The sequence below is a fragment of the Lepus europaeus genome, chromosome 22 (assembly GCF_033115175.1).
Source record: "Lepus europaeus isolate LE1 chromosome 22, mLepTim1.pri, whole genome shotgun sequence".
NCBI lineage: Eukaryota > Metazoa > Chordata > Mammalia > Lagomorpha > Leporidae > Lepus > Lepus europaeus.
The window spans coordinates 36,696,644-36,953,567 of NC_084848.1; the positions used below are offsets into that span (position 1 = coordinate 36,696,644).

A 256,924-nucleotide genomic window follows, 5' to 3' on the forward strand; every position below is an offset into this window, starting at 1 on the left:
ACAGTCTGGTTTCGATAGGGTAGCTAAAGTGATCCTTTTTCAGTACTTAACACAGCTCATGGTATTCTTTTTTTTTTTTTTTTAACAAATCCATTTTATTTATTTATTTATTTGACAAGCAGAGTTATAGACAGTGAGAGGAAGAAACAGAGAGAAGTCTTCCTTCCTTCCTTCCTTCCTTCCTTCCTTCCTAAATGGCTGCTATGGCCGGCGCTGCACCAATCCGAAGCCAGGAGCCAGGTGCTTCTTCCTGGTCTCCCATGTGGGTGCAGAGACCCAAGCACTTGGGCCATCCTCCACTGCCTTCCTGGGCCACAGCAGAGAGCTGGCCTGGAAGAGGAGCAACCGGGACTAGAACCCGGTGCCCATATGGCATGCTGGCGCTGCAGGTGGAGGATTAACCAAGTGAGCCGTGGTATTCTTTTACTGAAATCCTCATACAGCTTTTCATCTTGCTTACTGAAATCCAGACTCCGCACAGGACCCTACAAGAGAGCCTGTGATTTGTCCCAGGACACTCTGACCTCCTACCCTCCCATGTCTGTTTCCCCTGATGTGCTCCCATTCACACAGTTAGTTCCCTTACTGTTCTCTAAACGTGCCAAACACGCTTGCACCTCGTGGTTTTGCCTTTGGTGTTCTTTCCACTGGGGTTACACTTCCCCAGATTCCCTCAACAGCTCACACTCTCTCATTTCCTTCATTCTTTGCCCAAATTCTGTGTCAGAGAGGCCTGCCTTCTCTTTCTCCCCACTGCTCTCTTTCTCTGGCTGGTACATATGAGGCCTTCCGTACATACAGCAGTGGACGTGGGTGAATGAGCAGAGGCCGGTGTATTAAGATCGTTGCCCGGCTGTGTTTGTCTTTGTGGTGTTAGTTGCCCGGCTATGTTTGTCTTTGTGGTGTTAGCTGGGTTCCTCCCCGCCTACTGACTGTGTTAGTCTGCTTTGTGCCTCAGTGATAAAACATGATCTTAGGAATGTTAAAACACCAGATATTTAGTTCTAACAGTTCTGGAGGCTGGAGAAGTCTAAGATAAAGATCCTGGGATCTGTTGTCTGGTGAGGGTTGTCACATGGTGGAAGGTAAAAGGGTAAAGGTGGGGTAAACTCCCCCATCAAGCCCCCTGCTGAGCACTGATTGTGGTGGGGTCATGTGCCCATTTACAAAACCTAGCACAGATACAGACCGTGTGTGGTACTCTGTACTCTGCTGCAGATCCCAGAGAACTTCCATTTATTCCTAATGGATGGCCCATGGCCACGCTTTCCCCAACATCTGCTGCCCCGACTTTGAGGATTGTTGTGAGTTTTTCTCTGGTATCTTGAACTTTTATCTAGTTTGTACTGATGGGCTGTTCTCACAATCCGATACCATCGGTTTCATTTTTAAAATTAATTTTTCATTTTTATTTATTTGAAACACACACACATACACACAGAGTGAGAGAGAGAGAGAGAGAGAGAGAGAGAGAGAGAGAGAGTGTGTGCTTCTATGCATTGGTTCACTCCCTAAATGTCCACAACTGTTGGATCTGAGCCAGACCAAAGTCACGTGCACCCATGTAGGTGGCAGGGACCCCAATAAATGAGCCATCATCTGTTGCCTCCCAGAGTGAACTTTAGCAAATTCAGACACAGAGGTGCAACTGTGTCCCAGGCACCCCGGAATGAGATGCAGGCATCTCAGGAGCCTATTCCATCCACACTACAATGCCCATCCTCATTAGTGTCATTTTAAAAAGACCTTTCTGGATATTTCTTGCAGTCTGTGCTCTTATTCTAGTATCTCTACACATTTCTTTCTTATTTTCATAAATTTTTTATCATTCCAGTGGAATGTGACCAAAGTCAGCATCTTTTTCTCTTATTGGGGGCCGGCACTGTGGCACAGGGAGTAAAGCCTCTTGAGACACTGGCATCCCATATGGGCAGTGGTTTGTGTCCTGGCTGCTCCACTTCTGATCCAGCTCCCTGCTAATGCACCTGAGAAAAACAGTGGGAGACGGCCCAGATGTTTGGGCCCCTGCACCCACATGGGAGGCCCAGAAGAAGCTCCTGGCTCCTGGCTTCAGTCTAGTCCAGCCCTGGCCATTGTGGCCATTTGGGGAGTGAACCAGTGGAGGAAGATCTCTCTTTCTGTGTCTCTGCCTCTAATTCTATAACTCTGGCTTTCAAACAAATAAAATAAAATCTGTAGGAAAAAGATTTTTCACTTTATGCATTTATCCTCATATGTCTATAATCTTAGATAATTGAATAAAAATGAATATATAAGTGCTTTTGAAGAAAAAACTTAAGTAGAATTTTATTGATGTATATACATACACATAGAAATCACACATCTCTTAGATATCTAATTTTATTTTCTTAGAGTGAACGCATCCCTTTAATCAACACAAAATATGTGTCTTTTCAGCCCTTTGAAGGCCATTGTTTGCTGCCTCCTAGTTACTCACTCCTGAAGGGTAGCTGCTATCCTGGCTTCTAATACCATAGATTAAGGTTTTTATCAAGTTTTTCTTGAGTGGAATCATATGTAATGCACTCATTGTACATATGTGTCTCCTGCTCTCCTGTGATTGTGAGAATTTTACATTATAGTAGGTGTCGTTCACTCCTACTTGTAAATCCAATGGAGAAATGCAGCTAGGTCCAGCATGAAAAAATGTTCAGAGAAGCACTGTTTAGACCCAGCTGGAAACAGTGTCAAACGTAGCTTACATAGGCCGGCGCTGCGGCTCACTAGGCTAATCCTCTGTCTGCGGCGCCGGTACTCTGGGTTTTAGTCCCAGTTGGGGCGGTGGTTCTGTCCCGGTTGCTCCTCTTCCAGTCCGACTCTCTGCTGTGGCCCAGGAAGGCAGTGGAGGATGGCCCAGGTCCTTGGGCTCTGCACCTGCATGGGAGACCAGGAGGAAGCACCTGGCTCCTGGCTTCAGATCAGTGCAGCGTACTGGCCATAGCGGTCATTTGGGGGATGAACCAACGGAAGGAAGACCTTTCTCTCTGTCTCTCTCTCACTGTCTAACTCTGCCTTCAAAAAAAAAAAAAGTAGCATACATAAGTATATGGTGATGCATTTTTACAATACAATATCACACATTTTTTGAAAAGCTGTTGGTTTTTTTTTTCTTTTCAGTTTTTTGCCTAGATCTGTCCTCATCCAACTTTTCATTTCTATTTTAACTATATCAGCTTTCTTCTGCATCCACAGTAATTTTTATGAACAACTTAGTTATAGTTATATTTTCATATTTTCTCCTTACATAATCATATACATGCATATACATATACATACATACATGTACATACATTTTCTGTAGGGAGTGTTTTCCTGCATCTTTCTTTATTATGTCATTGTGTTAAAAACAGCTGGGGTTGTTTTGCAGTGTGTTAAGCTCCTCCTGTGACACTGGCATTCCATATCAGATTTGAGTGCTGGCTACTCTGCTTCTGCTTCAGCTTCTTGCTAATGCACCTGGGAAAGCAGCAGAAGATGGCCCTAGTGCTTGGGCCCCAGTACCCATGTGGGAGACCTGGATGGAGTTCCTGACTTCCTGCTTTGGCTTGGTCCAGACCTGGCTTTTGCAGCCATTCGGAGAATGAAGCATTCAGTGGACCCTCTGTCTCTGTTACTCTGCCTTTCAAATAAATAGATAAGTAAATCTTCTTTTTAAAAAAGAGCTTCTATGTTTTTTAGATAGCAGAAGTGTCCTTCAACAAGTTAGTGGGAAAATTGAACTAAAAGATAAGTTGAGGGGTGAGTGTTTGGCCCAGCTCTTAGGCTTCTGGTTAGGACACATGCATCCCAGTCAGAGTTCCTGGGTTCCAGTCCCAGCTCCATCTCCTGACTCCAGCTTCCTGTCAGTGCAGACATTGGGTGGGAAAGGTGGTGATGGCTCAGGTGCAACCACCCATATAGGAGACCTGGATTGCATTTCTGTCCTAACTCCTGGCTTCACTCAGTCCAGCCATGGCCACTGCAGGCATTTTGGAAGTGAACAGTAGGTGGGAGCTCTCTTTGTAGATATCTGTTTTTGTTTCTGTCTGCTTTCTGTATTCCTCTCCCTCTCATAAATAAATAAATAAATAAATAACTTTTAAGAAGATATATATTTTGGTGCAAAATGGAATAAAATGTCCTGGGGTGCAGACAGACACTTGAAAATATGCCATGAAGATTTGGAGCCATCAGTTAGTCGTTCAACCTCAGTAACTTCAAGGTCCCTTTCCACCTGGAACGCTGTGACTCTACTATTTCTTTCAATTTTTCATTTGCCTTAACAGACGTATTATTATGACCATCATTTTTAATGGAAGATGATTGAAAGTGAAAGCCTAAACCAAGAAGAAATAATTAAAGAGCTGGTGAGTCAAAACCAAATTTTCTTTTCAACAACATTTGCAAGGATATTGAGTGGAATATTTTTATTTTCCTTTATGGAGCTGGGAGGGTAATCTAGTGATTTCTTCTACCTCGTAACTTTTAGAGTCAGAGAAAAATCATATATCTGGTACAAATTTCTCTCTTGTGGGAGTTCACCATGGCAACAATGCAATTGATACTTTATTTTGTCTTTTGACAGAAGTCAGTTTTCATTATGTAAAATGGGTAACCCAATTTATTTCTTTTAAAACAGTGTTTGTGCAATGGTTTATCTTATGAGATGGTTGGAAAAGAAGGATCAGATACTTCAAAACTGGAGATGTTTTTCTCAGGGTATCCCCGTATAGTTGGATTATCATTATTTCCTGATTTAACAAGTCTTACAATTGTTGCCCAAGATATAAAAGAAATCTCAGGATTAGAGACTTGTTTTCATCTTAAAGAACTTTGGATTGCTGAGTGCTACATAGAGGTAAGTGTAAACATACAACCTTACATGGAGAATTTTTTTCCCTGAATTTTGGGGTTTGGAAAAGAAATTCATTGAAATATATGCATGGGTCAAAATAGACAAATGGGTAAAAAATAAAAGTTGATTTGTAAAAAGGAAAAATGTACCAAAGGAATCAAAATACACACATGGTCTACTTTTTACTTATCAAATCATAGTTTGGTTAGCAGAAAAACTGCTTCACTTAGATACTAGTTGTATTTAAGTTATAACATCTATTTTGAAAAGCGATATTGTGGGGCTGGTGCTGTGGCATAGCAGGTAAAGCTGCCACCTGCAGTGCCAGCATCCCATATGGGCACCAGTTCAAGTCCCAGCCGCTCTACTTCCGATCCAGCTCCCTGCTATGGCCTGGGAAAGTAGCAGCAGATCGCCCACGTCCTTGGGCCTCTGCACCCATGTGGGAGACCTGAAAGAAGCTCCTGGCTCCTGGCTTCGGATTGGTGCAGCTCTGGTCATTGCGGCAAACTGAGGAGTGAACAAGCAGCTGGAAGACCTCTCTGTCTCTCCCTCCCTTTCTCTGTGCCTCTCTTTCTCTCTGTGTGTAACTCTGGCTCTCAAGTAAATAAATAAATCTTTTAAAAAAAGCAATACTGTAAAATAAATCAAGAGCCACAGAAATATTTATGCATTTTGACTCAAAAATCCTATTCTAAGATTTTATCCTATAGAATTAATTCAACAGTAGAAAACAGCTTATATGTATGTAGCTACTTGTTACAGTATTATTTTTAATACTAACCACAAATATGTCACATAGGGTATTTTTAAAGAAAATTATTGTAAACATAAGAAAATATTTTTAAATTATCAGATGCTATAACAATAAAGACGATTAAAACATTTTAGATTGAGGGCCGGTGCTGCGGCTCAATAGGCTAATCCTCTGCCTGCGGCGCCGGCACCTCAGGTTCTAGCCCCAGTTGGGGCGCTGAATTCTGTCCCCATTGCTCCTCTTCCAGTCCAGCTCTCTGCTGTGGCCCGTGAAGGCAGTGGAGGATGGCCCAAATGCTTGGGCCCTGCACCTGCATGGGAGACCAGGAGAGGCACTTGGCTCCTGGCTTCGGATCAGCGTGGTGCGCCAGCCGCAGCGGCCATTGGGGGGTGAACCAGTGGAAAAAGGAAGACCTGTCTCTCTGTCTCTCTCTCTCACTGTCTACTTTGCCTGTCAACAACAACAAAAAAATTTTAGATTGATCTCAGTAAAAAAATTCACATTGTGATTGCAACCATATAAAAATATGTATAGAGGTAGTTAAAGGAAGCACACAAAATTGAAAATAGTTTTTTTTTTATGTGGCAAGATTATATTTTTATTTTCTTTTCAACATTTTAGCTCAATTTTTTTGGATGTTGATTTTGTAGTAACATATGATAATCAAAAGCAAATGTACTTAAATTGACTTAATTAGAAGGATTAAAGGTAAAACATAAACTAACATTATTCAATCTTTTTTTTTACAGAAAATTGGAGGTCTTCAAAAATGTAGCAAATTGGAAAAATTGTATTTATATTATAATAAAATTTCCAAAATAGAAAATTTAGAAAAATTAATCAGATTGGAAGTTCTTTGGCTGAACCACAATACAATTAAAAATATTGAAGTAAGATAATTTCAGTGATTTGTGTAGGAAGCAAGTTACTACTGTGGCATTTAGATCATAGTGTCCAGTATCTTGTATGGTTAAGGGCCAAAATATTGTTTACCAGTATAATTATTGTTACAATAACAAGTGTTTATTAATGTATAGATGGCTTCATATACAATAATTTGCTTTACTCTTCTCTTCACAAACCCAAGAGACACAGTATTGTCATTTCTTCTTTGAAGATGAAATACAAAGTTTAGAGGAGTTATGTAACTTGCATAACATTTTAAATACATTCTCTGAGGTTTTTTTCCTTTCTCTCTCCTCTCTACTCCTCTCCTTGCTCCCTCCTCCAGTAAATCTCCCTGGGTTCTAGTGTAGAGAAACAAAGACGGCTTGGTTGAGACACCTCTATCCCTCTGTGCTTACACAGTAAACACGCCCAGTGCTCAGAGCACCTGAGAACTAACCACATTGATCAGATACAATTTATAAGTATGGATTTCAGTGATATTTTTCTCAGTTATTTGTTGTCCAAATTTTTAGGGCTTACAAACTTTGAAGAATTTAAATGATCTTAACCTTGCCGGGAATCTAATAAGCAGAATAGGTATGTAAAGTTTCTTTTGCAATCTGAGATAATGCTACAGTAATTTCCCATCAGTATAAAAATGCTTATCTTTCTTTTAAACTTTTATATGATGTCTTTCCATAGCATTTCTAAGATTCTGGTTATCAGATGTAACAATATTACCCATTTAAACAATCTCCTACTAGTCTTATTTGTATGTGAAGAATAACAGGATGTGAATAAAAAATTTAATTTTAATTTTTCTTTCATCTTTTTTTTTTTTAATTAAGGCAAATGTCTTGACCCCAATGACCACCTGGAAAGATTAAACCTCTCTGGCAACCAAATATGTTATTTCAAGGTATGTTTAAGTGGAATAATTCATTTTTATTTATTAACCTGAATTTTGAATCATATTATTTAAAAAGTGACTAATAGCTTCTTATAAGGACTAATTTAATTATTTTGGGGTACTTGAGACTCTAGGAAATGGGAAAGTGCACTGACTAAATTGTCCTTAATGACATGACGCTCTTAACACCAAACAAATAACTATTTACTTGGCTCATAGGATGCTATTTTCTCTTCATTTCCCTTCAGTCTTCCTGGCTACATCTCCCAGATGTCTGCCTTTTTATCCTCTCCTAGCACCTAAGCAATGGACTGCCCTGGTTGATTCTGGGATCTTTTCTAATTTCTGTCTGCATTCATTCTCTAAATAACCTTATGATGTCCTTATGACTTTAAATAGCTTCTATCTACTGGTTAAATTGGTAACTCTATTTTCCCTGACAACTCCTTAGAATTATAGACATCTGTTTTAACTCAAACTGATTCCCCCTCACCAAACCTCCTTTCTGCCCTTATCACCTCTCTCAATGGCATTTTCTTTTTCCAGTAACTTAAGCCAGAATCCTTAAAGTCATTTTTAGTACGATTCCTTCAGTTTCAAATCCAGTCTGTCAACACATTCTGTTGACTCCACCTTCCTAATATACTGGAGTCTGACCTTTTCTTAGTACCCCAGTCACTTCCAACCTGCTTCAAGACAGTGTCATCTCTCGCTGTAGTGCTGAACCAGAAAATTCTCCCTGCATTTATCCTTTGGCTATTCTCAGTCTGTTGTCTATCCAGCAGCCTGACGGAGCCTTTTAAAAATACATCATGTCATCATTTTTCTGCTCAAAACCCGCCTTTGGCTTCTCATCTTTGAGACTGAAAGCCTGCTCTTATGATGGCCTGAAAAACTGGGTAATCTAGTCTTCCTTCTCCCTAGACACTGTCTCTCTGACCACAGCTTCTGTCACTCTCCTATTGATTTTTTCTATTCCAGATGCACTGGTCTCCTCACTATTCCCTGAATATACCCAGACATTCTCACCTTGGGGTCTTTGTTCTTGGTGGAACATTCTTCCCCCACATGCCAGCATAGCTCGTTCTCTCATTTCTTTCGAATCTTTGTTCAAATGTGACATTCCTAGTGACACCTTTCCTGCCAATTTAGGTAAAATGGCAAGAGCCCTCCCCAACCTGCAGCACTCCCTCTCATGCTGTTGCTGTCTGATGCTTTTCTTCTTGGCACATCCTTCACTAGCACACAAGCTCCTTGTGTACAGGAGTTTTGCCCATCTTGTTCACTGCCATATCCGCAGTGCTTCAAACAGCGTTAGACATACAGTAAATCCCAGTAAGCATTTGTCAAAAGCATGAATGGAAAAGAAACAGCCAAATAAAAGGACTTGATGTTTATTGCATGTAACGTGGGTTAAAACATGCGGCATTCATAGTTCTGACAATGTGAGATCGAAGGTACATATTCAAACACATCCTTCAGAAAAATGTTGAAGAAACATGGAGAAAATCTATAGGAATAATTTTGAATTGACCATTATCAAACTTCTTTTACTTAGAGGAAAATCTAAGACACCAAGAAGCTGTAGGATAAGACATAACAAATACCTGAAAAAGAAATACATATAAATTTGTAGTTTATTAATCGAAGTGGAGGGGAAATAGTTGATATAAGCTTTGAAGTGTCAACAGAATTTTATTTATTCTACTTTAACATTTTTATTTATTGAGAAACAGACACAGAGAAAAGACTCCCATCATCCATTGGCTTACTTTCCTAATGCCCATAGTGGCAGGGGCCAGGAACCAGAAACTCAATCCTGATCCCCTCTGGGTGGCAGGAACCCAGTGACTTGAGCCAGCTGAAGTCAGAAACCAGAGGAAGGTATCCTAAACCTAGGTACACCAACATGGGATGCAGGTGTTCCAATCTCTAGGCTGACCATCCACTCCAGCAGTTAACAGGCACATAGGAAGATCTACGCACTGGAGCTGGGCATTCTAAGGGAGAGAGAACAGTATGCACAGAAGTACGGAAGGAAGAAATCAAGGCATGTGTTAAAGTAACAGGATTGTCATTTGACTGGGAGGATGAGCTACATGAGATTGGAAGTTAAGATTAGAAAGATCAATTGGACTTTGACTATGTACTGTTCTGATAAGAAGTGGTATGATCATAGATGATCCTTGGGGATTATAATCTTGATCTAGTGTTTATTAGCTTGGAACAGCTGGAAGCAGGAAACTCAATTGAGAGATGACAGGAATAATCTAAATGAGAGCTTGTGAGAATCTGAGTGAAGGTGTTGACAGCAAAGAAAGAGGAAGAAAGTCATTACGATTATAGAATTTGTAGGATTTGGCGGCCAGCAGAATGTGAAGAACGAGAGCAGCAGAATGAATATGTAATTCCAGTTCCTAGCGAACTCAAGAAATACATAAAGCAGAAAAAGTCACTACTTTGAGAAGGAAAAGAATATATTTGTTCCTGGATATGTTGAGGTTAGCATACTAGTGGGCCTGTCCAGTGAAGATTTGGTGAACAGTTGGAGCGATTGAATGAATGTGTGTTCTTGGATAAATGCTTATATTTATAAAGAGGACTAGTAGAAACTTAAGTCAGCAGAAGATGGATAAAGAGCTCTAAAAGAAGTTGAATCCTAATTCCACTAAAGCAGGGTTGGGGAACATCCGGCCTGTGGGCCAGATAAGTCCCACGAACTCATTTGGTCTGGCCCTACACTACAAAGGCAACTTCAGGTGGGATTTGAAATTCAATAAATCTGTAGCAGGCTGATTTTTAAGTTGATAATTTTTGTATGGCCCACAAGTGATATTATGAATGTCCAAGTGGTCCTTGGTGAAAAAAAAGATTCCCCAACGCTGCACTGGAGGGTCAGAGAACTTTCAGCCAGATAGTACATAGTCAGATTAGATGGAGAGGTCAGGGACGAAGAGGACTGGAATATCCGCTCTGTTTTGTCACGTAAGGCAATGGGCTAATGCTAGGCCATGTCTCAAGGGTCAGAGTTATGAGACTTATCTGTTAATCTCTTATGTGGTTGGCAGTATGTTTGATGAGCTGAACTGGCAAGCACCTGGACAAGCAAGTCTCCTTCCTGGATCAACTATAGGCTCTTACTGGACTCTTTACTGAATATTGAGAGACGAGAGGCAGGTGCTTAGTGAACAAGCTAACCTGTTATAATGCCATGGGTGCTGGCAGAAGAAACAAGTCTCCTGGGTCAGAGGAGGATTTTATGACTCATGCCTCGGAAAGCAACATGAGCATGATGTTTATTCAGTTTCCCTTATGCCTGTGTCCTACGGGGTGAGTGATGGCCTGAATGGGTACCAGGGGTTTGTATCACATCACAGCTAAGGAGCACTGAACTTGGGAAATCTAAAGCAAGCCTCCTTTCTATAGAGGGACAGAGGGTAGGGAATCACTTACCCCACAAAGTTGCTCCCTGTATATCCAGGGCTAGGAAATGGGTGAGGTGCAGCCATGCCTTTCATTCTTGGCATACTGAAAAGTGGTGGGAGGGAGGCACTTAGGGTCTTGGCAGACTGACTCCCAACTCTGAGACCATCAGGTAAGGGTTCAGATGAAACACTTGGAAAATAAGCTGTGATTGAAACTAGAGACACTGAAAGAGTGGTAGCAGTTGGCTCAGGGGCAGCCAGTGAGATGGAAAGATAGCAGGGTGTGTGTGCCTGTGAGCATGTGTGTGTATGTGTGTGTTTGTCATTCTCCCCCTACTTAAGCCAGCTTAAGATACACCAATTCCTCATGTCTAAACACAAGAAAATGTTAACCTTTGATCTGTGAAACACATCATACAGTTTAAAGGCAACAAAACACCTGGAAAACCGTACTTGCAGAGACTATGAGGCTCTTTCAAAAAGTGTGTAGAAAATTGAATTAAAAAAAGTTTACTTTGGTGCAAATTCTTTGAAATCCATGTATATGAGGAATCTACAAAAAGTTAACTCAAAATGTACATTGTGGAAAAACTACAAGTGAATTTCATGTAAAATCAAAAAAATTTTTTACAAAGAATAAACTTGTCTTTTGATCTATTTCCCATGAATTTTAAGAGAATTAATTGTAAATACGGAGAGACAGCAGACACAGAGAAATTCCCATTCACTGGTTTACTTCTCAAATGTACACAGTGGCCAAGGCTGGGCCAGGCTGAAGCCAATGGCCAAGAGCTCAATATGAACTGGGTGACAAGGACCCAGTTACTTGAACCACTACCTGCTGCCTCCTAGGGTGCATGTTAGCAGGGAGCTAAGGCAGCATTAAGCCGGAACTCAAACCCAGGCATTCTGGTAAGGAATGCAATATCCCAACCACTTGGTCAAACGCTACCCCCACCCAAACTTTCTGAAGTACATCATACAGTAGGCTAAGGATTACTATTCTTACTGTTAAAAGAGCTCTTTTAAATCCATTAGAAACAAATAACTTAAGATACCTAGTCAAATAAAGGATAAATGGATAGATAATTTGTAGAACTGAACACATGACTAGTAAATTCATAAAATAATTTTCAATCTCAGAATCAAATGCTAATTAAAGCATGATACAACCTTTAACTGATCTTAAATAATCAGTATTTTTTAAAGATTTATTTTATTTATTTGAAAGAGTTACAGAGAGAGGTAGACACAGGTGCCCATATAGCATGCCAGTGCTTCAAGTCAGGCCTTTAATCTGCTGCACCATAGCGCCAGCCCCAATAATCAACATTTTTATAAACATAGTACTCTATGCTGGCAACACTAGGGTGAGGTGGTCATTTAAATGATGTTGGTAGTTGTTTAAATTGGTAGAGCAGGGGTTGGCATTGTAGCACAGTGGGTTAAGCCTCCACCTGAAATGCCAACATCCCCTGTGGACGCCAGTTCTGCCGAAGCTGCTCCACTTCCTATCCAGCTCCCTGCTAATGGCCTGGGAAAGGCAGTGGAAAATGGCCCAAGTGTTTGGGATCCTGCCACCATGGGGGAGACCCAGATAAAGGGTAGCTTGGCCTTGTTTGAGAGGTCAGGACAAGACATCCTTGAGGGGAAAAGGCTTAAGCTAACATACAAGACATGAATTGGAGTTGCACAAAAATAAACTTCTTTGAATTCAGTTTTTTCCATGAAAGTTTGGAAGTACCTTGAGTGTTGTGAATACAGACACAATCCCTGCTTTCAAGCAGTTTATCTCAGAGCTTGGCAAGCTTTTTCCTGTAAAAGATTTTAGGCTCTGTACACTGCAAATGGCCTCCATCACATATTGTTCTTTTTTTCTCACACATTAAAAATGTAAATACCATTCTTGGTCTGTAGACTGAAGTCAAAGCCCGTATGAACCCCTGGCTTACAGGCTTTGAGTGTATAAGCAGTTTGCAGTAGAATGTGATAAATTCCACAATAAACGTAAGCCCAGGGGCTATGAGCTTAATGGAGGAGCGTCTGCCTCAGCCTCTGAAGAGGAAACAAGTCTCCCCATTGGGTGCTGACACCTGTAAAGGTGGAATTAGGATGACATTCAGTGTACTGAAAGGGAGCAGCACGAGGGAAGCCTAAGACAAAACCAGGTCTGGCGTGTTTCTGGATTTCAGATAGTTCAGAGTGACTGAACCATAACATGTTGGTGTCCAGCCAGGAAGAGGCAAGGGCCAGGGGAAAAGTCAAGAACAACATAAAGCAGGATAAAAGATGTTACAGGAAAACGTTGTCTGGAAGTGCATTGGTAACTCCTCCCGCTGCATAGGTTGTGGCAAAAATGGGCTTCTCAGGAGAAACTTTCAGTTGACTGGAACAGGTACAAAGGGCATTCATGATTTAAAAAAAAAAAAAAAGGAAAAGCAGATAAAGACAATGAAAGTCAGGAATTCCATGATGTTTGTGACAGATTCTAGGTGGCAAATGTAGGAAATGGGGTGAAGGGAGCAGAGACCTGCGGAGACCTGGGAGAGATCGCCAGCAATCGTGGCTGTGTGGGGTGGCAATATCATCCTAACAAACACGCTCACATGCTGGCTGGAAGGTACCTGCTGGAATATGTGTTTTGTTTTTACGTTTAAGCAATAATTTTTTTTATAATATGTTGCCATTTCTCTAATTGCTTGGGTGAGTACATTCATATGATTTTTTATTTAATGAATGCATTTTTTCATAGATAAAACTTTAGGAATACACTGGTTCTTTCCCCCTTACCTACCCTTCCCCCTGCAACTCCCATCCCACCTCCTTCTCTCTTTCCCATTTCCTTCTTCATTATGATTCATTTTTAGTTTGACTTTATATACAGAGGACCAACTCCATGATAAGCATAGACTGGTAGTGGTTAAAATGCAGAGTTGTAGAGTCTGCTGTTTCATTATTGTTGATCTCTTTCTCAGAGTTTAGCCAGTTTTTCACTAGAGATAGACATCTTAGCCAACTAAATCATTTTAATGTGTTCAAGCATGTAGTTAGAATGCATTATATTAGATTATGGGTAATCCGAAGTGTTCAAATGCCTCCTCTAGAAATAACAGCCGCAATTAATTAATTGAAGATTTCTGTTTATTTTTTAGGATCTTACTAACTTAGCCAGGCTGCCTTGCTTAAAGGATTTATGTCTGAATGATCCTCAGTATAAAACCAACCCAGTCTGTCTGCTGTATAATTATTCCACACACGTGTTGTTTCACTTGCCTTTCCTTCAGAGACTTGACACCCTTGATGTATCAGCGAAGCAGATCAAGGACCTGGCAGATGTAAGTGCATCCCTCATCAGCACCTATGCCTTAAGTTGGCCTAATTCACTTCTTCCTGGCTGTGTTTACAGAGAGGCCTGCTAGGCAGGATTATCAGGTCAGTTTTTGTTACCGATTCTACTTTTGGCCAAGTGGGCTGGATACTGCACATTAAAGTACACAAATAGTACATTACTACTAGAATCTCAATTTTGATGATAGCACTGGAAAGTACAGTGATAGAAAAACATTGTAATCTACAAAACTAAGAGAAGGAAATTTGAAAAATTATCATCAATTTGAAACATAATCGGACTATTCTATATATATATATTTTTTTTTTTTTTTGACAGGCAGAGTTACACAGTGAGAGAGAGAGAGAGACAGAGAGAAAGGTCTTCCTTTTTCCATTGGTTCACCCCCCAAATGGCTGCTACGACCGGCGCACTGCACCAATCTGAAGCCAGGAGCCAGGTGCTTCCTCCTGGTCTCCCATGCAGGTGCAGGGCCCAAGCACTTGGGCCATCCTCCACTGCCTTCCTGGGCCACAGCAGAGAGCTGGCCTGGAAGAGGAGCAACCGGGACAGAATCCGGTGCCCCAACCGGGACTAGAACCCAGGGTGCCAGTGCTGCAGGAGGATTAGCCTAGTGAGCCGTGGCGCCGGCCTATATATATATTTATAATTACAGGTTAAATAAAAAAAGACATGTAGCAGGTGGCCACCTATTATTTAGAATATTATATATCAAAATTACAAAAATCCTTGACTAATGGTAGTAAAGATCAGATGAATTTTAATCTAATTAAAGCAGGCTTGGGATTCCTGGAAGTGTAAGTGGATCTCTGCATACTCCCATGGCGGCATCTGTGAAATCTTGAAGACAGTCTGGGTTGCCACAGACAGTGAACCTGCTGGTGAGGGGGTCACTTTGAAATGCCACCAGTGGGTCTGTCATTTTTACAAGGAATTCATAAGAATTCTCCATGCTTACTAATAGTCTTTCTATATTATATTTCTAACCCTCCGTTCAGCCCAGTGTCTGTCCCCTTTGCTTTATTTGTTCATCAAATAGTTTTTCAGTATCTAGAATGTGCCAAATACATGGATGCTCCCACACAAAGCCCACTCGTCTTTTTCTTGTGGGCCATCCATCATCTCAATGTAGACAGGAAATGTCTTTTTCAAATATCTCTTTTTTTAAAAAAAAAGATTTTATTTACTTATTTGAAAGGTAGAAATACAGACAAAGGGAGAGACAGAAAGATCTTCCATTCACTGGTTCACTCCCCAAATGGCCCCAATGGCCAGAACTGGGCTGGTCCAAAGCCAGGAGCAAGGAGCTTCTTCTGGGTCTCCCATGTGGATGCAAGGGCCCAAGCTCTTGGGCCATCTTCCGCTGCTTTTCCATGCCCTCAGCAGAGAGCTGGATTGGAAGAGGAGCAACCAGGACATGAACCCGTGCCCCTATGGGATGCCAGCACCACAGGCGGAGGCTTAGCCTTCTACGCCACAGCACTCACCCCTTTTCACATATCTTATTTAGCTTTCCTTGCTAGCCTGAAGATTTATTCTCGAATTCCATTCTTTCATTAATTTTCCCAAAAGGCTAAGATTATCTTTTTTTCCATGCTCATAACTGTCTTGCAATACAGAGCAAAGGGCTAGCATTCTTGTCTGCTAGCACATGTTTGGAGTGATTGGAAGGCCAGGGACGAATGTCTTCTCCAACAATTCCAAATAACATGTAATGGCAGGGTGGGCATTTGGCACAGCAGTGAATTCGCTGCTTGGGTTGCACACTTCGCATGTTGGAATGCCTCTGTTTAAGTCCCAGCCTAGTTCCCAATTTCAGCTTCCTGCTGGTGGACTCCCTGGGAGGCAGCAGGTAATGGCTTGGTTGACTCCATTTCGCTTCCGTGGGAGGCCTGGCTTGCGTTTGCAGCCCCCAGCTCCCGGCTCCTAGCTCCCAGAGTATGGGAGGTACTACTCTCTGTCTTTTATGCCAAAGTATTCTGTTGGGATTCTGATGGTTTGCACTGAATACATCATATTGAAAAAGAGCTCACAGCTCTAGAAAATGCATATCTAAAGCTGTGCAGACCTTCCAAGTGATTTGAGGAAGTGATTTATATGATTTACGCTGCTGCCTTGGAAGCCTACAGCCCATGTCAGACAGAGTACCTGAGACTGAGTGCCAGCTCTGGGCTGGATTCCAGCTTCCGCTGTTATGTACCTTGGGAGGCCACAGGTAATGACTCAAGTACTTGGGTCTGACACCTGTGTAGAGGATCTGGAATGTGTTCCAGGCTCCTGGCTTTGGCCTGGCCTAGCCCTAGCTCTTGTGGGATTTGGGGACTGAACCAGAGGACAGAAGATCTCTCTCCCCCATCCCCTTTCTTTTCCTTCTCTCTGTCCTTTTCCTTTCAAATAAAAAATAAATATGTTATTTAATTTAAAACATTTTTTTAAAAGAGAGAAATGCCTCCATTATTTCATATTCAGTTAAAACTGGGTCACATTTTGATAGCTTACTTGATTTATCGTCTCAGTTCTTTTTGACTAATATAACTCTTAAACACCATTTAGCTGATATATCTCTTAATGATGGATCTGAACCATTTTATCACAATAAACTTATTAGCAACTGGATGGTGATCCATTAGTGTTAAGGAATTCAAGATAATTGAATTAGATTGACAATTGAGCACTTTTGTCAATCTAAAACCAGTTTGCTTAAAGCTAGATTTGAAAAGAAAACACATTGAATCTTATTTCTTAGCAATACTTTTAAATTTTTTTAAAGATTTATTTATTTATTTGAAAGTCAGACTTACACAGAGAAAGAGAGGCAGAGGGAGAGAGAGAGGTCTTCTATCCACTGGTTCACTCTTCAGTTGGCCGCAATGGCCAGAGATGCTTCGATCTGAAGCCAGAAGCCAGGAGCTTCTTCTGGGTCTCCCAGGTGGGTGCAGGGGCCCAAGGACTTGGGCCATCTTCCACTGCCTTCCCAGGCCATATCAGAGAGCTGGATGGGAAGTGGAACAGCCAGGTCTGAAACTGGCGCCCATATGGGATGCTGGCACTGCAGGCTGTGGCTTTACCCGCTATACCATAGCACCGGCCCCAGCAATGCTTTTAAAAAAGTGAAGAGTAATGTGATATTTGCTATTAATTCTTGTTAATTTCTTTATTTTTCTCTGAGTTAATCAAACAGGAATAATGTGTCACATATTTGCTTTAATATTACTGCTTAATGAACTAACTGATAATACTTTATAAAATCTATCTGTAGTCTTTATGTTCTCAGCCTGGAAAGAAATGTGACTCTGCCTCACACTTAAGTATTGTCCACAAAAAACACAATCTTTGGAATTTTCTAGTATACATATAGAACTCTATGTAGGCATTGTCACTTCACTGCTATCATTTCTAGTACCTGAGCACACAAAACTTTCACACTGTTGTGCACAACATTCACTAATAATTCACCAATAATTTCTTTTAGCTAATTTTCTGTTTTGTTCCTTTCTTTCAGACCACAGCAATGAAAAAAGTAATGTATTATAATATGCGCATAAAAACTATTCAGAGGCGTCTTAATGAAGATCTTGAGAAACTAAATGATAGAAAATGTAAACTGCAAAAGTTGCCAGAAGAACGGATAAAGTTATTCAGCTTTGTGGAAAAAAATGTAAGATTAAATAATATAAAGTCTCAGTGACTATGTCTTAAGAAAGTGGCTAGATTGCAAAATCTTTTAAATTTTAGATAGATAGATATCCATGTGTTTGTGTGTGTGTGTGTGTGTGTAATACTGAATTTCAAGTCAGGTTTGACCCCACATTTTTTGGTTCTGGGTTGTAGCGAAGCTGTACTCTGTCCCTGAAATCTGTAACTCAAAAAAGGTATAATGTGATTGTGAAATTTTTGAAAAGCCATGAATTTCCATGCAATTCAGAGAGCTTGAGATCTTTTCCATTTATTTCAGCTGCATTTTTATTAGACACCAGCAGGCTGTGCTCAAAATTCATTTTTTTGTTTTAAGTGCAAAATATCCCATTATTGATACCATCAAGGTATACAATAAGGTGGAAACTTTAAATCAAGGTATTCATTAGTATTACACTATGTATGACTTTTAATTTAGAATAAATTGGATTTTCTTTTTAAACAGCAGACCCTGAAACATTAAGGATTATTTGTCTTAAGACAGAACCTTGTGCAAACAAAATTTAGTGTATTGTTTAAAGTATGAGGAAATAATGAATTATTCAACAAATGATGTTAGAAAAACAGTCAAACTATTAGGGAGTAGGGGATTTGGATCTTTAGTTTATGTTTTACTGATTAAATACCAATGGGGAGAAAAAGGATTACATGTAAAAGTGAAAACATGGAAAATTTAAGAATAAATATGTAGATGAATATATTTTACTAATTCCAGCCTGCCAAGTAAAAGAAATACTAGCAAGCACAAGGAATGAATGTTGATTTACTTGCAGTCACCATAATAAAATGCTTTTGTACTCAAAAGCATCATTAATAAAAGTAAAAACCAATGATTAGCTGGAAGAATTTTCAACAAATATGATGGACAACAGGTCAATAGCCTTAGTTTAAAAGCAGGTGGAAAATATCTTCTGTTTCTCACTTTGCCTATTAAAAAATAAAAATAAGAAAACTTTTCTGAAAAATGCCTGTGAATAAAACACAATAAAAATAAATATCCAAGTAGAAAGTGAGGAAAATAAGAAGCTAGGGTTTTACGGAACAAGTAAAGAATGAGAATAAACATCAGAGAGAAAAGTCAATCTGATTATTAATTTCCAAATGTTAAAATAAGAAGCTGTTTTCACCTGTAAGACTGTCAAAAGCTAGCACCTGACAGACCTCAGTGTGGTGAAGATGGGTGTGGCACGTTGCACACCACTGATGGAGCATGACCTTGGTGCGGCGTGAACAGCCCAAGAATAGTCCCAGCCCTGAACCCAGTCACTCTGTTTCTGGTGCTCTGTTTTATATACACACCCGTCTGCTTGTATTCCTCACTGCACTGGTAATAGCAACAAAGTATTGAAAAGTACATAAATGTTTAACCAGAGAATTATCCATTCTTAAGGTAGAATAGTATATACCATTAAAAAGCAAGGCTTTCAAATATATTTAACGTTTTTAATACATGTAGTATTTTTTCCTGACTGAGCAGGCTTTAGTTATTATAATAATAAAGATAGTTCTAAAGTAAAACATTACCAAACTTTAAATTACTTATTTGAATAAAAATCATAAGAGACCAGTATATGGAAATCATTTTATTTCTGCCATTTTAATGTATAAATGTATGTATTAAGTAAAATCTGCAAGTGTGAAAAATAATAGCGATAGATTATAAAAACTATAGACATTTTATAAATGTTTAATTTGTTTCAAATCAGCTGCACATAACTATTATGGAGAGAGAGTACAAATAATTAATATCTATTTATATGCTTTTCCTTGTACATTACAATTTATCTTGAAATACTCAAGACTGGGATGAAAGACAGGTCAGCCTCTCACAGTGGGCCCAAAATCTAAAGGAGTGCCCCAAATCTCAGTAATTAAGATAAAGAATATTTAATGAAATGTTTTCTAATATCCAAAATAATGCAAAAGTACATTATGAACAAAAAACCCAAAATCTGAAATAAAGACCATTGTTGGTTTGAGTTTTGTAGGGGACTGAGGCAGAAGAAAAAATGTGCACCTTATATTTATATTTTTATGGTTAATTTTTTCCCAGAACACCAGAGTAGTTGAAAAAAAACATTGAAAAATGAAAAGTCAGCATGTTAAAAATCACATTTTTTTAAAAAAAGATTTATTTATTTATTTGAAAGTCAGAGTTACACAGAGAGAGGAGAGGCAGAGAGAGGGAGAGGTCTTCCATCCATTGGTTTACTCCCCAATTGGCCACAATGGCCGGAGATGCGCTGATCAGGAGCCAGGATCTTCTTCCAGGTCTCCCACATGGGTGCAGGGGCCCAAGGACCTGGGCCATCTTCTACTGCTTTTCCAGGCCATAGCAGAGAGCTGGATCAGAAGTGGAACAGCTGGGACTTGAATCAGCTCTCATAAAGGATGCTGGCACCGCAGGCAGCGGCTTTACCCACTATACCACAGTGCCAGCCCCCCCCCCCATCACACTATTTGAAATTTAAATATTTATTACCAAAACAAGCACTTTTTCTAATTACTGTAGCTTTAATAGAAACAAGCTCATCAATGATATTTCAAAATCTATTTCTTTGCTTTTCTTATTTTCAATTGAGAGACTTCCATGCTTGAAGTATTTACGGTCCTCCCTTGTTCAAAAGAAACTGGCTGACTGAACTTGCCCAAAGGTTGAAAACTGATTTTTCTCATACTCTTGTGAAGCTTGTTATGTTAACTACCTAGATTTCTTCTTTGTTAACTTACATTTATTATTTATTAGAATTACCATTTGATCCAGCAACTTCACTGCTGTGTATGTAGCCAAGGGAAATGAAGTATGTCAGGCATCTGAACTCCCATGTTTATTGGAGCACTGTTGGTAAAATCAAGGAATTGAAATAACCTAAGTGTCCACAGCTGATGAACAGATAAAGAAAATGTGGTGCATACACAATGAAATGCTATTCTGCCATAATAAGGATGGGATCTTGTCATTTGCGACATTGTGGATGGAACTGGAGGTCATTATGCCAGGTGAAATAGCCAGGCAGAGAGATCCAAGTACACATGATCTCACTCGTATGTGGGGTCTGAGAAAGTTGATCTCATAGAAGTCGGGAGCAGGATGGTGGCTACCAGAGGCTGGTGAGAGTAGGGGGTCAGGAGGAATTGGAAAAGGTAATTCAATGGGTGTATGAAGTTTTAGTTAGATAGGAGTGAGAAGTTGTAGTGTGTTTTGCACAGTAGAATAACTACAGATAATGGTAATGTGCTATATATATATATATGCGTGTGTGTGTATATATATATGTATATGTGTGTATATATATATATAATTTAATTTGAGAAGGGGAGAGAGAGAGAGTGAGTGAGTGCACTCCTGTCTCCTGATTCACTCCACAAATACCCACAGAGCCAAAACGTCAGGAACTGGAAGGCTCTCCAGGTCTCCTCCAAGGGTGACAGGAACCTGAACACCTGAGCCATTACCGCTGCCTCTCAGTGTTGTGTTAGCAGGAAGCTGGCGTCAGGAGCCAGAGCTGAGAATTGAATCCACTCACCCCATACTATTATATTTTTAGAAGAAAATTAAAAGAAAGGATTTTGAATGTTTTCACCACAAAGAGTTGATAAATGTTTGAAGACACAGATATGATTAGCCTTGTGGTACATTACACAATGTATCATGTATCATAACATCACATGGTACCCCATAATCTGTACAATTGTTATGTGTCACTTAAAAATGTATTAGGAAAAATAAAATAACTAATTTTTGATAGCTCTCACTCAAAAATAATATCCAAACTCAAAGTTTGCCTTTATCCTGTTTTATTTTGCTTTTGCTTTCTGGTACCTTGTTTTCAACAGTTGGAACGGGAACTAGCCGAACTCAAGGGATCTTCCAAAGTGCACAGTGATAGATCCATTAATAAGTTAAATGAGCTTGAGAAATCAAAGAATTGTGAAACTATCACAGAAGAACCAAGTCTTCAACAGAAGATACTGACCAAACTGAATGCCTTGAGTGGAAGGCTCACATTCTGGAACAAAAAAATTGATGAGTATGTGTAATGCATTGACTTGTTCAGGTTTGAACCTTGGGAGAGGAAGAATGCTTTGGGAGTGAAAAGAATTACAGTCCGAAGGAAACACAAGACCTGTTCTTAGTATATACAGGCCTCGTTGATGCAAAGCTAGCCTACGGGCTTTTTGTAGAGGTGGGGAGAATGAGCTTCCTCTGAGGGACTCCTGTCACCTCACTGCCTGAGTGCAAGCTAAGAACCAGAGAGCTGCTGCTCCTGGTGCAGACTCACTGAGTAGGTGGGACCCTGCCAAGCTCTGGAATCCTGTAATAGCAAGTTCAGGTTCGTTGTCAACCAAAAATATAAAGACAACAGGAAGGGTTGGCAAAGTCTATAAATTCTTTTATTTAGTAAGACACCAAGTTGGTAAGTTAGTTTGCCCTGTAATAGCACTGAAACTAACAATAGTAACATTTGTTGGGTCTTACTGTATGCCAGCCTATGTACCACTAGCTTTATACGTAGTTTTATATAATCCTCAAAGTGGCCTTTCTAGTAATGTTAATATGCCATTTACTGAGGAAACTGAGGTAGAAAAGCAAAGGTTACCTGATTGAGTATCTGAGAGCCGTAGGTCGTAGCACCAGAATGGTCTCCTAACCTTCACATATTCTTAGGTGAACAAAATCTGAGGTAAATTTAATTGCCAAAAACCAAGTATCTTTTACTGGACTTAAATGTTAACAAGCAAGCTTTCTGTATTTTTTAAAAGAAACCTTGTATTTTTAATACCAGTTTAAAAAAATGTGAATTTTTAATAATGTAATTTTTAGGTGATTCTGATAGCTGTGTATATGTTTTTCCTTCAATAGAATTGAAGCAATTTACCGTGTTGAAGTAAAGCAAAAGAAAAAAAGCCACGGCTTATTGATCCCATTTTTGTTAACTGAGTTGGAGACTGTGGGAAATATCCATTTTGAAGAAGGCTCTCGATCTGATGACTGGTAAATTTGAAATTTAGGTATAACTTTAAAAATAATTTTAAGTACTTAGGATCATCAACCAGAATATCCACTTATACCATCTTAAAGTGTCCCATTTTGAAAACATTTCTAATATAAAATATTCATCTATTACACATTAGCAGTTACCGGCTTTACCCTCTGTACATTTCGCTCTTTGCAGTATTGTCATGAGCCAATCTTGAAGATGCCCTCATGATATACCGATTACCCAACTTTCTTAAGCCCAAGAGCAGAATATAATTTAGGGAAAAATAGCTTACTGTTGGGTCTTAATTTTTATGCATGTTTATGCTATTTATTTCTGGACTGGATATAGCCAAAGTCTACATTTTGGTTGAGAAACTGTCACAAAGCAGGAACACCAGAGTAGGATTGGTGACAACACCAGGTTGCTGACCGAGGTGGAGGCAGTTTGGCAAATGCGCTGTGTTCACAGTGGAAACCGTTGTTTAAAACCAGGTAGTTTGGCCGGCGCCGTGGCTCAATAGGCTAATCCTCTGCCTTGCGGCGCCGGCACACCGGGTTCTAGTCCCGGTCGGGGCACCAATCCTGTCCCGGTTGCCCCTCTTCCAGGCCAGCTCTCTGCTGTGGCCAGGGAGTGCGGTGGAGGATGGCCCAAGTGTTTGGGCCCTGCACCCCATGGGAGACCAGGAGAAGCGCCTGGCTCCTGCCGTCGGGTCAGCGTGGTGCGCCGGCCGCAGCGTGCCAACCGCGGCGGCCATTGGAGGGTGAACCAACGGCAAAAGGAAGACCTTTGTCTCTCTCTCACTGTCCACACTGCCTGTCAAAAAAAAAAAAAAAAACAAAAAAACAAAACCAGGTAGTTAGGGACACTGCCCACGAGAAGAAGGTGTATGCTCAAACCAGGGATTGAGGTCAGAAGCCCGTGTAGACAGAAGCGGAGCGAGCCACAAGGAACTGAAAGCCAGCATCCTTGCCTGTCAGGAGAACATGGGTGTGGTTGTGTTGCCTCAGACGGCGCACTTAGAGGTGAGCCTCGCCAAAACAGGAAGATGGAGGAAAAACACTATCCATGACGACTTCCACATTCCTGCAGTCATTTTCTCAAAACTTAGGAGCCTGTGAGGCAGACTGCCTGGAACCATCATAGGAACGTGGGGACGTGGAGATAGACCAGGGGCGGGGGAGACCACAGAGTGAACTTGGCGCTTTCCCCGGAGTGGGCTTTTGCTTGAAGTCAGACACAAAACAAATCCTGATTTTTATGGACTACAATGAAAAATTTGCATTAATTCTCTAGGAGAAAAAATATTGTTGTGGATACCTGAAAACAAGCCCCCTGGTTTCTGTTAGATGAGGCTCTTTGGGGAAAAAGTGTGAGAACCTCTTCCCAAGGGCGGACCTTTTAAAATACTTTCTTTTGTTTCTGTGCATCCATTTGCCCGGCAGTTACCACTGTTTGCTTAAGCACAGTGGAGTTTTATGTACAGAGATTTAGAAGGTGTTCTCCCAGGTCTCATGCAAACAAGTAAAGGCCCTGGCTTTTCAAGTGAGCAGACTGCGTGGGGCCTCTGTGCAGGGCGCACGGTTTTCCAGTCTTTCATTTCTGTTCACTGGACCTAACTGGAGTTGTTGTTTGTTATTACTGTTTCTTTCTACCGTATTACAAAGTAAGCTCTTTACAAGCTGAGCAGATGAGTGAGAAACAAAAGTAAAAGCAAAATGAATGAAAAGCCATTTAGATGGCTATGGCAGCCGATAGTAAATTAGATAGCTTTGATGGATTTTAATAAGCTTTAACAATTGTTTACTTGGATTTAATAAGAATAACCTTGATCCATTTTAAGGGGAAAATAAAATATATGTTGGCAAAATTTCAAAGACTGTTTTTTACTTTAAGTGTCCTACAGGCTTGGCAACCTCAGCTTTGATTCTTTATGTAAAGAAGTCACTGAAGTGCTTTAAATTGCCCTGTGCTGCATTTCTGGCTGCTTTATTTAAACACTGACTTCTCTTCTATCAATGTTTTGAAAAGACCAAGGATTTAGCATTTAAATACAAGTACTTAAATAGAGCTAGGACTCAAATGGAAAAGTTTTTCTGTTAAAACAACCTTTATTTCCTTAGCAAAAAAAATTCAAATTTATATTATTCACTATTTCTTAGTTTTATGTCTTTTATGAACTAAAATTAATGTATATTTTGACTTCTAAAAAACTTGTATCTTACAGTGACTTGTTAGTTGACTGAGTCGTTGTCACTATAGCCTTATTTTACAGATTTATATTGTATTGTCAATTGAATTACCCATTGACATCGTGCAACACTTATCAGGTGGGGCTTCTGACGCATAGAAGATGCTGTCCTTGTGCTTGACAAGCCGGTTGTAGAGCCAGTGTATTTACAGTGAAAACAGAACAATCTTAAAGCACCACAAAACAATCTACAGGTTACTCTATGGTTCTTGCCTAGAGAGATGATGTTTCATGTTCTTGTAAGTCATTACCTCCAGCCCAGGGCCAGAGTCATTGTCCAGTAGATAATTACTGATTAAAGTCCTCATGAGAGTTTATAGGTACTTACAGGGTCACTTTTGTACAAATGTTTTTCAGTGGTCTCTGTATATACTATGATTTAATTCTATACTATTCCAAAGAGCTTTAGCAGCAGAGACTTTTTGTTTTATGCTGATAAAAGATTGGTTTAGGAAGTCTGTTAACAGTATTTCTTATACCGTTTTCTAGGGGTATGGAATGCATTGTTATGGGTTACATTAAGCTCCAACTATTTAAAAACATGCATTCTGGCCAGCGCCGTGGCTCACTAGGCTAATCCTCTGCCTGCGGCGCCGGCACCCCGGGTTCTAGTCCCGGTTGGGATGCCGGATTCTGTCCCAGTTGCTCCTCTTCCAGTCCAGCTCTCTGCTGTGGCCCGGGAGTGCAGTGGAGGATGGCCCAGGTCCTTGGGCCCTGCACCCGCACGGGAGACCAGGAGGAGGCACCTGGCTTCTGGCTTCTGATCAGCGCAGTGCGCCGGCCGTAGCAGCCATTTGAGGGGTGAACCACTGGAAGGAAGACCTTTCTCTCTGTCTCTCTCTCTCTCTCTCTCTCACTGTCTAACTCTGCCTGTCAAAAAATAAAAAAATAAAAACCATGCATTCTTCTGTTGTTGAATGAATGCATCATTTGTATATTAACAGAAGATTGTAGACATCTTTCTGTGCAACTGAATATCTTAGTCCATGATGTAAATTATATAGGTACCTTAAAAATCACGGATCCTCCCTCCCACTAAAGTAAGAGGATTTGACACTGGATTTTAACTGGTCCTTCCTTGTAACTCCATCTCTTTGTTTTTTAATACTTAGACATTTTCTACTTCCATTGCCAGTCTCTTCAACTCTTGCTCTTTTACAAATTACTTATTCCTGCAACCTTTTTCCCAGACTGCAGCCCTGAATTCCTGTCTGTTAGACTTTTCTATCTGGGTGTCCAGCTGGCATGACCAACTCAACACATTCAAAAGACAATCAGCCGTGAAGTCATTGCATCCATAAGGGAATGAGACACTGAAGACCTAGGTTCAAGTTCTCTCTGCATAGTTTGGAAACAACCATTGTTGCATATGAACTTCATCTATGAGAAAAGCAATCTGTCATCAAAGATTACTGATAGGATTAGACAAGATAATGTGAAAATACTTAGTGTTCAGTTTTTATGGTTTTGTGTTTTGTTTTGATATTGACAAGGCATGAGTATTCTTTTTTCCTAAAAAGGAAAAAGATTTATTTGTTTATTTGAAAGACTTATATAGAGGGGGAAAGAGAGAGAAAGAGAGAGACCTTCCATTTGCTAGTTCACTCCCAAATGGCCATACCAACCAGAGCTGGGCCAGGCTGAAGCCAGGAACCAAGCGTTTCATAAGGGTCTCCCACATGGGTAGCAGGGGCCCAGACACTTGAGCCATTTTTTACAGCTTTCTCAGGCACATTAGCAGGGAGCTGGATTGGAAGTGTAACAGCCTGGACACAAATGGCACCCATATGGGATGCCAGTGCTGCAGGCAGCCACTTTACCCACTAGGCCACAATGGCGGCCACATGGGCATGAACATTCCAATCCTCTTCCAGACCCTCATGTCACACAGAGGCAAGAATTCTAAGTGCAGACGTTTATATAGGTGCACAAATAGATGAACAGGATTTGTCTAACAGTGAAAGGGAAAACACATGTTCATGCTTGAGTGTGGGCCGCCTTACTCAAAGAAATACCTGGAATGAGTGGGCCAGAGGAGCCTCTGAAGGGAGAAGAGGTGAGGGAGGGGGAGGAAGAGACTACCTGTGTAGCACCTGCAGCCGTGGTCCATGGGCGAGAGAGAGAGAGAGAAAGAGAGACAGATTCTCTTACGTGGTAGGAGATGGTGCCTCTACACAAGTGTGCAGCCATCTGAGAATTTCACAATACCTCCACAGGTTCTACATGGAGCTTAGTAGCCATGTTTTATGACATTCCCCCTTTAAGTTCCAGATGAAGCAAGTGCATCCCAGGAAATGGGGTGATTTGATTGACAGGTAGAGGGATGGTATGACATTGGGGGCCTACAGAGACTTCCAACTCACAGATCTATCTAGCTGCCTGCCCATTCATCCCTCATAATGTTCGTCTCCCTCAATATCCACATCCAAGCAGGTGCCAAGACCCGCAGGCTCTTCTCCATAATGTCATTCCTGTCCATCGTGACCAAAATCACCTGCACACAGGTCTTCCTAACTCCCCCCCTAACAGGGGCTGTTACTACATGCACAGTGCCTGCATGCAGTAGGTTCTCAGTATTTGTTAATCAGTAAGCAAAGATTTCTGAATGATCTCTCGTATGATCCCTTCCAGCACGCTTCCCACAGAAAACTCTCTATTAAATGCAAAACCAAACAAAAACCTTTTAGCTCTCTGTTTCCATCCAGACTGCATTCAGCCCCTTCACCCACCGTGGAGGATTCAGTGTCTTCTACACAGTCCTAGCTTTTTCCAGGTTCTTCAGCGCTAGCTGACCTGTGTGCCTCACTACTCTTGGGGCACACTTGGTCCTCCACCTCCTACGTCGTCTTGTTTGCTTGACTTCCTTCACCCAGCATGCCACTGCATTCCCACTTCTTTTATGCAGTTGCTGCATTCCTGGGGTGGGGAAAAAAGGTTCTAGAAAAGGGTGGTCCTGCAGGGAGTTTCTTGTGACCCTTCTAGTTCTGGCATAGCTGCGGGCCAGCCGGAAGCTCAGCGTTGTGTGTTCACCACCTCCAGCGGTGTTCCTGGGAACCCGGGAGCCCTACAAAGATGTCCATGTATAACACAAGCCTTACCCAAAATGCTTCCATCTCCAGTTTGTGCCAGAGTACGGAAGTGTATAATGAGAGTTTCGCTCATTCCAGGACATTATTTAGGGAAGGCTTTATTCATGGAGGCCCAGTATAGGAAGGACAGTAGGCTTCCCACGCCAGGCAGGCAAGAATGTGGCTGTTTAGCAAGCCCTCTGAACTGATCAACAGGATGCTGGATTGTATGCAGCTTTGTGCGTCTCTCTCTCCTCTGCCAGACTCGTGGCCCCTCTGGGAAGAGCTGGCTTTCAGAAGCTGACTTTCCAACTCCAAGGGAGGAGTGATTGGTCAGATCCTGGCTCCACTGACTTTGCTAGTGAGCGAGGCAAGCACTCTCAAATGGGAGTGCAAGTATGACACTCAGGGAGAGACTGCCCACCAGGAGGTCGCCTCTGTGCCCTTACCTCACACTGTTGCTCAGGCCTCGGTGGACTGTGTAGGTGAATACCTAGACGTGTCGTTACAGGCACATAGGTCCCATACAGAATCCCGGACTTCCTTCTCAAAGTGATCCATTTTTCAGTGTGCAGCCGGATTCTGCCGTAGCTGAAGGACAGGTTGGAATTGTCTGGGTGTGGCCAGGTGGGAGCAGCAGAGAGCAACCGAGCTCTTCTGTGTGGCTTAGTTCCTGAGAGCCTCACTTAGTTTTTCCCCTCGGCTTTCAGTTCTCAGATCAGCTATCTTCTCTGGAAGGTCTTCCCCCAAACCCTGTCTTAAATTGCCCCCTCCTCATTCCTTATCACAAGCCTCTCTTCAAAGCCCTTATCCATTTAGAAATTTCATACAGCTTTACTTGTTTATTTTTTCACACCACCACACACCCCTTTGACCCCCTCCACCCCCACCTTGGAATATAGGCTCCCTGAGAACAGAGACACGCCCTCACTTCCATAGCCTCCACTGGGCAGTCACTGGAGGATTCCAACTGAGAGGTAAAGGCGATGTGAGCAGGGTGGTGGCAGTGGTGATGATAAAGCATGGTCGCATTCAGGATGTATTTTAGACAAAGAGCCAAACAGACGTGCTGAAGGTGAGGAAGAGAGAAGAGAGTTAATCCTGCAGTTTTAACCCAGGCTACCAGTTGGATGGTGGTGTATATACTGAGATGGAAAACACTCAGGATGAGGAGGTTGGGAGCAAGGGTTAGGTAAGTTCCATTCGAGAGGCCTATTACTTGTGCAAGTGGACACAGTACACGGGTAGTTAGATACTCAAGTCTGGGTATATCCAGCTAAGCTGGGTAGAGATGAAGCCTAGAAATAAAATGTAATGTATGAGCATATATATATATATAACCAAGGAAGCAGAGGAAATCACCTTTGCAGAACGTTCATGGAAACAAAGACAAAAATCCAACATTTGGAAAACTGTCAGAGAAGAACCAACAAAGACACGTGAGAGAGGCCACCTACACCAGGAAAACCAGGACGATGTAGCCTCACTGAAGTTAGGGAAGTGTTTCAGGATGGGAGGATTGCTCAACCAACATACATTTTAGGCAGAACAAATACGTAATAAACAGCTAACAAGAGAGCTATTTTTATTATATGATGGGTCTTCAAAAAGTTTGTGGAAATGTGTATTGTGAAAAAACTGGCTGTGGATTTCGAATTTTTTTTTTGCCTCAAAATAAACTTTTAATTCCACCCCCCCACAAATTTTGTGAAGTACCCTCGTATTTAAAAATGTAGCACTTAGTTTATTTATTTAATAAGTATGCCCAATTTGAACAAAAACAGAGCTCCCATATGATTTGGTATCTTTAGCAAAAATACCCAAAATATGAGTTCTAAATTTGTCACATGTAACTTTGTATCCTTAAACATTTTAGGGAAAATCTGTTCCTTATTATGTTTTCCCATGTAGGTTTACTTCCTGTTACGAGTTAATTCGGTCACGTTTTTGCTCCCGGGACTTCAGGACATATGGTATTACAGGACTGAAAGTGAAACGCGTCATTAAAGTTAACAACCGTATTCTGAGACTGAAATTTGAAGAGAAATTTCGGAAGTTTTTGGACAGTGAAGAGATGCATGGTTCAGAGTAAGATGTTGAATTCTCAATGAATGCTTTGATAAAAATTTAACTTTATTTCATGATATGTCCTTCTATTTAAAAAGTGGACAGTGTTGAAAACGTACCCTGTAAATAAATGTTCCTTTCACGCATGCTCCATGGCTAGGATGATCTCTGAGTTTGTCCATGTGGGGCCTGGCCCGGAGGGGAGAGGGCTGGTGGTGGAGGTGTTCCAAACGGCCATAGGTCACCCATGCACACAGCCGCTGTCCCTGGCAGGGCAGAGGTTTATCTTCTCCATTGCTAAGCTTTTGTGAAATCGATTCTCAAGCTGTTTATGTTTCAATTATTCTTAAGGAGCTATCGAAAGATGATGGAATGCCTTTTTTATATGTTTGATCCTGAAGTTACAGTGAAGAAAAAGCGGCTGCTGCAGATACTTGAAAAAGGATTCAGAGAGAGTGAAACAAGCAAGGTAGCATAAAACGTCACCTTAGAGTAATGCTGTCTTCCTAGTGATGGGGGCTCTGCCACTGGTTTAGTTCGACTTCTGATTCTTTGGTCCACGTTTATAGAAAACTTCTGCCTAGTGTTATCGTAGAGAGAACAGCATTTTCCCTCTGTTACACCACATTAAGTGCATTAATTACTTAACCTGCCTGACTTAATCCCTCTGGACATCTTATTGCTATGTTGTGGTCCTGCAGTTGATACAACAAAGTCTTCTTTAGTTGGCTATAAACCTGTCGTGACTCTTTATGATAAACTCTCCAAAGCCTGCTCCATCTTGGAAAAATCCCTCCATTCCACTCAGCCGTGCTTTCCTTTTGTTGCCACCAGGTCTTTATTCTCTACTTCACTAACCTCAGTTTGCTGCTGGTACTGCTTTCTCACTGGTCCAAAATATCCAACCAACCTTTTTCAGTGTCTGCCCCCCCACCCCCACCCCACGATGAGACCACAGAGTACTAGCACACAGCCGGGGGGCAGTGTTTCCATCTCTTTTTCATACCCCAGCACACATAATCTATCACTGCAATTAATTCCCAGCTTCTCTACTCAACAGCTATGTGGCTGCCCCCTCTCTGCCTGTCTCCTCCTGTCTATAATATGAAGATAACAATTGTGTCTGTCTTTGAAGAGTTGTTAGGATTTAGTGACATAATGCGTAAAAAAAAAAACTTCTAGGTATTTGTGTACCCATGTTCATGGCATCACTCTTCAAACAGCCAAAAGTGGAAATAACACAAATGAACACTGACATTGTGCATACATAAACAAATGTGGCATACACATACAGTGGACTATTATTCAGCCATGAAAAAGAAATGAAACTCTGATTCATGCTCAAAGAAACAAACTAGACACAGATAACCAAGTTATTATATGAGATCAGTATTATGTGAGATCAACTTGCGTGGCTACTATGCTGTAGTTTAGTATATGTAATTAATATGAGCTTAAATTAGGAGGTAGGGGAGTTTGTGGATATATTCACTCATTTAAGCAGGGTTTACATATATGTGTATATATCTTTATGTGTGAACACATATAGGTGTATAGATTTTTTTCTTATGTCCATCAAACATGGATCATTAGCACCTCGTGATAATTATGAGGTTGGGGCCGGTGCCATGGCTCACTTGGTTAATCCTCCGCCTGCAGTGCTGGCACCTCATATGGGCACCGGGTTCTAGTCCTGGTTGCTCCTCTTCCACCCCAGCTCTCTGCTGTACCCTGGGAAGGCAGTGGAGGATAGCCCCTCCCCTGCACCTGCGTGGGAGACCAGGGGGAAGCACATGGCTCCTGGCTTCGGATCAGCGCAGCTCCGGCCATAGCGGCCATTTCGGGGGTAAACCAACGGAAGGAAGACCTTTCTCTCTGTCTCTCTCTCACTGTCTAACTCTATCTGTCAAATAAAAAAAAATTATGAGGTTGGAGAATCTTTGATTAAAACTCAGCTATAGACTGGTGCCGCAGCTCACTAGGCTAATCCTCCACCTGTGGCACCAGCACCCCAGGTTCTAGTCCTGGTTGGGGCACCGGATTCTGTCCCGGTTGCTCCTCTTCCAGTCCAGCTCTCTGCTGTGGCCCAGGAAGGCGTGAAGGATGTCCCAAGTGCTTGGGCCCTGCACCTGCATGGGAGACCAGGAGGAGGCACCTGGCTCCTGGCTTCGGATCGGCGCAGCGCGCTGGCCTTAGTGGCCATTGGCGGGTGAACCAACGGAAGGAAGACCTTTCTCTCTGTCTCTCTCTCACTGTCTATAACTCTACGTATCACCAAAAAAAAATTAAAAAAAAATAAAACTCAGCTACCATCAAGTCACCAGGTCAAGGCCATTCACAGCTATGTTGGATAACAGCATCCCCCTCCCCAAATTAAAAAATAGCAAATGCATGACCCCACAGTTATTTGTGATTACAGGCTGATTAGTCATTAGTCCATGGAGATGTCTTATTTAAGGGGAATGTGTGGGCTGTCTTAGTTTTTATGGTCCTGAAGTCAGAGTCAGATGGCAGTTATAGTTTTAGTATAGAAACCCCCAAGGTTCATGGGCTCAGAGCTGGAAGAGGAGTACTTCCCAGGTGGCCTGGTGATTTCACAGAGGATGGTAGACTATGAGACCAAATCTGGAAAGTAATAGTCCTGTTCACTGGGACTGATTTGACTTCATGGTCTATGTTCAATTATTGAAAATGTATCCTGTGTCAAGTTAACCATAGTTTGTATGGGTCTGTATTCATGTTGTAGGTGATCAAATGTGGATTTAGGTTTAATGTCTTATGTACTGTTATAGAGTATTTGTGGAGCTTATATGCATGCGATGTATGTATATTAATGTACCTCTAAGCATGTAGTATATACTTTTATTCATAAGTTGTACGAATACATCTTAATGGGGACATGCAGTAAAGCATGATATACATAGGCTTGGTAATATGGATATATTGTTAATACTGACATAATGCTTAAGCATAAGTATTACAATTCAAGTGGGAGTTCAAGGAATAGTTTAGTTAGAATATCAACTTTGGGTGTTGGTGGTGACACTTTTACTTCTTCTTTGATGCCCTGGGGACAACAGTTCTCCATTTCTGGTTTACAAGACCAAAGTAACATTATATCCTACAAGGCCCTTCATTTAAGGAGCTTATTTTTGATTGATTGTCAGTGGTATTAGGATTAAAATGATGAAGAAACACAGAATGCATGCTCCTTGACTGATGACAAAGAAAGGGTGTTCTACTGGTTGTCCTCCAAATCATGTTAGTGTAAGTAGTTCTGATATAAGAGTTCAAAACAACTGAGCAGAATATTTTGTTCCTTCATTTTGATAAGTGGAGTAACGGAATTACAGCCAGAATTCTGATAGAGATGGTCAGGGCTAGTACTCTGCCTAATTTGTTTGGGATAGATTTTAAGATCACACATGTGAAAAGAAATTATCATTCTGGTTTGCTGTGTGGAAGGGGTTAGCTGAGAAACGAACACTAGAATGAAGGTTGCCATGGATGAGAGTTGGGAGTGGGAATGAGTGGATGGGGAGTTACTGTTCAAAGGGTACAGAGTTTTGGTTTGAGATCCTGAAAAAGTTCTAGAGATGGATAGTGGTGATAGTTGGAATGTACCTAACGTCACCAAATTCTATGCTCAAAAACAGTTAAAATGGGGAGTGGAAGTTTAGCCTAGCAGTTAAGACATACACATCCCACGTCAGAGTCCATGGGTTCAAGAGTGACAGAACAGTTTCCCACCAATGCATGCCCTGGGAGGCATCGTAATGACTCATGTATTAAGTTACTGTCATTCATTTGGGAGATTTGGGTTGCATTCCTGGGCCTGCCCAGCCCTGGCTGTTGTGGGCATTTGGTGAGTGAGATAGTGGATGGGAGTTCTTTATGTGTCTCTCTTGATCTCTGACTGCCTCTTAAATAAAAATTTTTAAATGGTCTTTTTATCTTATGTATATTTTACCACACAAACACACACACACACAGAGAGATATACAGAGACACAGAGACACAGAGACATACACACACACACACAGCATTCCAGCCACTTGGTGGAGAAAAAGTTGGAAGGAGTAGGGGCGACGGGAGGGACATATCATGGGAAGCTCTGCAGACACTCAGGCCAGAGATGTTGCTGGCCCTGGCAACATGCTGGTGGTGAGAGTGCCTGCCTTGTATTTTCTGGGAGACCAGTAGTAAGGAGGTGAGTGGTTTGGGTTTTTGAAGGCAGAGAAAGTGCTCATGTTCATTATGAACAGTGTTTAGCATGGGCACAAAATGGAAGGGGACAACATGCCTGTGTATTTTCTACCTAGCAGACTCTGTGCTGGGTGTTTATCTCCTGCATCTTCTGAAAGAGATGAATGGTCTCCTTTAATCCTCTCAACAGTTCTCTGTGTCCTTCCATCTGCTAGGTTAGCCATCACCCACGTATGGCTATTGAGCACTCAAAGTATGACTACTCCAATTTGAGTGCACTAGAAATTGACAGTAGAAATCAGTTTGTTTGTTTTTAAGATATTTATTTACTTGAAGTAAGGCTATTATGGAGAGAGAGAGAGAGAGAATGAGAATTTCTTCTATCCACTGGTTCATTCCCCAAATGGCCACAATGGCTAAGGCTGGGCTAATAAGCTGAAGCCAGGAGCCAGGAACTCCATCTGGGTCTCCCACATGGGTGCAGGCGCCCAAGTACTTGTCCCATCTTCCACTCTCTTCCTAGGCATGTCAGAGATGCTGGATCAGAAGTGGAGCAGCCCTGACTCCATCCAGCACCCATATGAGATGCTGAAGTCACAGGCAGTGGCTCAGCCTGCTGAACCACAATGCTGGCCCCATAAAAAAGTTTTTAAAGGCTTGGCCGGCGCCGTGGCTCAATAGGCTAATCCTCCGCCTGTGGCGCCGGCACACTGGATTCTAATCCCGGTCGGGGTGCGGGATTCTGTCCCGGTTGCCCCTCTTCCAGGCCAGCTCTCTGCTGTGGCCCGGGAGTGCAGTGGAGGGTGGCCCAAGTCCTTGGGCCCTGCACCCACATGGGAGACCAGGAGAAGCACCTGGCTCCTGCCTTCGAATCAGCGCGATGCGCCGGCCACAGCGCGCCGGCCGCGGCGGCCATTGGAGGGTGAACCAACGGCAAAGGAAGACCTTTCTCTCTGTCTCTCTCTCTCTCACTGTCCACTCTGCCTGTCAAAAAAAATTTTTTTAAAGACTTAAGTTGGAAAAATACTATAATCTCTTACATTGATTATATCTTTAAATGACAATATTTTGTGTGTATTAGATTAAATAAAATATATTATTATAATTTACAAAAGCAGTTTTTGGACCAGTGCCTGGTAGCTAGAAAGTTCTTGTTTACTAGTAATAATTTACCATTGTTGTCTAAAATGTTTCATATTATTAATTGCTCTCTGCTTGTAGAAACTCTCCTTTGGCATCCATGGAAATCATACTATTACTGTCCTCTAATTCTTCTGATTGCACTGACTGTTTCCTTTTGTTCCCCTTCTTGCCCTTAAGCATGAGAATAGTACAAGATTAGAGATTAGAGTTTAAATGTGTGCTCTTCTTTCTCCATATATTATCAGTTGCTCTCGTTAGGATCCAGGAACTCAGTCCAGGTCTCCCATGTGGGTGGCATGGATCCAGATACTTACTTGGACTATCATTGCTGCCTCCTGGGTACTTGGTAAATATTTATAGTTTGTGTGTTTGAGAGATGAGGTCGGATTTAAAAGACAGCTGTGTAAGTGGCTTAGAAGTTGGGTTTAAGTTGGCACTGTATTTGTAAGGAGGAGGGCTGACTGGAGGCTGGAAAAAGAAACTAAGTTCAACCAACTCCTTCTTACCATACTATACCAAATGTCACAAATAAAGTATGTTCTGTAGTTGTGGTTCTCCTAAACATAATGCAATGCATATCTCCCTTTGATGATGTTGTTTCCTACTTTTTCCCTGTGGCAAATTTATTCATAATTTTTTAAAAAGAATTTTTTTTAGTTATTTATTTTTATTTGAAGGTACAGTGACACAGAGAGACAGGGTGCTTCCATCTGCTGGTTCACTTCCCAGATGCCCACAACAGCTGGAATTAGACCAGGCTGAAGCCAGGAGCCCAGAACTCAATCTGGGTGTCCCATTTGTTGGCAGGGACCTAAGTACGTAGGCCATCATCCACTGCCTTTCTGGGCACGTTAGCAGGAAGCTGGATTGGAAGCAGTGTACCCAGGATGCTGAACTGGCACTGTAATGTGGGATGCAAGTGTCCCAAGCTGTGACTTAACCCACTGTGCCACGATGCCAGCCCCAAAGTTACCCATTCTTCAAGTCTCAGCTAAAAGGCTTCCTCCTGTGTAAACCTTTCCTGAATTCTCAAATAATAAGAGCCCTCTTACCTGGTTTGCAGGTTAATCAAAAAAGTCAATTAAAATGGAGAAGTATGAACACATGGTTTGGTTGACAAATCCTGAAGTGTAACTTAAAACATGACTTTACATTGATTTGTCACACTTCTCCTTGGAGCCAAAGCCTGTGAGATTGGAATGCTTGTATCAGCCACAAGCATGTTTCATATTAGTTTTGATTTCCTTAAAGTTGAGTACTCACTTAGGATTATTCTTGCAGAGCTCTTGATCCCAGGAATCTACTAGTTTGTATGATTTCCCACTAAGCTTGTACACATATTTTGGCAGAAGTTAATGATTAGCGTCTATTGGATTTTTCCCACTTTTCCACTAGTTTTCTTTCTATTTCATCACCTTATATAATGTGCATAATTTCAGTGACAACTGCCATATTCAAGTTTGGCAACAACATGCACTTACTCTTGGTGAGCATAAAGCATGATTGAAGAGAAGTACATCAGTGTTTTAGAAGACACATGCTTAAACTGTCCCTAGGCTGTGGGTTGTACTGGTTAATCCTGCAAATTGGTAAAATGTTAGTTGGCTAAGAGGCAGTCAGTTAAGAACTTTTATTGTTGCACATTCATTGTATTGAAATATAATGTGTTGTGTGCATTTCTCTTCTAGCCCTTAAGGGCAAGCATGTTGTTTATATAGATTTCTAGATCAGTAGGTGGATAGTTGAGTAGGTGAATGGATGGCAATCGCCCCTATTTCTGTACTTTCATGTATTTTCTTCCTCATAAATATAATTTTTGATTATTTAAATTATATCTAATCTTCAGGCTTATCTACAACTCCATTCCCTCTTCCCAAGCATTCAAACTCTTCCCTAATCAAATCAATTAAGAAGAATTTACTTTTTGACACATCTTGTGGTGCCTTGTTTTTTGTAATTATTGGATATAGTTGGTATCTTCTTTCTTAATTGAGCACCAAGACCATGCTGCAGCCTCACAATACCATACACATAGATTGTGTCTAATGATTCCTCAGTGATGTTCACTGAAGTCTGACAATGAACTGGAATGTGGAATTTGTGGGCTAGGAACCATATTTAAGTATTTATATTTAAGAACCTCATTGGATAGCAGGTTTCAATAAGAAAAGTTATATAGATAATTCATATATAATTCAGCATTTACCGAAAAGATATAATTCCAAATAATATGCTTACCAATATTAAACTAGTGATAACTTCAAAACTCTGAGGTTGTGACAAGGACATGGAGACCTGAGTACAAATCCGTTCTTTGCCAATTTCTAGTTCTGTTCTTGGACACATCACATACATTCTCTTAGCTCTTGTTTTCTCACTACTAAAACTAGATTTTTGTTTGCTTCTTAGAGCTGCTTTCAGAGCAAGTAATCGGAATATTACTGGTATAACTTTCAAGAGATAAAGCTAGACACAATGCAGACTAAGATTTCCATGCATTAGCATACAATAAGAAATCTAATCTTTTTTTTTTCCTGAAAAACAATGTAGATTATTTGACCAAAATATGTGATATAAAGAGGAACCTTCACTGATGTAATATCTCATTCCCACAGGATTTCCTTTTTGGAATTAGCATGATTACTAGTGGAGTGCTCACTCACTGAGAGCCATTGCTCCTGCACCACACAGTGTTGTCAATCTTGACTTCTTTTCCAGGAACATTTTGTTCTATATCACTCCTTATAAACCCATTGCATACAAAATTAAGATGAGTATGTAAATGGCTTTGCAGAATGAAGTTGCACCTGGAGATTATCTGCTGCTTTTCAGTGAGTCTGGCCTGCAGATTTCTTTGCCCAAACATAAAGTCACAATATAATAAACCATCTGTGTTGAAGTATTATTTTGTAAAAGTACTCAGACCTTTTTTCTTTGCAGCTGCCCCTCAGAAAAGAAGCCGTTATTCTTTCTAACAGCTTAAGTATGTGTGAGGGTCCCAGAATTGATTTTCTAAAGCAAAAGTACCAGGATAAGAAGCAAAACGCTCCTGAGAATGAGCTCTTCAGACACGGTAATGTAAATATGCAGTTTGGGAATTTTAAAATTCTAAGCCTCTAAATTCATTAATTACTTATCATTTTTGATACTCAGTTTTATCAACCCATGAGATTTTCTGCAAAGCACTTTATTTCATATTTACCCATGTAGTCATACATGACTTCCTCATCTGTTAATTTAGCCACACTGCCAATGAATACTGATAATTATGGCAGCGTTCATAGGAAGGCACTCACTGGTTCTACAAGTATATATTGAATGCTTATGTACATTCATGCACTAATAAGTTATATATACAGCCTCTGCAAACTAGACAGTTTCTCCTTTGTGGTGCTTACAACATGAATAATCATGTAAATAAATATAAAATTATAAATATCATAAGGACTATAAGCATGAAGTATTAGTGCATAGTATCAGAGAATGTGTAATAGGAAGAATATATCCAATCAGAGGGTAAGGGACATCTCTTCTAAGATCTTAAACATCCAACTTACTAGAGAATGGACAGCCAGAAATTGGGTTAATTTTGTAGAAGTGGCATTCTAGGTTCCAGAGTAAAGCTCTGCTAAGACGATTCATGCTGAACTAATTATGTGTTCTTAATCTTTCATTTAGCTGATGATCAAAAGTTAAATATTAACAAATTAAGATTATTGAATCTTAGAAAATCTCCGTAGTTGAAAAAACCATGTTTATTTTTTTCCTGTTCTTCATTCCTCTCTTAATAAATGCCACATACTGTTCTTCTAGATCCTTTTTGAGTGTGCCTTTAAAAACAATTAGGTTTTCCCAACTTATATTCTCTATCTTATACACAGTAAAAACAAACAAAAGGATCATCTGAATGTTTTATGCATTGTTAATTAGAATTACTTTTCCAGATTCATTGACTCTTAGGGATCCTTAGGCTTGAGTGACTCCCAGAATCCTCAAGAATCTAAAGGGAAAAGAAATGTTCACTTGCGCAGTAACTTGTGTAGAGTGCCTGCTACAACCTAAGCTAGGTTGGTGCTTGTGTGCTGCTGATACAGTCTGAAGTTTTACCAAACTATTAAGAACAACAAAAAACCCATTTTCTTATTTTTAAGCTACTTAATGAAAATCATTTTTGCTAAATTGTTCTGCTCTTCTCTCTTCTCTATAAAGTTTTCTTGAATAATCACAGGACTTATCTTTTATAATAATTGAGCTTATTCAACAAACAGAGCTCCCGTTTTGGATCGAGTAGTGGGCTATGTGCTACACAGGGGTAAATGACACAGCCTGAATCTTTGCCTTTATAGTCAAGTGTGGGGACAATAAAGAACGTTATGTTGGAAGTATGCTATAGTGAATAATTACTAACAATGATCTCTGTCTTTCTCATATGTAGGCATCCTCCTCCTTACTAAGGTTTTTCTCGGCCACAGTGTTCAGGCTCCTGAACAAGAATCCATCAGTCAAGCCAACTTTCCAATGGCTAATTCAGTGTTTATTCCTCAAAAAAATTTCCTAAGTATGTGTGCCAGAAAGAGAAATGCGCTTTCATCTCTCTGAATGCAAAATGTTTGTATTCGATACAGATGCTTAATGGTTTGCTCTCTACAGAGCAAAGTTTGAAGACTTTTCTGCAAAGATCTATTACTGACTAATAATTTTTCCAGTTTATATCTCAATGACATTTATATTTGTGCATAGTTTATTTCTCAAATTTGGTCAAGTATTTGAAAATAAACACATACACGTATGTATATATTGATATTCAAAAAATTTTTAAAACCACCGTACCTTTCCCAGCGAAAGTTTTAGAGTTTGGGCTCTTGAATGAATCTTGTAAAAATACATGGTCACGGCCGGCGCCAGAGCTCAACAGGCTAATCCTCTGCCTAGCGGTGCCAGCACACCGGGTTCTAGTCCTGGTGGGGGCGCCAGATTCTGTCCCAGTTGCCCCTCTTCCAGGCCAGCTCTCTGCTATGGCCCGGGAAGGCAGTGGAGGATGGCCCAAGTGCTTGGGCACTGCACCCCATGGGAGACCAGGAGAAGCACCTGGCTCCTGGCTTTCGGATCAGCGCGGTACGCTGGCCGCGGCGGCCTTTGGAGAGTGAACCAACGGCAAAAGGAAGACCTTTCTGTCTCTCTCTCTCTCTCTCACTGTCCACTCTGCCTGTCAAAAAAAAAAAAAAAAAAAAAAAAAAAAAAAAAAAAGCTATTGGGGAGAGGGGTATAAAAGAAAAACAACCCTCTATCATGTAACTGCTGGAACTTACTGAGTTTATTAATCCATATAAGAATGAAAGAAGTATGTTATGTTTCATTTTGAAGAATATTTGTTTTGTGTGATCTGCTTTTACTCTAGATTCTATCATAGAACCCAGGAGCTGTGACTGTGGCTTTCGGCAGTGCAAGTGGTTTGTCTTTGATCCTGACCTTGTTCTGCCAGAGTACGTCGTTGAATTTGAATACCTTACAGTGGTACGAATTGTTATAGATTTTATAAACAGGAATTTCTTAAATAAGTAAATACTAGTAATTTGAGGTCTAAAACATTGTGTCGTGTGTGTGTGTGTGTGTGCTGCTGTAATGGTTATTCTGTGAAGGATCTGATTCTCAAAACAAGTTATAATGACACCTAAATATTTTCATTATGCACATATAGTACAGGAGTAACATATGACTGTAGTCTCACTGGAAAAGATTCACATTGTATTGAAGACTCCAGAATAAACATGCCAGTCTGCTTTGTTTAACGTCCATTAAACTTCCACTCCCTTCACCAAGGCATCTGCTGTTCAGTTTTGTGGGTTTGCTTTTCATCCTATTTCTACGTGTTTGCATATATCACAACATATAAACGATTTTAGAGATTACCATAAAGTTCTAAGTATTCTGTGACCTTTTTTTAGCTATGAATGATGTTTTGGACATACATGCACTTCAGTGCATGTGGGTGAACACTGTATATTATTCAGTATTACTCTGCTAAGACTGTTCCCCTGTTGGCAAAGTATGAAGGTTCCATACAGTTTTTTTTTTTTTTTGCTATTTGAAATATTTCAATGAATATTTTTCTATCTACATCTTTATACCAATATCGAATTTTTAGAAAAATTGGAAAATCAGAGGATATACACCATTAGCATTGTGTTAGACTTTGACAGACTGTCCCCAAGAACTTGACCATTTCACAGTTTCCAACAGTGTTTACAGTGCTTATTCTTCTGTATCCTAAGGAACACGAGATATCACCAATCTTTATTTAGCCCATTCTGGTGGGCCAGCAGTAAGATATTTTATTCTTTTATGTGCTTAAAATTGTTTGTGGTTTTATGTGTCACTTATTGTATCTATTTCTGTTAGACTCTTTTTCATATCAAGTAGAGATCTTCTTACCTTCATCCTGGATATTAATTCTTTATCTTATGTTTGTGCATATGCCACAAGTGTTTTCTGTATATACTTGTATATATGTCACTGAAAATACTTCTTGTCTTTTAATTTTATTTTATCACAAAAACTTATTCTCCATTTTGTTTTGTAATTTACGAGTTAATTTTTAAGACATTAGCTCTCAGGTTTCTTCTATATGGAATCTGAATATTATGTCTTGTTTCAAAAGGCTTATAATAAATATTCTCCTTTAATTTTTTCTAGTACTTCTGTGGCTGGTTTTAAAACCTTTAGCATTTTAAATTCACCTAGAAATATATTGTGTGATGTGGGGGCATGATCAAATAATTTTTTCTTAAAAATGGATAGGTACTTGTTCAAGCCATTTTTAGTTCTATTTCAAAATACTATCTTTATCATTAAAATTATTTTCATACATAAAGAATTTATATATAGATCTCTGTTCTACTGATTTTGTCTAATCTTGGAGACCCTATCACATTTTTTGATTATGTTTTGATCTGAAAGAGGGAAAATTCCCTTCCCCAGCCCCTGCCCATCTTTTTAAAAACTTGCTTGGCTATTCTTGAACATTTTTCATTCTAAATAAAATTTAGAATCAGATTGTTAAGTTCTATTCATAATTTGATTGAAATTGTATTGAATTTTAAAAATTTAGTGTGAACTGAATCCTTTATATTATTGAGCCTCTCACTCAGGAACATGATAATTTATTTCATTTTCTTGGGTCCTCTCTGCTTTTTATTTTTTAAGATTTACTTATTTAGAGGTCGGTGCTGTGGTACAGTGGGTTAAAGCCCTGGCCTGGAGTGCCAGCATCCCATATGGGATCTGGTTCGTGTCCTGGCTGCTCCACTTCCGATCCAGCTCTCTGCTATGGCCTGGGAAAACAGTAGAAGATGGCCCAAGTCCTTGGGCCCCTGCACCCAAGTGGGAGACCTGGAAGAAGCTCCTGGATCCTGGCTTCAGATTGGCACAGCTCTGGCCATTGCGGACATCTGGGAAGTGAACCAGCGGATGGAAGACTTTCAAATTGAAAGGCAGAGTTACAGAGAGAGGGGTGTTCCATCCGCTGGTTTACTTCCCAGATGGCTGCAACAGCTAGAGCTGAGCCGATCTGAAGCCAGGAGCCAGGAGCTTCTTCCGGGTTTCCCACGTGGTACAGGGGCCCAAGGACTTGGACCATCTTCTGCTGCTATCCCAGGCCATAGCAGAGAGCTGGATCGGAAGAGGAGCAGCTGGGACTAGAACCAGCGCCCATATGGGATGCTGGCGCTTCAGGCCAGGGCATTAACTTGCTGCGCCACAGCACCGGCCCCATTAAATGTGATTACTTAATCCTACCCTTCCATCTCTTCTCCATGAGCATCACATTTCTGTGGAGCTGATCTTTGAGTGGTGATCTGCATGTTTTAGCCAGTGGTCACTTTTTTCTGATTTGTGTGTCATGTTGTGTAGTCCTTTATTGGGCACCTCTTTACTGTTCTAAGATATTTGAAAATTATCCTTTTCCAAGTTTAAGAGCTTTTCATCGGCTAGGAATTGGCCATACTTAGCTCACAATCTCAACCTACTCTCATTAGATTTTCTAATGTGATTCTCTCTTCATAATAGATATAACTATATAGCTGAAAAAAAGTCAGTTTACCTTTTCTATAAAGCCTATTTGTTTTTCAAAGTAGCAACAAAATTTTCAATATTTTTAATAAATTTTTTAGGTCAAGCCTCACTCTTTATTTTCTTCATTCAACAATGTTATTCTAGAAGAAAGCAAAAAAATTTCAGAAGGATCAGTGTTGTCCCAGGATTTGAAATTTGATGAGGAAGTTATGAAAATGGAGCCCAGGATCAAACCGCGACCAAAGCTCATTAGTTTGGATAGCAAAACAATATTTTCCCTTGCCAAGACTAACATTTATGGTCATATTGTGGTGAGTATTATGACGAATAATATTTTGGGTCAGGAGTCTTGGATTTAGAATCATCATGTACCACACGAAAATTGTCTGATGATAAATCATACTATCTAATTTAAAAGTACCTACCCCTCCCCTATGTGTGCTAGGTAGTGCCCTCCAGTGGTAAAATTGTGTGAACTGTATTTGTAATTTTAAGTTTTCTAGTGGCTATGTGGAAAAAAAAAAAGTCTTTAAAATGTAATATTTTTTTTAAAGATTTTTATTTATTTATTTGAGAGGTAGAGTTACAGATAGTGAGAGGGAGAGACAGAGAGAAAGGTCTTTCTTCCGTTGGTTCACTCCCCAAATGGCCACAATGGCCGGAGCTATGCCTATCTGAAGCCAGGAGCTTCTTCCGGGTCTCCCACACAGGTGCAGGGACCCAAAGACTTGGGTCATCTTCCACTGCTTTCCCAGGCCACAGTAGAGAGCTGGGTGGGAAGAGGAGCAGCCAGGACTAGAACCAGCACCCGTATGGATTGCTGGTGCTGCAGGCAGAGGATTAACCTACTGCACCATGGTGCTGGCCCCTGTAATATTAATTTTTAAGAATATCTTTAAAAAAAAAAAAGACTTATTTTATTTGAAAGTCAGAATTATGGGGGGGGGGGTGGCAGGGGGAGTTTACTCCCAAAATGGCCCCAGTGGCCAGAGCTGGGCCAGTCTGAAGTCAGGAGCCAGGAGCTTTTTCTGGGTCTCCCACGTGGGTGCAGGGACCCAAGGACTTGGGCCATTTCCCACTGCTTTCCCAGGTGTATTAGCAGGGAGCTGGATCAGAAGTGGAGAAGTTGGGAATTAAACCAAGGCTCATATGAGATGCCAGCATTGCAGATGGCAGCTTAACCTGCTATGCCACAGCACCGGCCTCTTAAGAATACACTGTATTTCTCCCACTGATTCTAAACTACATCATACTTGCATGCAGTCAATATGAAGATTCATTAATGCGATGGTTTCATGGTAAGTCTTTGAACTGAATGTACTTTGTACCCAGGGCTCATCCCAGTTCAGTTTAGCCACATTTCAGGCACTCAGTAGACAATTGTGATGATTTCCCACTTAGCAAGTGATTTTATTACTGAATAAACAATGTTATCTTAAATGATCAGTATGAAGACACATAACTTAAAAACCAGTGTCCAGAATTAATCAACAAAACATATGGAAGCTCTGTCTTTACAGAACAGTGAACAGAATTTGAGTTTCTTACTAAAGCAATGTACTTTACACGGAGACAATTTTATTGAGATATTAAGCCTACCTCCACGTCTAACTTCTGGTTCAATACACTTTAGACTGCTGTTACCACTGTATCCGAACCACCCTCATCTCTGACTTATACTACTACCATAGCCATCTAACTTAGCTTCCTGCACTCTGCAATATTGCACAACTCCAGGAGGCAGGCCACCATTCACGTTTGTTAATGTCCCCTTTGGATACCATTCGCTGTGTAACTAAACCCAGTGCAAGGTGGAGGAGGTAGGCCGTGCTGCCTAGAATTAACAGAGACCCTGACCTGTTTCTACTTTGAGCCCATAATTCATTCTCCATGTTGAAATTAGAGTAATCTTTTCAAGATGCAAACCTGACCATATCACCTCACCTACCCTTCACCACATTTTTTTTATTTGAGAAGCAGAGTTAGACAGTGAGAGAGAGAGACAGAGAGAAAGGTCTTCCTTCCGTTGGTTCACCCCCCAAATGGCCGCTGTGGCTGGTGTGCTGCACCGATCCGAAGCCAGGAGCCAGGTGCTTCTTCCCGGTCTCCCATGCGGATGCAGGGCCCAAGCACTTGGGCCATTCTCCACTGCACTCCCAGGCCACAGCAGAGAGCTGGACTGGAAGAGGAGCAACCGGGACAGAATCCGGCACCCCAACCGGGAGTAGAACCCGGGGTGCCGGCGCCGCAGGTGGAGGATTAGCCTAGTGAGCCGCGGCACTGGCCACCTACCCTTCACGACTTTTACATAAAATCCACTCATTAAAATAAAACCGAAAATTTCCATGCGGTTTCTGAGATTTACAGATTCTGTAGGTCCTCGGCTCACTCTCCCAGATCCTTTCCACCTGGCCCTTTCTTTCGCCCTCTGGGCTCAGCCTCTTTTGCTTCTTAAATGTGTCATCTGCACCTGCTGGTCCTTCCTAGGATGACCCCTCCTGACCGCTTCCTCCTAGCTAACTCCTGCACGTCTGTTAGATCCATGCTCCAGCTTCAAAGCCTTCTCTCGCCCCTGAGCCTAGGTCAGATTCCTTTGTCATATGCTCTGTGTCTTTCCTAGACCGTAGAATTGGTAGCAGAAGAGACTCTGGCTGCTCCTGTTACCTTCAGGACCAGGGTAAAAACATAAGGCTCTCTAGTGTGCAGTGCACAAGAGGGCCATATGAGACTCACATATTGGAGTGCTTGAGTTTGAGTCCTGGCTCCACTTCTATTTCCAACTTCCTGGTGATATGCACGCTGGGAAACAGCAGGTAATAGCTCAAGTAGTTGAATCCCTGGCAGCCACACAGGAGACCTGAACTGAACTCCAGGATCTTGGCTTTGGCCTTGCCCAGCCCTTGCTGCTGTGGGCATTTGGGGAGTGAACCAGCAGATGGGAGATCTCTATCTGTCCATGTCTCTCAAATAATAATAAATAAATACTTTAAAGTATTAGAGTACAATTTTCTTTCTTTCTTTTTTTAAATAGTTTATTTGAAAGGCAGAGAGAGAGGCAGAGACAGAGAAGTCTTCCATCCACTGGCTCACACCCAAAGTGGCCACAACAGCTGGTGCTGGGCCAGCACGAAGCCAAGAGCTTCTTCTGGGTTTTCCATGTGAGTGCAGGGGCCCAAGTACTTGGGCTGACCTCCACTGCTTTCCCAGGCACATTAGCAGGGAGCTGGGTAGGCCACGACACCGGCCCCTAGAGTACAATTTTCTGACAACTGTTGGAGAAATGTAATAAAATCAGTAAAGTACAGTTTTCTGAAAGATGATAAAAATGTCTTTTAAAAGGATGCATTGCTATGGCATAGTAGGTTAAGCCTCTGCCTGCAGCACTGGCATCCCATATGGGTACTGAGTGCTCCTATAAGTCCAGGCTGCTCCTCTTCCGATCCAGCTCTCTGCTATGACCTGGGAAAGCAGCAGAGGATGGTCCAAGTCCTTGGGCCCCTGTACCCGTTTAGGAGACCCGTAAGAAGCTCCACTTATACCTAGCACAGTATGTGGCACACATTAGATACAACTCAGCTATTTGTTTTAAAAATGACAAACAAAAAAGACTATTGATTGGGTCTTGCAGAGAAATTGAGTTGTTTGCTTGAACAGCTGGAATTAAGTAGTAAACAAATTGATATACCTGGGAAGACAAAAATTATTCAGACATGACACTTTCTATGTGTATGGTTAAAGATGATATATAAAAATTCAGAAATAATTTTTTACCTTGAAACTCCATCACCATGTTTAATAATTTCTCAGTGACAGCGTGAAACAGAAAGAGAATGCAAAAATATCTTTGATGTATCATAATATATATCAATATATGATACGCTATATGATATATATTTATAATTATATATAACAATATATAACATACATTATATGATATTTACTATATAATATATGACATAATATAGATTTATCATGTATTATATAGTATGTATAATGTATAATATTTACATATGTTATGGTATATGTAATATATGGCATTGTATAATATATATTATTTATTATATGGTATATGCAATATATTATGTGATGTATACTCTAGTATGTATAATATATTGTATATTATATATGTTACATAATATATAATATATTATTGTGTATAATATCTTTACAAATATATGTCATATATATTTATTGAATAATAATTCTTAGATAATAATGCTTTAGTAATGTAATGTTTTTGAAAGTGAATATGTTTTGTTTGGCTTAGCTTCTACAATATGTATTACTCAAGTTTTAAAGGGACTAAATAAAAGTTAAAAAATAAAAGAAGCAGCAGATAGGTCTCTTGATTATCGTTGGTTTGTAAAATTAAAACAGAGAGTAGGAAAAGAAGACATCAAAATACCTTGACCTGTTTGTGACCCCTACCTGACTTTGCATTAATTGTATCAACTGTCATAACAAATAAATAAAGAAGATTTTTCATTTTGAATTTGCCTGTGCTACTTAAAAGCCAGTGAAATTTCTAGGCCTTCTGGCAAGAATACTAGATACTACAACAAGAATGTTTAGACACTCCTTTTGGACTATTAGTATCAGAGAAGTTCTAGGTATATTCCTTTTTTTTTTTTTTTTAAAGATTTTATTTATTTTATTTGAGAGAGTGACAGACAGTGAAAGGGAGAGAGAGAGAGATTTTCCTTCCGTTGGTCCACTCCCCAGTTGGCCATAATGGTCAGAGCTGGGCCTATCTGAAGCCAGGAGCTGGGAGCTTCTTCTAATCTCCCACAAGGGTCAGGGGCCCAAGAACATTGGCCATCCTCTACTGCCTTTCCAGGCCATAGCAGAGAGCTGGATCGGAAGTGGAGCAGCCGGGAGTAGAACTGGCGCCCATATGGGATGCCGGCACCGCAGGCAGAGGATTAACCTGCTGCTCCATGGTGCCGGCCCCAAGGTATATTCCTGTATTTTCTTTTCAGTATTTCCCATTAAATTGAGTTTTGTGAGGCTATCTATACCAATAAATAAAACATTTAGAAACAAAATAGAAAAAGCTCCAAATTAACATATAATTTTATTGTATTTTATAGCATAATTAAATACTAAAATTCAGTGTTGTCAGTTATAATTCTGTATTTCACATTGATTTCTTCATCTAGAATTTCCTGAGAATTTGCTATGTCTTAGGCAATGAGGTATGTGTTAGGAGTTCAAAATGAGCTGATTACTTTCTCTGCCTTAACAACATCAATTTAGTGGAAGAGATAGAAACATAATGTGTAGGAGCCAGGAGTTGCTAAAAGAGCTTCTCACCTCGAGGGGAAGTTTAGTTGTTAAAATTTCCACACAGAGAAAATCCGCTCTGTATAGGCACTTGGTTTTTGAAGAATTCTGGTATCTTCAGGGAACACTGAAAAAAAAAAATCTATATAACCAGGAGACAGGGTTAGGACGGTGAAAGGCAGAGGTGTAGTTTGGAATTCAAGGAAGATACCTGGAGTGAGGATGGAAGAGTGGGAGATTGTTGGTTGGATCTTAGAAACTAAATCGGCAAGTTCAGATTCCTCTCCTTAACCAAGGAACAGACTGTTTTTAAAAACCCTCTAACTCTGGCACTTTCGCTTGAAATGTGACTGCTTGCACGGAAAGCCAGCGGTTCAAGGGAGAAACGGTCATGTGTAGAGGGACATTGGTGGTGGGGACAAAATGGAGCAGCTGGCTTGATCACATGTACATGGGAAAGAGGGAGAGGGGGTGATCAGCAACGTATTAGTGAGACTCTTCATCAGGGTTGAAAATACAGGCTTCCGGGCAGAAATACCGGGAACATGTTGAGTGGGAGGGGTCTGTGAGCTCTATCCACTTGTGACTTGTAAAATAACTTGTCTGCATAAATTGATACTTTTAAGCAATTTTTAGCCAATTTTGACAGCTATTAGAACCTGAATTGTCTCTCCCTTCCAGGATTTAGTTATGTCCACAATGTTAAGTAAAAGATGGTGGTGGTGAATAAGATGGCTGGGAGATAGACACTATGATTTTATCATAGTAATACCCATTGTCAACGTAATACCCATTGCCATTTTGTAGGCTGTACACAAATGCAGTCTTCACTTTATAGCAGTGTAAAGACAGAATAATTATGTGTGCATCAGGATTGTCCCTAAATATAAAAATATGAAAGCACTATATATTTTTATATAGCCTGGGATGAAATGGACAGGGAATTTCTAAGCTGAATTTTGATACAGGCATTTCCTTAACTCTCCCACCTCTTCTACCACGTTCTTTCCTACTCCTCACCCTAAGCCTTTCTTTCTTGATCCAGGGCCTTCAGCGGTTTCTTGTAATCAAGATGTGTCCTTGCCATCTGTCTCCAACAGGGGGCACTATCTGATTCCCAAGATATTTAGGGCCTACTGTATTCACTGGCTAGCCCGAGAAACAGGTCTGTTCTAATGTCTAACTACACACAGCTAACCATTTTCTGAGAATAATTTCATGCCAATTCTGAATAAACTTACACCAAGTGAGAAATCGGATTAATCAAGGACCAGGTGCAGTGATGCTATTATAAACTGTGTTTACCTTTTAACATCACACATTAGATTACTTTCTTTTTGGCATTCTGAATGTTATTTAAAGTAACTACTTTCTTATTTTGTATTATATTGGCTCAAATAATTATTCTAAGCATTTTAGATACACACATTTCAGTACGATGTAGAATGTAATCTATCTTATCTTTAATTTATATTTTTACTACAGAATCTGAATCTACATGGAAACAGCTTGACTAAATTGAGAGATCTCTCCAAGTTAACAGGACTCCGAAGACTGAATATCAGCTTTAATGAATTTACTTGTTTAGATGACATATACCACTTGGTAAGAGTGTTTGAAATCTTTTTTTTTTTTTTTTTTTTTTTTTTAAACAGGCAGAGTGGACAGTGAGAGAGAGAGACGGAGAGAAAGGTCTTCCTTTGCCGTTGGTTCACCCTCCAATGGCCACTGCTGCTGGCGTGCTGCGGCCGGCGCACCGTTGATCCGAAGCCAGGGACCAGGTGCTTCTCCTGGTCTCCCATGGGATGCAGGGCCCAAGCACTTGGGCCATCCTCCACTGCACTCCTGGGCCACAGCAGAGAGCTGGCCTGGAAGAGGGGCAACCAGGACAGAATCCTGCGCCCTGACTGGGACTAGAACCCGGTGTGCCGGCGCTGCAGGCGGAGTATTAGCCTATTGAGCCGCAGCGCCAGCTGAGTGTTTGAAATCTTAAAAAAGTCAAACTCTTAGAAGCAAAGAGAAGAATGGTGGTTGCCAAGGCAAGGTGATGGAGAAATGGAGATGTGTTGACCAAACTGTACAGACTTTCAGTTATGAGATCAGCAGACGTGCAGCGTGGGTAGTGATGGGTGTCTTAAATAATTTGATTGTGGTAATCATTACAATTTATAAGAATAAGAGTGTATCAGATCATCACAACATGTATCTTGAATGTATTCAATCTGTCAATTTAATACGTCTTAAAAATATCTGATGCAGCAAAAAAAAAGAAAAAAGAAAAACTGATAAAGTCAAAGAACAAATGAAAAAATGGAATGCATAGTTTTAAAAATAGCTGTCCTGAGGCCGGCGCTGTGGCAGAGCTGATAAAGCCACCTCCTGCAGTGCCAGCATCCCATATGGGTGCCGGTTTGAGTACCGGCTGCTCCACTTCCCATCCAGCTCTCTTATGGCCTGGGAAAGCAGTAGAAGATGGCCCAAGTCCTTGGGCACCTGCATCTGCTTGGGAGCCCTGGGCAAAACTCCTGGCTCCTAGCTTCAGATTGGCCCAGCTCCAGCTGTTGGGGCCATTTGAGGAGTGAACCAGTGGATGGAAGACCTCGCTCTCTCTCTGCCCCTGTAACTCTGCCTTTCAAATAAATAATTTTTTAAAATCTTAAAAAAAAAAAAAAAAAAAAAACAACCTCTCTGCCTGAAAGAATCCCAGATCAGGAGTAAAACATGCATACTATGTGATGCTATAGCAGGTCTTACATTCAGATTTCACTTACAGACCAAATGACATCTGTAATTGTATCTATTTGCAGCTACTCTAAAATAATTCTCAGACTTTTTTATTGTTTTTTATTTATTTATTTATTTTTTTGACAGGCAGAGTGGATAGTGAGAGAGAGAGAGAGACAGAGAGAAAGGTCTTCCTTTTGCAGTTGGTTCACTCTCCATTGGCCGCTGCGGCCGACTCATCGCACGAAGCCAGGAGCCAGGTGCTTCTCCTGGTCTCCCATGGGGTGCAGGGCCCAAGCCCTTGGGCCATCCTCCACTGCACTCCCAGGCCATAGCAGAGAGCTGGCCTGGAAGAGGGACAACCAGGATAGAATCCGGCGCCCCAACCGGGAGTAGAACCTGGTGTGCCGGCGCCGCAAGGCGGAGGATTAGCCTGTTAAGCCACGGCGCCGGCCTTAATTTTTTAATTTAAAAAAAATTTTTTTTAGCTTTGCCAAAACAAGGCCTCAAAAAATTGGGTTAAGACTCAGAATGTTTCCTCTCCATGGTAAAAGGCGAAAGATTTATACGATCTGGAGAGAAGCCAGAGTATAATTCTCAGACTTTTTAAAAAAAAGATTTATTTCTTTATTTGAAAGAGTCACAGAGAGGGAGAGACAGAGCGATCTCTTCCATCCTCTGGCTCACTCCCAGGGTGGCTGCAACAGACAGGGCTGGACCAGGCTGAAGCTAGGAGTTAGGAGCTTATTTGGGGTTTCCCATGTGAGTGCTAGGGCCTAAGCACTTGAGCCATCTCCTGCTGCTTTGCAAGGTGCTGGGAGCCAGGGAGCTGGCTTGGAAGAGGAGTAGCTGGGACTCAAACCTGTGCTTATCAGCACCAGACTCTAACCAACTGAGCTAACCGGCCAGCTACGTCAAACCTGTGCTTATATGGAATGCCAGCATCGCAGGTGGCAGCATTACCTGCTACGCCACAACATTGGCGCCCACATTTTCTTTATCCAGTCATCAGTTGATGGCATCTGGGTTGATTCCATATCTTAGCTATTGTGAATTGAGCTGCAATAAATACAAATCTCTCTCTCATATGCTGATTTCATTTTCTGTGGATAAGTTCCCAGGAGTGGGATGGCTGGGTCATATGGTAGATCTATTTTCAGATTTCTGGGACTCCCCAGACTGTTTTCCATAATGGTTGTACTAGATAATGTTCCCACCAATGGTATGTTAGGGTACCTTTTCCCCTACATCCATACCAGCATTTATTTATTTATTTTTTAATTTTTGGATGAAAGCCATTCTAACTGAGGTTAGATGAAGCTTCATTGTGGTTTTTATTTATGTCTCCTTGATGGCTAGTGATCCTGAGCATAATTTGTCTGCTGGCCATTTGTGTTTCATCCTTTGAAAAATGCTTGTTCATATCCTTTGTCCATTTCTTGTTTGTTTTGTTGTTGTTGAGTTTCTCAAGCTCTTCACAGATCCTGGACATTAACCCTTTATCAAATGCGTAGTTTGTAGGTGTTTTCTCCCGTTCTGTCTGTTCTTCACTTTGCTGAGTGCTTCCTACCAATTTATTTTGGGGTTTATTGGGGCCACCTCATCATACAGTTTGATTATAAACGTTGTCCGTGGGATTTTGATTTTGTCTATTGTGTTTTACTTGAGAACTCAGAGAAATTGAAAACCTATGCTGCCGCTGCCTGGATAATCTCCAGTGATTGGCTTTGTCTCTGTGTGCTTACTGTTCATTATGCCTGTCCCAGTATTGTATAAAGTAATGTTCTAATCTGATCACTCACTTACAGTCCTTACGTTTTTCCAAGTCTGCAGTTTGCCTTCAGGTGTCTTGTTTTTACCATGAATTTCCTTACATATATCAGACTTGAGCAGTTTTGCGTGCTCTTCTTGAGTGCTTCTCATACCAGAATTAAGTTAGTTCTGCTAGGTTGCAGAAGGTAGCTCTTGTTTTTACGGTGCTCATCATCCTGGCTTGGCCTGGCCTATGGATCAGTACACACAACCCAAGGCTTTGTTTACCCAGTGGGAAGCCTCGGCTTCTTCATAAGTGGCAGAAAATAAGTATCCTGAATAGTTACTATAGAGCTTCTTAGAATTTAAACAAAGCACACACTAGGGTAAATTAGAATATATGAAGCTGAATGTCTGCCATTCAGTCGCCTGAACTATCAGGAAAGAATTCCTAAGAGGACACCATAGGATCTGATTTTTTTTTTTCCTGAGAAAATAGCTCTAGCATCGTCCACATTGACAAGGGAAAGACAAATATGTATAGCTATTTGCAAACTTAATCTAGATTACAACCATACTTTTTTAATGCAATAATGTTTCCATTGTCTTACCTTTTCAAATGAGAAATCTGTTGTTGAGGTGTTCTTGGTGTCTGGAGAACAGAAAGTGTTTACAGAATGAACCAGGATCCCTAAAAAATTTAAAGTGTTAATCTTTGAGTGTTAATCTTTATAATTTGGAGTGTACTGTACTATTAAGAAAAAGATTTTTTAGTTGAGACACAAGCAATTTTAGAACAAAAATCACTTTGCAAAACTGAAAACTGTTCAATGGATGTTTCCTGAGTTCCTAGAATCTGTTTTATATCCTGGGGATACAAAAATGAGGATCCCATCTCTGTGTTCAAGGGACAAAGGCACTTATCTGTTTATGGTGTATGGTTGCCAAACACTGGGCTAGGCAAGTGCCACAGGTGGGACAGGTTTCCACCATTTTTATGGTGAGAACTCCTGGGAGGAGGCAGGCAGGGTGGGAATTCAAGTAGTAAATATTTACAAAACAAATTGATTTTATGTAGAAGAATGTACTTTTTAAGCTTCTTCCCTTCATACTTTTTTTTTTTTTTGACAGGCAGAGTGGATAGTGAGAGACAGAGACAGACAGAAAGGTCTTCCTTTTTGCCATTGGTTCACCCTCCAATGGCCGCTGCGGCCGGCGTACCGCGCTGATCCGAAGGCAGGAGCCAGGTGCTTCTCCTGGTCTCCCATGCGGGTGCAGGGCCCAAGGACTTGGGCCATCCACCACTGCCTTCCCGGGCCGTAGCAGAGAGCTGGCCTGGAAGAGGGGCAACCGGGATAGAATCCAGTGCCCCAACCGGGACTAGAGCCCGGTGTGCCGGCGCCGCAAGGCGGAGGATTAGCCTGTTAAGCCACGGCGCCGGCCTCCCTTCATACTTTTTAATGACCAAATATCCCTCTCGTCAAGATATGGCAAGGACAACAAATGATAGTTTTGTTTTGTTTTACTGTACATAATTATAAGAATAAAAAAAATCAATAAACCTATTTGCTTTCCAAAAATGTTTTTAGGCTTTGATGGTCAGAGCCTTCCACTTTTAAAACCTGAGCCACTGTAATGAGTGCTATTCCAACAGTGCAGGCTGTGCTTTGTAACTGAGTGACTGATTTCCCACTGACCTCAGAGTTTTTTGAATTAAACTGTGGAGATACCAAGTTCAATTTAATCTGTAGCAATATTATTTTTATTTTAAAAATATGCTGCAAAATGTCTTCTGAAAACTGTCTTTATCTCTCTCTTCCTTGTTCTGCTCTGGGAAGTATTTAAAGGAGCATAGAGGGAAGAACTGGGTAAATACAAACTGGTTCTCTAAGCATCACTTCTATTTGTGTGCATTGCAGTATAACCTGGAGTATCTGGATGCAAGCCATAACCATGTGATAACTCTTGAGGGCTTTAGAGGTCTGATGAAACTGAAGCACTTAGACTTGAGCTGGAATCAACTGAAGAAATCTGGGGATGAAATAAATCTGTTATGCAAACACACCGCAGGCCTTCTCACGCTTAACATCCAGCATAACCCATGGCAAAAGGTATGCAACGGACGTGTTGACACAAAAGCAAACATTTTTATTTCCAAATCATTTTCTGACTGTGTTACTATTCAAAAGTAGCCAGACTTAAGCAAACTGTCTTTTTCTTCTGGGCTTTCTTTAAGCCTTTTGAAAGTTGGATACAGTGCAGTGATCAAAAGAATTAAATGTATCTATGAGAAAAGGCTGTCATTTCATGTTGGTTTTCTTTTTATAACGTGATAGTTTAAGAACATTATCGTTTTAAGGGTGATTGATGTAATTCCCAGTTCACAAACCTCCAGAGAATTTATGTAGCTTAGTGCCAAAACCCTACTATACAGAGGCTCAGGAACCAAGAATACTATAATATGGTGAGAGAAGCGTACTGTCAGGAATGAAACACGATTTTTCATATGTCCTGATCTGTGGATGAGAAACATGTTTTACAGCTATTACATCTTGTATTATTTGTTCTCTATTTTAAGTCCAAAAGTCATCTTTCCTGTCAATCTACTTTCTAAAGTCTTATGTTCTGTTATTCAAATATCTTTTCTCATCACAAAAACATAATTCATGCTAATTTCAATATTCAGTGAATATAGTTTGTTAACTGTATCTCCAAATATTTAAAATAAACCCCCATTTTATCATTTCAAATTACCTTTCCTTGCTTTTAAAAGATACATAAGACTGTGTGTTCAGCATTTTAAAAGGGCATGAGATTTATTGTTTATATTAAATTGACCACATTACTAAAATTATATGTCTGCGTTTCTCCTCTTTTGCTTGGTAAAATTGAAGAACATTTTCCTTCTGGCGAAGCAGACTTCCCAGGGATCACGGTACAACTGTCTCCCTGGTGCCAACGTGGACGCCAGAGGCCGCAGAGCCACGCTGAGTCCCACGTGAGACAGTGCTTACTGCTGATCTAGACGAACAGCACTGCAACAGTCGTTATCCTAAATCTTTCACCACCAGCACTTTTCAACGGTTTATGGGATTTCCTCCCCTCTTCTGGATACAATCATCCACCTTCAAACAAAACGTTAATTCCTAACTAAAATTTCATTTCAACTATTATTTAAAGAATCAAGTTAAGCCTCTTTTAGATGCATGTAATCAACTAGGAGATGCATAATTTTGTATTTTATGGAAAGGAATGAATAAGCAGTCTTTCCCGTGCCATAACATGTGGAATGTTTTGTGGAAATTAACTTTTTGCTATTTTTCCCAAGCGAAACACATTGCGGCTGAGTGTTATTGGCAGGTTAAAGACTCTTACGCATTTGGATGGAGTCCTCGTTACTCAAGAAGAAGCAAGAGCTGCTGTGAAATTTATTGCCAAAACAAAGATAACTCAGGTTGGATTTTACTGTTTAGTATTTATTGTGCCATTTAGACACATAAATAATATTTCCCATACTCATTTTCTGTCGTTAAAGTTTGTACTCCCTCTTAGTATCCTAATAAAAAATTAATATATAGCAGTTATGCCACTTGATTTTTTTTCTGTTTAAATATAGTCCATTTAACTGTCTGAATTCCCTTGATACATCCTTCAACACTATTCAAAAATACCTCTAGGGCAACTTTTTTTTCCTAGTCACCAGAGTCCTTCCTAAGGCCTACGTGAAAGTAAGCAACTTCCTGAGACTAAGGAAAGCCTAAAAGGCTTGGGAAAGCATTCAGTGAATTGTCAAGTTAGCATTGACATTGTTATGTGTCTGGCTGAGAACAAGTCCTGATACGATGGAGGGAAGGGAAATGCTACAGTTTAGTCGAAATAGCTTCAACACCCTAAATGATCTCCATTCTAGTTATTTAGCTACCACTTTTCGGTGGGATATTTGAATATTAATTTCTTAAACAATGTATTATTTAAATTTGGGCCTACTGAAAGTGAAGGAAAGAAAACTTTCTTGATAAAATTATAACACTCCTAAAGAAAGATTAGGATTTTACCCTACCAGAAATCAAAGTCTACTAAAATCCTTCAAGACATTGTAATAATGGCACAGAGTTAGGCAGATAAACCAATGGAACAAAATGAAGAGCTGATACAGATCCATGCATCTGCGGAAAAGAGATAAGTAAGAGAGCTGTCTTCGCTGACTGGGACACTGCTCAATAAAAGGTACAGCAACAAGCACCTTATAGACTTCACTGTAAAAGGCAAAGCTAAAAATGTTTTGGAAGAAAAATCAGAGATTATCATTATGACCTTGAACTAGGAAAGAATTTATTAGTCAATAAACAAAGAGCATAAGCCATAAAAGATTGGATTGTGTGCATTAAATACATTTTCCCCAAATGATACCGTAAAGAAAGTAAAACAATGGAACTGGCATTGTGGCTTAGTTGGTTAAGTCACTGCCTGGGATACTGGCATCCTATATGAGCACTGGTTTGAGTTCCGTCTACTCCACTTCAGATCCAGCTCCCTGCTAATGTGCCTGGGAAAGCAGCAGAAGATGGCCCAACATGTGAGACCTAGATGGAGTTCCAATCTCCTGCTTTCAGTCTGGCCCAGCCCTGGCCACTGTGGCAATCAGGGGAGTGAATCCGTGAGTGAAAGATATTATCTCTCTCACTCGCTTGCTCTCTGTAACTGCCTTTCAAATAAATAAACATTTAAAAAAGAATGAAAAAGACAAGCTATGTACTGGAAAGGGAAATTTTCAGTACAACTGATTGAAAATATTCTTTACACATCCAGAGTATATAAGAAATAAGACTACCAATCAAACAGAAAAACAAAGAAAATATTTGAAGAGACATTTCACTGGAGAGGAAGTTGAAACAGCTTGTTAACTTAGGAAAAGATGCTTTGCCACATCAGTATTCAAGAAAATAAACATTAAAATCACAATGACACACACAATTTTTGCCATTTTTACTAATGCACAGATATTTTGAAACCTGAAAATACCAAATTTTAGCCAGAAAGTGAAAACAATTTGGTGCTGTCACATGTGTGTGTGTGTGTGTGTGTGTGTATATATATATATATATATATATATATATATATATATATATATATATAAATAATTGTATGTATCTGAAAACCAAGCAATTTTACTTATATTTTTAAAAAGCTCTTGCATGTATGTATCAGGAGACATGAAGAATATTTGTCACATCATTGTTTACAATAGCCAATACTGGGAAAACCCCAATGGTTATTGACAGGAGTCACTGAGGGAATACTAGTCAACAGTGAAATATAATGAACTACAGCTGCCTACAGAAGCATAGAAGAATCTCAAGAATGTGATGTTGAACAGATCAAATAATAGAAGAATATGTACAGGTTATTCACTTTGTCACATATTTGTGAGACTAAATGATATACTGTTTATGGGCACAATGTAAGACTATAAAAAAGCAAATGAAGAGGGCTTCCAAGATGGTGGAGTGGGGAGGGAGCTTACTGCTCTAGTGTAGGAGAAGATGCTTTTTAAAAAAGTGGACAGAGTGCAGTCTCAGGGAATAGTTAGGGAGAAAACAGCAGAGGAAACTCTATGCAAATTAGAGGGATACAGTGAACCTACATGGGGGGCATGGATGCCCAAAACTCAAGACCCCAGCAGCCGAGAGCTTCCACACCAGCACTGGAGAGTGAGGTGAGACCAGACTACAGTAGCCCAATCCACTGGTGATAAAGCTGCAGGAAGAGCCTAAAGGAAACCCAGCTTGGAGTCCTTGGGGGATCATGAATCTGCCAAACTAAGGAGAAAAAAAAAAGAGGGGCACATTTCTCTCTCTCTCCAATCACCTTGCAACAGCATCCTGAAACAAGCCAATAGGGTGGGCACCATTTTGGGCATACATAACAGCTGCACCAGCTCATGTCTGCACCCAGCAACCAGCTGAATTGAGACTCCTGACTCTGGTGGAGAGAAATAACAGGGAGCTGGGTACTCATGACTGTGGGAGGCTTGTGTGCCAGGACTATGAAAACTGAGGCTGTGTGTGAGGGCTTACGGTGTGGTTGGGACTTTGGGAAGTCACTGTGGGAGACTCCACATGCTCTAGGCTCCCTGGTTACCTGGTAAGGGGCATTGCTGGGAATCTGAGCTTACACTGAGGACTACACAGAGCAGACAAATATACCCACTGGGGCTAGCACTTGGGCACTGGTCTCCGTTGAGGAGAGGAGCTCAGCTGAGCAGAATAAACCTCTCCTCTGATCTCTGATTAAAAAAAAAAAACTGAGAGAGAAAGAGATTTACCATGCCAAATCTGGGTGTGTCACCTTAGACATGCCCTTTACCCTGGAAGACTGAACAGAGCTCCCTGGCCACACCTACCACACACCTCTAGATAATCACAGAAAGCAGACAGTCCATGAATCTACAGAAGCATAGTACAAAGATAAAAGCAGCCACAGTGAAAAAACAAAGAAGAAACCAATGAGTATCTCCACAAATACTGAATAACAAACACACTAATTCAAGAAACAAGAATAAATCTTAAAAAAAAGAAGTAATCAGAAGCAAATGCATGAACTACTGAAATCCATACATGACATGAAAGAAAATTTCTCACACAAAATTGAGATCTTAAAGAGAAATCAAAATGAAATGAAGAATTCAATAAAACAAATTTTAAAAAAGCAGTGGAAAGCCTTAACAATAGAATCAGTGAAACAGAAGAAAGACTATCTGACTTAGAAGACAGAGCATAGGGAATTATACAGTAAGCCAAAAACAACAAGAAGAAATTAGAAAACTAAAAAACACTGTTGGTAATCTACAGGATACTATCAAATGACCCAACATATGGATTCTAAGAGTTCCTGAAGGCATGGAAAGAGAGAACTGATTAGAAGGCCTTTTTAGTGAAATAACAGAAAACTTCCCTAATTTAGAGAGAGAAAGGGACATCCAAGTACAGAAAACATATAGAACCCCTAATAGACATGACCAGAAAAGATGTTCACCATGACACATTGTAATCAAACTCTCCACAGTAAAGCATAAAAAGATTTTTACTTGTGCACAAGAGAAATGCCAGATTACTTTTAGAGGATCTCCAATTGGACTCACAGCAGACTTCTCATCAGAGAAACCTTACAGACTAGGAGAGAATGGTGAGATATATTCCAAGTCTTAATAGAAAAAAAAATGTCAATCCAGAATACTATATCCTGCAAAACTCTCATTTATGAATGAAGGTGAAATAAAAACCTTCAATAACAAACAGAAATTGAAAGAATTTGTTACCACTCACCCATTCCTGCAGAAGATGCTTAAGGATGTGCTACACATAGAAACACAGAAACATGCTCATCACCACGAAAGAAGTTAAAGGAAGAAAAATCTCTCAATAAAAGTACAAAAAAATCCAAAGTAAAAAATAGGAATATTTATGTAAAAATGGCAGGGCAAAGTCGTGACTTTGAATGTCACCTTGAATGTAAGTGGCCTCAACTCTCCAGTTAAAAGACACAGACTGGCTGAATGGATTAAAAAACAAAATCCATCTATTTGCTGCCTACAAGAAACACATCTCACCAACAAAGATGCACACAGACTGAAAGTGAAAGGATGGAAAAAGATATTCCATGTTAACAGAAATAAAAAAAAAAAAAACTGGTGTAGCCATCCTAATATTAGACAAAATAGACTTTAACACAAAAATTGTTAAAAGAGACATAGAAGGACACTATGTGATAATTAAGGGATTAATTCATCAGGAAGATGTAACTATTATAAATGCATATATACCTAATGACAAAGCACCTGGCTATTTAAAAGAAATGTTAAGTGATCTAAAGGGAGAGATAGACTCAAATACAATAGTAATGGGGGATTTCACTACCCCACTTTCAGCAATGGAAAATCACCCAGACAGAAAATCAGCAAGGAAACAGCAGATTTAATCAACACTATAGACCAAATGGATCTAACAGCTATCTACAGTACTTTTCATCTTATAGTTGCAGAATACAGATTCTTCTCAGCAATGCATGGAACTTTCTCTAGGATTGACCACATGCTAGGCCATAAGGCAAGTCTCAGCAAATTAAAAAAAATCAAAATCATACCATGCATCTTCTCGAATCACAATGGAATGAAGAAGGAAATCAAACACATGGAGACTGAACAATATGCTCCTGAATGAACAGTGGGTCATAGAAGAAATCAAAAGAGAAATCAAAAAGTTTCTGGAAACAAATGTAGATGATAATACAACATATCAAAACTTACGGGATACAGCAAAAGCAGTGTTAAGAGGAAAATCTATTGCAAGTGGTGCCTACATCAAGAAATTGGAGAGGCAACAAATAAATGAGTCATCAATGCATCTCAAGGATCCATAAAAACAACAGCAAACCAAACCGAAAACTAGTAGGAGAATAGAAATAATTAAAATTAGGGGAGAAATCAACAAAATTGAACAAAAAAATTTAAAAGATCAGCAAAGCAAAGAGCTTATTTTTTGAAAAAATGGCCAAAATTGACACACCATTGGCTCAACTAACTAAAAAAAGGAGAGAGAAGACCCAAATAAATAAAATTAGAGATGAAAAAGGAAATAAAAAGAATCATCAGAAATTACTACAGAGAGCTGTATGGCCTGAGAAAGCAGTGGGAGATGGCCCAAGTCCTTGGGCCGCTGCGCCAGCTTGGGAGACCTGGAAGAAGCTCCTGGCTCCTGGCTTCTGATCAGCACAGCTCCGGCCATTGCAGCTAATTGGGGAGTGACCCAGTGGATGGAAGACCCCCCCCCCTTTCTGCCTCTCCTTCTTTCTTTGTGTTACTCAAGTAAATAAATAAACCTTTAAAGAAACACATGAGGTTTCACCTCACCTCAGTTAGAATAGCTTTCATACATAAATCAACAAATGACAAATGCTGGCAAGGATGTGGGGGAAAAGGTACCCTAATCTACTGTTGGTGAGAATGTAAACTGGTAAAGCCACTATAGAAGACAGTATGGAGATACCTCAGAAAGCAGAATATAAACCTACCATATGACACAGCCATCCCACTCCTGGGAATTTACCCAAGGGAAATGAAATAAATAAATAAAAAGAGTTATCTGCATCCCATGTTTATTGCAGCTTAAACCACAATAGCTAAGGCATGAAGTCATCCTAAATGCCATCAACCAAAGACTGGATAAAGAAATTATGGGATATATACACTATGGAATACTACACAGCAGTAAAAAAAAAATGAAATCCAGTCATTTGCAACAAAATGGATGAATCTGGAAAACATCATACTTAGTGAAATAAGCCAGTTCCAAAGGGACAGATACCATATGTTCTCCCTGATCTATGAGAACTAACAGAGCCCCAAAAGCAAAATTTGTAGAATTGAAATTGACACTTCAATTAGGGATGACTTGAGTGGCCCTTGTCTTGACTGTCGAGGAACAGTTTTTTTTTTTTCTTCTTTATAATATTTTTTGAACTCTTAACATAGAGTTAATCATATGTATATAAAGTCAGTTGAGGATGGATCTCATTAAAATATAAGAGGGAGAATAAGAGAGGGAGGGGGGAGTTTATAACTCTAAAGCTGTATAGTTCTGCATACATTTCTACAGAGTTGCTTCTAAGGGTACAATTTAAAAACTTGCCAAATCCCATTAAGCTGGATGGTAAAAATGCCATCTTAAGTGTTTAAGTGATCATGTTAAATGTTAAATTTAACATATAGGTAGGATTGCTAATGTGATCATATAAATAGGATTAAGTGTCTGGTAATAATAATAGATAGAATTAAAAAGGAGAGAATGTTCCAACATGGGAAGCAGCCCACACAGCAGACTCATAGAATGACAATTGCTTTAAGTAGCACTCTGACCTCAGAATAAGCTCGTAAGGCTTTCTGGTCTGGCTGAAAAGCCCATGAGGGCATTTCAGGCATGGAAAGCCAAGTCACACTGGCAAAAAATGTGCTACATGAAGGATCTCTATGAGTTGAGACCCCAGCAGAAAGAATTGGCCATCAAAGAAGGATGACTTTTCCCTGAAGGGAGGAGAGAACTTCTACTTTGCTTATGACCTTGTGTAAATACTGATGGAGTTTGTGGACTCAGAAGGCTTCCATAGCCTAGTCAGGTTATGTCAGGAGCCTCAGGTGGTCACTGATGTAATACATAAGCGTGTTAATCGTTAAATTAACAACAGGAGTCACTGTGCACTAATTTCCCATGCAGGACCTCTGTCCTCAATGAGTTGAATTATGGGAGTTAACTGTAAAACTTGTTCTCAAACAGTTTTGTGTGTGTGCAAATTGTTGAAATCTTTACTTAGTATAGAGTTGTTCTTCTGTGTACACAGTTCATTGAAAATGAATCTTAATGGAGAATGGGACTGGGAAGGGTAGATGGGGAAGGAAGAGGGGTGGGAGTGTAGGTGGGAGGGCAGGTACGGAGGGAAGAATCACTATATTCTTAAAGTTGTACTTAAGAAATTTGTATCCCTTAAATAAAAGGTTTCTTTGGGAAAAGCAAAGCAAATGAATGTTAGACAAATATTTGAGATGGTGATCACTTCCAAAGGGAAGGAGAAGGAAAGGCTTAGGATGAGGCACTAGGGAGCTTGGAGGGTATTAGTAATATGCTGGCTCTTATGCTGGTTTCATGGGTGGATTTTGTGGGTGTTTGTATTGTAGTAATCCATTCACAGTCTCACAAGCATTTTCTTGTAATGGGTCAATATTTGCTAAATCCATAAAATGAATAACTGAAAGTATCTCCTGATATTATAAGTAGCTCAAGGTAAATGAAATATCAGATTTTAAAACCCTTTATTGAGCCACTCATCTCCTTTAGAAGACAATTCCTTCTAACTGTATAGAAATAAATCTATGTAACTTCAGTTACTCGTCATGTGTTTTTTATTTTGTTAGCTGTCTGTTTTACGACATTGTAGTACTAAAGAGGAAAGACCACGAGTACTTACCATATGGCCTTCTGCAAAGATTCTGACACAGATCTCAAAGGTGGGACCACATGTACATCTGAGTGGAAACTGGTACTTGAAGGTAAAGGCTAATTTCTAAACCTAATATAAAAATGTAATTGAAATTTATTTTTCTAATCAGCCTTTGCATATGTGTCATAAAGGGTAAGGGACAGAAAACCAGAAGAGGTGAGTTAAAATAAAGTGAGGAAACATAAAGACCTACCCTCTTAGCAAGTATTGCGTGTACAATGTCATGTTGGAAGTGTTAGTCATAGTGTTGCACGTTAGATATCTGGAACTTATCTGCAGGACTGAAACTTCACACCCCCTGGCCAACATCTCCCCATTTCTCCTCTGCCCTCAGCCCCTGGAAACACCATTGTACTCTCTGCTTCTGTAAGTCTGACTGTTTTAAATTCCACATATAATTAAGATCATGCAGTATTTAATGCACGTTATATATATGTGTGTATAAATATATACACATCTGTATCAAATCAAATTGTATACCTTAAATATATATAATTTTAAATTGTCAATTATACCTCATTAAATTTGGAAATATTATTTTAATTATTATTAAAAATAATATTATAACATATTTAATATGTAACATGTATATAACACACAGGATAATGTTATTATTAGAAAAATTGTAATAAATCTACCACAGTCCAAACAATTTTAAAAAAATAGCAAGGCCAAGTTGTGGGTAGGCATGTCCTGGGGGCCAGGCCTCAGTTGTCACCACAGACGTGGAGATCTAGGATAAGGGCACCCTGCAAACTGAAGGGATTACCTGCAAGCAGGGATTACAGTTCAGAACCAGAGATCATGCCAAAATGGGGGAGGGAAGGGATAAGGAAACCTGGCAAGGGATAGGTTAATGAGACAGAGTCAGCCAAGGATAAAGGAGCAGGTGTCAGAGTCCCAGCAGCTTCTTACTGCCGAAGGTGCCAAAGGTAGAAACTGGGCTAGGAGGAGCCCTTGAAAATGGACGATGTTAGTGGCATTATGTTTGCTGTGGGGTGTATACTGATACTGAGCTGTGATGAAGGTCCAGTGCCAGCCTTGGATGAATCCACAGGGAGTTCCAGAATTAGAATGGCCCTCTAAACTTGTTCCAAGCTGAGCTGAGATGGCCAGGCCTTTATAGCTGCCCACCACTGGCTGTGGGCCAACCTGGGAAGCCGTGTGACCTTGGGTAAGGCAGCTGTCTGCAGCAGACGCTGACCCTAAAGGGACTGACAGCTGCGGGCTCTCTGCCAGCCACGGTCCCAGCAGCTGGGACAAGTACGTCACTGCAGTGGAATCTGGTTGGCACATCATGGTGCCCGTAGTACCATAAGAGTCCCTCGTGGAGTTCCAGTCCAGTCAGGTTCTACTTTTTTATACACTAAGAGCTTCATGATGTTTTGATTCCTGAAGGAATTCTTCGACATCTACTTACAGCATTTGAGTTATCTTCCCAGACTTTTTTTTTTTTATCTTATAACATTGAATTTATTTATAGGATTCAGAAGTAACATATAATGTGAATTATTCTTTAGATAACTGCCTTAAATTTAGATGGACAGCATCTCTTTGAAATCACAAATTTAGAAAAATTAGAGAATTTGAAGTGGGCATCGTTCAGCGACAATAATCTCACTAAAATGGAGGGATTGGAATCCTGCATTAACTTGGAAGAGCTCATATTAGATGGGAACTGCATCTCAAAGATAGAGGGTAAGATACCCGAGAACTCTTACCTCTCAAAACATGAATGTCTACACAAGAAAAGCAAAGGGTGCACAGAGGATGGAACTATGTTTTTCTTTTTATAGTTCATTGGAGGGAGGGAAGGGGGGTGGGATAGAGCACTCACACCTGCTGGTTCACTCCTCAGATGCCTGCAGTAGCCTCCTTGCCAGGACCAAACTGGGAGACGGGACTCAGTCTGGGTCTCCCACATGAGTGGCTGGAACACAGTTATTGGGCCATCACCACTGCCTCCCAGGGTCTGCATGGGCAGGAGGCTAGATGCAGGAGCCAGAGCTGGGAACTGAACCCATCCGATGTAGGATGCTGGCCTCTTAACCAGTAAGCCAGATGTCTACCCTGAGGACAGGAGAGGACAACGTCCGGAGAGGGTCCAGGAAGGTTTGGAGCAGAGTGTTTTAAAGACCTTCAGGTGGAATTTGTGACTACCCATCTAATGAGACCAGCAAGCCTTCTCTCTCCTCCATGCCAGTGCCAACCATCTGTTACCAAGCCTAGTACGTACAATGAGGTAGTCTTTCACATCTGTAAGGCTGAATACAGGAATGAATGAGATGTTCTTTATTAATGTTTTCATTACTATTTTTATGTGAGAAAGCAGAGAGGGAGAGAGCTCCCATTCACTCATTCACTCCTCAAGTGACCACAACAACCAGAGATGAGCCAGGGCCAGAGCTGGGAGCTGGGAGCTGGGGACTCAATCCAGGCCTTCCATGGGGGTAGTAGGAACCCAGTTACTTGAGTCATCCCCGCTGCCTCCTATGGTCTGCACTGGCAGGAAGCTAGAGTCAGGGGCTGGGAGCTGGGAACTCAATCCAGGCCTTCCATGGGGGTAGTAGGAACCCAGTTACTTGAGTCATCCCTGCTGCCTCCTATGGTCTGCACTGGCAGGAAGCTAGAGTCAGGGGCTGGGAGCTGGGAACTCAATCCAGGCCTTCCATGGGGGTAGTAGGAACCCAGTTACTTGAGTCATCCCCGCTGCCGCCTATGGTCTGCACTGGCAGGAAGCTAGAGTCAGGGGCTAGGGCTGGGAATTGAACCCAAGGGCTCTAGTATGGGACGAGGACATCTTAACTGCTGGGCTAAAGGCCTGCTCTGGAGGTAAGCTTCAGAAGAAGGTAAGACAGCCCAATCCATTTGCCAAACGCAGAATTTGGATTATATTTGGAAATACAAAGACTTTCACAAATCATGTTCCCTGGAGGTTGAAAATCAAATATACTATATACTAGTATGCTATAACAAGTGTGGATCCACATAAAAGCTCAATTAAGCAACATTAGTACTGTCTGATGATTAATAGGAGACCAATATAATATTTTATTTTTTATTTTTATTTTATTTATTTATTTATTTATTTATTTATTTATTTTTTGACAGGCAGAGTTAGACAGTGAGAGAGACAGAGAGAAAGGTTTTCCTTCCGTTGGTTCACCCCCAAATGGCCGCCACGGCTGGTGCACTGCGCCGATCCGAAGCCAGAAGCCAGGTGCTTCTCCTGGTCTCCCATGCGGGTGCAGGGCCCAAGCACTTGGGCTATCCTCCACTGCCTTCCCAGGCCACAGCAGAGAGCTGGCCTGGAAGAGGAGCAACCAGGACAGAACCAGTGCCCCGACCGGGACTAGAACCCCGGGTGCCAGCGCTGCAGGCAGAGGATTAGCCAAGTGAGCCACGGCGCCGACCATTTATTATTTTTAAATATCTATATTAAAACATATCATTCTGGGCTGGAGAGAATAAAAGGGACTTTTTCCCCTCCCCCTTCCAACCTTCCTGTATCCTTCATTTAGGTTTATGCTTAGCTGTGGCTAAAAATAAGGAGATCAGAGGGCATGTCTGGAACATGTGAAGTTAAGTAGTTTCTGACTCACTATCAGCTTTATTTTATTCTTGGCCTCAATTAGTGCTCTGCACCTGGGAAGAAGCTGAAAGAAGCCTTCCGTAACTTGCCAGCAACTTCCTCTATTCTCCATCTCCTTCTACGCAAAGGGATACATAACTCCTAGGAATTAAAAAGGAATATCCACAAGTATGCACCATTTAAAAAAAAAAAAAGATCTATTTATGGGGCCGGCACTGTGGTGTAGTGGGTAAAGCCGCTGCCTGCAGTGCCAGCATCCCATATGGGCACTGGTTCAAGTCCCAACTGTTCCACTTCTGATCCAGCTCTCTGCTGTGACCTGGGAAAGCAGTAGAAGATGGCCCAAGTCCTTGGGCCCCTGCACCTGCATGGGAGACCCAGAGGAGGCTCCTGGCTTTAGATCGGCACAGCTCCGGCTGTTGTGGCCAATTGGGTAGTGACCCAGCAGATGGAAGACCTCTTTCCCTCTGCCTCTCCTTCTCTCTGTGTGTAACTCTGCCTTTCAAATAATTAATAAATAAATCTTTAAAAATAATAAAGATGTTTATTAATTATTATTTTTATTATTTATTATTTATTTGAAAGGCAGAGGTACAGAGAGAGAGAGAGAGAGAGAGAGAGAGAGAGAGGGACAGAGGTCTTCCATCCACTAGTTCATTCCCCTAAAGGCCACGAAGGCCAGAGCTGGACCAGTCAGAAGCCAGGAGTCTGACACACCATCCAGGTCTCCCATACGGGTGGCAGGGGCCCAAGCACTCGAGCCGTCTTCTGCTGTCTTCCCAGCACGTTAGCAGGGAGCTGGATTGGAAGGGGAGCATCCAAGACTTGAACATCCCCTTGTGTGGGATGCAGGCGTCACAGGAGGCAGCTTATCCCACTGAATGCAGTGCAGGCCCCAGTGTGCACCCTGTGCTTGATAGGGGGATATGTTTGTGCTCCTAAAACAGAAGAAAAAGCATTGATGGCAAATGTTGTAGAACTTTAAAGACATTTGATCTTGGAAAAAGAACAGTAATAAAATGATCAGCAAATTGTTTTTGAGCTAACTTTCCAGTGCTGTTTGAATCTTTTCTTGAATTTGCTTGTTTTTCTAGGCATTTCCAAGCTGACTAAATTAACCCGTCTCAGCATAAACAATAATCTCCTGACTGGTTTGGAGAAGCATGCTTTCGATAACATGCTCCATCTTCACTCTCTCTCTCTTGAGAACAACAGAATCACATCGTTGAGTGGCTTACAAAAAATGTTTACTCTGATTGAATTGTATATCAGCAATAATTACATTGCTCTCAATCAGGAAATCTACAATTTAAAGGTGACCTTCTAGAGTAGTAACTTCTTGATCTTATAAAATTGTCATTGCTTATACTGTGAAAGTAACACATGTTCAGTGTGCAGAATTTGGAAAATGTAGAAAAATATAAAGAAGAATAAGAATGAGGCCTATTAAAATGCATTTGTATTTAATTTACGTGTACTTACAGCCTTATGTATGTGTTACCATAATGTTCTCGATTTGACTATCGAGATGTTAGCCCTCCTGGGCTAACACTTTTAAAATACTCAGCCTAAACCCATTCCTCCTAAGTAGCAGCTACTTCAGTATAGCCAGGGAGTCCACAGCCTGGCTGTGAGGCAGGGTTCTTTAATATTCTCCTCTTCTCAATATGATTCTTGATTATCTCTCACTGTTCCTAACCAGTGCCTCCCCCTCTCTTGGGTCACCTCAGCTTAAATTTGCTTTCTTTAATTCTCCAAAGAGACCTCTGGTTCAAGGCCACTGTGTAACAAGATTTTACTAAAGGTCTGGACAAAATGGAGGGTTTCTGGAGCACAGAACAGGGACGTCACGTGTGACTTCGTTGTTTCTGTAGTTCAGTGGCCACTTCCTAGCACCGTCTTAGCCTCTCCTTTGGTGGATCCAATATAGCTAGGACTTTTCTCTACCCCCCTCCCATATGTGTGTGTGTGTCTCCTTTCTTCACACTCAGTCTTCTCCGCATCTTCTCCCCAAACAGGATTACTGCCTCTAAAGCCACAGAGGCAGTCTAACCAGTGGCAACGTCAATAGCAAAACAAGAGAAATTTTCCTTTCTCCTCCTGCCTCATCCTCTCCTGTCCACACCTGCTTAGAGCCGTTCCCTCAAGACCAGCACATCACCATGTTCGCTTTAATAACAAAGCACATTTTCTCTTAAGTTGAACTCGGCTCTCTCCCCTAGAAGGCAGAAGCATGTCAGTTTCATCCCTTTTCAAATGGCAGTGTCTCTTCATCCCTCTTGTATCTGTATACACACATCCATGCGCCATTTAATAAGCCAGTAGCCCATAAACAAACATAGTGCCTGAAACATGTCAGAGTCCCAGTGAGACGTTACCACTGATACTGGTCATACACACACAGTCCACGGAAATATTGCACAACATTATACTGCAGTAGTCTGAAAGGCTCACTTGCACTTAAAGAGTGCTCTTCACAACACTCTTAAATTCAAGGGTGCTGTCCTCTTGCAGGAAAAAAAAATTTCTGGAATGTGATATATGTATAAATAAAAGTATGAATTTTATTACCCAGGGTTTATACAACTTGGTCATTCTAGACATCTATGGAAACATTATTGTTTGGAATCAAGAAAACTACCGGTTGTTTGTAGTATTTCACCTTCCGGAACTGAAAGCCTTGGATGGAATCTCCATTGTGAGTATTTTTTATGCCCCATAGCATTTGGTCCTAGTTACATGGTCACATATCCGTAGCCATTATTCACTTGGAGTACTGCCGTTATCACTTGCATGATACCCAAACTTGCTATTCTTCATGCTCACTTTAGATCTAGGATTTGCAAGTTTCTTGTCTGGCCAGTGCTTGCTTGTCTCAGTTGAGGGAAGGAGCTGATTACTTGGTACCCACTATGTTCAGTGCCTGCAAGTGAAGTGCACCATGTTATGGGAGAGTTCCTGCTTTCCTCTTGAGCCTCCAAACAGCTGACCATTTCCTAGAAAAATACACCTGTTAATAAGTAAGAAAAGTGCCTTTGAGCCAATGTGTGTAGTTATATGGATTACTAGGAAACTCTGAAGAAAAATAAGCACAGAGCCTGAGACTGAGTTAAAAAAAAATCGGAGCCTTGGATTCTGTAACTAGCAAGTCCTGGTCACCGCGTAAGGGGGACATGTGTGACAACGTGTGAGGGAGAAAAGAGCTCTTGTGTGGTCGCCTGGATCCAGTGAGATTACAGAACTCACTACGTTCCCTGAGGGCCTCTGAGGCCGTTGGAAGACTTATCCCGGCCCTGCTTTTGTTGGGGCCTCTTTTCTCTTTCTCCTTGGTAGGGAGAATCGTGAATATTCTTGCTTCAACATGTACGACACATAGTCTGAAACTTTAGATACTGGGGTTTGTTTGATTTTAGCTTTCAGGGAGGGACATTTTAAAAATAGTCTTATGAAACTAGTATTTGGGTTGTTGTGGCACAGTGGGTTACACTGCCATTTGGGATGCCCGCATCCCCTATTGCAGTGCCAGTTCAACTCCCAGGAACTCCACTTCAGATCCAGCCCCCTGCTAATGGGCCTGGCAAGCAGTAGACGATGGTCCAAGTCCTTGAGTTCTTGCCAGCCACGTGGGTGACCTGCATGGAGTTCCCAGCACCTGGCTTCTGCTTGGCAGAGCCCTGGCTGTTATGGCCATTTGGGGATTGAACCAGTAGATAGAAGATTCTCTCTCTCTCTTTGTGTCACTCTGCTGTTCAAATAAATAAATACATCTTTTATAAAGAGAAAAGCCTAGTACTGTGTTTGCCCTAAAAATACTGTTGAGAATCTTACCTTTGTGTGTCCTCATTTGAAGGGCAACATGAGAAAGTACTTTTTGCTTTTAAGTTTATTTTTAAAGGCAGAGTTACAGGTAGAGAGAGAGAGGTCTTTCATTCCCCAAATAGCCATAACTCTGGAACTGAGCTGATCTGAAGCCAGGAGCCAGGAGCTTCTTCCAGGTCTCCCATGGGGGTGCGGGGGCCCAAGCACTTGGGCCATCCTCTGCTGCTCTCCCAGTTGCATTAGCAGGGAGCTGGATTGGAAGTGGAGCAGCCAGGACTCGAACCAGTGTCCATATGGGATGCCAGTGCTGCAGGCGGCAGCTTAACCTGCTACACCACAGCACCTGGCCCAAGAAAGTACTCTCAGAGGTAAGTGTAGGGGTGAGTGTTTGACCTGCTGGTAAGACACCTGTTAAGATTCTTGCATCATTTATTGGAGTACCTGGGTTTGATGCCCACCTTCAGCTCTCAACTCTAGCTTCCTGCCAGTGTAGACCCTGGGAGGCAATGGTGATGGCTCAAGTACTTGGGTCCCTGTCACATACTTGAGAGACCTGGACTGAGTTCCCAGCTCCCAGCTTCATCCTGGCCCAAACCCAGCTGTTGAGGGCATTTGGAGAATGAGCAGGTAGATAGGAACGTTCATCCTCTCTCTCTCTCTCTCTCTCTCTCTCTCTCTCTCTATCTCTGTCTCCCCCCACCCACCGTCAACAATTTTTTTAAAGTTAGAGATAAGTATACAAAATAACTTTTTCCCCTAAGGAAAAATTATATTCTGCTCCCTAAAAATGAATATTATTGAACTATTTTCTGTTTCAGTTTGACTACCTAAAGGCTCAGGCCAAATTTATGGCTCAATAGTAGATACTGTGTAGGATTCTGTGATGTCTGCCCTTACTCTAGTTTTCATCTACTCTAACTTATATTGTTCTTGGTCTTGATTTTCACTATTTATGATTGGCATTTTACTGTTTGATTATATTGTTTCCTGTAAGCTTCCACACGTTCTTTCTGAAATGAGTTAGAATATAAATATATGAGATAGTCACAGAGCATGAAAAGTCAGGTGAAGAATTTAGTAATGGAAATGCGCTGGGGGCTTTGAGCGGGGGTGTTCTACTCAGGACTGTGTATAAGAAATGTAACAGCGGTGTTCGCAGTGGCAGAGGGAAGACCAGGAGGAAGCTGTTCGCGTCGTCTAGGTGTGAGGTGACGGGGGCCTGAACCAGGGGGAAGTGGCTTTAAAAACAGCCGCCTGAAAGGTAGGAGCAGTGCCGGGGAGAATTAACAGGATTTTGCCAACTCATAGGCTTTGAAGCACATGGGAAAGGCAGAGTAAAAGATCTCCTGAAGGTTTGAGTCTGGCAGTAAAAGATATCATGGCAGAATTTGAAAATAGGGGGGAAAAAAAGTGGTTTGGGAGAATAAGATGATCAGTGTTTCACACGGACTCTTGGGCAACAGTAGGTCCTCTGACTGGAGATGCCAAGCCCGCAGTGGGACTCACAGGGTGGGTGGCACCACGATTTAGTCTGGAGTGTAGCTGGAGCAGACCTGTTACTGTCTGAAAGTCTTCTCTCTCTGGGGCTCCCTGTTTGTGATCATTTGACTAGGGAAAGCAGGATTTTTTTTTTTTTTGGACTTTTTGTTTTCTTTGTTGACATTTCTGGGTCCCTGGCTTTTCCAGAAACCAATCAGGAATATGTGAGGCAAAAAGTAAAAAGAAAATCCAGGTGTCCTTTTGAATACCAAAGGTCCCTTGAAGGTCTGTTCTCCACGGCAGCTTTCAGAGTTCCTATGTAAAATAAATTAAAAAGCTTTATTTATTTCAAAGGCAGAGTGACAGAGACAGAGAGATCTGTCATCTGCTGGTTCACGCCCCAAATGGCCATAGCAGACAGGGCTGGGCCAGGCTGAAACCAGGTCAGGAACTCCATCCAGGTCTCCCTTGCAGGTGGCAAGAACTTGAGTACTTGAACCATCATCTGCTGCTTCTTGAGAGCATTAGCAGGGAGCTGGACGGGAAGTAGAATAGCCAGAACTGTGGATTTTCCGTATCTATTTTGTGCAGGAGGTTTAGCTGTACTTAGTAGGTGGAATAGAGAGAAATTTCCTGGGGCCAGACAGTTAATGGGGCTCTGTCATCTGTAAGAGAGGACATCACCGCCTAACTGTCTTCACATAGGATCAGCTAGAGACTGAGTGTGCAAAGGATCTGTTTGGTGGCAGACTCACTTCTGACATGATTGCAGAACGACAAGGACATTCAAACTTCATCCAGATGCAAGAATTAAATTGGACTTCATCATCTATCAGGTGCAATCATTTTATTTTCACTTTTTATTTTTTTAATTGAGAGATTAAATTGTACATATTTATGTGGTACCATGTAATGTTTTCATACATGTATACATTGCATAATATTCAAATCAAGGTAGCCATGTCTCCTCACACACAATTGTTTTATTATTAAATGCTCTTAACACTGTAATTAAAATGTAATTATTATTGTCATTTTCTGAAGTTCATACACTTCTACATTTTTTTAACTTATTTTATTTGTGTGAAAGGCAGAGACACAGACAGACGGAAGTCTCTCATCCACTGGCTCACCCCCCACATGCCTACCATGGTCAAGACTGGGCAGGAGCAGAGAATTCGCTCTGGGGCTCCTCTGTGGGTGGCAGGGACCCAAGCACTTGAGCCATCCTCTGCTGCCTCCTAGGGTGCACATGAGCAGGAGGCTGCCATCGGAGCAGAGCTGGACCTTGAACGTAGGCCCTGTGACACAGGAGGTGGACATCCCAAGTGGCATCAACCACTGTGCCGAACACCCATCCCCACTAGTACCTCTTAGCTAAATGAAACCAGTAATTTGTAATATCATCTCCTCTACTTTAAGATCTCATGGTAACTTTACCATTATTTGAAATGCATTAATAATTCTCATTAATAGAGAGTGATTAAAAACATCACCAGGAAGTGAGCCTTAAGCACAGCTGTTTGCCTGGGTTTGCTTCTGGGCTCTGGCTCCTGACTCCCATGTCTGGCCAGTGCAGACCCTGGGAGGCAACAGCAGTGGCTCAAGGAATGGGGTTCCTGCTGTGCATGTGGGAGTCCTGGGTGTGTTCCCCTCTCCTGGCTTTGTCCCTGTCCTGGCTCTGCCCAAGTCAGGCATCTGGGGAGTAAACCAAGGAATAAAGCCCTCCCTCCCTGTCTGTCTGCCTGTCTCTCTCTGTTTTTCTGCCTTTCAAAAAATCAGTAATTATTGTTGTTATCAATGTCTTTCTCTGGTTTTGTGCTTCTCTTTTATGTTACAAGCACATTTTTAAATTTAGGACATACTTGGGTATGCCATTTGCCTGCGGAGCCTGCCAGACTCCTGGCTCTAGGAGGCTGCCCAGGCGGCGCTGCCAACTGACCCCAGGTGCTAGCTAGCAGCAGCGGCCGGCCTCAGGAGCACACCTGCGGGCGTCCCCGGGCCCCACAAACATTCTCTGAGGGAAGCTAGATTCCCTGGCAGCGCCCTCTGCTGCCTCCCCGGAGGGGGGCGAAAAAAAACAGGACATCCTTGGTTTGCTCTTGTATCCTATCACTGTAATCCCGTCCAATGCCATGTCCCCTTCACTGCTGCTGTTCCTCTGATATTATTCTCCTGCTTGGCACCTCCACCCTCCCGGTGAGCACACCCTGTGGACGGTGGTTGGCTCTTATCTAGCTTGTCCCCCCTGAGGCCTGTGAGAATGTGACCCCCCTTCTTGAACTTACCTCCTTCTCCTCCCCACACACCCTGCTATTTCAGGTATTGATTTTCCTGTGAGCTTCCCTGGTTTTCTTACTTTCTGAATTTTATTCTCTGCTTTTGTTCCCTTCTCTAACTTTTCTCTTATAATTCCTTCTCCATTTCTCTCATCTTTTTAAAATTTGGTACTCTTCATGGGTAGACTTACCTTTAGCCATAGTGGTTTTTTTTTTTTTTTTTAAAGATTTATCTATTTATTTGAAAGGCAGAGTTACAGAGAGAGAAAGAGGTCTTCCATCTGATGGTTCACTCCCCAAATGGCCGCGATGACCAGAGCTGTGCCAATCTGTAGCCAGGAGCTGGGAGTTTCCTCCAGGTCTCCCACATGGGTACAGGGACCCAGCCGTGGTCCATCTTCCACTTCTTTCTCAGGCCGTAGCAGAGAGCTGGTTAGGAAGTGGAGCAGCCGGGACTTCAACCAATGCCCATATGGGGTGCTGGCTCTGCAGGTGGCGGCTTTACCTGCTATGCCTTAGCACCGGCCCTCATAGTTTTAACTTATGGCATTGATCCCCAAATTTATAATTGTTAATCTTCACCTAAATTGCTCTCTAGGAGGTGACATCTGCCTGTTGTTCCCAAGCCAAAACAGTCTAAGGAGAATCGGAGTCATTGCTTTCTGTCCTTTGTCCTCCAGTTTCAATTCCTCACCAAGTTCTACAGAGTCTGTATTTTAAGTATGCCTCAGAATTCCTGTTTCCACCGTCACTGCTGTTGGCCTAGGTTAGGCAATGAACTATTTTAGAAACTCTCAAGGTGATCTTTGTGCTGTTTGCCTTACATAAGCCTTCCCTAAAAACCTATCTACTACCCGTACTGCTTTGTAAAATGCAAGTTTCATGGATTACTTCTGTTCTCAACATTGTTCATGTGACTTCCATTGTGTATACTGGAATAGTTTAAAATCCCTCTGTGTGGCATGGAGTAATTTTCACCTCATGGAATCCTCACCTTCTCTGCCCATGACTCATTATAGCTTAGAAATTCTGAAATATTCTAGCTCCTCGATCTCAGTTAGAAGGTGCTGTTTCAAGCCACTGCCTTGTTTGTACGTCTTGCACTGCCTGGAACTCTTTCTTAATTTGCCTGACAAATACTTACAGGTCCCCTGGTCTCATCTCAAGTTCTTCCTAGTTTGTGATGTCATCCTCTACCATAGCGACCTCCTCAAAAGCTTGAACTCTTTCTTCTAAAACGCAATCATACCTAACGATGGTCACAATTTCCCTTCTTGTTTTACTTTTCCTGAATCCCACTTCTAATTCTTGAGAGCGGAGTTTCTTCCATCTTTTTGTAGCCTTTCCAAACATGTCATCTGCACTTAGGAAATATTAATGGAAATATGTTGAATAAAGGATTTTTATTGGATAAAAATATGTCATTGTGACTTCAGGCTCAGGATTTAAGAAATGGTAAGAGAGCAGTGATTTAGCATGTGCTCCTTTTTGTCAAGGCTGGATGAAGGCAGAGCAGCTCTGTTACCAGGCTCTAGGGATCAAGCATTCTGTGTAATTACCAAAACATCGCACGAATGGGATGTCAATAAGTTTTCAGAACACTCCCACCCCCCGAAAAGTCTCTTTTCAAAGACTTGACATGCTTTTTCCTTTTCTTTTCCGATTCCTAATCTCTTCCTGACATTTCAGAAATAACAGATTTCACATTTATCCAGTGAGGTTTACAGTCTGGACTTATGACTTACCATATCATTTCATTCCCAACAATTTCATATATATGAATTTATAAAAAAATGAGATGTGTTATTTCATAAGTTTCTTCTACAGTGGTGGTACATTTATCTGATAACATATATTTTCGAAAGCAATCAAATTCTGTCATTTTCTTAAACATGAGCTCAAGAAAAATATGTAATTGTCCATCATCTGCCCCATACATTTTACACTTAGACAGTTATTCTTCCCCTGTTTGTCATACAAGACCCTTTAAAGGTGCCTTTGGAAGTTGTACGTGAAGAAACTTGACTTTGGTTTATATTTTGTGGCATATTAGTTATTATTTTGGTTTTTCAGTTATTATTTTCCATAACTCTGCTTCGTCTGAACTCAGGACTGTGGATCTGATTCCAGTGGACCAGTTTAGAAGTGTGTGCAGCGTGAATCTGCAGAACAATAACCTGACCTCCTTCAGCGGGTTAGTCTACCTGCCCAGTGTGAAGGTGAGCCGCTCCTAACCCTCTCCTCCTTCCCAGGTTTTCAGCGCGAGTTGTAACCTTCTTCACTTTGGGTTAAATATATTTTTTCATATTACTAAAGTAGAGAAATTATTCCTAAAGGGTTTGGTTTTGTTCTTAATGAAGCAGGAAAGTGTATTTCCTTCCTGAGGCATTTTGGTCTGACCTCGGCTCTCTGCAGGACTTGCTCGGAAGCAGGAGCTGGGCTAGAAAGCCGCTTCTAACGGAGCGCAGGCATGGGACGGAGCCGAGGGCTCTGGTTTGTTTTAGATTTATTTGTTTATTTTAAAGTCAGAGTTACACAAAGAGAAGGAGAGGCAGAGAGAGAGAGCGGTCGTCCATCTGCTGGTTCACTCCCCAGATGACCTCAATAGCCAGAACTGATCTGAAGCCAGGAGCCAGGAGCTTCTGGGTATTTGCACGCGGGTGCAGGGGCCCAAGCACCTGGGCCATCTTCTACTGCTTTCCCAGGCCATAGCAGAGGGCTGGATGGGAAGAGGAGCAGCCGGGACTAGAACCGGTGTCCATATGGGATGCCGGCACTGCAGGTGGTGGCTTTACCCACTGCACCACAATGACACCCCTGAGAGCTCTGTTTCTAGAAGCAACCTCATTCCCTCCTTTTCTACTGCCTCAACTGACTGTCCACTAAGGCTTTTTAAATGCAGGGAAACAGCCATCTCTAAGGAGTTATTCACCATGGCGGGAGTGCAGGTTAAGAAAGCTTAGAAGCTCTCTAGGGTCTCCATTATTTTATTTGAAGTGTTGTAATGTCCCAGCATGTCAGATGACCCCCACACACATTCAATACCAAATCCAGAGGTGAGCATTTGGAATAGTCATCAAGATACCTCTTAGGATGCCAGCATCCTGCGTTGTAGTGCCAGGGTTCCAGTCCCAGCGTGTGTTTCTGATTCCATTCTAATGTGCACCATGGCGGCAGCAGTAATGACTTAAGTGGCTGGGTCCTTGCCAGCCGTGTGAGTGCATGGAATTGAGTTCCCAGACCCAGGCTTTGGCATGGCCTCGCCTCAGTTGTTGCAGGCATTTGGGTAGTCAGCACGCAGTAGGGAGACCTCTGTCTGCCTGTTTCTTTTTTTCTCTTTCTGTCTGACTTCCATATAAATAAATAAAAGTTAAAACTAAATACAAATAATTTGGAATATAAATCTAGTACTAACATGTATATTCCAAGTTTTATCTATGCCTTTTTAGTTTAATAATTTATTTATTTACTTGAAAGGCAGAGTTACAGAGAGACAGAGAAAGAGAGAGGTCTACCATCCGCTTGACTCCCTCCCCAAAAGGCCACAACAGCTGGAGCTGGGCCAGTCTGAAGCCTGGAGCTTCTTCCGGGTCTCCCACATGGGCGCAGGGGCCCAGGCACTTGGGCCATCTTCCACGGCTTTCCCAGGTGCATTAGCAGGGAGCTGGATTAGAAGTGGAGCATAAGGGACACAAACTGGTGTCCATATGGAATGCCGGTGCCACAGGCAGTAGCTTTACCTGCTAGCCCACAGTGCTGGCCCCTATGTATGCCATTTAAAATAGTTTCTAGGATGTCCTATTAATAAGATTCTTTCTATAGGTTTTATGCCTCAACTATAACCATATTGAGTCAATCATGCCCCGAGTAAAGCCTCAGACTCACTTAAGCAACAGACAGTTGCTCTACCAGAAAGTGGCCTCGAGTGGCTATGGACAACATGGAACTTCAAAAATGAACAGGTACTATTTTTTTAACTGTACATAATTTTAGTTGGGAATTTAAAAAGCAGTTAGTCATATTAATGACAGTAGTGACATGTTACAGAGGACATACTTAGCGTATTTCAATGATTATTTAATAGCTATATGCCAGTAATAAACTTCATGAATTAACCCAAAATAGTGCTTTGTCATTGTTTTTGCCATGTCTTCCATTTCAAACCTATTTTGTAAATAAAGAAAAAAGTAAAAGAACAAGAATCATTGTATGTTTATGACCTTGAGTTTCTTTTTGAAAATTGGGGTACAATTCACATACCATAAAATTTGCTGTTTGTGTACAATTTAGTGATTTTCACAAAGTTGTGCAACCATTACCACTATGTAATTCTAGAACATGTTCATCAACCCACAGGAACCCTTTACTGGGCTTCGTCTTTTTTTTTTTTTTTTTTGTAAATTTAGTTATTTATCTGAAAGACAGAATTACAAAAGGAGAGGAAGAGACAGAGAGAGAGAGAGAAATCTTTTATCCACTGGTTCACTTCCCACATGGCTGCAGTGGCCGGGGCTGGGTCAGGCTGAACCCAGGAGCGTCATCTGGGTCTCTCATGTGGGTGCAGGGACCCAAGGACTTGGGTCATCTTCAACTTGGGCTTCTTTTAACATTTGTCTTTATTTCCAAATTATTTGTCTGGTCACTTAATGCCGTAGCACCAATAGAAATGATAAAAAAAATCAGAAGACAAAAACAAAAATGAAAAAAAAAAGAGAAAGAAATGCCTGTGAGTATCAGTATTGTTGCAGATAATTTTCTGTCTAACTTTGCTTTGTGTTTGTCAAGCCGATGGTTGAGAATGTTCTACTGTAGCTTTAATGATCTGTGATTATTTTAAAATTTACTGTAGAGGGGTGAAATGTCCAGCTTTCCAGTTGATGACTGTTTGTGGCCCTTTCCTATATCACTGCTTTTTACTGGTTGATCTCTTTATTTACTGCAGCATTAAGTTTTTGACTGTAATGTTAATTAAAAATGTGTTATCTCAAAAACTAAAAAGGAAGAAAGGAAGCAAGGAAAGGGAGAGAGAGAAAAAAAGAAAGAGAAAGAATGAGAGGGAAGAAAGAAATGCTGTATTCTTAGAATTGTGCCTATGAACCACATTGAATCTGTACTCTTGGCATACATAGTACATTAACATGAAAGAAATACAGTATCAGAAAAAAGAAAAATATTTTTAAAAAAATTAAAGAGATGAGAACATACCTTCCACCTCCCTGCACATTTTCTTTAATTTTTATTTATTGATCTGAGAGAGGGAGAGAGAGAGAGAATGAGCAAGTGAGCACCCACCCACTGGTTCACTCCCCACATGTCTGTAATGACTGGTACTGAGTCGGTCCCAGTCTCCCATGGCAGGAACCCAGATACTTGAGCCATCACTGTTGCCACAGGGTGCACCTTGGCAGGAAGCTGACATCGAGAGTGGAGCCAGTGCTAAACCCAAGCACTCTGACGTGGGCTACATGTGTCTTAGCCACCAGGCCAAATGCCTGCCTCCCTACGCTACACGATTTTGATAGAACGTAAAGATACATACATATGTATGTATGTGCTGTGTGTGCGCACGCGTGTGTGTGTGTGCATGTGTTACATACCCAAGTCAGGACACTTTCTTTCCATTTTTTACAGTTAAGAACATTTCTTAGGTTTTTTATGCCTTTATAAAATACAGACTACAAACTATGGCCTCAAACTTCCCTGTGTTTCAGAGACACAATAGGCGGCGAACATTTGCCTCCCATGATGCACAGTCTAGAAGTTCTTCATTTGGGTTACAATGGAATTTGTAACTTAATCCAACTACAAGTTAACAGACTAAGAAATTTAAAATACCTCTTTCTACAGGGTAAGTAGGAACATTGTCAAAGTCTAAATTTTTTTTTTATTAAAACTGCTTGATTATTATCCAGCTCTGATAAGCAACTATAAGCCTCAACATTCATTCAAACAGATGTATTGATAAAAAATGTTGAAAATCACAACTGAGTTTTTCCTGGGTTATTCACATATTTTAAAAAAATTTTTGAAGAAAAATACAACATTATGAGGTTATATTCAGAATCACATTGTAATTTACTTTGAAATCATACTCAACTTAAAAAACGCTAAGTAACGAGTGAGTAATTCATAAGTATTTAGTAAACCTGGAATTGTGATAAGTACTGTGAAAGATATGGAAGTACCATATTGTAATTATAGATCGTTGAGATCTTTAATCTCAAGTAGTAGAAATGTACTGAGACAAGGATGAATTAAGTTCTGATGTGTTGCTAACTTAAGTGCAACAGAAACTTAGAGGAAATAAACATTGAGAGGGGCCGGCGCCGCGGCTCACTAGGCTAATCCTCCGCCTTGCGGCGCCAGCACACCAGGTTCTAGTCCTGGTCGGGGCACCGATCCTGTCCTGGTTGCCCCTCTTCCAGGCCAGCTCTCTGCTGTGGCCAGGGAGTGCAGTGGAGATGGCCCAAGTGCTTGGGCCCTGCACCCCATGGGAGGCCAGGAGAAGCACCTGGCTCCTGCCATCAGATCAGCGCGGTGTGCCGGCCGCAGCGCGCCGGCCGCAGTGGCCATTGGAGGGTGAACCAACGGCAAAAGGAAGACCTTTCTCTCTGTCTCTCTCTCACTATCCACTCTGCCTGTCAAAAATGAAAAAAAAAAAAAAAAACCATTGAGAGGTTCATTCCTCTGTGTGTCTATGAGTCTCTGAAGGATTGATAGAATGGAGGTGAGCATTACTGAGAGCTTTGCCAGCGGAGGGGGGAGGGAGAGCCACAGCATGCTTGTGGTGTCTATGGACCCGACCTGATGAGAACCAAGGCTGTGTGGTTCTCTGACAGAGCTTCGGAGCCCGTAAACACGGTCAGCTTGATAGGAAATGTTCATTTTAATACATAAACTATCCATTTTATTTAGTTTAGCTTTAAGTCGACCCCATTTCTGTATAGAAACTTTTTGAAATGTTGTGGAATAGCAGTGAGTTGAGTTGAGAATGTAGAGAAGGATGGAGTAGGTATTTTGCCCAGAGGTTAAGACACCTGTGTCCCGCATCAGTGCCTGGGTTCAGTTCCCAGCTCTGGCTGTGACTGCCACCTTCTGTCAGTGCAGGCCTTAGGAGACAGCAGTGACGGCTCAAGTCGAGTTTCTGTCCCCACGTCGCAGACCTAGATTGCATTCCTGGCTCTCAGCTGAAGTGCTGGGTCCGCCTCAGCCATTGCAGGCATCTGGGGAGTGAACCAGCAAATGAAACACTCTGTCTCTCTCTCAAAGTTTTAAAATAAAATTTAAAAATGTTTATTGTAGAGAAATACCAGATTATGGAAAGCCAGGGAGAGAAATTTAGACTGGGTATGGTTGACAAAAGATAGGAATTGTAAATCTTTAGAAAGTATGACAGATCTTTGAAAAAGATACATGGACATATCAAAACAAACAAATAGAAAAAAAAGTCCACAGCCAAACTGCCTGTCCCTGTGAGGTCTGTCTCAGTGTAACAATGTAATCGGGGAGTGTGTTCTGTTGCTGTGCACAGCTGTATGCAGGAAGTGACAATAACGGTGGCCATTTCTGGAGGCACTGGGCCCAGTGTTAGTCTACACGTACTATCCCATTTAATCATAGTGAGCATGGTGAGCATTTCATACAAAAAGACATTGAGGTTCAGTGAGCTCAAATAATTTGCCTAAGTTTACACCAGTGTGTGTTAATGAATTGGAGTCAAACCCAAGTCTGTCTGACTCCATGTCACAGGAGTTTTCTATCCAGATGAACGGCTTATATAACTTTGAACTGGAGTGGGCGTGGGGAGGAAGAGTTGAATCCACAAGGCCGTTTAAAAGCAAGACGTTTTAAGACTTAGAGACTAATTGGATGTATAAGAAGAAGCAGAGAAAAATAGACAAAGATGTTTTCCTAAATTCATTAGAAGGTTACCAATTGGAAGTACTAAAAATACAGAGTCATTGGAAAATATTTGCCCATTTGGGGAAGGGAAAATTTCAGTTTGTGTTGTAACAATTTTGAGACCAAAAAAATGGAAACATTTTCAAGTTAGAGCTGGAGATATGTGTTCTAGAATGATCTTAATGGAAGTGGCAGGTGAAGGCATACATGTATGTTCTTACTTAGGAAGTGAGTACAAAGAAAGAATTAAGTAAAGGCCAGAAATGGCTTTGGAGACGCATACATGCCTGCCACATTAAGGAGGCAAGAAAAACAGGTATAGGAGTGAGGACGGAGAAATAACTTCTAATGTTCGATAGCTCAGTTGCATAACTGTGGTTGACAATTAATTCTGTATTTCCAAAGAGCTGGAGAGCGTATGGAATGTTTCCAGCACACACAAAAAAGTGACAAATGTTTAATGTTATGGATATGAGTTACCCTGATCTGATCATTACACATCGTGTACATGTATTGAAATATCATGCTATACCCCATAAATATGTGCAATTATTATGTCAGTTTAAAACAAAAACCATAAAATGCAATAATACTTGGAGCACTCAGGAAAAAAATGACAGCAGGAGAACAAAGAACCAGCACAAGAGTGGCATAAGAAATTTTTTGAAGAAAACCAAAGAATATGGAATCCAAACGTCAGAGGAAGAGAAGATGAGTGGCCTCCAAGTCAAATGATGGAAAGAATGAGGTCTGCGGTTGGGGGAGGGGAAGGAAACCATTGGTAATCTGCAAGGGGTAAGGTCTGGAGATGTAGTGATGGCAAAAATCAAAGGGAAAATAAGGTAGAGTGAAGTGGCCGGGGACAGCAAGGAGCAGAGGTCACGTAGTCAGAGCTGGGCCCTGGGAAGATGGAGATTGAATGGTCGCGGGGAGGGTGTATCGTACGGAGAGGTGCATGAAGAAGTGAGTTAATGTAGACACTGCCCAGGAAGAGTGCACTCTGACGCCAGGGTCCCCAGTGGGAAGCAGGTGAAAGCGGTTCACAGTGTAGGCGGTGATGTGAGGCGGTCAGACGGTGTCCACCGGAAAGCTTCCAAGCCTGCATTTCAGCTTCACGTGACGGTTGGAAGAAGGTGGAGGAGGGGGTGTGTTGGGGGAAGCCAGTTAGAATATTAAGAATAAAGAACCAAACTTTCTCAACTTTTAACTAATTGAATTAGCAAGAGCTTTTTGAATAGTGATAAATGCTATGAATTATGGAGCGTAACATCTCTGAAATCACATTTAGCATAATTGTTTGAGTTTCTTAAGTTTGTTTAATGAGCATTTTAAAATGAATGGGAGCTTGAGAGTGTTTCAGGCATGGAAAGCCAAGACACTGTGGCAAAAAATGACCTAAATGAAGGTCTGTGAGTGAGATCCTGGTGGAAAGAAGGGGCTGTCAAAGAAGGAGGTACCTCTCTCTGAAGGGAGGAGAGAACTTCCACTTTGATTATGGCCTTGTCTAAATAATGTTGGAGTGTGTGGACTCAAGAGGCTTCCATAGCCTTGGCAACTCATTACAAGAGCCTCGGGTGATTACTGACGCCATAAATAAGAGTGTCAATTGTTAAATCAACAACAGGAGTCACTGTGCACTTACTCCCCAAGTTCTTATGTACTATGAGAAGTGTGCCTGTGCAGGTGCAAACTGTTAAAATCTTTACTTGGTATAGAGTTAATCTTCTGTATATAAAGATAATTAAAAATGAATCTTAATGAAGAATGGGATGGGAGAGGGAGTAGGAGATGGGATGGTTTGTGAGTGGGAGGGTGGTTATGGGCAGAAGAACTGCCATAATCCAAAAGTTGTACTTTCGAAATTTATATTTATTAAATAAAATTTTCTATAAAAATAAATAAATAAATAAATAAAATGGTAGCTAAGAATATGCTACTGTATACCCTTTTCAGTACTTGAAGCTATTCCATATGGCTTTTAATATATTTAAAATATTTAAAATGATACCCTAAGTATAACATTTCATGAAAAAAATGTATTAACACAGTTAAATTATTGTTTTCAATATGACATTAATAAACTTTTTAATTTATAGATAAGGCATTAGTAATTTTCTGAGTGTGATTTAGTTCTGTGGGTAACTTAATTGAAGATTGTATTATTGATTTCTATAAGAACTAGAACAAAATAATATAGATTTACCATATTTCATCAATTCTGAAACACTTGTTATATTTCAACATGTGTGAAACCTGATTGTGTATTATTTAGATGGAATGTCATAATTTATCTGATGTGGTTTTTCTTTCCTAGTGAAATGAACATAAAATATTGACACATTTTAACAGTCATTGACATGTTAATTTCAATGATATATGTTAAATTTCAAGGAGAAGAATTCCAGATTGTGTGTTCAGCAATATATTTGCTTGCTAGAGCAGCCATAACAAAGTGCCACAGACTGGGGGCAACTGAAATCTGCCCCCACATCCTAGATGCTGGAAGTCCAAGGTCAAGTTCTTAGTGGGGTTGGTGACTTCTAAGGACCTCTCTGCAGGTGTATACGGCCTCTGTATCTTCACGTGGTCTTCTCTCTGTATGTGTCTGTCCTAACCTCCCCTTCTTAGAAGGGTACCAGTCATACTGAACTGGGGCTCACCCCAAAGACCTCGTTTAACCTCAATTACTTCATTAAATACTTATCACATTCTCAGCCGTTGGAGGTTAGGACTTGAGCAGAGGTGGGGGAGACAATTCAGACGGCAGTAAACAAGAAGGGTGGATACTGGATGGAAGCTGTGTCTGGCACACAAGTCTGCATCGAGCCTGGTATCACCATTGTTACCTCTTTGAGCAAGTCGGTGTGTCCCTCGGCTTTCTGATAATTAAAAAGAGAGAACTTTCTCTGTCATATTTTCAAGCTGTAATAGAAAATATATATGAAAGCATTTTGTGAACTCCAGAGTCCTCTTCTAAGTTATCGTTAATATTTATAAAAAGCAACTGATTTCTTCAGTAGGAAGGACTCAAGTTATTAATAATTTAGAATTTTAAAGACTTACTCAGTAAAATGAGGATCACTTGAATACCAACACTGTGGTGCCCTTACAGTTAATCTGATAACTGAGATAGCTACTAGGTGACTGGATACGCTGGACAAACGGATGATCACATCCCAGGCTAGCCAGAGCAGGGTGCAGTGAAGTGGTGTCATGCTACCCAGAATAGCATGCAACTCAAAACTTACGAATTGTTTACTTCTGGGATTTTTTTTTCTTTAATACTTTTGGATCTTGACTAATGATAACCGAAACCACAGAAATGCAACCCAGATAAGGGAGGACAACTGTATAATAAATTAATTTAAGAAATAATTAGATACACTTATTATATATATATATGTACATCATATATATATATATATAGAGAGAGAGAGAGAGAGAGAGGAAGGAGGCAATTCTTAGGGGAATTGGATCACATGATTATGGCATGGAGAAGACCCACAACAGGCCATCTGTGGGCTGGAAACCCTGGGGTGCCAGTAGTGTGGCTCAGTCCAAGTTCAAAGTCCTCAGGACCAGGGAAGCCAACAGTGTAACTCTTAGTCTGATGTCAAAAGCCTGAGATCCTGAGATGCCCTGGTGTAAGTCCTGGAGTCCCAAGGCTGAACAAACTGGAGTTCTGATGTCCAAGAGAGCAGAAAAAGAATCTATCCCCACTCGCCAAGAAGAGGTCAATTCAGGAGCCAGTGCTATGGCATAGCAGATAAAGCCACCGCGTGCTGGCGTCCCATGTGAGCACGTGTTCAGGTCCCAGCTGCTTCACTTCCAGTCCAGCTCCCTACTAATGCACATTGGAAACCAGAGGAAGATGGCCCAAGTGCTTGGGCCCCTGCACCCATATGGGAGACCCAGATGGAGTACGGACTCTGGCTTTGGCCTGGCGCAGCTCCGGCTGTTGCAGCCATTTGGGGAGTGAACCAGCGGATGGAAGATCTCTCTCTCTCTCTCTCTCTCTCTCTGGCTCTCACTCTCACTGTCTCTCACCCTTTCCCTTCATGTGTGTGTGCACTCTGTCTCCCTCTCTCTGTGCATTTCAAGTAAATAAATATTTTTTTAAAAAATAAATTCACTTTCTGTATTTATCCTCTGTGCCCCAACCAATTGGATAATGTCTGCCCAGACTGAAGGCAATCTTTATCACCTGCTCAGCTCAGCTCGCCTGCTAATCTGCTCTGGAAACACCCTCCCAGACATACTTTGTAAATAATTCTTTATTTCAGTGAAAATGACACCTAAAATTAACCATCATGAATACTACTAGAACATTCAGATAGACTTAGGCAGCATATCTTTTGCAACACTTATACAGCTACTTTTGTCAATCCATTTTAGCACTTAATTACTGCATAGACAGATTGGGTCAGTTCAGTACATTGTGAGCATCATATCCTGACCTTCCAAAGACAAAGGAGCAACGTTAACAACCATTATCTGGTAATGATGCTACCTTCCTGTCGATTCCAATTTGCCCTTACCAATCAGCTTTTTAAAAAAAAAAATCTTACTTTTAAAAAATCATTTGATGAAAAATATTTAAGTAAAGGTAGATAAGTTTGTGCTGCCTTGATGTATCCTGACTTACTGTTTTTTAGGAAATGAGATCAGTCAAGTTGAAGGGCTTGACCATTTGGCAGTGCTGCAGGAGTTGGTGGTGGACCACAACCGCATCAGGTCCTTCAACGACAGCGCTTTTGCCAAGCCAAGTTCTCTGCTGGCTCTCCACCTGGAGGAAAACAGACTGCGGGAGCTGAACAAATTACAACATTTGGTAAAACTAGAGAAACTCTACCTAGGATATAATAAAATACAGGTACCATTATTTTTTTTGTTTCTTTTGAGATTTACAAGCCTTCGTTCTGAACATAAAGTTTCCAAACACACTAGTGAAAATTTTACTACTGTGCCAATTTGTCATGTATACATCATGTACATCTCAAGGCACAGAAGTATTCTGTGATGCAAAGATGTCCACCTTGCTTCTAGACTCAGGAGGGCACTTCAAAAAGCTTGTGGAAAATGGAGCAAAAGCACTTAATTTGGATCCAAAAATTTGAAATCCATGTATAAGTTTTCAGATTATGCACTTTCTGGAGACCCCTTGTGTCAACTGGGCAAACCCATTGCAGCCACCCACTAGTGAAGGTTACTTCTAAATATTCTAGAACTCTTCTCACCAGTCCTCTCTGCCGGATCTCATTTCCCCGGACTCTTCTTGGTCCAGGCTTCTTCTGAGTCCCAGTTCCCGACTTCCCCCAGTTGGTTACACGTGACGTAGTTCCTTGATCTACCTGGTGTCTGTATCAACTCTCGGTAACGGACTTTGTCTTGGCTTTAAGACTGTATCTCTTCTCACACAAGTTCTCCCTAGATAGCGCCCTGCTGTGCTTTTGCCTACTCAGAATTCAGCGTATTACTCTTAGGCCGCTGCTCCAGGTGAGGCTGCGTGGATTCGCTCCTGAGATGGCACACTGAAAAGGGAATTGAAAGCATAACCATATTCTGCTCTCTTCCTTCTCTCCCTCTTCTACCAACCTTACTATTTCTGCCCATGCTTCGAAGGCAGCCTCCAGGAGGCACTGAACTGTGCACTACTCCCTAAGAGCAGAGGCAGAGTGTGTCTTACTCATACTTGTATCAATATATGGCATAGTATATATTGTATATACCATGTTCATAGTAGATACTCAGTGAATACCGGGTTGTGGCTGTTTGCTAGAGTTCAGGAAGTCTTTTCTGTGACAATATAAAAGCCCAGTCCGAGGTAAGAAGAAAATCTTAGATAGTGCCGTTTTTATGTAACCTTGTATTCAGAAAGGCACACACAGAGAAAGACTGCTTATCCAGACCTGAATGTTGACCTGTGAAAAGCCTGCCAACGCTGTGATGATTTTTCCAAAGCTTTATTCAGAAGAAATCTAAATTAGGAAAACGCTGTTCTGTAAGAAATCTTTCCAGTGACAGCAGCTGAGCTAATACAAAGGATTCTCAAGCCAGAGAATCTTCCCTGAAACCGAGTGTGCTAGTAATTCCAATCTAGCGGATTCTCAGGGCCATCCTTCTCACATCTCGCACACTGTCTAGCTTAGCGTAAAAGATAAGATCTCCAAGTAAGATTCTGTGGGCTGATCTTAGCATAGGAGTGTTTCAATTATGAAGCATTTCCACGTTTTACCTGAGCTAATATAACATTTTATAGGGAGCTTTGCCTTATCATTCTATAAGTCCTAGGTTTGTTGATTGTAAGCAGTCCTTAACCAGGAAGATCTGCTAAGAGAATCCCACGAAGAGTTTCTTCATAACAAGTAATGTGCTGTATTGGACAGGATGTCCAGTCACCAGCATGCTTACATAGAGAGGAGACCAGGGCAGGATGTCCAATCAGCAGCATGGTTACAGAGAGAGGAGACCAGGACAGGATGTCCAGTCACCAGCATGATGACAGAGAGAGGAGACCAGGACAGGATGTCCCATCACCAGCATGATTACGGAGAGAGGAGACCAGGACAGGATGTCCAATCACCAGCATGGTTACAGAGAGAGGACACCAGGACCGGATGTCCAATCAGCAGCATGCTTACAGAGAGAGGAGACCAGGACCGGATGTCCAGTCACCAGCATGATTACGGAGAGAGGAGACCAGGGCGGGATGTCCAATCAGCAGCATGATGACAGAGAGAGGACACCAGGACCGGATGTCCAATCAGCAGCATGCTTACAGAGAGAGGAGACCAGGACCGGATGTCCAGTCACCAGCATGCTTACGGAGAGAGGAGACCAGGACAGGATGTCCAATCACCAGCATGATTACGGAGAGAGGAGACCAGGGCGGGATGTCCAATCACCAGCATGGTTACAGGGAGAGGAGACCAGGGCAGGATGTCCCATCACCAGCATGCTTGCAGAGAGAGGAGACCAGGACAGGATGTCCAATCACCAGCATGATTACGGAGAGAGGAGACCAGGGCAGGATGTCCAATCACCAGCATGCTTACAGAGAGAGGAGACCAGGACGGGATGTCCAGTCACCAGCATGCTTACAGAGAGGAGACCAGGGCGGGATGTCCAATCAGCAGCATGGTTACAGGGAGAGGAGACCAGGACAGGATGTCCCATCACCAGCATGGTTACAGGGAGAGGAGACCAGGACGGGATGTCCCATCACCAGCATGATGACAGAGAGAGGAGACCAGGACAGGATGTCCCATCACCAGCATGATTACGGAGAGAGGAGACCAGGGCAGGATGTCCAATCACCAGCATGCTTACAGAGAGAGGAGACCAGGACGGGATGTCCAGTCACCAGCATGCTTACAGAGAGGAGACCAGGACGGGATGTCCAGTCACCAGCATGCTTACAGGGAGAGGAGACCAGGGCGGGATGTCCAATCAGCAGCATGGTTACAGGGAGAGGAGACCAGGACAGGATGTCCCATCACCAGCATGCTTACAGGGAGAGGAGACCAGGACGGGATGTCCCATCACCAGCATGCTTACAGGGAGAGGAGACCAGGACGGGATGTCCAATCACCAGCATGATGACAGAGAGAGGAGACCAGGACAGGATGTCCAGTCACCAGCATGGTTACAGAGAGAGGAGACCAGGACAGGATGTCCCATCACCAGCATGATGACAGAGAGAGGAGACCAGGGCAGGATGTCCAATCAGCAGCTTGCTTACAGAGAGAGGAGACCAGGACCGGATGTCCAGTCACCAGCATGCTTACGGAGAGAGGAGACCAGGACAGGATGTCCAATCAGCAGCATGGTTACAGAGAGAGGAGACCAGGACAGGATGTCCAGTCACCAGCATGATGACAGAGAGAGGAGCCCAGGACCGGATGTCCAGTCACCAGCATGATGACAGAGAGAGGAGACCAGGACAGGATGTCCCATCACCAGCATGGTTACAGAGAGAGGAGACCAGGACAGGATGTCCCATCACCAGCATGCTTACAGGGAGAGGAGCCCAGGACAGGATGTCCAATCAGCAGCATGATTACAGAGAGAGGAGACCAGGACAGGATGTCCAGTCACCAGCATGATGACAGAGAGAGGAGACCAGGACAGGATGTCCCATCACCAGCATGGTTACAGGGAGAGGAGACCAGGACAGGATGTCCCATCACCAGCATGGTTACAGGGAGATGAGACCAGGACAGGATGTCCCATCACCAGCTTGCTTACAGGGAGAGGAGACCAGGACGGGATGTCCAATCACCAGCATGATTACAGAGAGAGGAGACCAGGACGGGATGTCCCATCACCAGCATGGTTACAGGGAGAGGAGACCAGGACAGGATGTCCCATCACCAGCATGGTTACAGAGAGATGAGACCAGGACGGGATGTCCAATCACCAGCATGCTTGCAGAGAGAGGAGACCAGGACGGGATGTCCAATCACCAGCATGCTTACAGGGAGAGGAGACCAGGACGGGATGTCCAATCACCAGCATGCTTACAGGGAGAGGAGACCAGGACGGGATGTCCAGTCACCAGCATGCTTACAGGGAGAGGAGACCAGGACAGGATGTCCAGTCACCAGCTTGCTTACAGGGAGAGGAGACCAGGACGGGATGTCCAATCACCAGCATGCTTACAGAGAGAGGAGACCAGGACAGGATGTCCCATCGCCAGCATGCTTACCGAGAGAGGAGACCAGGACGGGATGTCCAATCACCAGCATGCTTACAGAGAGAGGAGACCAGGACGGGATGTCCCATCACCAGCATGGTTACAGAGAGATGAGACCAGGACGGGATGTCCAATCACCAGCATGCTTGCAGAGAGAGGAGACCAGGACGGGATGTCCAATCACCAGCATGCTTACAGGGAGAGGAGACCAGGACGGGATGTCCAATCAGCAGCATGCTTACAGGGAGAGGAGACCAGGACAGGATGTCCAGTCACCAGCTTGCTTACAGGGAGAGGAGACTAGGACGGGATGTCCAATCACCAGCATGCTTACAGAGAGAGGAGACCAGGACAGGATGTCCCATCACCAGCATGCTTACAGAGAGAGGAGACCAGGACGGGATGTCCAGTCACCAGCATGCTTACAGAGAGGAGACCAGGACGGGATGTCCAATCAGCAGCATGCTTACGGAGAGAGGAGACCAGGGCAGGATTTCCAATCACCAGCATGGTTACAGGGAGAGGAGACCAGGACGGGATGTCCCATCACCAGCATGCTTAGAGAGGAGACCAGGACAGGATGTCCCATCACCAGCATGATGACAGAGAGAGGAGACCAGGGCAGGATGTCCAATCACCAGCATGGTTACAGGGAGAGGAGACCAGGACGGGATGTCCCATCACCAGCATGATGACAGAGAGAGGAGACCAGGACAGGATGTCCCATCACCAGCATGATTACGGAGAGAGGAGACCAGGACAGGATGTGCAATCACCAGCTTGCTTGCAGGGAGAGGAGACCAGGGCAGGATGTCCAATCAGCAGCATGGTTACAGGGAGAGGAGACCAGGACAGGATGTCCAGTCACCAGCATGGTTACGGAGAGAGGAGACCAGGACAGGATGTCCAGTCACCAGCATGCTTACAGGGAGAGGAGACCAGGACAGGATGTCCAGTCACCAGCATGGTTACGGAGAGAGGAGACCAGGACAGGATGTCCAGTCACCAGCATGCTTACAGGGAGAGGAGACCAGGACAGGATGTCCAGTCACCAGCATGGTTACAGAGAGATGAGACCAGGACCAGATGTCCAATCACCAGCATGCTTACAGAGAGAGGAGACCAGGGCAGGATGTCCAATCAGCAGCATGGTTACAGGGAGAGGAGACCAGGACGGGATGTCCAATCACCAGCTTGCTTGCAGGGAGAGGAGACAGGTGACCTGCTTTGCCTGGAAGCATCCCTGTGCTGTTCCTCACCCCTTTTCCCTGTCAGAGGACTGAATGCATGCCAGCGCAGCTGACATAGAAATTTCCTCCACGGCAGCTTAGAACAATGCTTAGTCATGTTTATTTATTGTCAAATCTAATATAGGAAATGACCATCTGTAGGACGTAGCATGGGAGACCATGCATGTAGCGTTGAACAGAGGGGTGACAGTTATTTATTGCTTAATTATGTGCCCTTCATTTTTATCCTTGAGGTGGTCTATTGTCATCAAATTGTCTTCAAACGTGTTCTGTTAATATTAGAGTACTTTCATGTGTCACACATTAAGCTGCAGAAAACTTGAACTCAGGATCAGGTGTTTGATGCCCCGGTTAAGATGCCATTTGGGATGCTCGTGTCCCTTAATGAGATGCTTGACTTCGAGTCCCAGCTCTGGTTCCGATTCCAGCTTCCTACTAATGTGCACTCTGCTAGGTGGCAGTAATGGCTCAAGTACTTGGGTCTCTGCCGTCCATATGGAATACCCAGATGAGTTCCTAGCTCCTGGCTTCGGCTTGACCCAGCCCTGGCTGTTCTAAGCACTTGGGGAGCATACCAACAGATGGGAGAAATTCTCTCTCTCCTCCTCTGACTCCCCTCTTCTCTCTGCCTTTATGGCGAATAAAGAAATATTTTTAAGGAAGTTTAATGTTAAAAAAATTTAAAGAACTTGGAAAAATAAGGGCAAGTTGGACGTTTCTCTTGAATTATGTTGAAAATATACGTTGTTCGCCGGCGCCACGGCACAATAGGCTAATCCTCCGCCTAGCGGCGCCAGTACACCGGGTTCTAGTCCTGGTCGGGGCACCGGATTCTGTCCCGGTTGCCCCTCTTCCAGGCCAGCTCTCTGCTGTGGCCCGGGAGTGCAGTGGAGGATGGCCCAAGTGCTTGGGCCCTGCACCTGCATGGGAGACCAGGAGAAGCACCTGGCTCCTGGCTTCGGATCAGCGAGATGCGCTGGCTGCAGCAGCCATTGGAGGGTGAACCAACGGCAAAGGAAGACCTTTCTCTCTGTCTCTTTCTCTCTCTCACTGTCCACTCTGCCTGTCAAAAAAAAAAAAAAAAAGAAAGAAAGAAAATATACGTTGTTCAAAATTCTTAACTCTGTGAGGGATTTTGCTTCTAGATTTTTACCAGCACAGGCAAGCTGACACCAGCATTAATTTCATTGACCTACTGAAGCATCCTGCAGAAGCTGCGTACCCTGAGCGTGGATTCCGGCGTGAAGCTTTTGGCTTAGCCATTGTGTCCAGTAGTGTGGATTTAGCGTAGTAGACAGTCTCGCCTCTGCAGCAGGCATCACAGCGATGCTATTGAAAAGATGAGTTCCATAACTCGGCCTCACGTCACATTGAGCCCTGTGTCTAAATGATCCCCTGGCTGGCATTGTGCCCACCCTGTTTGCTTTTAAATGGCTGAGTAATCCCCTGTAGCTCCTAGCTGCCTGTAACTGGAAAAGACCCCAAGAAACTGTCACCATTTCCTACCCCAAATAAAGCCCCAATGCAGAGCTACCACTATGGCTGCTTGAGGTGCTCATTTTGACACTGTACTCGAGCCCCATTGTTGTGCTGCTTAAGGTTTACTCCCCGGCGCTCTGTGGGGAAAATTCCTATTTAGCAACATTTTTCAGTTTCCATGGTAGAGTGTTTTCAACCATAGCCAGTTTCAAGCTAAAACTCTGTATCTCCTAATTCCTGAACTTTCACCAGTTAACTTCTTTTGTGAGTCAGTAAAAGGTAAATCTAGCATCCCACTGTAAAAAATACCATACATTAAAATCAGAAGCCATCAGCCCTCCGTGCCCCTGGCCCAGTGGCGGTCATGTCTCTTTAAAAGCTTGTACCAGCATTATCCTCTACAATTTTAACACTGTTTCCATGATAGCATATTCTATAGGAACAAATAGTTTGATAAGGAATATTTTAATATTGAACAGTGGTACCGTCTGTGTAATCTGAGTAAGTAAGTAGGACTTCTCCTATGCCCACAATTTCCAATCATGCTTCCACAGATAGGAAATGCCTGTGAGTAAAAATGCACAATATCTTCATAAATAACTAAATGCTGAGCTTTTTCAAATCCCTCCTTTACTCAAAATAGGATCAGTCATTTAAAAAAAATCAAATTTCACTTCCAAATGATCTAAAATAGATATAAATATTTCTACAGTTGCTAGATGAATTGGCTATATATTCACTTGCAATTCCAAATATTGGCATATCAATAGCTTTTTTGTATAACTGTAAGCTGGCATTGCTCACTCTGGTAGACAGTGGTAAAGGCTTAAGTAACTGGGAGACCGGGACTGAGTTCCTGCCTCCTGCTCTCAGCCCTGCCTAGCCCTAGGCTACCATGGGCATCTGGGGAGTGAGCCAGCCAGGAAAGCTTTCTGTTCAGCTGGCTCTCTCAAATAAATGGATAATCATAAATAACCCATTCAGCAGGAAAGGCAAGTCATTAAACTCGAGAAATAGTTCCCAGCTGTATATACTCCCTGCACCCCACTCAGTATCGGCTCCTTCATTCACCGAGGAATCTTTTAATGTGTGCCTTTGAAATGGTTTAGACCGGATTCACCTTTTCCGTACTCCTCAGCCAATACTCTGGAGAAATGAACCGAATGTAATCTGAGGCCGAGGATGGATCATAACACTTTTGAGGAAATACTTGGTCTTTTCTTGCAAGTGCTACTCGAAGGCCCATTTTCCATGTTAGGCTGTCATCTTTGCATTTGGAATCTACAGGACACAGCTTTGCCTGTACTCAACAACACAGAATGCTGTCACTCAAGCTAATTTCCGAATATCTGGTCATGACCTAGCTGCAATCCAACACATACATATAATTATTTCAAATTAGTCTATATTTGAAGATGTTGGATCCAACCAAATATTAACTTATTGACTGACTTTTGAATAGGATATCACAGAACTGGAAAAACTTGAAGTTATCTCTTCTCTCAAAGAGCTTACAATTTATGGCAATCCAGTGAGTATGTTACCTCTTGAACTTCTTATAGTTACATATACTTTGTATACATGTGGGCAAGGGTTTATTTTACCTGTTTCCATATGCCTAGCCAATTTATTGACCAGTGTCTTGCCAACTGATTACAGTGCAAACTGCTATTGCATGTATAAGGTCTGTTTCAGGATTCTACATTGTGTTCATTGGCCTATTAGTCTGGCCCTGTACCAATATGCTACTATGTTAATTACTAATATTTTGTATTATCTTGATGTATGGCAGATTAAGGCCTCTGATTCTTTTCGCCTCTTTCTCATTGTTTTTCTCTTTCTTCACTGTTTTGGTTGCTCTTGGCCCTTTATACTTTACTGTGAGAATTTTAGGAAACAAATTCTGAAGTTATGTGAGAATATTGTTGATACTTTAATTGAATTGCATTCGATTTATCAATTAATTTTAGGAGAAATTTGCTACCTTTCCTATTGAAGCCTTTGAGGGATTACAACAAGTAGCATCCTATTTACTTAATTTCTTAGCACATTTAAAGGGTGAAAATAGCTGCTTAGATTGGGGAGAGGGGTCAGCGCTGTGGCATAGCAGGTGGAGCTGCCACCTGCAGTGCCAGCATCCCATATGGGCGCTGGTTTGAGTCCTGGCTGCTCCTCTTCTGATCCAGCTCTCTGCTGTGGCCTGGGAAATCAGTGGAAGATGGTCCAAGCCCTTGGGCCTCTGCACTTGTGTGGGAGACCCAGAATAAGCTCCTAGCTCCTGGCTTCAGATCAGTGCAGCTCCGACCATTGCAGCCATCTGGGGAGTGAACCAGCAAATGGAAGACCTCTCTCTCTCTCTCTCTCTCTCTCTCTCTCTGTAACTCTGACTTTCAAATAAATAAATAAATCTTAAAAAAAATTGGGGAGAAAGCCAAGGGAGCACAATAATAGACCTCAGAAATGAGGTTTTATGTTTTAGGTTTTTTAATGTTTTATGCAGCTTATCTGTATCTATAAGATATATAAAATTATCCTCTAATTTTATTTTCTTATACTATTCTGAAACCTATCAAGGTTGTTCTTGTCTCATGAAACTTGCTTGGGAGCTCACCCCCTTTTTCTAGTCTGTGGATTAGTTTGTGTAGAAGTCCTATGTGTTCCTTGAAGGGTAATTAGGCCTTATCTGGAAAACCTTATGAGCTGGGGACTGGCATGTGGCACAGTGGGTTAAGCTGCCACTTCTGCCATCCCATATCAGAGCGCCCCACACCGAACCCACAGCAGTTCAAGTCCCAGCTGCTCTGCTTCCAGTCCAATTGGCTCCCCGCCAGTGTGCCCAGGGAAGCAATGGAAGATGCATTTCTTCACTCTTGGCTTCACCCTGGCCCAGCCCCAGCCATTACGGCCATTTGGAGAGTGACCCAGTGTTTTGAAGATCGCTTTGTCTCTGCCTTTCAAGTAAATACATTAATGAATAAATCTTTTAAAAAAAATTTAAAGTAAGGGTAGGGGTTAGTGAGTTGAGCTGTTGACTGCAATTCCAGCATCCCATATGAGCACTATTTTCTGTACTTCTAATCCAGCTCCCAGGCACCTGGGAAAGCAATGGGAGATGGGCCAAGTACTTGGGTCCCTGCACCCACGTGGGAGACCCAGATGAAGTTCCCAGCTCCTGGCTTCGATGCGGCCCAGCCCCAGCCATTGTGGCCATTTTGAGAGTGAATGAGCAGATAAAAAGATCTCTCTCTCTCTCCTTTTCTCTTAGTATCTCTGTTTTTCAAATAAATAAATCTTTAAAATAAGAGCTGGGCCCATTCAAAGCAAGGAGCCAGGAGCTTCTTCCAAGTCTCTTATATGGGTGCAAGGGCCTAAGGACTTGGGCCATTTTCCACTGCTTTCCCAGGCCACAGCAGAGAGCTGGATGGGAAGAGGAGCAGCCGGCACACTAACTGGCGCCCATCTGGGATTCCGGCACTGCAGGCGGAGACTTTACCTGCTATGCCACAGCACCGGTCCCATATTACTTTCTTTAAAGAACCATATTTTGGCCTTCTCGAGTGTATTATTTCTTTGCTCTATTTTATTAACTTCCACCCTTTATTATTTCCTTCTTTAGGTTTTTTGAAACTTACTTTAAAAAAAATTGTTTTAAAAGATTTTATTTATTTATTTGAGAGGTAGAGTTACAGACAGTGAGAGGGAGAGACAGAGAGAAAGGTCTTCCTTCCATTGATTCACTCCACAAATGGCCACAATGGCCAGAGCTGCGCCAATCCAAAGCCAGGAGCCAGGAGCTTCTCCCCAGTCTCCCATGCAGGTGCAGGGACCCAAGCACTTGGACCATCTTCCACTGCCCTCTCAGGCCATAGCAGAGAGCTGGACTGGAAGAGGAGCAACCGGGACTAGAACTGGCACCTATTGGATGCCGATGCCGCAGGTGGAGGATTAACCTACAGTGCCATGGCACTGGCCCCCAAAAAACATTCTTTTGAATCAGTCAATAAATTCTAGGTTATAAAGCACTGTGTTAGCAGCATCTTAAGAGTTTTGATGTGTAGTGCGTTTACTTGTGCTTACTTCTTAAAGTCTTCTGCCTCCCAAAAGATTTTTTTCTTTTTAAATATTTATTTATTTATTTGAAAGGCACACTGATGGGGGGGGGGAGAAAGAGAGAGAGAAAGAGAGAGAGAGAGAGAGAGATCTTCCATCCACTGATTTACTCCCCAAATAGTTGTAACAGGCCCCTGCCAGGCAGAAGCCAGGAGCCTGGTACTTTATCCAGGTCTGCCACGTGAGTGCATGGGCCCAAGCGCTTGGGCCAGCTTCTGCTGCTTTCCCAGGTGCATTAGCAGGGAGCTGGAGTGGAAGTGGAGCAGCTGAGACTCAGACTGATTTCATGTGGGTTGCCAGCATCGCAGGCAGCAGCTCAGCCCCTGGGCTTCAGTGCTGGCCAGTTTTAAACAAATTACTGGCAAGTGAACTTTTTTTTTTTTTTTTTTTGGACAGGCAGAGTGGACAGTGAGAGAGAGAAAGAGAGAAAGGTCTTCCTTTGCCGTTTGTTCACCTTCCAATGGCCGCCGAGGCCGGCGCACCATGCTGATCCAAAGGCAGGAGCCAGGTGCTTATCCTGGTCTCCCATGTGGGTGCAGGGCCCAAGGACTTGGGCCATCCTCCACTGCCTTCCCGGGCCACAGCAGAGAGCTGGCCTGGAAGAGGGGCAACTGGGACAGAATCCGGCACCCCGTCTGGGACTAGAACTTGGTGTGCTGGCGCCGCTAGGCGGAGGATTAGCCTGTTGAGCCGTGGCGCCAGTGCAAGTGAACTTTCGTAACATAATCCTATTCAGGCACTGAGATAGCCTACAGTTAATGAACAGTACAGTGTACCTTTAAACGATGCAGTCATGAAAAAGAAAGTTCTTATCTTAACTTGGCATGAAAGAAATTGAGAAATAAATTTTTTCCTAGAGAGCCTTGTATCTGTAGCACCTAAAGCGATGAACTAGCTGTTGGCTGTCATCTTTGTGCCTGTGCCACATCTCCTCCTCTATAAAGGTTAATCTTTGCAAGGAGAGGTTTTCTAGGAATAACTTACGTTTACCTTTATCCAGATTTGTAGAAAAATGCTCCACCGTCACGTGCTCATATTCCGGCTGCCTAACTTACAGAAGTTGGATGGGACTCCTGTGAATTCAGACGACCGGACAAAAGCTGAGTTACAAGTTTCTGAACTACAAGCAAAGAAAAATGTGGTAAGAGTTACATTATTCGCATTTTTCCTTTTGAAACATAGAAACGATTAGTAAATGAACATTACACCAAATGCATTTTGACTTCAATATTTAAACCTGTGAGGTTTTGGTAGCTGCTCTTCTTATCTATTCAGTGCTCACTGTCAAAGGCAGCTTGATGTGGTAAAGGAGCCAGCTCGTAGACACTCCCGGAATGCCCTTTCCATAAGAACGTACTGTAACGCGAGGGCTATTTTGTGATGTCTGTGCTCAACGTGTCAGATGATGTGAGGGGGAAAGAAAGGGTAGCATGCCACTGCCACAAGTAGAAAGTCGCGGTGGCATTGTTTCCATTTTTCCAGAGAGGAAGGGTGGGGAGGAAGGAATTCCCACCTCCGCCCTCCAGACTGTGCGGTTCCTCTGGAGGGGGAGATGGGTGCCTCTGCTCTTCTGTGTCCGCAGGATAGCGGGGCCTTTGACTCACCATCCCTCAAGTGCATCTGATCCTGGAAGGAAGGAGTCTGTCACCAACTGCCCAGTTTCTCCGTGGTCATTCTGTAAAGACTAAATTGAACAGAGAAAAGCTATGGTTTTTGAGCACAGCAGTACTATTGGAGCTGTCTGTGCCTTTGCAAGATTTGAGGAGGAGGAGGTTGGAGGGGCAGGGAAACCAGGAGAGGTTTTAGCAATAATCTACGAGACATACTCTGAAGAGCCTCACCAGGCTGGGGAATGGAAGTGAAAGCCGGAGACCCAGGACACTGGGGGAAGAAGTGACCTTGAAGAGGAAGGAGATGAGGGTCGGGGAGTCGCCCTCCCCGGCCAGCTGACACTCTGTCCCCTGTGGAGCAGATCTCGGTACACACGGCCCCGTGGTCCCGCTCCTGCCCACGGGCACCACACTGCCTGTTTCTCCCACAGCAATCCACGCGCTGACTCAGCAAACGTCAGCTGTGATTTTCCACACCTGTCCCGCCAGTTGTTTCACAAATAACTGTGAACTCTCGGTGCACGTGTTACAGGATTGTTTTTATGTTTCTGTGAAAGACAAATGGGATGTCTTAGGAAGTCTGCGCAAAGAACAGCCACACACACACACACACACACAATGACGGATTAAGTGTAGGAGGAAAAGAACTAAAATAAAGAAGATGGTAAAAATTCAGAAAAAATTATTTTTTAAAAATCCTGACCAATCTTTATGTTCAATTTTTCTCCATGTCTTTAAATTCTTGTCACTTTAAAGAATCCACATCTGGAAATTTTAAGTAAAGCTTTAAGGGTGGGGCTAGTGCTGTGGCACAGTGGGTTAAAGCCCCAGACTGCAGCGCTGGCATCCCATGTGGGTGCCGCTTTGAGTCCCGGCTGCTCCTCTTCCAATCCAGCTCTCTGCTGTGGCCTGGGAGAGCAGTAGAGGATGGCCGCCCGAGTCCTTAGGCCCCTGCATTCTCATGGGAGACCAGGAGGAAGCTCCTGGCTTCTGGCTTTGGATCAGCTCAGCTCTGGACATTACGGTCATTTGGGGAGTGAACCAGCAGCTAGAAGACTGACCGCTCTCTTTCTCTCTGGCTCTACCTGTCTCTGTAACTGTGCCTTTCAAATGGATAAAATAAATCTTAAACAAACAAACCTTTAAGGTACGTTCTATCCAAGAGCAATCAGACAAAGTGTGAGTCAAGGGACCCTTGTTTTCAGAAAAGGCATGGGTCCTGCATCAAAAGATGGTGGATCTGGGCAGCTTTATCTTTGAAATCTTTTTTGAAAATGAATATAAATTGTATTCCTACCTGTGATTCTGAGTGATTCCCTGACTTTTTAAATTGAATCTATCTTTTTTGATTAACCTTGACTTTTTTTTTCAAGGTGATGAATGATAACTTTGTCTCATATACTTAAAGTCTGGTAAAAAAAATATTACTAATCCTATTAAGGAAAATCCAACATTTCAGTTGAAGTATAATTGTATTTACTTATTAAATACTATTTAATATTTGTGAAGCACCAGCATACTTGTTTAATTTTAGTACAGTGGATCCAAGACCAGGTGTACATGTGATATGCACCAAGGCTAGATTACAAATTGTCATCATCGCCTTTATCATCTTTGCATTTTCTTTTCAATGCATTTGATGATTCTGTGGCGATATTTTGTGATGACGCCATATTAGTGGCAATAATAATGTTTTTGGAACCGGATAACAATGGATTGATCAGAATGTTCTGAAATGCTGGTGGGAGCTGTGAAGAAGGTCCATGTGTTATAAACCTTCACCCTCAGAGGGACGTCGGAGGCCCTACGTAGCTGCAGCAGACACTGTTTTGGGGTTAGTGAGCTAGTACGGGAGTGCTTTGCTAGTAACTGAACCACACTAACAGCCAAACTGTCACTCCTCCTGCAGGGTTAGATGCCTTTTTTTTTTTAATGGCTCCTATAGCTTAGAGCTATTAAGCAACATCTCTCAGGTGGCAATCTAGGACCTGAATGTGGCTAGATCAATAACAAAGGGCTTACAGCAGCTAATAACAATGTCTCTTGGGAGAAGAGAAGTAAGCATGACCCTGGATTGCCAGTTGCAAATCGTTTAAATCAACAATAGCACAGCTTGAATAAATTTTTGCATCGTCTAAGAATTGTGATCCCATAGCACAGGGCAAACTCCAAACTATGGTTTGTAACTCTCGGCTCATATTCTGTAACCCCCATTCCCTTCAGGATTGGTGCTAGCATCTGTGCATGGCCCTGGGGAAGCCATCCTTCCAGACTCCATAGTACCCAGTGACCAGACTGCCCATGCGAAATCAACAATAGTAACGTGTTTCAGTCCTCATATTAATGGAAGTTCTTTTTTTGTTTTTTAAAGATTTATTTATTTATTTGAAAGGCAGACCTACAGAGAGGCAGAGGCAGAGAGAGAGAGAGAGAGAGAGACAGAGAGAAAGAGAGACAGAGAGAGAGGTCTTCCATTCACTGGTTCACTCCCCAGATGGCCACAACAGCCGGAGCTGGGCCAATCCGAAGCCAGGAACCAGGAACTTCTTCCGGGTCCCCCACGTGGGTGCAGGGGCCCAGGGACTTCAGCCATCTTCTACTGCTTTCCCAGGCCATAGCAGAGAGCTGAATTGGAAGAGGAACAGCCGGGACTTGAACTGGCGTCCATATTGGATGCCAGCACTGCAGGCGGCAGCTTTACCTGCTACACCACAGCGCCAGCCCCGGAAGATTTTTTTAAAAAAGATTTCTTTATGTATGTATTTATTTGAACAGCAGAGGGTTCATCCCACAAATGGCTGCAACAGTCCAGGCTGGCCCTGGCCCAGCCCTAGCTGTTGCAGGCATTTAGGGAGTGAACCAGTAGACGGGTGTTCTCTCTCTTTCTGCCTGTCTGTTTCATCCTGTCCTTTGCCTCTGAAATTATAATTTTTAAAATAAAATTTATAGCCAGTGCCGTGGCTCACTAAGCTAATCCTCCACCTGTGGCACTAGCACACCGGGTTCTAGTCCCATTTGGGATGCCAGTTCTGTCCCGGTTGCTCCTCTTCCAGTCCAGCTCTCTGCTGTGGCCCGGGAGGGCAGTGGAGGATGGACCAAGTGCTTGGGTCCTGCACCTGCATGGGAGACCAGGAGGAAGTACCTGGTTCCTGGCTTTGGATCGGCGCAGTGCACTGGCCGTAGAGGCATTTGGGGGGTGAACCAACAGAAGGAAGACCTTTCTCTCTGTCCCTCTCTCCCTCACTGTCTAACTCTGCCTGTCAAAAAAAATAAAAAATTAAAAATTAAATTTATAAATCCTGTTTAAGTTAAAGTTGTTAAATTTGAACTATATAATCACTTAGAATAACTTTAAAGATCTCAATTTCCATATAACAGTTATTTTTAAATAAATAAGCAAATCTTTAAAAATTAAAGTTAGACTAGAATAAGTTTTGATTCATCATGCATGGTTAGTAAGATAAAGAAGATATTTGGGGCCGGCGCTGTGGCTTAATAGGCTAATCCTCCGCCTTGCGGCTTCGGCACACTGGGTTCTAGTCCCGGTTGGGGCGCCGGATTCTGTCCCAGTTGCCCCTCTTCCAGGCCAGCTCTCTGCTGTGGCCCGGGAAGGCAGTGGAGGATGGCCCAGGTCCTTGGGCCCTGCACCCGCATGGGAGACCAGGAGAAGCACCTGGCTCCTGGCTTTGGATCAGCGAGATGCGCCGGCCGCAGCGGCCATTGGAGGGTGAACCAATGGCAAAAAGGAAGACCTTTCTCTCTGTCTCTCTCTCTCACTGTCCACTCTGCCTGTCAAAAAAAAAAAAAATTTAAAAAAAGAGGATATTTGGAGTCTTTAGCGAAATATATTGACTCGGCAATCATTCTTATTTGCATGACTAGCACAAAATTGAGCCGTTATTTCTTTAACTGCTCAGGAGACACGAGGACAGAAAACTTTCAGGTTTATCATTTTAGCCTAATGTGTTAGTTGCTACTCTTTCTTTTTATAGCAGCAGATGAGGAAGACATAAATAAAATCTAAAGTTGTCGTTTAAACCTAAGTGGTATGGTGGATTGGTTTCACAAGGAAATTTGCCAATGTTCTAGATGAGTGATGGAAGAATCCCAGGAAGAAATTAGAGAGTGTGGGGCTGGCCAGCATGAGACAAGGACTGGTAATTTAGTATTTCCTACAAAGCTACATCCTCAGTAATACCAAAGTATGAGATAAATTGTTAATCTTTTTTATTTTACATTTTATTTATTTATTTGAGAGGTAGAATTACAGACAGAGAGAGGGAGAGACAAAGATCTTCCATCCGCTGGTTCACTCCTCAAATGGCTGCAACGGCTGAAGCTGGGCAGATCCGAAGCCAGGAGCCAGGAGCCAAGAGCTTCCTGCAAGTCTCCCACGTCAGTACAGGGGCCCAAGGACTTGGGCCATCCTCCACTGCTTTCCCAGGCCACAGCAGAGAGCTGGATCAGAAGAGGAGCAGCCGGAACACGAACCAGCGCCCATATGGGATGCTGGCGCCACTTAGTAGGCAGAAACTTAGCCTACTATGCCACAGCGCCAGACCCCTTATAAATTGTTAATCTTACACACATAGCAAAGAGCTATGTCTCTCATATTTAGAATTGCATATTTTTAAAATGAATTTTTTAAAGACATTTATTCGTTTGAAAGTCAGAGTTACACAGAGAGAGAAGGAGAGGTGCAGAGAGAGAGAGAGAGAGAGAGGTCTTCCATCCGCTGGTTCACTCCCCAATTGGCTGCAATGGCTGGTGCTGTGCTGATCCGAAGCCAGGAGCCAGGAGCTTCATCTGGGTCTCCAATGCGGGTGCGGGGGCCCAAGGACTTGGGCCATCTTCTACTGCTTTCCCAGGCCATGGCAGAGAGCTGGATTGGAAGTGGAGCAGCCAGGACAACAACTATTTTTATAAACAAGGTCAATCTCAATGAAAGAGCAAGGCATACATTTCTCAGGAAAAGCAGCAGTCAGTATCCTTCCTTAGCTGATTCCTGAAATTCTTTCAAAAGTCTCTTAATACTCCACAGACTTCGAGTGTCAGTATACTGTTGATGGAATTTTACTGTGTTCATCAAAACTGATGGCTATCAAATGCTTTTTATTCATCCCCATTTCACTTGTTAGTTTTTGGAAAGCTGGTTAACTGCGAAGTGCCTAATTAGGTCATGTGAGGAATATGAAGGTAAAGAAATAACTCACCTTCCAGAGATTTCTGTGCTTAGGAAAAGCAGCAGCGTTACAAAGGGAGAGAAATCTTCATTCTCATTTCCTAAGCCTTCGCTTACCTTGTGAAGACCCTTTGGAAAGGGGAGGTGCCAACAAGGTTGAAACTGCAGTGATGCATACAAGGCCGTCTGAGAACATGGAACCCAGGGATCTGAAGAAGGAGGGAACCACCCAGCAGTCCTTTACCCAACACCCCTCTGAGTTTAGGCAAGCGCATAGCCCTTTACTTAAAAAAGTTTGTTAAGTGGGGCTTGTGATAAGGACTAAAAACCTAGTGATCTGACTTTTGAAGGCAAGGTGTTCTTAACTGTTCCATTTTATTCTCTAGCTTATTCCTGCCAGCAACTCTCCTGTGGACGGTTCACCGTTTGCCCATCTGAAAGCTCCTCCCATAAAGATAACAAACATGATTCTGCCTGGTGGATTTAGCCATTACTTGGGCCCTGACTTCACTTTAACTCCTGAAATTGAAGGTATTTTGACAAAAGAGTGTGAGAGAATGTAAAACAAAGACTTCATTTCAGACAAAAATCTCACTTGGAATTTGAACATTGCTTAAGATTGTGTGCTTCTAACTTGCATTTCCCAACCTTGTTTGCTCAAGTTTCCTGCGGCCATTCTGGCTTCAGAGTCTCTAGTGTTTTTAGACTCAGCTACTAGTATGTTGTAACTAAATATTTACTGCTTGCAATGTGAACTTTGTGGCACTCACACACAATTGTTTCCTAGCTTACCTCTTTCCAAAGCTTTTCCTGCACTTTGTGTATGTCATAGCAAACAGCGACTAAAACCAGCTCCCTAGGGAATCCCCCTAGAAGTAGAAATCGGAGTCAACAGTATGCCGACAAGAACGTTGGGATGTGCAGGATACCTTACAGAGGTAACACCCTTTGCTGAAAGCACAAAAATCCATGAGGCGGATACTAGAAGAGTTTCAAGAGACAGAGGTTTAATGGAAGGAGTATGTAATAATAGTTCCTTGTATTACACATCTTAATTCAGGTTTAGAACAAGCCTATTCCCTAATGCTAGATCTTCAAAATAGCTCCCCTCTGAAGGCTCGTGGCTTCCGTCCCTTCTAGAAGCTTCCCTGTCGGTCCTTAGTCACTGTTAGGCAGTAGCTGAACGCGGCAGTGATTGTAGTGTGAGAGCCCACTGAAGGCGGTACATTGCTCCATGTCCTTAAGGTTTTAAAGGACCCCAGCCCAATGTTCTCTGTTATTATGTTATACTCATATTTTGTCTGACTTTTCTGGAAACAGAAGATTTTAATAATAATGAAGATCAATATGCTTGTGTCCAGTGGCTATAACTGTCAACCAATTGAACGTGTCAAGTTGTTATTAGCCTCCTTAATATTACAGTGTCATCTTCAAGAATATTATTTCTTTTTGGCACTAGTTCAGCCCTGGATTCTCCTCCACAACTTTCTTCATAGATACCTATCTTCAAGATTTCTATGAAGCCATTTCTTAGGGCATTCCAGAAAAGTCCTATAACTTCTTTCCTGTTTTCTGACTAGGCTGTCGCACCTGTTATCTTGAAAAGTCTAATCGTGTTGTCTGTACCTTTATTACAGTGTGCACATCTGGGTATGTTCCTATTTTTAAACGAACTAGAAAATATCAGATTGATTCACTAGCTCACAAGAATTTAATCTGTGTTCAATTCCCGGACTGTATTCCAATTCTAAAATTCCATTTGTGGTTTCCAATTCCTATCATGAAGCACACAGCCTACATTCAGTGAAATGATAAGCAAACTTTGTTACTCAGTGCTTCTCACTGTTTCATGCTAACTCTCTGAATTTCTAAATTCCAGACAAAAAAAGCAAGAATACAGGGATTTTGACCAGTAATCCTCGGAGCATCCATGCCGAAATAGCTTTCCGGCAACTCAGAGGGATAAACATCTCCCCGTCCCTTTTGTCACATCAGAGTATTGCACCTCCAGCTACACAGATATTCCAGACCAGCCATGAGGAGGGAAGGTAAAGCTGTTCTGTGTCTCACATCATTCCTCGGCACTAAAACGTGCTCTCTGCATTTGCTGGTGACACGGAGATATTGTTTATGTGTGGAAGACATCGTTTACCTAAAATGAAATTAGAAGATGTGTTTATTTGGGGGCAAAAAAATTTTTGAAATCCCTGCATATGAGGAGTCTTCAAAAAGCTCATAAAAATCGCATATTATGATGGGGTAGGAGTTCAGTGCATTGGTTAAGATGCCACTTGGGCTGCCCACACCCTGTGTCTGAGTGCCTAGGTTTGAGTCCTGTCTCCACTTCTGATTCAGTTTCCTCTTCTGATTCGGTGAATGTTCTGAGAAGCAGCAGATGATGGCTCAAGTTATTGGATGCCTGCCACTCACGTGGGAGACCTGCACTGAGATCTGGGCACCTGGCTTTAACTCAGCTCAGATCCGCTGTTGTAGATGTTTGCAGAGTGGACCAAATGGAAATCTCTTCATCTGTCTCCGTCTGCTTCTTTCTCTCTGTGTCTCCCACCACTCTCTTCTGCCTTTCAAATAAATAAAAATGTATTTAAAAATAAAATGTGTATAGTAAAAAAAAAAAAAAAAGCATGGATAGTTTCTCCCATTTTTCCACAAACTTTGTAATTTACTCTGGGAGCCAAGAAAAGATATCACATGGCACAAGGCTTCTCTTCCCAGTCACCAAACCTTTCCCACAATCCAATATCTGAAAATTGTTTCTTCAAAAATGCTCAGAAACAGGGGCAGGTGTGCAGTGGGTTAAGCCACCTCTTGGGAGACTCACATCCCATCTTGGAGTGCCTGGATTCAAGTCCTGCTTCACTTCCAGTGCAGCTTCTTTCTGATAAGGACCCCAGTAGATGGCTCAGATTCCTGGGTCCCTATCACCCATGCAGGAGACCCAGGTTGAGTTCTAAGCTCCTGGCTTTGGCCTGACCCAGCCTTGGCTGTCACGGGCATTTAGGGGGTGAGCGCCTTATAGAAGATCTCTCTCTCTCCCTCCTTTTCTTGTTCTGTTTTTCTCCATCACTCTGCATTTCAAATAAATACAAAAATGCATAGAAATGGCCATCAAGTTTGAACTCCAGGAGCACTGATGCTTCCTAGTGAGGGCCCCTGAAGTCATCTCAGGGGAACTGCTGTTACTTGGATTGTCACTGAGCAGAGCACTTCTCTTCCCCTCTTTTTTATTAATTGATGTATTTATTTGAAAGGCAGAGTTAGAGAGAGAGTCACACACACACACACACAGAGAGAGAGAGAGAGAGAGAGAGAGAGAGAGAGAGAATCTCCATCCTCTGGTTCATTCCCCAAATGACCACAACAGCCAGGGCGGGCTGGGCCAGGCCAAAGCCAGGAGCCAAGAATTCACTCTGGGTCTCCCATGTGGTGGTAGGGACCTAAGCGCTTGGGCCATCCTCTGCTGCTTTCCCAGGTGCCTTAGCAGGGAGTTGGATGGGAAGTGGAGCAACCAGGACCTGAACCGGTGCTCATATGGGATGCTGTTGCCCCTGGTGGCGGCTTAACTGCTGTGCCACAGCACTGGCCCCAAAGCAGTTCTCTTCTACTCAGCACAGCAGGGAAATTCAACTCTGAACTTGAGAATGCAGAGAATTTTTTCTCTTTAAAGTTCCCTCTTGCCCATGTCTTACGTCTGGACTCATTCCTAGCGCCCATCTCCACGTCTAAGAAAGAATCTTGCTAGTTCTCACTCAGATTTCACTTTGCTGTTCAACACCTCAGCATGTCCACATACAACCTTCTCTCTCTCTCTCTCTCTCTCTCTCTCTCTCTCTCTCTCTCATTTCATGCTCTGTTCATCTGTTAGAACGACCTCTCCCAGCGCCAGATCTGGCTCAGGCCTGGCTCTTGCCACGTTGACTGCCTCCGCTATGATCCACCACGTCCCACTGAGAACTCAGACTGCCTGACTTTGAAATAACCAAAAATAGAATCATTTTCTCTTTTTCAAAATTGCACACATATGAAATACAGAAATGCTTACTGAAGACTTATTTTAGAATTACTTTAAGTTAGCTGATCTGTTAAGAAATTGTCTCCTTTCTCTCTCTCTCTCTCTCTCTCTCTCTCTCCACCCCCCCCCATGTAAATAAAAAATAATTTTCAAAATTAGGGCACCATTATTTGACTCATAAATATCTTACTTCTTACAGAATTCCTGGGAGCAACTTTTCAAGATCAAATCAACTGTAACTGCCCGAAGAGAAACTGGCAGACTCCAGAAATCCAGGTCTGCCCAGAAGCTACCCAGACGGCGGTCAGCAAAAAACAACAGAAAGAGGACCACGTCCCTGCTACCACGGCTCTTCAGCTCCACTCGAAGACAGTCTATCAGCTTTGATGAGTTTCCTATCACCTCTCTTAAACTTTCTTTATGGTTATCTTAGTTCTTTGTGTGAATGTCTCTATTACAAAATCATGATCTATCATATCCTACAACAACTTAAAAATACAGAAGTGACACGAAATATAGTCCCGAGAATCAAATGCTTAGTTCCAGAACGAGAAGCGCTTGGCTGTACAAATCTCATGGTGGTGTGTCATGTGACCATCTTAAGAGGGAGGAGATGAGCACCCTTGCACCTGAGAATGAGCTCTTTGTCTGGGGCTCCATGACACTAAAGCATACACTTTTCATCAAACACAACTGTTTTGCTAGTTGAACTACAAGATAACTTTAGGACTATACTGTGAAAACTGAACTTCACACTGCTGAAGCCCTCAGAATTGTTTAGAGATGTGGGCATTAATATGAATTCCTAAGTGCAGCTGACTGTGGGAGAACAGAAGAGTCCTATTTCATGTGCAGATTGTTGAGTTGTGCCTACAGTGGTACAATTGTACAAGCAGTTTCAGCCAAAGGGGCACATATTCAAACGAGTGGACACACTGAAAATCCTCACCTTCAGTTATTGTATCTCCCAGGAAATAATTTTCTGAACTATTCCATTGTACATTACTAAGAGATATCACAAACCCATAACATATGGTTTTGAATTGGTTTGCTTGTTAAATACAACTCTTTGATGACTAAATTGTCAATCCCATTTTGACATAAATAGATTCCATGATTCAAAAAATGTTCTATTTTAATTTTAAAGAACTGTTGCAACACTGCATATAGTTTTCAAAGATTGTATGTGTTCCCTGCGTGAAAATAAATTGTTTTTAACTAAAATATTTATACTTAATAATCTATCTGGAAATAGTTTTAAAGGTATTTTGGAAACTAATTTCAATGTATATGCAACAATTTTTTATTTATTCTTTAAATACTGTCTGTTATTTAATCATGTAATGTTTAAAATTTCAAACCTAATTAAATATAGATTTTTACACTTCTCAATGTGTGATTTTTGAACAACTATTACACTCAGGTGGAAATAAAGTCCTTTATTTAAAAAGTAGTAATGCAAGGGCCGGTGTTGTGGTGTAGCCAGTCAAGGCGTGGAGCTGCAGTCTGGGGCACCCACATGCCGTATTACAGTGTCCAGTCTGGCTTCTCTGCACTCCGGTCCAGCTCCCTGCTACGTGCCAGGGAAGGAAGCAGACGGTGGATCAAGTACCCACGTCGGAGGCCTGGGTGGTTCCTGGCTGTTGGTTTTGGCTTGGCCCAACCCTGGCTGTATTTGGGGAGTGAACCAGCAGATGGAAGAGGTCTCTCTCCCCTGATACTCTGCCTTTCAAATAAATAAATAAATCTTAAAAACAAAAACCCACCACCATGCAGTTCTAAAGATGACCAGAAGGGGTCCTGGTTGCCCTTTGGTTGTGACAGCTGCTTCACTAGCGCTGTCAGTTTCTCTTCTCTATTAAGAAATGGGCATCATTAAGAGTATGTATGAATGAAACGCTGAATATGCGTTTCTTTCATAATAAAAACTGTCTTTTTAAATAATGAGCTAATGGGGAAAAAGAAATGTAGTAAGTTTTCACTGAAGAAAAATCTTCAAGAATAGAAAGGTGAAGAGCAGAAAAAACATAACTTATTAATACCATATCCACGTATTTCTTCCTAGCCATTTTCCCGTGGATTTTAAATATGATATTTTAAATTAGATTTTATGTATACAGTATTAAATTTTGAGGTATCATAATTCTTAACAAAGTTTTAATTAAATTTTAAGTACATCTGAATTTCTTCTTGAAATATACAATTTGGTAATGACATGAATAATAATAAATATATATGTAGCCTTGTTTGGTGTCTGAACAGAGACACAGGCTCAAGCTTCACGAATCTTTCAATGTAAATATACGATAAATAATTTCAAATAAAAACAGTGAGGGGAGTGGGCGTTTGGCCTAGTGGTTAAGATGGTGCTTGGGCTGCCCACGTCTTTTTATTGGCAGGCCAGCTTCACTCTCAACTCCAGTTCCTGGGAGGCAGCAGGTGGCTCTGGGAGTTGGTTCCCTGCCACCTACATGAGAGACCTGGGTTGAACATTCCTGGCTCCCAGCTTCAGGCCTGCTCAGCCCTGGCTGTTGTGAGCATTTGGGGAGTGAAATCACAGTAGAGAGCTGTCTGTCTTTGACTCTCAATTAATTAATTCAAAAGGGGAGTCATGAGACCCAAATAAATGAAATTTTAAAAAGAACCGAAAGATGATTTTTTTTTTTTTATCTACATGAGTTAACATAGAGTAAAGAATTTTTTTCTGTCATAGCAGTGGCTGTCACCAGCATGATGATGTACAGTTCCCCTGGAAATATCTATGAATGTTAAACTTTAGTAATGGACAGTTCATAAGGCAGTATCTGTAGCTCCATCCCTTTCCTAGTCAGCAAAACAAATGAAAATGCCATTGAATATGAAAACAGTTAAATTGATCTATATTATATTATATTATCTATAATTGTTCAATAAGAACATCACGATTCTACTTTTGTACTCCTAGATTTTTCTACTGACACAAAATTAACTCTGTGAACATATTTTTACCTAGAATATTTAGCATTCACTGTATATGTGTGTTTGTTTATAGGCAATCATGACTATTTAAAAGTCATATTTAACTAACATGCCATTTCACTATCCATAAGCTACTCTACATTATGAGAAGTGTTTAATGTTTTGAAACATTAGAATTTACTCTAAGCCAACATTAGAATTTACTCCTAGCTTCAATTCAGTATTACTTAGATGAAAGAACATAAACGATGTGTAGTTCTATTTAAGTAGAAGCCAGCACTTTCAGCTATGTTCTGGTCATTATTCAATGAATCTAAACAAATCAGTTTGTGTATGGGGTGGAAACTGGTTTTTCTAATACTTCCATTATGAAACAGAACTTCCGGACAGCCTGCAAGTGTTTAACTATTTCTCTTGTTTTCCTGCATTGCTGAAATACTTTTACATAAAGATGCCTACTAACTGGTAGATCAAGCCCATAATTTTCTTTTCTAACTAGATTGGCAGAACTATACAGTTACTTCATCAGTAACAGTCTGTGTCTGCAAGTTTTTATTTTACAAAAATTAAATCATTTTACTATGACTGTTTCTTTCCATTTTGTCTTGTAAATTTCTCAGAATACATTTCTCAGACTCAATGGTATGCATTTTGTAATTTTAACATTTTGATTTGATGATGTCTTTTCCTTATGATTTATACAATGATTTGCTAGCATGTAATTTTGTAATCTAGGAATAGCATATTCAAAGAAACTTTAGAGATATCTTTCATATTAATTTCCCGAAATAAAATTATTTATTTTTTATTTTTTATTAGGCCTATCTTAGCTACTTGTTCTTCTAGATACATTTTAAAGGTTTGTCAATATTGTAATTTTCTATATAAGATACTGATGGTTGTGGATTGCATAATTTAAAGTTAGAAGAGATTTTTTCTTTTTATTCTAGCATTTAATATAATACTGTTTCTATATGCTCTGATTAAGAATCCATCAGGATAATGTATCTTGCTAAGTTTTTAAAAAAGAATTATAGTTTGATCAAACATTAAGATAGAAATATATGTAAAGGACTTTTGACAAAAAGCATTTTGCATATTCATCTCTAGTTGGTTAAAATATTTCATATTAGGAGTTATTTTTAAACATTACAAATACAAAAAAAGGTGAATGATGTTCTTATTATTTCTGTAAACCATAAAAATAACAATTTTAAATAGAAAAAGTGAGGTGGTATGATTTAAAAGCTATAGACTTTAACCATAACCTGTGTGTTTTGCGTTTTCCTGTTTATAAAACAAGGTTTGCTTCCTAAAAAATGTTTTTGACAATTTTAGTTGTTTGGCTCTACTATTTGTTCTGGATTTAAGGGTAACATAGCTTTCTCTTAAGCTTCCCTCCCATAATGTTTTACAAGTGTGTCTCTCAAAAAACAAAAAAGACTAATCTGTAAAAAAAATATCAATAACATTTTTAAGTTTCCAATTATTTCTTATTCCTTCCTATCAATTTGGCTTAAAACAGGTATTTACAAACACTCGTAGCCTACTTTCTTACGGCCTTTCATTTTTTATAAAGTGCTTTAAGAGAGTTCAATCAACCTTAATGGTGCATTTTTAGTTAAGGAAATAGAATGGGGAGAAGTCAATTTGAGCTCCCGGAGGAACAAGTGCCTTCAGAAAGAATAGGCATAAATGGGTTTAGAAAACAGAGAGTGCGGGTGAAACGCGCTGAGCGGAGCACTCAGCGGGGCCGGATACAATGGAAAGAGTAAAACACTGCCGAGCTTTTTAAGCTGCATACAATCGAACAATGGACTGGATCCAGCCATCTATGTTAAACTGTTAAAGGATAGGTGAAAAGCAAGCTGGGAGTCTAGAAAGGGTGTTGAGGAACAGTAGAGTGAAGACCTTTAAATCTAAAGAAAATGAATGCAGTCATTCAATAGGATGGAAATGAAGTCAAAATTGGCATATTTCCTTGGTTAATTTACCTTGTGAAGGGCTCTGTTCTGTTTTATGGATTAAACCATGATTAGCAATGAAATACTTGTAGTCTTTCAAGTGCCACTATTGGAGTTTTTAATCAACACAGCGTATATCTGTGAATTTTATCATATAGACACATACATGCATGCAAGTAAGAAAACAACATATAGTCTCTTATAATTGTAGCAACTCAATGGTAACCACAACAATCAGTGCACTGCATTGAGTTTCCCGTACTCAAAAAAAAAAACCAAAAAACAAAACAAAAAAAAAACAAAGGAAGCTAATTCAAAATAAAAATAGAAAATTCAGCTTAGTAGTACATTGCTCATAGAATAGGGTATTTTAGAATGATTGAGTGGCTTAATTTTTTCAATTAGCTTTCTCAGAGGACTTGTACGTCCTGGGGAAATTTTTCTTAAATGTGTTTATATACTTTTCCTGTTTTAATAAATACAATAAATAGTTTTCAATGATTTATAGTGCTTCAGGGTCATAATCCTGAGTAGTTTACAATTTTAGGGAAATGTAGCTTTAAAAATACATAGAATGTATCCTGAACTTAGGCTATAACCTTGGAAGTTGCTTATGGTCAAGATCCATGATAGGTACTTTTGTCCTTTGGCCTGCTTTTTGTGTGTGTGTTCCTTCTTTATGAATTTCTCGAGTCAGTGGAAGGTTCTGGCATTAACTGAGCCTTTACCACATTGTTAAATTAAGTTTTGAATGAAGCTGTACTCACTGAAGCCAATGTTAAAATCTCTATAAATAGAAACGAAATTAAACTGAAGTCCAAACATCTATCAGTGTTAACAAGCTGGGCCCTTGTTAACTCTCAAAAGGAGGAACCATGAAGACGTCAGTCTGTCCGTGAACCCTGAGCATCCTCTCCTGAGTTACTGAATGCTCTAGAGCCTGTTTATTCTTTTTAAGATTTGGCGCTGATTATGGTTGACTTTATCAAGAATTTAAATAACAAAGATTTCAAAAACTGATTTTCTAGCATTTTGGAGCTGTTTTAAAATAATGCTATTTACAGACTTTTCCCCCATGCATTGTAAGAAAATGAGAATAGAAATTTGTAGTTACAACTTGAATATTTCAGATGCTTCAGTGCCAGCATCCCATATGGGCACCAGTTCAAGTCCCAGCTGCTCCACTCCAATCCAGCTCTCTGTTATGGCCTGGGGAAGCAGTAGAAGATGGCCCAAGTCCTTGGGCCCCCTGCACCTGCGTGGGAGACCCTGAAGAAGTTTCTGGCTCCTGGCTTTGGATTGGCGCAGCTCTGGCTGTTGCAGCCAATTGGGGAGTGAACCAGCAGATGGAAGACCTCTCTCTCTGCCTCTCCTTTCTGTGTAACTCTGACTTTTAAATAAATAAATAAATCTTTAAAAAAATTTTTAGAGGAGAAAACATTGAAAACAGCTATCAAAGATAGTAACACCCAAACTTACTTTTTAAAGAGGATTGTTTTTATGAAGGAAATTAGTTTTGTCTGCAAACCACTTTTATATCTCAAAAATAATTTTTAGAAGTGAGGTATTTGTTTCTAATGTTAGATCCTTCAAATTTTTTTATCAGTTATTTTCAATTACATTCAGAGGATTAATTGAAAAGACAATCATAAAACTATCTGGGGATGATCAAATGAAAACAAAGCAAAAATAATGGTTTCTAGAGTAATTTTATCTGTATTTGGTTATAAATAAACTTGAACTCCCTTACTGGATTATAATTATTTATTTTACCTTTGATTGAACTGCTTATTTTACACTGAAGTCAGTTATTCATATAAATACGTATTTTGTTTCTCACCGCATTTTATAATTTATTCATCATGTTTATTATGAGTCTTTTCATGATATTTGAGGGAGAAATGAATCAAGCTGATTTTTCAAAGTTTTGAAATAAGATGTACTAATTTAATTTGAAAGCACAAGATTGTATAAAAATATTTAAACTATATGGGGTTATATTTTTTTAAACTGATACTATTCATTGCATTTAAGCCTGCTTAATCTTTTGTGTGTGCAATCAATTCACCACAGCTACATGTTCTATATGTTAAAGAGTTTAAGGACATGAATTACGTTACGGTGGAGAATACACAACTAACAAAAAGAATGATGAAGTCCAAAAGCTGTCACGTGCATACTAGGTCACTTCCATTGCGTGGCATCCTCTTCCTACTGTCGCTTGCATTTATTAGAAATGAGTATGTCACCACTGGGACACCGAAAAATCAGCTGTGAACAGACTTTTACCAAGTGCTCAATTGAATACACCATGCCTATGTCAGTGTAACAGAGAAAACAATAGGAGAATCAACCCCCAAGATGGAAGGAATTTTTGTCTTCCAGGGGTTGCAAACTTGGACTTCAGTGAGATGCTGCAAAACCCACATGAAGAAAAACTCCACAGCCAGAGACACATCAACTGCGCTGTTAGACACGCTCTGTGATCCACACCCTCCACTAGGCCTTTGGTTACACCCTTCACTGTCCTCCTGCTCTGTGACTCCAGGGACTGACTTTTTTCTTTTTAAGATTTGATTTATTTGAGAGGCAGAGTTACAGAGAGAGGGAGAGAGAGAGAGGTCTTCCATCTGCTGGTTCACTCTCCAATTGGCTGCAATGGCCGGAGCTGCACCGATCCGAAGTCAGGAGCCAGGAGCTTCTTCCGGGTCTCCCACATGGGTGTCAGGAACCAAAGCACTTGGGCCATCTTCTGCTGCTTTCCCAGGTGCATTAGCAGGAAGCTGGATCGGAAGTGCATTAGCAGGGACCAGGACATGAACCAGTGCCCATATGGGATGCCAGAGGTGGCAGCTTTACCCACTGTGCCAGGACACCTGCCCAAGACTGACTTTTAAGGATAATACCAACCAGGGTGCTTTGAGCTAAGCCATAGTGAAGGCCCTAGAAGTAGATCAGAGGAGATATTTAGGCTTTAGCAGCAACTGCATTCCTACGTCTCCAGGTTCTATGAACTCTCTTCCCTTCTACCTTCATGCCTGTAGGGTTTCAAGGTCAGACGATCCACCATTCTTGGTTCCCCTCCCCTAATCCCATCTATGGTTTTGCAGTAAACTTGGCACTGAACCTCTCCATGACCCCATTTGACTGTGCCATCTGTTTCCTCCAAAAACCCAGGACATGTAGCCACATGATGCAAACATGTATGATACTGTGGATCATACTTTAAAATTCAAAATGGAAAAAGTATCAATGGAAAAACTGAAATATCTCATCATTTCCTCTTATCATCTATTACTCTTCTGGTTTGGAGCTAAATATTTTGTTGTACAGAAAGATGCTTACGTTGGGTTGATGGTGTGATGTTCAACATAAAATATAGCCTTGAGTTCTGGAAGCAATATAAAAATAGTTTCATGAGGACACAATTGGGATTGAAGGGAACCCAGCTCCTTGTTGTTTATATAACATTTCCTATTCCTTCTTATGCACCAAAAAGATTTATCCTGAACCAAAAAAAAAGGGGGGGGGATTAGAACTATGATTCACCACAAAATTTCTTAGTTTCATCAAGAATCATACTGACCCCACAAATAAGCAAGAACTGGATCATACAAGTGTGTTTTTTCTACTGAAGTAGAAAATGCAACAAATACTTGAGCATTTAAACTCAGTTTTTCTTGTAACCTTACGAGAACCTAACAGCCATATCTCTAACCCACTGATAGAAAGAATTTCTAATCTGGTGCCCATTTACAGTGGCTTGCTTCTAATCAGAGCACATAATTTTTTCCTGCATTCAACAGAGATGTCAATGATATTGATAACTGTAGCAAACACCAAAGTACTAATTATCATAGATAATAATCATCCATAGATACTAAAATTTATAAATGACTGTATAAACAGGATAATTTCATAGTCTCTAAAAACTTCTCCACAATATATGCTTCAACTGCAAGTGGAAGAACAGTTAACTTTGTGGTAGAAAAACCTGTTAAACACTAACCAGGTAATCCTACTTAATTAACATCACCATAATAAGGCATGTCAATCCTGGTAGGATGCATTGAAAAAAGGCACATCAAGGCCTGATATGTCTTGGAAATAGTTGAGTTAGTGGGAATTTTTAGAAGAAAATGTATCTATTCTATTCATGCCATTGGAAAAGAATAGAAAAAAATTAATACTGTTACTCTATGAGGACCGCTATTTTTGCTTTTTGTCAATTGAGCTAAAAAATACACAGTGCAATCTTAAAATGTAAAATGAACTATATCTTAGCTAGAAAGATGAGGAATTACTTAAAGATAGACAAAAGATTTGAAAATTGTGGAAAAGCCATCCAGTTACCTTCCAGGGTCTGTCCTGTTCTCCCCCCAGACAGGTCGTTAGGTAGGCACAATGATTCCTTGCTGCTCAGGGTGACCATTCGTTGGGCCAGTGACATAGATGCGGCAGTGTTGTATGAAAACTTTCTGGAAGTCTCTTTACAAAGGATAGGAAGAGTGATTTCCCCTTTTAGGAGGGCAGCGCTCTGGCTGTCCCAGGAGGCTATCATGACCAGAGAAGTGGTGGGAGGCAACTGGACCGCCCCACCAATCCCTGGAACTGCCCTCCCAACTCTCGGCTAACTCCACATTTATTTTATATGGCACGAAATAAACATGTCTTCCTAACTCATTCTTAGTATGGTCTCTGTTTCATGAAGCTCAACCTAATCTTGATAAAGGAACACTCCCAGAAGAGATGTGAAGGACTTTTGTGTTAAAATAGCAAACAGATACAACTCAGAAAGAGAACAAAGGAGGAACGTATTAATTGTAATACTTTATTTTTTATTTTTTTTGGGGGGGGGGAGAGGAGGAGAGAGAGAGAGAGAGAGAGAGAGAGAGAGAGAGAGCTCTTCCATCCACTGATTCACTTCCTAAACCCACAACATGGCCAAAGCAACAGTGCAGGTCTCCCACGTGGGTTATAGGCTCCATATACTTGAGCCATTGCTGCTGCCTCGTGGGCTCTTTACTGGCAGGAACAAGAGTCAGGACTCAAACCTAGGCACTCTGATGTCTGATCCAGCCAGGTATCTGAACTGCATCCTAATAGGCCAAATGTCCACCCTCAGAATTGTAATACTTTATACAATTTTTACTGTATTTCACATTATACATTTGAGCATTTTCCATGGTATTACAAAGCTAATGTTAAATATAATTTGAATATTTGTATTATTATATTCAACCAAGGGGAAATACTGTAACTTTTTTGGGTAACATGTATTTATTTGAAAGGCAGAGTTACAGAGAGAGACAGAGATCTTCCGTCTGCTGAAACACTCCCCCAGATGGCTGTATCAGCTGAGCCTTGGCCAGGCCAAAGCCAGGAGCTTCCTTCCAATCTCCCACGTGGGTGCAGGGGCCCAAACATTTGGGCCATCTTCTGCTGTTTCCTATCACACTAGCAGGGAGCAGGATCAGAAGTGGAGCAGCTGGCTCTCAAACTGGTGCCCCTATGGGATGCTGGTGTTGCAGGCAGCCACTTTACTTACTATGTCACAACACTGGCCTCCTGTAATTTTCTTAGTCATCGAAACTTGGAACATTTAAGTTGCTTCCAACTTCCCAGAATTAGAAACAGGCAACAAACATGCATGTGCATAAATCCCTTTTCTTCTTTGTGGAAAGCAGTAATCACTTAAATGGTGCAGAAGCCTGGAGAGTTGCTGAAACGTTTCTCCAAAGCATCCTATAGATTGGTATTACTCCAGCACTCTGCAGAGAGGCCCACGACAGGAGGCACCTGTTATTCCATGTATCACTCTTTCTCTAACAAAATGCACACCACCAGGCACACACAAAGTAAATGCTCACTAATGAACTCATGAGTGAATCAGTGGAAACGCCACTACTTGCCAAGAATTATGTATCAGGTGGACATGACTTCTATTATCACTTATATATAAATTAAATCACATCAGTCATGTTCAGCTCATCATATGAGGTGTAATTTGTTCTAAATTTTTCTTATTTTGTTCGTTTTTTATTATACATTTTCTACCCATTAACTGTAAACTCTGAAACCGAATGTATCTTTCATCTCTATTATCTGACAAAATGATTAGCATGAAATTTTGCATGGTAGGCATCAATAAATACTTCAGGTATATTTATTAGATGTATGTTTATTTTGTTTGATCTAACAGAGTACTTTTGGTGAATTGTGATTTTTAAAATGTATACTCATTAAGAAGTACATATTACAAAGACCCACTCTTTATGCTACAGCATAGAATGAGCAGCGAAAAGGAAGCCTTAAACTATCCTGATGGTGAATGCAGTATTCAATTCTGCAGACTGTAAATTAAAATCGGAACATTACTAGAACTGTCAAATTCTTCCCAAAGCAATCTTCAAGGCTAATCAACATAGACAATCACTCTTTTCACTTCTCTAGCAATAAGAAAATTTTAAGCAATATCTTTTGATTGGAGTTGCCTTGAAAATTGCCTAGTTGGAGGCCTTATTTTAAAATGCAACAAGCCTGAAATATTAAATGCAATTTGCCATGTAGCCTAGAGAAAGAAAGAGGCATTTGGTACATTTTTCCTAATTGTTTCTGATTGCTGCCTGGGCCGCCCCAGCACCTCTCCGTCTTCAAAATCACCTTTGAAGGCTTCAACACCTTTGGCCACGACTTTTAATCAAAAGGAGGCTCAACCCAAAATAATTTGACTATTCGTGGCAGAAATCTTCACAATGATGACTTTAATATTTTTAATCCGTTGACCTTAAAGAAAGAGTCTTCAGAAGGTAAACTGTTGGTGCTTAATGAATACTGATCCATCTGATGTTAACATGGACAGGAATCACTGTCCCAGAAAAAGTGGTCAGTATAAGGAAACAGAGTTTCGTTTTCCAACAATAATCATGCTTTGTTTAGGTATGCTTAGCAATAGATAAAACTCAATCTTATGTTTAAGTGTTTTATTTGGAAAATGTATGCACTTGAAAATTTATATTTACATTAAAGATAAGATTTTAAAGATGACCTTTATTTCTGTGTATTGTATGATAAGTTTAACATAAAAAATAATACAATATCAGAAATGTAGAGTTCCATGGAAATTTAGGCATTTAATCTGATCTCCTGACATTACTAAGGAGGACTGCAGTCTGGGAGTTTGACTTTCCAAGGTCAAAGCACTGCATTTCTTGTATGTTACGAATCTTTCTTTATTCAGCTCTCATTAATCCTGATGGATATGCTGTCCACAGTGCTATGAAAATAATTATCTTTTTCTTTCACAGTGAAAGCCCTGTTTTCTTAAATTTCCACCATTTTAATTTGGAGTGAAGTTCTCACGCCCGCTATTCGACAAGGAAGAAATCGGTTATGGAGTTCCTGCTCTAAGGAGGAGTGAGGTGCGGGTTGTCTAGAAAATGGGGCCACGCCACGTCACAGCGCTCCGGCGGGGCTGGGGCAGTTTCTGAATGGACGGAGTCGGTCTCTCCGGGAGGAGGCGGTGATGGATGGGCTACTGGGGGTCTAATCAAAGGAGGGGGAAACCGACTACAGACGCTCCCGGGCTTGTTCCGTGACTCATCGGGCAAATGCTGAATCTTGTGTATCGGGAGGAAAAAGAATATAATTCTTTCTGGAAGAGTGCAAAGTGTTTCCAGGTTAGTATTTTTAGGATAGACCATATTTTAAAGAAGCTGCACCCTGGGGAAAGGAAGCATGAACAAAGGAACTCTCTCCGTGAGGGTGAACGCAGCCTGGTGTCACTCACAGCCGGCGGTTCCGCGGAGTCACCTGGGCACAGCAGACCCGGCACAGGGACCGGGGGCTTGCTGCTTTCTACACTGAGACGTTGAGAATAAAACATTTTCATTTGATTTGTGCAGCACAGAGATGAATATTTGTTTTCCTTTACATATTACATAGAGCTCATCTGTCCTTAAAAATGGAAGTTTGCCTCTAAAATTCTATTACTTAAATTTGGATAAAATTATTTATCAATCTGATGTCAAGAGAAAAGCTTCAGCGAAAAAAAAATTCCATAAGCAGGTTTTATACAAAAACCACAGGTAAAACTGACGGATCCATTGTTTTTTAACACATGGTTATCTCTACAATTAAATACATTTCTTTTTTATACTTTTTTATATTCTGTGCTCTTTACTACTATACATATTTTCCATCAATTTTAAAGTCTTAGCTTAAAATTTATAAATAATAGAACTTTAAATGTCAGGATGAATAATTATTCAACATCATTTCTATACATTGTTTTCATTGAAGTAAGAGCCTGAAAAACAGCTTTGATAGTATTTGCTTAATTTCCAGCATATATTATTAAAATAATTAAAATTTAAAATATTACTAAAATTAAAAACAAGTGTATTGCTAAAGACAAACCACATATGAAAACTTCTAATATTATTTAGTCATTGCTGGCTCAACAATCAAGGAGTCTCATTTATTTTATTTTGCATGTTAGATATAAAATACTTTACATACATACAAATATCTCACACATATATATATCTATATGTTAATATTTTCACATAAATAATAAAATTCAGATTTTATATGCAACATTTAAAAAATCTAATAATCTTGAAAATATGAATATATATTCAGTAAATAATCTCATTTTCTAGAAAATGAACTTCAAAGGACTGCAGTGGTCCAGGATTTAAGCAGTTTCTGATGATCAGAACCCAAAACTTACTGAAATACCAAATAACTTAGCTTAATTTTCAGCTGCAATATGACACTGAAAATTATATAGCATTTTTCTCCCTAGGAAAGCATGAATATTATACTAATTTATTTATTTAGGGGAACTAACAATATTTCACAAGTTGTTTTCTGGATAAAGATTCAATTATGAAAATAAACTCCACCATGCCCTTTTATTGATTGCAGGGTGGCTAAATCATTGAATGGCTTGTTGGAGGGAGGACTGTCTTGTCAATTTAATTTTTATCATTTAAAGATTATGAAAATATTTTAAAATTTTTATTAATAGTAAAAAAAGAATATAAAGTAAAAAGTTTCTCTTCTCACCAAAACCCAGTTAACTTCTTGAGATTAACATCTGTTTCTTAGGAATCCTTCAGAGATAAGTACACAAAGTATGCACTTGCTCAGCTCTAGTTTTTATGTAAATAAAATACTACACAAAGTGTGATTTTTCAATTTTGTACTTAATAGATCAGACATCTTTGCATAGAAGAACGTGTAGATACACCTCTTTTTTCATCTAGCTTATCATGTTCTCTATTGAATATTTTGTGGTTTTGCTGTAGCAAACGTTTGAAGCACATCTTTATACAAATACTGCTGCTGTAAGGTGTATTTCTAATGATAAAATTTGCATATCAAAGGGAACAGTATTTTAAATTTTGTTAGAGCCAAGCTAACCTTCAAAAATGTACCTTAATCTACTATTCCATCAAAACTGTTTTTTGTTATTTGTATTTTATGCAAAGATTTTATTTACTTAATGTGGTTTTATTTGCCCTAAATAATGATCTAATAACTTCTAGATCATTATTTCTAGATCATTATTTAGGGCAAATAAAACCACATTTAGTAAATAAAGTCTTTGCATAAAACACAAATAACATAAAACTTCCAGTTTTCATGTTTTAAAATTATTAACTTGAGTAATGCTAACCAAGGTGGACTTTTTCATTCAACAGCAATAGTATCATGAGGTTGGAAAGGGTAAGAGGTTATGTAGGCTTCCTGCACCGTTAGGGAAGTTACAGCTAACTCTTCCTCCTCATTCTTACATAATTACAACTTTCCTACCAAATAGAAATTCTGTCAGTTAACTTGCTCATGGCACTTCCTTCTACTTTCATTCTACAGGAAAGTGAAGATATAATTTCACTCTAGAGGAAAGCAACGATAATGTTCACACGATGCTAAATGCTTAATACACTGACAAACAGAAAACTTAGCAGGAATGCCGGGAAAGGGGCATCTACTTGAGGTTACTAGCCTCACTGCTAGCTTAGAAACTGATATTAATAATAAGGCATCATATCCTTCGTAACACTCTCAGTATAAGTTCATTGATATCCCAACTGTAGTACAGGATGTTGGAATAAAGATTATGAAATCTGCATAGTCAATTGTTGATGATGTGTGCCAAAATAAAGGAATCATTGTAGTTAATTCATTTCCTGTAGAGTCAAATTGTGAATATGCCCATCAATATTCAGTTTTGTTACTCTTAAAACTTAATTTTCCAGTGAAGATCAAATTTTTATAAATGTTAACAAATTTTTATAAATGTAACATTTTTAGTGAAATGTAACAATTTTAAAGTGAAAATCTAGCCCTTTAAATAATCCAATTTATTGATTTTCAATCTACCAATAATCCTGATCACCTTTTTTTTTTTTTTTTTTTTGGACAGGCAGAGTAGATAGTGAGAGAGAGACAGAGAGAAAGGTCTTCCTTTTTGCCGTTGGTTCACCCTCCAATGGCCGCTGCAGCTGGCTCATCGCGCTGATCCAAAGCCAGGAGCCAGGTACTTTTCCTGGTCTCCCACACGGGTGCAGGGCCCAGGGACTTGGGCCATCCTCCACTGCTTTCCCGGGCCATAGCAGAGAGCTGGCCTGGAAGAGGGGCAACCGGGATAGAATCCGGCGCCCCAACCGGGACTAGAACCCGGTGTGCTGGCACCGCAAGGTGGAGGATTAGCCTGTTAAGCCATGGCGCCAGCTCTGATCACCTCTTAAACACCTGTGTTCTTCAATAACTGTATGGTGTCCAGTAATGATAATGTTATAAAATAATATTAATCGGAATACTCTAAGATTAAAAATTTAATCTGTGAAGTTGCTGATGTGAAATTATAGTGAAATTTAAGAGCTCTACAGATAATTCAAAGTTCCAGATCATAATCAAAATCTAAGAAATTTGTTCAACCCTATATTTCATATCAGATTTTTTTCAGAACTGTACTTTAAAAAAAAAATAAGGCTTGGGGCCAGTGCTGTAGTGTAGTGGGTAAAGCCACTGCCTGCAGTGCTAGCGGCCCATATAGGCGCCAGCTCGAATCCTGGCTGCTCCACTTCCAATCCAGCTCTCAGCTATAACCTGGGAAAGCAGTAGAAGATGGCCCAAGTCCTTGGGCCCCTGCACCCACGTGGGAGACCCAGAGGAAGTTCCTGGCTCCTGACTTCAGATTGGCGCAGCTCGGGCCACTGCAGCCAGTTGGGGAGTGAATCAGGATGGAAGACCTCTCTCTTTCTGCCTCTCCTTCTCGCTCTCTTTCAAGTAAATAAATAAATCTTACAAAAACAAACAAACAAACAAAAAACAAATAGGGCTTAAAACCAACTAATGTCAAAGCTATTATTACATTATAGATTATCTATTTTGATGATTCTATTTATGAATGCTTAGAAAATTTGCTGTATCGAAGCTTCCAGATGAAACTGGATGGGCCCTACTGTCTACATGTGAGACCCAGAGGAAGCTCTTGGCTTCTGGCTTCAGCCTGGCCCTGCCCTGGCTGTTATAGTCATTGGGGAGTGAACCAGAGGTTGAAAGATCTCTCTTCCTCCCTCCCTCTGTAACTCTGCTTTTCAAATAAAAAAAAATTTTTTTTTTTTTTTTGACAGGCAGAGTGGACAGTGAGAGAGAGACAGAGAGAAAGGTCTTCCTTTTGCCGTTGGTTCACCCTCCAATGGCCGCCGCGGTTGGCGCGCTGCGGCCGGCGCACCGCGCTGTTCCGATGGCAGAAGCCAGGTGCTTCTCCTGGTCTCCCATGGGGTGCAGAGCCCAAGCACTTGGGCCATCCTCCACTGCACTCCCTGGCCACAGCGGAGAGCTGGCCTGGAAGAGGGGCAACCGGGACAGGATCGGTGCCCCGACCGGGACTAGAACCCGGTGTGCCGGCGCCACAAGGCGGAGGATTAGCCTGTTGAGCCACGGCGCCGGCAAATTTTTTTTTTTTATTTGAGAGGTAGAGTTACAGAGAGAGAGAGAGACAGAGAGAAAGGTCTTCATTCCGTTGGTTCACTCCCCAGATGGCTGCAACTGTCAGAGCTGCACCGATCCGAAGCCGGGAGTCAGGTGTTTCTTCGGGGTCTCCTATGCGGGTGCAGGGCCCAAGGACTTGAGCCATCTTCTACTGCTTTCTCAGGCCACAGCAGAGAGCTGTGTCCCCATTCTCCCTGAGGTTTGATCCTTCCCTCCACTCTCCCCAGTTGTCAATTAGTAGTCCTCAAGGTGGCCCCTGTGAGCTTTAATGATTGGTCTCAACTGATGGAGAGACTAGAAGCCAATTTGTCAGTATCGAGGTACCTGCAGTTTCCCATGTGGTTGATATCCTAGCAATTCTGTGCACTTGGGGACTGACTACGCCTAAGTGACATGAGGACTGTCTCATTAGGATCTCCTTACCTCAAAACTATAATGCAGCGGTTTGTTTTTTTCTAGTGATACTGGAAATGATGGCTTAGTGCTTATGTATATAGGTTTTCAGGTCAAAAGAGTAATATTAAGAGGAAGCCAAGTCTTATATATAAAAAATAATTTTTTAAAAAAGATTTATTTTGGGGACTGGTGCCGTGGTGCAGTAGGTTAATCCTCCGCCTTGGCGCCAGCATCCCATATGGGCACTAGTTCTAGTCCTGGCTGCTCCTCTCCCCATCCAGCTCTCTGCTATGGCCTGGGAAAGCAGGAAGATGGCCCAACTCCTTGGGCCCCTGCACCCGCATGGGAGACCCAGAAGCTCTTGGCTCCTGGCTTTGGATCAGCTCAACTCTGGCCATTGCGGCCATTTGGGGGGGTGAACCAGAGGATGGAAGACCTCTCTCTCTTTCTGTCTCTCCACTCTGTATAACTCTGTCTCTTCAAATAAATAAGATAAATCTAAAAAAAAAAAAGAACAAACAATGCTCATAGCCTCTTCACCAGTAGAGGCCATCCTACGAAACGACTGTCTTTGCTCATCTCTAAGAAGTAACTCATCTGTTAAAGTTTTATCATGAGATTGCAGCAATTCCATCACATCTCCAGGCTCCAATGCTGCACTGAAAAACTGAGGTTTAATGAAGCCACCTTCATCAGGCTGCATTCTCCACACCAGCACCTTGCACCTTGGTGTGCCGGAAGCTGCTTCTCTAAACCTCCTGAGCCAACCTCAAACTTTTCCTCCGCAGTTTTCTCACCCTTTTCAGCCTTCATAGAATTGAAGAGAGGGCCTTGCTCCGGATTAGGCCTTGGCGTAAAGGGATGTTGTGGTTGGTTTGATCTTTTTTCCAGACCACTACAGCTTTTTCAGTATCAGCAATAATGTTTTGCTTTCTTATTATTCGTGTGTTCCCTGGAGTAGAACTTTGCATTTCCCTCGAATTTTCCCTTCGCAGTCAATGTTGGCTAACTGGCACAAGATACCTAGTTGTCCATGTGTCTCAGCTTTTGACATGCCTTCCTCACTAAGTAACCATTTCCAGCTTTTGATTTAGGAATACGTGGCTCTTCCTTTAAAACACTTTTTCGAGGCCGGTTATTAACCGTCCTACTTTCCACACTGCTGTGTGTCAGGGACAGTCAGAACACATACGTACAGATTACGTTCACGGTCGGACCCAGGCGCAATCCGTGTCATCCCCAATCACCACAGAAGGGCTCACTAATCACACCTCGCCATAAAAAAAGTACAATAAGGAAAAAGGCTGAAATATCGCGAGTTAGCAAACCGCGACACAGACAACACAGCACAAGTTGTTGGGAAAATGGTGCCGTCAGGCTCGCTCGACGCTGGGTTGGCACAACTTTCCATTTGTAATAAAACGCAATTATTTGTGAAGCGACACAAAGTGGAGCGCAATAAAGCTAGGTTGTACACAGTCGCACATCTTCCAACCGAATAGGACGAATGCAGCATTCACTTGAGACGCGGTAACAGGCGGTGGCCGCCAGAGCGCAGGCGTCAAGATGGCGGGTCGCAGGGCACCCGCACTTCCGAGGCTGGCAAAATGGCGGCGGCGCGCCCTACGGGACTACGTCACCACGTCACATCACCATGGCAACGACGCTCTGGCGTAGGGGCGTAGCCGGATGAAAGGTCCGGCCGCGGTTTCGCGCCCACACCCAAGACGCGGCCGAAGGACCCGCGTGACTCTTACGGCGGAGCGGGGTCGGGCGGGGCGCTGAACCCCGCCTGCCTGGCCTCGCCCGGCCGGCGGGAGGCCCCGGCGGGAGCGCGCGCAGGTGTGGGCGGGGCCCTAGGCGGGCGCGTGCGTGACGCTGCACCGCGAGCGGCGCCGGCCGGCGTTGACGTTAGCCATGGAGACGCAGGCCGGGAGCCCGGGTGAGTTGGTTGCGCGGCCGCCGCGCCTTTGTTTCTGCGAGCCGGCCGCACGGGTGCGGTCCCGGGGGTGCCTGCGCGGCTGGCCCGCGGCAGGTCCGATGGCCGACCCCCACCGGGGGACTCGCGCGCCGCCGGGGTTTCCCAGCCTGTGTGCGGCCGCCATGGTCTCGGAGCTGTTTCCGTGTGGTGTGGAGCCTTTAGGGGCGAGGACTGCGCGGCTGGGGAGGCCTGCTTGCTTGGCCTGGTGAGCTGTAGGGCCCCTGCCTTGACGGAGGCGTGGCCGGCGACCCCCGCTCCCCCCAAGAACTGGGCAGCTCGTTCCTTCAGTGAGGCCAGGGCCGCCCACGCCGCATCCCAGACTGTCCTGGCCTTGGGGTCGGATGTTGCTGTTTGAGTCCTTCAGCTGCTTGGGGCCCCTGTTGGCGGCCCCTGCATCTCCTAGTTACAGCGCTGCCTGTTCGTCATTCATTGCTGCAGAGGACGCCAGGTGGGGGGACCTTTTCCCGAGAGCTTTATTGAGCTATAATGCACGTTCCGTGTGATTCACCCATCGGAGGTGTATATGGCACTGGTCTTTAGGATAGTCACAGAAGTGTGCAGCCGAAAGCAGTCGATTTTAGGGACGTTGTGTTGTTGCCCCTAAAAGAAACCCCACACCTTTCAAGCCCTCAACGCCCCCCACCCCAAGCAATTCCCATTATCTCCACTGGAGTTGACAGTGGGCCCTGGAGGTGGAGACCCCCACCCCCCGCCCAGGCAGCCAGCAGTGTATTTTCTGTCTCTGTGGAGGTGCAGAATGTGGCCCCCTGAGGCTGGCTTGTATCACGTAGCCATAATGTTTGGGGGTTCATGCGTGCCGCAGCCTGTCTGAAGGCTTCATGGCGGACCGCCTAGTCACACCACGTTAGGTGGTGTCTCTCACAGTTTATCGCTGGCAGGATTTCTGCGGTAAATGTCTATATGCCAGGTTTTTGTGTGAACATGGTTTCATTAACCTGTGTGCTTACCCAGGAGTAGAACTGCTGGGCTATATTGTCATGGGGGTGGTCCTTGGCTAGGCTCGGTCTGGGCTCTTGTCTCCACTCATGAAAGAAGACGAGGAGGAAACGAGGTGTACAGGAAAGCAGGATTTATGTAAAGAAAAGGGAAGGGTGCGGGCTGTCTTTTTATGGTATTGAGAGGCATGGGGGTGGTGTCTGGGCTGGGGCTTAGTTGATCATTCAAAGGGCGCAGAGTTTGGTGCAGCTCTTGAGCACTGCCCATTTCTGTGCTCTGTTTTGGAAATCTCAGAAGTGTCTTGGTGTTAGGGGCACGATGAGAGTAAAAAAACGGACCCTGGTAATTTTATTATTATAATAATGTAATGATATAAATGTTATGGGAGAGTCACTGTCTGCAGCCATATTGGATAGTTATAGCTGATGCTAATTTTTTTTTTAATATTTTATTTATTTGAGAGGTAGAGTTACAGACAGTGAAAGGTAGAGACAGAGAGAGGTCTTCCATCTGCTGGTTCACTCCCCAGATGGCTGCAACGGCCAGAGATGTGCCTATCCGAAGCCAGGAGCTTCATCTGGGTCTCCCACGTGGGTGCAGGGGCCCAAGGACTTGGGCCATCTTCTACTGCTTTCCCAGGCCACAGCAGAGAGCTGGATTGGAAGAGGAACAGTAGGGACTAGAATGCGTGCCTGTATGGGATGCAGGCGCTTCAGGCCAGGGATTTAACCCACTGCATCATGGCTTTGTCCCCCTATTCTTAAATTTGCAACATTGTGAAACTTGGGGTTTGCACTGCATGGGAGGGGGAGAGGGATGGGATTGGTGGACGGAAGGCAGGTTTGGGAAGTGCACAGAAAAGGAGGTTTGGGTCAGTGCACAGAAAGGGGCCTTGGATGGTGCAGGTGAGGCTGTGATGTGGACCAGGCGGGGCTGTTGTGCTGTTGGGAGGGCTGGCCCGCGGCAGTGCAGTGCTGTCAAACCTCAGCTCCTTGGCTAGCAGCCCACCTGCCCACATCAGTGTAGTACCCGTGTTTGGTCTTTTGAGGAATTGTGGCTGTTTTACCAAAGGGACTGCACCATTTTATTTTCATATCAGATGTGATGGAGGGTTTTAATTTTTCATGAGCTCACCGGTACTTGTTATTGTCTGTCCTCCTCCTCTTCCTCTTTTCCTCCTCCCTCTTCTCCCCCTCCCCCCATCCTTTTTTTTACTCATTTGCAAGGCAGAGAGAGTTCTTCCATCTGCTGGTTCACTCCGCAAATGGCTGCACAGTAGTCAGGCTGAGCCAGGCTGAAGCCAGGAGCTTCTTCGAAGTCCCCCACATGAGTGTGGGGGCCCAAGCACTTGGGCCATCTTCCGCTGCCTTCCTAGGCACATTAGTAGGGAGCTGGATTGGAAGTGGAACAGTCAGAACATGAACCGTGCCCATGTGGTATGCCGGCATTGCAGGCAATGGCTATATGCACTACGGCACAGTGCCATCCCCATAGAGATGCTTCGTCTACCGATGAAGTTCTTCTATACTAATAGAAAATGAAAAGTAATAGTAAAAAAGCAACATGAAGAGACAATCCACACAAAGATAAAATAGTATTTATTTATACAATACAAACATGTATATGCATGTAATGAATAGTCTCAGAAAAATAGACCAGATTCATGAAAGATTCTATTAAAAAGTAATATTCGGGGATTCAGCAGCTCTTAGAAGTTAAAATGTGCGATTTGATACATTTGAATTGGATGCATTAGCAGCTAGCAAGTGGCGAAAGAGCAAGAGCGCAGTACAGAAATGCTCAGCCGTGTGTGACCCAGCGTCACCGCACACTTGTTCCAAAGCTGTTATCAAACAAGAGGACACGGGTTGATGAGGATGTGGAGGAATTAGAACCCTGACCCATTCCATGGGAATACAGAATGGTGCAGCCACTATGGAGAACAATTTGGAAGTTCCGCAAAAAAGATTCAGAGAGCTGGATCGGAAGGGGAGCAGCTGGGACTCGAACCGGTGCCCATAAAGGATGCCAGCTCTGCAGGCAGTGGCCTTATCCGCTATGCCACAGCACTGGGTTCCCCCGTTTTGTTAATTTTAAGGATGTTCAAAGTCTTAGTTTGCTGATTTCTAGTCTGACTCTTTTAAGATGACTAATTCTCTTGGGGCTGGCATGGTAGTGCAGCAGGTTAAAGCCCTGGCCTGAAGTGCCGGCATCCCATTTGGGTGCCAGTTCGAGTCCTGGCTGCTCCTCTTCTGATCCAGCTCTCTGCTATGGCCTGGGAAGGCAGTAGAAGATGGCCCAAGTCCTTAGGCCCCTGCACCCGTGTGGGAGACCCGGATGAAGCTCCTGGCTTTGGATCGGCACAGATCCAGCCGTTGAAATCATCTGGGGAGTGAACCAGTGGATGGGATACCTCCTTCTCTGTCTCTACATCTCTCTGTAACTGTCTTTCAAATACATAAAAGAAGTCTTAAAAAACAATGAGTAATTCTCAAACTTCTTTAGCCATATTTTCCTTTTCAAGAAATATTCTATAGGACAAATCCTGAATCCTTCAACCTTTTTTTTTTATTTTTTATTTTTTTGACAGGCAGAGTGGATAGTGAGAGAGAGAGAGAGGGAGGGAGAGAAAGGTCTTCCTTTTTGCCATTGGTTCACCCTCCAATGGCCGCTGCGGCCGGCACATTGCGCTGATCCGAAGCCAGGTGCTTCTCCTGGTCTCCCATGTGGGTGCAGGGCCCAAGGACCTGGGCCATCCTCCACTGCCTTCCCGGGCCATAGCAGAGAGCTGGCCTGGAAGAGGGGCAACCGGGATAGAATCTGGCGCCCCAACCGGGACTAGAACCCGGTGTGCCGGCACTGCAAGGTGGAGAATTAGCCTGTTAAGCCACGGCGCCGGCTCAGTTCAAGGCGCTAACTTCGGCCTGGCCCACCCCACACTGTACAGACTTTTAGGGAGTGAATGAGCAGATGGGAGCTCTCTGTCTCTAAAAATAAATAAATAAATAAATAAATAAATTTTTAAAAGGCATACCTGTTTGTGTAAAAAAGATTCTTTAGCCATTTCCATCTCCACAGGAGAAACCCAGCTGTATTTCCCCCCCACGCTTATCCTGTTCCTGTGTCTTTGGGATATAATTGCTCTAGGCAGAATCTTCCCTAAGCAACAGTGCTATCAATAAGTAACATTGTTTATTCCATAATAAACATAAACGAAGGTATTTTCCAAGTGTGTTAAAACAGGGAATAAACATTTATAACTTTAGTATGTTGCCTGGGTTCTTGTAGGGCTTTCATGTAAGGAAAAGCTGTGCACAGAAGAGAAATATTTACAGTTGAAGAACTTCCTAACAGTTTAACAATGAGGGGAGGTGGCTCCAAGGCCTAGTTCTCTCTCTCCCTCTGCCTCTCCATCCACTGGTTTACTCTCCGGATGCCTTCGCCAGGGCTGGGGTCCAGTAAGTCTACTTGGTGGCAGGAACCCAGCTGCTCTGAACAACCCCTGTTGCCTCCCAGGCTCCGCACTAGCGGAAAGCTGGAATCAGGAGCCAGAGCTGGGACTCACGGCCATCTAAGACCAGATGCAGGCGTTCTGACTGCGAGGCCAGATACCCGTGCTGCTTCTGAAAAGTGACCCCAGAACCTTCCATGATGCTCCACTGCTCTCTGCAGGCTGAGAACTGACTGGTGGGGAGATTACCTTAAACTGACCAAAAGACTACTTGAAGATGGCTTAAACTTAGTTTTTCTCTTCTAACAAACAAGTAATTCACTGAGGTAATTTTTCTAGCTCATGTTGTGTCAACAGCTATTTTTCAGAATAAGCTGCTGAGTATAAGGAGCAGTTGGACTGACGAGAGCCGTGTTATTTGATACTTACATTTTTGTGGCCCTGAAATGAAAATAATTTAGATCGAAGCCTGTACAGTTTCCCTTACTATTTCCCGTTTCCCCAGTTCTGGTAGATTCTGGAAACTGATAACAGGGACTAAAAGGTAAATTACTAGGTGACTTGCCCATGGTAACATATCTAATAATCATAGTCATCTACTTCGGCACTTAACTTGGTCTTAAGTTCCCATTCATTGTTTTTCTAAGCACGTGTTGAGCTGCCAGTGTCCATGTGGACTTTTATTGAAATGCTACTTATTTAAATAGGATTTGACTTTTCAAATTAATGGAAAATGCTATATTTACCATAATTATCAAGTGGTATGAATGACACTCTTAATATTGCTCTTTTCCACTTCTATTTCCAATTGAATTTTGGGATTATAGAGAGTATTCTTATTTTATACAGTGGGGGTTGGCAAACCATGACCGTCAGGTGGAGCCTGGCCCACAGTCTGTTTGGGTGGACATGTACAGTGAAATTCTGATGGAACACACCTACTCAGCACCCTTCTATTTAGGGCCAGTGTTGTGCTGTAACAGGTAGAGCCACCACTGGAGACACTGGCGTCCTAGATGGGCGCCGGTTCTAGTCCCGGCTGCTCCTCTTCCAGGCCAGCTCTCTGCTGTGGCCTGGGAAAGCAGTGGAGGATGGCCCAAGTGCTTGGGCCTCTGCACCACGTGGGAGACCAGGAGAAGCACCTGGCTCCTGGCTTCTGATCGGCGCAGCCGTTTGGAGAGTGAATGAGCTGATGGAAGACCTCTCTCTTAGTCTCTCCCTCTCACTGTCTGTAACTCTACCTCTCAAATAAATAAATAAAATCTTTTTTAAAAATCCGTTTATTTATTGTATTGTCTATGGCTGATTTTGTGGTATTTCAACAGAGACTGTATGGTTCACAAAACTTAAAATGTTTACTATTTTGGCCTTTATAAAAGAAGTTTGCTGACTCTCATGAGAGGGAACACTTAAAGAACAAAACAATAAAACTTACTAGGAAATGACCAGTTAAACCGCTGCAGGTTTGAGTTAAGAGTACTGGCCTTTTGAATTTCCCTTTACTTCAGAATCTAAAACTGTGAGTTAATATTTAACACCAGATGTTAAGTTATAAATACATTAATAAAGAATAATGATTTTTAAAAATGTATATTTATTGTTTAAAGCAGCTTAGAGGCACAGTGTGTGTCGGCAGTGGGAGGAGCCTGAGAAGTGAAGTCACACATCCTGCCTTGAGAGAGCTGAGGTGGTAACGGACCGGCAGGTCTTCTCCCGGGCCTCGGGAAGGACGGGCTCACACAGTGACTTTCTCTCTTGCAGCGCCCGCCGCATTACAGAAGAGGATGCGACCTTCAGAGTGAGCGGCAGACAGCAGGATGAGTCCCGACGCGCCTCTGCTGAACGACTACAAGCAGGACTTCTTTCTGAGGCGCTTCCCGCAGACTGTCCTTGGAGGCGCGCGGCTCAACTTAGGCTACTGCGCACCTCCGTACATATACGTTAATCAGATTATCCTTTTCCTGATGCCATGGGTCTTGGGTGGAATAGGAACACTTGCGTACCAGCTGGGCATCCTGAAGGACTACTCTACGGCAGCACTCTCAGGCGGACTGATGCTGCTCACCGCGGCCATCATCCAGCTCACGAGTGTATACGCCAGGAACAAAGCCGTGACAGTGGAGAGCCTGCGAGCCACAGGGGTCGTAGCAGAGGAAGATGAGTTTGAATTCACAAGCTGTGCTGGTGCCGAGACTGTCCGATTTCTAATTCCAGGCAAAAAATACGTAGCCAACGCAGTGTTTCATTCTGTGCTTGCTGGGCTGGTGTGTGGTCTTGGGACGTGGTATCTGCTCCCAGCTAGAATAACCTTGCTGTATGGCAGTACAGCAGGCACTGTTCTATTGTTTGTCTTTGGATGGCTGACATTATGTATAGGAGAATATTCATTAATTGTAAACACGGCCACCGAGACTGCGACTTTCCAAACTCAGGATACTTACGAAATCACCCCACTGACGAGACCTCTTTACATTTTTTTCTTTGTTTCCGTGGATCTTGCACACAGGTAAAAGCCTACCAGATACTTTACAGTTTGCATTGTTTTTAGCTATACACGATAAGAGAGCTCTCCTTAGTATTAAAAAAATGAATCTGGATTAAAAATCATCCGGAGAAAACCATAGAATGACTAATCTCTGTAAGTGAATTTCTATAAAACATTTAAAGTTAAACTTTACTGAATAGTAAGCAAAAAAATCCTCTTAAAGATAAGCAATTGTCAGTTCTGTGTTTCACTTTAAATAAGAAGCTTTGACTCTTTAAGATCGTCTGACTGAAACCTGTGAAAAGTGAGAGGAAATTTCTGTGAGGAGAGATGAGCAATTTAGAATTTAAACAAATATTATGTGCAGATCGAGTAGATTTAACATGAGTAGAAAGCTTATGTCTAATTTTATTATAATAATGATATACAGAAAGACATTTTTAAGCCAACTTGTAAACCTAAAAATAGAAAATGTTTTATTTAACAAACATATTTGGTGACAAAATTGTTTGATAATTCCTTTTGTTTGCCTTTTCTAAATCTGACTTTTCTTTCTCTATTTCTATAGATTGCAGCTTTCTCTTTCTCAGGTTAGTGTCCAGGTAGAAATGTATAGGAATATTGTGAACTAAATGTTTGTGTCCCCAAAAATGCATATACAGAAGCCCTACACCCCAGTGTGATGGTATTGGGAGATGTGGCCTCTGGGAGGAGACCAGGCCCTGAAGGTGGGGCCTTCCAGAACTGTGAGAAAATAAATTTCTGTTGTTAGGCATCTAGTCTATGTTATTTTGTTATGGGGTCCAAGCTTGGCACCAAAAATGTGGGCAGTTCTGCTGTGACTACCTAAGAGCGTGGAAATGGCTTCCGTTAACCAGGTTAACCAGGTACTAGGTGGAGGCTGAGTTATAACGTGCAAGCTAGAAACGCAAACATTGAGGTAAGTCTGTTAAAGTCTCAGATGGAAGTGAGGAACATGTTATTGGAAGCTGGGGGAAAGGCAGTCCTTGTTAGAAAGTGGCAAGAAACTTGACTGAACTCTGTTCTAGTGTTCCGTGGAAGACAGAACTTGCTGGTGATGAAATTGGATAGTTAGGTAAGTAAATGTTGAAGCAGCGTGTTGAAGGGGTAACTTGTTTTTCCAGATTGCGTATAGTAAATGCAAAAGGAGAGAGATGAATTGAAGAAGGAATTGTTGAGTAGGCCAGTGATCAGACTTCGAAGGTGTGGAAACTCCTCAGCCTGCGGACACTACAGAACATGAGAAAGCACGTTCTGAAGAGAGCACCACGGGGTGCCTGCATTGTTATCCCCTGAAGTGCTTCTGGGATTCTGTGAGCCGAAGCACCGCCAGCTTGCAGTGCAGGGGTTGGAGGTGGGATGGAATACACACTTTCAGATTGCCACAGTCTGACCAGACAGGATAACAGAATTACTCAGCTACAAACACACACAGTTCTCCAAGAAAAGAAGACACCAAAGCTAATTCAGAGATCATCAGGCCCGCTACCATTGTTTCAACAGCCAGATGCCCTCCACCTGAAGTCCTGTGGGCAGAGCCACTCTTCAGAGCAAAACCCCTGCCTGGCACTGTGGAGGGGATTCTGCCACCCCAGGAGCCTAGAGAGCAGAGAGTGGAACCAGAGAGAATCGTTCCCACGCCTGAAGATCTAGTGGAAGCTACCCTGCTAATTTTGGACTTCTTGACGTATCACCCCTTCCTTCTTCCCTGTGTCTCCCTTCTGGGGTAGAAATATCTCCTATACCTGTCCCACCATTGTGTTTTGGAAGCGCGGAACTTTGCTTTCACAGGTTTCAACTGGGCAGGGATTTGGCCTGAGGAAGCATTGTACCTCGAGTCATACTCACATCGAATTTAGATGATGTTCAGATGGACTTCAGACTTCAGCGTAATGTTAGTGTTTGGACATGAGGTGTTTTGGGAGGTAATTTGGTTGTGAAGGTGGCATTGTTCCTTATGAGAAGAGACACCAGAGATCTTGATCTCCATCATTAAAGAACGTAGCAAAAAAGATAACCATCTGCAAACCAGGAGTAGAGCCCTTCCCTACAACCTGACCGTGCTGTCGTCCTCATCTTGGACTTCCAACCTCCAAACTGTGAGAGAATAAATCTCTATTGTTCAAGCCTTCTGGTCTATGGTATTTTGTTATGGCAGCTCAAGTCAAGATGAGGCATTTACAAACATTTAGTTTGTATACAGAAAATTGCCTCTTGAGTATCTATTTGCTGTTCCTTAATGCTTATTTATTTTAGTTTTTTTTTTTTTTTTTTCCCCTAAAGGCAGAATTACAGAGAGAGAGAGTGTGTGTGTGTGTGAGTCTTCCATTTATTGGGTTACTCCCCAAATGGCTGCAGTGGCAGGAACTGGGCTGAACTGAAGACAGGAGCCAGGAGTCTCCTGTGGTCTCTCACATGGGTGCAGGGGCCCAAGCACTTGGGCCACCTTCCACTGCTTTCCCAGACACAGCAGGGAGCTTGATCAGAAGTGGAGCAGCTGGGTCTCTAACCAGCACCCATTGGGATGCCGGCACTGCAGGTGGTGTCTTTACCTGCTATGCCAAAGCGCAGGCCTATGTTCTTTAACTCTTAATCTCCTCTAATTATGTTACATTCAAAGACCAGGGCACACTGTAATACTCACATAGTTGTTCTAATCAAATATGTAATGGGAGAATTAATAGGAAATCATTTTATAATTTGTTTCATAATACCATTACAATTTACTGAGATAATATTACAGTTAGTACTTTATTTTGAAAAGTCAGCAGTAAAGTTGAAATATGTATTTATAAGAACATAATCTCTTTTTAAAAGATTTAAGTCTGGGGGGGCCGCTGTTGTGGTGTAGTGGGTAAAGCAGCTGCCTGCAATGCCAGCATCCCATATGGGCACCGGCTCGTGTCTCCGCTGCTCTACTTCCATTCTGGCTCCCTGCTGGTGGCCTGGGAGGGCAGCAGAAGATGGCCCACATGATTGTGCTCCTGCCACCCACTGGAGACGGTGGTTCCTGGCTCCTGGCTTTGGCCTGGCCCATTCCCGGTCATTAGAGCCATCTAGGGAATGAATCAGCAGATGGAAGAACTCTTTCTGTCTCTCCCTCTCTCTTTGTAACTCTGACTTCCAAATAAATAAATCTTTAAAAGATTTAAGTTTATAAAATTATTATTTTCAGAGTGCAGGTTCTTGAGTTACTATTGCACTGTGCCATTTCCAAACCCAGAAATTACACTTGCTACAATGCATCTTTGCATTTAAAATGATATCCCATGTTCTTCAATTTTTAAGCAATCTCTGCTAGTTTTTATTTTAATTTTTAAGAAATTTATTTGTTTGAAAGAGTCAGAGAGAAGAGACAGAGTGATCTTCCATCCACTGTTTGACTCCACAAATGGCTGCAACAGTTGGGGCTGAGCCAGTCCAGGTCCAGGAGCCTGGAACTCTTTCTGGGTCTTCCATGTGGGAGGCTGGGGCTCCAGTACCTGGGCTGTCTTCTGCTCTCCCAGGCACATTGGCAGGGAGTGGGATTGGCAGTGGAGCAGCTGGGACCCAAACCAGCACTCAGATATGGGATGCTGGTGTCACAAGTAGCAGCTTAACCTACTACGCCACAACACCATCCCTTACTATCCAATTTTAGTGGTTAAAGTTTGATAATTATAAATGTCTTTTATTATGACTAAAGGAAATGGTGAAAGTAGCCCATACACGTGTTTCTAAAGAAGAAAATGATAGTTTTACACCAAAAAAACTTGAAATTCATTTTTTAGTAAATTCCACCTTGTGACTAACAAAATAATAATGAACTGATATGATCTTTATGCAGTAGGTGTGATCATGCAGCCAAATGATGTATGAAGTGTCTATATTCTTCCAACGTGGACAGTTCTCATGTATATCGAACTTTTCCTAGTTTTATTTCAGAGAATGTAAAAGAAAGCTGAGAGCACCCAGTGTAGTAAAATCTTTCCCCATTCCTCATCCTACCCAGTACAGTATGCAGTAATCATTTAAAATGATACTTCCTATGTATTTTAATTTTCTCAAAGACAGCACTGAATCCATAAGTGTTTGCTTACTGTCAGGGATTATTTGAAAGGATACTAAACATTTAAATAATCTGAGTCACTCACTCTGAAGTCTGTTTTCTTGGCATGGGTGTGTGTGTGTGTGTGTGCAGAATTTGAAATATTTTTGTTAGGTTTAAAGCAAAGTTTTTTTCTTAAGGACTGATTTTTTTTTAGCCTAGAAAATTATTTTTCCATGATCAGAAACATTGTATGGAAAGAAGACAGTTAACCACAATAATCCTCCATGGGGCTGAGTCATATATATACCAGAATGGTAGAATAATCACTGTAGGAGAACAGTCACAGTGTTTGGTTACTTCACACACATCCTTGTCAATGCCGTTGGCGATTTTTTAAGAACAAAAAGATTGAGAGGTAGACACTGATTTTGGTAAAATGTTTCCTGAGTATACTTTATTTTTACATGAATTATCCTTTCCTTAGGCATGTTTCCAAGAAAAATGTTGTCCTTTGAAAAAAATTGTACAAATCTGCATATTTTCCTTGGCCTTTCTGTGGCTTTTTATGTGTGGTTTGGTATTCTGGTTTTTTTTTTTTTATTATTTTTATTTTTTATTTTTGACAGGCAGAGTGGACAGTGAGAGAGAGAGACAGACAGAGAGAAAGGTCTTCCTTTGCCGTTGGTTCACCCTCCAATGGCCGCCACGGCTGGCACGCTGTGGTTGGCGCACTGCGCTGATCCCAAGGCAGGAGCCAGGTGCTTCTCCTGGTCTCCCATGGGGTGCAGGGCCCAAGCACTTGGGCCATCCTCCACTGCCTTCCCGGGCCATAGCAGAGAGTTGGCCTGGAAGAGGGGCAACTGGGACAGAATCTGGTGCCCCGACCGGGACTAGAACCCGGTGTGCCGGCGCCGCAAGGCGAAGGGTTAGCCTGTTAAGCCACGGCGCCGGCCCGGTATTCTGTTTTGTTACTTGAGTGTTTTCTTCCCAGAATGGAAATTCTATTTTAAAATTTTAATATAGAAAGTATTGTTCTCTAGTTTAGCATCACATTGTTAATCTGTGTTCATTGATTCTCTGCTTATAGTAATTTGAAGGATGTACATTATGAGCAAACAGTAGTAGCTGGCATAGCCCTGGTATCTCTGTGAGATAAATAGGTTATACTATTATTACAGCCATTATTTGCTCCAGGGCAGTCAATATACACAGTAGGTAATTATTGCAGAAGTTGTCTTTTTCCTTACTGGCTTTCCACAGCTCAGGAATTCAAGTAGAATTAGATTGTAAGTTTTGATCTAGTTTTCTCTTTTGAAAATTGTTTTCGGAACCCCACAAACACTCTGATATTGCTGGTCTCTAGACATGGTGTTTGGGTACCGTTATTCCAAAAAATTAGCAACATATTGATAATGTTTGTTCTGTGCTTTAAAATTTTGTTAAATTATTAGAACCAATTTAATGATGCTATTTTTATTTTTTTAAAAGATTTATTTAATTTATTTGGAAGATAGAGTTAGAGAGGTAGAGATAGAGAGAGAGAGGTCTTCCATCTGCTGGTTCACTCCCCAGGTGGCTGCAACAGCTGGAGCTGCGCCAATCTGAAGCCAAGAGCCAGGAGCTTCTTCCTGGTTTCCCACGTGGGTGCAGGGGCCCAAGGACTTGAGCCATCTTCTACTGCTTTCCCAGGCCATAGCAGAGAGCTGGATCGGAAGAGAAGCAGCCAGGACTAGAACCAGCGCCCATATGGGAGGCCGGCGCTTCAGGCCAGGGCTTTAACCTGCTGCACCACAGTGCCAGCCCCTAATGATGTTATTTTTAACTGGAAACCTGACTTTTTTCCATTTAAGGTAGAGGCAGTCTCTAGTTTATGACTAAAGAGATTATATTGTTCAAGTTCATGTTCTCACACCCAAACCATTAGTTATACAAGATAGAACAGTATTATAAATACTCGTTAAATTACCAGGATAACCCACAGAGATAGAAATATAATCTTAAGTTTCTAACTTCTGATATTAACTATTCTGACTTCAAATTCTGGGATCCAAGAGCAGGACAGTGCAGGATTGAGTAGTAGGGAGAAAGAAATGTCTCTCCTTGCCAGCTGTTCATGTATGAATGTCAGTAAGGCTTTGCGTTTCCCACAGGTAATGGCAGTTTTAAATTACAGAATTTTGAGTTCTAAGGAACCATTGGTAGAATTTCAACCACTGTTGTCGTTTCTGTATTTAGGGGGATTTTCTTTGCTGTGGCCTCAGTTCTGTTTTGCAGATCTCCCTGTGTTCAGTTATTACTGTTCAGTAAAGGCTTTGCTTGACTTCCTGATCCTGCACCTGTTGGGATCCACATAGTTTCTAAAGGCTACTTTAGTAGTAACTGACTAGGGCTACTTGCTGTTACAGGAGAAGGGACATGGTCACAGTATGTGTTGATGTTTGTGAGTTTGAATTGGGACCTGTTTTGTAAGTGTTCTTTGAGAGTATGTGTTGTGTTCTTGCAAAGAAGAATCTCTTCTACATATTATTTTGCATAATGTTAAGTGTTTTCATTTTCTCCTAGGTTTATGAAAAATATTTCAGCTCTTGGACAAATAAATCAGATCCTACACATCTTGTTTGTGTTTTTACCCTTCCTGTGGGCACTTGGGACTCTGCCTCCACCAGATGCATTTCTCCTCTGGGCGATGGAACAAGTGTTGGAATTCGGCCTTGGAGGTTCCTCCATGTCATCTCGCCTGCGGTACTTTTTAAGAAAAAATATTGATGATATATGTAACTGATTCTTGAAGGACATTTTCTACTCTAAGTGCATCTCTTCTTCCTCTTTTTTTTCTTTTCTCTTTGCAGGTTGATAGCAATGTTCATCATCTCTGTTGGAACAGCCGTAACATCCTATTTTATTCCCAGCTCTCTTGGTGTGGTGCTTTTCATGACTGGACTTGGATTCTTACTGAGTCTTAACCTAAGTGGCATCAGTTTGTTCTTCATACACAGTGTGAACAGACGCAGAGTTGAAACCAAATCTCAGGCTTTAGCCAGCCGTTCTGAGAAACAGTTTACGTGGCAAGAGTGCCTTTTCTACTTTGTTATGTTGGCCCTGGCCCTGTCAGAAACCAGTCTGCTGCATCACTTTGCTGGTTTCTCACAGATTTCTAAAAGCAACTCCCAGACTGTGGTTGGCTATATCTTGATGATCTTACTTATAATACTGTGGGTACTTAGAGAAATTCAAGGTGTCTACATCTTCGGAATTTTCCGAAACCCTTTCTATCCAAAGGATGTGCAAGCCGTGACTGCATTCTTAGAGAAGCAAACGAGGCTCACGAGAATCGGTGTTGTCAGACGGATTTTGCTAACCCTAGGTAAGAAGATCCGACCTACTGCCCTTGATATGAAAAACTGTATCCGGGAAGTGTTGAGGAATACATTAGAATCCCCAAGATTGTGTGATATTATACTGTATACAAGTGTTGGTTTTGACTTTTCGGATATTAGTTTCTGCTTAAATGTGCTCATAAAAGAACTTCATATTTGCCAAAAGAGAATATGGTAGAAGGAATTACATTGCCTTAATTAAATTAATCTTTTTTTGTTTTGTTTTTAGTGTCACCTTTTGCTATGATGGCATTTCTCTCACTGGATAGTTCATTACAACGGCTCCACTCCATGTCTGTCTCCATTGGATTCACAAGAGCTTTTAGGATGGTAACATTGACATATACCTAATTATATTTTCCTATTACTGAATTTAATTGTGATTTTGTTTCATTCTGAGAATTGGCTTAGATGATGAAATTCTATCTAATAGAAGTGGATGATTTGTATCCTGCAGGTGTGGCAGAATCCCGAGAGTGCTTTGCTTGAGACAGCCATTGTATCCGGTGTGCACCTGCTGAGCTCCAGTGCAGAGTTATGGTGGAACACAAACCTCAATACTGGAATCAGACTTTTATTGGTAAATACATTTTAACAGCTTTATTGAGATGTATTTTATGGACCATAACATTTATTCATTTAAAGTATATCATTTAGTGGTGTATATTCAGAGTTTTGTAGCCACCTACACATTTTAGAACATTTTCCGTGTTCCAGAAAGAAACTGTATACAGGCATACCCCAAGGATATTTCAGGTTCAGTCCAGAGCACTATGATAAAGTGAATCATAAAATTATTTGGTTTCTCAGTGCACAAAAAAGTTACATATATATTATATGGTGGTATCTTATATGTGCAGTAGCATATCTTTTTTTTAAGATTTATTTTATTTATTTGAAAGAGTTAGAGAGAAAGAGCGAGAGGGAGAGTGCTTCCATCCACTGGTTCACCCCCCAAATGTCCTCAGTGGCCAAAGCTGAGCTGATCTAAAACTAGGAGCTTTTTCCCACAGGGGTGCAAGGGCCCAAGGATTCGGGCCATCTTCTGCTGCTTTCCTAGGTGCATTAGCAGAGAGCTAGATAGAAAGGGAAGCAGCTGGCTCGAATGGTGTCCATATGAGAAGCCAGCTTTAACCTGCTGTGCTACAGTGCAAGCCCCCACAATAGCATATCTTTAACAAAAGTATAAACCTTAATTTAAAAGTACTATATTGCAAAAAAGATACTAAGGATTATCTGAGCTGTTGGAAAAATAGTATCAGTAGACTTGCTCTTTGCAAGACTCTCACAAACCTTCAATTTGTAAATAGCACAATATTTGTGAATTGCAACAAAGCACAAAAAATAGGCATTTCTCAGTCCAACTCTGTATACCATCCCCACTCATCCCAGTACCAGCAACCACTGATAGACCTTCTATCTCTGGACTTGCCTATCCTTTGACATTTCAAATGAATGGATTTACATGATATATGGGTTTTTTTTCATCTGACCTCTTTCACTTTTGTTTGCAAGGTTCATTCATGTTATAGCATGTATCATTATTTCTGTCTTAGTGCCAAATGTTTCCTTATGTAGATAAATCACATTCGATTCATTAATTCATCAGATGGTGGATATTTAGATTGTTTCTATTTTTGACTATTAAAATGAATATTGTGAACATATGTGTACATAATTTATATGTGCATATGTTTTTTTTTTTTTTTTTTTTTTTTTGGCAGGCAGAGTGGACAGTGAGAGAGAGAAAGAGAGAAAGGTCTTCCTTTACCATTGGTTCACCCTCCAATGGCTGCCGTGGCCGCCGCGCTTCAGCCGGCGCACTGCGCTGATCTGAAGCCAGGAGCCAGGTGTTTCTCCTGGTCTCCCATGCGGATGCAGGGCCCAAGCACTTGGGCCATCCTCCACTGCACTCCCGGGCCACAGCAGAGAGCTGGCCTGGAAGAGGGGCAACCGGGATAGAATCTGGCGCCCCAACCGGGACTAGAACCCGGTGTGCCGGCGCTGCAGGCGGAGGATTAGCCTAGTGAGCCATGGCGCTGGCCTGTGCATATGTTTTCATTTCTCTTAGGTATGTATTCCTAGGACTCTGATTATATAGTAACTCCATGTTTAATGCTTCAAGGTACTGCAAAACTGTTTTCCAAAGTGGCTTCCACTACCCTGGGTAGCAGGTGGAAGCCAACTTGGATTTAAATTTTACTGAGAGTAATCTAAAAATGAATAATCTGTATCTACATAGTTGAGAATTCATAGTACCATGATTATAATTGCTTATTAATGTTATACTAATGTTTTAAGTAAGGTCCTGTTCAGATCCAGGGAGAGAATCTTAGTGGTTTTTATGAGCTTCGAAATACATTTTTCTCATTTCAGAAAAAAGAAAAAAAAAAGTGGATTTCACCTTTTACATTCTTATCAAGATATATGAGGATCCCAATTCCTTTGTATCCTCACGAGTACTTGTTATTTTATTTTTGCATTATAGTCATACTAGTGAATGTGTGTCTGTTCAAATTCTTTGTCCATTATTATTTGAGTTAGTTGTCTTTTTATTGGTGAGTTGTGAGAGTTTTTAATGTGGAAACAAGTCCTTAGACTAATCTGTGCTATATGTTTCACATTCTTCACAGTGTCTTTTAAAGTACAAAATGTTTAATTTAATGAATAATTTATCTGATTTTATTTTTTAAGATTTATTTTATTTATTTGAAAGACAAGTACAGAGAGAGAGAGGTCTTTCATCTGTTTGGTTCACTCCCCAAATTGCCGAAGTTGAGCCGATCCAAAGCCAGGAGCCAGGAGCTTCTTCTGGGTCTCCCACATGGGTACAGGGCCCCAAGCACTTGGGCTATCCTCCACTGCTTTTTCAGGAGCATTAGCAGGGAACTGGATCAGAATTGGAGCAGCTGGGGCTTGAACCAGTGCCCATATGGGATGCTGGTGCCGGAGGCCAGGGCTTTAACCTGCTGTACTACAGCGCTAGCAAATTTAACTGTCTTTTACTGCTTGTGTTTTTGTGTTTCTAACAAACACAGCTTACTAAAAGGTCATGAATGTTCACTACTAAGAGTTTTATAATTTTAGCTCTTACATAAGCGTCTATGCTCTACTTTGAGTTCATTTTTCTATATGTAGTGAGGTAGGATTCCAAGTTTCTTCTTTGCATACAGATATACAATTGTCCTGACATCTTTACTGAAAAGAGTGTTCTGCTCCCAGTGACTTTTCATGACACCTTTATAAAAAAAATCGAGTGACCATACATGTTAGGGTTTACTTCTGGGTTAATCTAAGTTCTTTTTCATTCTTCCCTATGCTCATCCTTTTGCCAGTACCACACTGTCTTGGTTCCAGTAACTCTGTGGGAGGTTTTGAAGTTGGGTAGCTTGCGTGCTCCAGTTTTGTCCTTCCCAGAATTGTTTCAGCTATTCTGGGATCCTTGCATTGCTGTTTAAATATTTATTCCACTGTCAGTCTATATAAGAAAGCCTCTAGTGCTTTTATAGGAAACACCTCAGATCTGTAGATCAATTGGGGATTATTGCCATTTTAAAATATTAATTCTAACTAATGTTCAGTCTTTAACACTCAAAAAATTAATTCTTATGATCCATAAACATGACTGTCTTTCCCTTATATCTTCAGGAATGTTTGATAGCTTCAGTGTGCACTTTTTACTAAATGTATTCCTGACTGTTTATTCATTTTGGTGATTTAAATAAAATTGTCTTCTTAATTTCATGTTTTAGCTTGTTTATTGTATAGTGTAGAATAGAACCTTTTTATATTAATCTTCTATCTTGTATTAGAGCTAATTAATTTTTAGTGGATTCTTAGAATGTTCTATAAGGTCATGCTATCTGCAAATACAGGTAGCTTTACTTTTCCCTTTCCAATCTGTATTTCCTTGCCTAACTGCAATGGCTGGAACTCCAGTAGAATGTTGAATAGATGGGGTAAGAGTGGATATTTTATGAGGAAGGCAGTTAGCCTTTTCCATTAAATATGATATCAGTCTTTCACCATTATTAAATATGATGTCAGCTAAGGATGTTTCATAAGTGCTCCTTAGCAAGTTGAGTAGGTTTCTTCTTACTGCTAGGTAAATGGCTTTCTCATTAGGCATGTTGAAATTCATCACATGCTTTTTTTGTGTCTTTGGAATGATCATTTAGTTTTGATCCTTTAGTCTATTAAGATGGTGTAATTTGTTCATTGCTTTTTGGTTGTTAAACCAACCTTGCATTCCTGGAATAAATCCCCGTAGGTCATAATGTATAATCTTTTTTATATGTTGTAGAATCTGGTTGGCAGGGCCTTGTCATCTGTTTTTTTGTAAGATGTGCACATATGTGTACAGGTAGTTTCTTTCCCTGTGCTAGCATTGTCTGGTTTTGGTGTCAGGGTGGTACTGATCTCATAAAAAGTGAGTTTAAGAAGTGTTCCATACTCTTCTGGTTTCTGAAAAAGTTGGTAAAGATTGGTATTGATTAGTCTTAAATGTTTTCTAGTATTCTGTATGTATCTTAAATGTTTTGTGAAATGTTGCATTTGTAGTATTAAAGCCATCTGAGCCTCAGATTTTCCATGTCAACAGTTTTTTAAATTACTGATTTGATCTTTTCACTTTCTACAATCTAGTTTGATTTTTTTTTTTTTTTTTTTTTTTTTTGGTCATTGAGCCATTTCCAGTAATTTGCATCTTTCCAGGATCTTTACAGTTTCATCTGTGTTACCTAATTTGCTGGCACACACATACAGTTGTTCAGCCTTAATGTATAGATAATATTCTGTTGGCTCTCTTAGTGTTATTTTTTTAAAAATGAAGTTCAAAGTTAAAAATGCAGTCTGTTTTTGAAAAGTGTGAGGTTAGAGAAAATTACAACAAAGAGTCACACATGGGGCTAATTCCTCAAACATATTGGGGCAATTATAAAATCATTACATAGTTTTCCTTATGTGATCTTGAAAATTCATGAAAAGTCCTTTAAGAATATTGCAGAATTCTTTTTCCACATCTGCAGGTTGGTATCATGCGTGATCGCCTGATCCAGTTCATCTCCAAATTGCAGTTTGCTATGACTGTGCTTGTGACATCATGGACAGAAAAAAAGCAGCGTCGGAAAACAACTACTGCTCTATGTATACTCAACGTTGTCTTCTCGCCATTTGTGTTGGTTTTCATAGTTTTTTCTACACTTCTCTCTTCTCCCTTACTCCCCCTCTTCACACTTCCTGTGTTCCTGGTGGGGTTTCCCCGGCCTCTTCAGAGCTGGCCGGGAGCAGTAGGCAACACAGCCTGCGTGTGTGCGGATACAGTTTACTACCACCAGATGGTCCCCAGACTGACCGCTGCGCTGCAGACAGCAATGGCCGCAGGAAGTTTAGGTAAGCCAATGAGTTGTGCCTAAGCAATCCTCACAACTGTATTCCAAGTACCAAAAACGAGAACACACTGAACGGCAGTCTTTCAGTCCAACCACTAAACAGATCCTAATACTCAGATGCACATGCAGAGAGACCACATATGAAATAGAAATATACCTCCTGCTTCTCGTTTTGAGATAAAATTATAAAGTAAAAGTCTTCAAGAAAAGTTTCATTAAGGTGATTTTACAATTTTTAAAAAATATGTTGTTGAATAAAATTATAGTTCTACCACTGAAACATGAAAACACCTTTACCCTCAAGATTTCCATGAATTCCTAATGATTTCATGTCAAGTAGATGTAATGGCTGAGATCCACAAGGAGTCAAACTAGCTTTACAAAATGTCAGCTTGAAGAGCTCAAGGGAGTTTGTTCATACCTTACTAGTTATTGTAGAGAAACTTGAGCAGTCTGGCAAGGCAACATACAATCTTTGGTCAGTGATTGGTAGAGTAGCCTCTTCACTGTGTGAAGTACTATGCATATATTAACATGAAAATGGGTATTTTATGGGAACGGGTGAATCTGAAGATGATAAATCCAGTTGCATCATACTTCTCATACTTCTCAAGGTTGGTTATAGAAAATGGCCAAGCTGATGACAATAGTGTGTCATCTCCTACCATAAGCTTTTGCCTCCAACACTTGTTTTTAGAAATGATGGGGGCCAGGGTTGTGGCATAACAGGTAAAGCCACTGCCTGCAGTGCCAGCATCCCATATGGGTGCCAGTTTGTGTCCTGGCTGCTCCACTTCTGATCCAGCTCTCTGCTAATGGTCTGGAAAGGCAGCTGAGAATGGCCCAAGTGCTTAGGCCTCTGCCACCCACATGGGAGACCCAGAAGAAGGTCCTGGCTGCAGCCTGGCACAGCCCTGGCTGTTGCGGCTGTTCAGGGAGTGAACTAGAGGACAGAAGATCAGTCTGTCTCTTGGTGACTCTAACCTTCATATAAATAAATCTTAGAAAAAGAAATGGCAGATGACTTCCTGAAAAACTGATTCTAGGCAAAGTTGTAATTTAAGATAAGAATTTTAATGAAATGCTTACTTAGGTTGAACTTCTGTAATTATCTGTTATATAAGATAACTTAGGGAAAATTTTTGTAATAATTTTTATGAATAACTTCACTTTTTAATAAGAAATATTCTATACTTTAAAAACTTACCCAGTTCCAATTCATTTTCATTATATAATGCTATGTTTTAATGAGTGACGTGGCAAAATAAAAAGCTTGGAAAATGATTTTTTTTCCCCTTCTAATTTGTTTTAGGTATCCTCATACCTGGATCTCATTACTTGGGCCGTTTTCAGGATCGCTTAATATGGATAATGATTCTAGAATGTGGCTATACTTACTGCTGCATTAACATTAAGGTTAATGTCCATTGGAAACCTTGTTAGTATTTTTATAGTACATACATAAAATTTTCTCTTTTATAAACCCATCAAACCTTTAAAAGCTCAGTTTGAAAGAAGAATATCTTTTTAATTACTGATTAAAACAACTAGTGATTTTTAAAGTATATTCTGTAACGACATATTGATAGGTAGACTAGTGTTGATAAATAGAGCATGGTAACAAAATATACCTGCTCCTTTTCCTCTAGTGCTTGCTAGTTGAGCATCTCAGAAATGAGGACCAGTCATTTTTAACGTCTGTATCATGTTAAGGGGCTCAACTTAATGGAAACATCTTCTGATCCCACTGCACCTTCCTGCTACAGTCTGTTTCTCTCCTTCATTCAAGAGCAAAACAATCAATTAAGGTTGTTCACTGTCGTATCTCCAGTTTCTCGCCTCTCATTCTAGCTTCAGCATATCTTGGTTGTGACTTGTTACTCTACCAGGTTACCTTTGGCAAGGTTTCCAGTGGCTGTTACATTGCTGAATCCAATGGTCAACTCAGGTTTGATTTTACTTGACCTGTCAGCAACGTGTGACACAGGTGATCCTCTGTTCCACAGGTTGTTCCTTGTCAGTGCCCTTTGACAGCTCCTTTTCTTTTCCTCGAGCTCTCTTTTTTTCTTTCTTTTTTTTTTTTTGACTGGCAGAGTTAGACAGTGAGAGAGAGAGACAGAGAGAAAGGTCTTCCTTTTTTGTTGGTTCACCCCCCAAATGGCCGCCACAGCTGGCGTGCTGCGCCTATCCAAAGCCAGGAGCCAGGTGCCTCCTCCTGGTTTCCCATGCAGGTACAGGGCCCAAGCACTTGGGCCATCCTCCGCTGCACTCCTGGGCCACAGCAGAGAGTCGGACTGGAAGAGGAGCAACCGGGACAGAATCCGGCGCCCCAACTGGGACTAGAACCCGGAGTGCTGGTGCCGCAGGCGGAGAATTAGCCAAGTGAGCCGCGGCGCCGGCCTCCTTGATCTCTTAATCTCAGTGTCCCAGAGACTTGCAGTTCTTTGTTGACAACTCTGTCCTGAATGCCTAGGACAAAAATACTGGAGTCATATTGGACTCCTTTTTCACTTCTATACCTCAATCCAATCCAGTGAGAAATCCTGTCACTCGACTTTAAACCATATTCCGTATCCCGTCACTTCTCACAGCCTGGTGTAACCACCTTACCCTTGATAATTGCACAGTATCCTAATTGGTCTCCCTACTGCTGCCTGTGTCCTGGACAGTCTGTTGTCAGCAGAATGATCTTCAAAAATCTGAGACAAATTATGTCACTTCTCTACTCAAAACCCTGCTGGGGGGGTCTCTGATTCAGAATAAAAGCCAAGGTCCTACGTGAGCTCTGCAGTGCCTCTTTGGCCTCATCTGTTAAGCTGTCTCACTCAGTTCCAGCCTGCTGGCTGTTCCCTCTGGAACATTCTTGTAGATAACCATATAGCCTACTCCCTCACTACCTTCTCAGGGAGGTCTCTTATGACCATCTTTTTAAGGTTACACTCTCATCTCAGCAATCTGATCCTTTGCCTTTTTCCTTATCTTTATAGTTCTTATACCCTCTAAAAGCCATGTAATTTACTTACTGGTTTTATTGTTGATTGCCTGTGTCCCTAATGTAAATGTCACAAGGGGTGAAATCTCTAGCTTTTATTCAGCTGTATGTCCCAAGCCCCTGGAACAGTGCCTGGCACAGGCTAAGCCTTTAATACATCTTTGGTGATGAATGATCTGTTTGTTTTCACACAGACTGCATGAAATTGCTGGATACTTAAAAAATGTTGCTTTGGTCCAATGATTTTCAAAATGCAGTCCCCAACCTAGTAGCAGTAACATCTCCTGGGAACTTGTTAGAAATTAAATTTCTAGAGCCCCACTCTAGATATACTAGGTCAGAAACCCTGGGGATGGGCCCAGCAGCCTGTGTTGGGAACAGTGCACCGGCTGATTCTGACTCACTGAAAGCTTTAGAACCCTGTCCGAACTTAACCCATGTGAGAAGGCAAAAAGGCAGGCAGTGTTTCAAGGACGTTTTGATTGCTTAATTTTATTCTATTTTTTAAATTATGTAAATTAAGAATACCTAATAACGTGGGTCCTTTCATTAGTCTTTTGTGCTCTATGACATGGAGTTTGAAAATGTACACTTTTTCCAAAAGAAAGGCTGTGTCATCTACTAGTATTTATATAACATTTTAAAGTTTACAAAATTTAATTTTTATAACCCTATGAGCTAGGATTATTTTTCTTTGAAATGGGGAGAAGAGGACTCAGAGGGCATAGGTGACCTACTCGAGTTGTATGCCAACACCTCATGGAACCCTTTCTTAAAAATGGGCTCTGAAGGCACTGGCAGTTTCATTAAAAATATGTAAACAATAATAATAATTGTAAACAATGACCTAATACATCCTCTCAAGTGATTCCGTCTAAGGAAATAGTCAAAATGTGTTTGAAATCCATAAAAGAACATATTCATAACATCCATTCACTTAACATACATTTGCTAATACTGTGTATCATGTACTGTATACCATAGAGTGGTTTAGGGACTGGAAATGTACTAGCAACCAAAAGAGAGCTGCTTTATGGAATTCATATTATAATTGGAGGATCCAGACAGTAATCAAATAAATAAATGTTTTTATTTACTACCTTTAAAAGGTTTGATAAATGATGGCTTATTCATATGCTAAAATAATGCTGTTAATCTCCTATCACATGTAGAGGAAAGAGCTGTGTTATTCGAATTTTGTTTTTTTCCCCAAAAACAGAATTTTGATGTGTGATTCAGCCATACTATAGATATAGTCTTTTAAAATTATGTTCATATGCCATAAATGTTTGCCTGGCTTTTTTGGAATTCTCCATAATTTCTATTTCAATCATAGCCTTAGTGTTTTCAATCTCAGTATCTAACATCCAACATGCTAGGCTGCCTTAAGTTTAAGATAAGTTGTAGTTCTTAAAGAGATTGTTTTTGTTCGTAGTCCTTATGATGAGAATTCTGTGGGCATTTACTGTTTGCTGTAAATGTAATCATGAACTCAAGTATTTTGTATTTCCTCTTTAGGGGTTAGAATTGCAAGAAACATCCTGCCATTCTGCCGAAGCCCAGAGGGTTGATGAAGTATTTGAAGATGCTTTTGAGAAAGGCTGCAGAAAAGTATGCTCCCTTAATGCACACTTTGCAAACATCCTGACGCCGTGCACGGTTTTGCCTGTGAAACTGTATTCTGATGCCAGGAACATCCTGTCTGGCATAATCGATTCTCATGAAAACTTGAAAGACTTCCAAGGTGACCTTGTTAAAGTGCTTGTGTGGATACTTGTTCGGTACTGCTCCAAAAGACCCAGCGTGCAGGGCAGTGTTCACAAACCTGAAAACCAGGGGACAGCACCTCTGAGACTCTTGCCGGCCTGGAACGCTTCCCCACGTCCCGGATGCCCGGAAGACACAGAGAGTTCACACTCAGCAACTTCTGACTGGTCTGATGATATTTTTGATGATGAGCCAACTGTTGAAAAAGGAAAAATGGAAAAGGATCAGTTGAACGATTGGCCAGGTGGAAATTTGCCCATTCCAGGATCCGTAGAATCACAGAGGGTTAGTGATCATTCCGCTGGCACAATTCCTGAAGACAGTCTTTTCAGAGCAGTTACCTTTGCCTATCCTGCCACTGACAAAGGAAAACAAGAAGAGGTGGCGTGTACCCCCCTGGCGGAGTTCAGTTGCGCACATTCTCACCTGCTGAGCTTGCCTGAGGAGTGGCGGTCTCACTATGTGCCCAATTCCAGAATGAAGGAGATACGCTCCTTGTTTCCGGAAGACTGGTACCAGTTTGTTGTAAGGCAGTTAGGATGTTTCCGTTCAGAAGAGAAGGCCTCAGATATACTGGAAGAAATCTCAAAGGACAGAGTTTTAAAAGACTTTTATGTTCAGACAGTAATGACTTGTTACTGTAGTTTATTTGAAATTGACAGTGTGGCTCCCAGTCCCGCACACTTACTGAGAGTTTACAGTGGTGTTCTGCCCTGGTCTGTTGCCTTGAACTGGCTCACAGAAAAACCAGAGCTGTACCAGTTAGTACTGAAGGCATTCAGGTAACACATTTTTATTGTATATGAGTTGTAGTATTAACAAGAAAATGTTGACTTTTTAAAATTACCTGGAAGACAATCCTTCATTTCTAATTTTTAAAAAAAATTACTTTCTTAAAAATGAAAAAAAGATTGCTATGTATTATTATTTTATCCAAAGCACATTTTAATCTGAATTTTCTGTGATTTTATTTATATTGAGAACTTGATTTTCATATGATTTAATGGATTTGCTCCTTCTAACTGCAACTTTTCATCTGAAATATATACAATTTCAATTCATGCTTTAGAATATTGATTGAACAAAATTTATTTTATATATAAAGGTAATAAGAAAGTGTTTGAAAATTCTTTGGTTCTCTATTTTTTAGATACACTTTGAAACTAATGATCGATAAAGCAAGTTTAGGTCCAATACAAGACTTTAAAGAGTTGATTAACTACCTTGAAGAATATGAAAGTGACTGGTACATTGGTTTGGTATCTGAAGAAAAGTGGAAAGAAGCAATTCTACAAGAAAAGCCATACTTGTTTTCTATGGGATATGACCCTCATATGGTAAGGTTACAAATGTTTTTCAGCATTTTCATGTTAACCTTAAAGAGTGGAAATTAGTTATAAATATTTGAACTAAATAATAGATGATATATATTCTAGCTCCTTAGGTAAATATATCCTTGCAGTTTCAAGGCAGTTGTAAGCATGGCTTTTGGGCAAGACAGTCCAACCTGAGAGTACCTGGTTCATTCACTTTTGACACCTGAATAGGAGCCAGTTAAAAATGTTTGGTTGCCATTGTGCTATAACTGACCTATAAGACAGCTGAATGTATGTCCTTTTGATGAATGGGTTAGATTCCTGTGCCTCGTTCAAGTCTATGAATGATCACTTTAGATTTATTTGACTCCTAGAAGAGAAGTTAATTTGTTAAGTGGTAAAGTATTTCTCTTGCTGACATTTGCACTTTATTTGAAGCAAGCCAGACCTGTGACAATTCAGAGACTCCAAACAGGGAATGACTTCTTAAAGATTTAGTACCTGTTCTTAATGCATTTAAGATGTTATCAAGTGCATACAATATGAGAGATTCACTGTTTTTTTTTTTTTAACTTTTATTTAATAATATAAATTTCCAAAGTACAGCTTTTGGATTACCTCCCTCCAACCTGCAACCATCCCATCTCCCGCTCCCTCTCCCGTCCCATTCACATCAAGATTCATTTTCAATTATCTTTATATACAGAAGATCAATTTAGTATGTACTAAGTAAAGATTTCAACAGTTTGCACCCACACAGAAACACAAAGTGTAAAGTACTGTTTGAGTACTCGTTACTTGTTCTTAATGCATTTAAGATGTTATCAAGTGCACACAATATGAGAGATTCACTGTTTTTTTTTTTTTTTTTTTTTTTTTTTTTTTTTTTTTTTGGACAGGCAGAATTAGACAGTGAGAGAGACAGACAGAGAAAGGTCTTCCTTCTGTTGGTTCACCCCCCAAATGGCCGCTATGACCAGTGTGCTGTGCCAATTCAAAGCCAGGAGCCAGGTGCTTCTCCTGGTCTCCCATGTGGGTGCAGGGCCCAAGCACTTGGGCCATCCTCCACTGCCTTCCCGGGCCAGCAGAGAGCTGGACTGGAAGAGGGGCAACCGGGATAGAATCCGGCGCCCTGACCGGGACTAGAACCCGGAATATCAGCACCGCAGGCAGAAGATTAGCCTGGTGAGCCGCGGCGCTGGCCAAGTTTCACTGTTACAAGCGTGTTGTGGGTTCCAAGGCTGTCTAGCAATACAGTGTGAGGCACTCTGCAAATACTCCCCAACAAAACTAATAGATTTACTTTTAAGGATTTATTTATTTATTTATTTGAAAGCAGAGTTATAGAGAGGCAGAAGCAGAGAGACAGAGAGAGAGAGAGAGAGGTCTTCCATCTGCTGGTTCACTCCCCAGATGACTGCAACTGCCAGAGCTGAGCCAATCCAAAGCCAGGAGCCAAGAGTTTCCTCCAGGTCTCCCACGTGGGTGCAGAGAGCTGTATTGGAAGTGGAGCAGCTGGGACTTGAACCAGCGCCCATATGGGATGCCAGCACTGCAGGTGGCGGCTTTATCTGTTATACCACAGGGCCAGCCCCGATAAATTTATTTTTTTAAGAAAAACATTGGGGCCAGTGCTGTGGCGCTGCAAGTTAAAGCCCCAGCCTGTAGCACTGGCATCCTATGTGGGTGCCAATTCGAGTCCCAGCTGCTCCTCTTCTGATCCAGCTCTCTGCTATGGCCTGGGAAAGCAGTGGAAGATGGCCCAAGTCCTTGGGTACCTGCACCTGAGTGGGAGAACTGGAGGAAGCTCCTGGCTCCTGGCTTCGGATCGGCTCAGCGCTGGCCATTGTGGTCATTTGGGGAGTGAACCAGCAGAATAGAAGACCTTTCTGTCTCTGGCTCTACCTCTCTGTAACTCTTTCAAATAAATAAAATAATTATTAAAAAAAAAAACATTTACATGGTCTTAAGAGCATATAGAAAATGAAAATACATTTATTGAAAAACGAGTAAAAATAACAACAACATAGTATTCGAACCAAGATCCATTTCGTCTCCCTTCAGCAAGGTGAACTCTCTGCTCAGCCTGATACAAACAAGAACACTGGGCTCTCCCTTCAACTCCCAGTTGGAGGACTGTTTCCCAGGAGGGGCGGGAATTCAGCATTTCTTTTGCTGTTCCCCACCACCCGTTGTTAACACTAGAGTCCAGCTATGTGTCAAGAGGTGGTGACTCCATTCTGGCCAATGCCACCCACTGGCTAGAGGCTTTATCTTGGGCACGGTGTGACTGAGCAAAGCTGGGCCCCACTCATCCTCGCCTAGTCATAAGGTGGGGGTTCTGTGCTGCGAGAGTGAGCTGAAAAGACCTGAGGCTGCTACTCTCCTATCAGCTGCTCATCTCCCGGAGCAGCAGCGCCGTTCAGAAGCACACCATGGTCCCATCTCCCAGATCTAGAACTATGGCTCAGAGATTTTCCTGATAGAAAAAGCAAATAATTAAAACAAAACAAAAAGGTACTTCCAAAGGAACTGTTTCATTTGCAACAGTGCAACAGTATGGACACATCAAAGCCTGAATTCTCTCACAAACAATGGAGGTTGTAGCAAAAAGTAATTAGAAGAAGACTGATCGATTCATCACTGATACAAGCCACATTGTAACCTGGCTAGATTAGCAAAGAGCCAAGGAGATAAACAGCAGAGAATGCCCCTCTTGGGATGAGAACATCCCCGACATCCACAGCTATTCCTTTGAAAGATCCAAATTCAACTGGATCCGCCCAGGGAGAAAGTTATGGCCCAGGTTCTTGTTGAAAAAATAGAACAGTTGGCCGGCGCCGTGGCTTAACAGGCTAATCCTCTGCCTAGCGGCGCCGGCACACCGGGTTCTAGTCCCGGTCGGGGCACCGATCCTGTCCCGGTTGCCCCTCTTCCAGGCCAGCTCTCTGCTGTGGTCAGGGAGTGCAGTGGAGGATGGCCCAAGTGCTTGGGCCCTGCACCCCATGGGAGACCAGGAGAAGCACCTGGCTCCTGCCATCGGAACAGCGCGGTGCGCCTGCCACAGCGCGCCTACTGCGGCGGCCATTGGAGGGTGAACCAACGGCAAAAGGAAGACCTTTCTCTCTGTCTCCCTCTACTGTCCACTCTGCCTGTCAAAAAAAAAGAAAAAACAACAACAACAACAAAAAAAACAAAAAGAAAAAAGAAAAAATAGAACAGTGAGCTGGAATCAGTGGAGCTTAACAGCAGGATGTGAACACTTAACAGATAACTCCGCCAAAGTCGCGCCATTCCAAGGTAATGATGGGCACTCGCAGATCTGTACTGCATGAAAGGCATTCCTGGAACGCCCAGCTGAGCAGAGGGGCAGGGGCATCGGGATTGGCGTCCCTGGAGCCTGAACAACTCACCAAACAAGCAGCTGCGAATGGGCCCTGGGACTGGCAGGGAGGGGGGTATCCAGAGTTTCCACAGTGTTATCTGAGATTCCCAGTTTTCAACAAGAAGAGTTTGAGACCTGAATGTGTAACCGGTACAAGACAAGCAACTACAGAAATTGCCTGTAAGAGCAGTCAGGTTTCAGATTTAACAAAGATTTTGAAGTGGCCATTGTGAATATGTTCAAGGAACCAAAGGAAAGCATGATTAAAGAAATAAAAGGGCGGTATGATGAGAATCTCACATCAAATAATGAATGCCAGTAGAGAGAAATGATAAAGAACAAAACAAAAGTTCACTAGAGGAACTCAACATATTTGAACTGGCTTAAGGAAAAAAGAGTGAACTTCCAGATTCTACATCAGTAGAGAAATCTAATCTAAAGAAAAGAAAAAATAATGAAAATAAAGGAAGATAGGATTCCACCTGAGATAGCTGAATGGAGAGGCCCTACACTCACCTCAACCACAGAGAACCCAGACAGCAAAGGAAGGAGACTTCAGTAGAAGTCTTCACGGTAGAACAACCAAGCAGACCAACAAAGATTAGAAGGTTTGAACACCATTCTAAACAAACTATGCCAAACAGGTGTCTGTAGAACACTCTACCCAACAGTAACAGAATATACATTCTTTTCAAGTGCACGTGAAACATTCTCCAATGATAAATTCTATTCAGGGACATAAAACAAACCTCAATAAATTTCAGAGGGACAATTTAATTCACTGTCCTCCAACCAAAATGAAATGAAATTAGAAACAATTAAGGAAACTTTGCAAGCTTCACAGATGTGTAAAAATTAAGTGGTACTCTCAAATCAACAATGAGTTAAAGAAAAAATTAGAAAATGTACTGAGATGGATGAAAATGAAGACACAGCATACCAAAACTTAGTGAAGGGAGCTAAAGCAGTCTTTGGAGAGAAATGTATAATAATGCTTATATTAAAAATGCACCAGTTCCCATGCTTACTTGGCCTAGTTTTTGGGGGCCCACGGAAGAGGCACCCTCACCTCCATGTCAGTGATCGGACTGTGAAGATGGCACCTGAAGGATAAGGGGCTGGAGCACCTCACCAGCCAAGAGACACCTGAAAACTGATTTTTTTAAAAAATAGAAGCCAAACTATGACAGTGCTGCTTCTGAATATGGAAAAGCAGCTTTTCTTTTTTTTTTTTAATACCAAACAATTCGAGCAAGCAGAAGATGCCTGCCTGAAAGGAGCTGTTGGCCATGGAAATAACGGGGCTCTTGTTCACGTAGCCAGATGTTGAAGGAGATACAGAAACTGCCAGAGGCTGTTCAGCTGATGGAGGAAGCTAGCACGATATGCCTGGAAGATGGCACCCTGACACAGCGGCCATGGTGTTGGAGAGGCAGAAAACATACAGGAAAGATGGAACCAGAAGAGCCTGTATGGTCCTATCAACACACAGCTAATGTGTTTGAGAACAAAGAACACCTTGGACAGGCAGCTGAGTGACTAGGAAAAGCCTCAGGGCGACTGGCGTGAGGGCACAGGTTCGATGTGGCTGCCATCGCTATTCAGAGAGAAGACAGTATCTATAAGGGAAACTGAGAATCACCCAACTTGTTATAAGAAAACAGTTGCTCAATCCTGGTTCATCTGCACAGAGATGACTACGTGGCTGCAGTGGGACCTGTCAGGGAGAGCTACCGCACGCCAGGGTCAACAGGAGTGAAGACTGCCATGATCCAACAGCGGCTTGGAGGACATGGCCAGCAAGACCAAGGTCCACTGTCAGTGGAACTCGCCACTCATCAGATGCGTGGACAAGCAGCTTTGCTGAGCTGGGCCTGAGCTTAGTCATTCCAGGAGGCGGAGCCAAGAGGTCACCCACAGCAGCCCGGGCCAAGCCCGATGGCCTCACCATGGCAGCGGCTGAGGAGGAGCACTCAGGAGGACTGTGCTGGTCTTTTACTTCCAAAAAATAAAGGGAAATTCCGGACAGACCATCCAGCAGACTGGGGACTGGTTACGGGAATCAACTTCATTGACGTCAATGACTTTGAACGCTAATGACGATTTTAGTGACCATTTCCCCAAATCAGCCATTGTATCTACTGCTTGTGAAGTGTTATTTGTTTGTTTGTTTGCTGTTCCTGACAAGAGCAAGAATTACCAGAAAATTTACTGTCACACTGTAATGCAGTTGACTTTAAAATTTACAATCCGAAATCTAGCTCAATTTCATTTTAGACAACGGGGGCGGTCGGCATAGGTACTCTTCCCTCTTGGGTTTGTGAAGTTTAATGTTAGAGAATTTTCTTTGCAATTCATTTAATAACTGCAGCTAAACGTGAACTCTACTGGTAAGAAACATTATTTAGAAAGTTTCCATTTTGAAAAGGAAACGGGTTCCCCCTGATATTAGATATATTTAAATTGTTAATCTTTTCAGAGATGAGATTGGGTCAGGCAGCCATTTTGAGCCTTACAGTAGTATTTAGTGCAGAAAAGATATGGTTAGGTTCTTATGTCTGCACCTGCATAACTCTGCAGGGAGTAGAATGATTCTGTGTCTTCTGTCCTCTGTGAGGTATGGCTGTTTCTTCCAGCTTAAACAAAACATAGTGACTGACTCTAGACCTCCTACTAGGTTTTAGCTAATGAAGATGCTTTCTAAGCATCCTAAGAAAGAGGTGATATTGTCATCAATCTAGTGTGTAATACATTTTTTCTCCCAGAATAATTTCTTAGCAACTAGACTGTAAGTTGACATGGGAAATTGTATGTGCTAAATAAATTCAGCTGAAAGGGAAGAACTGTTTTTGCAAGATATACTTAAAACACTGTACCATCAATATTTTAATAATTTATAGTTATTCCCTAAAACATTATTTTTGTAGCATCCCTTTTTACCTTTAGACCCAGCTCATAACTGGAAAGGGTGTACAAACATCAGCAATATACATTCTACAGGCACACACCAGCCAAAGCCCTTTCCTGTTTGTTCATGCACCATCTCCATCTCCTTAGTCACACCTTCTCTGGGAAGGGGATTCCTAGTCTTGCTAGACTTCCTGAACACATGAGGAAGAGAACCCTTTCCAGTTATGACTGAACCAGGGGTTCAGTCACGATTTCATGGGAGCACTTAAACAGGCATCCTCCTCTGGCACGTGTGCTTGGATGGGTGGGCTGTCAGTACATGGTTTTTACTGTGGATCTGGTACAAAAACTAAACTATTTCATGTCTTCCCGTAAGTTCCTTGCATAATTCCACAGGTAGTCAGCTCATTTTCATTGCTTGTACTGAGATTATGAACAATTTAAATAAAGCTGCATCTAAGTATTTCTTTTTTAAAGACATTAATGTTTCAAAGATCCTGTCATTACTGCTTGCACACTTTAGACCCAGTGAGAAGCTCCTGGAGTCACATCTTAATATTTATCTGAGCTAATTAGTAATCTCTGTGAACAGATTTGGCAGTACTTGAAAGATAGATTGTTAATAGACCACGATGCCAATTAGAACCCCAGAAAAAAATTTCATTTTACTGTTCTTACATACTGAAAATTTAAACAGAGTGGAATGATTCCCGAGCATCAGACAATATAGGGGCTTGCCCAAGTGCAGCCTCTTGCACCCTCCCCGCTAACTGACATCCTCACTGACAGCTAACACACTGGGCTTGTCAGTGTTTCTCTGATGACAGGGTTATCCTACCTGGAATCTAATGAAAAAATGTTTGTTCCCTATTTCTGCATTGTTTTGCCCTGACAAGTCTTTTTTTTTTTTTTTCCTGAGAGTATAGTTAGAAACAGAAAACTCTATGTGTACAAGAAAAATGATTTTCCAAAACTCTAGTGTCATCACTTTTACCAAATGAAAATCTGCATGAATATGTTCAGAATCTGGTGTTTAGTGGTCTATTATATTTTTATTTTTTTAAAGATTTATTTTATTTATTTAAAGAGTTATAGAGACAGAGAGAGGTCTTCCATCCACTGGTTCACTCCCCAAATGGCCACAACAGTCAGAGCTGAGCTGATCCGAAGCCATGAGCCTGGAGCTTCTTTCATGTCTCCCACATGGGTGCAGGGGCCCAAGGACTTGGGCTATCTTCTACTGCTTTCCCAGGCCATAGCAGAGAGCCGGATTGGAAGTGGAGCAGCCGGGGGCTTAAACCCACTGTGCCACAGCAACAGTCCCTGTTCTATTATACTGTAAGTGAAATCAGTCTGCAAAATAATATCTTAGATTTACTTGTACATATGCAGATTGGAATTTGTTTATGGGACCTATGCTTTATTCCTGTTTTTTTCCAGTTCTTTGATGAATGTGATATTAAATTTGTTGATACAGAAATATCAATTAGAATTATTGCTCCTATAGGAAGATCATTATGAAAATAAAACCTGGAACATATATATCTTAAATCAATCTAACCTTCTTAAATCTTAAATCAATCTAACCTTCTACCTTAAAACACTTGAAAATAAAGAGCAAACTAAATTTCAGGCAAGTAGAAGGAAGTAACTAATAGAGATTACATAGTAATTATAAAATGCAAAAGAGAAAACAGTAGAGAAAATCAGTGAAGCCAACAGGTAGTTCTTTGAAGAGATCAACAGGACTGAAAAGCCGTTAGAAACTTTTGACTAAGAAAAGAGAAATGCATGAAATTACTAGACTCGGAAATGAAAAGATATTCCCTCCAACCTTGTAGAAAGAAAAAGAATCATAAAAGAATACTGTGAACAGTTTTTGTTAGTAAATTACATAATTTAGATAAATGGAAAGATTCCTATAAAGAAACTGTTGAAAATGACCCAAAAAGAAAGATAACCTGAACAGACCTGTAATAAGTAAAGGTATTAATAACCAAAAACTAATTATAATATCTGTTTACAGATTATAGGATTCTATATGGAGAGAAATAAAAAATTATAAAATGTGATAAATTCAGTAACATTGCAGGATATAAAACCACTACTCACAAAACAGTAGGATTTGTATACACCAGTAATGAATTCACTGAGAAATTTTAAGGGTAGTCCCTTTCACAATGGCTACCAAAAAGTAAAACAAAACAACAGAACCCCCCTGGAGTAAATGTAACCAAGGAGGTGAAATCTTTGCAATGAAAATTAAAAAACACTTCTGAAAGAAATTCAGCTGGATACACAAAAATGGCAAGGCCTCCCATGTTTATGGCTGCAGAATTAATATTGTTTAAAATGTCCGTAATTGTCCAAAAAGAGTTACAGACTTTATAGAATCCACATGAAAGTACTAACGACATTGTTCACAGAACTGCAGAAATCCTAAGCTTAATATGGAAACACAAAAGATCCTGCATAGGTGAAGCAATCTTCAGCAGTTAAGAACAAGCCATCACATTACAAGAGTTCAAGTCACAGGACAGAGCTATTGTAACCAAAACAGCATGGTCCTGGCATAGAAACAGACACACTGGCCAAGGGAACAGAACAGAAACCCCAGAAGTCAATGTATCCGTTTACAGCCAATTTATCTTTGACAAAGGAGCTAAAAACGTACCATGGTAAATAGTCTCTTCAGTAACTAGTACTGGGTAAACTTGACGTTGTATGCAAAAGATTAAAACAAGACCACCCCACAAACCTACACAAAAATCAACTCAAAATGGATCAGAAATATAATATTTTTAAAACCTGAAACTACTAGAAGAAAGCAAAGGGGAAACACTTCAAGAACTTGGCACAGGCTACAACTTTTTGGGTAAGATTCCCAAAGCACAGGCAACAAAAGCGTTGACTACTGAGATTACATCAAGCTAAGAAATTTATGCAGAACAAAGGGGAAAAAAATCAGAGTGCAGAGGTAGCCAGCAGCATCAACAAATATTTTCAAGCTATTTGTCCAGAATAAATAAGAAACTCAAAATTCAATAACAAAAACAACCAATCCAACTAAAAATGGGAAGGAATCTGACATTTCTCCAAAGAATAAATACAAAAGGCCAGCAAATACCTGAGGAAAATGCCCAGTATTGCTAACTGTTGGAGAAATACAAACCAAATCCAAAATGAGGTGCTGGTGAGGATACAGAGAGAGGGGACTCCTACACTGCTTGCTGGGAACCTTCATTTGGAGGTTTTTCCAGAAAGTGGAAACAGCTCTACTGTACCCCTCAGTTGTCTCCTTCTAGGTACAGGTCCTGAAGAAATGAAGACCTCAACCCCGCGTTCTCTGAGCACTGTCCACAGTCACCAGGCTACGAACTCAACCTGGGTGTCCATTAGTGGACAAGTAAAGTGTAATATATGCATATATGTATAGATGTACACACGCAGAAGCATTCTATATATGTACACGCCTGTATATACATACATATATGTACACACATAGCATTCTATATATGTACACACATTTATATACATATATATGCACATGTGTACACACACAGAAGTATTCTCTCATAAAAAAGATATTTGCAGAAAAATGGATAGAACTGGAGATCATTGTGTTAAGTGAAATAAGCCAAACACAGAAAGACAAATACCACATGTTCCCTCTCACATATGTTCTGAATCTAAAGTAGTGGTTTCTAATAGCTGGGGAGGTTGGGAGGGCTTGGGACTTGGACAGGGTGCACTGAAACACAATTGGGTGAATGTCGTAGGTTCTGGTACTTTGGAGCACAGTGGGTTGACTGTGGCTGATGGTGATGTGAAATACCCTGTCTCAGGAACTAGAAAAGAGGAAGTTGGTAGGCTCCAGACATTAAGAAAAGATAAGGAAATGGAAAGGCTGGTTTCTTGGTATGGTCAGTTGAAGCTGTGTTTGTGTGTGTTGAAAGGTTGCATTGTGCCTCTTAAAACTGTGCAAGTGTCATGTGTTGATCTAAATTTTTTTTAAAAGGGCAGGTGTTGTGATGCAGTGGGTTAAACTGCCACTTTTTTTTTTTTTTTTAATTTACTTGAGGTAAATTTACAGAAAGAGGTAGAGACAGACAGAGAGAGGTCCTCCATCTGCTGGTTCACTCCCCAGATGGCTGCAATGGCTGGAGCTGCGCCCTTCCGAAGCCAGGAGCCAGGAGCTTCTTCCTGGTCTCCCATGTGGGTGCAGGGGCCCAAGGACCTGGGCCATCTTCTACTGCTTTCCAAGGCCACAGCAGAGAGCTGGATCAGAAGAGGAGCAACCGAGACTTGAACCGGTGTCCATATGGGATGCTGGCACTGCAGGCCAGGGCTTTAACCCACTGTGCCACAGCACTGGCCCCAGTCTTCAATGGGAAAAGAATCATCTTTTCAGCAAATGGTGCTAGGACCGTTGGATAGCTACATTCACAAGAATGACATTGGAGCGTTAATATGTTTCCCAGGGTTGCTGCAACAAATGCTTACTACAAACTGGGTAACTTTGCAAAACAAAAATCTATTCTCAGAGTTCTGGGGGTCAGAATTCTGAAACGAAGGTTCCAGGAGGGCTGTCCTCCCTCGGAAGGGGCCAGAGGAGAGTCTTCCCTGTCTTTCCAGCACCTGGTGACCGCTAGTGTGTCTTGCCATGTAGCAAGCTAAAACCATAGTAATCTCAGGGAAAGAATACGCATAAATCCTCATGACTTTGAACTTGCCAGTAGGTTCTTAGATACAATAATAAAAGCATGAGAAAGCAAGCACTGATACATACATTGATGAGGCTTCCACGTCATCAAAAGTAAATACATTTTTGTGCTTCAAAGAACACCACCAAAAAAAAAAAAAAAAAAAGCTCGAAGAATGCCAAAAATATTTGCTCATATTTGATAAGGGACTTATTAGAATATATAAAGAACTCTTACAACTCTGTAATAAAACAAAGAACCCTATTTAAAAATGGGTAAAGCATCTGTAATGCCCAAGATTATAAATCACCAATAAATACATGAAAAAATGTGCAGATTATTGGTCACCAGGGAAATGCAAATCAAAACCACAACAAAATAACACTTTGTACACAGTAGATGGCTAAAATCAAAACGTTAATGGTTAACAAGGTACTGAGGGCGAAGGGAAATTGGAATCACTGTGTACTCTTGTTGGGAATGTAAAATATTCTGGCAGTTTCACAAGCCTTTAAACATTGAGTTTCCACTTGACCTAGCAATTCCACTCTTGGGTATGTACGCAAGAGAAATAAAAAGTTCTAGATAAAAACTTGGGTATGGATATTGATAGCAGTATTCACAATTGCTAAAGGATAGGAACAGCCCAACTGTGTATCAACCAATGAATGGATAAGCAAATTGTAGTTACCCACACAATGGAATATCATAAAAGGAATAAAGTACTGATACATACTGCAAAGCATGTTGAACCATGACGCTGTACTGGGTGGAAAAAGTCACAGCCACATGTGACATCATTTGTTTCACGTGAAATTTCCAGAAATGGCTGGTCTGTAGCAATAAAAGTTAGTAAATATTTATATATTATAAGTATACATATAATTATATATTAGTCTGTGTTAATGCAAGTAGATGAAGAAATAGGAAGATGATAGCTAAAGCTTGCAGGGTTTATTGGAGATCATGAAAAGCTTCTAAAATTAACTGGTGATGGTTGCACATATCTGAGCACACCATTGCCCTGTACATGTTAAATGAATAAATAACAGGTGCTGCAAATTATATCCCCAAACGCTGTTTCTTTTAAGAGCCTGTTGCCTGGTTGTCTACTGACAGTATTTATGACTTATGTGTTGCTGAAGCTGGATGGAATGACAGCTTAGAGGAGGAGGAGAAAGAGAAGTAGCTGAGATCTCGCTATTCTGATAAAGAAATAGTGATTTTTTTTTTCATTGAGAGAACTAAGGAAATCAAGTGGATACTCGATTCTTTTTTTTTTTTTTTTTTGACAGGCAGAGTGGACAGTGAGAGAGAGAGAGAAAGGTCTTCCTTTTGCTGTTGGTTCACCTCCCAATGGCCGCTGCGGCTGGCGCATCGCGCTGATCTGGAGCCAGGTGCTTCTCCTGGTCTCCCATGGGGTGCAGGGCCCAAGCACTTGGGCCATCCTCCACTGCACTCCTGGGCCATAGCAGAGAGCTGGACTGGAAGAGGAGCAACCGGGACAGAATCTGGCGCCCCAACCAGGATTAGAACCCGGGGTGTCCACGCCACAGGCAGAGGATTAGCCTAGTGAGCCGTGGCGCCAGCCGATACACGATTCTAAACACAAGCAACTTGTATGCATACATTTTTTTTAACACAGCCTGTATATTTTGACCTTGTGAGAAAGATTATGTAACTGCAGTTAGGTTTTGTTTTTGGCAACTTTGTGAAGAGAATGTAAAGGCTAAGAGGAATCTCTTTTTCCCCCTCTCCTCTCACACTGCGAAGGGAGTGTACACCGGGAGAGTTCTCACCCTGCAGGAACTCCTGATCCAGGTTGGGAAGTTGAATGCCGAAGCCGTTAGAGGCCAGTGGGCCAATCTGTCCTGGGAGCTGCTTTACGCCACCAATGACGACGAGGAACGGTACAGCATACAAGCTCACCCACTGCTTTTAAGAAACCTCACAGTGCAAGCAGCTGATCCCCCCCTGGGATATCCGATTTATTCGTCAAAACCTCTGCATATTCGGCTGTATTAGAGCCCACATGGTTTGTGACGTCCCCTCATGAGGGGTTTTTATTTTTCCCACCCTAGAAGATAACAGTGTGATTCTTGCACTTGCACTGTACTGTTCCCTGCCCCAGGTCAGATGCCTGAGAAAAGCTAAGCTCCGTGAAGTTAATTCTCTCTGTAATCTCAATCGTTTAAAAAAAACAAATCTGACATAAAAGTTAGAAATAGTTGGCCAATATTTGTGCCCTATGGATTGTGGTAAGCTTTGGGTAGATACAATGAAACACTTATGTAAGATCAGGTCATCATTAAGGCTTTACTAAATGATAGGGGATCTGCCTTACAAAAGTCAACAGCTATGTCATTTGTACATACTAAAAAGATATACATATCAGTGTTTTAAAATAATAATGGATGTTATTGAATGTAAAATAGATTCATATGTTTATTTGAATATTGTATTTTTAAATGTGCTGTTTTTAACATGGTCTCAATGTTTTCATATAATGTATTCATTTTCTTTTCATATACTTCAGTGCAAAATCTTTACCAATATTTAATAAAATATTTTCCAGTAAAATCCTTTCCCTCCCTTCTGAATTGCCTCTGTGTACGCATGTGAAAGGAAGAGTTCACCCGATTCGTCAGGTGAATACTCACAGGAAGAGCAATGTTAGGGTCATCTGAGTGACTACCAGAAGCCATTCTGAAGATCCTATTCTGAAGGCACTTCTGGAGGAGGACCTGCCAAACAGGGCTACCTGCCACTAATATCTTAAGGTTTAAGAACTGAAGGCAGAGGAGAAGAGACTTTCCATAATGTGATTACAACTGGATCTTCATTCTGTTGCTGCTTAGGCACATTTAACAAGTATTTGTAAAGGGGAAGCAGCATGAATGTGTGTCAGTTGAGGCATGAATTTCTTCTATACCTTACTTAATTTCGAACTGAACCTATAGGAACCTGCTAGATTGTTAATGTAATAATACACTCTGTAGAAAGGATTGAGATTATTTTAAATGTGCCAGTTGGGTTTTTAAGTTATTATTAGCCCATTTATTTAGTATATGGACTGGTTCACTCTAGCAATGTCTTTTGGGCAAATTTTCATTTTCAGACTCATGAACTTTGTGATTTAGCCTTTTTTTTTTTTAGGTAGCATAGTACAGTTCTTAAGATGAGATTTCATATTCTGTCTGAGTTCATATCTCAGGCTTATGACTTGCATAGTCGAGATTTACTAACAATTTTATATCTTTTTTGTCATGTAGGAAAACTTCTTGATTGATTTACAATAGGTAATTGGTTTAGTGACTATCACATGATATCTTATTGGACTTTTCCCCAAATGACAGGAGTTTCAAGTTGTTTGAAGATTTTCTTCTTTCTACTAATCCCAAGCCATGCTGTCGCTTAACCTTGCACTCCTCACACACTGGATTCAAGGTCCACTGTCCTCTTTCAGTCACCTTGCAGGCTGCATTCCATCTCTACTGTTCCCCCAAATAAAAAGTGTTTGTATTGAACCACTACCAATCTTCATTTGTCAAACCAGCTGGTCACTTAATTGCCTCCGCTTACTTTTCTTCTGAATAGCATTTGTATATTCAACCTCACGCCAGCCATCTTTTGTGTTTGGTTTGGAGCTTTTCTGATAACACACTGTGCTCTTCTGGTTTTCCTAGCTCCTCTTAATCAGCTTTGCTGCTTTTCCTCTCCCATCTGACCTCTACATTTTGGAATTTCTCAACAATGGGAGCCAGGTCCTCATTTTATTTTCACCATCTCATCTGCTCCCAAATATGTGGGGAAAGTCTTACAGAAAATGGAATTAAAAAAATTACTTTATTGTCATAAAAAAAGTCTTGAGATCATGAATAGTTTTTTTTTTTTATAATACACAGCTAGCACGAATTTTTTTAAAAAGATTTACCAACTTATTTGAGAGGCAGAGCTAGAGAGAGAGGGAGAAATACAGAAAGGTCTTCCCATCTGCTGGTTCACTCCCCAAATGGCCGCAATGATGGGAGCAGGACTGATCCACAGCCGGGAGCCAGAAGCTTCTTCCAGGTTTCCCACATGGGTACATGGGCCTCGGCACCTGGGCCATCTTCCACTGCTTTCCCAGGATATCAGCAGAGAGCTGGATGGAAAGAGGAGCAGCTGAGACTTGAACCAGTGCCTGTATGGGATGCAGAAGCCTAACCTACTAAGCCATAGCACCAGCTCCTCCATGAATTTTTTGAAAAGGTGCCTTATATCATCAGTAACTGGATATGTTCAGATACACTCATATGTGTTTCATGGAACTCCGTTCCTTCATTGAACCTTATCTGATATCCATCTGATTATTAAAAACTGGCCTTACTGAGTTATCTATAAAACTAACTTTTCTACTTCCAGCTTTTCATAGTATATAGGTAACTCACACCAACCATCTGTGGAGAACTAGAAAAACTAGGCAGAGTGATATTTTAAAATCTACTTAAAGGAATCCGAAAACCAAGAAGCAGCAAAGAATTCTGTCACTAAGATCCATGGCAGGATGAAACTTCGAGAACTGAGCTCAAGGTTTGTGTTGCCTGCCTTCAGGGAACACAGGCCAACTCAGTAAAAGATGACTGAGAGTCTAAAAACGTAAGTAACACTCTCGACAATCTTAGTGCTGAGTAAGAGGAATTAAAACGACAAGCGAGGGCTTTCCAAGGTAAGGGAGAGGGTACTCATGCAATTGGCCACACACAGGTTTGGGACCCCAAGAAATATAGCCTAATGTTAACGGTGAATAAAGACATATGCAGTTTGAATGTTAGTCTCCATAAATGGATTTCTATTGCAGCTAGCCAACAGACAGCAAATGTAAATCCACTATGGACTGACATGTTTTTTTTACAATTCTTGATTTTGAAATTGGGTACTCCAACAGGAGAGGCAGGCATCGCCAGGAGCATGTTAACTGCTACACCAAACACCCATCCCTAAATTTTTTTAGATTTAATATTGGACAGATTAAGGCATCTGAGAGGCTGGTGTGGCAGAGTGGGCTAAGTCAGATTCTTATTTCTGGCTGAACATCTAGTTCACAAATTCTTACTTTACCTCTGTGTAGTATGTATCAAACTGAGTCACTGAATTTTTAGTTGATTAATGTATTTTTCAGCTGGAAACTTGTCAGTTGATTCTTCTGTATACTTTCTAATTCTCAGCTGAAACTTGCAGTGTTGTGTTTTGTATCTTTAAATACAGTAAATGTAATTTAATAACCTGTGTTTGAGTAACTCAACTAACTGGGTCCTTTGTGGGACCTTGTTTCTCTGTCCCCTCTTAGATTTGATCATGTTGTCTTGTTTCTTCGGGTGCCTTTTTTTTTTTTTTTTTAAAGATTTATTTGAAAGCAGAGTCACAGAGAGAGAGAGGGAGAGACAGAGAGAGAGAGAGATCCTCTATCTGCTGGCTCATTCCCCACATGCCTTCAATGGCTAGAGCGGGGCCAGTTGGAAGCCAGCAGCTTCCTCTAGGTGTCCCACGTGGCTGCAGGAGCCCAAGCACTTGGGCCATCCTCCACTGTTTTCCCAGACACGTGAGCAGGGAACCGGATCGGACCTGGAGCATGCGGAACTTGCACCCCCCCACGGGATGCCCACGGCTTCCTTCAACACGGTTCTAAGACGATGCAGCAAGGTCGTCTTCAGGAGATGCCTGGGTCCGTGCTGTCCCTGCCCGGCTCCCGTTCCCCATGTGAGGCCAGTGCTACTCCCCTCTGGAGGACACAGCTACAAGGCTTTGTCTCGGCAGCAGACGCTGACGCCAACCCTGCCAGCGCTAGGAGCGGTGACGTTCACTGTTCACAAATTCCCGAACGTGTTGTTAAAGAAGCACAAAGACATGCAGCAAACAGATTACTGTAATTCATTGGTTGGATTTCGATGAACGTACATTTTGAAGCACACCTGCTCAAGTACTTTAAAAATGCTCTTTTATCCGCAAATGTACCATGCCAACACCCATTTCCCTAGATTCCTGGCAGTCTTTTATTTATTACTCATTCTATGTTGAAAGTGGTATCAAAACATAAAATCACACATGAGTCTTCAGTGCCTAAGAAGATGGCTGCTGTTTGTATGTTTTCCACTTTTCCCTCCAGAACCTCGAAAAATCCAAGCGCTCCTTTCAGTTGGCTTTTTTCTTCGAGGAGCTAAAATAAGCAGAATCCGCGTCCTGTAAAAGAGCAACAGTGTCACGAGTCAGTCCCTACTCCTGCTGACCCGAGTTCTCGCCAAGTCCTGTCCTTAGGGGCTGTATCACCACGAACCTCCGCTAAGAATCCTTACAAAACCTGGGAGATGATTCAATTCTAACGAACATATCAGAGCCCGAATTCTAGGCACCTCTAAGGCAGGCACCTCTAACGGGCCTAGCATGGTTATCGCCTCCAGTTGGTATAAAGTTCACTAGTCAGCATCTGCTCGGGTCCTTTTGGAAATGCTGAACTCACCATCCCACCTACAAGGACGTGCCCTAATGAATACAAGTCGAGATGCCTGCAATGCCCTGTGAGCCTTTAGTATTCTGTTTAAAGATAAAAACAAGGCAGCCCGATAACCCCTGAGGTGTGATGCTGCATTTGCGAAGACAAGCTCGCCACTTCCAAGATTTCCCATGAAGAATAATGATGATCGCACAAAATTTAGGATAGTTACTATTCTTCACCCATGAAAGTAATAACATTCATACAAAGTTCTAGGTTTATTGTCCCTAAAGCAAATTTCCAGATATATTGTTCCTAATCTACAAGACAGATGTAAATTCAATGATTAAAAACAAGTACAATTAGCTTGGATAACCTACATTGGCATTTTCTTAACTATAAGAAAACTTGCTTTGCCAAGGTTAATCACAGTTTACAGAAAACCAATAGCTTTGCATGCAGACAGAATCCTGCTGATATCTTTTTCATTTCTAGCATGAGTTGGTAGAGGGTTAGCAAGAAAACATTCTTCAGCCCTGCAGAACTGTGTACTTTTCTACAAGGCTGATGCATATTATTAAGAAACATAAATTGTTCTTACCACACCACTCTTAAAGTTCTCAATCCTTTTCTTCCCTAACTTGCTGGTTATCCACCAGGCCCAGGTCGGTGCATACTGCCACAAATATGCCATGAACAAAAATGGCTGATCCGCAATCCACACTTCTTTCAGGTCGTTGGCCATGCTGATCAACATCAGCCGCACACAACGGCTGGTTGGCATCTTGTAGGACTGGTCTCCCTCATTTTCTATGGTCTAAGAAAATGCAGAAAGCAAACGACTGCTGAGTATTTACCCACACTGCCTCACAGAGCCGCTAAGCAGGACAGGGTGAATCGGCCGCTCGGGTGTCTGACTTCCTTCGTGGGGCCTTCTCCTAGACCCTGCAGTCCCTGCACGTGCCACCAGGCCTTTACAGACCTCGCTGATATTTTGTAAAACCCTGACACCACACACTAAGACTGTGTAGGCTAAGACTGTAGAGGCCAGAGATGAAGGTTCATGGTTTTTAAACCCATCATCTGAATGCATTGAAGGATAATTTCATTATCAAATTATTAAAACATGCATTTAGCAAATGAAATCCCATGAAGCATGGGGTCCATGGGAATGACATGGAGAAAGAAGACAAAAGGAGATTCCTGGTAGAGAAGGAAAAAAATCTGTTCCATTGGACATGTGAGAGTGGTCACCCAAGAGGGGACACCTAAGAGAGGACCACTCATAAGGGGACCTTGGCAACTTCGTGAGCCTTATCAAAATCTGACGCCAAGGCATTATCAGCTCAACGTAACCAATGTCATCATGCCGTAAGGTAAGTTTTGTAATTCAAAAGGGGTTCAAACATACACACACACACACACACCTGGCATACAGAACACCAATATATAGCGAGTAAAACAAATTATTCTCCAATATACATTTTTACCTTGGTCAGTTCCTCAGTTAGGGCATTCTTCACAATATTTGACTGAACGGGTCCTGGGTAAATGTTAGAAACTATTATACCTGGGTAGTCAACAAGTTCAGTTCGGAGAGCATTTAAAAAACCCTTATAGGACATGCCAAAAAAAAGAAAAAAGAAAAATGAATTAGACATATATCTCGTGAGTTATCAAAATACGCTCTGAAATGCCTGAGTAAAAGACAGGTAGTGTGATTATGCAAGCTGCTTAGGTATTCAGTGTAGAACAGGCTCAGCTCTTCCCAGGTGCAAATTGTTCACCCCATGAGGAATGGTGGCTCCTGCCATCAATGATTTTTTTTTTTATTTGGAGGGGAAGGTAGGGAGGAACAGGGTGGGGGCAGAGACAGAGCAAGCTCCCATTCGTGGTTATCTCCCCCACTGCCCTCAATGGCTGGGGCTGGACTGAGGCCAGACCTGGGAGCTAAGAACTCCAATGCAGGTCTCCCACGTGGACGCCAGGAACCCTCCCAGGTTTTGCATTACCTGGAAGATGGAGTTAAAAGCCAGAGCTGGGAATCAAACCCAGGTACTGTGATATGGGACACAAGCACTGTCGCTGTTGGGCCAATGCCTGCCCCACCGTCAGTGACTTCACGGTAGGCAAGCGATGGGCAGATAAAAACCACCCCTGAAGGTTCTGGGGCATCCTCCCCGTCCTGGTCTTCATCACCCCACTCCAAACGGGGTGCAGATTCTCCAGAGAATACTGACACCGGGCTTCGCTTTATTCCCCAAAGTGGTCTAAAGTGCCATCATTTGGGACAGGAAGGAGCAGTTAGTACTTCCCAGAGACATAACAAAACTTTTTCAAGTTATGTTGGTATATTAACAAAATGAATTTGTTTCAGCAAACATTTATCTTTTGGGGACGCTAACAGGACAAGTGGCTAGTGAATGCAGGATGACTGGCTACTCAATGACTTTTATAAGTCAAGCAACACCCTCCAGACTTAAGCCATTTCCTTTTTTTAAAGATTTTATTTGATTTATTGGAGAGGTAGAGTTACAGACAGAAGAGAGGGAGAGACAGAGAAGTCTTCCATCCAATGGTTCACTCCCTAATGGCCATAACAGCCAGAGCTGGGCCAACCCAAAAGCCAGGAGCCAGGAGCTTCTTCCAGGTCTCCCACGCGGGTGCAGGGGCCCAGGGCCTTGGGCCATCCTCCACTGCTTTCCCAGGCCGAGAGCTGGATCGGAAGTGGAGCAGCCGGGACACAAACTGGCGCCCATATGGGATGCTGGCGCAGCAGGGGGAGGCTTATTAGCCTAGTACAACACAATACTGGCCCCTTGAAGCCATTTCTAAACCAGTATGGAACAGACAGAGATGACCTAGGGCTGGGCTAACAACTGTAAAGCTAAAGAGCTAACCCTCGACGTGTCTGCATCTGATCCAACATTCAACAGCTATCAGCCCTCAAACGTGACCCCTCACACACAGGGGCTGTGGGGGCTCACGCTGTCAGGGGCTGAACGGGGCCTGACTCAGAGATGGATCACACACACACACACACACAAAGGCAAAGCGAAGCTTGGTAACTGAATGCAGAAGTCCCACACCGCTGACCTTTTGCTGCTGTCTAGCATAGCAGAAGAGGGAGGACATCTAGCCAGGCACTCAAAGCTCTCCTTGTTTGGAAGAACATCTACGGTGGCGTATACACTTCTCCAAGATAACCGGGTTCACTCTGGAGCTGGCTGGGAATCTGAGAAGGAAATGTGGCCCCCACACAGACCCTCCTGGTTTTAGTGTTCAGCTACTGCGCACAGCTGGCGTCTTGCCTGCCGTGTCCTCTAAACCCAGTAACGGAACAATGAGTCATGGGGGGGGCGGGGGAGCCAGGCGGCTCAGCTGTGCCTCCTGACGGCATCCTGGCGGCTGCTGCCCGCACCTGCCCGCCTTCCGTTCGCATGAAGCCATGACTACGCAGCAACTGCAGGTGGTCGTGCCAACACGGAGACGGCCCACTTACACGGGCCTCCAAGGGCATTAATTAACAATGCCGTCTCTCCTCGGCTGCCTCTCTTCCGTTGCCCTATGGCTTCCCCACATCTGCTCTTAAGCTGACAGGAAAAATTCACTCATTTCTAATATTTAAACCTCCTAAGTTATGCTCAAGCTTTTCTCCTCGCCCCTGTCTCGATGAGACTTTCTTCTCCCAGTAAAACCAGAAGAGAGACATGATGTTTCCCAACAGGGCTGCTATTTCTGACACGTGTATATAATTCCAAGTCAGAGCCCAAGTACGAGAGGAAAAAGGCACAGAAAAGGGCAGAAGGAAATACATCCGAGGGGCCAGCACTGTGGCGTAGAGGGTAAAGCCGCCGTCTGTAGTGCTGGCATCCCACATGGGCGCCGGTTCGAGTCCTGGCTGCTCCACTTACGATCCAGCTCTCTGCTATGGCCTGGGAAAGCAGTAGAAGATGGCCCAAGTGCTTGGGCCCCTGCACTCTCTCTCTCTCTCTCCCTCTCCTTCTTTCTCTGTGTAACTCTTTCAAATAAATAAATAAATCTTTAAAAAAAAATACAACCTAAATAATGTGTAGAAGAAAGCAGGGACAGACCCCGCAGCCATGATGGGAAGAGACAAGGTGCAGGGTGCCAAGCTGACTACACCGTGCACTTCCACACCTCATCGTCATCACTTTCCCAGCATCTCCTGCAGCACACGGCACCGTGCGGGTGCTCAGTGCACATGGCTGAGTAAGTCAGGGGCAAGTATGCCTCACGCCTTTGGGAGCATCTACTTCCAAAGGCATTCTGGGGTCTTTCTGCCCCATCCCGTGACCTCACACCATGATGGCCGTATCTCCCATCCGCATACTTAGGTCGGTCCCAGCAGAGTGGAGTCGGCAGCCTTACCCGCAGTGCGTGTTTGCTGGCACAGTAGCCACTGGAGAGGGGCACGGAGGTGATCCCGGCCACGCTGTTCACCGTAACAATCTTCCCTTGCTTCCTCTCGATCATGTGCGGCAGGACACACTTTGTCAAGGACACGGTCCCCAGGTAGTTCAGATCCATGAGCTCCTTGAAGACGTCCAGGCTGGTGTCTACACACAAAGAACGCTGGGACCTCCCGCCGTTGTTCACCAGGATGTCGATCTGGGTAAACAGAATCAGAAACGGCACGCTTTGGGAACGCACTACGGAGGCACCGAGAAATTCCGGGGGGTGGCTGCTTACACCAGTAACTCGGAGCAGTGGTCTATTCTAGAGCTCAGCACTGAACAGGTAGAATAAGAACCTGACTCACTGACGAATGAAAGTGCCGTTTTAGGTGACTTCTTATGGAACGTTGTAAGTGGAACTAAAAACGAATGCAGCAGAGAATTTTTAGCTTCGTCTGTTCTACACGAAGGAATCAGTACTTGTTACAAGGGTGTTTTGAAAAGTTCATGGGAAACAGAATTAAAAGGTAAATTTATTTTGGTTGAAATCCATGCCTCATTTTTCCATGATAGGCACATTTCACAAACTGTTTTAAAGACCACCCCCCCATACTAATTAACCTAAATCAGAGATTAAAAGGCCCAACTCCTAGACCCGAGCTCACTGCATGCACCCCATTTGCCTAAAAATATTCTGCAACACAGCTCCCCAGATGTCAGTCTCTTGTGCCCTCACTTCCAATCAAGACAAAGCCACAGCATTAGGCTCTATGGACATAAAACGCTACTTACTTTACCAAACTCCTGCACAACGGCTTTGGTGGCCGCCTTGTGGGCACTTCTGTCCATCAGGTCGAAGGGCAGAACGAGTATATCTTTTCCTTTTAAATTGCCATTCTCTAAAGAAAGACACTGAACACTTAGTGGGAGTCATGCCAGAATTCAACCCAGTTGCTAGCCGCTCCCCACCCTACAACAGGCGTGGGCGGTGAACTCATCCCGGGGAGGGCCTGCCTGGGAAAGTAGCTGGATGGGGAAGAGGACTGGCAGACAGAACGCTGGCTGGCCGCACGGGAAGTGGATTGGCACACTTCAACTTGAACACACACCCAGTCCAACCAGAACCGACGGTCAGAGATCAAGCTGAAGCCCTTGTCTACACTCGTGAGGAACCGTGGTTTCTCTACTTACTACTTGTTGAATGCTTTATTTAGTGGAGGGTTAAGTTTATGATTATAAAGTAAACCAAGTAAGTCACTGTAAAAATTGAAAGAAAATATAAGAGAGGAAGGAAGAGGGAGAGTATGGTGGGAAGTGTCACTAGGCTCCTATGTCTATAAATATGAAATACATGTTCACCTTATAGAAATAAAGACATTGAAAATAATTAAGAGTAGATTTTTAAAAATCAAGCTGATATTATAAGCTGAATAAGAAGCAAAAATTGTAGAGCGATCTCTTTAGAAGTACAGAAACACATTTGTTTCGTGGTAGGCTACGTGGTCACTCTCTTACACATATGAAAAGACAGCAATTCAAGCTTAAAAATCAATGAAGAAACTCAGAGCCCTGAAGTCAGATGGAAGATGCTTCTCTCCAGAAACGAAAGATTCCAGGAGGCAACCAAGGCAATGGACAGAATCCCAAAACCTCCTACACCAAGAAACAACAGGTTGAGCTGGGATTGGCCGTTCTTCTTCTGTTCCACCAAACAGAACAGGACGACTGAAGCTAGCTTTCCTGGACCCTAATCTTGAAACGCAACAAGTAATGCCAACAGGAAACCAAAGCAAGGCGAGAAAGAGAAACAGGAAGGCTTGAGGCGCAAAAGAGCAAACTGTGCACCACGAGCTCTATAAAAAGAAAGAAAAAGTATGCATCGATGATCTGAGAGTTAAAAGGAAAACAACTCCTGCACAGGGGCTAAGAAACACTGACACGGCTCATCACCCTCGCCAGGGCGGATACTGCGAGTTACAGCAGTGTGGAAGACGCCCCGTGCAAAAAGACAAGAGGCTTTGCAGTTGTACGTGCAAGTAACTCTCCTTCCTGGTGGTCAGCTCAAGTAGTGAAGTCAAAAAAGATTTTTTTAAAAGAATGACAGGTAGAGAGAGAACCAAAGAAATGAACGGTCTTCTGGAAAATTCAAAATGATCCCGGTTTAATATTAATGTCCCGAGAGAATAATTATTAATTGAGGCTGCTTTCAGTAACTACACCAAAGTTCAAACAAACAAAAACATGAACACTGCTGCTCTTTATCATCAATAGGGAAGACACTGTCTCAAGTTGCACTTTTAAATCTAATTCCACTCCTGTTCTAAATAGCAAAATTTCCATCTATAATAACAAAAATCCCATACGACCCCAGATGACTGATCAGTTATGTCCCATCATCCTATCGATGGGACACCCTAAAAAGACACTGAGCAATAAACCTACCACTCAGGGTAACTTTGAAATACCTATCATATCATTGAAATAGTCACAGGATTGAGAACCTGCTACTTAACAGGTTAAAACCTGACATTTTAGCAAAGCGAGGAAGAATCCTTCCTAACTCGAGTTCAATAAAACTCCACCAGCATCGGAGAGAACCGGTGGCAGAAAGGAAAAATGTATCGATGACAAACGGAAGAGAATCTGGCACACAGCTCTTGGGAGTGTCTGCGGCTGGGGGGTCCGGCCATGCGGAATCCCACCCTCCCTCTGAAATTCCCAAAACCAGGTCTGCATTTGGACCCGAAGCTGCTGCTGGCGATGAGTGAACTTACCGAGGCATCTTCTTTTCACCCTTTCTAGTTCGTGCACCCTCCTGGCCGACAGCACGAGGGAAACTCCTAGTTTGGACAACTGGTAAGCCAGCTCCTCGCCGATGCCACTGGAGGCTCCAGTCACCCACACCACCATGTCGGTCAGCTCCCATTCTACACGGGGAGGGGCAGAGACGGAGGACAGAATTAAGTAAGTGTGGCTTACACTCAGAAACCAAAGATTAGCCCCCAAAAGCTTTAAACGGTACCATGAAATACGAAGAGGATGTAATGATGCATGGAGCTCAAAACTTTAACTACCCAAAGAAAACATCTCCTGCCTATTTTTTAAGCATGGATATGAATCATATTAGTACCAGTTATCGACAAAGTGGGTTTTTTTTTTAAAGCTATGTATTTATTTGAGAGGTAGCAGTACAGACAGAGAGAAGGGGAGACAGAAAGATCTTCCATCCACTGGTTCACTCCCCAGATGACCACAATGGCCAGAGCCAGGAGGCAAAAGCCAGGAGCTTCATCTGAGGCTCCCACGTGGTTGGCAGGGACCCAAGCACTTGGGGCACCCTTTGCTGCTTTCCCAGGCACATTAGCAGGAACCGGATCAGAAGTGGAGCGTCAGGGACTCAAACCTGCGCTCATATAGGATTCCGGCATCATGGGTGGTGGTTCAACCTAGCGTGCTACAACACCAGCCCCTAGCCAATTCTGAGTCCTGTTTCGGGGACAGTGCTAGCTCTGCAGCCTGCTTGGTTCAAATGCCACCTCCATCACAGATGGCAAATGCTCCTGTGGTGTAGTGGACTGAGCCTCTGCCAGTGGCGCTGGCATCCCATGTGGGTGCCGGTTCATGTCCCGGCTGCTCCTCTTCTGATCCAGCTCCCTGCTGATGGCCTGGGAAAGCAGTAGAAGATGGGCCAAGTGTTTGGGCTTCCGCAACCATGTAGGAGACCCAGAAGAAGCTCCTGGTTTTGGACTGGCTCAGCTCTGGCCATTGCAGCCATTTAGGGCATGAACCCAGTGGATGGAAAACCTGTCTCTCCCTCCCTCTCAAATAAATACATAAAATCTTAAAAAAAAAAAAAAAAAAAAAGCCCCGCTGTGTGTATGAGAATTGAGTGCTTTTAACTTTCTACAACAGAGGGCGGGGAGGGTGTGTGCTGTGGAGTAGCAGGTAGAGCCACCACCTGCAGTGCCACCATCCTGCCAGTTCAAGTCCCGGCTGCTCCAAGTCCCATCCAGCTCTCTGCTGTGGCCTGGGAAAGCAGTAGAAGATGGCCCAAGTCCTTGCACCCCTGCACCTGCGTGGGAGACCCTGAAGAAGCTTCTGGCTCCTGGTTTCAGATCAGCACGGCTCTGGCCGTTGTGGCCAATTGGGGTGTGAGCCAGTGGATGGAAGACCCCCCCCCCTCTCTCTCTCTGCCTCTCCTCTCTCTGTGTAACTCTGCGTTTCAAATAAATAAATAAATCTTTTTAAAAAAGCAACTTTCTACAACTGGGAGCAGGTGAACAGTAACACGGCCCTCACAGGGGTGTTAAGAGTAATCAGTTACAAACGGAAAGCACTGAGCGTAGGATCCGGCACAGCCTCCGTGCTCAGCGCATGCCAAATGCCATTATTGCTAAGATCGCTCCAGGCAGCACAACAGCACGTTCAGCCGGTCACGTGTGTGGCTGCTACTTCTAATGGCTTCGTGTTTTTCTAAAAGCCCTCAGAAGGCTCTCGGTATTATGTTAACTCAGCTAATACAGAAAGGGAAACTGAGGCTCACTGAACAGCCCCAGGAGACTGTCACTCCCATCAAGGCTGCCTTGTTCCTCGCCCAAGACGTCGGTGCTAGCATAGACAGGAAGACTGGAAGGACGGCAGAGATGTGAGTCCCTGCTGAGCTGAGATGTGAGGCCCCCCTGCCCCCTATCCTGGGGAGCACACATTTGAACACGATCCATGGTTTAAGACCCAACTGTCTTTCGGACATGCGAGAAAGCACAGCTCGCCTCAGGACAAAAGGTTTCTGCGAACCTCTAAACCGCAGACGGAAACACGATGTGATCCGGGCTACAGGCTCTCCTGTCCTGACCCGCGAGTCCGTGGGAAGACACGAGTGAGCAAGCTTCCCGCAGGACCACACGCGGGAATCCCAGGATGCATGTTCTATCATGTATTCGTTCACCGGCTGCTCATCGCTCCAGAAGCGCACAATACCCAGATTCCAGGATAAGTGCACTTGGTTCTGGAATTATTCACTGACCAGCTTGGAATTTACCAAGATGGCTTCAGTTTTTAGCCGATAAAGAACTATTACTGAGGGCCGGCGCTGTGGCTCAACAGGCTAATCCTCCGCCTTGCGGCGCCGGCATTCCGGGTTCTAGTCCCGATCGGGGTGCCAGATTCTGTCCCGGTTGCCCCTCTTCCAGGCCAGCTCTCTGCTGTGGCCCAGGAGTGCAGTGGAGGATGGCCCAAGTGCTTGGGCCCTGCACCCCATGGGAGACCAGGAGAAGCGCCTGGTTCCTGCCTTCGGATCAGCGCACCAACCGTGGCAGCCATTGGAGGGTGAACCAACGGCAAAAAGGAAGACCTTTCTCTCTGTCTCTCTCACTGTCCACTCTGCCTGTCAAAAAAAAAAAAAAAAAAAACTATTACTGAGAGCCCCCAGGCTTGGGGTTACCTGAACGCACTCACAGTTCTGTTTGCCAGTTCCGCCGAACCTAGCACACAGCCTCTGAAAGAGATCCTCAGAACTCGGAAGAAACTTCTGATGCGAACCCCAGCCCAGGGGGGAATTCTGTCTCGGGGCCGGCTGGGCAAGCTCTAGTCGACTCCCTTCTGTGCCCCGTTAGAAGAGTCCAGCGTATCCGAGGCGACACCTTCCCCCACACCCCCCCAGCATCTGGTCTCCTCGAACTTCGTCTTGCAGCCCTGGACTCCGGCTCCAGCCTGGCAGCCCTGCCACCACTGTCACTCCCCTTGTGCCTGCAATGTGGCAGGTCACCGCCGCAGCCCCAGCACCCACAATCAGGTGCGCGGGAGGCTTCTACCGTCTGCCGCTGCTGCTTCAGCCACCAGAGGCAGCCCAGGCTCGCCTCCTGGTTCCCGGCAGCCACCTCACAGGTGACTCACAGCCAGGTGACTGTCGGCCCAAAGCTGGCTGCTCCTCACAGGTGTTCTCGCTGAGCCTCTTCCTACTCAGGACTCCGCCCAGGATTTTCCTGGACCCAGATGCAATATCTAAAATTAGTCACCCTGCGGTTTCATCACGTGAGAAACATACTTGGAAATGCAGAGAATTTCTCTAAAAGGGGAACGAGATGGGAGCCATTGGCAGAGAGGCACGGTCGGGTGCCAGGGACAAGGGTCAGAGCGGGCTTGGCTTTTTATCCTGTTTCATGTTGTACTACATGGACAAGCTGTCCATCTCTGTAAGCGACACACAGAAACCCACCGAGGAGACGAGAGGAATTTGTCCTGTTCTTTTGTTTTTAACGTTGATCGAGTCGGCCCATCTTTCTAGCCTGAGCTGTTTGGGGAGTCAGGGTCCATTTCCACCTTTAATCTCTGTGTCTTTATCACTTCCCCACTCACCACCAGGGAGTCATTTTAGCTGTCGTTTTGCCTAAGTCTCACCCATCACATATTAATTCCACAGATATATTGTATAATGCACTATGCTTACACGCGGGTTTCAAAAACAAGTTATAGAAAAACAATTAAAAGATAATGTCTGTTTCAGTACAACTACTTTTGAAGTCCACACACAGCTTTTTTCATAATGTAGACTTTCCATGAACTTTCTGAAGATTCTTACATAACAGGAATTCTGTAAAGCTGACTCTAATCAATGCAGGTTTCAGAATAAGTTCTAACATTACACTGGACGATCTAGAAGGATCCAAAGCCTGGCGTAGGTCAGGGCACTGAATTTCTCTGAACATCATGGAACCTTCTTTAAAAAAAGATTTATCTATCTTGGGAGAGAGAAAGAGGGAGAGACAGAGATCTTCCACCTCACTCTACAGTTGGCAGCAATAGCCAGGGCCAGAAGCTTTATCCAGGTCCCCCACATGGGTGGCAGAAGCCCAAAACAGTTGGGCCGTCTTCCACTGCTTTTCCCAGGGCATTAACAAGGAGCTGAATCGGAAGTGGTGCCGTGGGGGCCTGAACCAGCGCCCTTAAGGGATGCCGGTGTTGCAGACAGCAGCTTAAACCGCTACGCCATAACGGCAGCCTCATCATTTAACTTTATAATCATTTAACTTTATAATCATGTTTGCTGAATAACTTATAACTCATTTACTTAGATGAACACTAATATATCAAATTATAGATGCTAATTAAATATTTTATAAAAATGTGGCTAAACTAAAAATCTTCAAAACTGTTGTTTTGCAGTAAATGTACAATAATGAAGTGAATTTCTTAAAAATTATTTTAAGTGGCAGTACCTTATTTCAACACTTTTAGTTGACATCCAGCAGTTACAATGTGACCCTTTTAACTTGTGCTTGATATGAGAAAATAACTTTTACCAGCTGCCGGAGATTCACTCAGGTATTGTCAACCTGTTTTCAGCATTTGATGGGGAGAATGACTTTTTAGAAAAGTAAGTACAGTAAAATGCAGATTAATCTGATTTTATTCTCCAAGTCCAAGTGAACACAGAAGCACGGGGCAGACTCCGCAGGCCTCCTGTGAACAGGGCCAAGGTCTAGATGAACAGAATTGCAGCGCATGTGGGACCTCTGCTTTGGACAGAGAAAATCCAGCGGTCGGCGACAGGTGCACGGATCCCGCACACACGCTCTGAGTATTTTCAACCGAGCCCGCAGCACGCAGCCTGCGTTCACACACACACACACACAAAGCACGCGCGCAACCGACGTGCAGCAACACCCAAGTGGCACGGCCAGAAAACGCCCCGCGCCCGCCCACGACGACCTCGCGGAAGGCCACACGCCACTCCAGTTCTTTGTAGCGACAGGGTGGACTCGGACAGAGCCGGGTCTTTGCAAGTGGGGTCCTCCAGGGGCGCGCTCGCCTTTCCCAAAGCCGACCCTGCATCGGACCCCCGGGGGACCTCACCAGGATGCGGGGCACCCCTGCTGAGCTCTCCGAGGCTGGACGGCAAGTTCGCCCCGGGCCAGAGGACCAAGGGGCACAGTCGCCTCCGGGGCCCGGGCCGCCTCCCTCCGCCCCCGTAGGGCCCGGGGGAAGGCGCAAGCCTCGCCGCCCCGGGGATCTGGACGCGCGCCCCGGGCATCCCACGGCGGCTCCTGCTCACCCGGGCGTCGGCCCTGCCACTCGGCCCACAGCAGCGTCAGGTCGCCGTCGGCCCGCAGGAAGCGCACGAGCTGCACCACGAGCAGCAGGGGCGCGCACAGCGCCAGCAGCGCCAGCAGCAGCTCCCAGCTCATCGCGGCTCGGAGCTGGCGGCAGCGGAAGGAGACGCCGCGGCCCCGGGAGGCCCTGGTGCCGCCGGCCCCGCCCCGAGCGCGGGCGGGACGGAGGGGCGGCCCCGCGCGCACCCGCCCTGGGCGCACGGCGCGGGGGCGGCCGCCCGGGTGTCCCCTGCCCGCGCGCCTGAGGAAGCCCGGGAATGGGAGGCGTGGGCGCCGCGGAGCCCGAGGGTCAGGAACGTGCTGGGCCAGTTATTTTGAGGCGGATATGAGGGGATTAAAAAAAAAAAAAAAGTTCAAGGAAAAGCGAAATGAAACCTTTCATTTGGGTGCACAGAGGTTTTGGTGATACCTGGAAAGCGTGCGTGATGAAGCACACGCGTGATTCCAGGTCGTTCTGTGTCGAAAGCAAGGCCTGTAGCGCCGCCTTTGCGAGACCGGTGTGAAGGTCCCTGCAGTTCTGTGGTGTCTGCCGGTGATGTCGCCGAAGCTGGGCCCGGGGTGTCGCCGCCCGCCCGGCAGCCAGGTCGCCGGAGCGCAGCAAGCAGCCAGGCTTACCCTAAGAGATCCCGTCTGTAGTCTCACAAAGGGCTTCTCTCAGATCTCAAATTAGCAGGGGGGCTTTGGGAGGGAGCAGAGAGAGGGCCTGGCTGCGGGCGGGCTGGTGGGAGTCACGTTGCTTTGTAACTGCCGCCGGCATTCTCAAGGCCAGTTTCTGGAATGTTCGTGGGATTAACCCAGTCGCTGAGCTGAGCTGGACGCAACGGAAATGTGGAGAGCATGTTGCAAATGACACTTGGGGGCTGCTGGTCAAGGCCATGCAGCTTGTCACTGAACTCTAGAGCTAGGGGCACAGGCTGGGCACCTGCCAATGGTGACCCTGAGTAGGTGGGCCCCTTATCTGCACCCACAGACTTGGCAAGAGGGTGAAATGAGAGCGGCCAGTGAGGGGCACAGTGCCCCCCCCACACACACACACACAGTAATTGTGCCCACGCTTCCTGTTCTGACTGTTGTTGTTCCTCGGGTACTTTAAAGGGTAGGTGTTCAAAGCAAACCGAAGGCTGAGCTGCACACGGACTTCCCAGAGGAGCCACAGCCATGGACTAACAGGCAGAGCAGGGGAACCTGGCCTTCCTAAATGGACAGAATTTTAGCCATTTGAACATAAAGTTCCAACAAAAATTTTTTAATGGATTCAGACCCCGCCCGGTGTCGGGGCTCAGTGGGTTAAGGTACCACCAGGGACACCAGCATCCCATATGAGTGTCAGTTCGAGTCCCGGGGGCTCCACTTCTGGACCAGCTGCCTGCTAATGCACCTAGGAAAGCAGCAGAGGGTGGCCCAAGTACTTGGGCCCCTGCCAACCCCCCCCCCCCCCCCCGGAGATCCGGAAGAAGTTCCAGTTTCCTGGCTTCAGGCTGGCGTAGTCCTAGGTGTTGTGGCCATTTGCAGAGTGAATCGGTGGGTAGAAGCTCTCTCGCCCTCTGTCTCTGTAACTCTGCCTTTCAAACAAATAAATAAATCTTCAAAGATAATAAAAATAAAGCCGTTTTAAACATAAGCTATGTTAGTATGCCACATGACTTCCTGTACAGGAAAAGTCAGTCACCAGCAGATCAGGAAGGCCTGCCCCTGCCTGTAGCCCCTCTCCGCCACACCCACAGGCAGTGCGCACAGACTGCCCGTGCCCTCAAGCCTCAGCGGCGTGGCAGGAGGCCAGTGAAGAAATAGCGTGGCCATCAGGAGACTTCAGAAAGTTCCCGGGAAATGCGTCTTGGGAGAAAAGCAGTCATGGGTTTCAAAATAGTTTGGCACCAAAATAAACTTATCTTTTACTTGCACTTTCCATGAACTTTTTGAAATACTTTCACATCACCCAAGACCCCACAGTCCAGTGCAATGGTCCCTCCGTGGGGACAGAGGTCTTCCCACAGTTGGAGAGGACAGGCCGACGCCATACGCCCTAGCAGCGCCTCGCTCGGCGATCCGACAACACACATCTCTCAGCTGGCAACAGAGGCTAACTTGGTGCTAACCCCCCCCCCCCCCCCCCCGTACCCACACATGACTCAGCCTCACGTAAACAGCGTGATGAAATCACAGTGTAACTAAAGCAGCAAGGTCTTGCAGACTCTCATACACAAAATATTGATACTATTCTTCCATGTCCACAAGAAATTAGCTTTAAAACGTTTGGTTCCTTCTAAATACTTACATGTGTTAAAGAGGCATCAAGATAGTCGCTTTTTTATTTTCGATCATTTAAAAGTGAGAGAGGGGTGGGGCTCTGACCTGGCAGTTAAATCACCTATTTGAACATCTCTGTCCCACACTGATGGTGGACTCGGGTCTGACTCCAGCTCCAGCTCCTGACTTTAGCTTCCTGCCTGCTAAGGTGAAACCTGGGAGACAGCAGTGCAGGCTTATGTAAATAAGTGTGGGGACCTGCCACTCACATGGGAGACCTGGACTGAGTTCCCAGCTTCCAGCTTCAGCCCAGTCCCTCATATGTATCTGGACACCGAACCAGCAGATGGAATATCTCTGTCTTATCTGTCTGTCTATCTCTCCCCATCGCTCCTGCTTAAATAAATAAATAAAATTTTAAAAATAAAAAAGGAGGGCTTTCAATCCAGAAGTCTCACAGGGACCCAGTTAGAGTGCATAGAACCTAGGAAGTGGAGAAGAACAACCAGTAGTCAAATGGAGAGAGCTCCAGGTATGAGGTAACAGAACTTCCACCCTCATCCCTGGAACACCTTGTAGGCTCTGGGACCAAACCCATTCCTTGGGGCTGGCATTGTGGCACAGTGGGTAAGGCCATTGCCTGTAATGCATGCATCCCATTTGGGCACCACTTGGAGTCCCGACTCCACTTCTGATCCAGCTCCCTGCTAATGGCCTGGGGAAAGCAGCAGAAGATGGCCCAAGTGCTTGGGGCCCTGCAACCCATGGGGAGACCTGGATGAAGCTCCTGGTTCTGGCTTTGGCCTGGCCCAGCCTTGGCTGTTGCAGGCATCTGGGAGTGAATCAGCAGATGGAAGATCTCTTTCTGTCTCTCCCCGTCTTGTAACTCTGAGTTTTAAATAAATAAATATAAAAAACAAAAACGAAGCCATTCCCTGTAATGGAAGTGAAAGCAGCATTGACTTCTCCAATGTTGTTTTATTTTTCCAGTCTTGCTTTTATTTTATCATTTGAAGTGTCATCATAGTCTTCAACAACAACAAGTTTCATGGATTTTCAATTTTTCACTTTATTTTTGGGCAGAGACAGAGATCTGCCACCAATGGTTTACTCACCAAATGCCTGCAACGACTAGGGTCGGGCCAGGTGCAAACCCAGAGTCCACAACTCAGCCCAGGTCTCCCACATGACGGGCAGGGACCCAAGGACTTGAGCCATCACATGCGGCCTCCCAAAGTGTGCATTAGCAGGAAGCTGGATCAGAAACAGAGCCTGGACTCAAACCCAGGCACTCCAGTACGGGAGGCCAGTGTCCCAAACAACCTATTAACCGTGGTAAGAAACCTGGACCTGGGAGGTCGGGGTTTGTCACTGGGGATGTTATCACAGCATTCCGATGCTTTTGGACACTTGTTGGCTGCACTCTGTTGTCGTAGAGCAGGAGGCCAGAGTGCTAAGGTCTGGGAGACAGGTCAAGATGAACCCACAAAGCCCACAGCAGCCCTGCAGTTCAGCTGTGGTGCAAAGAGCACCCTGGCCGCATCCCAGCTGAGCCCGAGCTCCCCCAGACAGCCCATGCACACGCCATCGGGTTAATGTTTGGTGTTTGGCTATCCTGCAGGCAAACAAGATCTACTAGAAGAGTCGAGAGTTTACATACAGTGAGTTCACCATGTTCACGGAACACTGGGTTTGAAAGCTAAGTCCATTATAATGCAAAAAAAAAAGTTGCATCTTTTTTTTATATATAACATGTATTTGCAAGTAACTTTTTGAAGACCCTTCACGTAAGCAAGCTCCCTGTCTGTAGGAACTTCTCGCTGCACTGCACGGTGCACCACGTACAGCTCCCACATGCATGGGCACTGTTTTCTAGATGAATCATTTCCACATTTTCTTGCGTGTCTTACACACCAACAGTTCATTACATAGTTCTCTCTCTCTCTCATTAGACTTCTTATTTCAAATTTCCCTTTATATGTCTTTTTTTTTAAGCTGCATTTATTTATTTGAAAGGCAGAGTTACACAGAGAGAGAAGGAGAGGCAGAGAGAGAAAGAGTTCTTCCATCCCCTGGTTCACTCCCCAAATGGCCTCAAACGGCTGGAGCTGCGCCTATCCGAAGCCAGGAGCCAGGAGCTTCTTCCAGGTCTCCCTCGCGGGTACAGGGGCCCAAGGACTTGGGCCATCTTCTACTGCTTTCCCAGGTCATAGCAGAGAGCTGGATCAGAACTAGAGCAGCCGGGACTCGAACCGGAGCCCATATGGGCTGCCGGCAATGCAGGCAGTGGCTTGTACCCACTACCCCACAGCGCCAGCCCCTCCTTTATATGTCTAGGTAAATGATTTAGTCAGAGAACATGGTAACTAAAACCTACACGTGATACAATTCACAGACTTCACACACACACACACACACACCAATCTCCTGGTTCTGTCATGTTCTAAAGTTACATAAAACGGCCCCAGTGGAGAAGCTGAGTGAAGGCTACACAGGCCTCCCTCACACAGTCTTGGCAACTTCCTGTGGGTCTGCCATTATTATTATTATTTTTTTGACAGGCAGAGTTAGACAGTGAGAGAGAGAGACAGAGAGAGAGTTATAGACAATGAGAGAGAGAGAGACAGAAAGGTCTTCCTTTTGTTGGTTCACTCCCCCAGTGGCTGCCACGGCTGGCACTGTGCCCATCTGAAGCCAGGAGCCAGATGCTTCCTCCTGGTCTCCCATGTGGGTGCAGGGCCCAAGGATTTGGGCCATCCTCCACTGCTTTCCCGGGCCACAGCAGAGAGCTGGACTGGAAGAGGAGCAACCGGGACTAGAACCCAGGGTGCGGGCGCCGCAGGTGGAGGATTAGCCAAGTGAGCTGTGGCGCAGGCCTGCCATTATTTTAGAGTGAGAAGTCGGAAGCCCTCAGGGTAAGCTTGCTCTGCTCCCCCAGACAAGCCTGTCCTCTCGCCCCCGACTCTTCCTCTGTCCTGGCAGACATTTCCAGCAATTCTCAGACACATCCCAGGTCGCGTACTCCTCGAGTCCTGGAGGTGCTGACCCTAAAGGCTGCAGGTGGCCACTTCACTGCTTGGGCCGCTGAGTCGGCGATTCAGGACTGCCAGGCCCGAGGGAAACCTCAGCGCTGACAGGGCAGGATGAGCCAGCCCTGGACGGGCTGCCACTGCCTGTTGCTTCACTCCCGATTCCCAGGCACCTTGCTCCTGGGCTTGGGACCGTCCCATCTGGGTTGGCCTCTTTTGCAACTGGATATAAGTGTGTCGCCAAATAAGCAGCCTCAAGTGGGTGTGGCTCAGAGGCAAGCTTTATTGACTTGTGACCTGCAAAGGAGGCTATGGGAAGGCAGAGTTCCCTGCAGTTGCTGCCTCCCTGCAAAGCAGCTAGCTGCCAGGGCTATTATAGCAAGGGTTAGGTGTGTGCCCAGGATGTAGAAACGGGGCAGCCGGAGGGCCCTTCCTGCCCACAACGTACACTTCCTGGTGTGTTGAAAATGCTGACTCAGACCAGTGTCTTGCCCCCTTCTCTGTTTGCAGATGTCTGGTCCCCCTCTGATGGCCATGGGGCAAGGTGCGCCTTCCCGGAGCTGAAGCAGGTGAGCCTGCGTTCCGTACCATCTGGCCGAGGTCCCCTGCCCTCGCTGTACTCCGGCAGCCTCACCTGATCATGCTCTCGGGGAATATTCTCTCTTGCTTTGGGGACAACGTAGTCTGGGAGCAGTTTGGGAAGTGTGCAGTCCAACTTGCTGACCACATGGAAACAGGAGAGAATGAGGGCAGCATGCAAAGTAAACCAGAAACAAAAGGAGATGGCAGGCAAACAATGAAGAAGCCAGGAGCCAGGAGCTTCTTCCATGTCTCCAATGTGGGTGCAAGGGCCCAAAGACCTGGGCTGTCCTCCACCACTTTTCCTAGGTGCACTAGTAGGGAGCTGGATCAGAAGTGGAGAAGCCAGAACAGGAAGCAGAGCCCATAAGGGATGCCAGCATCGCAGGCGGTGGATTTACATGCTCTGCCACAATGCCGGCCCCTGAAACGTTCTCTAAGACAGCCCTTCCCTTGGTCCCTTCAGAGTGCACTTGTGATGGTAATGAAGTGACACCTGACAGTAGGGACTCCATTTGAGAGCACTGCATCTTGAGAAAGCACCCCACATCCGGAGACTCCGGTCAGAAACTAACCAGGGTCTAAAACTAAGACAACAACAGTGCACTGCAATCTGCTTGGCAAACACAGAAATCCCCTGGCATGATCGCTCAGGCTTAAAACAGGCCGCACCTGGGTCAACGTTAAGATTGTAATTTGCCTATGTCCCATGTATGGTTTAGGTCTATGGATCTGGACTAATGTCAAGACTGTAATTGGTAGTGTCGAGATTATAATTGATATTAGTTTTGCATACGCTTTAAGTCAGCTTGACCCTAGCAACCATGTATTCCCCCTCCCCTCCTTGTGGTTTTTGCCTTTATAAACCCTGTTGCTTTGAGCTTCAGGGTTGAGAGTTCATTAGGGCATGAGCCTGCCCGCCATCACCAGGATCATCAAAGTTTATCAATGTGTGGCACTCCTGTGTTTGCACTCGCTCAGGCCCAACAGTACCAGAGGCTGCGTCTCTGGTTTGCAAACGCTTTCTGAAATAAAGCCTCCCTTTTTCCCTAAATTCTTTCCTAGTGAAGTTTAGTTGATGTATTAACACCACTCCTGTAACATCACCACCCAAGTATCCCGCTGATGTTGAGATACTTGGGGGTCAGTGGTCAGTCTGATATGCTGCGGACGGGCAGGGAGTTGGTTAGGTCTAGGTGAGTTGGAATTCCCACAGCCCTGCCATGTAGGGTTATCTCCTTCCCTGTCAGTCTAAAATGCCCACCTTCCCAAGATGCACCTGGGTCTCCTCGGGGACCAGGAAGGAGGAGAAGCCTGGAGAGGCCATAAATACCCCAGATGGGTTCCAGCTTGCTAAGACCCCACTCTGCTTGTTTATTTTGTTAAGGCCCCACCCCTACCTCATAAAAGAGAAAGAGGGAGAGCCCTTTTTGTGCCCTTGACCATGGTCAGGGAGTATTGGTCAGGCTTTCTCTCTCTCTCTCTCTCTCTCTCTCTCTCTCTCTCTCTCTTTCCTTCTCTCTGAGCAACCCTCTGCCCCATTCATGACCGGTATTTCTCTGTGCGGGGCAGCCCACACTCACACACAAATGTGGGTTTGGATAGGGTCCTTCCCAAGGAGAGGAAGAGAAGGACTTGTTTATTCTGGAATGGGGCTCGGCCACATCTGCCTGTCTACACGGTGCGACGGTGCCAGCCAGCGCCAGTCAGCATACAGCTCACTACGTACGGGGAAGAAACATTAGGTCCATTAAGGGAAACTCGTTAAGTGCTGTCAGTAACTGCGCAGGCATGCACAATCATATCCCTATAGCCGCTACGTAGCATTAGAATACCCAATCAGATGTATAAGGGAGACTAAGGAGCTCAAGTCACATGTAGAGAAGGAAATGCCCCCTCTTTGTTCCAGGCTCAGTCCTTCTGAATATGAATCCAACTGAAGCTTATGCCGGCATGAAATAAAGATGTTTTAAACCTGCTGAAGCCCTGCTGTCTATTTCTGTTCCAGTAGCCTGCTCCATGCCTACTCACTCACCTTTAAATGCACCCTGTTCTCACTTGTGCACCTTATATATGCCTCCACTTAAAATTTTTATCTCTGTATGTGTGGTGGAGGAAAGATCCTGGATTACAACTAAAGGTACCAGGGACCAGCGCAGTGGCACAGCGGGTTAACGCCCTGGCCTGAAGTGCCAGCATCCCATATGGGCGCTGGTTCGAGATCCGGCTGCTCCACTTCCGACCCAGCTCTCTACGATGGTCTGGGAACGCAGAAGAATGATGGCCCAGAGAGGGAGAGAGAGAAAGAGAGAGAGAGATCTCCCATTCTGACTGGTTAAGTTTTAAAACTGACTACAGGGGCCAGCGATGTAGCGCAGCAGGTTAAAGCGCTAGCCTGAAGCACTGGCATCCCTCATGGGTGCTGATTTGAGTCCCGGCGGCTTCACTTCCGATCCAGCTCTCTGCTATGGCCTGGGAAAGCAGTAGAAGATGGCCCAGGTCCTTGGGCCCTGCACCCACATGGGAGACCCGGAAGAAACTCCTGGCTCCTGGCTTCGGATCGGCATAGTTCCAGCAGTTGCAGCCATCTGGGGAGTGAACCAGCAGATGGAAGACCTACCTCTCTCTCTCTCTGCCTCTCCTCTCTCTGTGTAACTCTGACTTTCAAATAAATAAATAAATCTTTTTTTGACAGGCAGAGTTAGTGAGAGAGAGACAGAGAGACAGAGAGAAAGGTCAAAGGTCTTCCTTCCGTTGGTTCACCCCTCAAATTCGAAGCCAGGAGCCAGGTGCTTCCTCCTGGTCTCCCATGCAGGTGCAGGGCCCAAGCACTTAGGCCATCCTCCACTGAACTCCCAGGCCACAGCAGAGAGCTGGACTGGAAGAGGACCAACCAGGACAGAACCGGTGCCCCAACCGGGACTAGAACCTGGGGTGCCGGCGCCACAGGCAGAGGATTAGCCTGGTGAGCTGCAGTGCGGCCAATAAATAAATCTTAAAAAAAAAAAAGGTACCAGATGGCTCCATATCAGTCTCTTCCTCCTCCTCCTAACCTTTGAATGTTGCTGTACCCAGGGCCAGCACTGTGGCACAGTGGGTGATGCTGCCACCTGCAGCACCGGCATCCCATGTGCGCGCTGGTTTAAGTCCCAGCTGCTCCACTTCAAGCCAGTTCCTTGTTAATGGGCTGGGAAAGCAGTGAGAGATGGCCCAAGTTCTTGGGCTCCTGCACTCATGTGGGAGACCCAGAGGAATCTCCTGGCTCCTGGCTAAGAATAGGACTAGCTCCTGCTACTGTTGCGGCCATCTGGGGAGTGAACCAGCGGATGGAAGATCTCTCTGTGTCTCTCCCCTCCCTTGCCTGTCTCTGTAACTCTGCCTTTCAAAAAAAAAATAATAAATAAATAAAGAAAGAACATTACCGTACCCCTCCAGGGTGCCCTTGGCTCTGTTCCCTTGCCCTGGTATCTATTCATGTATCCTAATTCCTTTATATACCTGGGTACTCTGAGGAGTCCTGTAGAGCAGGCCAGCTCCAGCCATTGCATCCATTTAGGGATTGACCCAGCGGATGGAAGACCTCTCTCTCTCTCTCTCTCGCTCTCACTCTCTCTCTCTCTCTCTCTCTCTATGAGTCTGCCTCTCTGCAACTCTGCCTTTCAAAAAATAAAAAATAAAAAAAGAAGTCAATCTTTTAATTACAACTATAGATCTTATAGCCTTAGAAACAGTAGATCGATTGGAAACCCTCATGGTAGCAGAAGCCACTCCAACAACGTTAGATTCAAACACCAAAATTGATCTTTTTCATCTAAATCCAATTCAAGCTCACAATCCAAGTCCCAGCCCAAGAAAGAACTGAAGAAAGTTGCCTGAAAATGTCCTCGTGACCTTTGAGTTGGCAACTAGCCTCCAGTTCTGAGGAAAAGTGCATATTACACAATCCATGTTCTAAAAAGGGCCAGACACCTCCTCAGGACTATTTATAGCTGAAGAACCTGTTTTGCCACTCCCAAACATGATCCCGACAAATCCCTTTCCACTGTTCCCAACATACCAGACGGAGACTGCCGGGGGCAGGGGCGGGGGCGGGGGCACCTCCCGGCAGTCAGCAGGCTGCAGTCAGGCCTGGGATTCCCTCTATCCCCAAGGAAAGGGAGGGCTCCCTCCTCCAGGACAGGAGATAGGAACTTCCTGGAAACTGGACCACAAGCTCTCCATGCCGAACAATGGGTTCTAAACTTCAACATGAATTTCAGAGGGGACAAATTCTATTCAAAACCCAGCGTTCTAGTGCTTGGTTCCCAGAGCTCATTTCTTCCTCACATACACATAACTGTAGTCCCAAAGTCTGAACTCCTGGAAGGAGCCTAAAATTAATTTAATTTTAATGAATTTAAAAGTCCAATGCACAAGGTTTCTTAAGGCGAATTCCTTCCATCTCAGAGTATATAAAACCAAAACAAGTTACCTCCTTCCAATAAACCATCACTGGGCTGGGCACCGGATATCCATTCCCATTCCAAGATAGAATAGGCAAGTGGAAAGGAGTGATAGGCTTAAAGCAAGACCAAGGTCAGCAGAGCAGATGTTCAACCTGAAGTCTTCCAGCCCAACACCCTGCATGCTGTGGTAGAGGGTGGACCCCCCAGTGTCTTGGGAAGCTGATCCCCTGTGGTTCTGTGGTCACACACCACACAGTTACCTTCCCAGGTGGCTTCGTAGGGATTGTGCTTTGCCTTGTCTGGGCCTCTCGGGGCCCCCTGCAGTAGCTCTACCTACACTGTTCCTGAGGCTTCTGCTAGTTTCCCCCATCAAACAAGGACAAAATTTTTTTTTTTGCAATAAGATCAAGTAGCACAGGGGCCAGTGCTGTGGCACAGTGGGCTAAAGTCCCAGCCTACAGAGCCAGCATCCCATGTGGGTGCCGGTTCAAGTCCTGGATGCTTCACTTCCAATCCAGCTCCCTACTAATGGTCTGGGAAAGCAGCAGAGGATGGCTCAAATGCTTGCAGTCCTGCACCCACGTGGGACACCTGGAAGAAGCTCCTGGCTCCTGGCTTTGGATCCTGGCTCACCTCTGGCCATTGCGGCCAACTGGGGAGTGAACCAGCAGATGGAAGACCTCTCTCTCTCTTTCTCTCTCTCTCTCTCTCTTCCTCTCTCCCTGTAACTCTGTCTTTCAAGTAAATAAGATAAATCTTAAAAAAAAAAAAAAAAGATTCCATGAGACTTAATGAATTGATCAAGATGCTGGGCTTTTCCAGCTTTTTTGTTTGAGACACTGCTGGTTCATTTTCTGTTTTGCGTTCCAGATTTCAAGAAACTTTTTAAGAATCGGAGCCATATTGGGGGGGTGGTCTTAAAAATTCCTGGAAAATGCATATTATGAAAAAACTATGCATGGTTTTAGAATTTTTGAAATACATTGAAATTTTCAAATTTTCAAAATAAACTCATACTAACTTATTATAATAGGGCTGAGCAGGATTCACTCTGAGGCCCTAAGAATGAAAAGATTTTAGGTTGAAAAGAGCTCCTATCAGACCAACATGCTAAAATTGAAGGAAGAACATCAAATTTCTGGTGAACCATGGATGGAAGAATGATGAAATCATTAAGGCTCCAGGAGAATTCATGGGGACAACGTCCCAAAGGAATCAACAGTTGACAAATGGATCACTCACTTGCAAAGGGATGAGACTAGGAGGAAGATGAAGTGGACAGTGTAGACCATCCACACAAACTTGGGAGAAAACGGTCTCATTAATTCCCCAACTAAAGAGAACTCATGATCAGCCGACACGGCAGCCATCTCAGCTGGTTCACCTTACAAAGTCATGGATGAAAATTTAAAGTGGAGCAAACTTTCTGGCAGGTGGAGACCAACACTGTTGTGCCCAGATCAGCTGCAGAGAGAGCAGAGCTTTCGCTGGAAATTTTAAACAAGTGGGATCAAGATCCTGACACCTTTCTTCAAAGATGAGATGGAACATGGCTTTGCCAGTATCAAAGACAAAACACGAGCCAAGCAATGACTACCAAGAGCGGAATGGGTCCTGTTCCCGCAAAAGTGGACCGGTTAAGAGCATGGGTCATAATGACAGTATTTCGGGATGCCAATACACGTCACTTGTTGGTTCTCTGGAGAGTTGCAGAACAACCCCATCTGGTTATGATAAGCATGTTTTGAGAAAGTTAGCAAAAGCCTTACCAGAAAAATACCTGGAGAAGCTTCACCAGAGAGCCCTCCACCACGACAATACTCTATTCATTCCTCTCATCAAAACAGTGCGATTTTTGTGAGAGTTTTGGTGGAAAATCATCAAGCATCCACATTATAAGTCTGGATTTGGCTCCTTCTGACTTTCTTTCCCAATCTTAAAAAAACAAAATCTTTAAAACGCAAAGCACCTTTTTTTTTCCCCCAGTTAATAATGTAGAAAAGACTTTATTGACATGGTTAAATTCCCAGGGCACTAAGTTTTTTTAGGGATGGACTCAATGGCTGGTGTCATCACTGATTAAAGTTTCTAGAACTTGTTGGACCTTATGTTGAGAAATAAAGTTTGGGGCCGGTGCTGTGGCCTAGTGTGTAAAGAATCCCTGGAAGAAGACATACTATCCTGGTAAGACTGTTACGTTTCTTAACTTTTCATTGCTTGTGCCTCACTCCTGCACCTGGAAGGATAATGCTGTCATTTGAATTTCACAATACCAGTGTCTGTGGGTGACAGAATGCTGGATCTATCCTGTCAAACCTGGATCTTTACAGGTGCAGCCCAGAAAGGAGACCCTCTAGTCCTAGCAACATCCCTAATGCAGTTGATGGTAGGCGAGGAGGTAGCTGGCAAGGAGGAGCCCCACCCGCTCCACCCGAACACCTTTTCCACCTTTCCATTCACTGGAGAACTACAGCTTCCGTGAAACTGCAGCTTGGAACTAGTGCTCACCAAAAATAGCAAACGTGGCTGCTGGCTGTGTCCTCCCGATATAATAAAATTAACATGGCCGACACTTCCACCCCCATCTTGCACCTGACGCCATGACACTTCTGAACGTTCAAAAAAAAGGGCAAAGAAATGGACTGCTCATACCATGCCCCAAACTCCACCTTCTTTGAGTATTAGATTAAACCCCACCCCAGACACCACCTACTCTGCCTCCAGGTCCTATAAAGGGATGGCCCCACACCTTGCTGAGTGCGGTCGTCTCTTGAGCAGGCCTGCACGCCGCCTCCTTAAGCGTGTGCTTTCACTTTGCATGCAGATAAATCTTGCTTCTCTGCTGGCCCTCAACTATGTAATATCCTCAAATTCCCTCTTGCATCAGAAACTAGAACCTGGACCCAGCTATTCCAGGACACAGCAGCTTGTTCAACATTGTGCAAGGGGCCTCTTTTGTAGAGTTAGCACTCTATGATTTAATTTAACCCATTCCTGGGTTGCCAGATGATAGAACTGCTACCAACTTCCAGAATAGGGAAGAATCTCTGCTGAAACCTCTTGTTGCACAAAAGTAAACACATAAGATGTTGTAGAAACTCAGTTGCCAAAATTAATTAACAATTTCATTAGCCAAGCAGACTCCTCTGGCTCTTTGACTTTTTATTTCATTATTTTATTTTATTTCAACAGGAAGACAAAAGAACGGAAGAGTGCCCATAACCTGGTTCACAACCCAAATGCCCTCCACAGCCAGGGCTAGGTGTGACCAAAGCCAGGATTCAGGAACACAATCCAAGTCTCCCACATGGGTGACAAGAGCCTAGTTACGGTCTCCAAAGGTGTGCATTACCAAAAAGTTGGAATCAGGAGCCAGAGCCAGGAATGAAACTCAGGTACCTTGATGTTGGATGTGGCCCTACTAACTGCTAGGCTAAACACCTGCTCCTAACCAACTCAAGCTGGTCTTGTTCATGGAGACTCTGGCTAGGGAGCATACTCTAATCTCTCAATATTATTCTCCTCATAGTCATAATAGTATTCGTTCTGGTGTGCTGCATCCCCTCAATACATTTTGATGTTTGCATACAGTTAAAAAATGTTGAACATTAAATGGTCTCCTTTACAAATGGAATGAAAATTTCAAGAAATGCATCACAAGGACTTATGGGTGATATATTGAGACCAGAAGCCTAAAGTTATGGTCACCAAGAAGCTGGCACTGTGGTGCGGTGGGTTGGGCAACAGCCTGCAGTGCCGGCATCACATATGGGTGCCGGTTCGAGTCTGGACTGCTCTGCTTCCCAACCAGCACGCCTGCTGATGCACCTGGGAAAGCAGCAGATGGCCCAGGTGCTTGGGCCCCTGCACCCAGGTGCCTAAGCTTGGTCTGGCTCAGCCCATCATAGCAGCCATTTGGGAAGTGAACCAGCAGATGGAAGATGGAAGATCTCTCTCTGTCTTTCCTTGTCTCTCTCTGTCACTCTGCTTTCAGATAAATAAATAAATCTTTAAAAAAAAAAAAAGTAATAGTAACCAAGAATAGTACTGATGCCTTAAGTTTGGTTACATTCTCACCCATCTGAGCACCTGACCAAAAGCAGGAAATTGTTAAATTGTTTAGGATCGGGCTCCCGGACCAGGCCCAAAATGAAAATGGAGATATTCATGCTAGAGTTCCACATCATCAAGCTTAAAATGAAGCTGTTTATCTGACCTTTTGAGAAATCAGGATTAGAGATAACAGGTGAACTTCTCAGCAGGTGACTTCTTTTGTATAAGGATTAAACTTGAGGCATTATACAAAAGAAGTCATCTGAAATAACCCGAAGTTAACTAATCAGTTATTTTCCTTCCTTTATTTCCCTGTGCCTGCCTTGCAAAGAAAGTAACCTTGAAATGATCAGTCTACTTTTTGTCCTTTTGTTTCTGCTTTCTTCAACATTTCTCTGCCTATAAAATCAATGTCTCTGCTCAGCCCATTAGAACAATTATTCTGTTTTATGGAATGAGGTGTTGTGCAAGTCTAGAATCAAAAATAAGATCACTAAACAAACAAACAAAAAAACTCTTTTCTCTTTTTTATTAAGTAAAAGCAAATAATGTTTTACTACCCTGCATGTAGTCCTTATACATGGGTCTTGTTATTTCTATATAAGATGAATTCCTAAGAGTAAAATCTTGAATTAAGAATGTGCATATTTTAATGTTAATAAATATTGCCAAATGACACTTGAAAAATGTTGGACAAATTTGCAGGTCTCCTAGCAAATGTATAAAAGTAATCCTTTCCCAGGTCTTACCAGCACTGAATATCACCAATTTTTTTTCCTGGCAGTCTGGTGTAAGAAATACTTTTTCATTGTTGATTTCACTTTCTTGATCACCAATAAAGATAAGCATCTTTCTATTTTTAACCATTCAGATTTTCTGTTCTATTAATTATTTATCATATCCTGTGCCTCCCCAACCCTTGTTGTTGTTGTTGTTTGGTTTGCTTTGGTTTGTTTTTGATCCTCAGGTGCACAGAATTGGATTAATCATAAATCTTGATTCATCAATCACTTCCAAAATGTGTTCATGGACCATTGCTGTGGCATAGAGGGTAAAGCTGCTGCCTGCGGCACCAGCATCCCATATGGGTGCTGGTTTGAATCCCAGCTCCTCCGTTTCCAATCCAGTTCCCTGCCAATGCACCTGGGGAAGCATCGTAGGGTGACCCAAGTCCTTCGGCCCCGGCACCCACATGGGAGACCCAGAGCTTGGCCTCCTGGTTTCAGCTTGGCCCAGCTCCAGCCACTGTGGCCATTGGGGGAGTGAACCGGTGGATGGAAGACCTCTCTCTCTCTCTCTCTCTCTCTGTCTCTCTCTCTAAGTCTGCCTTTCAATTAAATAAATACATCTTTAAGAAAAAAAAAACCGCACTATTAAAAAAAGAAAGAAAGAAAGAAACCACCCAAGACGGGGTGATTTGTAAAGAACAGACTTCTGGTTCCACATTTGCAGGAGCCTGGCAGTGTTGCAGGGGTGAAGAGGAGCCTGAGGCTTCGGCTCCTCAGGTCTGTGTCTTCCACAAGGAACGTGGGAGAGTCTTCTTTTCCCTAGATCCTTCCACGGCACGGCTCCCACATTACAGCTCTTTGTGCTGGAGCTCCGTGGGCTACGGCTGCCTATGTGTCAGCTGCACAAGACTGCCTGGCTCCTTTTTTTTTTTTTTTTCTGAAGGAGGAAGTTCACCCGATTGGTCGAGGTGCATACTAATGAGGTATTCTGCATGAAACAATCAAGTAGTCAGCAAAGCCTGAATGTGATTGGTTTGGCCAGGAACCAATACACAGTGGCCTAACATGGCCTCTTGTTACATGGGGAAGAATGTACTCACCTGTCGGATGTTGGGCAGAGGCAACAGCTGAAGATTCCATTGTCTATGTGTCTCCTGTCTCCCCTCCCTCAGGGTTCCTGGAGGGTTACATCACTGTGTTCTTTTTTTCTTTCCTTTTCAGGCATCCCTGGAGCCCCTCTCATTACCATGTGTGGGTGGGGGAACCTCAGATATTGGTGGCAGCAACTGGTGAGGGCCTTTCTGCTGTATCTTGACATGGTGGAAGGAGAAAGGACAAAAGGGAAGAAGCTTGTGTCCTCTCCAGGCAGAAGAGTGGAAGAGAAAGCTGGGGCAGGCTGTGTGTGGAGCCTCTTTTAAAGGAGCCTTGGTGTGGCGGCCAGCACTGTGGCATAGCAGGTAAAAGCAGCCACCTGCGGCGCCAGCGTCCCATATCATTGCTGGTTCAAGTCCCGGCTGTTCTACTTCTGATCCAGCTCCCTGCTAATGTGCCTGGGAAAGCAGTGGAGGCTGGTCCAAGTGCTTGGGCCCCTGCACTCACATGCGAGACACAGAACAGCTTTGGACCAGCCCAGCCCTGGCCATTGCAGCCATTTAGGGAGTGAACCAGCAGATGGAACACTCTCTCTCTCTCTCTCTCTCTCTCTCTCTCTCTCTCTCTCTCTCTCCCTTTTAAAATGTAGAGGAATACAGATGAAATCCAGAGGTGTCGTCTGGCCTTCTGCTCCTCCCCCTGTGCCCTGATTTACCTGACACAGAGGAGGAGGAGGACTGGGACGGAGGATGACTTTCCAATCCCCCCCGGTACAGCCTCCGTCTGATAATTTAAGAACTGCTTTTAAAAAATTGATAGTGAAACCAAAACCATTCGACAACCGTGTTAAGCATCTGCCTGGCAACAGGGCACATGGATTGTGAATGTTACTTCTGTGACTTACAGCATGGCCGGTAACGACCATGAAGGATTAACCCTTACCAACCAAGCCACGTTTAATGCCACCACTACATACGTAGGTGCTTCAAAAACAGCAATCGCAGAGATGCTCTAATCGCAGTAAACCAGGACACGTAAAGAAACAATGTCACTTAACTGTAATTAAGTTAACAGAATTAAATAGAGGAAGTCTGGGTTATGCCCTTGCCCTCAAAAAGGAAAGCACTGGGCAAAAGAATGTAAATCAAAATATGATAAAGATGGTCGATTGCTAACTACTAGAGTACAGGGACACGGGAGGCGGGTGTCTTCTCCCAGCCCCCTCAAACTAAGGGAGACAATTTTGTTTACGCGTCCTGAATCTGAAAGTTCTGATCTAAAGCGACCCAATATCATGGAATTAACCATGGTGACTTCTTCTGGTGCAGCTATTGATCTCATAGGCCCCCGAGAAGTTACTGTTAACCCTTGCCAATGTCCATATAGACTTGCATTAGGATACTGGGTCCTATGAAACTCAACACTGTGGGTCTCATCTTAGGAAGAAGCAGCTTATCCCTGAAAGGACTTCTCATCCTGGGGTCATAAATGAACATTATCAAGGAGAAATAGCTGTGACACTCTCAGTGCCAGTTTCATGGGTTCTTACAAAAGGCGAAAAATAGCCCAGATGCCAGTACTTCCTTATATAAAACCTAGAACACAGGACAAAGAACATCAAGACAGATTTGGTAGTGCAGATAGAATAATAACATTAACATCCATATTGAAACAAACAGACCACTTTTGGATCTGAATATTCAAGGACAGATATAGCCTGCCGCTCCATGAGAAAAGGGGGTTGTGGTACCCGGCCAAGGAACATTCTCACTATAGTACATGATGTACGGTGACTTTTGTCCCTATTCCCTGAAGTGTCCTTCAGGTTTCTCACGTACAGCTCAGATTTGACCTAGCCTGGTCTCCACACATACCAAACCCAAAACTAGTGGGAGAAAAGAAATAATTAAAATTAGAGAAGAAATCAACAAAATTGAAACAAAAGATCAACAAAACAAGGAGCTGATTTTTTGAAAAAAAAAAAAATTGACAAACCGTTGGCCCAACTAACAAAAAAAAAAAGGAGAGAGAAGACCCAAATCAATAAAATTAGAGATGGAAAAGGAAATGTGACAACAGACACTGCAGAAATAAAAAGAATCATCAGAAATTACTATAAAGATCTGTATGCCAACAAACTGGGAAACCTAAAAGAAATGGATAGATTCTTGGACACATAATACCTACCTAAACGGAGCCATGAAGACACAGAAAACCTAAACAGACCCATAACCAAGACAGAACTTGAATCAGTAATAAAGGCCCTCTCAACAAAAAAAAGCTCAGGACCAGATAGCTTCATTGCTGAATTCTGTCAGACACTTAAAGAAGAACTAACTCCAATTCTTCTCAAGTTGTTCAAAACAATTGAAAGGGAGGGAATCCTCTCAAATTCTTTCTATGAAGCCAGCATTACCTGAATTCCTAAACCCAAAAAAGGTGCAACAGAGAAAGAGAACTACAGACCAATTTCTCTGATGAACATAGATGCAAAAATCCTCAACAAAAATATAGCCAACCAGACCAAGTGGGATTTATCCTTGGTATGCAGGGATGGTTCAACATTCTAAAATCAATCAATGGGATAGACACATCACATTGAAAAAACACATGATTATCTCAATAGATGCAGAAAAAGCATTTGATAAAATACAACACCCTCTCATGATGCAAACTCTAAGCAAATTGGGTATAGAAGGAACATTCCTCAATACAATCAAGGCAATTTATGACAAGCCCACGGCCAGTGTCCTATTGAATGGGGAAAAGTTGGAAGCATTCCCACTGAGATCTGGAACCTGACAAGGATGCCCACTCTCTCACCATTGCTATTCAATATAGTCCTGGATGTTTTAGCCAGAGTCATTAGACAAGTAAAAGAAATCAAAGGATACAAATTGGGAAGGAGGAAGTCAAATTATCCCTATTTGCAGATGACATGATTCTATATTTAGGGGGTCCAAAAGACTCCACCAAGAGACTACTGGACTCATAGAAGAGTTTGGTAAAATAGCAGGGTATAAAATCAATACACAAAAATCACCAGCCTTTGTGTACACATCAGTGCCACAGCTGAGAAAGAACTTCTAAGATCAATCCCATTTATAATTGCTACAAAAAAATCAAATACCTTGGAATAAATTTAACCAAGGATGTCAAATACCTCCACGATGAGAATTACTAAACAGTAAGGAAAAAATAGAAGAAGATACAAAAAAGTTGAAAATCTTCCATGTTCATGGATTGGAAGAATCAATATCATCAAAATGTCCATTATTCCAAAAGGAAGTTACAGTTCTGAAGCAACAGCTTGACATTAGAAACTCCATTTTGGAGCACCTGAGAGTTCATCCTGAGGAAGCACCCCCCCACACACACACATACACACTGTGAGACTCTGATCTAAAACTATGATCTAAAGCACTTAGACAATAGTGGTCCCCTACATCACACTTGGCAAACTGCAACACACTTGACAAAGCATAGAAACCCCCTAGCTCAAGCTTAGAAATGGATAAGCTGCACCTGGGTTAATGGTAAGATTGCAATTTGTCTATGTCCCACATATGATTTAGGCAAATGCCTGGATTAATGTCAAGATTATAATTGAAATTGTTAAGATTGTAACTGGTGGCCGGTGCCACGGCTCACTAGGCTAATCCTCTGCCTGCAGCACCGGCACCCCAGGGTCTAGTCCCAGTTGGGGCGCCGGATCCTATCCCGGTTGCCCCTCTTCCAATCCAGCTCTCTGAGGTGGCCTGGGAAGGTAGTGAAGGATGGCCCAAGTGCTTGGGCCCTGCACCCACATGGGAGACCAGAAGGAAGCACCTGGTTCCTGGCTTCAGATCAGTGCAGTGCGCTGGCCGCAGCAGCCACTGGGGGGTGAACCAACGGAAAAGGAAGACCTTTTTCTCTGTCTCTCTCTCTCACTGTCCACTCTGCCTGTCAAAAAAAAAAAAAAAGATTGTAACTGGTATTGTCAAGATTATAATTGATATTAGTTTTGCATAGGTTTTAGGTCAGCTTGACCCCAGTAACCATGTATTCCCCCCGATCCTAGCAACCATGTATTCCCCTCCCGATTTTGTAGTTTTGTCTTCATAAACTCTGTTGTTTGGAGCTTCAGGGTTGAAGCCTGTCTACGGCTGCTGAGGTGGGCATCTTCTGACATGGTACTCGCATTTTTCCGCAAACCTCCTCCCTGAATGGGTGTTGATCCAGTGACTTGTCTGACAAACACAATAGAGCAGATGTGATGGGATGTCATTTCTGTGATTGGGTTGTGAAAGACTGTGACTCCCTCTTGCTGCTTTTCTCCCCCTGTTGCATCTCAGCTTGCATCCTTTGATGAAGACCATGTATTCAAGGCTCATACAGCCAGGAACTGAAGGAGACCTCGGGCCAACAGCCAGCAGGTACTAAGGCTCTCAAACAGCCTATGAAGAACCGAATTCTGCTGATAACCATGTTGAGTGAGCTTAAAAGCAGAATTTTTCCCATGTGAGCCTTCCGATGAGACCACCCCACTGGGCAACACCACCTTGATTATAGCCTGTGAGAGATCACAAAGCAGGGACCCCACTAAGCCATGCCAGGATCCTTGACCCTGTAAATCTATGAAATAATAAATGTGTAACATTTTAAGCCTCTAAGTGTTGGGATAAGTTGTCACCCAGAAAAAGTTGTCACCCAGAAATTGACAATTAACACTGTGGTTTTTGCAGTATAACACTAGAGAAGATTACTGGGACAGACCCACACAGAATCATATATTCACTCTCCGGCTCTTTATTTAAAAAAAAAAAAAATCCAGCAACTTGCTGGCTGAAAGTGACTGGCAGAAAGAGAAAGAGAGAGGGAGAGAGAGAGATCTTCTACCTGCTGGTCACTCCCCAAATGGCTGCAATAGCTAGGGTTCAGCCAGTCCGGAGCCAGGAGCCAGGCACTTCCTCCAGGTCTACCACGTGGCTGCAGCAGCCCAAGCATTTGGACCACCTTCCATCGCTTCCCCAGGCACATTAGCAGGGAGCTAGATCAAAAGTGGAGCAGCTGGAACTTGAACCAGTACCCACATGGGAGGCTGACACTGCAGGAAGGGGCTTCACCTGTGCCTCAGCTCCAGCCCCTCACTATCGGGCCCTTACAGCAGAAGTTCCCTGTGGCAATGAAAGCAAGGAGACTGGCAGGAAGAGGCCTCGTGACCAGGAAGGAGGATGAACCAGCCCCCAGGCAGTAGGATGGTTGTTTCTTTGGAGAGAGAATCACTCCTGCCTCTGACTCACAAAGGGACATCAAGTATCTACACCAAACTCTAACTGCTTTCTTGTTATGCTCTCAGAACTTCCGGAGTGAAGAGGGCCAGTGATGGGTGTGTTTCCCACGCCACACACGCCCTGGCCCATTTGCTTCCTGGAGAGTGATGAGACCTGCCACTTACCACTTCAAACCTTCCCAAGAAGTCGCTTTTACAGACTCAGTCAGCATGCTCTCACGGAATACGGGCTTCTGAAAGCCAAAGGAAACTCAGCCTTCATCGGCAACTAATGTGCCACTTTCTGGATGAGAAAAGTGAGGCTGAGAGCCCTTGAAAGGTTTTCCAAAGGCCACAAAGTCAACGGAGGGAGAAGAAACAACTTCCAGGCTAGGGCGTGTTTTCTATTATTGAATTAAATCCCTGGACTAATTATCACAAAATCTGATTCAAGTAAGTGTGAATTAATATGATGTTTCAGTATTAAGAATCATCTGATCTGCATACGTGTTGGACAATTTACATCCAGAAAGGCTTTCATCACTAAATTCGCCTTCGCTATTGGCGGCCTCCACGAGTGAGTCAACACCGCCCTCTACTGGATGCTTTCTGTTTACTGCTCAGTAGGTGTGTCCAAAGGATTTAAACAGAGTTTTTGTTGTTTTTCTCTTAATTGCAATGAAAGATGTGTGGACATCAGGACATCTGAGCTTCAGAATATTCCCCGTGTGCCTATCTATCTGATCAGAGAATTGTTCTTCCTCCGAAAGAAGCCTTGATTTTCTAGCTTTGAAAATTGTAAGTTTAAAACTTCAATTCCGACGTGTTAACGAAGCATCCGGGAGGGCAAGCTGCAGTTCGGCCCAGCAGTTCAGCCACTCGTGAGGCCCTCATCCCACATCACAGTGTCTAGGTCCAAGTCCCAGCACCATTCCCTCCTCCGGCCCAGGAAGCAGCCAAAATGGCTCCAATAATCGGGTCCCTGCCCCGGCATGGGAGACCCAGACTGAGTTCCACTCTTGGCTTTGGTTTGGCCCATCCCTGGATGTTGCAAGCACTGGGGGAATGAACTAGTGGGTGGAAGATAGCTCTAAAGTATAAGCAAATAAAAAGAATCAGAGACAAAGAACACATAGAGATGGGGAAGAAGGAGAGAGATTGAGACAGACTGGAAGACCGAGTCAATTCTCATCAGAGTAAACAGGGGCTGTTTTTCCACTTTGGCAACCTCAGAAATAAATTTGAGTAAATGCTTCCTTTCTGACATCGCCAGCTGTACATCTTATGCTAATTCATGCTCATAGGATAAACTCTTTATTTTCTTCAGACAAAATTTAAGCTGTTAGCTTGGTTGACTACAATGATCAGTTCTCCCACTGTGAAAATATTATGATTCTATCAAAGCACATAAAATTGTGGTTGGTTGAGAGTCAGCCAGCAAAGTGTTATATCCAACATGGTAACAGCATTAATATGGCTGTTTTGATGAAATACAGCTCAAAGTTTGATTTATAAGAAAAAATAAAGATACTACTGCATGACTAGCTTTTACATAGCAAAAAAAAAAAAAAACCTAGGCGCAGTTTTGTTATACTTTTTTTTTTTTTTTTTTGCTAGGCAGAGTTAGACAGTGAGAGACAGAGAGACCGAGAGAAAGGTCTTCCTTCCGTTGGTTCACCCCCCCAAATGGCTACCACGGCCGACGTGCTGCACCAATCCCAAGCCAGGAGCCAGGTGCTTCTCCTGGTCTCCCATGCAGGTGCAGGGCCCAAGACCTTGGGCCATCCTCCACTGCCTTCCCAGGCCACAGCAGAGAGCTGGACTGGAAGAGGAGCAACCGGGACAGAATCCGGTACCCTAACCAGGACTAGAACCCAGGGTACCGGCACCACAGGTGGAGGATTAGCCTAGTGAGCTACAGCGCCGGCCAATTTTTTAATACTTTTTAAGAGGCAGAGACAGAGAGATAAAGACAGAGTTCCCAACTGCTAGTTCACTCCCCAAAAGCCCACAGTGGCCAGGGCTGAGTCAAACCTGAGAGCCAGGGACTTAGTTCTTCCATGGAGGTGGTTAGAACCCAATCACTTGAGCCACCACCAGGGCCTACATCAGCAGGAACTGGAGGTGGGAACTGAACCCAGGCGTGGGATGTGAGTGTCCTAACTGGGGTCTTAATCACTAGGCTAAACACCCACCCTGGCTGCAGTTTTGATAAGACAAAATGCAAAGGGAGGGTGAGCCATCATTTTGGTTTTTTAAAAAAGATTTATTTACTTTATTTGAAAGGCAGAATGACAGAGGGAGAGATCTGCTGGTCACTCCAGAAATGGCCACAACAGCCAGAGCAGGGCCATCAGGAAGCCACAGGCCCGAAAACTCCGTCCAGGTCTCCCACAGAGGTAGCATGGACCCAAGTACTCGGGCCATCATCCTCTGCATTCGGAAGTGCATTCGCAGGGAGCTGGATTGGAAGCAGAGCAGTTGGGTCTTGAAGCAGCTCTGTCATACGGGATGTCAGCATTGGTCCAATGGCTACGTCCACTCAGAGGGGGATGTTTTGTGTCATTTGTGCAAAAGCTCTGTGTGAACCCATGGGTCCTGCCAAATACGCTTTCCTCAAATTTCCCTAATCAGATGTGGAGTCCTCTTGTGACAGATGGGGGAAAGGACAGAAAGCCACTGCCCAATGTTTCCAAAGGGTGGGCGTTTCATGTTTAGGAGCCAGAAGAGAAAAGGAAGTGTTTTCTCTAGGAAGCATAAGCAGGGAGAAGAGAATAGTATTAATTCAATCTATGCTAGGCAACACAGCACATGATTTCGATAAATCACTTTGTATTAGCCAAATAAACCTGTTAAGATCACTGTCTTCAAGGCTGGCACTGTGCAACACCAGCATGTCATATGGTACCAGTTCAAGTCCCAGTTGCTCCACTTCTGATCAGCTCCCTGCTAATGCACCTGGGAAAGCAGCGGAAGATGGACCAAGTTCCTGGGCACCTGTACCCACATGGGAGACACAGAAGAAGCTCCTACCTCCTGGCTTCAGCCTGGCCCAGCCTTGGCTGTTGCAGCCATTTAGGGAGGGAGCCAGTGGATGGAATAGCTCTCCATCCGCCCCCTACCCTTAATTCTTTCAAATAAATAAATAAATAAGATTAAAGAAGACCACACATACCAAGAACTGATGCTTGAGTGCAAAGTCCATCAAAGACCATGACATGGACTACCCTTCCTGCAAAAGGTGCTACTACCTGTGACCATTTAGGATTTCTTGGTGCTGGAGATCACGAAATTGAATGATACAAACTACTACTAGTCCAGTGATCTGCTCTGTAAAACATTATCATAGCATTACCAAGTTTTTAAACAGGGGCACGGTTGGTTTTAAACAGGTCCAGGGATGGTTAAGATGCTGCTTGGAACACCCACTTCCCACATCAGAGTGCCTGAGTTTGAGTCCTGGCTCAGCCTCCAATCCAAATTTCCTGCTGATGTGCACCCTGGCAGGCAGCAGTGATGGCTCAAGTACTCGGATTCCTGCCACCCCCAACCTCCCCCCATGGGAGTTCCCAGCTCCTAGCTTCAGCCTGGCCCAGCCCTGGCTATTGCAGGCTTTTGGAGAGTGAACTAGCAAATGCAGATGTTCTCTCTCTCTCTCTGTCTCTGTCTCTCTCTCTCTCCCCGTCTGTAACTCTACCTCTCAAATAAATAAATTAATGAATAAATCTTTAAACAAGCTCTCTACTGCAGGGTTTCTCCATCAGTACGACTAACATTTTGGGCTAGATAATTCTTTGTTGCAGGGCTGTCTGGCGCATCAAAGGATATTTAGCAGCATCCCTGGCTTCAGCCCATTAGACGCCAATAACAGCATCGCCTCACTACTGGTTGTGATCATCACAAGGATCTCTAGACATTGCCAAACAGCCTCTGGAGACCAGAATCCCTCCCTGTGGAGACTCTGGCACGCAATGGTCTCAAAGGCTTAAAACCCAGGTTTCTGTGAATCAACTCACCAGTGTGCAAAAACGTGTAACATTTTAAAAGTTACAACACAGGTTTTGAGGGTTGCAAATGGGCTATTTTTTTAATGGCTTTGGAGAGCGAACATCTGTAAAGATCTAGGTATTTTTAATACCTAGAAAGATTTAATACCTTTTCTTATAGACAGAGTGACTGAAAATGGCTTTCCAGTCTCAGATAAAACAAACTGATGCTCAGGACAGCCTAAGGTATTTCAGGTAAACAATGATACCCTCCTTTTCAGGTGGTGACTTGCTGTCAACAATGGGCCTTTTCTTTGGCTATGAACAGAAAAATGTGGGTGTGGACATAATGAAGCAATTGTGCAGCGGGAAATCATGAATAACTCACATCTCGTATTGGAGAGAGGGTCAGGCTACCTTCCCAAGGCAAGCCAAGAGAATTCCCAGGACGCTAAGCCACGTGGAGGCGTTTCAGATGTCACCAACCACTTTCAGTCCCCTCCTTTCTTCTCCCACTCCACTATTCTTGCAAATGGCCAACCAGTGAGATTTCCTTCACAAGCCATGGAACTAATGGCCAAATGCCCCCTGGGAAAGTTGAGTTTCTCTTTTATTTGAAAATTAAAATTCCTATCTGATCAACATCAAGTCTCCATCCAAAGATGAATGCAGAGGGAGTGAGCCGCTGGCTGCAGCTCTCTCAAATGTTACACAAAGCAGACGAAGGGATAGAATTCCAAGGCTCTGCAGACATTGTAAATCCCCAACTGAAAGCTGAGTTCCGCGAGCTGGTGGTTACCATTAAACTGACCTCACTTCTCATCCACATTCCCTCATACCAAAGCTTCTCAAGAGAGTTGACAAGATACAGTGTTTCAATACCAGCAGAGTGGAACAGTGAGGAGCGGGGTAGGGTTCTAGGACCTAGTAACCCAGATCCAGAGTCTCAGTTCTGCTACTTATCAGCTCACAACCTCGGAAACCTGGGGACCCTCTATTTCAACCTCTGTGTGTGTTTCCTCATCTACCAACCAGAGATAATGAGAGCACCTACAATCCTGGGGCAAGCATTTGACATAGCCGTGAACATGCCACTTGGGACACCTGTATCACATATCCAAATGCCTGGGGTCCAGGCTCTGTTTATGATTCCAGCTGCCTGGATTGAGTTTCTGACTCCTGACTTCGACCTGGCCAGCCCAAGCTGTTGCCAGCACCTGGGGAGGGAACTAGCAGGTGGGGGATCTCCCTTCTGTCTATCCTTTTTCTCTCTTTCTTTTAAATAAAACAAAACAATTAAAAGCACCGAATTCTTATGAGATTGTTATAAGGAATAAATGAGCTAATATTTATAAAGTACACAGAATGGTGTCTAACCCATAGCAGGTACTAAGAAAGTATTTGTTAAACAAAGCTAGAAAATCAGTGGACCCGAACCCGAAGGAGGCCTTTGTCCCATTACTACAGTCACGCTGTGCCTCGAGGGGGAAAACAGAAAATGCTTTGTTTTGCTATGCTTTTATTTTGCTGTTCTTGCTTCCTTCTTTCACCCCCCTCTACCTTGCTCTGTGCCCACGTGGAGTCTCCCTTCCAGGTCCCACCCCCACAGACAGCTCATGAGGTTTCAGGTGCCTTCACATGTCCCCTGGAGACCCTGAAAGACAGGCAAGTCACCAGAACCTACAGGAATGAATCCCTGGCCTGACAGATCAGGGAGGAGCTGTGTTTCCAGAAGGTGGGGGCCCCAGCCATGCCCATCTGTACACTCCCCAAGCTGGTCCTGGGGAACTCAGTGATGCAAATTCATACCTTTGTGCTTAAAATTCATTTTTAAAAACAAACAGCCTCATATTTCTGTACCCTAGCATATGGCAATCGTGGCACCGTCTTGCCATGAGTCACCATCAAGCCCAAGTTGGAAGCACACATAGTTTCCAGATGTCAAAAAAATTTTTTTTCACTAAACAGAAAAGCAAGCAAGATGGCGTGTGGTTTTTAAATGCTGCTTATTTTACTAGCTGTTAATGTTTACTCACTTCTGATTTTCCTAAGATTATCCCCTTGTAAGCTGTGGCCTAAATGCATTTAAATTGCCTTTGAATATCCCAAGCAGTCCTTACTACCATGGAAACAGAATCAAGGATATGCGAGGTGACTCCTCTGGGGCACAATTTGGTGCTCTAGATACTTCTGATTGGCTGCTCCCTGCCCTGCCACCCCTTCTCTGAAATGCAATCATGTTGGTTGGATTTATTTTTATTATCCATGGGAGCACACAACTCACCAAGCAGTGGAAAGTACCATTCACCCGCAAAGTCCTTTCAGAGACATGGGCAGCATTAGCAAGGGCAAATCCACAAGTGTCAGAGAGCACAGGGCAGGTTGTTCCAGAAGGATTTTGACATTTTCCCAGTGGTCTACGAGCTAACTTGCACCTACTCAAGTTTTATTGGTAGAGGAGAAAAGAGTGTGGCCTGGTGCCCCCAAGGAATGCTGTCTAATGCCCTGGTTCCTCACCATGTGAGTGGGCGGTAGCCCAATTTTGCATAAAGGGCTTATGAAATAGTAACAATACAGGACCAAAACTGAGAAGTACCAGTTCTTTACTTTGTTGTTAAACTATTTATACCTTGACAAAAATTGCTTGGCTGGATTGTTTATGGAGTGGAGAATTAGGGCTAAGTTTAGTGTGAGGTCAAGGTGTTTAAGTTAATGAATCCTTTGGATGAAAGATTAGACATAAAGAACAAATATTATCTCCCTTGCCTGTTTCCTCAATTCACAATGAAGATGAGAAGAAACTGTCAAGGTCAAGTCTTTCTTGTTTAAAAAAAATCCCATCTGAGAAATGAGTATCTAGCTCAACCACATAAAGGCCTGGTGTTTTCATGCTTCCCAAAATAACTGAACTTGTGGCATGTCCAAAGGCATAAAACAAATATTTGTGATTTTCTTGATCCATCTTTTTGTCTCTTTTTGGAGGTACTTGAAATTCTCTGAGTATATGTCAACACATGGAGACAGAGACCAGCTGCTTCTTGGAATAAATAAAATCACAGAAATGGGGGCTGGCACTGTGGCATACTGGGTAAAGCCGCTGCCTGCAGTGCCAGCATCCCATATGGACGCCGGTTCGAGTCCCGGCTGTTCCCCTTCCAATCCAGCTCCCTGCTGTGGCCTGGGAAAGCAGTGGAAGATGGCCCAGGTCCTTGGGCCCCTGCACCTGTGTGGGAGACCTGGAAGAAGCTCCTGGCTCCTGGCTTCAGATCAGTGCTGCTCTGGCCATTGTGGCCAACAGGGGAGTGAACCAGTGGATGGAAGACCTCTCTCTCTTTGTCTCTGCCTCTCCTTTTCTCTCTGTGTAACTCTGACTTTCAAATAAATAAATAAATCTTTACAAAAGAAAGAAAGAAAATCAGAAATGAAATGGCACGAGGGCTGCCGTAGGACAAACTGAGCCCACTGACCTTCTCTCCACCCAGAAATCACTGTGGCATGTAGATGTTGAATGACTAAAGCACGGACAAACTAGGTTAGAAAGGTTGTTGGACATCCTTAGGAAACATACTAATAAATGTTTTCGCAGATATTTCTAATAGAAAAATTAATAAGGAAGGTGAATTGATGGTTTCTGTGAGTAGAAAGAAAATTAGCACACAAAACTGGAAGGGAAATGTAATTAGTAATCGGATAAATTTTTTAAAACTTTTAAATCTGATTAGCAAAAGCAATTTAATTGTTCAGTGCTGGCAGAGTTACAGAAGGTGGCTGCTGACATGATGCATGTCTTTTGAACAAGCTTCTTATATCAGCAAATAATGAGTTCTGCCTCTTAAGAAAAAAAAAAAAAAAAAGAACTCATTTTCCCAGCCTTCTTTGCAGCAGGAGTATAGACTCGTAACCAAGCCTCCGCTGATCACATATGATCCATTGAGACTCAGATATGAGGGGGAAAGGAGGGCGCCAAGGCACAGAATTCACTTTCGATGGAAACGACAGCAGAGGTATCCAGCCTTGAGGGCGGGATTTCCGGCAGCAGCCGGTGCCCGGATTCAGAAGATGAGGTGTGGCGGTGTCCCCTGATGACACCAGTGTGTCTCCTCTGTAGCAGTCTCACAGGGTGACATGGCATCTTCTATCACTGGATGGCCTTCCCACGTGTACCCTCTGGTTCTTGCAAGGACCGATAAATGTCTTAGCTGACAACTAAAGGTATTGATTAACACAGCATTTGTACATCTGTGGTGCAGGCACATTGGAACACCACTTTGGTAAAGTGTGTTAGTATTGTATAGGGACACTTCAAAAAGTTCAAGGAAAAGATGTTTGTTTTAGTGCAAGAAATCTGAAATCTGTGCATAGTTTTTCCATAATACACATTTTTCATGAACTTGTTTTTTTAAAGATTTATTTATTTGTTTATTTGAAAAGGAGAGTTACAGAGAGACAGAGGGAAGGAGAGAGAGAGAGAGGGAGAGAGAGAGAGAGAGAGAGAGAGAGAGAAGTCTTCCATCCGCTGGTTCACTCTCCAGATGGCCACAACAGCTGGAGCTGCATCTATCAGAAGCCAGGAGCCAGGAACTTCCTCCTGGTCTCCCACGTGGCTGCAGAGACCCAAGCACTTGGGCCATCTTCTACTGCTTTCCCGGGCCATGGCAGAGAGCTGGATCGGAAGTGGAGCAGCCGGGTCTCAAAAAGGCGCCCATATATGGAGTGCTGGCACTGCAGGTGGCATCTATGCCACAGCACTGGCCCCTCGTGAACCTTTGGAATAATTATGTGCACGGAGATTCAGGAAAAAATTTCCACCTTTGATGAATTAAACCTTCTTATAAGAATTTATACTAAGGAAATAACACAAAGGAAGAAAAATGGCAATGTGACTGGGCATGGTTTAAAATTTCAAAGAATTTGAAAGATCTGCATGTTCTCCAGCTAGGGAACAGCTGAGAAAGTTATGGCATGCTCTGGTAGTCAGTGAATACCAGCATTTCTACATGGTAGGGGTTTGGAGTACACTCTTGAGGGTGAGGCTGCATTTAGATAGCATGAATGCTCATTTATCTAGAGTAAGTATTTATCTGGGATTGCTTGTAGCAGGTAAAGAATAGGGTCAGAGGACATGAAAACGCACCCCAAGTATCTCCCATGTAGCTGACACTATTGGAAAACTATTATACATTGAACAAAATAATTATTAGGAAACTTATGTAGTGGTATGAAAACGTATTCATGATACATTGCTAAGGAAATAGAGCAAAACACAGAATTACATCTGTGCTGTGACTCCCATAATTATGTAAAAAAATATCATTTCAGCTAGTTATGGAAGAAAGCAGAAAAACTATGATTTGTTGAGTGGCAGAGTTGTCAATACATATTTTGCTGTTTTCTGAAAATATTGTCCAGTGCAATAAATATTTTTATGCATTACAAAATTATCTTAATTGTTCAAAATTGTTTCCTCTCTTTAGCAATGAATTAGTGAAATGGCCACCTGTTAGGTGAGGATCCACTGTCGGCAGAGTTAGACTTAATCTGGAATGTGGGTAACTTGGCTACTATTGGCATTCATGGATCCACAGGACCAAAGAGGAAAGGCATCACAGTGTGTAATCACCTTACACATAAAGTGTAACTACACATCCACTCACGTGGAGCGTCAGAGACTGCTGGTGAGAAAGTGAATTAGCAAACCGCTTTGTCATTCCCTAATAAGGTTGAAGATGTCCATACCCCATGACTCAGAAATTCCACTCCTCAGGGTTTACCCTGGAGAAACTATTGGCACACATGCACCAGTAAATATGTACAAGAATGTTTATAACAGTGCTATTCCCATTCACCAGAGACTAAAAGCAACTTAACTGCTCATCAGCAGCAGAATGGATTTTCAAAAAGGCATAAATAGAAAATGTAATCGTGCGATAATATAATAGATAATGTAATCACGTGATGCTAAACAGCACGAATCAATACAAACCACACTTAGCTGCAACGCAATGGATGAAGTTCAGAAACACAATAGTGAGTCCAAAGCAAGTTACATGGGGGATATTCAAAAAGTTCACGAAAAATGTGTATGACGAAAAAATTATGCATGGATGTCAAAATACCTTTGCACCAGGGGCTGGCATTGTGGCATAGCAGGCAAAGCTGTTGCCTACAGCACTGGCATCGCATATTGGTGCCGGTTTGAATTCCAGCCACTTCACTTCCAATCCAGCTCCCTGCTGATGGCCTGGGAAAAGCAACAGAAGATGGCCCAAGAGTTTGGGCCCCTGATACTCACATGGGAGACCAGGATAAAGCTCCTGGCTCCTGGCTTCAGACTGGCCCAGCCCCAGCCATTGCAGTCATCTAGGGGGTGAGCCAGCAGATGGAAGATCTCTCTCTCTCTCTCTCTCTCTCTGTGTGTGTGTGTGTGTGTGTCTGTCTCTCCCTCTGTCTCTGCAACTATGACTTTTAAATAAATAAATCTTTAAAAAAATTTCTCTCTTTAAAAAAACCTTTGCACCAAAATTAGCTAGTCTTTTCAATTTTTTATCTTAAAAACAATTTTTAACATACAAGAGCTATACATATTTATTGATTACTCTGTGATATTTCAGTACATGTCTATATTGTGCAATGTTGAATTAAGGTAAATCAAACTATCTTTTCATCCATTTTTCATGAACTTTTAAAGTTTTTAAAGAATTTTTAAAATTTTATAAGAACATACTTTATGCTGGCTGTTTTATAAAGATGTATGTATATATGTTTTCATTTATTCATTTGTTTGAAAGGCAGAGTGACAGAGAACAAGAAAATAGAGAGAGAGAGAGAGAGCGCTATCTTCCATTCCCAAATACGTACAATAAATAGCCAGGGCCAGGCCAAAACCAGGAGCCAGGAACTCCATTCATGTCTCCCACATGAGTGGCAGGGAACTAAGTACTTGGGTCATCATTTACTGCCTCCCAGGCACATCAACAGAAAGCTGAATCAGGACAGAGTATCTCTCTCCCTCGCTTTCTCTTTCTCTCTACCTTCCACCCCCAGAGCTCTGCCTCTCAAATAAATAAGTACACCTTTAAAAAAAATGACAAGGAGAAGATCCTAACAATAAGGTCGGTGTGGGGGCGGAGACAGTGGAGAAACCACTTGTTCTAGAAACATAACTAATGTTCTTGTCATTAGAGTGGTAGTGTAAGAAGTTGCCAGAGGCCTTGATTAATGAACGGGAGCCACCCAGGGACTGGGTTATCAGGGAGACGTGTGGTCCAGAAGCAGTGCTTAATGAGTGAGTTTCCCACTTGAGGTCTAGACCACCAGGCATTGCTCCTTGGGTTCTGGGACAGTGGAGGCATGAGATGGAGTTCTCCCCTTCCTTCCTTCCTTCCTTCCTTCCTTCCTTCCTTCCTTCCTTCCTTCCTTCCCTCCCTCCCTCCCTCCCTCCCTCCCTCCCTTTCTACCTTTTTGACAGGCAGAGTGGATAGTGAGAGAGAGACAGAGAGAAAGGTCTTCCTTTTTCCATTGGTTCACCCCACAATGGCCACCGCGGCCAGCGCACTGCGCTGATCCGAACCTGGGAGCCAGGTGCTTCTCCTGGTCTCCCATGGGGTGCAGGGCCCAAGGACTGCACTCCCAGGCCACAGCAGAGAGCTGGCCTGGAAGAGGAGCAACTGGGACAGAATCTGGCACCCTGACTGGGACTAGAACCCGGTGTGCCGGTGCCGCAGTCAGAGGATTAGCCTACTGAGCCGCGAGCAGCCGACCATGGAGTCCTCTTTTAGCTTGTGCCTGTACCCTCTCCCGCTTCTGTCTCTTCACGCCATTCCTCTATCCCTCTCCTCCATGGCCCGAGCAGTGACCGAAAAACTCAGGAGTCATGGACCTGGCAACAGAGAATCTGGACTGTCCGTCAGGGTCACGGACAGCCATGAACACAAGTGTGTCTATGAACCAGTCACTCCCTGCTCAGCCACTTGGTCTTTCAAGGAGGGAAAGGCTTAAGAAGTGGTATTACTGGGGCCGGCACTGTGGCTCTGGCATCCCATATAGGCGCCAGTTGGAATCTTGGTTGCTCCACTTCTGATCCAGCTCTCTGCTATGGCCTGGGAAAGTAGAAGAAGATGGCCCAAGTGCTTGGGCCCTGCACCCATGTGGGAGACCAGGAAGAAGCTCCTGGCTCATGGCTTTGGGCTTATTCAGCTCTGGCAGTTGTGGTCATTTGGGGAGTGAACCAGCAAATGGAAGACCTCTCTCTCTCTCTCTGTCTCTCCCTCTCTCTGTAACTCTGTAAAAAAAAAAAAAAAAGTGGAATTACTGCTTAAAGAACATTTCTAGACTTTTCACACTAATGAATAAAATGCTCTGAAGAAAGACTAGCGTACACACTCCTATGAGTAGTATCAGGAAACGGCCATTCTCCAAACCTGAGAACTACTTGAGATTATAACTGATGAAAAGTTGCAAATTTGATAAGAGATATGCAAAGATACTTTTACAATTTGTAGAAATGGGAGCTGGCCCTATGGCATAATGGGTAAAGCCACCACCTGCAGTGCTGGCATCCCATATGGGTGCCTGTTCGAGTCCTGGCTGCTCCACTTCTGATCCAGCTCCCTGCTAATATGCCTGGGAAAGCAGTGGAAGATGGCCCAAGACTTGGGCTCCTGCACCCATGTAGGAGACCTGGAAGAAGCTCCTGGCTCCCGGCTCCAGATGGGCCCAGCTGCAGCTGTTGCAACCATGGGAGTGAACCAGCGGATGGAAGACCTCTCTCTCTCTCTCAATCTGCCTCTACCTCTCTGTAACTCTTTCTTTCAAATAAATAAATAAACATTTTTTAAAAATTTGTAGAAATGAAGTTAAAAGATAAATCTAGATTGATACAGAAAATTTTTGAAAACCACACATATGAGGGTCTTCAAAAGTCTTGGAAATGCATATTATGAAAAAACTACCCATGGATTTCACAATTTTTTCCACCAAGATAAAGTTACCTTTCAGTTTTGTTTTTCCATGAGCCTTTAGAAGTTTCCTAGAAGTTTCCTCATGTTGGCCGGCGCCGTGGCTTAACAGGCTAATCTTCTGCCTTGCGGCTCCGGCACACCAGGTTCTAGTCCTGGTTGGGGCGCCGGATTCTATCCTGGTTTCCCCTCTTCCAGGCCAGCCCTCTACTGTGGCCCGGGAAGGCAGTGGAGGATGGCCCAAGTCCTTGGGCCCTGCTGCATGGGAGACCAGGAGAAGCACCTGGCTCCTGGCTTCGGATCAGCGAGATGCGCCGGCCGCAACGGCCATTGGAGGGTGAACCAATGGCAAAAAGGAAGACCTTTCTCTCTGTCTCTCTCTCTCACTATCCACTCTGCCTGTCCAAAAAAAAAAAAAAAAAAAAAAAAGTTCTCTCATGTAATATTTAATTGTTAAACTCTTTATTCTTTTAAATACTAATCCAGCTGAAAAATTTAAGGTGTGTTTTTGGTTCTTAAACTTCTTTTGAAAATTGGCCTTTCATATTCTTTATCCACTTTTCTGTTTCATTGGGCACCATATTTTATTTTATTTAAAAATTTTTGTTTAGTTATATATTTACTTGAAAGGCAGAGATATAGACAGAGAGGCAAAGACAGATCTTCCATCTGCTGGTTCACTCCCCAAATGGCCAGGGCTGAGCCAGGCTGAAGTCAGGAGCCTAGAACTCCATTTAGGTCTCCCACACAGGCGGCAAGGGTCCAGGACTTGGCCACCTTCTCTTGCATTCCCAGGTGCATTAGCAGGGAGCTGATTCAGAAGTGGAGCAGCCGGGACTCGAACTGGTGCTCATATGGGATCCCAGCCACTCACTACTATTTATTGCATGACTCAATACTTATTCACAAAATTTGTCAATTTTTTCAGATACTAACGGAAGGAAGACCTTTCTCTCTGTGTTTGGAGATTGCTTTAAGAGACTTCCATTCTGTCCCATAGTTCCATTTACTGTTGCGGTAATCCTATGCTGTTTCATCGATTGTACTGGTTGCATTATATTCCATTATAAATACAAACCTCTGTTTTCTTATTGTTCTTTTAGGTTTCCCTGACTATGCTCATTCACTAATACAGGTTTGATAGGTTTTTATTCTCCACTCCAACCCCCTGCCTGTTCATGTCTCCACTTCTTTATATTCTTTGCCATGTCTGATTGTGGTGTCCAGTTTTTTTCAGGACACTTTTTTAAAAAGAATATTTATTTTATTTGAAAGGCAGAATTACAAAGAGGGAGAAAGATATCTTCCATCTACTGGCTCACTCCCCAAATGGCCATAACAGCCAGCACTGGGCCCGGCTGCTTCATCCAGGCCTCCCATGAGGGTTCAGGGGCCCAAGAACTTAGGCCATCCTCTGCTGCTTTCCCAGGCCATTAGCAGGAAGCTGGATCAGAAGTGGAGCAGCCGGGACTGGAACTGTTGCCCTTATGAGATGCCATCGATGTAGGCCGTGGCTTAGCCATCCACAGCCTACTTAGGGCATGTTTAAAAGTGTCCTATTATTTCTGGTTCCATTTCACAAGAGGTAGAACATAGGTGAACAGGGAGCTCAAAAACTCTCAAAGGGCTTCTTTTATGTTTCAGATGTTTAAAAAGATGTATTTGTTTATCTGAAAGGCAGAGTGACACAGAGAGAGATCTGGAAAGGAAAGGAGGGAATAATGGAGAGAGGAAGTTTGGAGGGGCCGGAAGGAGGGAGGGTAGGAGGGATGAATGGAGGGAGGGAGAAGGAACTGAGTCACAGAGGAAGGTCCCCACACTCTCCCACACTGGGGCCATCATCATCCACGCAGGATCACAAGCTGTGGCCCGTGCTGTGGCCAAATGGGTAAAGCCGCCACCTGCAATGCCAGCATCCCATATAGGTGCCGGTTCAAGTCCCAGGGCCCCACTTGAGATCCAGCTCTCTGCTGTGGCCTGGGAAAGCAGTAGAAGATGGCCCAGGTCCTTGGGCCCCTGCACCCGCATGGGAGACCCGAAAGAAGCTTCTGGTTTTGGATCAGCTCAGTTCCTGCCTTTGCTGTCATTTGCAGAGTGAACCAGTGGATGGAAGACCTCTCTCTCTCTCTCTCTGCCTCAGTAAATCCGCCTTTCAAATAAAAAAACTGGCCGGCGCCACGGCTCACTAGGCTAATCCTCCGCCTGCGGTGCCGGCACCCGGGGTTCTAGTCCCGGTCGGGGCTTCCATAGGGAGCGCCTGGCGACCGCACCGGCCTCGCTCCTCTCTTCCCCAGTGCCTTATCCCCAGTCTGCGGACTGTCTCCAGCCTTCCCCATCCCACAGGATTCAGTCCTCCCCTCGCGGGCTAGTGAAACCGTCCTCAGCATCCGCTCATTCTTTCCAGCTTTCTCCGGGACGTCCCGGGCCGGGAGGCAGGAGGCGTGTGCGCCATGCGCAGGCCTTCGCCAGCCCAGCGCCCTCGGCACGGAGCCGCCTCGCTCCTAGCAGTGCACGGGAGCCCTGGCCGTTCCAAGCCGAGGCTGCTGGAACCCTCTGCTCTCGGGGGAGTGAGCGTGTGGACTGACCACTGAGACCGCCTCCCACCTCTGCTGTCCGCAGGTGGAAGCCACGATGGCTTCTGCCCGAGGACCACCTGCGGGATCTGAACCAGTGGCTTCCGCAGCCCGAGTGAGGTGTCTCAGCCACGTGGTCCTCATCCTGCTAGACCCCTGGATGTTGTACCAGCACTGTGCCCGGCTCATTGCCTGGCAGAATGGAGGAGGAGGCCTTGTTTCCCAGAAGTAGCATGGGTGCCTTGTGTCGCAAACCGTGTGTGTGTGTGTGTGTGTGTTCTTTCTTTTCAAAGTGGCTGTCGCTGAATCTGGCCATCAGGAAGACAAGGTGGTGGAGCATTGCCACACAGCCTTAATCTGTTCCCGTTTGCCTTAACAATGATTGTATCTTGCTCAATGGTTACTGTTCCCATTCTATAGCCAAGGAAACTGAGGTAGTACGGGTCACTAAATCCAGCGTCTTCTCTCGCTAGGACCTGAAGACAATAGGTTGCAGTTCCATATCTTCCATAGCCCGTGTAGGCCTCAGTCTTGCCTAAATCCTACAGGCAAGGTCGGGGGGGGGGGGGGGGGTCCCAACGAAGTGCCTGAAAATTAAAGAAAATGTAGGAAAAGTGTTCCTGTTGTCTATAAAAGCAAGCATCCGTATATTTTCATGCTTGGGAAAAATGAATTCTGATTTTATTTCTCATCATCGGGTACTCAAAGTTTTGGGTTAGTCCCACACGCCGTAACAGCTACAAGCACAGTGCACCTCTCGTGTAGAAAGAGGGCGAGGGTTGTGCTCAGCCACACAGGCTCCGGAGATCCGGGAAGCAGCAACCCCTCCCGGCCGGCGGTGTGCTGGTGTTCCTGCTCTCCTGGGCCACGCCCAGAGCCTTTCTTTCATTCCACCCTCTGGTGAAAACCTCTTCCCTGGGGTGTGCTTTTAGCTTGGTAGTTAGGACACCCATTGAGATGCCCACGTTCCAGGTTAGAGTGTGTGGGTGTGAGTCCTGCTCCGCTTCCGATTTGGGGAGTCAACCAGCAGATGGAAGATCGATCTATCTATCATCTCTCTCTCTCTCTCTGTATGTGTGTGTTTGTGTATGTCTGCCTTTCAGATACAGTTACAATGGAAATAAATAAAAATTTTAAAATAAAATAAATAAAAATAAAGTTTTAAAAATAAAAAAGCTGCTTCTCTTAGGTTCACACTACACACCCCGTCCACCCCCCATCATCAACCATGGATCTGCTGACCACGCACGTGCTTCCTGCTCACCCAGACCAAAGGGTCCTGCTCGCAGCCTCCCCACCACATGCCTCCTGCCACTGCCCTAGAAGAGCACCCGACAGCCTCTCACACCTCAGCTGCCTGACCTCCTATTCTTGGGCTTCCCTCCATTCCTCCACAGCACCCAGCACCCATGCCATGGTCACATCCTGCTACCCTTGACCCCCAGGGATTCATCACGTCACAAATCACAGATTGAAATGCCTATTTCTTAGGCCTTTTAGTCTTCCCTTCCCCCATACCAGCTTCGATTCCTGGGCCGTCACTACCTCAGTCTACTCCAGATACGCTGGGCTGCGTTGGCTTTCCCACCTTTCTCGGCATCTGCCTACAGGAGCCCAGCCCTGGTGAATCCTACCAGCCACCTGTGCTATTTCCATGCCCGTGTGACTGAATGTTGGTGTGGAAATTACTAACCCACTTCAGACTGGCATTGCAATAATGGCATAATCACAGATTTCGGCAGGTGCACTCCATGGCCCAGCCATCCTACTTTTGTTCCCTGGAAAGCCTGGTGCCTCTCCCATTCTCTGCGACCGTTCTCTCTCTGCCTTGTTGTTGGAAGACTCCCTCTTGCAGACGCCGTAGAACCTGGGTTCTGTGAATACCTGGGGGAACACAGGAATGTGGGCACAGATGCTCAAGTTCCTTTTGTAAAGTTTTATAAATTCTAATCACCCAACCTGGTGAAAACTGCCACTACTGGTTTTTTGTTTTTCTTTCCTCTTTCCTGGCTACTGTTTTCCACTTTATAGAAGAAATTCCTACATGTCACCCTCTGGAAATCTTACCTGTTTTACAGTGATGCAAAGCTCTGATGTACAGAATCAACGATGTTTCTAAATATTGATATCAGAGAAACATTCATTAATTAAGGCACCGTAGGGATCTGCGTCGTTATAGCATAGTTCCATTAATAGAGAAGCACAGTTTTAGAAATGGGGTCTTTGGCCTATATTAGGCCGTTCTGAATCCAAATACATTGTGGAGTGTGGCAGCCAGACTGAAGACAGTTTTCTTTTAATGGCTTGTAAGACAGGTCAAAGGTGGTGCTGCCCTATTTTAGCCATGGCAGGGCTCTCCATTAATGGTTCTGATGTTACTTTAGGTGTCCCCACCCCCAGAAGCCCATGTGACAAAAGTGTGATCCCCAGGGTGATGCTAACGGGAGATGGTGGAACATGAAGGAGGTGGGCTTAGTGGGGGGATCCTTAGATCTTTGGGGGGCGTGCCCTCAGAAGGCGGGTCTCAAGGTGGGGGGTGTTATAAAGCCTGAGTTGGGCACAGCTTTCCCTCTGTTCTGGGCTTGCAATGGGATGTTCCCTCCACACGTGCTCCACCACTGCCAGCCACCACTCTCAGGGAAGCCAAACCGAAATGACCTCCTGATCTTGGACTTGAGCCTCCAAGACTGAGCTATGCGAACCTTTTCTCTTTGTGAAGTTAGTTGCCTTGGGCTGGCATTGTGGCACACAATGGACTGTGATACGTGACATAGATATCCCGTATCAGAGGGCTGGTTCAAGTCCTGGCTGCTCTACTTTCTTTCCAGCTCCCTGATAATGGTCCCGGGAGAGCAGCAGATGATGGCCCAAGTAGTGGGCTCCTGCCGCCCATGTGGGAGAATCCTGGCTTCTCCCTTCTGCCTGGCCCAGCCCCAGCGGTTGTGGCCATCTGAGTGGATGGAAAATCTCTCATCTTTCTCTGTCTGTCACATCTCTCTCTGTTGCTCTGCCTTTCAACTAAATGAATCAATCACTCTTTTAAAATGAAATTAAATAAAGCTAGCTTTCTCAAGTATTATGTGATAATAAAAAGCTAATATACTCTGTGTCATGAAATTCATGTATTCAAGATTGTAAAAAGCACTCCCAGCAGATATGAACCTGCAGCAAAGTGAGTCTCTGAATTTCACCATTCTCAGTAGTGAGAAGACATCGGGTAGGAATTTCTCTTCTCTGTGTCTACAATTGTGTCTCAGTTGCATATTTTGTTGGACTCAAGGAACAAAAAGTCTAAAATCCCATGTTGCCTTCTAATAGGTAAACCACACAGCTTTGAGTAAAAGGAACATGGTTCAGGGTTATATTTTATTTATTTGTTCAGTCTGGTAGGAAGACAGCTTCACCAATATTTAGCAATAGATTATTGGACGTTGTAAATCCACATGCGTTTTTCCTTAAGCCCTCGGGCCTCCATGCCTAGACGGCCCTGTAAACAATAATAATTATTTTTGTAAGCCTGAGCACAAAAGGCCTGTTACTGCTCCCCTCTTTCTCTCTTTTATTTTCTGTAAATTTTCACAAAGTAAATTAAACTGCACTATGAAGAGTAGAATGTCTATTTATGCACAAGTTTAGGGCAGTATCTTCGCTAAATACAATCTAGCACGCAAAGTCAGCTTTATCCTCTCGGGTGAAGATATGCAGCTTTAACTGTGCTGACCAAGTTCATGGCTATAAACTTTATTTTTTAAATAAGTGAAATTAATAATCTCTTCATAAATTTTAAATCCCAAGTGCCTGCTTCTTGGTCACTTGTTTTACCTTTCTAATGCTCTTTTAAAAAAAATATTTATTTATTTGAAAGGCAGAGTAACACAGAGAAGGAGAAGTAGAGAGAGAGAGAGAGAGAGAGAGGGAGAGAGAGGTCTTCCATCCACTGGTTCACCCCTCAATTCGCCTCAATGGCTGGAGCTGCACCAATCCGAAGCCAGGAGCCAGGAGCTTCTTCCAGGTCTCCCATGAGGGTGCAGGGGCCCAAGGAATTGGGCCATCCTCCACTGCTTTCCCAGACCATAAGAGAGCTGGATGGGAAGTGGAGCAGCTGAGACTTGAACCGGCGCCCGTAGGGGATGCCGGCACTGCAGGCTGCAGCTTCACCTGCTACGCCACAGCGCTGGCCCCTCTAATGCTCTTTGAGAGGCCCTAAACACTGACATTTGTTATGAATGTTTATGTGCTTGTTCATAACTAAGAGGAAAATCTAAAATGCATCATCTCCAGTTTTACAGAGTATTTCCATAGGTGTGAGCCGATATCAGCTCCGTGCCTCTAGAGGAAAGAGCAGCTGGTATAATTGATAGTCATTTAATGAAAGAACTTTACAAGCCTTTATTCATATTTTCTCTCTTTTTAAGAAAATCAATGACTGTAATATCTAGTTAATACGTTTTTTCACAAATCATGTGGATTCCAACTTTTTCTTTTCAACCAAACTAAAAGGGCTTAATTGAGTTTGAGAGATCACTAAAGCTAATTCGGATTATCAGTATCTGGGATTGTATTACATAGCCCAGAAAGTACACACTGAAACTCCTTTCACTGGGGTGGGCGTTGGGCACAGCCGTTAAGGCATGGGGTATTCGTCCCATATCAGGGTGCCTAGCTTTGAGTCCTGCCTCCACTCCTGATCCCAGCTTCCTGCTGATGTGCGCCCTGGGAACCTACAGATGATGGCTCAAGTCTTGGGTCTGTGACATTCACATAGGAGACCCAGACTAAGATCCTAGCTCCTACCCCAGCCCTGGCTCTTACAGGTATTTGGGGACTGAACTGTTGGTTGAAAAATCTCTCTCTGTCTCTCTCTCTCTCTTTCAAATAAAATAAAAGTAAATAGATTTTAAACATTTCAAACCTCATCTTATTACCACCTACATATTTATCTGAACAAATTTTTCAGGTTTTGCTTCTATTCAAAAATAGGAATGGGGCCGGCGCCCATGGCTCATTTGGTTAATCCTCGGCCTGTGGCGCCGGCATCCCATATGGGCGCCAGGTTCTAGTCCCGGCTGCTCCTCTTCCAGTCCAGCTCTCTGCTGTGGCCTGGGAGGGTAGTGGAGGATGGCCCAAGTGCATCCCTGCACTCTCATGGGAGACTGGGAGGAAGTACCTGGCTCCTGGCTTTGGACCGGCATAGCTCTGGCCATAGTGGCCATTTGGGAGGTGAACCAACGGAGGGAAGACCTTTCTCTCTGTCTCTCTCTCTCACTAACTCTATCTGTTAAAAAAAAAAAAAAGGAATAGGGATGGCATTGTGGTGCAGTGAGTTAGGCTGCTGCATGCGACGCTGGCATAAAATACAGGCAGCTGCTTCCAGTCCAGGCTGCTCCACTTCTGGTTCAGCTCCCTGCTTATGGGTCTGGGAGGGCAACGGATGATGACCCAAGCAGTTGGGCCCCTGCCACCCATGTGGGAGACCTGGATAGGATTTCTGGCTCCTGACTTTGGCCTGGCTTAGCCCTGGCCATTGCATCCATTTGGAAACTGAATCAGCAGAGGAAAGATGTCTTGCTGTGTCTATCTGTTCTCTCTTTGTGTGTAACTCTGACTTTTAAATAAATAAGTAAATCCTTTAAACAAATAGGAATAGATTTAATACTGAATCATGTCTTTCAAGCAACAAGTGATATTCACCCAGGGATAAGTGAGCTAAGTATTTAAAAATCCTATGCATTTTGTTAAACATACATTCTAATAATTTTTGCTTTTTATTTATTTATTTTTAAAGATTTATTTATTCATCTGAAAGTCAGAGTTAGAGGAAGAAAGAGAGAGAGAGAGAGAGGGAGAGAGAGAAAGGCCTTTCTTCCACTGGTTCACTTCCTAAATGGCTGCAACAGCTGGGATTGGGCCAGGGAAAAGCCAGGAGCCAGGAGCTTCTCCAGGTCTCCCACATGGGTGCAAGGGGTCCAAGCACTTTGGCCATCTTCCATTGTTTCCCAGGCACACTAGCAGGGAACTGGATCAGAAGTGGAGTAGCTTGGATTTGAACTGGTGCTCACATGGGATGCCAGCATTGCAGGTGGTGGCTTTACCACTGTGTCACAACTCCAGCCCCTTACCTTTTATTTTAATAAGTAATTTCCATAGCAAACATTTGCATTGCTTTGACATATTCTATTTTGATTGCTATAATGATAACGATCCAGGAAGACGTTTTAACATTTTGAGGCCTATTTATTCCATTTTTAAAAGATTTATTTATTTATTTTAAAGGCAGAGTGATATAGACTGAGAGAGAGAGAGAGAGAGAGAGAGAGAGACATAGAGAGAAAGAGATTTTCCATCTGCTGGTTCAGTCCCTAAATGGCCACAATGGCTGAGTCTGGGCCAGGCCAAAGCCAGGAGACAGGAACTCCATCTGGGTCCCTACATGGGTGCAGGGGCCCAAGTACTTGGACCATCAACTGCTGCCTTCCCAGGAACATTACCAGGAAGCTGGATCAGCTGCAGAACAGCTGGTACTTGAACCAGCATTCTGAGATGGGATACCAGCACTGCAACTGGCAGCTTAACCCCCTGGGTCACAACTCCAGTCCCCATTCCATTTTTAAAATAATGAAATTTAATGCCTAAGCATATTGTTATTGTAGGGTCATGTGGTAGGGCAACCAGTGAAAGACCTGGAGGCATGAACATATTACATGAGGGTAAAAGTCTGTGGTAGAACCAGAATGAAAATATGAGCCCAAGAAGAAAAATATCAGATGTAGCATCCAACTGTTAAAGAGGAGCTTGTGGAGCCCGCATTATGGCAAAGCAAGTAAAGCAGCCGCCGGCAACACCGGCACCCCACATGGGGGCTGGTTCAGTCCCAGCTGCTCCACTTCTGATCCAACTCCCTGCTAATGTGCTTGGGAAAGCAACAGAAGATGGCCCAAGTCCTTGGGCCCCTGCCACCCAAGTGGGAGACCTGGAAGACACTCCTGGTTCCTAACTTGCAGGCATCTGGGGAGTGAACTAGCGGACAGAAGATCTCTCTCCCTCTCTATCTGTCTCTCCCTCTTTCTCTGTAACTTTCAAATAAATAAATCTTTAAGAACAAAAAAAAAAAAAAAAGGAAATGTTTACAAGTCAACTTAAAAATATAGTAGGAGGTACTTAATATTCAAAATTCTTCTAGAGGATTCCCAAGGAAAAAGTGTGAATGCTATTGTTGTAAGCCAATCATAATATCCCTGCTCTTCCTTCACCAGTGATTGATTGGTCCAGGGGAGAACATGTGACCAGGTCCTAGCCTATGAGATCTAAGAGGAGGCTGGCAGCGTGTGGTTCTGGGGAATCCCCCTCTCCTCTTGCCCTCCGGTGCTGTCGTATGTGACTGCGACGCCTTCTGCCAATGCAGCCAGACTGCAACCTTGGGGGAGACACTGCTGCCCCACCGAGAGTGGTGGACTGGCTGCATGGAAAGGCTGCTGTCTTCGATGAGGTTGCTAGTAGCTGACCCATCCCTGCAGCTCCTCAGCCTTGGACTTTATATTAAGGGAGAAAAAAAAAATAAACCTTTATTCACTTCTGCTCACTTTGGTTGGGTATTCTGTTACCCGTAGCTCAGGCATTCCCTACTGATCCACCCTCCTAACTCACCTTTAAAAAAATTTATTTATTTAATTGAAAGAGTTACATAGAGAGAGAAGGAGAGGCAGAGAGAGAGAGAGAGAGAGAGATCTTTCATCCGCTGGTTCACTCCCCAGTTGGCCGCAACGGCTGGAGCTGTGCCGATCAGAAGCCAGGAGCCAGGAGCTTCTTCCAGGTCTCCCAAGTGGGTGAGGGGGCCCAAGGACTTGGGCCATCTTCCACTGCTTTCCCAGGCCATAGCAGAGAGCTGGATGGGAAGAGGAGTGCCGGGACTAGAACCGGTGCCCATATGGGATGCTGGCACTGCAGGCGGTGGCTTTACCCACTATACCACAGCACCGGCCCCCTAACTCACCCTTAGAGAGAACACTTGTCATGGCAGGAACTCCTCAATGTGGAACCCACAGGACTCCTGGGATCCACACACCCTTTCCATCCTCTTGTCACACGGAAGACAACCCTCCTGCTACTGAAGGCGTTCTGCCTGGGCCAGCATTGTGGTGTACCCGGCGAAGCCGGCACCTGCACCAGTGTGTGTCTGGGTTGCTCCACTTCTTATCCAGCTCCTTGCTAATGGCCTGGGAAAAGCAACAGAAAATGGTCCAAGGGTTTGCTTCCCTGCACCCATGTGGGAAACCCAGATGAAGCTCCTGGTCCCTGGCTTTGGCCTGGCCCAGTGCTGGCCATTGCAGCCATTAGGGGAGTGAACTAACCATGGAAGGTCTCTCTTGTCTCTGTCTCTGTAACTCTTTCAAAATAAATTTTAAAATATTTAAAAAAAAAAAAGGAAAGAGAGGAAGGAAGGAAGGAAGACTGACTTTCTGCTTCGGCCCTGCTGACCTTGCTTTAATGATTATCCTCTTATTTTGCATCTTCAGCCTCTCGTTCTCTACACCAACCTTCCAAGCAGCACTCAAACATCCCTATGTCTTCCTCCCTCAAACAAAAATGCCTTGCTTGATAATCCGCTCCCCTCTGGCTGTATTCCCATTATGCTTCTCTTTTTTCCAATCACAAGTCACCTGCACGCACTGTCCCTACTTCCTTTCCTTCCCTTCGTTCTTCTATCCCAACTGATCCTTAAGAATAGGTCTTGCTTTTGGGGGGTGAACCAACGGAAAGGAAGACCTTTCTCTCTGTCTCTTTCACTGTCTATCTCTGCCTGTCAAAAAAAAAAAAAAAATAGAATAGGTCTTGCTAAGGTCACCAGTCACATGTGTGCTGTTAAATCCAACAGACACTTCTCAGTCTTCTGATATTTAACTCCTTAGCAGCACTTGATCCCGTTGGCTACTGACCAATCCTTAAATCATTCGCTTCCTTGGGCTCTTAGGACACGACATTCTCTTAAGTTTCCTGCCACCCTATGCCCATGGCGTCTTAGAGTCATGCTCTGATCCCTTCTCAGCCACAGCAGAATGCAAGGGTCTTCACGATTCTGTCCTGCGCTCTCTCCTTTCTTGACACCCCGGATGGTCTCGTTTATATGCACTGCGACTCTCAAATGTGCATCTCCAGTGTTTAAGGCTTCTTGCAAAGCTGATTGATGGCTTGATTTCTCTATATGGATGTCTCACAAGCCTCTCAGGCTTCAGATATACAAAACTAAATTCCTAATTTTTACCTGCTCAAGATGTTTCCCCTTTGATCTTCTATGTTGATAAATGACATCCTTCATCTACCCGTACACTCTTGCAAGAATACTGGGTGTGTCATCCTTGACATAGCCCTTTACCTTCAATCTCACCTCCCTGCCTCAACACCAACTTCAATTCCAAAGCAAGTTTTGCAGATTATACTTCTAAAATATTCCCTGTATCAATCTGTTTCTCTTTATTTCCCCTGTTACCACAATCAGTGCCACCAAAGACTTTCATGACAACTTCCTAACTGGTTTTCCTCCATCTTTTTTCTAGTCCATCTTCCACATCGAAGCCAGGTCAATAGTCTCAAAGGTAAATTCTATGGGGCACTCAGGTTAAGCCGCCACTTGCAACATAGACATCCCAAATTGGAGTGCCAGTTCAAGTCTCAGTTGTTCCACTTGTGATCCAGCTCTCTGCTCATGGACTTGGGGAAAGCAGCAGAAGATGGGGTCTGCTACCCATGTGGGAGACCCACATGGCATTCTAGGCTCCTGGCTTTGGACCAGCCTATCCCCAGCTGCTGCAGCCATCTGGAAAGTGAACCAGCAGATGGAAGAGATCTCTCTCTCTCTTCCTCTCTTTGTCACTCTGCTTTTCAAAGAAATAAATAACCTTTTAAAAAGATTAATTTGATGGTATCATTTGCCAGCTTAAAACTCTTCAATGGCTACCCATTTCTCTTGGATAAAAATCTCCCATCTTTAATACTACATACAAGGTGTTGCATAACCTGTCACTCACAGACTGTCCCAGTCTCGTGGATGTCATGTCTTACTCCTGAGGTCCCTGTGGCCCAGTCACCTTCTTCAGTTTCTCCCAGGGAAAATTGGAGATAGCTCTTCACTTATTCAACTTCTGCTCAGTGTACAATACTCGTTGCCAGGCTTTGTCTTCTAGTCTAAATTTAAATGCCTTCCCTCAGAAGGGCTTTCTTAACGCCCCGAATTCATGTTGTTATTATTATTATCCAATTGTTATCCAACATTTGTCATCAGCCATGTGCATTTTCCTACTTCTTTGCTATTTCAAATAGAGCTACAAGAGTTTCTTCTTGAAGACAGTGCTTTTCTTTTTTTTTTTTTTTTTTTTTTTTTTTTTTTTTTTTTTTTTTTTTTTTTTGTCAAGTTCCCCCACTCGCTGCTGAGGTCAGTTCTGAACGATGTTTATTTTCAGGCAGCAAACGAAGGCACAGAGAAGTTAAGTCACTTGTCGCAGGTCCCTGGGCTACAGGTAGGTAAGTCTGCATTCAGACTCCACGTGGGATTCCGGGTCCATGCGCTGCTCCCGTGGGCATGAGGAGCAGGGAGGGAGCACACGGCGCTAGAGGCCACTCCGCAAGGCCCGCCCCAGGTTGGCGGTGATGCCGACCCACTCTGGCAGGAAGGCGGCCTCGGGCTCAAAGACCAGGCGGAAGGGCGGATCGGGCGCGGTGTGACTGGCCAGGCAGACGGTGTCCCCGCCGGCCAGGTGGGCGGCCCAGATCCCGAAGGTGCCGATGGTCGTGACGGTGTGGTTACACAGCGCAAAGTCCTTGGCCGGTGAGCCCGTGAGCACCACGTCCCCGCGGGAGGCGTCCATGTCCTCCCGGCACCAGGCCATGCCGTTACTGGTGACCACGAACACCGGGGAGCGGTAGCGGGCCCGGAACCAGTCCAGCGCCTGCTCCAGGTAGCCGCGGTCAGCCACCGCACCCTTGCACACCTGAGGCATGACGCACACGTGCACCCCACCAAGGTGCTCGGCCGGCTGCCGTTCACCCGCAGCCCCCGCAGGAAGGCCTGGGCCTCTTCTCGCATGTGGTCGTGCAGCGTGGACTCCCGCAGGATCTCGGGGCGCAGGTGGTGGTGGAAGGTCCAGGAGCAGGGGTAGCCCGCGAGGCGCACGTAGGGCGCGGGGGTGTGGCGGTAGCGCTCCCCCATCCAGTGGTTGAGCGGGTAGCTCTGCCAGGGGACCCTGCTGGCCGTGCTGCTGTGCAGCACCGGGAGGCTGATGCGGAAGATGGGGGCCAGCGTGCTGTGCATCTGGGCCAGGATGTAGGCGGGCCGCCCGTTCTCCTGGGCCAGGGCGAACAGCGTGGCCTACTCGCCCATCTGGTTCCCCAGGCGGCCGATGGTGTTGATGGTCCACATGCCCTCCCGGGGTAGGTGTTGGGGGACCACGCCCACACGGGCTGAATATGCCCAGGGAGCCGGCACCAGAGCCAGGCGCTGGTGGCAGTGGAAGACAGTGGATACCACAGGATGGTGAACAGGAAGTAGATGGTGGAGATGGACGGGTGGGTGGCCCTCAGTCTCTTGGTGGCTGCCCGGAGCCGCCTCGGCCAGCTTGCTGGGGACTGTTGGGAGGCAGCACCGCCAGGGGCTACCACCCTCATGTCCCACGGGGTCCCGGTGGTGTGGCTGCCGGGGGTCCGGGCGACGCTGCTGACATCACTCCGACAGTGCTTTTCAAATTGTGCATCTCAGCCTGTGGATAAAATAATATCCTTTTTTTTTTTGAAAAAAGAAATGGAAGAAGAGAGAATGGAAAATAGTCATAGAGTCTATTTGATGTAACAGTTCAGGCTCTGTGTTATGAAACTTATTTCAGGTATGCATATGTTGTATGCGTGTTGGATCACAAGGTAAAACAGGTTTATTACTGCAAGTCAAAGTAGAAAACAGGTTGGAAACCATTATCCAAGGGTATGTATTAGGAACGGATATCTTGGGTCATTAATATTCAATTGCAATTTAAAACACAAGTAAGGGGCCTACGCTGTGGCGTAGCAGATAAAGCCACCACCCACAGTGCTGGCATCCCATATGGGCACTGGTTTGACACCTGGCTGCTCCACTTCCCATTCAGCTCTCTGTTGTGGCCTAGGAAAGCAGTGGAAGATGGCCCAAGTCCTTGGGTCCCTGCACCTGCGCAGGAGACCTGGAAGAAGCTCCTGGCTCCTGGCTTCGGATTGGCCCAGCTCTTGCCGTTGCTGCCAGTTGAGGAGTGAACCAGCAGATGGAAGACCTCTCCCTCCCTCTCTCTCTCTCTCCCTCTCTCTCTCTCTCTCTCTCTCTTTGCCTCTTCTTTCTGTGTTAACTCTGACTTTCAAATAGATAAATATAAAACACACACACACACAAATAAAGGAAATCAGAAGCTCCAATGAAAACATACTCATATATAAATATATATATATTTTACATTTTGCCCTTGGTTTAATTATGTTAGTTTCCATAAACTTTTTTCACATCAACAGTACCTTTTTCTAAAAGGGGGGGAATTCTCAGAGTAAGACGTCTTACAAATATTTTATAAAGGGCGAGTTATTTATGTGGACATCAGTGTTGTTTAAGCACACAGCACCATGACAGAAACCAGGAGGTCTCAAGTCCAGCCTGCGTTCTCTTTTCATAACTTTCCACATCACCAATTTACATTACGGCTAGAAATAAATCCTCCATGTTTATTTAAACACTAAAAGTGCAGAACGCATTTATTTTATTGTGTAAAACTCTACTGGAAAAATCCTGGCCGCTGAGGATAGTAATCCCGGATCCATGGACAAAATGCCATCTCCATGCGCTGTTTTCTATTCTCGGTTCCATTCGGTGCACGGCTGCCCTTTGACCTACCTTTACTGCTCAGCACAGACCTGTCACTGAGCCAGCCCAGCAGGCCGGGAGCAGACAGCTGCGCCTGCCCGACTCCAGGGAACTGAGAGGCAACCTAGCCTGAGGCCTGACTTCTGCCTGTTAGCGAGACTTGTTTGATCACACATCAGTCAGATGATCCTTATTAAAATCCAAATACCCTACATTGGAGGAAACCACCTTGAAAACTATTATCCACTTGCCAGTGAATTGGTTTATTAGAGTAGTTTAAAAAGCGAGGTCAGGACCTGGAACGAATAGGAGAGACATGTTAGTCTAGGGCAGCGTAGGGTAGGAGAGAGCAGGTGTCTCTGGTTAGGGGCAAGCTGAGTTTCCACTGCCGTGGAGAGAGAAGGGTCCCTGCTTTGCAGTCTGCTATGTTACCATGGGCCATCTTGGAAGTACCAAGAAGCCCAGCCAACAGTTCAACTCGAGTCTCTGGATCCATTGCGAGGTGCCAAGCGTTGCCCAATGCTCACACTCAAACACGCTTCTAAGAAGTCAGTATTTGCAACAAAGAAACCATGCAGGGTTGGATACCCATCTGGTTTGTGTGTCGCCCTTGTGTTTCCATTGTAATTATCCTTGGGACGCGCCTGACCCTTCTCTTAGCCAGTTTTGTTTTTTCAATCAACTCCAAATAGATATTCCACTTGAGCAAAACCAGTACTGCCCTGTAGCCTAAGCCAGCAATGAAAAGAGGAATGCTGGATTTAAAAAGCAATAAAAGAAAACACAACCAGAGAGAGAACAGGTCTGCTTCTTGGGACATTTCAACCTCACAGCACATTGTCAGAGCCACTTTTTATTGAAGACAAACAGCAATTTTCTGTTAGATAAAATCCCTGCACAGCTGATGTAAGTAAGAGGTCTTTTGGTAGACATAGCGGTACAGAGAATTTAAGCCCAAGATGACATTGCTGGGCAATGATTTGGTTGCAAGAATGAGTTGTAAACAAGCCACCTGCTTCAGGGATTCAGGACTTGGGTTGTTTTTGGTCCTAATGCTGCACGTTTAGGGGTGGACGGGAGGTAGGCAAAGGTCCTCTTCTTCAGAGTCCACAACTTCTTTTTCTACTTCCCCATCACTTGCTCTCTGGCAAGGTTTGATGCGATTCATCCCCAATGAGGAAAAAGTAACAAATGAGCTTCTTTATCCGGTTCCACCCCTTCCTCTTATTGAAAACTCACAATGCACACCAGCTCCTTGAGGTTATGAGCAGTCCCACAGTGAAGAACCCTGCCGTGCCTTTACCCACAGCGTCCAAAATGATTTGACCATGAACTTCTTTCTGCCCTCAGAAAAACTATTTTCAACCTGGGGTGCACTTGTGAGAAACACACTCCTTTCCCATAGATAAATGGGTTTCTCGTTCATTCATGCTTTCAACAAAGAGTTAGGGAGTCCGTGGGGGAGTAACACAGGTTCCTTTAAGCAGTGCACATTGTTTAATTAGTGTTTATTGCTTGTACCATTAGCGTTAATAAAATGAGCAAACACATGAGGACGTGGCCAAGCCAGGGCAGCCCCCAAAGAACTCTTCCAGGTGACAGAGACGAAAGGAGACAGGGTCTCCAACAACATTCCAGGAAGCAGGGAGCCAGTCCAGGAAGCCGAGTGAGGCTGTTCTTGCCGTTGGAGGGTGAGGAGGTGGGTCGAGGCCAGGTGGTGTCAGGATTGGGAAAGGACTTGTTGGGTCCCTCTCCGTCTGCTGGAACCCCACCACCTCGGCGTGCTGGGCACATGCCCAGTCGCACAGAGAGGCTGCGTCAGGTCAGCACACAGCAGGAAGTGGCGCCTTCATTCTTTGTTTCAGAGGAGGACACAAGTATCAGAGAAGCACGTGGCCTACCAAAAGCATCCAGCCACTCAGAGGCAGAGGCAGGACTTCTTTGTTTATTCATTTACTTTTGGTTCTGTATCTGCAACGCAGTGGGGCAGCTGTGAACTCCCCAGATGCTGATTCACTCCCCAGATGTTTCCCCCACCTCCACCGTGGTGTTCAGGCAGCTGAAGCCCCAGGAACTCAGTCCAGGTCTCCCACAGGAGTGGCAGGGACCCGATGCTTGAGCCATCCCTGCAGCCTCCCAAGATGCACAGTAGCAGGGAGCCGAAGTCAGGATGCAGAGCCTGGCGCTGAACCCAGGCACTCTGCTGTAATACGAGGCATCCAACTGGGCTTCTTAACCACGAGGCCAACCATCTGCCCCCAGAGCCAGGATTCAAACCTTAGTCTGTATGCTCCAAAGCCCTGCGCCATTACCAGTTCCCTCCCTCAGAGCACCTATCCGCTGAAGGCTCCCAGACTGGGGACACAGGTCTGCACAGAGGACGACTAATGTGGATGTCACAGTCAACGCTGGAACGAGTGGGGGCAGGACATTGTATTTTTCAGCTAGTGGGTACTGCAGTGAAATGCCTGAGAGAAGCCAGCTTTATAAAGAGAAAGGGCTTATCTGGGTTCATGGTTCTGGAGGTTCATAGTCCAAGATCAGCTTCCCGTACGTCCATTAGGTGTCTGGTGAGGGTGCTCTTCTGGAAGAGCTGTGAGGCAGCACGGGGCATCACGTGGTGTGAGGGAGCGAGCACGCCTGTCTCGGGTGTCAGCCTGTGACTGTCTTACAAAGTAACAAGACACGATTGTGCAGGCTCCATTTGGATGGTCTGATCCATTCTGATCACACCCCAAAGGACTCACTTCCAAACATTATGATTGGATTAAATTTACCTTCTTAGTACCCTAATGTACTAAGTACTTAGTACCCTAATGTAATGGGGGCCCCTGGGGACGGCGCTGTGGCGCAGTAGGTTAAAGCCCTGACCTGAGGCACCGGCATCCCATTTGGCGCCGGTTCTAGTCCTGGCTGTTCCTCTCCACATCCAGCTCTCTGCTGTGGCCTGGGAAAGCAGTAGAAGATGGCCGAAGTTCTTGGGCCCCTGCACCTGCATGGGAGACCTGGAAGAAGCTCCTGGCTCCTGGCTTCAGATTGGCTTAGCTCCAGCTGTTGTAGCCATCTGGGGAGTGGACCATCAGATGGAAGGCCTCTCTCTCTCTCTACCTCTCTCTGTAACTCTTTCAAATAAATTAAAAAAAAAAAAAGATTTGGGACCCAAGTTTTTAAAACGTGGGCCTCCAGAGCGTATTTTCTATCCAGAGTAATCTCCATACCATAGCAGACCCAGAAGGCAAGGCACCCTTTTATGAGCCAGAGTAGGATTCTGGGTACCGAAACCATGGACTGCAAGTCTGTTGCATGCCGTACGTCTGTTGCACCAGGCAGAGGAGAGAAATCTGAGTAGCCTTTGCAAGTCTATGCGTCCCTGTGATTCTGAGCCCTGCAGGGCAGCGACAGCCTTTAGACACTCCTGGAGCATAAGCTGTGCCCCGAGTGGGCTTCCGTGCCAGTGCTGGACTTCCGAGATCTCCCCAGGGAAGCTCCAGGCCCCACTGGAAGAAGGGTTGGTGATATGCATGTGGCCTGAGGAGACTCACAGCCACCGGAGGGTACTGGAGGCTGTAGGGGTGAGCAGATGGCAGTGCCAAAGCCTTAAGATCTAAGAGGTTGGCAGAGTAAAAGCAGGTGCCCAAAAGGCCCCGGATATGCCCCATCTCCTCTCTGCATTCCCCCAAATGTGGAGCAGCAGAGAGGGCTGGAATCCCATCCTGCTGACATCCCCCATATCCTACTCTTGGGTATGTGCCTGTGTCTGCACATGGGTACACACACACACACACACACGATATTCCTTCTGGCTCCACACACAACATACTCCATCTTTGCTTGCTATGGTCCTAACAGCCCATTGGGTATCAGGAATCCTGAAGTCCCTTATATCTAATAATAGCCCAAGTTGGCAATGTCCTGAAGAAATATAATCTCTGGGGCTGAAGCACCCACTGGGTGCTCCCCCAAGATAACCAAGTGCATGCCCTCTGACCTGCCCAGGAACATGCTGGGACATCAACTCCCACAGATACTCCTTGTCCTTCAGAACTTCACTGCTTGCCTGGATGTTTTGCACAGAGGTTAGGACACCTCTGGGATGTCAGAGAGAGAGAGAGAGAGAGAGAGAGAGAGAGGTCTTCCATCCACTGGTTCACTCTCCAAATGGCTGCAACAACCAGAGCTGGGCCAATCCGAAGCCAGGAGCTAGGAAATTCTTCCAGGTCTCCCATGTGGGTGCAGGGGCCCAAGGACTTGGGTCATTTTCCACTGCTTTCCCAGGCCATAGCAGAGAGCTGGATCAGAAATGGAGCAGCTGGAACTCGAACCTGCTCCCATAAGGGATGCTGGTACTGCAGGCAGCAGCTTTATCCACTACACCACAGTGCTGGTCCCCCAAGCTCTGTTTCTGATTCCAGCTTCCTGCTTATGTGTGCCCTAGGAGGCAGCAGGTGCCCGCTCAAGTATTTGGACTCCTGCCACTCACACGGGAGGCCTACACTGAGTTCTCAATCTTTTAACTTTGGTCTGGCTCAGTCTCAGCAACTGTGGGCATTTGGGAAATGAACTGTGGGGTGAAGATCTTTCTATGTCTGCCTCTGTTTAAAGAACATGCCTGGGGGCTGGCACTGTGGTGCAATGGGTTAAAGCTCTGACACGAAGCGCCGGCATCTCATATGGGCCTCAGTTCGAGACCTGGCTGCTCCATTTCCCATTCAGCTCTCTGCTGTGGCCTGGGAAAGCAGTAGAATATGGCCCAAGTCCTTGGGCCCCTGCACCCATGTGGGAGACCTGGAGGAAGCTCCTGGCTCCTGATCAGTCCAGCTCCAGCCGTTGCAGCCGTTTGGGGAGTGAACCAGCAGATGGAAGACCTTTCTCTCTTGCCTCTAACTTTCTCTGTAACACCGTTTTTCAAATAAATAAAATAAATATTTTTATTTTGACAGGCAGAGTGGACAGTGAGAGAGAGAGACAGAGAGAAAGGTCTTCCTTTTCCGTTGGTTCACCCTCCAATGGCCGCCGTGGCCGGTGCACTGCGGCCGGCGTACCACGCTGATCTGATGGCAGCAGCCAGGTGCTTCTCCTGGTCTCCCATGGGGTGCAGGGCCCAAGCACTTGGGCCATCCTCCACTGCACTCCCTGGCCATAGCAGAGAGCTGGCCTGGAAGAGGGGCAACCAGGACGGAATCTGGTGCCCCGACCAGGACTAGAACCCAGTGTGCCAGCACTGCTAGGCGGAGGATTAGCCTATTGAGCCACGGCGCCGGCAAAATAAATATGTTTTTAAAAACGGATGTCTTGTTTTCAGACATCATAATCCATTCCTTCTTCAATTAAAAAAACAACAAACATCACTGCCCCTCCCCTACTGTGTATGGGCACATGCATGGGTGCACACACACACACACATAAACACAGACACAGACATATGCACACACATAGACCTGTGCATACACACGTACATACACAGACACATGCACACACATACATGCACACACATACAGGTTTTGCCCACACATATATCTGAGTTTGATTCATGGCCTTGCTAAGCATCAAGTTGTCTCTACGTCTGTGCGATGGAAGGCTAATGCCTCCTTCCTGGAGTCGCCACGATTCCGCGAGCTGGTGTAGGTGAAGCTGTTCCCACAGTGCGGGGCACCGCGGCAAAGCGAGCAATGATTTCCTCAGTGAGTGCCACGCAGGAGCCATGGTGGGTGAGCTGGAGGAAGCAGCGGGGAAAGGCTGTAGTCTCTGAAACTGGCGACCTCCGGGCTCCCCAGGCTAATCCCCAGGCAAACCGACCAAAAGGTCTCTGAGTGAATGGAAGACGGCCCAGCCTCCCAGCCACTTCCCTGGGCCAGGCTGGGAAGAGTCTCGAGGTCAGAGTGCCTGTGGGTTAGCAGGTCAAGAATGGCCCTCGTGTTCACCCTGCCTTCACCTTTTCTTGGCTGTTTGATCTCAGAGAAGCCATCCCCTCCCTTGCCTCTCACTCTTCTCCTTTGAGAAAATGGAGAATGATGTGGCACTACCCAACAGATTAATGAGATGCTACAGAGAGGGTGCTTTTGGGTATGGTTATATTTTACAGTGGAGAAAGACCAATGACTGTTCAAAACGTAGCCTTGCCTGGAAAACTTTCAGGAACAACAAGTTCACAGAAAGATGATTAAATTTTTGCTCGGTGATAATTAAGTTTAAAGTTTTCCCTTTACATTAAAGGAGTATCTGTTCTTCATCTCAACCTTGACACCTATGGATTTCACAGCACAAGTCCCAGACTCCCTAAATCAGAATTTCGGGGGACAGGACCTGGGCTTCTATTGTTAAACCCCTTGGGTGATGGAGGGATGACAGCCAAGGCTTCCCATCCCTAGCCCACACACCAAGAATGACCTGGAGTTGGGACAGAGGACTCTGGAGCTAAGGTCGACATGGTCAAGTCTTGCAGATGTCAGGCAGAAACCTACGCAGTTTGATTCCCACTCTGTCCTCACAGAGGAGTGGGAAAAACGTGTATTCAGAAAGTGTTCAATTAGACCTCCTGGATTAATCTCATATATTCAAATGACGAACATCACCTTGTTCTCCAACTGTCGCCCTTAGGTTTCTCCAAATGACTTGGGAAGAAACAAGGAGAGTGGGCTTGGTGGAAGGACTGGAGAGCTCGGTCACCTTCCGGCTCAGGTGCTGTCGAAGTGAGGCTGAGTGAGGAAAACCACTCTGCCCACACACTTACACCTGTGCTGGTACCTGCAAATACCTGGGCTAAAAGGGGCACATTTTAAAGCAATAAAAAAGTTAACCACTATTTAATCTGTGGGTATCTGAGAGATTCAGCTCACAGTCAGGAAAATATCTCATTACATATTTTTTTTTACAGGCAGAGTTAGACAGTGAGAGAGAGAGACAGAAAGAAAGGTCTTCCTTCCATTGGTTCAGCCCCCAAATGGCTGCTACAGCCAGCACGCTGCACCGATCCAAAGCCAGGAGCCAGGTGTTTCTTCCTGGTCTCCCACGCAGGTGCAGGGGCCCAAGCACTTGGGCCATCCTCCACTGCCTTCCTGGGCCACAGCAGAGAGCTGGACAGGAAGAGGAGCAACCAGGACAGAACCGGCACCCCAACTGGGACTAGAACCCGGGGTGCCAGCGCCACAGGTGGAGGATTAGCCTAGTGAGCGCCGGCCAACATAATATGTTTCGTACAATGAGTTAAACATAAAATGGAGGCAACACAATTTTAAGCAAATGATATTGGCTTCTGTTATAAGATGCTTTTTCTGTGGTCCTTATCTTGGAACAGATTTATATACATTCTTGTGTTGCCATTTATATAAGATTATATTACTACCCCAAGGCAGTAATACAAGGAGCTCTTTGAGGGAAAGGACCTGTCCACAGCCGGGTACAGAACTCTGGGGGACCGGCAAGTGCTCCTCAGTGTTTGATGAGACCTTGAATAACGTGGAGTCTTGTACTTTACGTTGCTACACCTGGATCCAAGGTAGGACTGGCTTGCCTGGATGGTACAGCCTAGCCCCTTTTGTCAGATGATGGCAAAACATCCCCAGGAAGCTCCCAGAAGTTTCTCTTTCTATTGCTGCTCCTGAGGTGGCCTCCCCCTGCCAGTACCTGTGTGCCAGCCATTACGGGTCTCTGGAGACCAGAGGCATAGATTCGCAACCCCCTTCTCTTTTCCCTTGCATTGCAGCAGATACACAGTGGCCGAAGGGGGCACACTTTTCATAGAGGGCGAGTTGACTTACAGAGAGCCACTGTCTCCCATCATCAATTTACTGGGCCCGGGTTTTGCGCAATTAGCAGCCTCTTGACTGCTACCATGGTGGGATCTTTCTTAGCTCAGTCCTTTGAATTCCTGTCTTGACAATGAATCTTACTTCTGCGGTTTTGTTTTTGCGATCCCTGATGTCTGGAGGTATCAAGTAACTTTTGCCCAGGACTTGAGTTTCTCTTTTGGAATTGTCTCTATAATTGCTACAGTCCTGCTTCACCAATGCCCATAAGTGCTACAAGATCTGAAATGAGGGCTGCTGCTCTGACATCTTGCAAAACCCTGAGGTCTTTGTCCAGCCTAACTACAAGTTGTCTTCACAACTCTGCTCGTGGGGATAAGGTCTTCTAGCCCAACAGCCATCTTTATCAGCGGGACCAGGCACAGTGCCTCCTGGTTCCGGAGTAGCTGGTCCCCTGGTTCCCTGCCAGTCACTGAATTAGTCAGACAAGCCAGTCACATCCTCCTGCAGGAACTGGGAGGAGCCATACCCCCTGCCTCCCACGGCCCTTGCGTGTGCACTGTGTTCCTGAGGGCAGTTCTCCTGTGGCCCTGCGTGGCAGGTGGTACCCTCCTTCCCCACACCATGAAGGGATGTCACTAACAAACTGCTGTGGGTCTCATCTGTTCAGTGTTGGGTGCTGCGTGTTCACAAGCCCGATGAGAATCCCTTCCCCACCAAGAGTAAAGAGGAGGGGGGCCGGCGCTGTGGCATAGCAGGTAAAGCAGCTGTCTGCAGTGCCAGCATCCCATATGGGTGCCGGTTCAAGTCCCGGCTACTCCACTTCCCATCCAGTTCTCTGCTATGGCCTGGGAAAGCAGTAGGAGATGGCCCAAGTCTTTGGGCCACTGCACCCATGTGGGAGACCTGGAAGAAGCTCCTGGCTCCTGGCTTCAGATCAGCACAGCTCCAGTCATTGTAGCCAAATGGGGGATGAACCAGCGCTTGTAAGACCTCTCTGCCTCTCCTTCTCTCTCTGTGTGTAACTCTGACTTTCAAATAAATAAATAAATCTTTTTTTAAAAAAGATTAAACTCTTCTCTCCTGTGCTCTCTCTTGGCTCTTCTCTCCTGCTCTCTTGGCTCCTCTCATCTGCTCTCCTCCCTCCTCTCGTCTCTCTTCTCTTTGCTGTATCTTCTCTCCTCCCCCACTCCCCTCTCTCCTCTCCTCTCTCCTCTTTCTCTCTTACTCTCCTCTTCCCTCTTTGCCCCTTCCCTCCAGTCTGCTGGGTTTTCCCCGATAAACTCTATAATAAAAACATAAAGATTTTAAAAAAGAAATAAAAAAATTAAAAAATAAAAAAGATTAAAGAGGAGGAAATAAAACAGCATGCCAACACCAGTCCTAAAGTGAGTCCTGCAGATACCAGTTCCAGTGTCCCTTACTTGGGCCTCCTAGGCTGCACCTGTTCCCTGCAGATCCTTGAACGCTTCTGCTGCCCTTTGGAAAGCCCCATGCTGCATTTTCCCATACGTTCCCACCTCCAGTGCTTCCCGCTCAGCAAGTTGTCAGCTCGGGAAAACCAACAACAGCATGGGAGAGGCTCTGAAGCAACTTCCTGGAGCTAAGTAAAAAGTCATTAAATATTTCACTGCCTTACTTGAGCAACCTTAACTTTCTCCAAAACCTCCAAAAGGTCGTGGAAAATGGTCTCAAAAGGTAGGTTTATTTTGGTGCAAAAATTTTTGAGATCTATGCAGTTTTTTCATAAAATGAGTTTTCCATTAATTTTTGGATGGTTTTCACATGTCTGGATTTCAATATTTTTTGCACCAAAATGAATTTATCTTTTCATTGTGTTTCCCACAAACTTTTTGAAGTACACTCAAATGTCGCTTTATCGACCCCAGCACTCCAAGATCATCCACACACGTTTTTGCTATGGAGACTCAAATGTCTGTCACAGACAGACAGGGTGACCCTTCGGCCTGGCAGTTACAACACTCACATCCCCTGTTGGACTACATGGGTTTGACTCCTGGATCTGGCTCCTGGCTTCTTGCTAATGCAAACCATGGGAGCCAGCAGTGATATTTCAGGTACTTGGGTCCCTGCCACCCATGTGGAGACCTGGATTGAGATTCTGGCTTCCAGCTTCAGTCCCAGCCTATTCTTGGCTGCTGAAGGCATTTGAGAAGTGAACCAGCTAATAGGAGCCCTCTCTAGTTCTCTCTCTCTCTCATCTCTAGCGCGCGCTCTCTCTCTCTCTCTCTCTCTCTCTCATATCTCTATCTATCTCCCCCTCTCTCTGACACCTAAATAAATAAACATTTTAAAAGATAGTAGTAAACCTTAAAAATAAAAAAAAATGCACTATGGTGAACGAGAAGCCATTTTATTTGTTCCCTGTGTTGCGACACTGAAGCTGCCTAAAGTGTGTGCATGGAAGAGCACGGTGTTACTGATCAATCTCCCTCTGACCTTCTATTTCTGCGTGGGCCCTGACATCCCTCACAAGCCAGGAAGAGGAATGAACACCCCTCCTGGGTGAGCTACACTCACTGTGGTGGACTGCTCCCCGCCTGTAAGATGTACATCTCCCTCCTACCACTTTATGGCCATCTGACCAGTTCACCTGAAGAGTAGGAAATTAGATTTCTTTAGATGAGTCAGAGAATGCAGGTGACTATTGGTCTAAATTCAGATTAGGGAAGGCGCAAGTTTAAAAACAAGACAAGACAACAATGGGGAAAGGTGATAGACTTAGCTTTATAAAACAGGAAAACACCTGCAGGTCCATATTTCAAATTTTTTTTTTGTAAAAGGAGTCACATGGGAACTGTTTTATTTATTTATTTTTTACAAGTGTAGGGGAGTGATGACAAGGCCTCATTTTCTTCACCACATTGAGGTGCATCTCTGTACTCTCCATCAAAAGTAGATACACCTGGGAAGATGGGATTTAACCTTCATCACCATGTCTTCCCCCTTTCCCTTGAAGCCAGAAGTTCTATGATAGAACTGCTTAAGGACATTATATGCTGGGGCCTCTTGGTGTGAAAGGGGAGACAGATAAGTCCACTCTGTGTTTGGGCTAGTAGTTCCTTTTGCCTCACGCAGTGCTCCTGAATGAAATTAAAAGTAAAATCAGGGAGGTGAGGGGAGATGAAACATAGAAGACTGTCAGAGTTCATGGTATTCTGGACCAAAGAGCTCTTACAAAAAAAGACAAAGGTAAATGCTCCCAACAGAAAGCTATGCCAGTAGGAAAGTCTGATTAGACAATTCACAAAAGAAGAAACACAAATTACCAACAGCAAACAAATGAATGCAAATTAAAAAGTGAGACAAAGGTATATGTTGCTTATCAGACTTCCCACCTTGTGAGTCTTGGCGGAAGGCAGGACTCACCTCCGCCTATAAGAGGTGCAAGCACCAGGCACTCCCCTTTGCACCCCCTGGGCTTGGGCAGTCTGAAGTGACAACCTGAGATCCTGTGTCTGTTGCTGCTCTCGTGCAGACAGGCTAGGAGAGAGCAGAGCTGTTTCTGGCTGTAGCCCCGACATGCAGCTTCCAGGAGCCGTCAGGGCAAGGCTGCCAGCACGGTGTCTGGTGTCCAGTGTCCAATGTCCAGGCCCAGTGCCAGCAGGGCGGGCTCGCGTTCAGCCTCAGTGGCAATGGCAGGAGAGCTCGGGCTGCACTGTGTCTGCAGTGGGGTCTCGGCTGTGGCCCTGATTGACAGCTGTGTCTCCGCCCCTTTTCTAAGCCTTGGGCTCTGGCTTTCCTGACAGATCTGTGGGCTGTGCAGCATCGTGCAATCAATTCCCACAGTACTCTCTGTTGCTTCACTGAGAAAGCAAGACAGAAAAAGAGAGAATTTTCTAGTAATTTCATTTCTCAGAACATATCCTAAGTAAATAGCTAGGAATGTGCACATTTAAGCCCTGTTGAGAATAACAAAACATGGAAACCATGCGAATGTTCTACCATAGAGAATTGTTTAAATGATATGTAATATTATGTTATCACAGAAATTTTTTTTTTGACAGGCAGAGTGGACAGTGAGAGAGAGACAGAGAGAAAGGTCTTCCTTTGCTGTTGGTTCACCCTCCAATGGCCGCCGCAGCTGGTGCGCTGCGGCCGGTGCACCGCGCTGATCTGAAGCCAGGAGCCAGGTGCTTCTCCTGGTCTCCCATGGGGTGCAGGGCCCAAGCACTTGGGCCATCCTCCACTGCACTCCTGGGCCACAGCAGAGAGCTGGCCTGGAAGAGGAGCAACCAGGACAGAATCCGGCGCCCCAACCAGGACTAGAACATGGTGTGCCAGTGCCGCAAGGCGGAGGATTAGCCTATTGAGCCGTGGCGCTGGCAGAAAATTTTTTTTAAAAATTATTTATTTATTTGAAAGGCAAAGTTACAGAGAGGCAGAGGCAGAGAGAGAGACAGGTCTTCCATTCGCTGGTTCACTCCCCAATTGGGCACAACAACTGGAGCTGGACCAATCCAAAGCCAGGAGCCAGGAGCCTTTTCCGGGTCTCCCACGCAGGTGCAGGGGCTCAAGGACTTGGGCCATCTTCTATCTCTCTCTCAGGCCATAGTAGCTGGATTGGAAGTGGAGCAGCCAGGACTCCAACTGGTGCCCATATGCAGGCGCTGGCTTAACTGCTATGCCATAGCGCCGGCCACTAAAAAATATTTTAAAAATCAAAATATTCAATATATCCAATTTTGAGTATGGGACCACAGGTGAGTTTATTTGCTTTGTACTTATTATGTATCTTCTAAGTCTCCATAAGGAACAGATATTTTTCTTAACTGTATCAAAAATGTAAACAAAAGCTGTTTTAGAAAAAGATTTATCTGAAAGTGTCAAGTAGACTGTTTGGGTTTTGTTTAGTTATGAGTTCACTTGTCACAGTTTGGAAACACGAGGGTACTTCAAAGTTTGTGAGGAAATGAAATTAAAAGGTAATTTTGTTGTGGTGCAAAAAATTTGGAAATCCATGCTATGCATTTTCATGAGCTTTTCAAACACCCCTTATAGACCCTCAACTGGCAAAGGGAGAGAAAGGCTCACCAAGTTTCGGAAGAGATCTGACACCCTATTTGCGTATTTTCTTCACCACTACTCAAAGAACTGTATAAAAAAAATAGTTTTAACTTCAGAAACTTGTTTTTTTTGTTTGTTTTTTGTTTTTTTCTGAAACACAATCTTATTTATTTGTTGTTATTAAACCTTATTTTTGACTGGACTCAGATTTAGAAGTAGATGCTCTCAGAGAAGACAGCCTACGTCTCTTGGCAATCTGTTCCTGGCGTTTTCCTTTGGCCTCCTTCATTCTCTTGGCCAAGAGTTGAGCACATTCTGCAGCCTCCTCCTTGTTCTTCTTATGCGCTGTTTCTTCAGGGCAATTCGCTGGGATTTGTGTTGCAGGACACGTGGAGTCACCAGACGCTGAATCTTGGGTGCTTTGGTCCTAGGTTTCTTACCTTCTTTGTTTGAGGGCTTTCTTACAACATCCTGGCATACATCATCTTCTTTAGAGAGGTTGAAAAGTTTACGAATTCTGCTGGCTCTTTTAGGACCCAGGCGACGAGGCACCGTGGTATCAGTCAATCCAGGAATATCTTTCTCTCCTTTTTTTACAATAACCAAGTTGAGAACACTCAAATTGGCATCGACAATGCAGCCCCGAACTAATTTGCGTTCTTTCTCCAGTTCTCCTTGGTCTGTAACAGGAATGCCCCTTACTCAGCAGCAGGCGGACCCGCCCATGGGTCAAGACACCTTGCTTCATGGGAAAGCCTTGTTTATCATTCCCACCACTGATCCGGACCACATAACCCTTCCATTCTTCACCCAGAGCGTCGGCAGCAACTTCTGTGGCCATACACTTCTCATAGAAAGTACGAAGTTTACGTTCATCATCCACTTCGATGAGTTTCTGGCAGCCAGTGGCTGGGAAGGAGATATTCAGCTTCATTTTGAAGCAGCTGACCACCTCGGAGGCGCCAGGGAAAAGAGAGAAACTTGTTAAAGAGATTGCTCTAGGGGCAGGCATTTAGCCCAGCGGTCCAGTTCTCAGTCAGAGTACCTGGGTTCATACTTCTGACCCCAGTTTCTTGCTGCTATGTACCCTGGGAGGAGCGAGGTGATGGCTCACATAGTTGGATCCCTGCTACCCACATAGGAGACCTGGGTTGAGTTCTAGCTCCCAGCCTGGGCTTGGCCCAACCCAGGCCTCTGCAGGCGTTTGAGGAGTATACCAGCTAATAGGAGCCCGCCCCTTCTCCCTCTCCTCTCTCTCTAAACAGAAACAAAAACCAAGTCAGGGGTGGGGGAGATGTAGCTTGGAATTCATTTGCTCACCCAAAGCAGGAGATTTAAACTGGAGGAGAGCTTAGAAGATAGGTAGATGGATAGATGGAAAGACCCACGCATGGAGCGTAGAGGGACACAAACTTAAAAACCTGGAAGATGCAAATATTTCATCCTTCTCCCCTGAGCACATGAATTGTCTCTGCCTTATGTTGCTCTTAATAACATTCCTGGCCATTTGCAGCTTACGGAGTGCTTCTGCTTCCCCGTGTATTGTTATTAGACTAATTTTACTGGAGAGAAAATGAAGCCCTAGAGAACTTAAATGATCTGTCAGACATCTCATGTTTCTTATGTGGCTGGGCTGGGCGTAGGAATCAGGTCTTCTGCCCTTTTGACCATTCCCCGGGGGCAGAACAAAGTAGTTGAAAGCTTGGGCCTTGGAGCCAGACAAACCTCACTGTGCATCAGCTCAGTCACCTGCTGACCACGTGGACTTGGAGAAGCCAAATCAGCAACTTGGAACAGAAGGTTCTAAAGGAATAAAATAATACAAAGCAGTAGAGTGCAACCCATGTAGGAAGGGTATCTAGGGATCTCGCTTTCGTTCCATTTATTTACATAGGCAAATATATGCAAAATGTTATATGAGGGGTCTTCAAAAAGTTCGTGGAAATGCATATTATGAAAACACTATGCATGCATTTCAATTCTTTTGGCACCAAAACAAACATATTTTCATCTTATTTTTTTATAGAATTTTTAAAGTACCCTCATATATTATGTGAAAAGTGCAGCAATTTTCTCTCTCTCCTGTAGTCTTCCTTCACCACTGCCACAACACACACACACACACACACACACTTTGTGCTACATCATTTCATTTTAACTTTGATGCTTACCCTGGGAGACAGCTGGTAATGACTCGAGTAGTTGGGTCCTGTTCTCCCACATGGAGACCAGATTGAAATCCAGGCTCCTGGCTTTGGTCTGGCCCAGCCCTGGCTGTTCTGGACATTTGAGAAGTGAACCAGATCTCTCTCTCCCTCTCTCTCTGACACTGTCTCCCTGTCTTTCAAATAAGTAAATAATAAAATAAAATAAATTTGAAAAGAAAAATTCTATACTAAATTGTAAGCACCATTAGGTGGGATTCTGTCTTGTTTTTGACTATTTCCCAACCCAAGTGTATGGTAGGAGTTGAATAAATATTTGTGACCACTGACTGAACTAATGAGTAAAAACCAAATACAGAAGAATTAACCTTGGAATTTTACATTCCTTTATGATTTTAGAAACTTTATGGGGGCAGGCATTTGGCAGAGTAGTCAAGCTGCCACTTGGAACATCCACACCCCACACTGGAGTTCCTGGTTTGAGTCCTGTCTCTACTTCTAACCCAGCTTCCTGCTAGTGAGCACCCGGGGAAGGCAGCAGATGGTAGCCTCATTTCTTACACTGCTGCTACCAGTGTAGGAGACCCAGATTGGGTTCCAGGCTTGTGGCTTCCTCTTGGCCCCACCCTGGATGTTGTGGGTATTTGGGGAATGAAAATAAACTAAAAAGATTTTTTTAACTATTTATTTGTTTTGCACATAGAACCAGCTATATAATTTTTCAGGTCTAGGACAAAATGAAAACATGGAGCCTTTGTTTAAAAAATATTAAGGGGGCTGGCACTGAGGTGTAGTAGGTTAACCCTCTGCCTGCAGCTCTGGTTCATGTCCCTAACACTGTAAGGAAGGAGAGGCTGTCGTAAATTGATTGCTTGCCCACTTTCCTCTTTGTATTATTCATTGCTGGTACGTAGAAATACAACTGATGCTACAGAGCAAGTTTTACTATTAAGTCTCATGATACAATTCTAAATGAGGATATTATTATGTATCATAAATTATAGTTATGTCTAAAAGCTTGCAAAAGATGTATCATTCTTGGGTTCTTCTTTAAAGATAATTAAGTTTCTAAAAGGGGAGGGAAGGAAGGGAAAAGAGGAAGAGGAAAAAAAGTGAAATCACTTCCGAGAAACAACATTGAAGCCCTTGTCTACACTGTTGAGGAACAGTTTTCTTAGGTTTTTTTTTTTCTTTTTTCTTTTCTCTTTCTCTTTCTTTCTCTGACTAAAAAGGAGAGGGATGGGGAAAAGGGGTGGGAGAGTGGGTGGGAGAGCAGGTACAGAGGGAAGAATTACCATGTTTCTAATGTTGTATTTATGAGATACACACAAATCAAAGAAATACAATTGATATTTGTTGATTGATCTTGTACCCTGAAACTTTCGTGAGCTCATTTGTTAGTTCTTATAGTTTTCTTGTGGATGCTTTGGGATTTTCTGTATGTAGCAGCATGTCTTGTGCATAGAGAAAGTTTTACTTCTTCCTTTTTTTTTTTTTTTTTAATTTTTGACAGACAGAGTGGACAGTGAGACAGAGAGAGAGAAAGGACTTCCTTTTTGCCGTTGGTTCACCCTCCAATGGCCGCCGCGGTAGGCACGCTGCGGCCAGTGCACCGCGCTGATCCGATGGCAGGAGCCAGGTGCTTCTCCTGGTCTCCCATGGGGTGCAGGGCCCAAGCACTTGGGCCATCCTCCACTGCACTCCCTGGCCACAGCAGAGAGCTGGCCTGGAAGAGGGGCAACCGGGACAGGATCGGTGCCCCGACCGGGACTAGAACCCGGTGTGCCAGTGCCGCAAGGCGGAGGATTAGCCTTTTGAGCCACGGCGCCAGCAACTTCTTCCTTTCCAATCTAGATGCTTTTATTTCTTTTTCTTGCTTACTTGCCTTTGTTAGGAACCTCCAGTAAAATAAGTAGCAATTGTGAATATTTTGTCTTGTTCCCAGTTCCAGGGGGAGAAAGCACTCCATTTTTTACTCCTAAATATGACATCACCACTGGGGGTTTTGTAGACGCTTTTTATGAGGTATAGAAGTTCCATTCTATTACTAGTTTGTTAAGTGTTTGTCTTGTGAAAGGGTGTTAGATTTTGTCAAATGGTTTTTGTGTGTATCTATTAAAGTGATAATATTGTTTGGAGTCTTTATTAATATGGAGTAATACAGTAGTTGATTGTAACATGTTTAAAAAAAGTTGCATTCGTGATAAATTCCAAATGGTTATGACAGACAATTATCACTATAACCCTTTCTGTATGAAGTGCGCTGCTATTTTGTATATATCTTATGACTGTGTACTAGTATTTTGTTGAGGTTTTTTGTGTCTATGATAACATGGGATTTAGACCTGGAGTTTTCTTTCTTTGTTATATATTTGTTAGGTTTGTAACAGGGGCATCATAGAATGAGTTGGGAAGTATCCAAATATTCTATTATTTTATCAAGAGTTCATGAAAGATTTGTGCTAATTCTTCTTTAAATATTTGATGAAATTAAAGAATGAAACCAATAATACCTGGGCTTTCCATGATCATATGGTTTTTGTTTTTCAGTTTTTTAATGTGACCTATCACATTGATTGATTTGCAAATGTTGAACCATCTCTGCATACCAGGGATAAATTCCATTTGTCCAAATGAATGATCTTTCTGATGTGTTGTTGAATTTGATTAGCTAATATTTTGCTGAGAATTTTCATCAAGAAAATTGGTCTGTAGTTCTTGTTCTCTGTTGTATCTTTCTCTGATTTAGGAATTAGAGTGATGCTGGCTTCATGGAAGGAGTTTGGGAGGATTCCCTCCCTTTCAATTGTTTTGAATAGCTTGAGAAGAATTGGAATTAGTTCTTTAAATGGCTGGTAGGATTCAGCAGTGAAGCCATCTGGTCCTGGGCTTTTTTTTGTTGGGAGGGGCTTTATTACTGATTCAATCTCCATCTTGGTTATGGGTCTGTTTAGATTTTCTGTGTCTTCATTACTCAATTTTGGTGGATTATATGTGTCCAGGAATCTATCCATTTCTTGTAGGTTTCCTTATTTGTTGGCAAATAGTTCTTTGCAGTAATTCCTGATGGTTCTTTTTATTTCTGTGGTGTCTGTTGTTACATTTCCTTTTTATCTCTGATTTTATTGATTTGGGCCTTTTTCTTTTTTTTTTATTATTTAGGCCAACGGTGTATCAATTTTATTTATTTTTTTCAAAAAACCAGCTCTCCTGGGGCTAGCGTTGTGGTGTAGTAGGTAAAGATGCCACCTGTGTTGTCAGTACCCCATATGGGCGTCTGTTCAAGTCTTGGCTGCTCAACTTCTGATTCAGCTTTCTGCTATGGTTTGAGAAAGCAGTGGAAGATGGCCCAAGTCCTTTGGACCCTGCACTCAAATGGGAGATCCAGAAGAAGCTCCTGGCTCCTGGCTTCGGATCGGCACAGCTCCGGCCGTTGTGGCCATTTGGGGAGTGAACCAGCGAATGGAAGACTTTTCTCTCTGCCTCTGCCTCTGCCTCTGCCTCTCCCTCTCTGTAACTGTGCCTTTCAAATAAATAAATAAATCTTTAAAAAAAAAACAAACAAAAAAGAAGCTCTTCATTGTATTGTTTGATTTCAATTTTATTTCTTCTCTAATTTTAATTATTTCTTTCCTCCTACTAATTTTGAGTATGATTTGTTGTTTTTCTAGGACCTTGAGATGAATGAAAGTGCATTATTTGGTACTTTCCAATTTCTTCATGTAGGCACCAGTTGTTATACACTTCCCTCTTAACACTGCTTTTGCTGTATCCTATAACTTTGATTGAAGTAATTTTCACTCATTTCCAGAAATTGATTTCTTGTGTGACCCACTGTTCATTCAGGATCATGTTGTTAAATCTCATGATTTGTGTATGATCTTGATGATCTTGAGGATTCTTGAGTTGCTGATTTCCAGCTTCATCTCATTGTGGTCAGAGAAGATGCATGGTATGATTTCAATTTTTTTTTTTAATTTATGTACAGACAACACCTTAACCTTCTGTGCTACAATGATATTCCCAAGATTTTTTAAAACATAGGTTTTATAGCTATTAATTTCCCTCCAAACACTTTTTTAGCTATCTTTGATGTGCTTTTTTTGTTTTCAATAATATCAATGTTTCCAATTTCTCTTGTGAGTTATTATTTAAATAATTGATCATATAGAAGTATATCATTTAATTTCCACATAGTTGAAACTTTCCCAGATTTCCTTCTGTTGTTAGCTTCTAATTTAATTCCATTATGTTTAGAGAGCCTCTTTGGGATTATTTTAAATTTACTAAGACTTGCTCTTTTGTCTGACACATGGTCTATCCTGGACACTATTATATCTGAACTTCAAGAAGAATGTATATTTTTACACTGTTATATGGAGTGTTCAGTAGATATTGAATCTACTTGGTTTATAGTGTTGTTCAGCTCTTCTATGTATAATTTATGGCATTGTTCAAGACTTTTATTTCTTTTTACTGGTCTATCCAGAAGTTCTGTTCATTGTTGAAAGTGGAATGTTAGAGTCTACAACTACTACTTTGTGGGGTTTTTTTTGTTGTTTTGTTTTTGTTTTTTTGACAGGCAGAGTGGATAGTGAGAGAGAGAGAGACAGAGAGAAAGGTCTTCCTTTTACCGTTGGTTCACCCTCCAATGGCCGCTGCAGCCAGCGCGCTGATCTGAAGCCAGGAGCCAGGTGCTTCTCCTGGTCTCCCATGGGGTGCAGGGCCCAAGCACTTGGGCCATCCTCCACTGTCTTCCCGGGCCATAGCAGAGAGCTGGCCTGGAAGAGGGGCAACCAGGATAGAATCCTGCGCCCCAACCGGTACTGGAACCCAGTGTGCCAGCGCTGCAAGGTGGAGGATTAGCCTGTTAAGCCACGGCACTGGCCCAACTACTACCTTTGAATTTGAATTTTCTATTTCTCCTTTGAATTCTATCAGTTTTTGCTTCATATATTTTAGGGATTTGTGCTTAAGTATATGTAGGTTTCTAATGATTATAACTTCTTGGTGATTGACACTTTTATCATCATCCTAGTAACAATGTTGTAAAGTCTATAAGTCTATATTGTCTGATTTAAGTATTGCCTTTCCAAGTGTCATTTCCTTAATGATTTTGTAGTATACAGTTATCTTCAACTTTTGTTTAAGATTTGTTTTGGCATTGATGCTGTGGCTCAGCAGGTTAAAGCCCCAGCCTGCAGTGCTGGCATCCCATATGGGCACCAGTTCAAGATCTGGCTGCTCCACTTCCAGCTCTCCACTAATACACCTGGGAAAGCAATGAAGGATGACTCAATTGCTTGGGTCCCTGAAAACACATAGGAGATCCAGAAGAAATTCCTGGTTCCTAACTTCATCCTGGCTTAGTCCTGGCTGTTGTGGCCTCTTGGGGAGTGAACCAGTGGATGGAAGAGTGCTCTCTCTCTATCTATCTATCTCTCTGGCTCTTCTCTCTCTCTCTCTCTCTGTAACTCAGTATTTTAAATAAATAAAAAAAGTTTTAAAAATGTTTATTTTATTTATTTGAAAGGCAGAGTTACAGAGAGAAAGAGAAGGAGAGATAAAGAGCTTCCATCCACAGGTTCACTCTCCAAATGGCTGCAGCAGCCAAGGCTGGGCTAGGCCAATACTGGGAGCCATGAATTTCATCCAGGTACTCCATGTAGGTTCAGGGATGCAAGTACTTGGGACATCCTCAGTTGCTTTCCCAAGCACATTATTAGGCAGCTGGATCAGAAGTGGAACAGCTGGGACTTGCATTTCTCCCTATATGAGATGTTGGTGTTGCAGGTGGCAGCTTAGCCTGCTATGCCACAGCACTGGCCCCACCTTCAAATTCCTTTATAACTCTGAACCTGAGGTGTATCTCTTGTTGACAGAATATAATTGGGTCATGTTTAGTTTTTTATCCATTGCACCAATCTCTATCTTTTCATTGAAATATTTGATCCGTTTACATTTAATGTATTTACTGTAAAGGCAGGATGATGATAAAAGTGTCAATCACCAAGAAGTTATAATCATTAGAAACCTATATATATAAATTTTGAGTTATTTTCTTAGACGTTGCTCTAGTGGTTATAATTAGCATCTTAATGTATAGCAATATAATTCATATTAACACCAATTCCTTTTCAATTTCTTTTTTTAAGACATTTATTTATTTAGATTTTTAAAATTTATTTGACATGTAGAGTTTACAGAGAGAGAGAGAGAGAGAGAGAGAGAGAGAGAGAGAGAAAGGTCTTCCTTCTGTTGGTTCACTCTCCAAATGGCTGCAATGGCTGGCGCTGCACCAATCCGAAGCCAGGAGTTTCTTCCTGGTCTCCCATGCGGGTGCAGGGGCCCAAGCACCTGGGCCATCCTCCACTGCTATCCCAGGGCACAGCAGAGAATTGGACTGGAAGAGGAGCAACCGGGACTAGAATCCGGTGCCCATATGGGATGCCAGCACCACAGGCGGAGGATTAACCTAGTGCACCACGGCTCTGGGCCCAGCATTTATTTATTTAAAAGGCAGAGTTGCAGAGAGAGAAAGAGAGAGAAAGAGAGAGGTCATCCATCTGCTGGTTCACCCCCCAGGTGACCTCAATGGTCAGAGCTGCACCAATTCAAAGCCAAGAGACAGGATCTTCTTCTGGGTCTCCTACAAAGGTGCAGGGGCCCAAGGACTTGGGCCATCTTCTACTGTTTTCCAAGGTCATAGCAGAGAGCTGGATCAGAAGTGGAGCAGCCAGGACAAGAATCGGCGCCTCTATGGGATGCTGGCACTGCTGGCGGCAGCTTTACCCGCTATGCCACAGCGCGGCCCCTCCTTTTCAATTTCACACACACAAAAAAATTTGTCGCTTTGTGATTCCCTCCCCTCCTTTGTACTCTTATTGTTTTACAAATTATATCCTTAAATACTGTGTGTATGTTCACTGGCTTATAGCTATTGCATTATGTAATTTTCTTTTGAATCAACTAGGAGAGAAAAAGAGTTATAAACAGAAATACACTTATACCGTCTTTTACGTTTACATCTGCAGTTACTTTCACAGATGTCCTTTAATGTCATTTAATTGCAGTCAGATGAATTCCTTCAGTATTCTTGGACAGCAAATTCTCAGGTTTCTTTCTTTTTTAAAAGATCTGAGAATGTCTCAATATCCCTTCCACTTGAGGTGCAGGTTTGCTGGATGTAGAG

General features: G+C 43.5%; 3 protein-coding genes and 5 pseudogenes across 9 annotated transcripts; 3 read left to right on the forward strand and 5 right to left on the reverse strand.

Moving 5' to 3' along the window:
* The first annotated feature begins 4,313 nt into the window (after positions 1 to 4,313).
* LRRC9 (leucine rich repeat containing 9) lies at positions 4,314 to 110,141 on the forward strand. The gene is made up of 32 exons (XM_062181554.1): positions 4,314 to 4,367; positions 4,640 to 4,858; positions 6,362 to 6,502; positions 7,034 to 7,097; positions 7,349 to 7,419; positions 13,988 to 14,170; positions 17,687 to 17,842; positions 21,718 to 21,911; positions 22,745 to 22,876; positions 30,093 to 30,269; positions 30,600 to 30,717; positions 38,538 to 38,670; positions 40,033 to 40,155; positions 40,996 to 41,111; positions 43,766 to 43,978; positions 50,436 to 50,555; positions 55,346 to 55,537; positions 56,755 to 56,880; positions 64,390 to 64,524; positions 65,996 to 66,173; positions 69,162 to 69,382; positions 70,643 to 70,765; positions 74,071 to 74,201; positions 77,755 to 77,863; positions 79,467 to 79,606; positions 81,356 to 81,492; positions 88,202 to 88,419; positions 96,433 to 96,501; positions 100,081 to 100,221; positions 106,259 to 106,403; positions 107,752 to 107,920; positions 110,102 to 110,141. Exons 1-32 carry the CDS (start codon positions 4,320 to 4,322, stop codon positions 110,139 to 110,141), a joined length of 4,482 nt encoding a protein of 1,493 aa, XP_062037538.1. The 5' UTR covers positions 4,314 to 4,319.
* Positions 52,161 to 52,266, reverse strand: LOC133751743 (U5 spliceosomal RNA; annotated as a pseudogene).
* On the reverse strand, positions 102,274 to 102,968 carry LOC133751679 (transcription initiation factor TFIID subunit 9-like; annotated as a pseudogene).
* An 18,942-nt stretch (positions 110,142 to 129,083) lies between the features above and the next one.
* On the forward strand, positions 129,084 to 169,131 carry PCNX4 (pecanex 4). 7 transcript variants are annotated; one of them, XM_062181656.1, is made up of 12 exons: positions 136,037 to 136,124; positions 136,672 to 136,693; positions 137,249 to 138,223; positions 142,717 to 142,896; positions 143,004 to 143,518; positions 143,761 to 143,861; positions 143,989 to 144,111; positions 148,559 to 148,922; positions 150,234 to 150,337; positions 153,432 to 154,462; positions 154,831 to 155,017; positions 167,768 to 169,131. In XM_062181656.1, the coding sequence occupies exons 4-12, from the start codon at positions 142,721 to 142,723 to the stop codon at positions 168,017 to 168,019; spliced, it is 2,853 nt and encodes a 950-aa protein (XP_062037640.1). In that variant the 5' UTR covers positions 136,037 to 136,124; positions 136,672 to 136,693; positions 137,249 to 138,223; positions 142,717 to 142,720; the 3' UTR covers positions 168,020 to 169,131. The 7 variants fall into 7 exon arrangements, with proteins under 7 accessions (XP_062037635.1, XP_062037637.1, XP_062037641.1 ...); XM_062181651.1 differs by lacking the exons at positions 136,672 to 136,693; positions 137,249 to 138,223 and adding an exon at positions 129,084 to 129,171 and having other exon boundaries at positions 135,380 to 136,124; positions 167,768 to 169,128; XM_062181653.1 differs by lacking the exons at positions 136,672 to 136,693; positions 137,249 to 138,223; positions 167,768 to 169,131 and adding exons at positions 129,084 to 129,171; positions 167,290 to 167,756 and having other exon boundaries at positions 135,380 to 136,124.
* On the forward strand, positions 157,797 to 162,197 carry LOC133751550 (gamma-soluble NSF attachment protein-like; annotated as a pseudogene).
* Positions 169,132 to 169,872: 741 nt separating the features above from the next.
* DHRS7 (dehydrogenase/reductase 7) lies at positions 169,873 to 185,112 on the reverse strand. The gene is made up of 7 exons (XM_062181658.1): positions 184,932 to 185,112; positions 179,656 to 179,808; positions 177,674 to 177,780; positions 176,856 to 177,095; positions 173,954 to 174,076; positions 173,065 to 173,280; positions 169,873 to 172,213 (listed from the first exon to the last, which is right to left on the reverse strand). Exons 1-7 carry the CDS (start codon positions 185,062 to 185,064, stop codon positions 172,166 to 172,168), a joined length of 1,020 nt encoding a protein of 339 aa, XP_062037642.1. The 5' UTR covers positions 185,065 to 185,112; the 3' UTR covers positions 169,873 to 172,165.
* A 47,418-nt stretch (positions 185,113 to 232,530) lies between these two features.
* LOC133751628 (galactoside alpha-(1,2)-fucosyltransferase 2-like) lies at positions 232,531 to 233,524 on the reverse strand (annotated as a pseudogene).
* Positions 233,525 to 247,735: 14,211 nt separating this feature from the next.
* On the reverse strand, positions 247,736 to 248,525 carry LOC133751358 (small ribosomal subunit protein eS6-like; annotated as a pseudogene).
* Between the last annotated feature and the right edge of the window lie 8,399 nt (positions 248,526 to 256,924).

What these genes read in the sequence shown, in the direction of transcription:
- LRRC9 (XM_062181554.1), top strand. Translation starts at nt 4,320, where the DNA reads ATGATTGAAAGTGAAAGCCTAAACCAAGAAGAAATAATTAAAGAGCTG. An exon ending in AGGAAATCTACAATTTAAAG is followed by an intron (nt 69,383 to 70,642) that starts GTGACCTTCTAG and finishes TTTATTACCCAG; the next exon opens with GGTTTATACAACTTGGTCAT. An exon ending in CCTTGGATGGAATCTCCATT is followed by an intron (nt 70,766 to 74,070) that starts GTGAGTATTTTT and finishes GTCTTCACATAG; the next exon opens with GATCAGCTAGAGACTGAGTG.
- PCNX4 (XM_062181651.1), top strand. Translation starts at nt 135,436, where the DNA reads ATGAGTCCCGACGCGCCTCTGCTGAACGACTACAAGCAGGACTTCTTT. An exon ending in AATGGCCGCAGGAAGTTTAG is followed by an intron (nt 148,923 to 150,233) that starts GTAAGCCAATGA and finishes AATTTGTTTTAG; the next exon opens with GTATCCTCATACCTGGATCT. An exon ending in TTAGTACTGAAGGCATTCAG is followed by an intron (nt 154,463 to 154,830) that starts GTAACACATTTT and finishes TCTATTTTTTAG; the next exon opens with ATACACTTTGAAACTAATGA.
- DHRS7 (XM_062181658.1), bottom strand. Translation starts at nt 185,064, where the DNA reads ATGAGCTGGGAGCTGCTGCTGGCGCTGCTGGCGCTGTGCGCGCCCCTG. An exon ending in CCAGCAAACACGCACTGCGG is followed by an intron (nt 174,077 to 176,855) that starts GTAAGGCTGCCG and finishes ATGTCCTATAAG; the next exon opens with GGTTTTTTAAATGCTCTCCG. An exon ending in TAACTGAGGAACTGACCAAG is followed by an intron (nt 173,281 to 173,953) that starts GTAAAAATGTAT and finishes GCATTTTCTTAG; the next exon opens with ACCATAGAAAATGAGGGAGA.